General features: G+C 44.0%; 1 protein-coding gene across 1 annotated transcript; it reads left to right on the top strand.

The window, feature by feature from the left end:
• The first annotated feature begins 24,814 nt into the window (after positions 1-24,814).
• On the top strand, positions 24,815-192,585 carry ZSWIM6 (zinc finger SWIM-type containing 6). The gene is made up of 14 exons (XM_084802585.1): positions 24,815-25,494; positions 128,533-128,889; positions 142,907-143,055; positions 147,897-148,047; positions 169,322-169,501; positions 173,516-173,692; positions 173,967-174,113; positions 176,790-176,936; positions 178,633-178,893; positions 183,095-183,230; positions 186,016-186,173; positions 186,803-186,966; positions 188,520-188,601; positions 189,912-192,585. The coding sequence occupies exons 1-14, from the start codon at positions 24,852-24,854 to the stop codon at positions 190,772-190,774; spliced, it is 3,615 nt and encodes a 1,204-aa protein (XP_084658711.1). The 5' UTR covers positions 24,815-24,851; the 3' UTR covers positions 190,775-192,585.
• The last annotated feature ends 61,491 nt before the right edge of the window (positions 192,586-254,076 follow it).

The raw sequence follows: 254,076 nt of genomic DNA, 5'->3' as shown, positions 1-254,076 counted from the left end.
TTCTTTCCAATTCAATTCTTAGCTAGGCCTTCCAACACAGGCCTGAAGCCTCAAGTACTTGCCGGCTGATGGAAAACAATAGAAAACAATAGAAAGTTCAAATCCCGCCTGGGCTGTGGAGTGGGGCCAGCTTATACAACATGGTAAGACCTTGTCTCAAAATTAAGAGTCTTTTGAAGGAGCTAGGGACGTAGCTCAGCAGTAGAGTACTTACTTCCTGTATGTGGGCCCTCGGTCTCAATCCCCAGAGTGGGAAAAGTGAAAATAAAAAGTTGTCACTCTTGTCTACCAAAAACCTAGTCTTCCGAAGGATATGCCAGAGGACGCTAAATAAGGAAGCCGTGTTTAGGGTCCTTCAAAGAAAGATCACTGGCTTGTCTCTGGAGATCAGAAGGGTGCGAAGCAGGGGTTAAGAGAGCTAGTCACATGAGCTGTGAGCACTGGCCTAGGGGGAGGAGGGGCCAGCATCCTACAAAGGAGAAAAGAAAATCAAACACTGAGTGCGTGCCAGGACCGGCTTGAATTTCAGCAACACAAAGTGAGCATTTGACATTTTACCCTCGCTCTATCCTGGGGTGCTTTTCCAGTGTAGTACAACATTAGTTTTTTTTTTTTCTTTTTTTCTCTTGACTGACCACGTACCAGATTCCAACAGCCAGAGCAGGCAGGTGGCAGAAACCCAGAGAATGAGCTGGACAGAGTTCATGAACTGGAGGCTATTGTCTGAGGCTAGTCTACACCCCCTGCCTTCCTGCCCTGGTGCAGAATCAGAGGAAAGCAACCTAGGATCAGGCCAGGCATCGGGACAAAGGATGAGAGCACCTTTGGTATGACCCCCCAAAGGGCAGGAGTCACAGGGACTCCTCTCTTTCTCTCTACCTTGGGAAGATTTGGGGTGTGAATGAGTAGTCTAGACAGCTGTGATATTAGGGTAGACATTTTGTTAACATTTATGTCATCCAACGATTTGCTGTTTTGAGTGGTGGCTGATGAAGAGAATCTTGACACATTTCTTTTTTTTTTTTTTTTTTTTCCCCCTGAGACATGGTTTCTCTGCGTAGCCTTGACTGTCCTGGACTTGCTGTGTAGACCAGGCTGGCCTTGAATTCACAGCGATCTGCCTGTTTTTGCCTCCCGAGTGCTGGAATTAAAGGCATGCACCACCACACCTGGCTAGATTTCATTTTTATAATAGAGAAATAAATGTGGATAGGGTGAACCCCTAAAGAGAACAACAGCACATTATACACTAGGTTCCCTCTCTCTCTCTCTCTCTCTCTCTCTCTCTCTCTCTCTCTCTCACACACATACACACACACACACACACACACACACACACACACACACACACACACACCCCTACCTGTTTAAGCAAGCAATACTTAGCTATACTGAATAACAATGATGATGGAAATAAAAAAAGCTTCATCCCCTCATTGAACCACTCTCTCAATGGACCTTATAAAATGCAAACCACTTAGGGGTAGCCGGTGACTTCATGATGACGTTATTATGGCCCTCTGAATAAATGCTGCGTTTTCCAGCCCTACTGCTAGTAGTAGCACATGGGACAGTTTACATATGGTCAATAGGTTGGCCTTCTGAGGCAGGCAGCTCGAGGTGATGAGAAGCTCACTCAAAAGCTGCTTGGATGCTACAGCTTGACTACCCAACTCCTCCCCTCAGCCGCACTGTTCTCTGAAGGCTGAAACCCTAAGAACTAGTAAGAAGGACAGAAAAAGAATTGAATTCTTTTCAAGTCAGTCTTTTCCCTCTGCTGTCGTTGGCATCCAGAATCTCAAAGGCCCGTACATTATGGGCTTAATCTACAGCTTGGTGCCACTGGCAGGTGGTGGAAATGCCAAGACATAGGGCCTAGTGCCTAGTGGAAGGTCTTCTGATCTTTGGAGAGCATACCTTGGAAGGAAATCTTTGGGGCTGCAGCCCTTTCTCTTCTGCTTTCTCTTTTATTCTGGTCATAAAGTGAGTCTATTCTGCTGTGTGCCACCACCACCATGGGCTGCCTTGTCCCAAGCCCAGAGACAGGGTGTCAAATGACCGTGCTCTGAAACCTTGACAATCACGGGCCAAGACAAATCATTTTCCTCTATGATTTGATTATTTCAAGCATCTGTTGCAACAGCAGAAACCAAACACACCCATTGAAGGCAAGCCTTCAGTGTGGTTTGCAAACCAAAGTGGTGGACTCCTGGCTGAGTCGTTTTTTTTTCCTTTGCCAAACAATATTGATGGGACTCTCGATTGCTCAGAAGTCAGGGACTTCAATATGAACTTCAGCTCTACATTATGAGCTCCCCAAAAAGCCTACAAGATCAAAGAATTACTCTGCGCAGCAAGACGTTAAACATGATTGAAAATCACTGATTGTGGGCAGTAGTGGGGCAGGAGTGTGGTACAGAATAGACAGCGAAGCGGTTCTTTTTACAGAAGAAGCCCGTTGAAGGAAGGAACTGCCTTTTGGTGTTTGGCAGTTAGTAACCCATATTTTTAAGGCATTTAAAAGTCTGGATGGAGAAATAAGGAGTTCTTATTCCCATATAATTCTAAAATAGAGTTGACAGGGCTCGTCCGGAATATTAGAGGGCAGCGAAGTTCAAAGAAAGCATGGATGTGCTATTTTCAGATCAGACTGAGACCTCTGAACTGTCTGTGTCATTCTCTTATGCGGCTGGCTGTGTGGCACACCAGCAAATGAGGTGGCCGTGTTTGCCAGCAGCGTGAGCTGGGAAGCGCAACTCTTTGAAGGAAATAGCTCTTGATGATATCATGGCCTGTGGGGATGACCAGGTGCAGCTGGGTGGAAACCCTTGGCCCCACGTTCCCTGTAGCAGGTCCAAGTCCTCGGTGTCCTCACTCATCAACCCGAGTTTCCGTTGCTCATGCCATTAGGACTCTGATTCAGGCCTCTGACCAGCTGAAAGGAAATGATGTGGTGACCGTATCCGAAGTCTAGTTAAATGCTGGACACAGAAAAGGAAATCTCTTTAGAGCATACCATCATCATTACAACAGCTATGTGAGATTTTAAAAGCATGCTCAGTATTCCAAGTATTTTCCCTTCTGTGTCTTTAGAGATTGGATCTCTGAGTGACATTTTTGTTTATTCAACAATTAATCAAAGGAGATTTGGGCCCTGCAAGCTTGGGAGCAACAGACTAGGTAGCACTGACTCGTCATGTTTTGGTCTGAAGAGAAAAACTTCAACCGTACGGGGAAAGCTGACGTCTGTAATATGTTCTGATCAGCTGGCCTAACTTTACAGGGCTAATAAAAGGGGAGAATTTTCCCGTGCTCCGGTCTTTTATGAATTATAAATAACCATTCACTTTGGAAGATAGCACATCATAAAAATGTTTTCCACAAATATGCACAGATCCATTTTAAGACCCAAGGAAAAAAGATGTTCAGAAGTCTCAGATGTACTCAGTTTTGATTTCATGGGGGAAACATGCTCTTTTACCATATGGATGCTTTTAAGGGGGCCTTCAGCTGGGGCTCAGTAAGAACACCCCAGTGGCTAAATAAGGGATTTCTTTCCTTCTAACATTATTTCTCTGTTATTAAAGGTGGAAAAACCTTCCACAAATAGCATCCTATTAGAGTGCTTTAGGGGGTACCCTGGGAGCCAAGGTTATGTGTCTGCTCCAGAAATATTGTCTGTAATTATCATTCCTCGGTGGCTCTGAGGATGCAGTCTTGAGGTTTTTATTAATTTCTCGATTCTGCAAAGTCTGGAGTGAGCGTCTGCTCTTGGCATTCAATACTCTGCAGTCGGAGTTTCATGTTGTTGTTTTTAAGGTCACAGGTCCATTCTTCTATCCTCCCTCCTTTCATAGTAACCATTTCTGGCTTCTTTTGTCCATGAGGATAAAAAGACTAGGCTTGAAAGGAAAAGAAGTCAGATAGAAGAGTCTCCCAATCCCAGCCTTTGTCTTCTCTATAATCTGCTAATAATATAGCACTAGGAAATGGAGCATTCAGACCTAAGAAGTGACTGGAGAGGGTCTGCAGGTCACAAAAGCACATTGATTTCCCTGCCAAGCACTTTATTGTGAAGGTTTTCAAATATGCACCAACCTGAAAGAATTTTACAATGAATGACGATATGACTAGCACCTTCGTGTAGATGTTACTGCTAAAACTTTACTGTTCTTGGGACCAGAGAGACAGTTCCGTGGCTAAGAGCATCAGCTCTTCTTCCAGAAGATCCGGGTTCAATTCCCCGCTTCCGTATGTTGTTTCACAGTGGCCTGTAACTCCAGTTCTAGGGCGATCTGACGTCCTCTTCTGGCCTCTGGGGACACAAGGCACATAGATAGAATCAGCCTTAGGACACCCATACACATTTTTTTAAAAGTACTATTCTTACATGCACGCGCGCGCGCGCACACACACACACACACACACACACACACACACACACACACACAGAGAGAGAGAGAGAGAGACAGACAGACAGACAGACAGACACAGAGAGCGACAGAGAGAGAGAGAGAGATCACTTTTTTAAAAAAAACTTGATTATTATGTATACAGTGCTCTGCCTGCATGTACACCTGCAGGCCAGAAGAGGGCATCAGGCCACATTCTAGATGGTTGTGAGCCACCACGTGGTTTTGGGGAATTGAACTCAGGACCTCTGGAAGAGCAATCAGTGAGCTTAACCCCTGAGCCATCCCTGCAGCCCTGAGAGATCGCCTTTATTAGTTCACCTTATGTTCCTGTTTCCTTACAAGGACGCTGTGGACTGGAGACACAGCTCAGTGGTATGGTACTCGTCTAGTACACATGAATGAGGCCCTGAGTTTGGATCCCAACTATATTTTTAAAATGTAGAGCTCTAAGTATGTATAAGGCCTCGTGTTCAATCCCCAGCACTGGGAAGAAAAAAAAATACGTAAATATCGTCCCACCTCAATTTCTAGCACAAACATGAGCTCAACGTTTATGCTTTTCTTTTGATGTAAAATGTTGTATTGTTGCAATGTGAGAGTTACACATTTTGAATTTTGGAAAATATGTACCTGTGTGTCAAACCCTCATAAAGATACAGAACATTGCCAGGCAGTGGTGGCGCACGCCTATGATCCCAGCACAGTGGAGGCAGAGGCGGGTGGATCTCTGTGAGTTCCAGGCCAGCCTGGTCTATACAGTGAGTTCCAGGACTGACAAGGCTACACAGAGAAACCCTGCCTCATAAAAAAAAAAACCAAAAAAAGAAACAACAAAACAAACAAACAACAACAACAACAAAGAGACAGAACATTTTCATTCCCCGCCCTGCCCCCCATCCCCACCGTGCAAGAGCTCCCACATGACACTCACTGCTCCATGTTGTGTGATTTGTTCACACTACCGTGTGTAAGAGCAGGTCACTCATTTGCACTGATGTACTGCTCCACTGCTGGACGGTACTCCAACCAGTCCAGCTGTCTCCTCTTGACAGGTGCCTAAGATTTCTACAGCTTTGTCGACTAGGGCTAAGGCTGACGTATTCTATGCCAATCTTTTGGTACACAGAGGGGATACCTACTGTGTTGTTTCTAGATCACAGCTGACGTATGCTTCATTTTGAAAGAAACTAAATTTTTCCCCAAAGTGAATTTACCTTTTTATATTCCCTGTAATGATATACAAAAGTTCCAAGTGCTTTTAAAACTAAATATTTAGTTGTGTTTTTTTAAACTAGTACCATTGGGGTTTTTATTTTAAGCCAGCCTGGTAGCACATACACTGGTGTTTCATTGTGTTTTTGTGTTTTTCTGATGACCAAGGATATTGAGCATGTTGTCTTTATGTGCCATTCATATAGCTTCTTCTTAAAATCGTATTTAACTGCTATTTTCCTTTTTAACATGTTATGTATTTTATGAAAATCTGAGTGTGTGTGTGTGTGTGTGTGTGTGTGTGTGTGTGTGTGTGTGTGGTATGTTTGCACACTTTGGTTATAAAGGGTGGAAGTCAAAGAAGAATAAAAAGAACAACTCTTTTTCTCTTTTTCTTTCCTCCTCCTCCTTAACCTTCTCCTCTTCCTCTTCTTCCTCTTCCTCCTGTTTTTCTGATACAGCGTTTCTCTGTGTAGACCTGGCTCTACTGAAACTCACTCTCAAGACCAAGCTGGCCTCGAACTCACAGAGAGCTGTCTGCCTCTGCCTCCTGGGATTAAAGGCATGCGCCACCATGCCTGGCTGGTTCTCTCTTTTTCCCACGTGGGTTGAATTTGGTTTTCTGGGTTTGCTGACTTTTACCTGATGAGTCATCTGGCCATTTTCATAGATCTCCTTGGTGGGACATCTGTTTAAATCTTTTGTCTATTCACGATTTTCCCCCCTTTATTAGTAAGCCAGACGGATTTTTGTTTCTTTGTTTTGAAACTGCTTCTCACTCCAGTCTGGCCTTGAACCTGCAGTTTTCTTCCAGCCTCTGCCTCCTAAATGCTAGGATTACATATTCGTGCCATCATGCCTGACACTAAAAGCTCTTTACTGACCCTGGACATCAGTCTTCTATCCAGTTTGTCCTATAATTCTTCCATTTCCTCTTTGCTGAGAGGTTTCAGTATATATTTTAATAGGAAATCTGATATATCTAATTTTTATGTGGTGGCTGTTGTTGTCATTAACCCAATCAGAGCACTTGAATTTTATTAAATGGTATCTCTGCAATCTGTTTGTAGGCTCAAAGAAATCCAAAGGTGTACTAGGTCCACTGTAATAAGTGGTTTTGCCTAAAGAAACATCCATTTTTTTGGAAATGCGTGATCTGTAAACCTCGCAGGAGTATCTTGAAGAATGAAGCCGACTCTAGATCGCCCCTTTGCTCCGTTTTCTGACTTCTAAGCCTTCTGTCTGATGGCTAGGAAGGGTCACCACTGACAGGCCATGTTGTCATAAACTCAAAGCCAGTTTTATGCTTAGGGACTTACTAAAAGAGAATCAATAAGAGATGTGGGTGTCGGTATGATGGTATGGGTGATGCAGGTGACGGTCTGGGGCTGACCGTGGGGACAGGCTGCTGTGAGGGAAGCAGGGCTTAGAACGATGGAGGCTGGCTGCCGGGACGTAGCGATTCTTTTGGCTTGGTCTTAGATTGCGTACCAGCACCTTTCCCAAGATTTTACTGCTCTCCTTGTCCATGAAGTTGATTCCTTTCTGCTTTGTTTGTACTGGAGGGACACTCAATACAGACATGATATTTTGAAAGCTAAATCACATCTCTTTACCCAGTGTCCTTACTGCTTGACCTACTTTCTTTTCAGTGCTCTGTGGAGGGTGCAAGCTGACTGTGGACTTTTCACCACACACACACACACACACAGAAACACACACACACACACACACACACACTTGCTGGGGCTGCTTTCTCGATAATTCTATCTTCTTTTAGCCACTTCCCTATGCTTCTTCAGCTACGGGTTAACCTGGGCCACTGACCCCTGCCTTTCTGTACTTTTTTTTCTTTTCCAGACAGGGTTTCTCTGTATAGACTTAGCTGTCCTGGACTTGCTTTGTAGACCAAGCTGGCCTTGAATTCATAGAAATCCTCCTGTCTCTGCCTCCTGAGTGCTGGGATTACAGTTGTACCACCATGCCCGGCCTCTTTCTATACTTTTTAACTCTAAAAAGTCTCCTTGATTATTAGAAGCTGGTAGTTCAGGAAAGGAAAGGGTTGAAACTTATATGGATACACTTTACTCTTTGGTTGTGGGCTGAAATTTGCAATCAAGTTTTTGTTTTTCATTGGCTTAGTAGACTTTTATAGCTCAATGGATGATTTCTTTGTTTTTATTAATTAATTAATTTATTCACTTTACATCCTAATCATAGGCCCCCTCCGTCTTCTCCTCTCAGTCCCATCTTCCCTCCTTCCTCCTTCAGCTCCCCTCCCCTACTCCCCAGAAAAAGGGAGCCTTCCTTCCCATCCACTCCAGCTCATCAAATCCCATCAGGACTAAGTGTGCCCTTTTCCCCTGAGACTTGGCAAGGCAGCTCCGCCAGGGGAAAGTGATCAAAAAGCAGGCAACAGAGTCCATGTCGGAGACAGCCCTGCTCCTCTTACTAGAGGACCCACATGAAGCCTGAGCTGCCCATTGGCTGCATCTGTGTAGGGGGCCTAGGTCCAGTCCATGCATGGTTCTTGGTTGGTGCTTCAGTCTCCACAAGCCCCCGTGGGCCCTGGTTAGTTGGTTCTGTTGGTTTTCTTGTGGGGATCCTACACCTCCAGGTCCTTAACTCCCTGCCCCCTCATTTCCCCACAAGACCATTGTTTGGCTGTGAGTCTCAGCATCTGTTTTAAACCACTACTGGGTGGAGCGTCTCAGGAGACAGCTATGCTACACCGTCTGTAAGCATAGCAGAGTATCGTTTACAGTGTCAGGGGTGGGCTCTCTCCTATGGGGTCTCATTGGAAATTATCTTGAGCTAGGAAATGTGGAAAAAGGTTTACCTGTCTCCAATGGGGATGAGAGGTGAGAGGTACATTTTCCAGATTTGGCCCTGAAGGTAAATGGTAGGACCAGGATGATTCTTTGTTAGAAATCTCCCAGGGGAACCTACATTCTTAACGCCAGCACTTGGAAGGTGGAGGCAGGAGAATCGGAAGTTCAGAGTCATCCTTGGCTACACATGGGCCAACCTGGGCTCCGTGAGAGCCTGTCTCCGAAACAACCAAGCCAAAGTACAATAAAAGCCGGGTGTGGTGGCGCACACCTTTAATCCCAGCACTTGGGAGGCAGAGGCAGGAAGATGGCTGTGAGTTCGAGACCAGCCTGGTCTACAAAGCAAGTCCAGGGTAGTCAAGGCAACGCAGAGAAACCCTGTCTTGAAAAACAAACAAACAAAAATCAAAAACCAAAGTAGAATAAAACAAAAATAAATATCAAACGAGAAGCCATGACTTCTGAAATAAAGGTCTCGGTCCTAAGTAATTAACAGACAAACATGGCGGGAATAATGACAGAAGAAGGATGATCACATGGCCACAGATCACATGGTGCCTGCTGTTCAAGAAGGATGCTGCTCCCTGAGTCACAGCCTGTATTAGTTACCTTTCTATTTGCTGAGATCAAACACCAAGATGGAGGCAACCAAAGGCGAGTTTACTTGGGCTCCTAGTTCTAGACTGATGAGAGTCCATTGCTATCATAGAGGGGAAGTATGGGGACCAGGCAGACACGGTGACAGTGACGGTGATGGTTATGGGAATAGCTGAGAGCTCATATCTCACACCGCAAGGATCAAGCAGAGAGAGAAAGCTGGGAACGGGCAAGTGGCCTTTGAAACCTCAAAGCCCCCAAATGTCAAACATCCTCCAGCAAGGCCACACCCCCTAATCCTACCCAAACAGTGCCCCCAACTGGGGACCCAGTATTCCAATGTCTGAGACCACGGAAAGACATCTAGCATTCAAAACCACCACGTGACCAATGGCACAAAAGCGGCATTTAACATGACACCCAACCAAAGAACAACTAAATGGGGGCTGGAGAGATGGCTCAGAGGTTCTGAGTTCAATTCCCAGAAACTACATGGTGGTTACAACCATCTATAATGAGGGTGGTGCCCTCTTCTGGTGTGCAGGCACACATGTGGGCAGAATACTGTATACATGATAAAAAAAGAAAGAGAGAGAGAAAGAAGGAAGGAAGGAAGGAAGAAAGAAAAAGAAGAAGAAGAAGAAGAAGAAGAAGAAGAAGAAGAAGAAGAAGAAGAAGAAGAAGAAGAAGAAGAAGAAGAAGAAGAACTAAACATCCAGTCTCCATTACGGCACTGGAGGATCCAGGTAACATCCAATCAAGATATGTGCGGGCTGCAACACAGGCATCAAGTGGGCATCGCAGCTTTCCGGTCTGTTTACCTCTTCAGGCAGTTCGGGTGCTGACGCCCTGCCCGCCCCCCCAAACTCATGTTCTGCCTGTGGACACTCTTTCTATAGCAGAAGGGGAGGGCGGAACTGTCTAGCCCCGGAACCTTCTAATTCCTTCCCCGACTTCTTGAGCTCTTCCTAAATGTATCTTAAGCAGGGCTACAGAACTCTGAGAAATCCTTTCTGCCTGAGGCTGGGCCGAGGTTCTGTGAGCCTGACTGTGTGGGGTCTGCTGGGAGGAACGGAGCCTGGGCTGGCGAGGTCGCGGCTAATACTGTGGGAAACGACAGAAAACACACTGGTGCACGCCTGCTTGCTGCTTCCCTCACTTCCTCGTTCCAAGCTGCTGTGATGGCTCCGGCTCCCACATTCTAAGGCACAGGTGACAGCCAAGTGAGAGGCTTGGCACGGAAAACTTAAACTTTTCTGAATAAAAACGGGCAATTAAAAAAAAAATGCTCCTGCTTGGGGGACCCTATTGATAATTGAATGAGAAATCTGTGAGAAGCTTGGCGTACCTTAGCTCTGGTTCTGACGGGGCTCCTGAGCGCAGTGGGACAAGTTACCAGAGCTAAGCTGGGTGAAGGAAGGCTCAGCCTTGGCGGCGGTCAAGGGCTCTCTCTCTCCCTCCCTCCCTCCCTCCCTCCCTCCCTCCCTCCCTCTCTCCCTCTCTCTCTCTCTCTCTCTCTCATACATTTTATTAATGTATTCATATTACATCTAAATTGTTATCCCATCCCTTGTAATCTCCCATTCCTCCCTCCCTCTCGCTTTCCTCCTATTCCCCTCCCCTATGACTGTGACTGAGGGGGATTACCTCCCCCTGTATATGCTCATAGGGTATCAAGTCTCTTCTTGGTAGCCTGCTGTCCTTCCTCTGAGTGCCACCAGGCCTCCCTGAAGAGAAGAGGAAGGGCTTTCTTAAGGATCCTTCTTAGTTCTACCCTGTCTATCTGAATCGTCCACTACTGAAAATCAGGCCAGGTCCACATTTTCCTTCAAGCTGATTATTTGTCTTTCATTAATTTCATAATTACTATGAAGTTTTCAACACACTGTCAGAGGCACAATGGCTCCCTTGGTGGTGACCCTTGTCACTGTTCTCAAAGGGATTCCTAAAACTTGTGTGATTTTTTTTCCCCCAGCTTGGCTTTGTAGTACAAGGTCTGTGGAGGCTTAGTTGACAATACAAGTGTGCCTCTCTCGTTTCCTGTTTTTAAGCGCTGTGCGTAATTTATTTGAAAGGGTGGAATATTTTAAATGACAACTCAGCAGTTTTACAAAGGAAGGCTGTAAAACACAATGAGCAAGGAGTTTTACTTCCTCCTTAGGAGAGCTACTCCCCTCTTTTGAAATCTCTATAGCCTCCAATCAGTGGAATTGACTTTAACTCATACTGAAACATTGTGACCAGCTCCCAGGCCACGGCTGGAGCTATGGCGAGTAGTGTGGTATTACCGCACACTGAATTTCCAGCCACCTTATTAGTACACGGAAGGCGTCCGCCTGGGCTGATATTGTTCTATCTTGTAAAGCTCCCCGCCCCCCCCCCGCCCCCCACCCCCCACCCCGGCACTGCGTTCGGATTGGCTAAGGTATACAGTGGCTTGGCCAATCAACGGAAACCTTTCTCCTGCAACCCTAGCAACACCTGACAATGGTCATTGACAAATGTTAAGAGGAAACCCCTGACAAAGCTAAACAGCCCTTGAAAATGGGTCCTGCCAAGGGCAAACAAGGTTAGCACTACCTACAGGGCGCTTTGTGTGGCCGGACAAGTTAGTGGTTTGTGTCAGATCTACTCCCACGTTAACCAAACCTCCACAGCCACCAGGTTGTTTTCAGTGGTTGGAGAGAGAGTTCTTGTAAGATTCTGATGCACTGGCCATGTTCTGTCCACATGCTAATTTATTTTTAAGGGCAAAGCAAGAGGTTCATTTTCTGAGGTCGGTAGGACACCCGGATGTAATGCCCAATGGCACCTTTCTCAGCCTTCTAGCTACAGAACTATTGCTTCCCAGCTTTACCCTGAAGCCCGATGGTGTGCAGTTGACAGCAGGCAAATTGGGGCTATAGACCTCACTGGCTCACCAGCTCAGTGAGGCTTGCGGATTGAGAGATCTGAAGGCAGACCCAGCAGAAGCTGGGAGGAGTGCTGAAATGCCACCAAGAAAGGGAACCTGCCAGAAACAGGCACAGACAGACAGACAGACAGTTCACAGGCAAACTCATGTTCCTTCAACAGACACAACAGCTGTGCCTATATGACACCTCCCAAAAGCCCCCTTAAACGGTCACTCCAGTCCGTCTAGCCACCTTGAAAGGATATGCAAACCCTGCTTGACAAATTCATCGTTGACCCACCAGTTACTGATGAAGCTAAACCATCCAACACATAGTCTAACTTATTTTTTTTTTAATGATTACCAGTGGTACACATTAGCATCCCAACACAGACAGACCTGAGAATACAAATGCAAACATGTTGCCCACAGAGATCTAAAGTGCACACACAGCCACTTATAGAGACAAACCGAGACAAGAACAGAGCTGGAGAGAGAGAGAGAGAGAGAGAGAGAGAGAGAGAGAGAGAGAGAGAGAGAGAGAGAGAGAGAGAGTGTGTGTGTGTAGAGTTGGGGCAGGAAAACCTTCAAGGAACACCAGGGGATTGAAGAGTGTGAGATCCAAGGTGGTAGCAGTTTTTATTGTCATCTCCTCCCGTCAGCACCACCCTCCAGGGCCTGCCTGGATGTTAGTTTTCCATAGAGGGTTGGCACTATGTCAGCTTAAGGAATCCCTTGGGAGAATGAACTGATAATGACTTCCAGCCTAAGGCCTTCAAGGGATATTGGTATTTTTCAATGGGGATTTACAAAAGTGAAACGAATCAAATCTCTAGTGGGAGGGGGATTGAAAATTAGGAAATATCTTTAGGCTGAGAACTTGGCTCTGCTCAACTATACTTTCTACGTAGCGGTCTCTTGTGGGTATATTCTTTTAGAAAAATATTCATTTATTTATCTTATGCATACGTGTATCTGAGGGCATACTACAAGCATTCAAAAGCCCACGGAGGTCAGAAAAGGACATGGGATCCCCTGGAACTACAATATAGGTAAATTTTTTTCCTTATGTGTATGTCCTCTTCCTGCATGTACACCTGCAGGCCAGAAGAGGGCATCAGATCTCATTATAGGTGGTTGTGAGCCACCATGTGGTTGCTGGGAACTGAACTCAGGCCCTCTGGAAGAGCAGACAGTGCTCTTAACCACTGAGCCATCTTTCCAGCCCCACAATATAGGTAGATGTGTGGTGCCATGTGAGTGCTGGGAACTGAACCGGGTCTTCTGCAAGAGCAGTTAAGTGCTCTTAGCTCCTGAACCATCTCCTCTGGGGGGATTCTTAAGACTATAATTACAGGCAGCACAAAGTAGTTGGGGTAGAGGGTTTGCAACGAAGAACAATTCATTAGGTGGGGGGCCCAACAGGGGGGACCTTTTTACTCACAAAAGCAGAGGCCAGCAGGCTTACTTTTCATGCAAGAAACTAACTAGTGGTTAGTATTAGAATCTTCAATATCTGTTCTTCAGAGAACATTTGAACTTTCTGGTGACATAAAGTTGTTGTTGTTGTTGTTTCTATTGTATATTGTAACGTGGTAAAACAGAAATCCACGAAGTCTTATATTGTTACCTGCATGCAATAAGGTATAGGTTCAGGGCCAGAGGGAAACTACATAATTATAACAATATGTAGAGTTGTGGGTACCTGTCTATTAAGGAGGGGGAAGGAGATTTTCAGAAAAAATGCTCAGAAATTTCAATCATTTGTTCAAGTTCACAGCGGATTTGAGAAACTATCAAATTTTAAGGTTAGAGAACAATCACAACCAAACGGTTTAACACCAGGTGTTAATTTAAAAAAAAAATTTTTTTTTTTGTCCTGGAGGTTGAGATAGTTCATCTATCTGTAAAATAGAACCAGAAAGAATTAACTTGACAATGTGATGTGTGTAGTGTGGTCCTTAGTTCCCAGGATGATAAGAGGGGCTTGCTAAGGGCTACGGATGTGCCTAGAGGGAAACAGGGAAAGTGTTCACTTGGCACTCATAGTCCATGGGCAGCTATGTGAACATCACTGAAGGGTAAAACCCAGAGCCAGCATCTTTTTTGTTGTTGTTGTTTGTTTTTAAGACGAGGTTTAACGTATGAGCATGGGGAGAGAAGGAAAGGGGGAAGGGTACCCCAGAGAGAAACAGAGAGTCAAAGAGAGAGGGAGAGAGAGGTAAGAGAGGGGGGTATGGTCATCTTAAGAGAGCAGTTTCAGCTGGGCATGCCGGCGCCTGCCTCTAATCCCAGCACTCAGGAAGCTGATTCCAGTGGATCTCTGTGAGTTCGAGGCCAGCCTGGTCTACAGAGCGAGTTGCAGGGCAGCCAGGGCTACAAAGAGAGTTCCTGTCTAAAACTAAACCAAAACCAAAAACCAAAAACTAAAAAACCAAAAACCAAACCAAACCAAACCAAACAAACAAAACGCTCTGGAGACGGAGGTTTCCTGGCTAGAAAAAATGAACAGCGCACAGTAAGCACAGAAGTAACTGTTAGCAAACAGCACTGCCTACAAACTGCTCTCTCGAAATCAAAGGTGGCAAAATCTAGAACCCCGATAGAGCAGATAGCTTCCCTCTCCCAAAGTCAGAAATGGGTTTCTTATTTCTATGGTAACAAGAACACTTAAAATTGCCCAAACTTGAGAGACACTTCAGACGAAAAGCTGGGGGAAGAAGAATTAACAGAAGACAAACGCTCCAAGCAGCACGCGTGACAGACAGTGTGGTAAAGTTTCTGACATTTGTTTGGGGGAGATTGTCTTCTTATTTCTTTGCTCGGAGAATGAGCATGCTCGAGAATGTGAGAATGTAGCAGTAACAGCTTCACACCACGCTGCAGAACATTCACGCACTAGATTTTATTCTTTTCCTGAAAGGGGAAGAAAAGACGACCCATGAGCCTCGGCAGCCAATGAGTGTCTCTGTAAGCCCTTGGAAACAGCTCTGCTGGCACACGCCTTCGTGTTAACCGCAACGGAGAGGAGGTTAGCCTGGCTGAAGAGCCTTGCTTTCTCCCTTCTTCGCGGTTAGCAAATATTTATTGAGCACCTACTATTTTCCCACATAATCTGTCCCATATACAAACTAATTGAAAAATTGTAACTCTGATAAAGACTCCTGGTACACGTAACCACTGGAGTGTGTAATAGGCAGAACCGACCTAGCAGAGCGGCCAGGCTTTTCTACGGAAGTGGGATTAAGCTGAGTATAGCAAAAAACTGCCTTGGCTTCAGGGCCTGTGGAAGGAGACCATCCAGACAGTGGGAACTCAACTCGTGGGCAAAGGGCCCTCTGGAGGAAATGAGTGTTCAAGGAACTGAAAGCAGCCTGCTTTGGCAGAGGCCCAGAGTGGGAAGGGAGTGAACTTGGGGAGAGGCCAGCTGGAGAGATGGGCAGAGCTAGGTCATTCCTGAGGCACAGCCGGAAGTCTGCAGAGTGGGATCGCGAGGGATTTGGTCTCCAGCCCCTTGGCATGCTCTGGAGGGCTAAGGCTGTCGCAGGAACGCACAGTAAACTGTTCTTGTGTGCAATCTAGCCACGGCAGCTTCTGGAACACCTAAAACCTGTCAGGACGATGCTATAGATTCCAGAAGAGAACCGTCAAAAATTCTAGCGTTGTAGTCTCATGAAATACATTACAACTAAATCATGTTCAATGCATATTATTTTATGTATAACAACTCAGTAGGCACCTCTGAGTTCATCATATTCGGACTTTCATACATTAACTCCTCAGGAGTCACGGTTTGCCCATTTAATAACATTCCTTCTATCTGGGAACCAGCTGAGACCCAGGAAGTCTTCAAGAAGTCAAAATAAATGAGACCAAGGGAACTTGATTTTTACTCTCTACTGAATCCTACTTTGTGCTTTCTAAGGTACAAAAGAGTGGGGGCAATGATTCAGGAACAGAAGGGCTGTTATGAGTAGGTATAGGGTAAATAATTAAAAGTAACAGCAAACAGCACTGTGAAACAGACTCAAAAACAAGACTAGGAAAAAAAAAAGACAGATAAATTTGGGGGTTACAGAGATTGCCAGAAGTCAGCATTCAGAGTGTCTTCCTGAAGTCACTATCCCCCTTTTTTGTTAAGATTTATTTATTTTTTATTACATATATAATGTTCTGCCTGCACACCAGAAGAGAGCACCAGATCTCACTATGGGTAAAGAGCATTTGCTACTTTCGTAAAGTACCCAGGCATAGGTCCCAGCACCCCGGTAGCTGCTAAGAACTGTCTATACCTTAAGTTCTAGGGGATCCAACACAGTCTTCCAGCCTTGGACGCTGGGCACCTAAGCAATGCACAGACATACAGCCAGGCAAACCACTCTTGGGTAACATTTTTCCTCCCATAGTGAAACATTCCACTCTGCAGGGAAACTCTTAATACAGGAAGGCAAACAGGTCAAAGTACCCCCAGGAAATCCCTGAAACGGACTAGATTCACTAGACCCTGGCACCCAGCCAGAGTAAACTACAAAAGTTGAGAGTTCTAAGCTTCAAAGAAGACTCAAGCCAAGCCAAGCTACAAAGATTACGAGACCAGACCATCCGCCTGGAAGAAGCAGGAACCAGCTGAGTTGCCTGGAAGAGGGTTAGACCGATAGAGTCGCTGGGAAAGGGCACCCTTAAACATGTTGAGCTCCTTGTAGGCTGTGCTTCAGGTTCCTAGCTTTGGTGAGCTTGTCACCCGTGCTGGGGCAGGCTTTGGTGATGCAGCTGTCTCTGAGTCATTTCCCATATTCCTGTCAGTAACCCCAATATAACCCATTGGTTCACAGAGTTGGACGTTGGTGGTATCTGTACTTGGTTCTGTCATGGACTCCCTGTTTGGAGTGAGTAAAAATGTGTGCTGTATCTCCCCAGGAAAAGTGTTGTTATACAATACACCCATACACAAAATCTTTTTTAAAAAAGAAAATGAGAGATGGCAAATTGAAGCAAAAAATATCCTAATAGGCCTTAACTTGTTTTATTGTGCTCATGTCCTTATAATGGGCTGACGAAATAAGAAAGTGTGCCATTGTTTAGAAATGTCTAATCTGGCCGGGCGTGGTGGCGCGCACCTTTAATCCCAGCACTCGGGAGGCAGAGGCATGCGGATCGCTGTGAGTTCGAGGCCAGCCTGGTCTTCAAAGTGAGTCTAGGACAGCCAGGGCTACACAGAGAAACCCTGTCTCGAAAAAACCGAAAGAAAAAAAAGAAAGAAATGTCTAATCTGTGGAGTTGAACATGCTAAGAGTTTCAGTGCTAAAGCAGATCATGCGTTCAGGGAAGTTGTCTGCTCAGGACGGCTCTCTTGAAGCTTTCGTATCATCTGTGGTCTGGAGGTGCCATTAAGGACAGGATTCGTGTTGAAAAAAAAAATTCAAGTTTTGCTGAAACTTCATCTTTATACATTTCCCAGCTCTGAGTTTGAACAGTTATTGGAAGTGACATTTTTCATGTCTGAATCGTCATGATGCTACTCCTGATAGGAAGTGGCCTCCCAAATACTGAAAAACTACTGTAGGTAATAACATGCCCTTAGTGAATCCATTTTAAAGTTTGGGTTAGACACTTAAAAATGATTTTTATGTCTGTCTTAAATGAAAATACTCTTTTATCATAAACTACCCCCCCCAAAAGATACCTGGTTGTCTAATTTACATCCTTATATCCGACTGATAGAAATGAAAACTAACAATAGATTATTTCATCACTTTAGAAAATGCTTATGCTATGTCCCTGCAAGATGACTTTTGGTTGATTATATTACTACAAAACAACAACAACAAAAAAAACAACAACTACTACTACTATTTTGAGACAGGGTCTCTATGTAGCTTTGGCTGTATTAGAACTCACTGTGTAGTCGAGGCTGGCCTCAAACTCACAGAACTCGCTCTCTGCCTCCTGAGTTCTGGGATTAAAGGTGTGCACCAACATGTCCTATACTTTTAATTTTCCTTTCTGAGACATGGTCCCACACTGGCCTGGAACTTGCTATGTAGGCCAGACTGGTCTTGAGCTCACAAAAACTCTCCTGCTTCTGCCTCAGGGCCGGGACTAACAGTATATGCCACTACTCCTGGCACAAGTTGATTTTTGGAATGAAAATTTTTTTTTCCTTTCAGCTGGTTTTTTTTTTTTCATTAGCATTTTTTAATGTGTCTGGGTCTCTTGCCTGCATACATGTCCTACACCACCTACTTGCAAGTGGCCCTGGAGGTCAGAAGAGGGCATCTGCTCTGCTAGGCCTGGGCTTACAGATGGCTGTCAGCTACCACATGGGATCTGGGAATTGAACCCAGGTGGCCTGGAATAGCCATCAGTTAGTGCTCTTAACTGCTGAGCCATCCCCCCTACTAACATGGAATGACATTATTTTCTCCAAGCATGTCCTTCATACATGAGAGAGAGAGAGAGAGCTTTTGGCTCCACACTACAGTATACTTAAAATGTTCTAAATATGTCTTCCTTATATCTTACGTCAGAGATGAAAAGAGGAGTGTATGGACAGAAATTGAGGCCATTAATTCTTTAAACTATGCTTCTTTTATGGTGCCTTTACAGTCCTCAAAAGTGGGAGTTTTCCTGTTTCTGTTTTTCTTGGTTGACATGTTCAAAAACAGAAGTAAATACCTTTACCCATTTAAACAGTGTTATAACTGACAACGATCTTAAAAGACTCAATAGAAGTAAGTCTTAAAAGGCAAAAGACTGAGGGCTGTAACTGCACACAGCGTATCTTTTTTTGTTATCGTCAGGCTTGCAGGCCACTGTAACGTCTCACAAATACTCCTGTTCTGAGGTGGTTCTCTGCAGAAGAGCTTCACCCTTGGAGTGAAGAGCAGCACAGTAACAGTCTGGGCCCACTTTCACAAGGCTAAGATTGCACACACACTACATTCACACTCAGTTCCCAACGTAACAACCAATTAAGTCGATTACCCAGGAAAGCAAGCAGATGCAGCCGCTCTGGAGAGTTGAGAGCGTTACCTGCGAACATTTCAAAATAGGAGGCAAACTTGTAAGCAAGCTGGTGACCCAAGATGATCTATTTTTTCAGAGTTCCAGATTGCAACCAAAGTTTGCCGTTCCAACAGAACACATTTTCTTAATCCAGAAAATGGTTGATTGGTAGTTGAATGCTGTTCTCATGACAGATTTTAGGAAGATCCACTTTAAGGGATGGAACGGCATGAGTTACTGAGTGACAAGGAAGGGTGGCGTATCTTTCTGGATTTTTCCTATTCTGAAGAATTCATGGCATGGGCTAAAAAGATCAGTTCTAAGCCTCACCCCAGCTTTGCTGAAAATGAGATTCTGGAGACTGGAGAGAAGCCTGTATTTCTAACACGTACGCAGGCGGATTCTTACGAACTGGCAAGTTTGAGAAATGCTGAATAATGCAGGGATTGCTGGCACTGAACTCAAATTGGAATCTTTGCTTGATTGGACCAAATACTTTTTTCTTTTCTTTTTCTTATTTATTATATAATATAATAATAATTAATAATAATAATAATAAATAATTATTTTTTTTAAAGAGGGTTTCTTTTGTACTCCTGGCTGTCCTGGACTTGATTTATTATATTATTTATTATTTATTTATTTATTTATAGACAGGGTTTCTCTTGTACTCCTGGCTGTCCTGGACTTGATTTGTAGATCAGGCTGGTCTTGAACTCATGGAGACTTGCCTGCCTCTGCCTCCTGAGTGCTGGGATTAAAGGAATGCACCACCCTGCCCGGAAGACCAAATAACCTTTGGCAAAACTCTTTGTGCTTCATGTTTCCTTGTTTGATCCTTATGTAATGTTGCTGGGACATCAATTGAGTTATTTGTAAAGCACTTTGTTTGTGATGAAACTTCAAAACATATTAAGACATGAGTGGCTTCCTTCTTCAGGATTTAACAGAGAGCAAAGAACTTCCAAAGTTTTCCCTTCTTTGAAGATGGAGCAATTGCTCTAAGCTGGCTGGTTCCCCATCACTCTGTGACTACCATGTCTTTTGCCTAAGAGTTTATTTGGTAGAAGTGATTGACCTGGGAGACTCTTTTGGCATTTCTCCCTGTTATGGGCATGTTATGGACATGTTTATTGATGAAGTGTCATCTCTGAAACACCACTCTTCATCCCTTCTATCCACACAACCATGGAATTATCTGTCATTCCATTGGAAGGGAGATTAATGCTTGGTTCAGAGGTTAACTATCCTATTTGAGGCTTTTATTCCCTTCTAAACAATTGAATTATATTCCATGGAAATTACTGACTTTGGTTATAATATAAAATGTAATATAAAAAGTATGTCCCAGTATGAAAAGTAGCCTGGAAATGAGCATAGCTTTGTGTCTGTCTTCAAATGCCTCCAAGTTCCTTAGGTCTAATCCAATTTCCATGTCTTGGAATCTTCCTGCTAATGGCAAATTATTGTCTTAATTAGCTGAGATGACTAGAAATGATGAGGCGATGCGGCTTTCTTTCCCTGCAGTTGGAAGTACTGGGACTGTGTGAAGCTCTTACCGCCAAAGGGTAACTTTCGAAAACTCGCGTGGGGAGCGTGTCACATGGCAATTCCAGATTCCCCTGTCCAAGGGTGTGCGCATTATGGGCTGCAGCAAAATTTAGTGCTTCGGAAATTTGATAAACTGATTTCAGTTTTCGTTTGAGAGAAATTCGTGCTGAATAGCCCAAGCTGGCCGCTGATGCCTCATCCTCCTGTCTCTGCTTCCTGTGTGATTACTGGCTTTTTTTTTTTTTTTTTAAATTTTAAGAAGTGAGAGGAGCGTTGATCTCAAGCTAGGACTCCACTTCCTTAGAGTCCTGTGTCTTCCTGCCTGCCTGCTATCCATCCATCCATCCATCCATGCATCCAGTCACATGGGCCAGGTGCTGGTTATGGTGCCTGGGGAACGGGTGGGGGTTTCTTTTTTCCTTGAGTTCATCAATTTAGCCACTGAGAGAACTGTTTATGAAGCCAACTGGGGAACCTAGCTCCTGACCCCACTGCCTGGTGTGGGGTTCTGTGATGTACGCTGAGTCCCTGCAGTGTGGGAGGTTGGAGATTTTCATCACTCTGGTTCCCTACGACTGCCTAACGGCTGACACTGGACACGTCTCTATTCCTGATTTGGTCCCTGGGGTAGAGGCCTGGTAGGAAAGGGAAATTTTAAGTAATTTAGTCATGATTTACACACATACACACATAACTACCATAAATCCTCAAAACAGAGAAGCAACCCCAGGACCAGCTGAGGATGGCATACCATTACTGGGTTCGGGCATAGCTATGGGGAATAGGTCTTGGTGCAGTAGGGGAAGGGGCTGGAGGAGGCTCCAGAGGAGGAGACATAATGCTGCCCACTCAGAGAACTTCCAACCCGTCAAGAAAAAGAAGACAACAGTTCTGAACAGCGAGATGCTTGCCAGAGTGGTATAAATGTCACAAGACAGACTCTGGGTAGTAAGGTACTCAGAGAGATGTCACACAGCAAGGTGGGTTTTTCCAGAGGAAGTGGCATTTAAGCAAGTCCTTGAAGGAAGGGTAGGAATCTAACAAATTCCAAGCGAAGACAGAGATTTCAGGCCTCAGGAATGTCTTGAGCAAATGTGTGCGGCAGGCAGGCAAGTCCTGTTGGGACATAGCAGCATTCCTGTTGGGGGACTGGGAAAATTTTCTTTTGGGTTTTAGTAGAAGAAAAGGCTGGGAAGTTGGGTTTGGTCAAAATGGAGTTTGGACTTTTTCCAGTAGGCAGCACAGAGGCATTTAAAGGGACTTGGGCGGGAGGGTGATGCCAACAGAGATGTACTTTGGAAGGCTCAGCAGCTGGGTGGGGGAGGAACTTGGAGGAGGAAAGACTAGGCAGACATGCCAGCTAGCAACAGGGCTCTTGAAGTGTGAGCAGCAAGAAGGGCTTGGGGTAGCCAATACTGCAAGTGAAACTGGGGTGTTGCATCACTATAGCTTGGGGGCTCTTGATAGGCTGCCGCTGGGAGACAAACAGTTCCGAAGAAGGAGAACCTAGGCTGTACTTTGAGACATTTTGACCGTGAGCGTGAGCGCAGTGAGCAGGATGTGGAGAAGAGGTGAGGCAAGGTTTTTCCGGGTTGACCGGTGCTGACTCTCCAAGGGGTGCCATCAAAACACAATCCTAACAGGTTGTGTGTGGGGGGGGGATGTTAAAGTTTGGAGGAGGACGCCGGTAGGTAAACACAGCACTCAGGGAGGCAGAGGCAGGAAGATCTCTTGTGAGATCGAGGCCAGCCTGGTCTACAAAGCGAGTTCCAGGACAGCCAGGGAGGGCTACACAGAGAAACCCTGTCTGGAGAAAAACAAAACAAAACAAACAAACAAAAGTTTGGAGGAAGAGAAACAAAACAAAACAAAACAAAAAAGAGGTAGAAGATGACCAGAAAACTTAGAAGGGACAACAGGGTGCCGGAGAAATCCAAGAATGAGGGGGGCTGTTTAAAACAGTGGACCGAGATACTGAGACCCCAGGGAGCTCATGCCAGTGGCCCTGAGCTTTTCTTTGAATTAGAAAATGAAGCTGGATCGCCCCAGGACTAGGGATAAAATCCAGCCCTAGAGCACTCGGGCTGGAGGCCCCAGTATCCACTCTTAGCAAAAACTAAACATGAAATGACTGGATCCCTCAGATTCTGTAAATGTTAGCCCCCTCTAAAGGTGTGTATTTTCCTGTAGTGGAAGTTAATCCTTTCCATTAACACCGCATCTGACCCCGAGTGAGTCATTTATTCTGTCTGTGGACACCAGTTTTGTCATCTTTTAACTTTCCAATTCAGAGGTCTGTGCACACATGTGAAAATGCTTGGCGATCTATACTGCACAAGCCTTGTCATGAATTTTTGAGGACTAGAGCACCCGGGTACTTTCTGCTCCAATAACCTAAGTTTTAAAGTCTCTTAAAAATAATTTTCAAGAGATCTAGATATTAACCGAAGGAAAGAGACTTCCTCTTCTACTTGCCCACAAAGCTCTTCCAGTTTTCTGTTCAGCTTTTTCCTAGGCACCGAGGAGGTGCCTAGAAAAATACTGGACGGATATACAAAAACATGTCACCAAAATTTTCCTAACAAGCAGCTATGGAAAGTCTGCCAGCGTCCTGTCTCCAGGGACTTCTAGCCTGGGGCTCCTGATGCCCGACATGGATCACGTCCAATGTCTCGGGCGGCCTTCGCTTTGAGTGGGCAATTTTCTTTACAACGCCGACGCGCGTAGTCGCTTTAAATTCAGACCAGGCAGGCAGTGGGGGGGGGGGGGGGGAGGTAGCCAATATGCGAAAGAGTCAGAGCAGCTAGGGCTTATCTCCAACAATAGGACAGTATCTCTAACACTGTTTACAGTAAAAACAGAAGGTGGAGCAAGAAGGCAGGGTGTCTAACGTGGTCATTAAGCCTGCGGCTTGGCTGAGATCTAACCGAGCTCTGCGGAGTGCGAAGAACAATGTCCGCAGGGTTCTAGGTTCAGACGGGGACTCGCTTCTCCGCCTCCGCTGGCGCCCGGGCACCAGCTCCCAGCGCTGCTCGCTCGCCCTGCTGCCTTGCTGCGGGGAGGATCAGCCGGTCGGGCGCCGCCAGTGCTGCAGGCAGAGCGGCGCGCGTCCCGAGCGCCAAGGACTCCGGGTCTCAGCTCCGCCGCAGACTCCAGAGCGCCCGCGGCCGCTGTCCGCCACCGGGTGGCCGCGAGCTACAAAAAAACCCCAGAGTTTGCGCGATCCAAGCTCGTGCGTGCGCTCTAACCGGAGCGGCCCGGAGCCCCTGGGTCTGCACCAGGTCGCGGCAGAGGGCGACTGGGGCTCCGGGGCTGCACCCCGGCGCGCAGGCTTCTTAGCCCAAAGCGCGGAAAGAGTGCGAGGGCGGGGCGGGGCGGCTCGGGGCGCCGGTCCAGCGGCTGCGGGGCAGCTTCCGAGCGCTCTGCGTGTCTGGGCGCTCGGTCGGCTCGGCTGCCCGGCCGGTCACCGGGCTGGAGCGAACCCGGGGCTCCGGGCTGGGTGCTCTGCAGTTACGTGAGGCAGCCGCGCCCCTTCCCCACCTGGGCCGGCGAAAAGTGAAGTGGAAAACAGTGGTTGAGCTTAACCCTCCTCCCTTTCCCCGGCGCCGCAGCCACGGCCGAGGGTGGGGGAAGTTCGCTCCGCCGGGTTGGAAGGAAAGCAGGCGGCCTGGGCCGCGCCTCCCCCGCCTTCCTCTCGGCCGCGTCCCCCCGGGGCTTCACGCAGCATTTCTTTGTTTTGAAAGCGCCTCCTCCGCCCAGAGGCTTTTCCCCGCGGGGCCGGCTGACGGGGGGGTGGGGCATCCAGCAGTCGGTCCGCCCTCCATTTAGTCCGGAACCTTTCGCCACCCCCCCTCTTCCCCGCCCCGCGGCGACCCACGAGGCGCGTCCTCACTTGGCGGACATCAAAAGGCGGCGGGGCGCTGGAGGGCTAAGTTGAGTAGACAGGGGGCGCAGAGACGCACCCACCCTCCGCTTGGCCGGCGGCCCGCCCCCTCCCGCGGGAACCCCGCCTGAGCCCCGCCCCCCGCGTCACAGCAGCCTGACATTCTCACAGCCCACCCGGCAACCCAACCCCGAGCGCCCCCGCCACCCCCGTGTCCACGGAGCGCTCTATTTATGTTTCAGCCCAGTGATTTGCATAGGGCCCGCCCCCTCCCCTAGGTTCTCCCTATCGGCGCTCCTCCTCGGCGACGTCGTCACGGCCTAGGCCACACCTCCCGTGTCCCTACAAGGAGCGGCGGGCCCTAGATGGCAGCGTGGCGTCGCCACGGCGTGTGCGTGTCGCGCTTCCTTGTGCCGTTTATAGGGTCCCGGCACTTCCGCTGTCGGGTTAGAAGCGGCGCGGTCATGGCGGAGCGCGGACAGCAGCCTCCTCCCGCGAAACGGCTCTGCTGCCGGCCGGGTGGCGGCGGCGGCGGCGGGGGCAGCAGCGGCGGCGGCGGCGCGGGTGGCGGCTACAGCTCTGCTTGTCGGCCCGGCCCGCGGGCGGGCGGTGCGGCGGCGGCGGCGTGCGGGGGCGGCGCGGCGCTGGGGCTGCTGCCGCCGGGCAAGACCCAGAGCCCCGAGTCTCTGCTGGACATCGCAGCGCGCAGGGTGGCGGAGAAGTGGCCGTTCCAGCGCGTGGAGGAGCGCTTCGAGCGCATCCCGGAGCCGGTGCAGCGCCGCATCGTCTACTGGTCCTTTCCCCGCAGTGAGCGGGAGATCTGCATGTACTCGTCCTTCAACACCGGCGGCGGCTCCGCGGGCGGCACGGGCGACGACAGCGGCGGCCCCGGCGGCACGGGCGGCGGCGCGGGCGGCGGTGGCGGCGGCGGCGGCGGTTCCTCATCCTCGCCGGCTGCCACCTCAGCCGCCGCCGCCGCCGCGGGCACCGGGACCCCGTCGGTGGGGGCGGCCAGCGCTGCGGACGGCGGCGACGAGACGCGGCTGCCCTTCCGCCGGGGTATCGCGCTGCTGGAGAGTGGCTGCGTAGACAACGTCCTGCAAGTCGGTGAGTCACGGGGGCCGCCGCTGGCCGTCGGTCCTTCGGTCTGTCCCTTCTGTCCCTCGGGGGTGGGGGAGGGAAGGATCCCCCCCCCGCGCCCCCTGGGCTGTCCCGGGGCCCGGCGCGCGCTGCAGCGGGGCGACTCGGACGGTCCCCGGAGCGGAGCGCCCATTTCCTCCCGCTGGTCCCCGCCCCCGTCTCCCCGGACGGACTAGCGCGAGTGGGAAATGAATCAGCAGGACGCGCCCCTCGGCGGCGGGGCGGTGGGTGTCGGCGTCCCCGTCGTCTGTCCCGCAGGCAGAGCGCCGGTGTGCGGGGCGGGCGTGGACAAAGGCGCGGGCGGCCGCGGGGCTCGGGCTGGGGCGTGCGGCGCGGGGGAGGGGGCGCGGGCCGGAGACAATGCCGGCCCGGGCGCTCGCTCGCTCGCTCTCTCGCTCGCTTGGCGCTGCCCGGCTCGCGTCCTTTCTTCTGGCTCCGCTTCTCGTCCCGCCGTCCGAGCGTGGGGTGGCGGTGGTGACGGCGGTGGCGAGTCCCCTCCAACAGCGCGCGGCCAGCGCCTAGCTCGGGGCTCTGACGGCCGGCCAGCCCCGCGAGCTCCGCGGCGCCCGCGACCGGGTCCCCGATCATCCCCGTCGGGAGCGGCCGCAGGCCGGGCCGCTGAGGGGCGCCGCTCGCGCTTCTCATCCCGTGAGGCACCCCGCCGCCGCCCGACTTCGGCCTGCGCCCGGGGTCGGGGCGCGGTGCCCAGGGAGAGTCAGGCTGCACGGTCCGACCCGGGGCCCGCGTCCGCACCGAGGGGGCCCCCTGCGGCCCCTGCGCCGCAGCCCGCCGTGCACCACCCGATACTTTGTTCTCCTTTCGCGTTTATTTGTGCCCCTTTCAATTTTCTGTCACCCTCCGAAAAGGGGAAAGCAAACAAAAGAGCCTCTTTATTTCTTTTCAGGGCTTGTAAAGTAGAAGATATTTGACAAAGGCTAGAGAAGGACTCGTGATTTAAAGCTGCACAGCCCTCCTTTCTCTGACAGACCAGGAGAGTTTTCTCAAATCCCTCTGCCTCCACAGCGCTTTTCTTTTTCTTCTGTGTAGATATCTTTTCCAGTCATAGGTGTGGGGACGTTTGAAGGGGACCGAAGTGAACAATGCTGCGGAGCAACCTCCCTGTCCCCGTTTTTTTCCCCTCCCGCTTGCTGAAAGCGTATTTTATAACCCTCTCCCACCTCCGTCTGGTTGAAATTGTAGGGAATGAACCCAGAACCAAATGAATGAGAGGGTAGATTTGAAAGACTGTGTCTCTCTGTCTCTCTCATTTTTAACTTGCTCTCTTCTCTCTGTAGTCCGATCTTTTTATCCTCCTCCCTGGGAGTGGAGTGGGGGTCTGGATAGTGGTCCCGACACAGGAGATTTGTTTTAATCCTGTTTGGTTAGTTTGAATTCTAATGTAATCTGAAAACGTGATTTTCTGCATGGTCATTTATTTCCAAAGACAGCCCTCGGTGTTGCTCAGCGCCCTTTCCTTCTCTCTAAGAGGGAGTTGGTTTTTGAGGCTACCCATCCTTTCCCCCCTTTCTTTCCTTTAACATCTAATTAACATTCTTTCAAGTTACATTTTTTTTTTTAATACTCCTTTCCCACTGCCGGTTTGAAACCGATTGAAGCACATCTATGGTTTCTGAGTATAACTAGCTGGAGTCTGAATTTTTATGGCTTGGCTGGCAACATTGCATCGTGCCCCCTCCCCCAGCCCCTTCCCCTTTCTGTGTGTGACTCTGCTTGCAGGCAATGAGGAATGACAGGAGAGCACATAGGGAGGGTTTCTTGGCTGATTGCATTTAAGCCAGGAATTCACTGTGAAAATAAAGCCAAGGGGCGATAAATAAAAGATGCAATCTTCTCTAGGAGACAGACACACAGCGTGGGCTTTGCCTGCTTTCATCAGTGGAAGAGGCCAGGGTGAACAGTTAGTTGTAAAAGAAAATAGTAACTTTTTCAACAGTCCCCAAAGGGGAAGGCGGCCACTTGAATGCAATTGGCCCCATCGATGTAAAGTGGCAGCCTCTCCTATGGTTTGAAGGCTTGACCACCACTTTGGAAATATTTACGTAGGTACTAAACACATGCTATACAAATTGGGGAAACCGCTTTTTTCCCCTTCTTTTCTGAGTTCTGCCCAGTTTCTTTAACATTCAAGTTGCCTTTCTTGTTTTCCGAGATGGAAGGCTGTTAAATAAATGCCTGGCAACTAGCACTGTGAGGTAGAAAACTTAGAACCAAGTTTTGTCCACCCTTGGTGAGGGAGGCCAGTTAGATTAAGTATCTACTTTACCATCAAGTGGTGGGTTGGAGTCAGTATACTTTAAGAAGCTTATAATTGTGATTTGTTCTAGATTAACCCTTCCCCCCCAAAAAACAAATCAAAACCAAACCAAATCTGAGATGGAGAAGAACAAAATACTGTATTGATCTCAGTTTTAAACGATAAGCAGTTTTCTGTTATTGACCACGCAGCCTTGTACAGGAAATGTTTGTGAATGCTAGTCACAACAGGGAAACTCCACTTGTCAGACTTTTATCTTAAATTTGTTAGTGTGGAAGCTTGTCCAGAGATTGAGGAATAGGAATTGGGCTTGCTAGAAATGCAGCCTCCTGAGTGGATGGTCAGCAATACACTAAACCTTTTGGTACTGATAAGTGGTATTTAATTATTAGGTATAAAATTATATTTAATAATTGCTCATCTGGTTATAGGAAAGTTTTGTAGAGATGTATCTACTTATTTTTGTTATGTTCGGATGCTTTTCGTTAAGACGACCATGTCTTGATCTCAGTAAAACAATGATTTCACAGATACCTCACAAGCAATTTCCCCCAGGTTTTTGTATGAACCTCTTGTATATGACCTAAAATCAAAGGCAGATTAATTGGGGAAAAAAATCTTGAAATTTTTCTGTTGGCTTGAAAACATAAACCAAGCAAAATCACCAACTGGAGCAAATATTTATGGCATGTTTGACCAAAGGTAGGAAATTGCTAAAGAAAGACAATCCAGTAGGAAGTGTTGGCATTGTGGTTCAGAGACAGAGAGGCCAAGTGGCTCATCAGCACGCTATCTTTTCTCTTACGCAGATAGGGACACAAGTACAACTGAGGTGCAGTTTTCTTCTACCACACTGCTGAAGCCCAGAAGCAGAGCAGAGAGTGTTAATCACCCAGAGCTGGTTAGGGATGGGGCAAGTGGGAGGGAGTGTGCTGCCCAGCCCCCTGCTTGGTGCCGTCCTTTGTGCCATTCCTGGCATTGTATCCTGTGGAGGACAGTGATGCTGGTGCATGAAAGTGTTCTGCATGGGAGTGCCTGCTCTGTGTTGTTTGCAGCAGTGAAAAGCTCGAGTCACTCCTCGTTTCTGTCAGATAGGATTTGGTCAAGAAGTACTGAGTGGAGTACTATGCAGCTATGAAAAAAGTAGTTGACCAATTTCAACAAAGAAAGGTGACCTTTTAAAGTACATGACTTAGGCCAGTTGTGAACCACATGGCTTCATCCAGGCACTCAAGGCAGGGGGATCTCTGAGTTCCAGGTTACCCTGTTCCAAGCCAGATCCTGTTTCAAAAACAAACAAAACAACCAAACAAAATACCCTAGTACATAACTAACTTCACATAGGATGCTTCACTTCTTGTTTTCAACAAAAGACTTTGGTGTAAAGAAAGGTCCAGCAAGGCCGTGTAAGTAGCAGGGAACTATAGCTGGCTGGAGAAGTGAGTTAAGTGAACTGGCAAGGTTTTGGAGGATTTTTTTCTTTCTTAAAACAACCACATATATTTTCCTTATTAAAGAAGATTAATGTTTACCTTTGATTTATAATGTTATTTTTGGATGTGTTTTCATGTGTGGGTGTGAAAATGATTGTTCTTTTTGAGGGACTGGTATATATGTGCAGTTTTTTGTTTTTCTTTCTTTCTGTTTATTTTGTTTGAAATTATTTAGAAGCAAGGCATATTAAGCACAGCCAGAATCTTTTGTGTGAGAAGGAAGGAGTTAAGTTTTAAAAGGAGCTGGCTATTTCTTTCTTTGGTAGTTGCTTTTGAGAGAGAAAAATACTGCTCAAATTTTATTAACATGTTGGCTCATACATTCTTTTATTCTTTTTTTGCTGGGGGTGGGAGTCAAGGTAGTAAAGTACAAGGGAAATATGTATTGGAATGAAAATGAATAAAAAGTTTAGTCAGATAATCTATTGGCTTTTACTAGAATATCTTTATTTTCTTTATTGACCAAACATGACGATATAAAGATGAGACTCTAAATTCACTCTCAGAGTTGAGTGTATTTTAGATTGGCTACAGTATGTTTTATTGCACCTACTTTTAAGAGTAAAATAATAGGAACCAATTTTGTATAGGACTGTTTACTAATTTATCTTTGCTTTTCAGGGGGATTAAATGCAGGGACACGTGAGGCCAGATGCTCTACCACTGAACCACACCCCCAGCCCTGTGCCTGCCTTCTGATTAATGAGAACGTTAAGTGCAGAAAAAGAGAAGTTTTGGAAGTGTTCACATGTTTGTGTGTGTGACTTGAGACGCTTATTTACAGCTTTTCAGTGCCTGGTAGGCAAGGAATGTGTGTCATTCAGTGATGCTTCATCCCACGACACTCGGTATTGGTCCAAGGAAGAAATCCACTGTCCAGTGGGTACAGCGCTTTTTGGTACCCAGACACTGATCCAACAAAGGGAAGGAGGAGATGGCTCAGTCAAAGTGCATGTGAACAAGTATGGAGACATGGCTTTGGATGCTCAGTACCCCATAAGACTCTCAGTACCCCATAAGATGTGTGCACTTGTAACCCCAGAGGGCAGAGGCAGGAGCTCACTGCACAGCCAGCCTGGCTGAATTGATGGGCTGTAGGCTCAGTGCTAGACTTACTGCAGAAAATAATAGGCAGAGTAGATGAGGCTCATGCTCACTGTTAACCTCTGGCTCCCATACACAGGTGCACTCATGTACACACATCCACACGAACAGTGTTTACACCGCATGGACGTGCACACGTGCACACAAGTACTTCAGCAATCACGGAGGGTGGAGTTGCAGGCTTGTGTTAAGCAATCTTTTCTATTTTTGCTTCAGTCTCAAAGTTTTGTTTGTTTCTCCTGTTAGGGGTTCAACTGAGAGTCTCTTTGATGCCAGGCAAGTGTTCAGCTATGGAGCCATATCTGCAGCCAGGGTCTGGTAATTCATCACTGAATAGTTGTGTTATGAGTCCACTCTTGGACTGCAAAGGCCGTCGTCTCTTTTTGTTTTTTCCCTTTTGTGTTAAATTTCGTTTCTTTAGAAAATGCTAGACTTTGATGCTATTCTTTTGGAAACATCAGGATGCCTGTGAGCCATGACCTTTAATGGAAGAGAATTAACTGCAATTAATCAAACATTGGAGGTTCTTTTTCTCCTAAGTATGTCCTTGTTGGTTTTTAAGATGCTCATTTTGTCCTTGCTAGTCTCTAGCTGTCTTCCTCCCAGCTCTGCATGTGTCATAAGGAGGAACGCAGGGCAGCATCTCTCTTCTGTGCCCACTCAGGTTCAGCATTTAGTTAAGAACATACGATTTCTGCTAGTAATATGTTCAGGGAACTGGGGCCTCCTAAGAAAGCAGTCCCCTTTAAAAGTTACATGATTGGATCCTTACGATTTCTGTTTTTGTGTTGGACTGTGCATTTTCTTCAGCAAATCAAAATGATTTGGTATCTCGAAAATGCCTGCTTACACATACATGTGATAAGTAAGACAAGCTCACTTAGTGTTAGGGAATCTCATAGGGGAGTCACTAAGTTCCACCTGCTACCCACTTAAACTCTTAGGTTAAGAAGGACATATGGCCTAGAAAAGGAAATAAAATTATTAGGAAATGACTTAGAAATAAAGCAAATGACAGGCCAGCATTTTTTAAAGGGCACAAAATCATTTTTCATTACCTTTTAAATTACCACTTCATAATTAAAAAATGATTTTGTTAGGTAAAAAGCCTAATTTATATCCACCTTGCTTTATTCAGTTTTGACTGTACACGTGTGCAGATAATTATATATTTGAAAACGTGAGTTCTCCTCTCATTTGAAGCATGATTTTGTCACCTGAGAAATTAATATCAAATGATAACTTGGAGAAAAATGTTATCTTATATTGGTTCATGAAAAGGCACTTCTATTTCTCAGTCTAGCCAGATTGTTTAGATTTGTTGGAGACGCCTGAGTATGTCTTTTTACTCAGTGTCCTGTGTACTGGTGATAGTATGTTTGCTTGTACATGGTTTTCATTTCTTTAAAAATAGGATATTTTCTTTCTTTCTTTCTTTCTTTTTTCTTTCTTTCTTTCTTTCTTTCTTTCTTTTCTTTTCTTTTTTTTGGCCTACATAGGAAAGAGAGCTAAAGTAAGCTTTGGAGAGAAAGTAGTATAAACTCTGTTATCGTTTTAAACTTCCAGCTAAAAGAAACATGGGCTTTCTAACAGATAGTAGATGGCTGCTGTTAAAGCTCAGGTAGATGCCTTCTTCTGCCTCTGAGATGCTTGCCTTTCCCTCTGCCTTGGTCCCTTCGTCCCTTTGTTTGTTCTTCCTTCCCTTTGACAGTGTTGCACACAGTGGCCTTGATCTTAAGCATGTCCTCTCTGAGCCTTCTAGATGTGGAATGAGAGGTGTGTAGTTCCATGCCTGGCCTGTTTTCTTTGCAACTCTGAAGTGAGTGTTTCGAGATAAAAGTCAGAAGACGATCAGGCAGGTTCGAGCATTGCCATCCCAAGACTGTGGTGTACAGGCGCATTCTTCCACACCAAAGGCTCTATTTAGGAAGAAATGCAGTACAGTGTAGTCTGTTTATCAGTGTGGAACCTTTTAGAAAAATGTAGATAACGTTAATTTCAACTTCTTAGCATTCATTTTGTTCAGTTTGTATATTTTTTCCAGCCGGTTTTCTTCTCTAGCCAATGCTGGACAGGAGCTTTCTGTGTATGTAGCCTGGGAAGGCCTGGAGCTCACAGCCACCTACCTCAGCCTCTCAGGCGATGGGACTGTCCTTGTGAACCACCATGCCCGGCTTTCCTCAGTGTCTGCGAAGCGTGGAGGCCCAGGCCCCATGAGAGATTGTTCTGAGCGAGTCATCGGTTGCAGAGAAAGCTGGCTTTCTGGTCCACAGCTTGTGCTCTTTTGGTTTGCTGGAATGGTGACATCAGAAGTGACAGGAAGCATTTCTTAAGTTGATATGAACGCTGGTGAAGTTACTTTGCAGAACATTGCGCAAGTATTTCCAGATGGCATTCTATTCCAGGCTGGATTCTTCAGGTCAGTGGTGGATCTAGCGTGAAAAATAGGTGCTGTTTATTGCTAAACATTAGTAGATGTTGAATTTGTAACGCTATGGTATAAAAGTCCATGAGAAGTTGTCTGCTACAGCACAGCACTTAACTACAGCCATGTGCATAGAGAGAATGCATGCCGACACCAGTGTAATAGAGAGTTTACTAAAAGTGTACCCTGCTTATACACAGCACAGTTATTAGTGCCAAGAAGAAGTTTAGTGTGAATTTAATGTGTTTATAGTTGCATCTATGTTTGAGGAAACATGTGTACATATCACACTACTCTTGTCAGTTAGCTGCCTCCTCATCTGTAAAGGGTATATTTAAAATTCTTCAGGATATGCCCGTATGTACCTTTTTTTTTTTCCAGCCAAGTGTTGAACTTTAAAAGATTTTTTTTGGGGGGGAGCATGCTTTGGGGGCAGTTCTTTGTTGAATTAGTTTCTTTGGCTGTCCTGCAACTCAAAGAAATCCCCCTGCCTCTGTCTCCTTAGTGCTGAGATTAAAGGTGTAGGCCACCGCCACCTGACTTTGCCTTCTTCACTCTTTTTTTTTTTTTTAAACTTCTTTACAACACAGATAGGTATGCACTATCATTCTTACTTTAAGGTGAGCAACTGAGATGATGTGTAGGAGAAAAAGACCAGTGGATTTTCTGAAGCTGCACCGATTATAATGGACGGGACCAGACTTGCCTTTGTTGGCCAGTGCTCTTTGAGCCTAGGTGGCCCTGCCTGTGCTGTATTGTCACCTGCTGCTTTTTAGAGTGGCCTTCGTGGAGATCTCAAGGTCAAATGCTAACTGTAGCTTAGATTCTAATGTTAGTCACTCCTTCCCCCAAACCCAGTGCCTCCTGCCTCCCAGCAAGCTACACCTGCAGGGAAGCATGTCTGTTACCCGTCTCTTCCTTCTGAATTTCAGCTTTGGAGGATGGTTGAACTGGACAGCTGGTCAACTTCTGAAAGAGGAATAACTTGAAGATTGAGTTGATCGTGTATGTATGCTGCAGAGAATGTTCCCAAAGTACACTTAGGAATTATATTTCTCATTTTAAGGCCCTTTAAAAATAACTGATTAACAGTGGTACTTCTTACTGCAGGTGGAGCAGTCGACTTAGAACGAGAGGATTTTTGTCTGTGCAGTTGTTGTGCCCAGATGTTAATTGGTAGGACACAGCAGAACCTATCAGTACATTTAACCTCTTTAAACCCAGTAAGTTGATCAGATAAATTGGAAGTTCAATAAGTTAGTAATGTGCTTAAAACTCAGGTGACCAGGGGGCTGGAGAGATGGCTCAGAGGTTAAGAGCACTGTCTGCTCTTCTAGAGGTCTTGAGTTCAATTCCTAGCAACCACATGGTGGTGGCTCACAACCATCTATAATGTGACCTGATGACCTCTTCTGGCCTGCAGGTGTACATGTAGGCAGAACACTGTATACTTAATAAATAAGTCTTTAACAAAAACAAAAACCAAACTGAGGTGACTAGCTGCCTGGTCTTGCCTTATTTAACAATCTGCTTACTTGCAGTGTTCTCATTGTTAATTAATATTAGGCCTGTATAATATCATTAGATATTACACAGGTAATATCCCTATGAAGATAATACAAAAATGAGCCCTTAGAGATGTATGTATGCATGTATGTATGTATGTATGTATGTATATGCATGTTTGCCTGCATTTACGGCATCTCATGAATGCAGAAGTCTTCAGAGGCCAAAAGAAAACGTGGAATTCCCTGGAATTGTAGTACGGGTGGCTGTGAGCTGCCACATGAATGTTGGGAACTGAATCCAGGTCCTCTGCAAGAGCCGTTAGCACTCTTTAACATTTTTTTCAGTTTTATTTAATTTCATGCACATGAGTGTTTTGCTTGCATGTTACGTATGTGTACTACAGGTATGTAGTGCCTACAGAGGCCAGAAGAGGGCATGTGATCCCTGTACTGCAGTTACAGGCAGTTGCTAGCCACAGTATGGGTGCTAGGAATCAATACCTAGTCTTTTGCAAAAATAAACAAGTACTCGTAACCACTGGGCTCTCTCTCTGGCCCTGCAGTAACCCCTCTTAGCTGCTGATCCATTAGCTTCTGTGTTTTCGATTCTTTATATCAGCCAGGTCTGTACCAGCTTCCCAGCACCTTCGTATGTGAAGGATGGGTGTTTCATTCATAATTTAGGTACAAAGTACAGTGTCCTTTCAAGTATGGAGAGGTTCAAGGCTGCAGTATATTTAGGGACTTTTGCACTCATCAACTAGTCTGTCTGTCTGTCTTTCTTTTTTTTTTGTTTTTGTTTGTTTGTTTTTTTTTTTGAGACAAGGTTTCTCTGTTGCCTATTTTGCAACTCGATTTGTAGACCAGGCTGACCTTGAACTCATGGAGATTCACTTGCCTTCACCTCCCATGTACTTGGATGAAAGATGTGTGTCAGTGTACCTCACTCATTGACTGCTTTCTAAAAAGAAATGCTCCTGTCTTTCTAAATACCTGTTGTAAAGTAAATCCTAAAATTCAAGGTATTATAAATGTATAGTCTGACTATTATATATAAACAAACTTTGTAAGTTTGTTAGCCCTGTTCCTGAAGACTTTTTAAAAATAGCATTCTTCAAGCTTACGTGTATTTCTGATGTATCTTGTAGTTCTTTCTTCTTTCGGGCATCAAATAAATCAGTTGCATCACTTTTATCTTGACAAGTCTTCAAGCCAGCAAACCCAGCCAGTCTTGTAGAGACGTGACATGTGCCTTGTCTGGACAGTGGTGCAGCTGGGCACTGGCATGAGCAACAGATGGTTTGGGATAATGGAGCTGCAGCTGAGACCCAAGGGCGCGCATGCAGCCTCCGAGCCCGGCTTGCCTCCCTTCCTTTCCCGGTCCTCTTCACATCTCTTCCTTCTCCCCTGCTCCCCTCCTCCTTTCCTGTCTTGAGGTGTGCTGTATGAAGTGGGTTGGAGGACACAGCAAAGAAACGACCAGGAGAGAGGTATAGGAGCATCTGTGGAGAGTTTCTGCTCAGTCCCTGCATTTGTCCCCCGACTACCTCTCTTGATTTAGGGAACTAAGCTGAGGCCAGAAGGACCTGTGTGTTCCAGCTGCTGCTTAGCTGGTATTTTTAGCCTGGCCCTACGTCAGGCTGGCACTAGGCCGTGATGGCATAAGGCCAGTACTTTGTGGGACTGATGGCCAATGTTGGAAACTTAGTTTTTCATCCGTCTAAGTTTGAGATATACCCTGTTCTACAATACTCTTAGCTTGTACTTTTAAAATACGGGATACTTTTTAAAGAAATGGCTTTTAAAAATAGTCATCATAAATAATAAATCTTAAAACATGTGCTATAGAGATTATTTTAGAGAGAAGATTTGAAAATTGTCTTATCAGGTCAGACATATATTTAGCTCAGTAATTTGGGCCTTGTGGTGGCACCAAGAGGTGCAAAGTTTACATGGTTCATTAATATGCCTCAGCATTTTTAAAACTGCCACTGCTGTTGAAGTTGTGGTGTCTGAGTTGAATTATGTAATTATAAGTGTCATCAGACCAAAACAACAACAACAAAACAACAACCAAAAACCCAAAACAACCAAAACACCCAACCCCCACAAACTCTTTGCTGAAATGTGTATGTGGGTTTAGGTTTGTTAAATGGTCAAACACTTACTGTTTTTTATGAAGCAGCGAGGGTTTACCTGAAGGACCAAGAGATGCGTCTAGACCCTACATACTCTTAGCTGGTGTCATGGAGCTCACACTTGTGAACTGAGCCTTAAACTTGAGGATGTACCTGTGACTTAAGAACCTACTTGACTATCCGTGGTGCTGAAAATGGAAATTAGGGTTTTTTTGTTTTGTTTTGTTTGTGTTTTCATTCCTTTGAGTGATTGCTGGGAAAAGGAAAACGTGTCATAGTGTTAAACGGAAATGGAAGGGACTTGAGTAAGGAGGATAATCCTTAGGGTTTCTACAGTGTGCACAGAAAGCTGAGCGTGCTGGGGCTGGGTTGTAGTGTACTTTCCAGGGCACTATGGCTAGCAGTAGAAACAGTGGTGATTGGTCCCATAGTGTCTAGAACATGGTACAGTGTACAGAGTAGTGATAGAAAATCAAATTGGTTTCTTCTCCATCCATACAGTGGCTAAGGATGGAGACTGGCAAACTCACTTTTTATGAAAGGAAGGAAGTTGGAAGTCGAATGACTTCTGAAAAGTGGAGGTTTCAGAGATTATATTACGTTTTTGTAGTTTTAGTTTTCCTTCCTTCTTGAGGCAGCCCTACTATGTTGCTCAGGTTGGCCTTGAAGTCCTGGCCTCATGCCTTGGCCGCCTCAGTGCTGACGTTGTGGGCGTGCACTGCCACAGTCAGCCCTACGTTCTCATGGAGTAAGCAGGCATGCTTTTAAAACATGAGAATTATTTTTTAGCCAGGGTTTGTCAGAGCAGCCCAGAATGGCTTGGGATTTGCCATCATCCTGCCTCATTGCCCTAGCACTGAGTTTGCAAGCGAATGCCACCATGCCTGGCAGTTTGGGAAAGAGCAGGGTGGGCACTTTGGTGGCGCTGATCTAAGAGCATTTTGTGTCTTTTACTGTGATGTCTAGGGGATGGAGGATCAAGCACACTGACATATGTCACAGAATAGGAATACTCCATGTAGCATCTTTGTGCAGCTGGAGGCTATGATGGTTTCTACAGATAGGTTATCTTGGGTGTGTCTTGGAGAGTGACCAACTGACCTCCAGGTGTCTGCACAGGTGTGCTTATGACGTTCAATGTGATGTACAGAACATTAGAACCTGTTACATGGTAGCTGATAGATGACTACTTCGGATTCAGAGTTTAATTCAGATTTATTAGGTGAGTCATGGGGTGTCAGCCCAGCCTCCAGAAGCTTGATTAAAACGGAGGCCTGGTAGAGGTTAGCCCAGTGGGCCTTAGAGCCCGTAGAGGCAGAGGGTCCAAATGACTTCTTCCTTGGAACTTGACAGAGCAGTTTCTTTGCTATTTCACAGATAGCAGGGAACTCCAAAAACCTGGGTAATATTACAATTTAGTTTTTAGTAAGGTGCTACAGGGGGAGGAAAAAAAAACCTGTTCATTTAACAATGAAAGTCTTCAAGGGGATTTAAAAGCTATTTCACAGATTTTAGTTTCATTGAAGGTTTTCATGTTCTTTATAAAGTACTTTTATTTTTCTTTTTCAGTGATAAAGAGTCTTGGGTGTGCAAAGCTAGGTTAGGTCTCTACCACTGGCTTCTTCGTGCTCTTTATTATAAACAATTTACTTCCATAGTTGAGACCTTTGGGTGTCTTCTTACATTTTAGTGCTAACTAGGTCTGGGTTTGTGTTGTAATTTACTGCTTAGTGGTGACTTGTCTTTGATTTTCACAGCATGAAATTTGAGGAGCTTTATGTCTATCTAAGAAATCTACTTTAAAGTTTTTGTTTTGTCTCATTTTCTATTTTGTATGTATGGGTGTTTTGTATGCATATGTCTATACCACCATATGTGACCCTTGTCTGTACCACATGTGTACCGTGTACTTGCTGTCGCTGGAGGCCAGAAGAGAGCAGCATGTCACTCTGGGGTTGCACTTAGAGACGGCTGTGGTTTGGGTGCTAGGACTCGAGCCCAGGTCTTTTGGAGAAGCAGCCAGTGCTCTTAACTGCTGAGTCGTTCCTCCAGGCCCTCAAAATTTTATTTTTTGGCACAAGCATATGACTTGCGGTTTTCTGCCCAACTCCATGTGTATGAGCCCAACCTTTGTGTGTGTGTGTGTGTGTGTGTGTGTGTGTGTGTGTGTGTGTGTCTGTCTGTCTGTCTGTCTGTCTGTCTGTCTGTCTGTCTCTTCTGTGTCTGCTGGAGCTAAGTGATAGTGATGAGTAAGTTCAGATAAGCACAAAACATTCAAGTGACAAGTAACTCTGGCAGGTATAGCAGCCCCCCGCCCTTCTTCCTCACATTTGTACTTCATTGGGCTGGTTTTAATGTTGTTATATATAGTCTTGTTTTTAGAGCTAGCCATGGTGGCACATAACTGTAATCTCAGCATTCAGGAGACCGAGGCAGGCACATTTTGATGAGTTTTGTCTGGGCTTACAGAGTGAGATTCTGTCTAAAGCAATGATAGACAAACTCCAGGAACCTGAAAGTAGTTTCTGTTTTTACAGCCCCTTCAGCTTTCTTATCCATAGCAGGACATCATCTAATTCAGACTGTGTGTGTGTGTGTGTGAAAGTTCATCATGAAATGGCCTACCTTAGGATGTCTTTTGTATCTGTCTCTGTCTCTCTCCCTCTCTCTTTTCTTTTTTGTTTTGTCTTTTCTCTTCCTTCCTTCCTTCCTTCCTTCCTTCCTTTCTTTTTGGTTTTTTGAGACAGGGTTTCTCTGTGTTATCTTGGCTGTCCTGGACTCACTTTGTAGGCCAGGCTGTCCTCAAACTCACAGCGATTTTCCTGCCTCTGCCTCCCGAGTGCTGGGATTAAAGGCATGCGCCATTGCCCCTGGCTGTGACAGTCTATCTTATGGCTGCTTGAGCAATTGCTGCATTTCCACAGGCTAATGGGCTGAGCTGCTGTTTGCCCTCTAATCCATTATGGTTGTTGAACAATCTATTTCAGCTTGCCCTCTTAACGACTGAGATTGGAATTTTGAACCCAACTCCATTAAACAATATTGAACACATCTAAAACATTAAATGTTTTAAAAATTTCAAAAATTGTTTAAAATATGCTACTATGTAGTTCAGGCTGGCCTCAAACTCAGGACTCTTACCTCAGCCTCCTGAGTGCTAGGATTACAGGTGTGCACCCTCACTGCTGTGCCTGGCAATCAGGTTTTGCTCTAACGTCGACCTCTGAACTGCCCTTTTAGACAGCCTAGTAGGACACAACCCGGTAGGTTATGCAGGTACAGTGAGTGAATTTCTACTGAGACTGAAAAGTATCTCTGTCCAGTGAAGGTAAGTGGACCTGTAGTTGTGAAATTCTACAGTTATTGAAGAGATCAGCCAAACTTGAGAGCTTAGCCGTGGAATTCATTTTTAATGTAGAAGCTGCAGGAAATGAGTGGCAGTTTCTTATGAGAAATCAGTATGCCTAATCTTGTCTCAGATTGCAGATTTCTATGCATCTTTGATGAAGGGAGCATCAGTTAGCTAATCAAATGGACTGAAAGGCAGAGTGCTAACAGATGTAAAAATATTCTACCACATGTGGTTCTGAGGTCGTCTGAGTTTGCCATTGTACAAAATCTGGTAGTTTGGGGGAAAAAACAAAAACAAAAAACCAAATCCAGCGAATCAAACAAACAAAAAAACTGCTGGTAAATTTTAAATCCAGGCCAGCAACTATTAATAGTATCAGTCAGTATGTATACAGTTGACATAAAATGTTATTTAAATCCAGGCCAGCAACTATTAATAGTATCAGTCAGTGTGTATACAGTTGATGTCAAAATGTTATTTAAATGAATGATCAATGATATGTCATCGTGTTGTGTGTGTGAAACCTTCCTTGTTGTTTAAAAACAAAAACAAAAACCCAAAAACCTCCCAAGTTTTTATTTCTATTCAGTTTTCTGAGTATGTTGTTGTGGCTTCATCTTTCACTGTCTTTTCCGTAAGAATATGGATACTGGACAGCTGGTTTGCGTTCAGTACTGGACTGCTGTATAGTTTCTTTTTCCTGTGGTTGCCCTTTTCTTCTAGCGCCGACCTGAAGCTGTTCTGAAAGCAGTTCATTTACTGGATGGTCACAGTGTTGAGTAGGAAGCCTTGGCGCATTCCCAGGTAGAATAGTATTTTTGGGTTGTCCAGGAAAATTATTTGGCGTATACCTTTGTGGAATTAGGAGAGCCCCCCACCCCTTTACTTGAGATTTCACTTTAAAAAAGATTCTGTCTGTACCCAGGTAGGCTAAAACAGGAGAACTGAGTTTTAGAACAGCCACAATGTTGCCCTCAGCCCTCAAAGAAAACCCAGACAAAACTTGGAAAACTAAACTCAGTCTTTTGACAACCTCCTCCCGGTGATGATTTGCAAAAACATACAAGGCTTCAAAGCTTCCATAAGGTCTTGTACGTTTTGAAGATACATTGGCTAGTTTAACAGAATAGTTTGTTAAACTCATCTACAAAATACTGATGAATTTTACTTGAGAACTGTTTAAGACTTAGCTTTGCAGTAAAATAGGACTCACCAGAGGAGTTTTTTTGAAAAAGATTTTAACAGTATGGGTATATTTCCAATGCTTGGTTCACGACAAGGTTGGTAATCCAGATCCCCAACACCATTTGCCCAGTCTTCTTGGTTGTGCCCTTTCCTGGACTGCTTTTGCTCTGCTAAGTGCTTTTTCAATTCTGTTGATTTTTGTTTGTTTGTTTTTGCATTTGTTTTTTATGTCCTTGCCTTGGAAAGCTATGGTGATGGAACCTGGGGTCCCGCCTCCACATTCTTTTCTAGCTGTATAAGGTTAATGCATTTCCCCCCTTGTCTGATCAGTTAATGGCTTTTCTGAACTACTTTATACCACAAGGCTCTTTAAAACTTGAGTTGCTCTGTGTTTGTGTATATTCATGGTTATGTGAGAGCAGACCTCATATATGCATGAGTGTGCTAGTCAGTAATAACTTTGAACAGGTTGACCTCAGCTCTTAGAGTCTGTATGTATCATAGCCAGTAAGCAGGATGCTGTCTGTCCCCACCTGTTTTGGAACCTTCAGTAGCTTCCCTTTGCTCATTCACAGCTATGCAGGTTGCAGCAGCGTGGCCAGCCCCGGACCCTCATTTACCTCGTCCATAGATGTTTCCCTCTCCTTCAGCGTGTCCAAACTGCCCTGCCACCCAGGATGCTCTTCTTTGCACAGTTCGTGACTTGTTTGAAATCTGGCTAAAACCAAAACCAAATAAAACTTTGCTTTGCAACCTCAATCCCTCCCTCCCTTCCCCCTCCCTCCCTGCCGCCTCTCTCCTCCCTCCCTCCTCTTCCTCTCTTGTTCTTGTTGTCCTCCCCCCCCCTTCTCTCTCTCGTGTTCCTCTCCCATTTCCCCTGTTAGATTGTAAGGTCTGTGAGTGCAGAAAAGTGTGTGCATGTGTGTGCATGTGTGTGCATCTAGCTCTGTCTCCTAGGACAGCTGCACATAGTTGGGTCTTAGTAAAAGTTTGTTTTTTCAGTATTTTGCCCTAGAACTATTTTTCTGAGTCTCCAGAAGGAGGCACTGCCTCATCCATCCTTACCCCACACCTGTCACATGAAGAACATGACAGTTGAAAAGTATTTCCATATTTTGTGTTTGTAGTCACTTGGAGCTACTCCCAAATTCCCCAGAAGGTGTATTTGCATCCACCATTGTTAGACTTTCTTAGAATATGAGCGTCCGGACTCTTTGCATACAGTAAGTATCTTATGGCTAGGTGCATTGAATGTGGCTCGTATTACAAGGCTGAGAAATTGGTACTGTGTTTCCGGTTATAGGTTGCAAGTGAATGGGAGGTGCGTGGGAAGGGCATTGCTTTTTCTTTTGCTCAAGCTGAAGAAGTCATTTCCTCTCTTTCCCTAGTTCTCCTGATGAGCAGTTGTTCTTGGTCAGAGGGGACACTGGCTTGTGATAGTGCCGTGTGCGTGGGCAGTGTGGGCCAGTGCACGGCTGCGTGGAGCAGTGCTTTCACCTTACTCATAATTCTTGCCTGTACTTGAGCTTTTCCTTTTTCGTCTCTGCGCCCACTGCCCACCATTTTACTCTTTCCTCCCTCATTAATCAAACAAAAAAAGTAGCCGGCTAGAGTGATGGATATAAGAAATACTAGCCAAGCATCTGCTGTATAAAATTCTTTCTGGCCTATTAGAAGTAGTCTTGGAAAACAAACTATTTTTAGTGTTTTATCAGGGGTCAGCTTTTATTTGAAATTTATATCAATCTACCCACTTTTGGAGTGCCAGTTCTGTGTTACATGTGTGGTTTCTATGTTCCTACCCAGTTGGGAAGAAGGCATTTTATGCTGCATTTGAGATGCCCAGTTCTTAGGCAGTAGCAGCACACAGCCAGTCTGTGGACCTGCACTCCCATGACTCCCAAGGGTCAGGTGGAATGGTTTCCAGGCATTGTCCTCTAATGCTTAGCATCCTGTCCACAATGTAGACGTCTTCCCCCATGGAGCTGATACTATGCTTAGCTGAAAATCTTCTGTTCTTTATTAAACTCAACAAAAAAAATAGTAGTTTCAGTTACATTGGTGACATGAATTTGGCTTGAAGAAAGTCCCTTCCCTCTTTGATCAGCGCCTGGTTTTCAGGAGGAGACATGGCAGCAGTGGCTACAGGAGAGGCTTCAAGAAGCTCAGTACAGCGGAAGCCTTGCTGCTCACAGATGTGCTACAGGAAAGTGGCTCTGGATTCTGTAGGTTGTGGGCAGCTCTGCTGATGGAGATGCAGTGCTGTGGTGATTCGTGCTATTACAGCCTAAAGGTCTACCAAACTCAGCACAGCAAGCCTCAGGATTTCCCTTGTTTTTAGCAAACATCTTTGTTGTCAGCAGAGGAAAGGTTAGATGGGGCTTTCTAGGTAACATCCTAGGTCTCAGCTTTTGTGTTTTCACCATATCTTCTTCCCAAATCAGTGAATTCCCATGTGTTCAACTTTTTGCCCCATTGCCAGGCATATTTGTGTTTGTAGCTTTCGGTGTGGTCTAGTTACAAGTTAAAAGCTTAGGAAGTCTATATAACTTGCCATAATTTTAGCACTTTTTACTGTTCTGATGATCTGATTTACACAAGTACCATATAAAATCCCACCTCTGCGGTACAGTTGCTGGAACATTGAGTGAGCTCTGCTTTTTATGACCGGGTTATGGGATGAGTAATTACTCTCTAGAGTGAGTGGCTCAGAATGAAATAACTGTATGCTTAAGGTGTGATGTGACACCAGATGTATTTAGGCCTCAGAGGTATGTAATTATCTCACCGCACTGACATATACACACAGGCACATTTATGCTTATGGCAGGAGTTTTATTTTCAGAAGAAAACCCACTTTCTGTTAAGTAAAAGAACAGTCCATTATTTTTGAGAGATTCAGAAATTGTTTTGTTTTACAGGCACCATCTCAATACCCCCACATTTCTTTAGGGCATACTTTGAACTACACATCAGTGGATTGTGGCGTAAACAGGTATACTCTGGATTTTAGATATTAAAGGTAGTTGAGGGATTTGCCCAAAGCCCCATGCCTCTCGTTTTCTCAGCTGCTTCTTACACTAACTTGATTCATGCTCCATTCTTAGATGCTATTTTGATTATCAGTTATATTCATTAAAGATAATACTTGTATTTTGACTTTTTACTGCAAGTAAATCTTTTGTTAGACTAGTTAGATTTGAAGTTTTATATATTCTGTCTGGCTCATGGATCATGAAGCATTAAAGATGCTAGTAATTTAAATTGATTTGTCTGTGTTTTCTCCTTTTAATTCACTATTAAAGTAATACTTGAATCATATAAAAATGTGGTTTTCTTTTTTCTTTTTTTAATGAAGATTTCTGCTAGCTGGTCAGGTGAGTTGACTATGCTGTTACTGGATGGTGTAACTTGCTCAGGTGGCCACCTTCCCTGTCAGAGGACCAGATTCTTGTCCTAGAGATTTAGGTTGGTAGTTAGGACCTAGCTAGCTCCCTGTTGGCAAGCCCAGGGGATGAGAATTCCTTACCTAGGGAGCGCCATGACCTGTAGTAGCTGCTGACTCCTCCCATGGGCTAGAGAAGCGGAGGCCTTGGGACGTGGAGTGAAATAGCAGTGATGGCAGCTTACTTGTTTACAATGTGATCCTCCTGAGAGGAGTTACAGAAATACAGTGTAGGCTACAGAAACCAACACCAAGATGTCACTCGCTCTAGAGGCCAGGCTAGCCTTGAACTCATGGAGATTCGCCTGCCTCTGCCTCCCAAGTGCTGGGGAGTTTACTTTTTTAAGCAGTCTAGGACTATTAAGGCTTCAAAATTCTTAAAATTATAATATACAAATATTTGTGGAAAAAATAGTAAGTTGTTACCACTGTCCAGTTCTCAAAGCATTCAAGAGAAAGCCATGAATTTCTGTGGTATCTATAGCCACTAGGCATGTGCCACTCTTTGAGCATTGGCAGGTATAGTCACTGGCCATTGCCACTCTCGAACAGTGGCATGTGGCAAGGAAGAATTCAGATAGTACACATATGTACTAGATTTTGAAGGCAACAAAGAAAATTAAATATATTATAACTAATTAATTGAAACAATTTTATGCTAAGTGTATTATTAATTTCACATTTTAAGCTTTAAAATAATATGGCTAATAGAAAGTTAAAGTTACATATATGGATCATGGCTTTACTTACATAGACTTTTTGATCTGATAATAAGCACTTTATTTGTCATGATTTTCTTACATACTTGATACTGACTTTTAGCTACTTAACACCTTATAGTAATTCTTTAAACTTGGATCCAAGACATCGAGTCTTCATTTTAGTTTCCTTTCAAGTTGAGATATATTTTTCAATCTTAAATTTCTAAGATAGATGAACTTATATGAAGGATGCTCACTTTATTGGCCAAGTGTTTGTTAGCAGTTTGGGCTTAAATATTACTTTTAATTTTTATAGAAAGTTTAATGAGTTGGTATTTAAAGCTGAGATTTTTATTTCCAGGCATAATATACAGTAAGTGCTAAAATTGTATTTAAAACTCACTCCTTGAAAACACACTGGAATTTATGGTAATTCAAGGACTCTGCCTTTGAGCCATCTTGCTGGCCTCCCTCTCTCTCCTCCTCTCTTCACCTCCCCCCTCTTCTTTCTTTGTTTGAAGACAGATAAGTGGATTTTCCCTGAATTTAAAAGTACGTTTGGCATCTGATTAAACACAACAGGGGGACAGACCAGCAGGTAATTTAATTTCTTCTGAGGTAGTTTTCATTGTGGACCCCGGATCAACAGGTTCATCACCACCTGGGATTTGGTTAGAAATGCAAGTTTCCTGGCTTTGCCATGTAAGTACTGACAAGCTAGGATCTAGCACCTCTGGATTGTAATGTCTTCCAGGTAATTTGAATATTAACACCACCACTGGCCCAGTATACATTGCTCAGAGTGCACACAGGGAAAGAGAACCTGGATCTTTACTACAGGTGTTAAAAACAGGAATTCACCGAATTTGACTGCTCACACAGATGTTGGAGGAACTGAAAAGGCAAGATAAGTGATGAACCTAAAGATTCACAACAGGGTGATAACATGTTCAAGAGGCAGGGCTGTGGCAGTTCAGGAGCCGGGGGGATTGCAGCCTCCTGCTAGGGACTGGTAAAGCCCTGGAGACTTTTCTGGAAACCCTGCCTGAAGCAGAGAAAGAGAAAACCATCCTGGCTTCTCTCCTTTCCACTGATGGCTCTCATAGGCCCAACCCCAGGAAAAGCCAGCTCACCCAGGTGTCTGAGGAGTGGTGTGTACCTTGCCAGTGATCAGGGGTCCTGAGATACAGGGTTGCCGAGACCAGGCTCTGTGGGTAAAAGGTTTAGAAATGGCACATCTAGCTATTACACTTTAAAATGAAGTGGTATCTTAATTAAAATATTGAGGAGGTGCTTTTAATATAAAGCTCTGGGAATGTAAGTCTTAATGAAGCACACATGTTTATGAAAAACAAAATGCCTTTTTGAAAGAATTTTATTGCAGCCAGGGAGTTCTTCTCAGGGACTTGGCTATAGGAGATGTCTCGTTTTTGAAGGCCTTGCCCTCCCTTCCTTTGTTCCCGACCTATTTTGACTCCTCCCAGTTGAGGGGCTACCAAGTTGCCCCTGATTGTTAATGCTGTCCCATTAAAGAGTCGGGAAACACTGTCGTTTCCTGTTTAACAGCTTGCTTTCACCGCCTTGCCTAAGCCATTTGTATAGCGAGAACTTTTAATATTTACAGCCTACTTTGTAGGTTCCAGGAAGTGATCAAAGGTACTTGTAAAATTCATTTTATTATAATAATCTCCAAAGATGTGTTAGTGGCGTCCAGTCTGCTCATGAAAAAGCACCAGGCGTTTTGAGCAGAAAAGGATTTAATACAGAGAATTGGTTACAGTGCATTTGGAAGGACTGGGGGGAGGCAGGGATGAGAAGTTAATGCTGCATCAGCAAGTAGGTTTAAGGTATGCTCACGTGCACAAGTGCATCGCACAGGCGAGTCTCAAGGGAGGAGGAGATGCTGTCAGTGTCAACTGCTGCGTGACCTGCTGTGCACCACAGATCTGCTGGTTCTGCTGCTTAGAAACCATCACAGATGATACGGGGCCATCTTCAGTCCTTTGCTGCTGCCCTGCCAGTACCACTTGAGCAGGAGTCAAACGTCTTTTCCCTCCTTGTCTTATGGTTTCCTGTTTCTGTTTCCATGGATAGAGCCACAGTGGAGGACAATTGATGGAAGAGTTTGATAGACTTTGAGCCCAAGTGCCACTCCCCACCCCCCACCCCCAGACAGGGGGCCTTCAGGCTGGCCTTGAACTCACGTCAATTCACCTGCCTCTACCACCTGAGTGCTGGGATTAAAGGGTGAGCCACCCATGCCTGGCTCTTTTTTTTTTTTTTTTTTAAATAAAACACATGGAAACTGAGGCATCGGGAGAGGGCACATAGTTCTAAAGCCAGGCAGTTACTTTATACAGAGTTGGAATGTGAATTCAGGCAGTGAGATTTCAGTCCCCACCCTTAGCTCCTCTTTAGAATGTATTTCTGTTCCGATGATTGGGGTTTTCTCCTTGTTACTTAGCACTTCAAACGTGTGGCTGTTTAGTGATTTTTGCCTATAACACTTAATTTTCATTTGATTTCTCTGGAATACCTTCTTTAGGTCATCACTAACTTTGTTGCCAACACAGGGGGGTGTTTTGGCTCCTGCTTTCTCCTTGCTCTCCCCATGGCTTGTTGAAGGCATTCCAGCCTTGACCGCGGTAGTGCTGCCCTTGGCATGCTTCCCCCGTCTTATGGAGGCTCTTGCTTTTCTTCATTTTCTCTTTTTCTTTAAAGTATTGCTGCCTCGGATTGAGTTGGACTTTACATGTAAGGTGCCTTTTAATGTTCATTTTCGTGTTAAATAAAGACTAATCAGAAACAGCAAGCATACATCCTTGTGGCCATTTCCTACCATATACATGGTGTGGTCTCTGAGGGGTCACCAGGGTCTCCTGGGGCATGGGGTGGGGGTAGGAGAGCACAGGAACTCAAGCTGACCTAAACATCTGCCAGCTCTGCACTGTGCACTCTGGGTATGCCCTTACTTTAAAAACAAAAACCCTAACTCTGATGATGACTAGAGTTGGAACCCTCATCTGACTGGCAGCCCTGGCTTCCTCCAGATTTGGGGGAAAGTCTCCATTCTTTTAACTGTTAAAAAGGAGAGTTGCCAAGATCATTTTAAGGCCTCCTTCAGTGCCACTGGACCTACTGTTACTCCTCCATTGTCCGAGCAGTAGTTGTTTCTGTTCTCACTAACTTATGTACTGACAAAGGAAATTTGCCACCCAACTCTAAGGAATGCTCTGTTTTATTAAGGCCAAGAATATAAACTAATGTTTTTAAGAAACAATGAACTGGGTCAAAAGGCCTTTAAAATTGTCAACGATAATAGATCTTAGAAATTTCAGGAGTACCAAATTACCTTTAAGTAAGGCTATGGCTTTTATTGACAGGGTTCAGGGTAATAACTTTGAAACAACTCCAGTCTAAACAGAGGGTGACTGTTGTTCCATTATACAAACACTCTGTTGAGAGTGTTTACCTCCACGTCCTGAAGAATCTTTATTCCCTTTGCAGGAAAGTCAGTGCAAGATTTGCAAGAAGATGGTGAAAATCATATTAAAAATAGAATTCACTGTGAGAGATTTTGACACTGTAGAAAACAGACAGCCCTAAAATAAGTTGTATTATGTGATTGTCTCTTGTAGTATCCTCAGACATGCAAATAGGTGGTTTATTAACCGGTTTATCAATAAATAGGTGGACATGAAAACCCTTTTTTGATATCCATCACAAAATACTAAACTTTTAGGTGTATGTCAGTGGAATGAACACATTTCCAGGCCTTGTAGGAAGCTTTTGTTGTTTTTGTTTTTTGTTTTGAGACAGGGTTTCTCTTTGTAGACCTGGCTGCCCTCGACTGGCTAGCCTCAAACTCACAGCAATCCCCCTGCCTCTGCTTCTGTCTCCGCCTCCCGAGAGCTGGGATTATAGGCATGTGCACGGAGCCCCACCCAGCTGTAGGAAGCTTTTTAACCCTCATTTCCTGGTAAGTGTTTCCCAGTCTTTCACTCATTCATACCTAGCTGTGTGACGTGGGAGGTTCAGAGGACACACTGACTTCTTAACGTTGAGGTTTTTTATTTTTGTTTTGTTTTGCTTTTCTTACACTAGAGAAATGTCAGCTCCTTGGTTTCCTGCTCCCTCTCTGTGCCTCTCCTCAGAGACCTTGGTTTTTGTGGTTAATGTCAACCCTTCCAGAGTTTTCTATGTCACTGTGATAGTCAGCTTTGAGTTACTGTAAAAAGGGTTCCTGGAGATAATTATGAAGAAGACAGGTTAATTTTACTCTGTGGCGTTGGAGGTTGCAGTCTAAGTCTGGCCACAGCTGCTGGCTTTGGCCCTGTGGACCTACTAGATAGCAAATGCTGAGGCTCCTGTGGTGAAGCACGCTGCTCACGTCATGGCCCAGAAGGGTTGGTTGGGTTCAGAAGCGCCCGTTCATGCTCAGTTTGCCCCCGTGGCTTTGGGCTTGTGCAGGAATGCATGGTGGAGCAGACTCACCTAAAGTCAGATCAAAAAAAATAAGAACCAGGAAAGAGCTCAGGTCCCACAATCCCTGTGCATGCTGACAGTGACCCAAGGGCTTAGGGTGGGATCCACTTCCTACAGGATCTGCGACCACCAGGTGTGCCATCCCAGGAAGCAAGCTGTGACACGGGCATCTGTGGGCCACTTTCTGAAGGAGCAGCAGCCTCCGAGTGCTGATGGCCGCATACTTTACGAATGATGACTGCTTGTCTTTTAGTGAAGTCTGCTTAGGTCTGGCAGTCACTTCAGGCCATTTTTATACAGTCTTTATTTAAAACGAGAATCTATATCATAACACAGCGTGCGTACACACACACACACACACACACACACACACACACACACTACTATGAATAAAAAAGCTTCATAAGAAAAGATGCAATCCTTAAAACACGCCACGCTTGCTGATGTTCTTAATAACCCTTGCTCAGTTCCATTAGAAAATGCTTCCTGTGACTGACAGCATTGAGTTTTTGACCTGTGAGTGAGTCGTGACTGAATCACTATTTGCAAAACACTGTTCCTAAGCCAGTGTAGTAGTTTATAGGTACCTTAGGTTGTGCAGAGCTGCCTGCACACTTATTTAGAGACATAAATATTTGAGGCAAACAAATAATTACAATGTAAAAGAAGGAATGGAACGACCCTATGCCCTGCATTAGGAAGCCAGACTTTCTTGGGCTGTATTATTGCTGAGTCACTGTTAATCTAGGCACTGCCTGGATGGACCCTTCTGCAAATTATGTTCTTACCTTTTCTATGTAGGAGAATGAGCTGACTGTATTTTTTCTACTTCTGAAAATATAAAAGCATATATAAATGGAACTTACGAATGGAATTATTAATAATTTAAAAAGATGATGATACAGTGAGATAAGTATTCTCAGGTGCAAAATCCATTTATTTCCCATGTATTTTCCCTCTCGAGTGCTGAATGCTTTAGACCAGGAAGTTTATTCTAGTGACGCTTCAGGAAATACTGTTTATCAGGCTGCAGAAACTTACAACTGACCCAAATGCCTTAAAAGCTAATTGACTTGGAGCAGTTGGGGAGAAAACCAGGATATTAGAATGGCCCTAAAAAATGCTCAGTGTGGGCCAGGCCTGATGGGTGCACACCTGTAATCCCAGTAATTGCCAGGCCGAGGCACATAATCATGAGTTTGAGGCCAGCCTGGAATGCGTAGCTCCTGCCACATAAAACCAGACGGAGGAAAAGAACGGAACAACTGCACTAATAATATGAGCGGTGGCAGTATCTAAGCCATTCTTGAAGCTAAAATATGCTTAAATATTATTCAAAAAGACAAAGATTCACGGAAGATTTTTGTTATTAATTGCAGTGGCTAGGAGTTTGGAATAGCCTGCACAACATAGATCCTACTTCTGAAAATTAAAAAAAAAAAGCATATATAAAAGACTTTTGTGTTCTGAAAATGTGTCCCTATTCAAAGGTAATATATTGATTGAAATTACAGTTGGCATTTTATGCATTTTCATTTTTGAGTAATAATTTGTATCAATCAGGAATCATAAGATTTGTGGTATGTGGGTCAAATCTAGCCTGCCACCTATTTTTGTATAGCCTGAAAACTAAGAATGGTTTAACAAGCCGGGCTGTGGTGGCGCAGGCCTTTAATCCCAGCACTCGGGAGGCAGAGGCAGGTGGATCGCTGTGAGTTCGAGGCCAGCCTGGTCTACAAAGTGAGGACGGCCAAGGCTACACAGAGAAACCTTGTCTCGAAAAACCAAAAAAAAAAAAAAAAAAAAAAAGAATGGTCTTACATTTTTTTTTTTTTAGTGGTTAGAAAGTCAGGGGGTGCTTTCTTGGAAGTTTCAGGGTCCTTGTGCCTCCAGATTTGGAGCCTGGTGAGGGGCATTTTTAGCAGACGGTGCCTCCTTGTGAACTCACATGGGTGTGGGTATGGTGAGGGAGCCCTCAGTCTCCTGGCACCATCACATTGGCGATGAGGCTTTCACATGAATTTGGGGTCACAGAGCATTCAGGCCGTAGCAGTTTATAAATTCTCCGTGACTGTTTTCATGTCAGTATCGTCGAGTGGTTGTTAGAGACTTCACTGCCTGTAAAACCTTAAGTACTTCCTTCTGGGCCCTGCACAGAAAAGCTTGCTAACCCATGGCCTGTATGGTTTTTATTTCATCATCAGTCAACAAACTTGATCATGTATAAAAGTTGAAATATAAAATGTCTGGTCACATGGAAGTTAAAAACATGAAATGTGCTTCTTTCCTATATAATTTGTAGACCAGCTTCGTGGATGACAGACAAGTGGGGTGACTTGCTAAAGTTTGAAAAATGTTCAGGAATGGTACAGTTTCTGTAATGAAGAGACATTCTAAGGATTGTCCAGACGTGACCATTTTTCTTCTGTTTCTATGTGTATGCTCTTATTTTAATCCATGCAGTGAACGCTTTGCCTTCGCGGTAAGCGGTGCAATCATGGTCTCCTCCAGCACTTGGTGCTCTTCAGTCCTTAAGTTTGTCCAGTGGGTTCATCCCTCAAAGGCTGGGGCTGCTTCCCTTTGCTGTCTTGTCATAGATTATATGCAGATAGCACAGGGCGCACGGCCTACAGCAGTGTTGTCAGATCTCCACGTTTGTCCGTAGCACAGCTGTTGTGTCTCAGATGAGGACATCTGCCCAGCATCCTAGTCCCCTTTCTGTATGGTACCCCAACCTCAGACCCGCCTTGTGCTAGGTGCCACTTCTAGTGAATCAAAGGAAAAGCCTGCTCTTGTTCTGTGGATTATTTGAACAATCTAGTGTGTGTGTGTGTGTGTGTGTGTGTGTGTGTGTGTGTGTGTGTGGATTCCACAGTCACCTTCTTACCCTTTCTCTTGTGAATCTGGTTTGAAAAAAACAGTTGTGCCACACCAGTGAGTTCTGAAAGACCAAGGCTATCTGTAGGTCTAGGATTTTTTCTTTTCTCCATCTGTTTGTATCTTCACATCCTTCAAGTCCTGTAAAGAAGCCATAGAAGCAGAGAACTTTGGGAAGTATAGATTAGACATACGGTGCCCACATACCGAAGGTTTTCTTTAATTACTTCAGGGGACTCAGGATCCCTGTGAGAACCTGGTGTGTTGTTTGTAGAAGTCAGTCCGGCTGTGTGCACTTCACGTTTATGGCACATTTGAAAGCACAGTAAAGGCCAAGGAAAGGAGACCAGTGGCTGAACAGGGCTTGATTAGGTGACAGCTTGAGAATGGAAAACATTAAACAGTGGGGGTTGGGGGGGAGACTCAGGAGCTGAGAGCAGTTTGAGGCCACTTGGTCTGGGGCCAAAGCCCCAAATATGTCGCTGTCCCCTGAGGAGTCATTGCTGCTGCTGACTGCGGTCACTGGACTCGGTGTGGAAATCACTCAGTCGCTGCTTTCTAAGAATTGTGTTTGCTCTTCACAACCACTCCATGATGACATAAAATACTAATACATTCTAGAAAAATCTTTGTGTGGGTTCCAGGGATTGAACTCAGACCATTAGGTTTGCACAGCAAGCATCTTCCTATCAAGAGCGTTGTGGTGCACGCCTTTAATTCCAGCACTTGGGAGGCAGAGACAGGTGGATGGCAGTGAGTTGGGGAGCCTAGGACTACCAGGATAACACAGAGAAACCTTGTCTTGAAAAACTTAAAAAAAAAAAAAATCTAGCCAGCTTGGAATTTTCAACCTTAAGAACTAATGTTATCAACTAAGGAATCAGTTAATTTCAGTGTCTGCCCTACTCACCTGAGTTCTAAGGGCAGACAACATGGTGGTTTTCATTTACACGTGATTGAGGTATGCAGTGGGAGAAGCTAATATCTGGACAGTAACAAAATCACCACCTGCCACTCCAGTAAGCAGACATACAGGATGTTCACCTTCAAAGATGCCTTTGTAAGGTAGTCAAAATAGTTCTGAGAGTCTCTCAAAGTAATAAATCAAAAAGTCCAAACTTGCACTCGAGTCACCTAAACCCCAGTGAAATCTAGCCAGTGATGCAGTATACGATTGTAAAGGGTTTCTATCAATTTTTAGCTAAATAAAATGGTGGTTAACACAGCATGCTCACTTACCAGAACATAGAAAGGTTGTATTTGACGTTGACCCAATGTTCCAATTAGCTAATTCTGCAATAGTAACTTGGCTTTCACTTAGCAATGCTCAAAGGTAATTTTGATTGAACTAAATCACATGAAATGTAAGTTCCCCCAGAGACCAGTTGAAGCTTACCAGGATGCAGGATTTGTCTTGAAGCAGAGGCAGAAGCACACAGTCTCTTCCCAGTCAGTACCCAGGGCAGTGGGTGATGTTGCATCACTAAAACCTCCAGTGAGTATGTGCTGACTTCATAGTCTTGAAAGGCAGCACAGGTGAAATGATGTTCAATGAAGAAAATATATGTAGACACTTCATTGTAGCTTTCAATCCTGCTACATGTGAGCACATGCGTGCACACAGACACACACATACACACACGCCGCCTCACACTCAGCAGGCCTTTGTAAGTGTAATACTACAACCCTGAAGTAGTGGTGAGTAAGAGTAAGTGAACTAACAAAGTTCATACAGCTACTCAACGCCAGGGCAGAAAACTACACGTGAAGTGGAGCCTTCATACTCACTGGTGTCCCCCCCCTCCCCCGTGCCAGAATCCAACTAGAGCCAGACACCTTGCAGCTCAGTCAGGCAGCACGGTCAAACGGGATCACTTGATGACATTCCGGACTGGGGGCCTCTCTTCCATAGCTGCTTGGCTGGAAGAGCAGTTTCATCCATTGCAACACAAGGCAGACTGATTATCCGCAGGGTAATTAACGTACAAATGGAGGGGCTAACATCATAAAAGAGAACCACAGGGGAGAAAGGAGTCCTGAACAGTGTGTGTGTACACACACACACACACACACACACACACGTGTGTCTGGTGTCTGCACCCACAGTAACGGTAAATACATTAAAAATCAAATTTCTTGGGTATAGATTGCCCCTCAGAGGGGCTGGAAAATGGAGGCTATAAAGAACCAGATAAGGAAACTCCAGCTTAAAACTTGAATGGATTTCTAGATTTATTCAGAAGGAAGTGAATTCTGAGATTAAAGTCTTAAGGCCCAAGATTCCAATCATGCGCACATATTTTCCGAGTAATGGTCTTGGAGCCTGGTCTGTATGGAGCAGCTTACCTGAGATGCCACTGGTACTTTAGTTTTTGTGGAAGGTTTTGAAGAAGATGCGACTTTCTGTTCTTTATGGCACTAACACTTGATCTAGTTTGTTCATGTTTTTTAAGTTTGTGACTACTTTGTAAGCTCTTTTTGAAAACTGCATTAAATGCTGGATGATGGTACATGCCTTTAATCCCAGCACTCTGGAGGCAGAGACAGGCAGATCTGTGCGAGTTTGAGGCTAACCCGGTCTACAGAGTGAGTTCCAGGATAGCCAAGGCTACACAGAGAAACCCTGTCTTGAAAAACAAAAAACAAAACAAAACATAAAAACAAACCCTAATAAAAGAAATCATCTTAAAAGATATTTGTAAGTTAGTAGGAAAAAAGTCGCTCTATTTTTCTGTTATGAAAGGGTTTCATTATGTGTACATTGTTACGTCTAGCTGTTGGTTTAGATCCAGATTAACATTTTTCTTACATTACACATACAATAAGTATTTTAATGACAATAAACTTAGGGTTTATCATATTTTATTTGACTGTTTCTTGCTTTGTACCTTTAGCTGGCTTCAAGTTTTCTCTCTAGTGGCAGTGGCAGTGTTCCTCTCATTAGGTACCTCCCTTCACGGTGCCCATCTTGTGATGTTTGCTTGCAGGTTTCCAGAGGTGGAACCAGGGCTAAAAGGCGTGTTAGATGTTTTTATGGCACTCTGTCTGTATTGCCAAACACCGGAATAGTTTCTGCACTGACTATTAATAACAGTGTATCGTTTCATATTTTCTTCACAGTAAGAACAAAAGGAAGTTATTTTATTGTAAACATTTAGGAGTTTTCAGGAAGCTAGAATGTTTGTACATTTTTCACATTTTCTGTTTTATGGATTTGTTCTTACCCCTCTTTCCACTGGTTGGTAAAGGGTCCCAATAGTACAGAGTCACAATGGTACTGAGCAAGAGCTCTGCAGACAGCGGTGCTGGCTGGAGTCCCCACCTCTGCTCTGCCGCCAGGGGCGGGGTGTGAAGGATCTGTAGGCTGGAATTTAGGCCATTGGGAAGATTTTACTTTGAGTGATTTAGGTTTTTTTTTTTTTTTGGTTTGTTTGTTTGTTTGCCCTATATCTAGATTTATGTAAATTTTCCTGGCTTTCCTGGATTTTATTTTTGTTTTAGTTTTTTGAGACAGGCTCTTACATAGCCAAAGATTGGCCTGAACTCCGATCTTTCTGCCTCAGTCTCCAAAGTACTGAGGTAACCGGGTGTGAACCCCCACACTGGGCTCCGTGAGTTTCTAACTCAGTTTTTTTTTTTTTTAATTTCTTTCAGTTTATAAAATTCTCTTCTCCTTAGGCTACTTTGCTGTTTCTTTTCTATTTTAAACTCTTAAGATTGATCATGGTCCCAGCCTTCTGTGTTCATGGTGAAGGTATAAAAACATTCCTCAGAAGTAAAAGTCCCACATTTGAGTTTTAAGCTTGATGTTGTTTGTAGAAGTTTATTGCACAGTGGTGGTTAAGTAATTTGTTAACACTTTACCTGTGGCTTTTACTCCAGAGGAAAGCAAACAGTTCGGAATCAGGAATATTAGCCAGTACTTGGTGTGATGATCATTAGCTCTTGGGTAATTACAGGCATAGTGTCTGCCTAGGAAAGTTGTCCAGATATTTATCTTTTTCCTTTTAGGTGAGTTTTCTATAGGAATCTTGTCTCTCAGGGTCACGTGGTGTTGTAGAGTGTCGGAGGAGCAATTAGGAGGGCAGTCTGCTAAGTCTTTTGCCTCAAGACAAGACCATTAGGTTTGCTCTGCGTGATCCTCAAGGGTGTAAATAACCAAGCCGTTCACGGTGTTGTCATTTTTTTTTTTTTTTTTATTTCGAGGTATGTCTGAAACCTTTACTTCATAGACAGATTCAGGAAGCTTACCCACTGGAAGCACACGTCATTCTCATCTGATTATGTTGAGAAAGAGCGTGCTTCAGAATGAATTTTAAATTTCACATTCTATTTTGATGCGAGTGTCCTAAAAATTCCCTTGGGGTGGGGTAAGTATGGGCACATCTTCGAAATGAATCCCCCTATGTCTGCTGCAGAGTTGATTTTCTTGGTGTATGAAATTGCTGAAGGATGGTTGTGCGTTCTCACTAGCTCCACAAGCCTGTCCTTAGGACTCAGCAGTGCCTTGATTGTTTTTTGTATTAGGGCATTGTTGAAAGAATAATTATTTTTCTCTATTGTTGTGCATAAATCACACTTAAATGACAAAAATCCTTTAGATTAGGCAGTCTTCTTTTGGCCTGGGGTATAGCTCAAGGGTGGAGGATATGTTTAACACAGTTTAAAAAAACCCAAACCCTAACTTGATGTCAAGTCTTTCTATCCCATTATTTTTCTCAATATTTTGTTTTTAATTTTTTATTTAAGTTACCAAATTATTACATTCACTTCCCCACTGCTGTCATGTTCCTCTACTTCACAGAACCCATAGATGTGCCATTGTTGCTGAAGGCAGGGGGACCTGGCCCTTCATCCTGCTGAGAAGCTGACAGGTCCCCGCAACACCACTGTATTACAAGACCACTCTAAGTAACACAGTCTTTGCGTGAATTTCATAAATCCAAGCTTTTCTGGTTTTCATCTTACTTCCTGGCAAACCCGTCCTTCTCAGTAAGGCTTCCCACTTGGATATACTTTCCTGGGCCCTTTTCAATTCTCATCTGCTCTCAAGAAACCATGTGCCAGCTTCAAATGTTTACTTTCCTCAGCAACAGACTTCCAGAGTCCAAAACTGTTCACTGTGTATCTTTACTTACTTAGCGCATTTGTGATTCATGCTTAACTGTTTCTTCCAAATCTTTTCCCTCCCGCTTCTCCCCAGTTCTGTAAATGCCACCACTACCCACTGAGTTATTCAAACCAGAAACTTACCACTACCTTACCATTTCTAATTTTCCCACCCTTGGTATCTTTTTGGTGAATTCTTTCTTCGACATCAGTCTTGCTATCACCCAAGCCCAGTGGTGACAGCGGGTTCATAGTAGAGCCTTTTATTGCTCTGTCCCTGCTGCCTTTTCTGCCGGACCAGGTCATTTATGAGTGTGTCCTTTCTCTGTGTAAGACCATTTACTGATCTCTTACCGTGTCTGAGGCCAGTTCTTAACTGCTGCCTACAGGCCTTGCTCTTAATTTTATTTCATTGTTGCCCTTCTCCTGTAACAGGTGCTATGTTTCTGTCTTGGAATTACGTTTTTAGTATTAAAATTCTAGGATATAGAAGAAACCAGTGCTTTGATGTTGTTTTAGTTAGGATTTCTATTGCTGAAAAAAGCAAGTTAGGAGGAAAGGGTTTATCATCCAAGGTAGTCAGGACAGGAACTCAAACACGCCTGGTACCTGGAGGCAGGAGCTGATGCAGAGGCGTGGAAGGATGCTGCTTACTGGCTTGCTCCACCTGCTTTCTTTAGCCGTATCTGTTGGAACTGGGCTCCACAAGCTGGCAGTTTGATTGCTTGTGGTTCTCTGTAATGGCCTCCTATAGAAACGAGAAGTTTCCTTGATGAGGAGTGAAGATGACCCACACTTACCTGTGGGCAAAAGGACAAATACTAAGAATGTAGTTAGAGATGCTGCTGTTGTAGTCAAGTGGTGGCTGTAGATTCTTCTCCAAGATGAATGACTTCCGGGGCCCTGAGTAGTTGGCTAGGCATCATCATAGGAGGTAGGATTTCATCCCTGATGAGTAGGTCTTAAGTCTACTTAGAGAGTTGTTGGTTACTGCCAAAGCGTGTGAGCCACTGCTACAGCCTAGCCATTGTTGTGATTAATAGACTGTTGCTTGGTTGCTTCTCCCCTTTGGAAGCTTGCATGGCATCTTCTGGTAACATAAAAATCAGGAGGGAAGCTTTCAGCTTAGTTCTAGCTCAGAGGCCTCTGGGCCCCTTTTCTGAAGTGTACAGTGTCTTCACCAATAGGGCCTTAACTACCATCTCTAGGAGCCAGTCAAGGGCAGTAACAGCAGCCTGTGATGTTTTGGGCATCTCTCGGACAGTTCTGACCAGCAACGAGAAAGAGGGATTCTCACCATGCCTGGTGTTGGGGTTTGGTTCGATGCCCTTTGGCTCTTGGAGGGAGCATTGTCAGTCTGGATGAGAAAATGTTGACATATTCTTTATAAAAATGATTGTTCTTTAGGCAAGCTCAGTGGCAGAGGGCTTGCCTAACAATGCAAGGCCTTGTCTTAGCCACTGCCAAAATGGTTAAAAATTTATTACTTTTTGTATTTTCATATATATGTGGTCAGCTGAGTTCAAATGCATGCCAAATATGATTATGCTTATGAAAGTGTTAACTAGAATATAAATGAGAAATACTTTTTCTCTTTTTGTTTCTTTTCTTTTTCTTTAAAATAAAAAAAATTTTTTGCTTCCATTTTTCATGATGATTAAGGATGCTGTTGTACATGAGCTTCCTTTCCTGGATAAGGGTAGCACCCCCTCTACCTCACAAATCAGAGAGACCTCTCTTTCTAGCAAATTGAGACCACCCCAGAAAAACACAAGTGGACGCAATGCAGAGATCGACGGACTGTGGGAACCCCCAGCTGCAATGGGTGCAGCTACAGCACAGCTTCTGCATCTCCGGCACAGGAAACATGGAGTAAGAGGGGGTTAAAACATTGCAAGGTTCAGAATACCAGGAGGTCTACTCTGAAACAGTCTTCTCCTAGAAATAGCTGCATTAAACGAGGTGGGAACAGTGGCAGTGCTAGTGGGCATGGCAACACTGAGGGGGGCTCATTTTTGTGGGATCCCATACTTAGAAAAAGAACCTCAAAAACTAACTCCTGCTAGAAGGAGAATTGGCTTTTCTCAGAGATGAGCCCCTTACTGGTCAGTTCCAAAACCACACATACATGAGCAACAAAAATGGGCCCAGCAAGTGGTATTTATATGCTTGTATATACACATACACGTACATATATAATAATATAATATTATAATATATAATAATAACCAAAGGAAAAAAAGCTTGAGTGGAAGGAACATGGGAGGGGTAGGAAGGAGAGGGTACTTGGAAAGGGATATAATCCTATTTCAGGAAAAAAAAATCATGTTCCTAATTTAAAAAGATGGTAAACATTTAATAATTCTGTAGGAATATTGGAGCAAAGTGGACATGATTTTCCAACGCGCAGTGTCTTCTGAATGTAAAGTTAGGAAACAGCCTATAAAATAAACCACAACAGTGGGGCTGATACATGTGTAGAAGATGGAGTGCTCAGGACCTATTTGGATCATCTGGGGCCTTTATCCCATGTATCATTACCATGGCAAGAAGGCAGTTTAGAAGTTTCCTATTTCTGTTTTATCTATGGATAAGCTAAGATTTTACCAGTACTTTGACATTGGTACATTTTCATATGAGTCTTGGTTGTGCAGAATGTTAGCTAATGTCAAATGCCACTGTTGCCTTTGAGGAAGACCATCATCCTATAACAGGGGACATTAGTAGGAAATAGGAGTACTTAGTTAAGATGTGAATCATTACATTTGTCATCTGGCACAACAAAATTGTCAGGTAGTAAGGTTGTTTCTTAAAGGTAATATCACCCTAATGTTGCAAGTTGGAAGTAGCCCCAATAAAAAAAATGCTGGTAGGTCTTTTTGGTTTGACAAGCTGATATCAAAATTCATACAGAAATGCTCATATAATAGGAACTTCATGAAAAAGAGATACGGTCCAGCTTTATAAGATGTCAGCCAATATGCTCCAATAATGCAGTTGTGAGGAAGGCATGCATATGGAATAAAACTGTAAGACTGGAAGGAGCCCTGAAGCACACATGATAAATAGCATCTGGTTTCTCTGGTAAATAAGGCATTAGGATGACTAAGTACACATGTAGAAAAAAATCATAACTCCATGATGATGAATAAGTCAGACTTGAAGTGGCTCTAAACAGTGAATTATCTTGTAATATAGAAGGGACTTTTTCCTTTATGTAATATCTTGAAGCAATAGAAAAGATTTACAACTTAGTGAAAATAAGCATTTTTGCATGTAAAAACGGCCACAAAGTCTAAAGACAAGTTGAGAAAAATGTACCATTTATTGGAGATGGTGGACAGATGACTTAGCATGAGCAGCGAGGAGATCCCACAGTGCAGGAGTGTGGCCATAAACATTCACACCATCCTGTTGGACATGCAGATTGGAACCTGTATGGTGGAAGCCAGACCCAGCTCCTGCGTGTTGTCCTTTGACATGTGGAGACATGGATGGGGTGGCATGACCACTCATGCACACACAAATAAATACGTGTTACACATTTAAAAAATAGAAGGAAGAGATTACTGATACGGGTTGTTATATTAAAATGACGAAAGGAAGGTATCCAGTAATGTGTCGCTGCCGGTGAGTAGAAAGGAAAGAACGTTGAGTGGTGCTTATGTGCACATACGGTTTCTTTGGAAAGGCTCACAAGGAAGTGATCGTCTTAAGTTGCTTGAGAGAGGGTTAGGGAAAAGGATCTTCGTTTGTACTTTTTCAGTTGTGAGCCACACATACACACAAAAATATAACAGAAGCTAACAGTGTATCTTTATTTTATTCAACTGTAATTTCCAGGCTAGACCTTGCGAAGGGAATTCTATTCTGGGAGCTGTATGTTGGATCTGTGCAGTGTGTTTTATGCCTGTCTAAACAGCTGCCCAGAAGTATACTGTCCTCGTAAAATTGTAGCTGTTTACCCACAGCTAAGCAATCCATTGCCTTTCACGGTTTCTTTTCCAAAGGGTCTTTTGACTAGTTTGAGTTGATAACTGTACGAAGACAAAGAATTTAAGAACCCAAGAAAGCGAAGTTGTTTTTACAGCACACAGCAGCAAACAGCTCTTTTAGGAACTGTTTTATTCCCATTGTTTCTTGTGAGGGGCCCTTTTGGGAGGAACTTGCTCTTTATGCAGTCTCAAGTGAGAACCAGAACAAAGCAGAATGGACCTTCTGGTACAGCGCTTTCCCAAGAAAGCTAGCACCCCCCCTCCCTCCCGCCCCCATGGTGTTTTCTGCTCCGGCTGTACACTGAATGCGAAAATCCGCTCATCTGCACTGATACTGTTAGCATGCCCTTGTCCCCAGGGCAGGTTCGTTATTGCCACTCAGAAGAAACTTAAGAGAGTGAGAACATTTGGAAAAGCACTGTTAGCAATGCAAATGCCAGGTTGCCTCTGACAAGACAGTAAGCAAAATGTTAAGCGTGTTGGTGCGACAAATGCCAAGAGGAGAAAAAGCCTTTGGCTCTTCTGCACAACTCTCAGTAGCCCTGGAACTATTTTATTTTGTTCTGTGTTTATTACTCTATTACACTAAAATTTCTACAGTTTTGAGTTACAGTAGTGTACCCCTAATGGTTTTCTTACCAATTAGCATCTGCAAATTGGTTTTCTCACTGGATTTTAATCTATTTTCTGAAAATAGCTGTAGTGTAGCATTCACAGTTCTTATTACTACATCTTGACCAAGCGTGTCTTTTACTAGGATGAACAGCCCTGAACAGTCAGCGTCCATCTTTGTGTCAGGTCAGTGTAGATGGAGGAAATAGTGAGCCAGGTATGGTTGGCGTATAGTAGCCACTAAGGAAATGCTCGCTTGGGCTGGAGAGGTGATTCAGCAGTTAAGAACATCCGGGGCATTTGCAGAGGAGCAGGATTCAGTCCCCAGCACCTGTGTTTGGCTGCTCGCAGCTGCTCTGGGCTCCATGGGCAGCCATACTCATGTGAATGCATGTACTCAGACACACAGATTAAAAGAAATCTTTAAAAACATATCTGTGAGCTGAGCGTGGTGGCGCACGCCTGTAATCCCAGCACTCAGGGAGGCAGAGGCAGGTGGATGGCTGTGAGTTGGAGGCCAGTCTGGTCTACAAAGCTAGTCCAGCACAGCCAAGGCTACTAAGAGAAACTCACTCTTGAACCGTACCCCCCAAAAAAACCAAAACCAAAACAAAACAACAAGCCAAACCCCCATATCTGCGTATTGTAGAATGCTGATTAGAACAGGGAGATTATGCTATTGAATGGTGACCACTAAGGTTTCAGGGGTGACTTGCTCCGTTTGACTTTGTGTCAGTGATTTTCAGCCCCTAGTTTAGAATTGTTACTGCATTCACTCACTGTTCCTTAAGGCATGTGATGAGTTTATTTGTAGAACGATTATTTACATTTGTTTGTTTGTTGTATGTATTGTGTGGGTGTACACATGGTACAACACGTGTGAAGATCAAAGGACAACTTCCAGGATTCGATTCCTTCCTTTTGCCATTTGGGTCCTCGGGGTTAAACTCAGGCCATCAGGCTTGGCAGCAAGCACCTTGGGTTACACTCATCTTTGACCATCCTAGAACTTATTTGCAAATAACATTATTGCAACTTCTTTCATAAAGAGGGAACCATCTATACAACTCCTCCACCCCCCCGCCTCTTAATTGTAGGCCTGTAGTGAGCTTACTCCAGGCAAGGAACATTTGCCTTGACAATGAGCTAAACAAAGTACCTAACAGATGCAGGCCGTAGTTTTGTCTTGAAACTGGAGAATGGCTGTCTGTACTGAAGCAGCCAACAGTTGCCGGTACTACAGTCCTCTGTTACCAATTCCATCCAGCTTCTGTAGTCAGCAGGGCTGGGGAGTGGGGTGGGGTGGGCAGTGGTGGATAGCGGTGGGTGTTGAGTGGACAATTCAGAAACAGGCTGGGGGATGGCTTAGTGGGTAAAGGCACTTGCTGTGCAGACTGACAGCGTAACAGGCTGCATGTGGTGGCATGCGTCTGCAATTCACAACTCCTGTAGCAAGATGGGAGGCAGACAGGGAGATGAGCCAGCAACTCCTGCTCACAGAGACCTTCCCTCAAGCATGTTGGACTCCTAACAGTTGTCTTGTGGCTTTCATATGCATGCTGTGGCACACATGCACACATGTGCATACACAATAAATAAATGAATAAATAGTTTAAGAAAAAAATAAAAGAATCATACATTTTTAGATAACTGATATTTTATAATTGTTCTATTTTATTGCTGCTAATTGTTCATTGTGCCTAATCTATGTTAAACTGTATAGGGGTGTGTGTGTGGAGAGAGAGGAGAGAGGACACATTCTATGTAAGGATCATGGTATGGTCATCCACAGGCCGTAGGGTGTATCCCTTGCAGATAAGGAGGGTTGCTGTAGTTTTGCTTCATTGTTACGGTTTGTGAGGTATGGCTCCTTTGCTAGAGAAAACATGTAGACTTTTGCCTCCCTGCTACCCGTGTTGAGCTGGAGGAAATCCATCCAGTCAACCTCTTGGAGCCATGAGAAGGCTGTCTCCGTAGTAACTAACGCATGTATGCAGTGTGGTGAACAGGCCCCTCCATCACTGTGCATTCTCCACCGTGAGGTGTCCCGGGTTAGTTAACATCGTTGGACTAGTCAGGGTCCCCCTGCTGGATGTTGTGTCCTTTGTCGAGGGGTAGGTAGTGTGTGGTACAGACATGTGAGGAGGTGAGAGTGGAGTGCAGGACAGAGCTGGTTCTTCCCACGCACCTGCTACCAAGGACTAAGTGACATCGTGTTCATCTGATAGATAGGCGTGCCTGGTACAAGCGAGCTGGGCTTGAGTGTTGTCGCATGCTTGTGCTTTCTCTTCCCACATGTCATTTGGTGAAACCAGAACTTACACTTCAATATTTCAAAGTGCAAAGTGGCAATTCTTTTCATTTCACTATGTCTGTTCTCCAAGAAGTTAGTGCCTAGGTTGTTTCTTGATGCTCTTACTAACTTAGAGCCACATAGAAGTCAGTTACAAAATACACTGCACTTCAGTGATGCCAGCATTATGCCACCCTGCAGTAAAGATAGGGCAAGAAAGAAAAACGATTGGTGCCTAGGTGTGTGGGAATGTGCGTAGGAAATTACAGGAGATGATTTGCAATGGATTAGAATGCAGGGGGTTGACAGCAGGAAACAGGATAAACTTAGTTTTAAATAGTATGTTACTTTGACTTTCAAACAACACACTTGGTATGGTTTTTTTTAACCTTGAAACTTTTCTCCAGGTGAAGTTTCTCTGGCTCCCCAACTGTATATTTAGTTCTTAACATGAAGGTAGTATGGCAGGGTCCAGAATGTCTGAACACTGAGAAATTTTTGTTCGTTCAGTATCTTACATAAATTATATTCGATTTAAAATGAATTTGTCCTGTTTGCATTTTCAGACACCCTGTATTATGTTGCTTTTTATGATTTCTTTTCAAGTGTAAGGCACGGTGATAAAATAGCATGTAGCCAACAGAGACTGGGCAGCTGACAGGCAGCCCTGTCAATCTGTTTAAGGGTCTGGCCACTGGGAGGCCACAGGATAATGGCAGGCTGTGATGGAGAGGGAGGGTCGGGGGTGGGTGGCCGCTGTCTGCTGTTCACGCAGCAGCTGGAGGAGCTGCCTTTGAGGGCTTGTTTTGACTGAATGAAGACCTGGAGAGGTGGATGACTCCGGCATAAAAGTAGTATTTTAACCTTTCTCATTTTAATTGAAATTCTGGGACCTTTTCCTCGTATGCTAAAGCCTTTCCCCATCTGCTTATGTAATGGAGCAAGAAGGAAAGGATGCCTTTCTAGTGTTTCTGTTGGTGAAAACTGTTGTTTCTGCCAGGTTAAAGTGTTCTTTTGCCAAAACAAAGTCTCTGACATTTCTGATAAGAGGTCTTCCAGTGTGAGGAAAAGTGTTGAAAAGAGTACACACTGGACCAGGTCCATAATCCTGCAAATCTGGACAGAGGGGAAAGAAGACTCTGAGAGGGAAAGTGGCACCAAGACTTTAGCACAGCCAGTGGCCGGCTCTGGGGCGTGTAGCTGAGTCTGCGTTCACCAGGTTAGAGGGTTAGAAAATGCTATTTGATAGGTTATCAATTTGGTGTATGTGTGTGAGAGAGGAGTGGGGTGGGCGGAGAGGAGGAGGGCAGAAGGAAGAGGTAAGCAGGTGTCTGGGGGCCAGAAAGGGGTGCTGGGTCCCCTGGAGCTGGAGTTTAAGGTAGTTGTGAGCTCCATATCATAGTGCTAGGAACTGAACTCTGGTCCTCTGCGAGAGGAGTAAGCATTCTTAGCTGTGGAGCCAACTGCCCAATCCCTGGAGACACTGGGTTGTGCTTGTCTGTTTGTTTTACACTAGGATCAAATGAAGTGCTGGTGGAATGATTTCGAATTTAGATTGGGCGTTAGGGTTTTTGTGTGCCCAAGGTGTCTCACATAAAATTTAGATTCATGGCTTTCATTTTGTGTTCTTAACAACCAGTCACTTGGAGAAATCTTAGGAAACACTTTTGCAGGCCAGTGGTTGGATTGTGTGGCTTGTAGCTGTTTGCCGCAATTGAGTGCATTGCACAGTCTTATTCAAAATGAGACCATGGGTGGGGACAGCACATAGTTATATTTGTTCAAGAAAGCACTTTTTTTTTTTAATGGTTTGCATCTTAAGAGACTCAGTGACATTCTGTGTTTGTAAGGGTGCCCCCGAAATGGAGGAACTGCTTAGGTCACTGGCGTCTTAAGCCACCTGTATAGATGAGTGTAATTAAAGCTTATTAACACTTCTCAGCAGCACAGCGATGAGAGTAATGAAAGCAGAGTGCATTGAACGAACACGTGGTTTGTAGTTCCACTGCCTTGGGTTCGAATTCTCCTTCTAGCCTTTTAACTCCTCCGTGACCCTGGGGGAAGTTGTGTAGCTCCCTTAGGTCTCGGTTACTTTAATTGAGCTAATATATGCCTGGAATTTAAGTCAATGCATAGGTACTGTCAGTGTTAACGTTCTCTTCCCTCATTTTATGATGGAAATACTTTTTTCTTTTCTTTTCTTTTCTTTTTATGGCATATGCTTTCTCACAGGTGGCCCCTCCATTGAAAAAACCCACCTGAAGCTCAGTCTTTTGGGGAACCTCTGTCAACCCCAGAACCCTAGAGGTCACCTAACCCTCATAGACGTGTCTGGGTTTTAAGGACCAATGGCCTAGAGCTATGTCGTTTGATTATAGGCATATATCCTGGACTGTGGTGCCTGCTTGGATTGGCTTCATCGCTAGCTTTGGGCAAGAGGGGTTTAGTGATGAGAGCCTTTCTTGCAGCCATACTACTTAGAGGGCATTGGCAAGAGGTATGGAAACTGAGGCACTGTTGCCCGGCAATTGAGCATTGCCAAAGATGGAAAATACAAAGCCTGCTCTGCATTTGTTTATACATGGCATACTAATTAGGAAGATGCTTAGTGCCTTGACGTGAGAAGCTTGCCTGCCTGTGCTCCCCAGTCGGTGCCCATCTGCCTCTGGGATGCCATTTGTTAGGGAACTTGGGGGAGCCAACTTCAGTGAGCACCTTAATTTATCCCTGATGCCCCAGTGGACGGTTCTCTTCCGGCTTCTCAGTGATTTTCCTCTGCTGTTGTCCCTTGGCAGGTCTCCCTTCTCTGTTTAAACAAGGATTAAAAAATACTTCCTTTAGCTGAGCGATAGCTGTGCTGGGCTGGTGGCTGCAGAGCCTTTCTGAGCAGGTGTGGAGCAATGAATAGCCCTTTTAATTTCATTTTTTCCAATTTACATTTTTAACCTCTTCTGCAACAAATGGTGGAACTCCATGGCCACACTCTTCTCGGTCTGTAGTTAATGACTTTTCCATACTGCCCAGCTGCTTACCATGCACACAGCTGACAGAACCAGAAGAGCCTCTCCAGTAAGGTGAGCTAAGCTGGCCTTAGAGTAGGACAAAAGGCTTTAGTAGAATTAGGGCTTTGACAAAAGGAACAAATGTAAAGGCAGCTGGAAACTCGAGTGTTGCTAATCAGGAGTATGTTTCAGGATCTGGAACTTTCCAAAACATGGCTGTACTTAAGAAAAAGGATTCCACAAGTAGTGGGTTAGTAGACTCTCCTGTGCCAGATAGAAGCCCTTCTGTGTTGGTTTACTAAAAAGAGTTTTTATACCTTTGAACCATTGACTTTCTCAAGGAACATTTCTGACTTTTGTTTTTTTTGTGAGGCACTTTGCCCCTGCTCTCTTGCCAAATGCCCTCTGCCCGGCTCACTCGTTTACCACAGGTTCCTTTCTCTTTTCAAGGGAGCAGTTGGCGTGTGTTAAGTTCAAAGGGGCTTGCTCTGATTCCTGTGAGTTTATTTCTCTGCAGTTGGTTGCATATGTCTGAAAGCAGTTTTCTGGAGAGGATTGGCCATCTGCTTTCAGGGAAAATCTACTTTCCTCAAGTCAACAAATGGATAACACGAGTAACGAGATACAGTAAATATTACTGCCCCCTCAAGCAGCCAGTGAGTGACACGACATGAGTTCCCTAGTGACATGACAATCCAGTGTTAGTCCAGCCCGCGTTCTCATCTGCCTCTCAAGTTGGAGATATCTATAATCATTTGACAGAAAAATAATAGGATATTTTAAGTACAGGAAATAGAGTATAAGCATAAAATATCTTTCCTGTTAAGAGTTACTTGGGGTTAATTGAGTGGTTAGTAGCAGTCTGTAGTCTAGAATTGTAAGGCAAAAGCACTTAACACAGCAAATGCTCTTACAAATGTGCTTAAAAGTAGTTAGAATTAATGACATGTCAAAGCCAGTCTTTGAAAAGCAAAATAACCCACAAACCAGTCTCTTCCTTTCCCCATTCACACTCGGCATCTTGGTTGTTGCTGTTAAGTCCTCGAGAAGGACCAGGAGCTGGGCCACCCGTCACCTGCTGCCTCTTAAGCTACAGGGATTATTTGGACTTACAGTGTCTTCTGCAGCCGGGTCTCATGGGCATGAGTAAGAGGTGAAGTGCCCATGCCAGGCCCGGAGGACGAGGAGAGTGGTGACAGTTAACAATACAAAGAGCCACATAATACCTGAGGGCTTTATTTGGATTACTTTTTTAAATTTCCAACAACTGTGTAGGATCAGGAAACTGAGGCAATTAGCATTAATTGCGTTGTCTGTGCTCTTACACTGGGACCCACTGTGGCCTTAAAAGTTAGTGGCCTTTCCCTTGTTTTATACTGACTATGATGTTTTGGTGTATGGGTATTTTTAGTTGTAACTTAGGGTGTTTGCTACTAGGAACCCTTCAAATGAAAACACATATTCCCTGTTTATATAGAAGTTGGGCATAACTGGGAAATGTGACAATTTGGCAAAATGCAGATATTCAGAACTCGCTTTGCAGTCATCATTTGAAGCACTTTGTGGCTTACACCACCTCACGGTGCACTTCGGCATGGCGCACCCCGCACTTCCAGACACATTCCAGACGAAGCAGAAGGGGTTAAACAGTGATGACTAAAAAAGATGGAAGTCTGCACCTGTCACTGCAAGCTTGGGGTACAGGTCACTCGTGGCCTGGTTGGGGCTCACTCTTCAGGAAGGTGGGTCCTCACAGACACTTGTTTCCTGGTGTCACCTGGACATACTTCCTGTTGGAGCTTTGAGGCATTCCATCTTTGACAGAGTGCGTGTAGGGAAGTGGAAACATCTTCAGGGATTCCAGGAGCAAACATACTTGGAAACTGCTTCACATGGAGGAGCAAAGCACTATGTAGAAGTCTAGGGGCATGCACTTCAGACAGATTTAAATCTACGTGCGTCTGTCTCTTCTTTGTTGTTGGTCTTTCTCTGCAACTGTCAGTCCCGGCAGGAGAGGTTGTAGCAGGCCCCAGATGGATCCTGATGACGTAGAGATGGGCTGAGAATGACCTTCTCCTACGTCTACACCAGCTTCAGTGTACAAAAAAGGAGGGTGCAAGAGTGGTTTGTGACATAGGAACAAAGAAAGCAAGTCCGTCGGCTGGCTTGGGGACGTCCTATGAGAAAGTGCTGTCGATGACAGAGTGGAGTTCCTCTTTCTCCCTGACGTGGCACAACATTTGCTTTCCATCGCATCTTCCTGTGCCACCTTCCTTGGCTCCCAGCCTACCTTCCTGCATCCCGTCTTCACCTGACCTCTGAGACATCCCACCCTCCCAAAAGTGTCCTCCCAAGCTAGTCTGCTCATAGAAGAATGCTTTCCCCCAGCTTGGTGACCCCATTTTTTGAGCTCTCCTATTTTTTTTTACTAAGAATTTTATTACACATTATTATGTTTATATTTTATGTATTTTATAAATACTAGAATTTGGAAACAGTTTGACTGATACTGTGCTTTTTCACTTTTTTTCCTTTCCTTCAGCCACAAGCGTGCACGCTCACACACATACTCTAAAGCACCTGCCCTTCTCCAGTCTTCACTTATTTTCCAACTGAAACGTGTATTTTTTTTTCTTGTACTTCCTCCCACCACAAGTTTTTCTCTTCCTCTGGAGACAGCCCAGTTTAATTAGTTAGTGGAGAAGGTAACAATTTCAAACCCTGTCTTTGATAAGGCTTCCTTTGATTATATTAGCGGTACATTAGCTGTGCACATATTTCCCTTTATTTCCCTTTTATTCAGAATTATGGTTTCTTCTATCTTGGTCCTTATAGCAGAGCAGCACACACTGGGTAAATTATAAACAACACATATTTATTTGGCTCCTGATTCTGGTGGCTGAGATATCTGGTACTGAGCTGAAATTGGTGACAGCCTTCATGGAAATTCTAGCAGAAGACCCACATGAGTGTCCGTCCTGTGGCAGATAGAAAGATCACTTCCAGGACGTTAACACTCAGGAAGCGGAACCCTCACCACCTGGTGTCCTTTGCCCCACTGTCTAGCATTATCACCCTGGCCATCAAATAGCAACAGGAGTTTGAGGTGATCCTTCAAACCACAGCACTTTTGTTTGCTAGTCTCTCATTGTGTTTTGACATTAAACAGTGATGGAGCACTTCCTTCAGTCACTAGAAGGTGAGGGAAACTGAGTGTTTAGAACAATCTGTAACACATTTCTCCATATAGGAGTTCTAACCTGCACCATTTTCTTGGGTGCTTGGTGGGTTTACGGTGCTGAGACTTGGGTCTGTCTGCTGATCTCTGTTGTAGCAATAGATGTAGAACAATGCATGGGAGCCCACACTGTATACACTTGGCTACTTGTCCTTGAAATGGTGTCCTTGAGACAGATGTATTCTTTACATTGCTTTTTTCTCATCATAAGAGAGAAATTTTCCATAGCAAATTAAGATGCTATAGAAAATTGTGAAGAAATAGAAGTCATAGTTAATTTTGGTAGTATAGGAATTAGTGCTGTCCATAGCGTGTAATATGCACGTGCACATGCCAAAGCACTTAGACACGTCACTAAGGAGAACATGTAAGTGAAGTCCTACATCATGTCAGACTGTTTACCACCTTTTATGTCTTTATTCACACCATGGCCTTTTTCCTTTGTCAGTGAGTGTGATCTTTAAAACGGCTGTGAGCTGGTTCCCTTTTATATATCCATCACAGCCTGCTTCTCAGCACCCTTTAAAGATGCTTAGCTTGCATTTCTTCATGGTTCTGAACAACTCTACACTAAACATATTGACATGCATGTCTTGCCCACTTATATTTTGGGTGCAAATTTCCATGAGTGAAATTGCTTATGTAATTCTATTTAACATGTAGCTGTATTTTAAATATAGTAGTACACTGACATATGCACTTTTGTATAGTGAACATTCCCAGGAAACTCAGAACTGTGTCATTAGGTCAAGTGCACTGATCATCCAGATACACAGGACAAGGGATCAGCTCACTGCACTGAAAGGCGTGGGCTCTCACAGTCTCTTTTTTGTAGTATTATCTCCTTTCTCAAACGTGATGCCTTACATCTGCAGAGGGGTTAGAAAATAACTTTATTATATATAATGTACAAAATAAAAGCAGCCTTCAATATATAAAGACTGAAATACTCCCTTACAGGCGGGGTCGGGAAGTTGTTGGTTAAGTTTAGCCAAAGAAAGCCTTGTTTCAGTTTGAGCAATATTGTATGGACGCTCTGCTACATTGTTATTTCTGTAACATAGTCGCAGCTTGCTGGCAAACGTAGAGTCAAGGCCGTGAAGACTGAGATAAAAGGCGGACTTGTGTGACCTCCTTCAGGCTGCCGTCTCTCAGCTCAGGAAATAAGTGTTGGTGCAGTGCCAGCTCCTCCTCCTGTCAGTCACCTACCTACCTGCTTTGCACTTCAGTAGTTCCCCCTCTCTACTCTCTCTTCATCCCCTCCCCTCCCGTTGAACCCCCTCTCCTTCTCAGCTTCTTCCTGTTTTCATGTGCTTTTACCTTTCTGTGGCCCACTGCACTTACTTAGGGTTGCCTGCATGAGCCATAGGGTGCAAGGGTGCTCACTTTTCTTTGGCTATGATCTTGGGTTGCCAGAGCACCCAGTGTCTTTCCTGCAGGGCTGGGAGTGCATGCTGGTTGCTAGGACCCTCACAGTCACTGCAGGAGAGAGTTCCTGGGCCTGATGGGCATTACTGGCCCTTCACTGTTGACCATTCGGCTAGTGCCAACACTCACTGAGACCCCGGGAACACCAGTCTGACTCACAATCCTTTCTCCCAGGTTCTTAGAACTCAGTGGAGTGAAAGCAAACAGTAGCTTCAAAACCCAGTAGGATTATTGACAACACATTGTGATGGAGGGGGAACCGGTCAATTCTCCCCAGGGATCTGTAAGGGATTCCAAAATAAGGGAAAGCTGTTCTAATCATGGCAATAAGAGGAGTTGGTTGGGCATGTGTCTTTAGGAAGGAGAGATAATTGTCTAGACAAGGACAGAGGTTTTACACAGTCTTATGCATGTATGGGGATGTGCAAATTACCTGTCTTTTCCAAGAAAGCTCATTCTGCATTGTTTCTGTAGATGATGTGTCGGAAGAGGGCACTGCAGGAGGCAGCGTGTAAAGCCGGCTGTGGTGGGTCCTGGGTGCTGTGCTGAGGAGTTGAGCTTCATCATCTGAGGATAGTGGAGTGCTTTCATTGGTCTGCCTTGCCTTATGGGCCTGGTCACGATGATTAGTGCAACTCTGTGCTCACTTCAGGAAATGGTAAAATTCTGTTTTTGAGTTAGGGAATATGCTAAGCGTTAGTACCAGAGGGCATTTGTTTCTAGTGAGATTTATCCCCTCAGCAGAGTTGTGTCAAGGCCTGAATTTTGGGGCACCATTTCCACAGACTCGAACTGCTTGGTGCTGAGGAGTCTTTCCTGCATGCAGTCCACTTCTGGTGGAGGGATTGCAGGTGTAGGAGGCGGTATAGGCCCGAGATGGGGCGGGTGGCAGCATGGTATATAAGAGCAGTCTTCGCGTGGAGCAGGAGGCCACTTGTGTATTTATCCCCACCTGTTCATGCCTACACTCAGCTATGAGTCTGTCAGGGTCAGCTTGGAGTACTGAGTTAAACACTATAGAATTAGGATAAAAACCAATGGTTTGATGGAAGGATCACAGGCTGAGTCATAAGGTGATAGCTCATAGTACTAAATTGGTTTCTTAAAACCTGATTCAAAACAGAATCGACTTCAAAAGTTGAAGAACACTTGGTTCAAAATTCTGTTTCCTTTTGATGTGGCAGGGGTGATTGGGATTTCAAATCCCTAATTTATAAATTGAGGCATTTTATTCATTTGGCCTTTTAAGAAAAGTGTTGTAAATAAGACAACAGGCCATAGACTGTACTGGTAATCAGGTATTAAAGTGCTGTAGTAATTTATGGCTCTATTACATTGTTCTGATGAAGTAAAGAAAATTACTTTCCTTGGGGAGTGTGCGCTGTAGATTTGGAATGTCTACATTTTTTTTTTTTTGAGGGAAGTTGATTTAAGGCATCCTAACTTGGTATGTTTCTTGGAAATAAAGGTTGTATTTCTTGCACATTTAACAAGCTGGAATCTGAGCTACAGAGTGACATTTGGAGGCAGAGTAATCTCCGGCACAGTGGAGCAGAGGGTCAGGTTTGGCTTCCACTTGGTCTCTGGTAGTCCTTCTGCTTACAGTGGGGTTGTGTCCCCCAAGACCCCCTGGCTAAGTGCACTCAGTTTACAGCCTGCTTAACAACACAGGACCCTGTGGAATGCCTGTCTTTTACTCTGGTGACCTTGTGGCTGTGTGGGCTGTGGCTACTGCCAGAAGCAGTGTGGCACATACCTCTAGCCCAAGGCCAGATGAAAGTGGGAGGTATGGTTTTCACGAAAGCCAACACAAAATTGAGTAGTGTATGACTTAAGTTGGTCACTTTTATCTTCCTCCTTTGAGAAATTACCCCAGCAACACAACTCCTTTGACCTTAATAGTTTCTTTTGAGAACTGGGTGTTTTCATTCAAATGTCAGCAAAACCTTTTATTTAGCTTGTAAAATGCTATGCAAATGCCAGCAATGGTGTCAGAAGTTTCTTTTAGTGATATAGTATGGTGTTTAAATTGGCATGGCTTTAGCAAGTTTAAAAAAGGAAGAGGGAAATCTAGGCTACTAGTAAAGCAAATATTTTGAAACATATTGTTTAAGGGACGAAGGAGGACTTAAATGAGTTATCCTTTAATTTTAATTTCATCTACATAATCCTTACTAAATTACAGAATTGGAAAAATCTCTTAGGAGTATTGTAAACATAATACCAGTGAATTGGTCCTTATGGAGTTTAAAAAACAGCAACAACAACAAAACATTCCCAGTGTACCAACTACAGAACTGCATCTCAGCGGAGGCTGTTGGTTACCCAGGACTGTGTCACTAGTGAAGAGTAAAGGAAACCATGGGCTAAAACCTGAGTCTTCTGCCTTGCTGTCTTATTGTTGAGTCTGCCTGAGGTTTTATTAAAAGAAACAGACTATTCACTTTTGGGTATTGATTTGTATGCAGTCTAAAAACATATTTCAGAATCTGTCCCCTTCTGGAAGAAGCTTTCTCCGTGTTGTAACACAGCCTCAGTAACACACAGAAAATGGACCCGTAGACAAATAATCACAATATTTTAAAAATACCTTGGGTTTACTTTTAAAATTTTTGATCTTAGTTAAGTTTACCTTGAGTGTTCTATTAGGATGTTTAGGAAATGTCCTGGGCATTGGCAGTCATGACTGTAGGCCTCCATTTCTGGAGAAACGTGGACAGTTTAGTTTTCTTGGTCATGTGAGTTCCTTCAGTGTGACTTCTAAAGGGGACACAGACTATTCACCTGTGTAATTATGGTCCACATGTACTTCATCTGCACTGAGGGAAAGTGCAGGAGTCTGAGCACCAGAGAACTAACCATTATTGTCCGAAGTATGCCAGACACCTCCTGCTGCCATTGAAGCCTCTGATCCTAAAGTAGCAGCTCTGCGGAGTTGAGATAGTGACCTGCCCCGCTGTCAGGAAGCTGTGTGGCTCCTGTTGCTGACTGGGACCTTACTGCCTCAGGCTTGTGGAGCAAGCAGGGAGGCCCTGCTGTGCAGTGGTTGAGATTTGGGTGCTTGTGGCTTTAGATTTGGATTTGGATTCGGATTCTGACAGACAGTCCCTTTTGACTTTGCCTCATCTCACAGCCTTGTTTCTTCCTCTGGAAAATGGGGGTAGCATTTCTATCATCAGCGTTGCTCATGGAGTGCTCAACACAGTGCCTGGTCGGTTAAGATGGCTTTCTTTTGATGAAAGCAATCATTGTGTGATGTGTTTCCTTAGAATGTCCTCTGAGTTAGAGAACAAACTGAATGTGTGAGCTAGTCCCCTGGAGAGTGTGTCGTGAAACCGGAACAGGTAAGAGTTGAAGGCTGAGTTGTAGGGTGTTGTAGTAAAAGCACACATGAAGACTGATACTTGAAAGTATTTTGAAGATGGACATTGTGCATACCTGTAATCCCAACACCTAAGGACAGAGGCCGGGGGATGACTACGAGTTTGAGGCTAGCATGATCCCTGTCTCAACAACAACAAAATGTATTTTGATTGAACACAGAGTTTGTGTGGTTTATTGGAGTGAGAAATTTACCTTCTCATGCCAGGTTCTCTTACACATGAAAATCACCTTTGTCAGTGAATGCATGTCTTTTTGTTTCATTTTGTTTTTCATTTTATTTCTTGTAGATTTTGTTTGTTTGTTTGTTTTTGACTGGGCAAACAGTAAGATCACTGCATTTTCCAGATCTCTTCCCTTACTGAGTTGGATGAGCAAGTCTTTGAAGCATGTACTTTGTGGTTCCAAAGCCCTTAGAGCCGACTTCTAAGAGAAACATGCGTTGTATCAGCATGCATTAAGGGATGGTGTTGTGGGCAGTTTCACCTTTGCACATTACACAAAGAATTGAAAAGCCACACCTCTTGTCCTGCACAAGGTGATTGGTTCCCTGACTTCTCCCCAAATCTGAACAAACTCTTGGGAAGAACATGAGTCCTTTATATATGGGGATTAAAGTGGTATCATGTTCAGAGTGGAAAGAGCACACAGGTGGACATCTAGAAACTTGCCCTCTCATGCCAGCCTGCTGTTTCATGATGATGTGCCTAACCGTGGTAGTCCCCAGGGGTAGTTTCCGTTTCTCCCCTGCCCTCAGTGTCCAGACTTATGGAACCACAGTGTTGGCAATAGCTTTGCGTGACTTAAGCATGTCGGTATCTTTGCAGAAGTGTCGATGGCGAGGCTTCCTTTCACTATTTGTCTTTTCGCTTCTGCTGCACATGAGGTAGCCTTGGTTTTCTGAGTTTGTCGTAAGCAGTTTACTAGCTTTTCCTGTGGTGTGGGCTTCTTTCCACTCTACAGGCCTCAGTCAGTCTGCTACTGATCGTATGTAATATGTCATCAGGTTCTCAGCGCAGAGTGTGTCTACTTGTTTCCTGGCTCTGCTTCCAAAGCCTTGCTTCTGCTCCTGTGCCATGATCTCAGACTCCATGCAGTCATGCTTGCTTTCCCCTGCTACTCCAGTTTCTTGCTGTCACTTTTAAAATGTGACCCTCAGAAAACCATACAGAACTCCACACAGGACACAAAGAATGCACGGCACAGTAAAAATGCTCAGAGCTGGAATTTCCTCCTAGAGCCCAAGTCTTATTTTTAAACAGACAGCATGTCTGTGTGTAGCCTCTCCAGGGTTGCCTTGTACATGAGTTGCTCATGAGCAGGGCTTCCTGTCATAGTCGAACAGCATGCTTTGAGCACCTAAAGAGTTGTTTATCTTTCTCTTTGTGGGTTATATGTTATCTGTCATCTGTTCTGGTCTGTGGGATTTCTGTCTGTTCTGGCCTGGTAGTATTAAGTCCCTCTCTGGTGGGTACCTCCTCATTCCTTTTTTTTTTTTAAAGAATATTTTAAATTAATACATTGATAACTTCCCATATGTAAGCAGTGCACCTTGATCGTATGCACCCCAGACTCCCTCCAGGAACCCCAGCTTCTCCCTCCTACTCCTATGGGTATTCCCAACATGTCCCTCACCCTTTTGTGTCTCCTCCTTTTTGCTGTTAACTTGCTGAATCCAGTTTGTGCTGCCGGTTGCAACATTGGTTAAGTCATAGCTGGGGAAAGCTGATGGGCACAAGAGTCTTGTCCAGGAGAGCATCACGGCAGTCCCCCACCCTCTGCCTTCCACGGTGTTCCCAGAGCCTTAGGGCCAGGGTCAAAACCAGATGTCTGTATTTAGGTCTTTGCATTCGGCAGACTCATTGACCGGTTTTGAGTGTATTAATTGCTGACCACTACAGGGTGGAGCTCTGGCCAAGGCTTAGGGCAGCACTAATCTATGCCACTTCCTCATTCTTGCCAGTCACGCCTGTGAGTCCATCCCAAGCGGTAAATGGAAACACTTAGCAGGACACAGTCAAATAGAGGCTTTGGGGCAGACAGCTGGTGTCTCTGCTGTTCTGTATGTGACTGGTGGAGAATCCTAACAATGATACGAGGCTTCGCTACCCATGAGTTTACATGTCACTTGTCTTGGTTTTCTGATGAGCAAATTGTCTTGTATCTTGCAAATTCTGTTAGTTTTGGTTTCTGGCTATATCAGTCTGCCGGTGTGAGCTTCGTCCTTACTGCGGTGTTCTCTGTAGCTTTTTGTTAGTGATTTCTACCTGCTTCCTTTTCTTTTTCTTTGTATTCAGCCTCCACAATTTCTAGACCCAGCGTGCCTAATACCGAGTGTTTAAAAGGGGGCTTGCTGGGCCAACTAAAGAGGAAATCTTGAAAGGTAAAGTTTCCAGTCTTTCCCCACAGGGACTAGCACATAGCATGGTTTTTCAGGAGACTATCTTGAGCAGTATGCATAATTTTAGATTCAGCTTTATAAAGCGGCTGTAGGAAGGCCTTTCAACATAGAGTATGCTCTATGTTGAGAGAGTGAGGGACTGATGAGATGGTTGGGATTATATGAGTAGAATTTAGAGCAGCTGGTAAAAGCGTGTGTGTGAGAGGGTAATGCTGTGTCAGGAACATTGCTGGCAGAGTCTGACTTGCAGCAAGCTTGTCGCAGCCTCATAGTCTGCACTTCCTAACAGAAGTCCCTTGTGTGTGCCAGCAGAAGGACAATAAAACTATCACTGCTCACTTAAAAAAAAAAAGCCAGACATGGCGGCACACACCTTTGATCCCAGCACTTGGGAGGCAGAGGCAGAGGCAGGCGGATCGCTGTGAGTTCGAGGCCAGCCTGGTCTACAAAGTGAGTCCAGGACAGCCAAGGCTACACAGAGAGACCCTGTCTCAAAAAACCAAACCAAACCAAAATCCTATCATTTCTCACCTGTCGGACTAAGCGAAGTGTTTTGTTATTTGGTAGGTTGAGTCCCATTTTTCCCTGGTACTTCTCCTATTCTCCCTTTTTCTTCTCTGAGGGTGTCTGTGTGTTTACACATGCATCCACACGGAGCATCCCTCCCACTGTGTGCTTACACACGCATCCACACGGGGCACCCCTCCCGCTGTGTGCTTACACACACATCCACACGGGGCACCCCTCCCGCTGTGTGCTTACACACGCATCCACATGGGCACCCCTCCCGCTAAGCACACATCCACACGGGGCACCCCTCCCGCTCTTATATTCTCTGTCTTTTCCTGTATGTGGGTGTGGGTGTGGGTGCGCGCGCGCACGCATCCACACAGAGCACCCCTCTCCTCCTCACCCTTATTGCAGTGGAAGACTCATCAGCGTTATTTTCCAGATGAATCTACAAATGTTTGAATTTTAATATATTTGCAGTTGCAATCGATTAAAAAAATACAGAATTTGGCTATATCATATTATAACTGGAATTTTACTTGACTTAGATCTGTCTCATAACACACACAACTTTTATCATTTGAAAAATAAACTTGTTAGGGATTTTATAGCGTCAATTATAGTGATTTCATTTTTGTTTTTTTCTACTTAGAAGATACAAGAAATACCCATCCAGAGGCTCTCCAAATGAAGATGTTTTAAATGAGGACTCACCCCCACACCTCCACACAAGAACAAATATTCTGTAGTATCTGGCCTGTAGCATTCCTGGGTTAGAGTCAGAGATTAGGATTCTCGTGGTTTTGCTGTTTTTTAAGTGCATAATATTTTATAACGCCACGGGTAAGTATCCAGTTGGATCTGATGCGGGATCTCAGTTATTATTCCTATAGTAACCATTACTGAGTCTCATGTGAAGACTTAGTATATATATGCATTGTAGGACGTAATGTCTGTACAATTGAGCTTTATATCTAATTGAGAAAATAACTGTTTTTATATATGCTGTAATTGTGGGGCAGCAGTCAATCAGTAGTGATTTGCACATGTGGTACGAGGTAGGCCCTGCAGATAACAGAAGCCAAGAAATGAAACAAAAGTCTCTGCTTTTGTGATACACGAGTAGGTAGTGTATGGGGAAATGCATGTAGGTAACTGACTCTATGGTAAAATTACAGCAGTGAATGATGCATTGCACTAGCAGCCATAGAGTGCTGCTGCAAATCATGTAACTCGCCACGTTCACAATCTGCTCAGAGTATAGGAAGACTCAGACTTTAACTGAGGACATGTGCCTTTGATAGCTTTCTTAGGGCTAGTAACTTTCTAGAACTTGAATCATTTTGAGACTATCAATAGGAATTTTTTAAAAAAAAAATGATAGTCATTTAGGATTGAATAATTAGTTCTCTGAGCACTGCTTTTATACTATTCAAATCTAGATGGAGGGCTGGCTGGGGCATTCAGAGTCCTTTTGGGTTGCTAAAGCCACACTGATCTAAAAATACAACGAGAATGTAAAACATAGCGTGCAGTTTCTAAACTGTGTAACCTGCGATCAGTTCTTTCCTGTGATGCAGAGCAGAGAACCAGTGTAAACAGGAAAATGTGAATCTACATGAAGCTAGCAGACTTGGCCTTTCACAGAGCACAGTGTGAGAGTGCTCCCGGCCCTGTGCTCCTTTATCTCCTGCATGCCAGTTTCATCACTGAGATGAGGGAGATGAGGGAGAGCCAGCAGGAGGAGCACAGTGTGAGAGTGCTCCCTGCTCTGTGCTCCTTTATCTTCTGCATGCCAGCTTCATCACCGAGACCAGAGGGATGAGGGAGAGCCAGCAGGAGGAGCACCCCTTCAGGGTTAGGAGGTAGACTTGGACCCGAGAATCTCCTGAGGAAAGCCAGCCATGGAAGCAGTCATGCAAACTAGAATCTGGAGCCGGAAAAGCTTACACATGCTTAGGTTCTTCGAATGGGAGTTGAAACCTTTTTTTTTTTTTTTGGCCAGTGTAGATTTTTCTCATAATGCTCAATTCTTAGTTTCCAATCTTGTGAGCCTCTGGATAATTAATATTGTCAGCAAGCAAATTAAATTATGTAGAAATTCAGGCCCTGAAATAGTTTCGAGGATCTTTCCCTGGATAAGCCTTACTGTAGTCTTGTCTGCTGGGCAGTGAATTAGGTGACCTCTTCCTGTTCTCTTTAACAGCTACCCTGGCAAGTTTCTATTATTATTTTTTTAAAGTGCTTTGCTTTTTTTCTTTTAATGCCACAGGAGAATTTTGTGTCCCTGTTGAGGCAGATGGAAAACTTGAAAGCGCCTTCATAGTGTCTCTGGACCCTCTACCCTGTGGCTACTGCCTCACAAAAGGAATGCTTGCTGCTTTCTCTCAGTGGTTCTGATCCCTTGATGGTCAGCAAGCCTCACTGTAAAGGATGGCAGATGGGCTCTTGGCAGTGCTGTTTTCTTCAGTAACTCTCTCTCTCTCTCTCTGTGTGTGTGTGTGTGTGTGTGTGTGTGTGTGTGTGTGTGTGTGTTTGGGGGGGGAGAGGATGAGGAGAGAGAGAGAGGGTTGGGGCGGGGCAGGGAGGAGAGAACTCCTGAGGAAGGGAGGGAAGTATGGATGAATCTGGGACAGAGGAGGGAAGGGTTTTTACCACCTCCTTTAGCTGAACTTGCTCCCTTTACAGCTCCATTCTGTGTCTTTTCCAAGCCACAGCTAAACACCTCATTCGCGTAGGGAGGGTTGCCTCTTGCCCAAATAGATCCCAGGACCCTGTCTTTCATTGTAGTGTTTCCATTAGACTGAATCCTAAGATTATGATTGATGCCTGCCTTATGCAGGTGATTTGAGAGCTATGAGTTATGTGCCTCGTCCTATACTTTGGAGTCTGGGTCTTAAGTCAGTGGAATCAATACCAGTGGCTGACATGGTGCAATTTCTGTGACTGACAGGCCATAGGTATTGGGATCCTGAAAATGACAGCCATTGCTTTGTGAGAACAGGAGAACCTTGGTAGTGCTCTCCCTGTTGTGGTTGGTTTCTAGAATATTCTATTTATGGTGTATTAGCTTTTGTCCTCTTCATATTTGTTATAGTTTGTAATTGATGGAAACCTAGGCTTTAAGGTATATAAGCCGATATAAAGAGGGAGATAATAAAAAAGATACGTTGTAGATATCAAAGTGGATATTAAAAACTTGAAGCTCTGTACTGTTGTTTCTCTCTGTCATCTAGTATAGCATTTCCTCAGCTTCTTGGGTCTTTGCATTAGTAGAAACACATCCATAGCATTTCTCTTTAACATTTTGTACTACCTCTACCATCAGCCTAGCTATGGGAGGCAAGGATGGCCAGGGAGGTGGCATCTCAGTTGAGGCTTTCTCTATAAGGTGTGGGAGGCCTATTTAAGCTCAGAGATTGATGTTTCCTGTTGATAGGAGAACAGTATAAACAAGAACACGAGAGCAAAGTCTAAAGCATGTTCAGAAACAGCAGGCCTCCATGCCACGGGCCCAGAGTACAGGCCAGGAGGCACAAGAACAAAGCCAACTAAGCTTCAAACCAGTGTCTGGTGATCTTGATGTCATAGTTACAGGAAGATGTGTTTAGTGTTTAAAATAGTACTTTATAAATATAATGCTAATGCCACCTCTTGCTCAGAACCTCAAAATGCATATGTCAGTTTATTCATAATGCACAAGGAAACTACTTTCAGCGGTTTTCTCTGGAGATCTGGTCATTGAGGGGCGGGTCTGAGTGCCTTAGGACCTTCTGGAACCTCATGTGTTTGAGGCTTCTTGCTTTGGCAGGATTCCTTCTTCCCAGCCCTCCCCTTTCTTATCTCCACACTCAGGACCTTAGAATCTCATGCCTGAAGACATGTCATAGTGCCTTACTGTACTGTTGGAAACACCTTCCTAAGTTAATGAGTTCATATTCAAAACAGTAGTTTGCTGTTGTCTGTACTGTTTTTTAAACATTTCAAAAACACTTGTGTACTCAGTAGCAAGTATACTTAGGATAGCTACTTGTTTGTCAATATGATGTTTTACATACCTGTTAAACTAGGAGTTTCAGAGCATAGCAATTCCTAAGAGATAACAAAAGAAGGGTGAAACTTAGTTGAAAAGTAATGTTTTCAGAAGCAAAACTTGGGCATTTTCTTAGGTAGTGGAGAACATGTATGTTTAATTAACTTCCTTCAGCAGTATTAAAAATCAATCAGTCGTGATTTTGCGAGAATATATTACAGACTCATGGTAATATTGCATGCTCTGTTTTAATTCGGACCCAGAAAAGAAGGGGTTAAAGGGGTGATGCAGGTAAGAAAGGGTTAAGGGCATTATGCAAGCTGTTAAGTAAGAAGGAAGTACATTACAAAATGCTGAGCTCAGGAGTCTGGCTGCCAGCCAAGCCTTTGCTTCCCTCACTACAGCTGAGGGCTTTCTAAGCTTCCCACCACTGGGTTTGTCTGAACTGTTTAGGAATGCGACCGCGGTCGCCAGCTGACGTCAGCGCCACTGGTTCAGCCCCGGGCCAGAGCCATACTCAGACTCTGCTTGCTGGAGTGGGCGGGCCTGGGCGGGGCGGGACCTTCATGTAACAGACAGCGAGTGGGTGGGGTCGCATTGTGAGCCAGAGAGTAACAGAAGCCTTGGCCAAGCCGGTTTAGTATTCTCACTACTATCAATAATGCTACTTTGTAGTAAAGGCAACAGCTTTTTCTTAAGCCAAAATTCTAATAACAAAATCAAATATAATTTACATATCATTTCTAGTTTTTTTTTCTCTTTTTCTGAGAATGGGAGAGACTAAAATCTTTTGCTGATTCTTTTTTTCAGGTGAGGGAACAGGAAGGTGTTGTTTTGCTGGATAGTGGGCCCTTGACTTTTGTTACTAAAATCCACTTTCATATTTACTTGGCATGGGAAAGAAATCTAAGAAGCCCTGGTTTTGTAAAGCAGAGATCAGAAAGTAAGGAAATTGTGTGCAAAAGAGCCAAATTTGAATATATCAATAAGGAAACCACTCTGGACATGATAGCTCTGGGTTATTGAGACTGGCATTTTAGCCTTTGAAGAAAAATGTTGGCTTTAGCCTCCATGGCATCTTGTTATGCTTAGAGCTGTTCTTGTCCTACCCAGCCCCTTTTTTGTGATGGTTAACTTCACTGGTCAGCACATGTTTTTCTTGACTTAGATTGTTTTCCTTAGTAATACCTAAGCGTTTGTGAGTCAGGATCACGAGTGAATTTGCTACCTATTGTATGGAATGGCACTTGTTTAGGTAGTGAGAGGCGGGGGTAGTGACCATGGGACAGTACTGGTGTAAAAACTGTGAAAAGAGATCACCGACCTTCCTGGAAAACTTAAAATACTTGACTAGGTCAACAAAGAAAGGGTATTTGGCTGGCTACTTAAGTTACCTCATGTAGTTCATTTTAATTGACTGGCTTTGGGTAGCTTGTTTCAGGAACCCCTAATTTATAAAAGTGGTAGTATTAAGAAACTTCTGTGTGGTCTTGATGATTCCATTCAGCATTATGGCACTCACCCATCCTGTTAGTCAGTAGGATTTTAGCACGTGAAAGAAGCCATAGGCTAAGACACAAAAATCTGGGTCTTGTTTTTGGCAAAGGCAACATGCTCAGTCATCAATTCCTGAAGGTTTAAGTGCTGAGTACTAAACTGATAGGACTTAAGGGTGTCCTGACTTTTTTTTTATAATAGTATTGTAGTAATTGGTGTTTTCTCTTCAAAGCACGTGTGTGCACGTGCCTATGTGTGTACACGTGCCCGCTTACTTTACTGCAGTGATTAGAATAAAAACACCAACTTGCATGTAGCAGTATAAGATGAGAATTGTGATTGGCCATATGAGTTTCTGGATTCCTTTCTCCATTGCACAAAGATCACCATTAAAGAGAACATCACTAGTTGCTTAAAACTCATCTTTTGGTATCTGCGTTTGGATCAGCCGAAGTTAGAAAATGTGCATATGCTACATTCTGTCCCAGAGGGAAAAGTTAGATCTTTAAAATTTGTTTTCAAACAACTGAGAACATGAGGACAAAAGCCTTCATAAAATATTTACCAGTGAGAGGTAATAAGAGCTTAAGTTATTCTAGATAACTTTATCAGGGGTTGGAACACCAGCAATCCGAGTTTACTGTCAGCAAAATCACAGATCATTATCAGTCTGTCTTACAGGTAGGGTGGATGGATGAAGTGTGGTGGTCCTAGGAATCACTGAAGGCAAAACAGGCCAGATGGAGATACAGTGTCTGCACAAGACTGCAGAACAAAGGGCACCCACCCATGGGATGCTCACACAATCCAGATTCTGCAAAGGAATACAGAGGAAGGTTGGCACAGGTAGTAAGTTTGAATAGGGCTGTTTTCCTCCTACCTTACTGAGACCTGTTCAAAACGATGAGTCATGTGTAATAAGCCTTGGGATTTTCCTACTGTGTTATTGGTCAGGGCTTTCTAGAGGAACATACATAGGGCTTATTAGATTGGCCTACAGCATATGTGCTTAGTAATCCAACAGTGATTATCTGCACACTGAAAGCTGAGAACCTGATAGCTGTACAGACCTTGAGGCTAGGTAGATAAACAGTTCTGATCTAGCATTGAGGACCTGGAGGATTTCTGCGCTGACATTCAGTCTACGTTGGAAGTCTGAAAAACTGGATTGTGATGTCATTGAAGGGTGGCGACAGCAGTGACAGATGCGATAGAGTAGATGTATATATACCAGCAGGGCCAAGGGAAGAGAGGCACAGAAGCACTAGTTTCCCCCGTGTGGGAAAAGTGTCTCCCCTTGTTAGTTCTTTAGCCCAGTGCCTGCACAGACCCATGCAGAGATGGTATTTCTTACCTGGTCACACCTACCATTGAAGTTTCTCATCATAGAAGTTCATCACTTCTGAAAACCATGAGGTGTCTTGAATCTTTTAATAAGAATCTTAGGAATTCCAGTAGTAAAGAGCCCTGCATCACATGGCTTGCTGCTTTTGATCTTCCTCTTAGCTGAGTGTGTGCCTGTCAGAGCATAGACAACTCTGGTTCCTAGGGGTGTGATGGTGCTCTTTTCACGGATTCTCTCAGAAGTGGTGAGTGACTTGCAGATGAGGTTTTTTAGGCAAGTGATTAGGACCTCATTGCTCATGAGATATGAATCATGCATTTGACTCTAGTAGTTCCTATCCTTTGGGAGTGTTTTAGTGAAGCACCCTCCCCCCCCCCCCCACCACCACTCAAAGAGCCTACATACCTTAGCCAGCTGCCTTGCCAGCTACTGTGTGTGTGTGCGCGCTCTGACAGGCCTGGCTTTTATGTGGGTGCTGGGGTCTGAACTCAGGTCTTCTTGCTTATTCAGCAAGCACTCTTACCTGCACCATCTCCCCTGCCCCTATTTATTTACCTATTTGCTTTTTACATTTCTATTTTGAGGCAAAATCTCACTGTAATATGTAACCTGAGGCTGGTCTCAAATTTGAAGTCTTCATGCTGTGATTCCTAAGTGCTGGGAGGTTATAGGCATGTGTGATCACGTCAGCTAGGACTTTGATTTTGAAATACTATAAATGCACAGATGTCTTTTTTATGTATAAACTACTGGTATATATTTTGGGGAGTGGATTGACTGAAGCAGAACATACACAGTTAGTTGGTTTTGCTATATTAAGTCGCTGTGTACATGCATGTGTGTGTGTGTGTGTGTGCATGTGTGAAGAACGAGATCGAGTGATTGTAATTAGGAAGCTCCAGCAAAGACCTGAAAGGATGGAAATATCACAAAATGGTAGTTTTAGAATTAGAGGATAGTTGAGGAATGATTTAAGCGTCCTATCAATATACAAAGGGATAAGCTGAGGCAGCGCCAAGTCCACTTTCAGAGCTTTACATAGCTAGTAGGTGAAGAATCAGAACCAAGACTGGGTTTGCGATCCTGTCCAGTGCTGTTGCTAACACTGCTGAGGTGCTTTGAAGGTGGACTATATTAAAGCAATAGAAAGTGACACCTGCCTTTGTTCACGGAAGTCATAAAACCTCCCCAAGGGGTTCTGAGAGGCTTAATAACCTTAACCCAAAGAAGAATTTTCTGTGAAACCTTATCATTCTTGTTTAGATGAAATCTAGTGCCTTGCCAGGTGAGTGAGTGAAGGGAGGAGACGGGAGGGTCTTGCTGGGCTGTAGTGTGGGCACGCTGCTGTGGGGACAGAAGAGAGGGCATGGCATGGCTTTGAAGATGCTTCCTTGGGTTCTCTAAAGCACAGGTACAGTGTTGACTCATTCACTAAGAACAGTGTGCTTTTCACATTTCTCAGCCTGGGTTTATGATTTTTTGGTGGGCCTTCCCATGCAGACTGAATTTTCTACCAAGAAAGCCACCATAGCCTGTGGGATTGAATTGACTTTTCCCTTTGTAGGTGATACTGTCAGCAACAGATTTTGGCATCTGCAGTCACTCATTGGATTTAGCTGCCCAGAGGAGTTTACAAAGATCCTATGATAATTCTGCCGTTATCTTGCTGGTTGTGTTACTGGTGATGGTATCACATCCATTCCAGTTCCATGAACCTGCTGAGTAAACCAGTGCTGTACCTGGGCCACTATTACGTTACTGTTCGTTTTTATTTGTGTATCACAGATAAATTGCAACATTCAGATGTTAAGATTAAGTTCTGCTTCTAGGCTTCCAGGTACAGAATTGCATTACCCAGCAAAATAGGCACACCAGGTACCTTTCACTATATCAATTTAAACTAATTCAGTTAAATAACACTAGACATCCGGTTTCTTGATTTTGCAATTCAGGTGGCTAATGTGTTGAATAACTCAGGTATGGAACATGTCATCGCTGGAGAAATATCTGCTAGACAAGGCTCACCTAGAGTCACATTCCTTTTCCATCAGTGCAGGTCTCTGATAGACTTTTGTCCTAACAGATATGCTGCTTAAGACAGTGATAGTGTGTAGCCCTTACCTTCTGATTGCATTAATTATACAAAAGAGAACATGCAACAGATAACAAAGCGACCTAGGCTGGGGTTAGATGTATAGCTAGGTTAGGGGACCCATGTTTCATTGAGTGAAATAGCCTGGAGATTATACTTAGTAGGTCTGGGTTGAGGTCTGACTCTGCCACTTAAGCAAAGTATAGACTTGAACTTATTTTTTATCTTACCATTTAATGAAAGATTGATGTGCTGATTGAATTGGAAAAATCTACCTATATCTATCAATCATTGATCCATCTATTGATCATCTATTCATCCACCCACCCACCCATCCATCCACCCATCCATCCACCCATCCATCCATCCATCCATCCATCCATCCATCTTTGCATAGCCTTGGCTGTCCTGGAACTCACAGAGATGTGCCTGCCTCTGCCTTCTGAATGCTGGGGTTAAAGGTGTGTGCCACCACCATCCAGCTGTGAAATGCTTATGAACTGTAATTTTTTTTTGTGTGGCCATTATAGAAACTACTGGCATCAAGATTTTTAATCTGTACAGTAACTTTAAAATTATTTCATCTTTGCTTGGAAGGCATCATCCTGTACAAATAGTTAAACAAAATTGGGAAATAGTAGCATGCTTTGGAGATTAGTCAAATAACAGTATGAGATTGAGTTATAGATGGAGTTAAAGCCTTAACTGCTTAGGTTACTTCTGAAAAATTGAACGTGTAATAGGCTTATCTTTTATTCCCAGGCCAGTAATTGATACATTTAGCCACAGACGGAAAGCAAGCTCTTTCCCACCCACACAGTAGAACGTCAAACTCTTCTATACCAGGGCTTCTAGCAGTTTTACCCAAATCAGTAGCTTCTTTACTGGTCTAACTCGGAACTCATTATGTAGGGGTCACAGAGGTTGCCTTTGTGCTCAACCCTCTCTGAGATGAACAGAAGCAGCAAGTGACGGAGGCAGCTGGTAGTTGGCGAGAGTGTGAGCAGGTCTCCGGCAAGGTTCAGAGCGCACTATCCCAATGGTGAGCTTCGGTTCATGTAGCTCAGCCCTGCGTCCCACTGCCAGTGCACAGTGACCGCATTCAGAACTGCACAAATTCTACAGGACAATAACCCTAGTGCTCAGAATCACAAGACGAAAGCAAGTGTGTTGGAAACAAGGCATTTCACGTTTTCAAAAGTTAAACATTTTGTTTCCATTAGCAGTTTTAGGCATTGGCAGGGTGTGTGTCTCCGGTAGACTGTTTGCCCAGGTTGTCAGGCTACAGGTTCCATCTGTAGTGTTGTAGACAAGACAAGACAACAGCCAAAAACACATGGTTAAAAAAATTGTCCCAGTGCACTATTGACCGTGGACACAGTTAAGCCACCTCTGTAGAAACGTCCTCTTACCTCCTCTCCACAGCAGAGCTGCTCCCCACCTCATGTCCTGAGCAGTTTGTTTTTAGTAGACTTCTTACTCCCTCCCTTTCAAAGCTTTTATGACCAATGCTAACGGCCAGGCAGGTTTTGAAGGTGCCAGGGCACCTGAGAGTGCAGTTCTTGAAAGGTAAGGATTGCTAAGAGGAACGGTGCCTACAGCTTGCTGTGTAGTCAGTCGCCAGTGACACGTGGCGGGAGAGGATAGGATGTGAAGGAGTTCAGCTTTCTAAAAGTGAAAGGACCTGAGTAAATGTGTGAGCTTAGGTTACCTCACACTGAGTAAGTGTAAGGAAGGGTGCTTTATTAGTTTTCCTTCTTTTTTAAAATAACCAACTTCCTGAGAATTGTCATTGTGTTGTTGAGAACTTAAGGCAACACCAGAATAAATTCCACAGAATAGACTTTCTCCTTAGGTGAGGGACAGAGAAGAAGCCAGGGCTGAGACTCAGGCCATGCCTGGGGAGAGCAGATGCTGATAAAGACAGTCTAGGCCAGTGGTTCTCAACCTATGGGGTTGAATGGCCCTTTCACGGGGGTCACATATCTTATACCGTACCTATCAGATATTTACATTACGATTCATAACAGTAGCAAGATTACATATGAAGTAGCAATGAAAACAATTTCCCACAACACGAGAAACTATATTAAAGGAAGACTTAGGAAGGTTGAGAACCACTGTGCTAGCACCGCCCCCTCCCCCACCCCCCATTTCAAAGCTTCTTGTTTGCACTTTTTCCTAGTAGTTTTTCAGGGTGCTGCAGCCCTCACTGCTAGCCTGGTGCCAGTCAGGAGCCAGTCCATGCAGGAGCATCGCTCTTTTTTGGGAGACAGTATAATATTGTGGCATAATAATTTGGGCTCTCAGGGTTAGAGAGGTGGCTCTGGAGGTAGGAGCTCATACTGTTGTTGCAGAGGACCAGTGCATGGTTCCTAGCACCCGTGCTGGGTGGGTCACAGCAGTCTGTGGCTCCAGTTCCAAGAGATCCAATGCCTCTGGTTACTGCCTGCACCTGCACCCAGGTGCATGTTACCCTCTCCCAAGACAGATTGTAATAACAATAATGGTAGTATTAGGTGTGTGTGTGTGTGTGTGTGTGTGTGTGTGTGAGAGAGAGAGAGAGAGAGAGAGAGAGAGAGAGAGAGAGAGAGAGAGAGAGAGAGAGAGAAGGTTAGATTAATTTGTGGGTCTAGGTATACCACAGCATGCTGTGAGGGTCAAAGGACAACTAGGAAGAGTTGGTTCCAGGTGTTGAGCCCAGCTTGACAGGCTTGGTGGAGGCGCCTTTGCCTACTGAGCCATCTCAGCATCCCTAGATACTTTAAAGTTGTCATCATTTCAGGCTTACAGAAGTTGTTGAGGGTGAAGATACTGTGGAGATTTCAAACAACACTGATTTTGCTTCACCAATTAGTAGCGTGCTCTTGCTCCAGATGAGCACCCAACAAACACACTTAAACACATACAAAATTTTCAAATTCACTAGAAAGTGTATCCTCTATGAATTTTCTCTTACAAAAGCACTGGCAAGAACAGTTGTCATCTTCAGTAAATTTAACATGCATAGGTTTTAAATAACCCACTGCTGTAGCTATTCTGTCCGTTGATCCAGTAATACTCTTTATAAAGTCTTTTTTTTTTTTTTTTTTTTTTTTTTTAACCCTCAGCTCAGGATCTGGTTCAGGTCAGGCATTGCATTTTGTTTTCCTGTTTCCTTAGCTTCCTTTATTTTGGAATATTTCCAGACTTTTACCTTTGGTGACACTTACTATTCTAAAGAATAGAGTGCTTACCCTTTTTTTTAAAAATGGAACTTCCTTACTCAGCTTTTTGACGGTCTTTTCTTTTGGTTAGGTTGAGGTTGTCTTTTCCTCACCTGTTCTGTGTCAGTAATTCATCCTTTGCAAGGCGTCACAGCTGATGATGAATAAGAAGTCTGTCTGCCCCTTGATGGTGGTGCTAATTGTGATCATTAGTCAAAATGCTTTCCAATCACTTCACTAATTAGCTATTATTTTTTTCTCTTGGAACTAATAAGCGATCTGTGGGGGGATATTTGAGCCCACAGAAATCTTGCTCCTCATCAGAATTTCCCTCTAGACTTGGCCTCTACTGGGGATGCATGCCCAGTCTCATTTTTACTAAAATTGTTGCAAAACAATTAAACTGCCTGCTTCAGAGGCTTGTTTTATATGTGTTCCACTGTGTTTATTTTTGACACAGCAAACATTAAGTTTTAACAAAATTCTTATAAATTATCAAATGATTTTTGGTCCTATCTATAAAAGAGATTTTAAGGTACTTACTCCTTTGAGATGCCCTTAGCCAACTGGTGGCTTCCTTTGTTCCTGCATAACGTTATGCTGGCTCCTTGCCACATTACCTCCTGGATTTCAGCATTCATTGTGTGTGCTGGGGTGGAGACCATGGGGGACTTGATGTCTACAGCGAGCAGCACCTAAGGGAGCTATCATTTATTCAGAATTGTCTTTTTAGTTGTAAAGAAGACAGACACTTGTTGTGACTCAATTGTTAAGAAATGTCACATCCCCTCCCCCAGCGGTGTCTAAGACACAGGAATGAGCTGTTGAGATAAATCACTTGGCCTGTTTGTTTCTTCTAAATGAAGTTGGTCTTTGCTTTAAAAGCTCGTCTAGTGGCTTGTTTTCTTTCTCTTTGAGGTGGGTTCTAGCTCTAGCCCTGGCTGGTCGCTGCTGGGATAAGGAGCATGCCCACCCATGCGTGGTTCTGTTTTAGTCATTTGGTTGGTTTGTTTTGTTTTGTTTCTTAGGCTACTTTATTTATTTTTAATTACAAAAGTTGAAGAAAGGATAGAGAACATGGTCACATTTCATTGATTATGTTCATATTATATCTGTTCTCACTTTTAGTCTTTTCAGTTTTTTTTTCCCTATTGTTTCTGACACTCTGGGCAGCTCTGTGCTTTAAACTATGTCAAAACTTAGTCATGAAGAGTAAAAAAGAAAATATTGTCAATAGTTTAGGTCCATTTAAAAACTCTCAGTAATTCAGAGGAAAAAATGTACTTCAAATTCATGGGCCACTACATCTTTATTGTATTGTTTTGAAATTTTAGGAACATCTCAGTTTAAAAGTGCTTGTAAGTTAGCAGGACGATCAGATGTTGCTACTTGTTTGAAGTTGAATTTCTGACATACTTACTGAGTGCCTACACAGTGTGCAGACTTTTTCCAGAGGCTTTGCTGCTGAGAACATGATGCGTTGGAGAAGGCTTTTCCTGGGAGCGGGGTTCAATTGATGAAGAAATAGGGGTTCTCTAGTTTTGTTTTGCTTTTTTTTTTTTAAACAGACAGCAGCAAGTTTGGGTGGGTACACTGAGGAAATAGGAAGATGGGGGGGGCAAGGGCTCCAGGGCCCACAGTTTTCCTGCAGAATGTAGTTTGATCTCGGCAGAACAAGTGTTAGTACTTTTCTGTTTCACTGATAGTGCTAGGTTGAGCACAAGGTGCTAGGCCAGAGTGCCCATTTATTTAAGATGGGGAGTGAGGTTTAACATAGAGGACAGCATTGGAAATGGGGAAAAAGGCAAAAGATAAAAAGAATTTAGGAGAAGACTTGGCTAGGTCTGCTGTACCCATGAGAAGGGAAATGAAGGCTGACATGGTCTGGAAGTGGTGCATCCTTTGGCAGGAGACAAAGCCAGCCATGTGCCATTCAAGCATGAAGTGTTTACAGTAAGATGCTTGGAGAGTACAAATTGGATATCATCCTTATGGAAGTAGCTGGCAAAGACTTGATCAGGAAGAAGATTAGATTGAAAATAGAAGGACGGTACAGATTTGAGTTCAGCTGTGTGCGTGGAGGTAATCATGGTGGTGGTTGGTGTTGTGTGTCTTGGTGGGAAGTAGGAGGTGAGAGTTTGTGTCTAGGGAACGGAAGCCTCAAGTGTACCAAGGTCAGTCCAGGGATAGAACCCTTGGTTGCTCTGCTCCGTTGGGCACTAATCACCTCATCACTTGTGTGGCTGACATCCCAGGACTTGTGCAGTGGAGTAGATCTGTAGGAAGGGCAAGCAGATTTCAGGAATGTGTGTGTACATGCGTGCTCAGTGGAAGGTGTCCAGGCGTGGTGAGTGTGAGGGGAGCATCGTGTTGGTGCAGTGCTTCAGAAGCCAAGTCACAGGTGTATGGTGTAGTGTTAGATGCCATAGAGATGTTAAGGAGGGCAAGGTCCAAGAGGAGGATGTATACTCTGAAGTCAGTAGTGACTCTTGAGACCCCTGATCATGGGTAGAGACTTAGGACACAAAAAGTGGCTTACAAGGTGGTTGAGCAGTGAGGAGGGGAAGTGGGAAGTGGCTTGAGAAAACTGCAGAATTAGACATGATTTTAGGTACTGACTGTGACATCACAACACACACTTTTAGACGGGTAATTGCATGGACTGAGCATGTTTTTTTGGAGTCTATGCCTAATCATAATCAACAATTTATGGAGTGATGGGATAGTGTAATACATGCATAATCCATGATGTTCAAATTAAACATATCTGTCCTCAAACATTATATCCTATGGTGAAAATATTCACAATAAGTTCAGTGTTTTAAAACGCAGTCCATCAGACTAAGCTTTGCAGGAAGCATTTCTGTAGTTCTGAGTACAGCATGCAACAGCACACCAGTTTCTTAGTCCTCGCTACCTGTAACTTGGTGGCCATTGGTCAGCCCCTCCCGTCTCTTCCCTTTCCCCTACTCTTACTCTTTGGTACCGCTCACTTTTGTCAGGTCTGTGTTCCACACCCCACAGATGAATAAGACAATGCAATACTTTGCTTCCTGTGCCCAGCTTAACGTACCACTTGTCATAGTGGCGTCCAGTTGCTTTCATGCTGTTGCACATGACAGGATTTTGCTCTTTTTTAAATGGAAGAGCAGTACTCTGTTGTGTGTGCGTACCGATTTTTCCTTATCCCTTCGCTGTGGTTGTTTACATTTCTTGGCTCTTGGGAAGTGGTGCAGTAACGTGCAGAAGCACATGTCTCTTCAGCCTGCTGATTTCATCTGGAGCTTATTTTGAATTGATTGTAGCGTTTTATCTATATATTATTAGTGTGTCTGTGTGTGGTGCGCATGCATGTTCACATATGTTTGAGGTGCACATGCACGTGTGTACATGTGGTTCAGAGCTTGGAGGCCTATATACCGTGCCTTTCCTCCACTCTCCTCCTCATGTATTGAGACAGCATCACTAGTTAACCCAGCGCGCCCCATGCTAGAGTACAGGCGGGCTGCCACCCCGCTGGGCATTTACCTAGGTGCAGGGACCTGGACATCAGCCCTGCAAACATTTCTGCCCATGGCTGTCTCCTCAGCACCTACTCTTATTTTTAGCTGTATATTTAATCTTAAATCTTCCATTTCTCAAAATCTTACTTATTTGTTCTTTTGAGGGCCACGTGATGTAGTCCAGGCTATTCTGGAACTCACTAGATAGCCTAGGCTGTCTGTAGCAGTTCTTTTGAGCCAGACTCTCAGTGTTAGGATCACAGGTTAGACCCATCATGCCTGTCTATATTCCTTAATATAGGGGATATTTGTGTTGTTTCCAGTATTTATGTGTAAAGTGAAAATGACTTTCCTAAAGTGTCCAGTAATTTCTGTCATTGTGATAATTCCAGTGTAACTGGAGTGTTTGCTGATTTGATTTAATATTTACATAGTGGAAGGTTCCAGTTAGTAATGATGGCGTGCAGTTAAATGTAGAGGAACATAGAGCTGTCTTGAGAAAATAAATAAAAATTTGGGGAAATATGCCATGTTAGAAGCAGGATAATTGTAAGTAAACTGGGAATTTATCCTGGGTAGGTATTACTGATGTTAGGGCAGAGGCCTTGGATGAGAGGGAGGAGCCTCATTCGGTGTTGTTGGAGATGCATCAGACACCTTCTTAGGATAACTAACTAGGCTCCTCTCGGTCTCTCTGGTTCACACTTTGGCCCCTGCAGCTGCCCTCTTACATCTTCTGTTTGAAAATGAGGCTGCGTTGATACATGGCATATGTTGAAATGAAACCCAGGTTCAGTTTGTCCTAGGAAAGTTTGGAGCTTTGTGTGTTTTTTGTCACTGCCTTTTTTGGGGGGGGGGAGGGCAGCTTTTCGGAGCTTGGCTAAGAGAATAGTGAACTTTTTTCTCTTCTGTTGTTTATGAACTACACTAGCCATTCACAGAACAGAAACAAATAGCCATTTTAAAAATTCTTGTCTCCCAATGTTAATTTGATGCTTTGAGGCATAAACGACCTTTCTGGCCAGCCCCGACTTGTCAGACAAAGGCCTGATAGGAACAAGCTGCTGTTTGTTCTAATACAACAGGTTGTTTTTCACAGAGAATCTCAAAACAATTTTGCCTCTCTTTTCTCCCAAACATTAAACTTTGCCCTGTGCTTGGCTTGAATTTAGGAAGAACTGAAGTTGTTGAGTGGAAACCCTGACTGCTTATACAGAAAACATTAGGGTTTAATTCATACACGGGGCATCAAGGTGGAAAGAGTGTGAGAAAAACGAAATTGGAACAAAAGCAGAGTGAAGCCTTGCACATAGGGCTTAACTAGGACCACAGCAGCCAAAATAATGACAGACAGGCCTAGGAGCTTTGGCTCACTGTTCCCTGAGTACCCACTGAGACTGTTGAGGTGATTGTGATGGTGCTGTGTGGTCCTCACTGGGCTACCTTTGCATCACAGCCTTAACAACCTTGACCTCTAATGCTTGGTCTGACCTCTTCCAGCTGCGTCCTGTCAGATGTGAACAACACTGCTTCCATTTATTTCTCTAAGTTAGGCGTGGCCTTGCCTTTAGTTTGTGCTAGGTATAGTCCACCTAGAAACAGCAACTTTGCACTGCGTCTTCATCCCACATTCATAAATTGTGTTGTGACCCATATTCACCCCTGTCACCCTCTCACCCCATTTCTTCTTTCCAACTACTCCACTTTCATCGTGTGTGTGTGTGTGTGTGTGTGTGTGTGTGTGTGTGTGTCCCCACAACTATTGTGTGTTCTTGTTCGTAATGGCTGTGCAAAAGACAGTGTTTCACAGCCCTCCTTCCCACCTCTTACTGCTCTTGCATTCTTTCTGCCCCGAGACCTTGGAGCGTAGCTATAGGGCCGGCACTCAGCAGCCACTTACTGTTGGCACTGTGACCAGGTACACGTGACTCAGGGCAGAGAGAAGTTTCTCTGGCCATGGCAGAGAACATCATTAGTAGTGACCATTTTCCCCCTGAAGTTGAGTGCTTCATAGAATGCAACATATGCTTAGTTTGGATGGGTTGTTTACTTTGTTTTTTAATTCTTAGAAATTGTGCAAAAGGAAGAAAACTGAATTTATTTTGGTCAAAGCAAGGATGATGACTAACACAAATAAGGTTAGAATACTCATATTCTGACATGTTGTTTTCTTAAGCCTTATTAGAGTGATTTTAATAACAAAAGATTTCTATAAATTTCCTTTGGATTTACTGCCTTTTATTCCCCCTACCAGGCATGGAAAATACATACTTGCGTTTGGAGATTAGATTTGTTTCTTAGGAAAGATGCCATTTGAAAAGTTTGGTAGTTCTAATTAGGAAAAGGCTTTCTGTTTAGAAGAAAGCCTGCAATATGGTGTTGAATGCTTTCTCTCTGAGCTAAGCAGTGAATGCTGATTTGAAGTAGCAGCCTGGTAGCTGTGGACTTACAGGAAGGTCTACACGGGAGAACTTGCCAACTAGCCTCATGAGCTAAGCTGAATCCCGAGACCCGCAGATTAAAGAACTGACGTGAGCGTGCACATCTGACACCTATATCCATGCTGTGGAGAGTGCACACTTCCACACACAGACACACTCAACAAATAAATGTGAAAAACAATATCTTAAGCAGTGGCTTAGTCTCTTGACCACAGAAACAGGATTGGTGTGTATAGTTAGTTTTATGGAAATGTTTTTGGGAAAAAATGTGAAAAATGAAAAGGGACAATGTTTATAAAATCAACAATACAATTTGCAGAATGCTTTTAGCTCTTATCACAGTTATGCGATACAAGTTGAGTTTTTAATCTTTGAGAAGCTGTTAGTATTGGGTGGAAATGTTAGATGCTGTTAAAATACTTGGAACTTTTAATATTCCCATATGTGTTATCCCGAGTACATTTCCAATCCTGTGGACTCCATTGTGAACACTTAGTACTGCACACTAGGAGATACCGGTGTGCTGGACAGGGCCCAGCTAATCATTGTCAGATCAGGGACAAATCTCTTGACTTGTGTGGGCATCCTGTAATTTGATAAATGATTGAGCATGGGAAGATGTCTCAGATATAACTTGCATTCTTGTTAATTTTGTTTTTAAGAAAGCTATAAGGACCAGTAATGAAATTTATTTTAAACATATATTCAAAATGCTATATTTATTTTTCCCTCGAAGGGTTTTCACTTAGTGAAATGAATTGATTTAAAGTTTTTGACCACAGCTGCTATGGAAATGTGTGCCTAGCCACTGTTTTGGTAAACACAGACTAGTAACCAGATGGTAGTAATACTTTAAAAAGTTGGGCTTTATGGGCTGAGAACCATCAAATGGGATATTCAGTGTTTTGCCTAGGTACCTTGGATTTAGTACACACTAAATGGGTTTGAGTGTGTTTTATTACTGCAGTGGCTACAAGGAACAAATAGTATTATGTAGAATACAAATAATGCTTATTAAGCTTGCAGTTGATTTCTTCTGATAGATGTGCCAAACTGCTGTCAGTCTGTGCTCATAAACAGATGTTCCTTTGCTTTAAATCAGAATAACTATTCCAAACCTAGCTATGCATATTTAAACAACTGTTAGGGATTGTTTCAAAATCAGGGTTGATTAAATAGGGAATGAATTTATGGTATTTTCTGAGGCTGTTAGTTTGCGATGGTGGTGGTTCTAAATAGCAAGGGAGTTAATTTTTATTTTTTTGAAATTTGATTAAAGGTGGTGTGCCATCAGTTAAAATTTAGTGTACTGTTCTGTGGTTAAGAATAAATAATCTGCAGTTTGGATTGTAGTTTGATGATTGAACACTTGCCTGGTAACTGTGTTGTGTGACTTCTTTTCCTGGGGAGATACTACACGTGTCTACTAACCAGAAATAGGCAGCTCATGTACAGATACCACCGAAGTCCAACTTGGTGAACCAGTGGGGTTCATTGGGGTTACTCACAGGAGCAGAAATGACTAAAGGACAGCTGTATCCCCAAAGCCCACCCCAGCACTGGTAACAGCTCACAGAAGCCGGGAACCTAGATCACGCTACACAGCCTACAGGCAGCTCAACAAGATGAAGAGTGTTCTAAGTGACTCAGTTGGTCTAACCTCTTCCTGGCAGCTTATCTTGTCTAAGAGGCTTCTTCTAGCTTGGTTTGTCTGAGAGTGTCTCAACAGCCTTTAATGAGGAAGAGTCTTCATTCTTTCTCTGGGAGGAAGGTGCCTAGTGAATCTTGTCAGTTTCAGGGACTTCCTGAAGCTATTTTGAGTTAGTTGCTTACTTTCCTTTTTAGGGAGGCTTTGTGCAGGATCCCAGAGGAAATTGTTGGCATGATATTATGAGGGGTCTGGGTTCTAATCATGGCACTCAAAACTGAGCAGCTAAAACGACCCTGTCTTAGCTAGGCGATGTCAGCCCTGTGGATATCAGCTGGACCGTTTGGACTACTCTAGCAGTAGCATCCTTGTGATACATGTCCAGCGTGATAGTCTTGGGGCTGTTTGTTTTAGATGTATTACAGTTTACCCATTAAGACCTTTTCTAATCTGGGCCACACTATTCACTAGGTACATACACCTTCCATGTTGTACAGATCCTGCCCCTGGGCTAGATCCTTCAAGGAGTCTTACTCACTACTGACTTTTCTGGTCTGTTCTACTTCGGTGGGTTTGGGTGAATGTTCTCACTAGCTCTTAGAGTAAGTCTAGCATTCACACTTACATGTTTTCATAATAGATATTCATTGAATCATCAATAATAGTGTACGTTATGGTAGGATACATGGATGAGTCCAACCTTCTAGATGGAAGATAAAGATTAAAGGTTTAGCTGGGTGTGGTGGTGCACACTTTTAATCCCAGCACTTGAAGGCAGAGGCAGGGGGATCTCTTGAGTTCGAGTCCAGCCTGCTCTACAAGGTGAGTTCCAGGACGGCCAAGGCTAAACTTTGTCTAGAAAAAGCCAAAGGTTGGGGGGTGGGGGAAGAAAATTGACAGGTAAAACTTGCAGGTGTGCTCAAACTACCAGAAGGTAGAGATTCCTCTACGGTTCCTTTTCCCTGGAATCGAGCTAGTGTGCTCTATAAAATACTGTGTAGCTTGTCTGTCTTCTCAGTCTCTGTTGATTTTCAGTTTAAAATACTCCTGATGATTTTAATTACACCAGCCCAAATATGTTTGGCCTGCTTATCATCTGCTGTTTATTTGCTTGCTGACTCAGAACCACTCTTACATTTGACCTTATTGCCTCCATCTGAGAGACCAAGCCGGTCACATGAGTTAAGGCAAAGCCCTGCTAAGATGAAGAAAAAGACTCTACAGCACAGCGGAAGGATAGACTGTGTCCATGCCAAGGAGCTTTAAAAGGTGGAGTGTGGTGGGTGTGATGAACATGTATTTGTAGGTCTGTTTACTTGTAGCACTGGCACCTAAATTTCTGCACCTAAGAGGAAAGTAGAGGAGCTTTTTTTTATTATTATTAAGTTTATAGGACTCGTGAATATAGGACTCGTGAGTAAAAGACAAATGCCAGTTATTTACTGAAGTATCCAAGATGGCTACTGATATATAACACATCACATCAGACTGCACAGAAGACAAAAGCCTAGTAACCTTAGAACTAAAGGCAGTCTCGGCTAGTAAGTGTGGATGAGGACAAGGGAAATGACTCCTCTGGTATCGTATTTGTGATGCAAGCGTGAAAACCGAGGTTTGATCCCCAATGTTCAGGTTAAAGTTGCATGTGGTGGCATGTGTCTGTAATCTCTGTACTGGGAACTCAGAACGTGGCTGATCCCTGGGGCTTGCTGACCAGCTAGCTGAGTTGGTGAGCTCTAGGTTCATTGGGAGTCCCTACCTCATAAAATGAGGGGAAGCTACTGAGAAACATTACCTGTTTTTGTCCTGTGTTCTGTATGTGCATACACACACATTAATGTGCACATGCACACAAAGATAAACATACACAGAATAAAAAATTTAAATAAAAAATATGAAGTCAGAATAACCTAACTTACTGACATAAGTTAATTACAGCATCACCAGTTATGGTTAAGCAGTTCCAATTATTCTCCCAATATGGCAGTTTTAATTCTATTTACACAGGCATTAATTTATTGTTTTCCGTTAATTTACTAGCACTCAAATCTTACTGGTGTCATCCAGAATGGTTCTTGTTTTCTTTGTAGTGGAACCAGGCCTAGAACTCACAGGCCCTCTGCCCTAGCGTCCTACTTGTGTGTCAACACATGTGATCAATTTGAATTTTTTGGTTGAGGTGGGGTGTTTTAGGCTGGTCTCAACCTCTTTTACTTAAGCAATTCTCCTGCTTCATCGTCTCTAGTTTATAAACTTAGCCAAGGTAGATCTTAATTATTGAACAGTATATTCTCTGCTGAATATGAAGGTTGATGAACAAAAGCAAGTGTAATTTGTACAATTTAAATGCTGTCTTAGCATATTATTTCTTCGCTCATGTATCCTGTTTTGTACTTCTTCCCCATCCCATAGTTAATTCACTGGCATGTATTGTCACAACTTACAGGTGTAAATGACATTGTTTATGTGGAACAGACTGTTAATGTTAATTGTAGAAATACGGCTTTTAACACAAGTGTTCAGATTTTCTAGGAAAAGAACAGTTATAATGTTCTAGATTTACCAGCAGCTGTTGAAAAGTCACTGCCCCTTGTGCTTTTTTTCCTCCTATCGTAGCAGCAGGGTGTGAAAGTATATTCAGAAGTGAGGAATCTAGAAAGTAAAGGAAGCTGCATTAGTGGCTGCAGGCTGGGTAGGTTTCCTTATGTTACTTGGAGTCATGATTTTTTCTTTTTTGCATATAATACTCTGCATGCCATTTATTTGTGCCCCGTTTTACAGACACTGTCAACAAAGAGGCCTAATGAAAGTTGCGTGGTTTTCAAAGCAAACAATTGAGAATACTACTAGTTAGGAGTATACGGTATCGGAACAAACAGACACTGAACAGCATATAATTCTGTACATTATGCAGAGAAATTAAATGTACATATGAGTAGGATAGCAGATGCGTTGGTGCTGAAACTGACATAAACTAGCACTCTTTCTCTGCAGGGCTTCGCTCCAGCCAGCACCCCTTCACATGCAGTGGATAGCTCACTGCAGCCTGTGGTCCATAGGAGACTAACTGCAGCCTGTGGTCCATAGGAGACTAACTGCAGCCTGTGGTCCATAGGAGACTAACTGCAGCCTGTGGTCCATAGGAGACTAACTGCAGCGTGTGGTCCATAGGAGACTAACTGCAGCCTGTGGTCCATAGGAGAGTGGCAGGGAGCGGGGAGGAGGGAGGCATTCCAACTCCTAGAGCAGCAGGCTGTGCTTGTTAATAGAGAAACATTCTATAACTCATGGGAAAGTCACAGAGAAGGCTGCGTTTTTGGTTTTGTACTTAATAAGGAATCATTAATGGTTAGACAGCTAGGAGTCTGGCATCCATATTGCAATAGAGAAAGGCAAAATTTGACAACTGAACTGAGCTCAGGCAGAGCTATCCTGTGTTGAACAGAGCAGCTTGCTAGATGTGGTCCTGTGAGACCATAATTGGCTGACTGAAAGGAGGCTCACTTTTAAAAATTGTTCTCCAACTGTAGGGAAAGTCAAGACACCTGTGTTTTTATGCTTCATGGCATTTGCCATTTCTGATTTCCCTTTGTCCATAATTCATCCATCTGTCTGTCCAGTCAGTATTTGCTGAACAACTGTTACGTATTGTGATCTTCTGGAAGCCCCAGAATGAATAAAATCAACCTTCACCCTTAAGCAGTTTATAGTTAGGTGGAAAAACCTAAAAAATGGAAGACTTTGTGTGGAGAGCAGAGACTGTGAACTAAAAGGCTGCTTTGTATTGTGAGGACACAGCCCACACGGGTCATCTAGCGCACGTCTACAATAGAAGAGATAGGCCTGGAGTTGCCTTGTGCTAGCTACTTTCACTCCATGTGGGGCTCACCTCTGTTGCGTAGAGCGTTTTCTCTGCTGTTTAGTAATGGTTTAGTTCTCCACCATACTGTTCAGCCAGTGAACAGTTAGGAGGCATTTGTGTTGGTTCTAGTTTGGTGCTGTCATTGGGAACAGTGCTAAAGCATCATGGCTGTATCTTGGTGTGTGTGTGTGTGTGTGTGTGTGTGTGTGTGTGTGTGTGTGTGTGCGCGCACGCGTGCATGCATAGATACAAAAATGCATGCATACATACATACTCATAGATACAGTACAGCCATGCATGCATACATACATACTCATAGATACAGTACAGCCATGCATGCATACATACAAACTCATAGATGCATACATACATACAAACAATACAATACATTAACTTGGCTAGATAAGGATAAACTTAATTTCCTAATTCATTGTTCTAATTTATTTATTTATTTATTTTATTATTTTATTTTATTTTATTTTATTTTATTTTTTTGGTTTTTGTGAGACAGAGTTTCTCTGTGTAGCCTTGGCTGTCCTGGACTCTCTTTGTAGACCAGGCTAGCCTCGAACTCACAGCGATCCGCCTGCATTGTTCTAATTTAAAAGGCCTAATGGCAGGCTGTCTAATTGTTTAAGTCTTATACTTTTGTAAAAAATTTGGTTTTTTTCATGAGGATGTGGTGGGAATATTTCATGTCTCCAGTATCAAGTTGAAATGCCCATCTGCCATGGACTCCTGGTCATTACTCTGTTAAATGCAATAGTCATTCACAAATCAGGACGCATGGGAAGAAAGGAGAGATGTTTGAGGCCAGAAACTATGCTACTATTTTGCTTATTGTTGGGGGAAAATGAAAGGGAAAAAAGCTAGTATATATTAAGGAAACAAAAGCTTAGCGGCTTTTAAAATGTTGCGCTCACATTTGGAAATGTAATTCTATTTTAATCTCTTTCCTAATGGAAGAAGAAAGATGACTGACTTGGTAGGGCAATCTTGTTTGAAAATTGACAACTCTTTGGCATAAGGCCCAGAATTCTTTTCAGATTTTTGAGAAATTAAAAAAAAAAGTACAGTCTCTTATATGCTGTTCATTGGTATAAGAAAAATAAAAATAAATATAAAAAGAAAAAGCTTTGAGCTTAGGGTAAAGAACATGATGACCCCAGGAGAGAGAACAGGAGCAGTAAGTAGCCCTCCGCTGACCTCCCAGGCAGGAGAAAGTCAGGGATGCTACAGTCATCACATGGGGGGCACTCAGCTTCCTGTTTTGTGGCCTCTCAGTTCATAAGACATGAGAAGAACTTAAGCTGCTTTTTAAAGTACCCTTTCCCTGTGGATCCCAGCATGGAGAGGGCACCGAAGCTGCTTTTGCCATCTAAATCGTGTCTCAGCACGAATGCTCACAGTGTTCAAGCCTAAGCTATGAGGGGTGAGTGAATGGGAAGTTTCCTTATTGTATTCAGTTCAATTCAGTGAACAGCTAATGCGTGCCAGCCATGTGCCTGGTCCTGGTAGGTACTGGGGACACAAAGATGAATGAGCCAGCTCACTGCCCACTGAAACAGGCAGGCGTATGAACAATTCACCATAGTGTTTGTGCTAACAGTGATAAGAAGACTGTGCAAAAAGTACTTTGGTGCGCAGAAGAGAATAAATACTTTTGTGTGTGTGTAAGGGGCAGTGAAGCTCTAGGTAACAATCCGTCCACATGTTGAAGGGTGGGTTTGAGTGAGTCGTGGACAGGACTAGGACTCACAGAGAGGGGCTTATTTAGCAGGGGAATGAAGAGAAAGGTTAAGACCATAGGTAGAAATTGAAATTGAGCGAAGCTTGCTTTGACTAGAGATGTTAAAATAATTTGAGAAAAATCACAACACCAATAGAAATAGATAATAGCAGGTATAGACAGAATATTGTGACATTTCTCTGTTTGAAATGCCACCTGCAGAGAAGCACACTGAGAACTCACTAAATCCTAACCTCCAACACTGGTCTCTGGGGATGCCTGGAGCATTCTTATTTCATTTTCCTTCCTTAAAGCCGGGGCGGGGTGCAGTGGGAATTACCGCTGCATCTAGAAGTCAGCACAGGGGGTGGTTAACACAAGTCAGTAAGCTTATGGGCGCCTTTCTCCGAATGGTGAATGTTTGAGCTTTATAACGATTTGATTGTTGTTGCTAAATATTTACAGGACTCCCAAATGGCAAACAAACAGTACTCTGACCACCATGAAGGGGGCAGAATGCAGTGTAAAGCCTGGGGCAGGGCAGAACTTGCATTCCTGGGAGAAACGAGTGCAGCATCGAGGAGCCCCGCCCGCCCACCCGGGACCATTTGCCCTTGGCCATTTTGGGAAAACTTGAGTAGCTGAGTGTGTTTCTTAGGGCTATCTGTGCTTTTATTTATTGAATTGAAGTTTGTTTACGTAAGGATAATGTGGTTCCAAGCAGTCTCTTCCCAGGCTCTGGAGTTGGATGCTCCTGCTTCCTGAAGGCTGGCCATCTGGCTAATGCACTGATTCTCGTTGTGATCAATAAGGACAGCTCTGGTTTATGAGCGGTTTAGGCTGGTTACAACTGCACAGCAGAGGCGCTTTATGTTTTGATTCCCGTTTAGGGTGGACCTGAGCATCCTTAGTCCTTTCAGAAAGGAAGTTGGCAATGTGGCAGGAATGTCTTAGATTCAGGAAGTCAGGGTACAGACATTGGAGTAGTTTTCACTGACAGTCTGCATTGTTACGTAGAATTCAAATTGGGTTTTGCTTAAACATTGGTTCCTTTTATTTCAGGAGATCTATACAAGGTGCTGAAGCTCTTTAAAATTCATTACTACTTGGCTTTTCCTTTTCTAGTGGCCTCAGTTCTTCATTTTTATATCACTGTTATCAAAACTCAAGGAATTATCTTGGCACAATGATCCTAGTCCCACTCAGACAGACTTTTTCAAAGTTCCCCACTGCTTTTAATAATTCCTCTTCACATCTGATAATCCAAATAAGGGTCCCATGCTGTATATAGTTGTCATGTTTCCTTAACATCCCATTGTGACAGTTAGCCAGGCTTTATTGGTCTTTGATGCCAGGGTTTTCCACCTTGAAATTACTACATTTTGCCTTTCATGTTTTATAATATGACCTTGCTGCTTTCCTAGCAATGTTTAACAATGTTTATGCTTCAATCGAAGGGTCCAGCCACACCCAGGTGAAGGGGAAGAGGATGACCAAAGCCTTTGTTGATATGTGCTGATAGTGCTAGTTGTCCACACATATTTGGAGAGGAAATACTTTGAAGTTTTACACAATTTAGACATCTTCACTCAGTAATTTTATTTTAGTTTCTGGCCTATACTAGTTACTACTTCAGTGCCCTTGTGAACTATCCCCCTGCCCAAGTCCCTCGATCCTATTATCCAGGGTTTGGTTTTTTTTTTTAAAGGAAGATATGTCTACTTTCCCTTCTTCATTCACTATGACTCAGGCCATTATGGACCATACATTACTTAATCTTTTGATTTAGACTCTAACATTGTTGCTATCAATTTTGCTTCTCAAATAGGTGTAGCATGGTCATTGGAGGCTTTCTCACATTGTAACAGTTTCCTGAAGTTTTAAAAAATAACTCCATTTCTGGTGTTAGGTTCTCCATTTTATTTGCTCCAGCCCTTTGTCTGTGAAACTTTGGTCTCGTATTTTGAAAGATTTATTTATTTATTATGTATACAGTGTTCTAGCTGCATGTACACCTGCAGGCCAGAAGAGGGCATCAGACCAGGTTGTAGATGCTTGTGAGCCACCATGTGGTGCTGGGGATTGAACTCAGGACCTCTGGAAGAGCAGTTAGTGCTCTTAACCTCTGAGCCATCTCTCTAGCCCTGGTCTTGTATTTTGAAAAACCATATTTAGAAGTTGAGAGTATTTGGGTGTTTGTTTTAGATGATAGTATTTGTCATGAAGGAGAAACAAAGGTAATTTCCCATATATCTTCAAAGTCATCTTTTTTTTCCCTGTCTGGAAACAAAAGTGAGATTTATGTAGTGACAGGTAAATACATTATTTTCTTCACAACACAGACAATAGCAGCTAATTAGACGTGTTACTGTAGCATCACACACTACAGTAATGGGAAGTTAGTTTAGAATTTGTCCTTTTGAAGTCGTTGCATTTTTTGTGAAAAACTTGAAAAGCAGTTGTTTTCCCTGTTGGGAACACAGCTGATAACAGTGAAGCAAGGACAAAGGGGAGAGAGGGTCCCCCAAACCTCTAAACTAAATTCACCAATAACCCCTAGCTAGGTCTTACGCCTCAACTCACAGAATAAAACCTTAGGCTTTTGAATCACTGTTACTCATAATATCTACACAAATCTAAAAATGTTAGCTAACTAGTTTCTAAGCGTCTACAAGATATAAGCCAGTGCCTTAAAAGAACCAGAAGGGTCTCAGCAGTACGGGAGTACAGCACAGGTGACTTCTGTGAGGAAGGAGAAAGCTGAGTGAGGCTGTGGCTGCCTAGGTGAAAAGACACAGTGCATCATGCTTTCTTACAGTGCCAACCCTGGGTAACCACGCACGGTTACATTAGACTCCGTGTTTTCTTTGCACTCATCCTGCTTATTTTTCCCTTGCCTTTTTTCCCTCCAAATCCTCCTTTGTGCCCCTTCTTGCTCTCTTTCAAGTTCATGGCTTCTGGCCTCTTTTCTCATTAAGTTTTATTACATGAATATGTGATCATGCACACACTCACACACGCACACTCACTCTCCCCCACCAAATATAACCTACTCTGTGTCTATGTTACTTGTATGTCTGTTGTCAAGGCCTACCATTTGGTTGCAATAATCAGTTGGCGTGTTCTTTGATGGAGAAGACTAGGTCTTTGACTCTCAGTGGTCCTGGGTTGCCCATAATTGCTTGTGTAGAGTGGAGGCCTCGTGGGTTCCCCCATCCACCTCGGCATGCCAATCCTTGTCCGTGTTTAGCTCGTCTTTAGGCAGTCATGTTGGCTAGTCTGTGGGTGTAGCTTCTGACTTTACTAGGAGACGCTATAGTCTTAGAGCAAACTCCCTGATCGTCTGGCCCTTACAGTCTTCCTGTCTGCTCTTCCACCTGAGCCTTAGGTGAAGGACTGTTCTATGGAAGTGTCCATTGGGAATGAGCTCTAAAATTACATTTTGATTGGTTGTGGTTTTTCTCAAATGGTCTTTTGTAGCAAAGAGAAGTTTTGCGGGGGTGAGGACTACACTTACCTGTAGGTGTAAGGGCAAATGTTTAAAATGTAGTTAGAATTGTGCTTAGTAAAGTGACTGTGCGTGTGGTCCTTCAAAATCCATGGTTCCACTGTACTGAGTAGTTGCTTAGGCAGCCTACCGGGCACAGTCTCCCTCTTGTTAAACAGGGATTGCAGTGGGAGAGTTGGTGGGTGTAAGGAAAGGGGTGATCTTTTAGGGAGGGGGCAGGGAGGTAAATACAAAAGGATCAAGGGAGTAGTAGGGTAGAAGTGATCTGAAGGGGAGGAGGAAAAGAGGATCTCTTCAGGGATGGTAGAGGGAAGCAAGTATAGGAGAGGGGAGAGTAAATTAAACCCTGACAACGTCATAAGAATCACCCTGATAGTTATTTATAAGACTCTACAATACATGTAGTTCTGTAACTATACATACATACATAATACATACTTTGAATGAACCTTTGACCAACTGGGCTGACAATGCACCCTTCAAGAGATAGAGACTTAAAAAACCCTGACCCCAGACACTTTGGAGTTGCTAGTCAGGACTGTCCAAGAGACCCCCAGACATACAGTGGATTGCTGTTGCCTTTGGCTTCCACCCAAGGTGGAACGTAAGTCCCCATTGCTAAAGACATCATGCACCTCAGACACAGGGCACAGAGGCCCCTGAGCTGGAGCTGGCCCAAACACTCCCTTGAGGACTTGCTTTCATGAAGTAGGTGCCATGCAAACTTCCAGTTCTGCCTGCTGTTGCCCTTGCAGTACCAGTGAACATTAAAGTACTGCTGAAGTCTTGCGAGCCAGGGCCGTGTGTGTTCTGTGGAAGAAGAGTTTCGTCTGTGTGATAAAATGAAAAGACTATTTGCGGAGTAAACTTTTTTATTTTCAGTTATACAGGCTAAAACTTTGATTTCAGAAATACTGAGAGACAGAGTTTCTGAGCACAGAATACTGCTGTTTGGTTAAAGTCATGTTCATGAAAACTAGATCCTCATTTAATCTGATTGTACTAGCATGGTTTTCTCTTTAGGGATGAACCTTTTGCTTCTAGTTTCACTTGTAAAATGTATATTATTAGTATACTGTCATTGTTAGACCAGGGTTCATATTCATAGAAACATTGTATGTATCAGAGGTGTTCTCAAAATAAATATGAATATAATGTTAACACTTTTATTTAGAAAAATAACAAGCAGTTTATTACAGGAGAATCACTGATGAAAATGAAGCATAATTTTTAATAGAAATATTTTAAGGCTAATATTTCTCTTATCTGCATAGATTTTTTACATTGTTATATAAAATGCTGATTTGATACATAAGCATTTTTTGATAGACCTAGACTTGTCTCTTCAGCCTACACAGAAAGGAGCAGCCTAGGGAATTGCAGTTGCCCCTGAGTCACTAATAGTCCAGGTTTGCAGCTGCAGTGAGAGAAGTTACCAGAGTGTTTTCTAGTGGATTCCCCCCTCCCCCACTGGATACATGTAAAGGTAGCTTTGATGGTGGAGATGGGGGTAAGGCAAAGAGGAAGCCCAGACATGCTTTGTGTGTGTTGAGCATTTGAAGAGAAGTGTTAGGAGAGGGGGGAAGAGAAACAGTTACACTGGCAGCAGATTGGGCCCTGCGTGTCACTTGTCCCTACTCTTTCAGGATACTTCATTCTCCTATGTGCTCAGAGGTGTCTGAAGCAGGGAAATTAACCTCCTGTTGGAGATGAGAGCTTTTCTAATTCTGTCTCCCTCCCCACCTTAGAAGAGGCAGACAGTTTCTCCCTCAAGTAGAAGGGTTCAAACTCTGCTCTGATGAGACATCCTGGGAGCAAATGTACTTGAATATAAATATACGAGCCTTGGCCTTTTTTTCCTCCAAAATTGCAGAACCTGCAAGCCACCCTTATAGTTCAGTTCTCAGGAAAGTTTTGTTTTTAGCTCAGATTTTGACTGTAGAGCCTGTGCGTTTTAATGTTAGGTCATTAGAGACACTTTAAAATAGTAATTTCACTTTTTGACTATTCTCATGTTTTTTTTTTTTTTTGCAGTTATTTTTCCTGCATTTAGTTAGCAGTTTGTTTCAGTCTTATAATGAAATAGTACAATGGTTAATCATACAGCAGTTTTCTGATGTTTTGTCTCTTCACATCCCATTAGAAATGTCTCCTAGAATTCTTCTTTTCATCGCCTGATGCCCTCTTTTAGGTCCTCAACAGTAGATAGTGAGTCTCTGTGAGCTGGTGTGTTTGTCTTGCCAACATGATCCCTAAGAACATCCACTGGAAGGAGAACAGATTTATTTGGCTTCCTGTTGTTGCATCCAGGCACTTGGCTGTGCTGGCTGTGGCCCTGTGGGGCCAGGAACGTGGTAATGGAGAGCAAGTGGTAGAGCAAAGAGGGCGGGAGACCAGAGAGGAGAGAGGCAGGTGAGGGGCTGTGGCTAAGTACACCCTTCAAGGGCGGCGTGCCCTCTTCACTGCCTCTTCCTCCTGGGCCCACACCTCCTTAACTTTCTGGTACCCCCATAGTTCAATAAGCTCTGGGGCCACACATTGATTCCTTCATTCACGAAGCGGCCTTCCTGGTTCGCTCACCTCCCACCCCACTGCTGAAGTCCGCTGTTTTTGGAACCCAGTCTTCAGCACGAGGTCTTAGGGGATATTCAAATCCGAAGCCTAAGAACTGGGATAAGTACATTTACTTCTTCAGTGCAGGAATCTGTGTAAGTATTCAGGTGCCTTGGAAATAAGCCAGATGTCCTTTTCAAATTAAAAATCTGTTAAGAACCAAGAAAAAAAAGGCCTGGGTTTTGACCATGACTTCTGAATGCACGTATGATTTTGATGGTTTTTACTTTTTAGAATCTGAAATTTTTTAGAGTTGAAGAGTCTGCAAGAAGGCCCACAAGGTAGCCTTTACTTTTAGTACTGGATCTGCAGAATCCTATACATGTTTGGTGAGAGGGACATCTATTGCTCTTTATCAGTTACCCTATTATCTGTGACCTCACTGCTACCTTCCGTCCCCAATGAAGATGATAAGCCCTCTAGTTTTATTTTGCAGGTATGAAAATAAAGCCGCATACGTGAAGTTGAGTAGCTAATTATAGCAGGGCCAACATTAAGCTTGCTCTTCTTAGGTCAGCGCTCCTCTCCATTGTGTTACCATTTCCTAGGCCCAGAGTGTGATTCTGAAATGTAATCCACCATGTACATAGCTGATGCGCAATTAGCACTCCTTCAGATTTGAACCTATTTGCGTTTACATTTCTTGTTAAAAATGGACAATTGTAAAAATTCTGTCACGACTTTTTCTTAAAGTGTAGCAACATAAGTCAGCATTCATAAATAGTATTCTTTACACAACAATGAATTGATATTGAAAAGAACGGTGTAGTTAGATCTTAGACCAATGGCTGAATTTTTCTGAATTATTAGCAGTATCCACCAGTATACTCCTGTGCTAAAGTAGAATATATCTGTGTATTTACAGAACAAACACTTGTTTTTCAGAAGAAATAAACATTAATTGTTATTTACAGTAGTGTGCATAGTGGTGACATTTAAGATTGTGAAAGAGTCACACTAAGGGATCTTTTCTATAAACAGTGCTTTAATTCCTGATAACTACTCCATCACATGATGTTTCCTGCATAAGGCTTCTAAATAATTTACTTTCAGATTTTCTCTTCAGTTCTCCACAGTGGAGCCATCTAACTTATTGGTTTTCACTTAACCTGTTATTAAATTGAAATTTTGGAGTTGGTCAGAAGGCTCAGCAGCTAAGGGTTCTTGTTCTTCTTTAGAGGACCTGACTTTGCTTCCATAAAGGGGGCTCACAGCCACCTGCAGTGCCCTCTTCTGGTCCCTGGGTATGATGTACACATACCCAGACAGACAGACAGACACATGGGCGCAAGAGCGCTCATGCGCAACACACACACACACACACACACACACACACACACACACACACACACACACACACACGGCAGGTGATATGGCAGGTGCTACTTTAACTACTTTGATTTTGAGACAGGATCTCACACAGCCAGGCCTGGCTTCGCACTCAGTTTGTAGTGGAGGATGACCTTAACCTTTGCTCTTCCTGTCTGCCCTCTCAAGTCTGGGACTATAGGCGTTTGCCACCATGCTGGTTGTTTGATCTGCTTTAAGTGCTACCTGGACCTTAGCTTTAGCCGACCACAGTCAAGACCGTGAATCTCATTATGGGAAATAAACCCTAATGTAATATCTTAGACTTTTAAAACCCTCCCACAAAGCCATATTTGAACCACAAAGAGAGCTTTGCCATTTGGCTTTTAAGGGTTTGGATAAAAAATACTGTAAACACTTTTCTTGACTGTTGTGGATAGAGTATAGAATATTCTGGGTAAATAAAAGTTCATTGATATTTCTAATTGGGAGTATGCTACATGAACCCTTGGCTAATTGTGGTGCAAATAACAACAACATTGTGTTTTGTTATTGCAAAGATGGTCAGTTTTCAACAACAGACTTACCTTTCCCAGTAATAATTGGTTCATGGTATGAGTTGTTTGTTGATGGGACACATCCAGCATTTAAAGACCCATGTCTTGGGCATTGGGCTTGAACTTTTGGGGAAAGTCCTAAAACTTGCAGTTGGTTCATGTGGGTTTATGGTTTCCGATGAGCCCACAGTTTTCTTTATCGCGCATTCTGAACTGTTTTCACGTTTACATGTGCAGCTGTTCTACATCTCTTCCTGCATCCTTTAGAGAGATATACTGGATGGTACTGAGTAGGAATCTCTTTGCTGTTTAAGTCCTTGGATCCATTAACACTTTAGTGTGCTTTTGGAATCTCTAAGGGAGTGAGGACTTGTGACAATTCAATCCAAACCCTTGGATTGCCTTGGAATGCCTTTCTCCTCTTACCACACAGAACATTGTATGGGAAATAGAGGTCTGTATTAAAAAGCTACATCTGCGTTCAGCTCCAGTTTAGCTTCTCAGGTGTCACGTTGTCCAATAATTCCATGACTTCTTAGAATTGGAACTTTTATGCTAAGCACAGCGCATCTCCTTCAGACTGGAACATTACCCCTTACCAAGTGGTGGATTATGGAGGTGGCTGTGAAGTAGTGTGGCCACATGTGTTCATAATGCACCTTATTAGGTATGCAGGAAGTCAAGACGATCTGTGGGGTCATTCCACCTCCAGTGGGATCTTAAAAGAATGGTACTATATTACTTACTCAGTATTTTAGGCATTTTGTACAGACAGTACTCATGCCATGTGATTTTTGTCAGCTACTGTGGAGACACACACACACACACACACACACACACACACACACACACACACCTTAATCTCAACTGTGTTAACAGTTTTATAAAACTATGTTTCTCTCTTAACTGAGCTATGACAAATAATTGAGACTTATTATTTCAATAAGCTTCACAGCACAATAACTGAGCAGTTATTACTCTGTTATTAACCCTCTAAGGTAATCTGTCTTCCTCCTACCGTATATCCCAGAGACACTCGCCTTTGTAGCTTTCCTGCTCCAGCTCCTGCTGATGTCTCCTGGACCTCTCCCATGGCTGAATCCCCTGCTTCCTCCTCTCACTCCTCCTCCCCTGGCTGGCAGGAAGTCCAGCCCTCTTCTCTTCCCTGCTCAGCAGCTGGCAGCAAGCTGCTTTACTGGCATATCAGGGGACAACTGGAGAACAGTATTTACACAGCATGGAGGCAGGATTCTCAGAACATGGATTGCAACCAGATACGGGGGTACAAACTCAGCATTTGAATTATACAGTAACCTTAGCCTACATGACTGCTTTAAAAAATGGGTAAAAATCATTTAGGTAAAAACCCAATATTTATTTGGTTTTATATTTTCTTTCACAGTGTAAAAATTGTCAGTGACATATATTCAGCTATTGTACAATTAATCTTATGTCCCTTTTTTGAGGAAAAATTGTCAAGTTATTTAAGATGACCATTAACAACCAGGGCCAATCAGAAGTCTTATACCATTTGTGTGTGATGTCTGCCTATTGTGGGTATGGCCATTTCTGCTGTGTACCCCTGTAATGTACAGAAATCATCTTAATACGTGCTTCTCACTGTGTGAGGATATCAGACAAGGAATAGGTAAAATCAGTTGTTCCTGGGGCTAAAATTCAATGGCAGCAGAAATTACAGTCAAGAGCCCCATCCTTCTTTGCTCCTTTGCCTTTGATCATGTAGTCCACTTCTGGACCATCAGTAAGTCACAGAGTGACCTCATTAGTGTTAAAGGAGAGCTTTTGGGAAAGCTGGCAAAACTTCGTGATGACCACCAGTGTGTGCTGTCCTTATCAGGCTCCCAGAACAAATCTGGAGATCATTTATATGTCAAATTCTTCACTCAGAAATATGTTGAACATTTTCATGATTAAAGTTAAAGCAAATTTTTCCTTATAAACGATAAATGTGCAGACGTTCCTCTACACCAGCTAAAACAGGGAAACTAAAGAGCAGTCACACTGTAGGTTGGAATGCCTTCATAGTTTTATCCACACACTGAACAGATCTGTTTCTGCTTCTCTTTTATTGCTATGCTTAGCCTAAAAATATTCCACACCCAAGGAATAACTGTATCTACCTCACTGGTCTTGCTGACACACACAGAGCAGAACTGGTTTGCTTCTCTGCTGGACCTCTGCAATCAGGGGCAGATATTAACTTGCAGTCTTGCAGAAGCTGGTGTTTTTCGTATCTTCAGGGTGAGGAGGAGCTCTGGCTGGTCAGAACACAAACTGTTGAGACTACAAAGCAGTGCTCCCTGTCTGATGGCAGCCGTGAGTCTCTTAATTGTAGCATCTAATTTTTTTTTAATTAGTCTGTGACTCAGTTATGGGACAAATTTGAACTGTAAAAGTAATTCCATTCCTTATTTAAAAAGTCCCAAGATTAGGAATAAAAGGGCACTTTATATTTTAGTAGAAATATCTTCAAAGAAAAGAGTAACAACGCTTTCTGTAGTTGAAAGTTTTTTAGAGTCAAAAGCAAGCCCTAAGCCCCCCTTTCTCTTTGTTTTGGATAGATCACATTGTAAGAACACACTATAAAATCTGGACAAGGAAAAAGGATGGCTCTGTTAATTAGAATTCTGAGTATGTAGGCTGTGAGTTTCTGCAGTAGACGGTCTCTGTCCACTTGCAGAGTAAAATTATGTATGTTCTTGGGAGCTTGGCATTTCAAGCAGCATGTGTGCTTCCTGGTGTAGGCTGGGATTTCTGTGCACAAGTTGGAAATGCCAAGCTTCCCGGAGCATGTGGAATTGTTTTACAGTAATGATGGTAGCAGGCGTTCCACGAGAGAACTCGTGCCTTACATGCATGTCAGCTCTCATCTCATGCTTACAGCAAGCACATGCTGCCATTAGCTTTCCTGCAGATGAAAGCTGCGACAGCCAAGTGACTTTGCTAAGGTCCCTGAGGTGAGTCGCCAGAGCTCAAAGGATTGCTGGTCATGTTTAGAGGCTCTGTTTCTTCTAAAATGCAGCACTGTCCTTGCTGTCATACAGCCCCATCTTTGCCTTTCTCAGGTGGTGAAGACTTCGCCTTAGGCAAAAAAAATGTGTTACCAGGGGTTGCTGGTATTTTTTCATTAATTGAATTGTTTCTAATATATAAAGCCCCTCCAATCATGGGGCATCCCATGGGCATTGTAAAACAATCTCTTCGTAAAAGTACAGACTCCGGTTAATAATGGTTTACTTTTTTTATATTTTGATTTATATTTAATGAAAGTCTTATTTAAGGTGGTATGACAATAAGTATTTGATTATACTGATAAGATGTTTTACTAGAAAATACTATTTCTTCCCTCCTTATTATCCCACACTTGACAAAGGGGAAACATTTGGTCACATAAGGTACAAGTTGTGTATATTTTTTAAAATACTTTTTGGTGCTGAACGTTACCCCAGTGGCTTTTTGTGTGCTAGCTGTGTGCTTTACCACTGAGCTACATGCCCAGCCCCCCTACAAAGTCTTTGTAAAAAGACTTATGTATTCTTTTGTCCCATTTGCTCTGTTTACTCCAGTGTTTTGAAGAGAAGAGCCTTGTTTGGGCTGTAATTAGAATCATCCAGGTCAGTGGTTCTGGTTCCGAGCCCAGGAGCAGTGAGCATCACTGGGTGTGGATCAGAGACTCAGTGTGTGGGCCTGGTCACCTTTGCTATCATCACGTCTCCACAGGATCCACATGCGTTCCAGCTGAGGACCACCAGTCTGCGTTTCACATGCCAAGAATGCTTTGGGCTCTCTGATCTTGCAGACTCTGCTAAGCAGTACCTTCTCTGTCAGGAAGGACCCTATGATGTAGGTGCCACAGGCATCTGCTATGTCCATGCATCAGGTTTAATTTGGATGCAAGAAAGGGCTGGCATCTTAAAATAGTCTTCAGTTAACTTAAACTGTCCCTGGCTGAAAGACAACAGACAGATCCAGGTTTATGGTAACTTACGTGATGTGAGGCAGGCAGTGCGTGGAAGACCCCCATAAGTTCTTCTATTTGATGTCAGGCCCATCCTGTTCCAAGAGCTATGCTGGGTCCTTGGACTATAGAAATGACACCATGGCACGGTTTCCAAGAATCCTACACCTTAGTAATGTGTAAGGATCTGCAGCTGTGAGTCTCCTCTCAGCTCTTAAGATCATCTGTTGGTGTAAAAAGGTCGTATTTGTGGAAGCTCGTCATTTGGATTACAGAAACTCCTGTTTTCTTTTCATCTTTAAGGGTCCTGCTTCATCTAAAGCAGTGATTCTCAACCTTCCTAATGCTTTGATCCTGTAAAACAGTTCCTCAGGTAGTGGTGACTCCCAACCATAAAATTATTTCCATTGCTACCTCACAACTGTAATTTTGCTACTGTTATGAGTCATAAAGTAAATCTCTGCTACGTAAGATAGCTGATATGTGACCCCTGCAAAAAGGGTCATTTGACCACCAAGGTTGTCTGGACCCACAGGTTGAGAACCACCTATGTAAAGTATGCTAATCTACTGTGCCTCAGAGTTTTCAAGTAGCCCATCTAAAAAGGAATCATATGCTTGCATTTTATTCTGATTATGAAACTGATAGATAGGGTCAGAGCTTGGGTTAGGGCCAAACCATGGGCCTGGTGCTGAGGTTGAAGTTAGGCCAGAAGTTTGGCAAGAGAGTTTGGCTTGCAGCCTCTCCTCCTAGCTCTGAGCCCGCAGTCTCCCGTGTGCTTGGCAGACAGCACCGCCTCACGTGTTTCCCCTCTACCACTGCTGCCTAAGGAAACAGCCAAGCATTTCTGAGAGCCGCAGGCAAAAGAAGAAACTCACAGGTTAGGGACTTCTGTGACCTCTTTGGTTAGCCTCTGGGTCCTGGGGGGCAGGACAAAGGTGTGCAGATGTGCTGTTTGGGGAACAAAAGGCACTAATAAACTTCATCTGCGCTTCAAAAGTTGGAGACCCAGGAGAGAGGCCTGAGGGGGGCAGGAAGGTCTGGGAAAGAGAGGTCTGAGGGCTGGGGGGCCTCTGCAGGTGTGCCGGGACTTAGGCAGGGCGGCCTGGCTGCCCCTGTGTAGAAGGGCAAAAGGCCAGCCGGCTTTGCTTGTGTTAGACCAGCTGGCATAAGGAAAGATTACATTTCCATTGCTAAGCACCTCGCAGAGGAGAAGTCCTGGCTCCCACTTGTGCATCAGAGCCCCCTCCTGCCATCCGTTTCCCTGGCTGAGCAGTGGTTGTTGCCCCTCAGATGCACCCCTGAAAAAGCACTTGGTAAGAGGTAGCCTCCGAGCTTCAGGGCAGGCCAACCCAGCTTCTCAGTTTGGCTTTTGCATTACTGTGTTCGACTCCTGCCTCCTCTCAGTGCCCGTTACAAAGAGCCAAGTTGATAGGTTTTTTTTTTCCTTTTCTTTTCTTTTTTTTCCTCTTAAAGAAAAAAAGTCACTCCTGGCTAAGCTGGCATTCTGATTAATTGGATCTTTGTATGAAATGGGGGAAGAATTCACATTAATGAGGAAACAAAACCAGTAATGCGCAGAATGCTGCTGGGAACTCTTGGTTAGGGCAGTCCAGGGCATGCTCCGTAAATTTTTATGTTGTTTATATGGTGTGCTGTGCTTCACAGTCTGGACTTTGCATTAATTTGCCATTGTCTTTCTCAAATATTAATGAGGTGTACAAGTGAGTCTGTTTCAAATAGTCATTTTTGACTTGGACCTAAAATAAAGCTTTTCCTTTAAAAAATTATTTTTCAAAAAGATGGAAACTACTTCATTAGCTATTACCAGCAAGGTCTCCTAATGTCTTTCTATAAGCTGTTTAAGCTTAGTATTAGAAATTAGGGCTAGAGGATTTAATTAGGCAGCTCACAGGATGCGGTCTCTTTAATTTAGGATTTCCCTTTGAGAAAATTATGTGGTTAAAGAAGGAATATGATATTTTAGATAAGTTGGCTTTAAACTTGCATTTATTGTCTCCATCTTGGGCCCCATAGTGTCTTTGCTGCTGATCTGGGGAGTGCACATGATTTGAGCGGAAACATTTTGTGTTTGCGCTGATGGTTGCAGCATACGTTATTGGATCGTGTGCAATAGTTTTGAGTAGGAAAGCTCTACTGTTCGATGTGGGGATGAGGATTACCTCATCTTGTTTACCAGTCATAAATCAGTACTGGTTATGACACATTTACCAGGCTAGTGTGCTCAGTAGCAAATAGATATGCTGTTGTGAGAGCATTACACACCAATACTCTTGGACCTAGCTTTTAAGAAGACAGAAAAACCCCTCTCCCAATGCTGGCCACTCTTTCAGCCATAACATCGCAGTTTCTTGCTTCCTGCCTTTAATTTCCCTGGGGTTCTCCTTATTTAGGAAGAGGGTGAAAGATGTATTTGTGTAAGTACTACACCAGGGCTTCTGTTCACTTCTCCGACAAAGACCGTGTTACTTGAGCACTTCATGCGCAGGCCTCACATTTTCCTTAGAAGAATGTGCTGTGACAGGAATGGCTCAGGCCTGTGTGTTTATTTCATGTCTGCCAGCTCATTCTAGCTTAGAAATGTTCTAATGCTTCAAGTTTGTAACCGTTGTTCAGTTAGCTGAGCACATACCCTGAGATGCTCAAAAGGGCCACCTTTTAGAACTTAACTGGTGTGTTCTCAAACTGCTGTCCCTTCATGATGCCTCTGTCCCACTTAAAACCTAACTTAATACTTACCCTTACACGTGAAAACAATCACTTCTCAAGAAAAGTTTGTTTTTTGTCAGTGAAGAATTAAAGTTTTCTTTTACAGAAACTTCATCTTTGTTAAGACTTACTATAGATGACTTTAATGAGTGCATGTGTGAAAAATCTGTCTTTTCCCCATTTCTCTGCTGAGTATACTGTTGGCCTGTCACTTTAAAATCTTAAGTAAGTAAGAGCACTTGCTGCTTTCCCATAGGATCTGAGTTCAGTTCCCGGAGCTGCAACTCCAACTCCAGGTGATCTCATGGTCTCTCTGGCCCCGTGAGCACCGCTGACACACAAGGTACATACTCACACAGACACATACTCATCAATGAAAATAATCTTGGAAAAAAAAGAATCCAAATCCAAATAATGTTATGCAAAGAACAGTTGAACTGTTTCCACAGAGCATTATGTCAGTTCTAGAACCTTTGGGTCTCTTATGGGAAATTCCTAGGTGCTTTTGCTTATGGGCATTATAACTATTGGCAGTTATTTTGTGTCCAGTGTTTGTTTTGTCAACTTAATAGAAGCTAGGGTCATGTGAGACGAGGGTACTTCAGTGGAGAAAAGCCTCAATAAGATGGCCCATGGGTAGCCCTGTGGGGCATTTTCTTGGCTAACGATTGATTTGGAAAGGTCCTGCCCACCAAGGGTAGTACCACCCCTTGGGCAGGTGGTCACATACTGTGTGTAAGAAAACAAGCTGGACAGATCACAAGAAGCAAGCCGGGAGGCCAGTGTTCTTCTGTGGCCATGCTTCCGTTCCTGCCTCCAGCTCCAGCCTTGAGTTCCTGCCCTGCCTTCCCTCAGTGATGGAGCTTGATCTAAGAGTTGGTAAGATGAAGATGAAATAGACCATTTCCTTCTCAAGTTGTTTTTGGTCATGATGTTTTATCCCAATGATAGACACTGTTTCAAGTTTAACCCTATAAGCAATTACAATACATGTTTATTCAATAATAGTAAGTATATGTTAACAGAAATAAAACCTGTTTAAAAATACTCTCATAATTCGCAATAAAAGTATTTAACTGAAATGAGTGACATTATCTATGTTGCTGCAAATCTCTTTGCTGTTTACTCTTAGGAATATCCATCTCTTATTTGTCTGTCTCTGTTACAGTAGCCCACATCGTGTCAGCCTCTTGAAACTGAATATGCATTCAGGAGAGAGTGTGTAAAAGGTCACTGGTGTCGAGGTATAGTTATGAAAGAGTTCATTATCGTGGTTGCTCTGAAAGGCACTTGAGGATTCAGGAGTGGGAGGAGGAGTTAGTATCCCATTTTAAAAGTCACTGTATTATAACATTTTAAAACTTACCGTTACTTTAAAAATTGCTCTCCATGGTTTTTGTTTGTTTGTTTCTCTGCATATGAAATTAACATGCCGCTAATAGGAAAATAGGGAAGAGCTGGGACGAGATACAAGTGACTTACGTTGTTCAGTTTTGTTGTCAAATAACAATGATTCTTCTAGTGTCCCCCTAGCCACTTGCATCAAACAGCCTTTGCGGTTTCTCGTTATTTTCCAAGCCACCCGTGAGAGTAACCTCCTCCCCCAAGATTCCAGTAGCTTAGAAAAAGAAAGTGTTCTGGATGAAGGGAAAGCACCACTCCCCTCTGCTTCTCCAGCTGGGAATGGAAGGAAAGGGAAATAAAATTTAATGAGCACTTTTACTATGTGCCAGGTGCTTTACACATGTTATTTCATTTTAATCCCCCAAACAACCTTGCAACATGTTTCTAGCCACGTACTTGGACAAATAGAGACTCAAAAAGGCTGAATAACACACACAGCATTTAAGAAGCCAAAGTCTTTATTCAGAAGCTTACACAGCACTACACTGCTTTTACACACTGTTTTCCTTCTGTTCGCAGAGGTTAAAACTATGGAGACTAATGTGATGCTGTGATAAGCAAAGAGTTTGCTCTCTGACTCTCCCTCTTCCTGATTAACTTCCTACTATATTACATCTTACAGAGTCAAACATTTTAAAGTATTTTTTTTCAATGCACATATATATATAATTATATTTAGTTCTTAACCACTTAGCCCACAGCCATCCCCCCACCTCTTCCTGCTGGCCTCCATCTGTCCCCAGAAGAAGTGTCCCTTGTATGCTTGCGTCATATCTCTTCTGTTACAGTCACTTTCCCTGTTTTCCTCCCTTAATATTGCTTACACACGCACATACGCACACACATGAATCTGTATTTTTGAGCTAAAACACAGCATATTTCTTTTTGAAGCTTTTACTTCATTTAACAATGATCTCCAGTTCTATCCATCCATTTTCCTCCAAATGTCTTTATTTGTTTGTTGTTTTTTCAAGATAAGGTTTCTCTGTTTAACCCTCGCTGTCCTGGAGTTTACTAGGTAGACCAGGCTGGCCTCAAACTCAGAGATCCACTTCCCTCTACCTCCCAAGTGATGGGATTAAAGGTGTGCCCCATCACTGCCCAGGTGATTTCATTGTACTTTTTAATGGCCAAATAAAATTTCTTTCTGTACGTACACACTTTTTCTTTTGTCATTCACCTATTGATGGGCTTGAGGCTGGTTCTTTTTGTTGTTTTCATTGTGAATATCATAGAAATGAACACGAGTGTGTGTCTGTTGTGCTGTGTTGACTTTGGGTGTGATCTCAGGAGTAGTCTAGCTGAGTCATTTGGTAGCTCACTTTTCTTTTGAGGAACCTCCATATTGGCTTCTGTGGTGGCTGTGCCAATCTACCTTTCTACCAGCAGTGTACAAAGATGCTTCTATCCCTCTCTTTGCCAACATTTGTTGTCATGTGTTCCCTTGATGACAGCAATCTGAGTGGGACAAGACAGATATGTAAAGCTTTTTCTCTAATTATGTTTCTCTGATGGTTAATGGTGTTGAACACTTGTTCAGTTATTATCATTAATATTCCTGTTTTTTTTTGAGAGCTGTCATTTCAGTTCATTAGCCCATTATTAGTTGTGTTTTTGTTGTTTAGTTTCTGTGGGTCTGTAAGTATCCTAGCTGTTAATCCGCTGTCTCAGGACAGAGAAGCTTCCCTATCCCACAAGCTGTTTCTTCTCCCTGATGGTCACATCCTCTGCTGTGTAGAACCCCGTTAGTTTCCTATAATCCCATTTGTTAGTTTCTGCAGTTATTTCTTGTTGTTCATTAAAGTCTGTGCCTGTCTGGAAGCGTTTTCCTCTAGCACTTTCAAAGTTTTAGATCTAGCAGTTAAGGTCGCCTTGATTCATATGACTTTGGACTTGACCCCAGGAGGTATGTAAAGTGAAGAGAGAATGAAGGGCAGACACACAGACAGGTGTAGAGAAAAGCTGACACTGGATGGGGGGTGCCCTCTGACAGAAATGCACCAGCAGTCCAGAAGTAAGACCATGTACTGCTGCACAGGGAGGTGGGCTTACTGTGTACAGCTGCAGAAGGTGGCTTAGGTAAAGTAATGTCAGGAGGAGGTCTCTGGAGGGAAGCAGTTTCAGGTGTACTCAGCAGAAGGAGGAAACTGGGCATGATATTTTCTCCATCACTGGCTTAGGCAAAGGTCAATCTTTTTAATATTGTACTTGGACCAGAAGAGGGCTTTGCCCTTCCTCTGAGCCTGACCCAGGAAAGGAAGGCTTTGTGTTCTCATGCTTGCGAGGCATTGGGGTCCTTGATGTGATGGTGTTTGTGTGAGGAATGCCTTTGATCCATGTTACATTGTCAGAGAAATGGAAGTAGTTTCATTCTTGCCGTTTGTTAGAGGGGCTGTCTTTTTTTTTTCTGATGTTTATTTTTGACACTTACCCAAGTGGCTGTGTAAGCTTATTTCTGGATCTTCTATTCCATTTGTCTACGCATCTTTTTCTAGTACCATACAGCAGTATGACCTCAACTCTTCATCTGAAGTAAAGATACTACTATTAGAGCCGGTGGTGGTGGCGCACGCCTTTAATCTTAGCACTCAAGAGGCAGAGGCAGGCGGATCTCTGAATGTGAGGCCAGCCTGACCTACAGAGTGAGTTCCAGATCAGCCAAGGCTACACAGAGACACCTGTCTCAAAACAAAAACAAAGCTAACAACAACTGCCCAACCAACAAAAAATTATTAGAGAGAACACTGAAAGGAAACAGAGTGGGCAAAAGAGAAGGAAAATGATTGCAATACTGAAAAGAACACATAGTTAGATGAACTGGTGAAGGGAAATAAAAATATGAATAAAATCTTCTTTAAAAGTTGCACGTTTAAAATACAGTGAAGTGAAAATAATACAAAAAGTGGAATAAAAAGAAAAAAGAAGTGTTGGCATAGCTTCTTTACTTGAAAATTAGAGCTGCACATACATGTGCGGTGTGAGGGCTCACTGTGCTGCGTGTGCGGTGTGAGGGCTCAGTGTGCTGCGTGTGTGGTGTGAGGGCTCACTGTGCTGCGTGTGCGGTGTGAGGGCTCACTGTGCTGCGTGTGCGGTGTGAGGGCTCACTGTGCTGCGTGTGCGGTGTGAGGGCTCACTGTGCTGCGTGTGCGGTGTGAGGGCTCACTGTGCTGCGTGTGCGGTGTGAGGGCTCACTGTGCTGCGTGTGCGGTGTGAGGGCTCACTGTGCTGCGTGTGCGGTGTGAGGGCTCACTGTGCTGCGTGTGCGGTGTGAGGGCTCACTGTGCTGCGTGTGCAATGTGAGGGCTCACTGTGCTGTGTGTGCGGTGTGAGGGCTCAGTGTGCTGTGTGTGCGGTGTGAGGGCTCAGTGTGCTGTGTGTGCGGTGTGAGGGCTCAGTGTGCTGCGTGTGCGGTGTGAGGGCTCAGTGTACTGTGCTGTGTGTGCAGTGTGAGGGCTCAGTGTGCTGTGTGTGTGGTGTGAGGGCTCAGTGTGCTGTGTGTGCGGTGTGAGGGCTCACTGTGCTGTGTGTGCGGTGTGAGGGCTCAGTGTGCTGCGTGTGCGGTGTGAGGGCTCACTGCTGCGTGTGCGGTGTGAGGGCTCACTGTGCTGCGTGTGCGGTGTGAGGGCTCACTGTGCTGCGTGTGCGGTGTGAGGGCTCACTGTGCTGCGTGTGCGGTGTGAGGGCTCACTGTGCTGCGTGTGCGGTGTGAGGGCTCACTGTGCTGCGTGTGCGGGGTGAGGGCTCAGTGTGCTGCGTGTGCGGTGTGACGGCTCACTGTGCTGCGTGTGCGGTGTGAGGGCTCACTGTGCTGCGTGTGCGGTGTGAGGGCTCAGTGTGCTGCGTGTGTGGTGTGAGGGCTCACTTTGCTGCGTGTGCGGTGTGAGGGCTCAGTGTGCTGCGTGTGTGGTGTGAGGGCTCACTTTGCTGCGTGTGCGGTGTGAGGGCTCACTTTGCTGCGTGTGCGGTGTGAGGGCTCACTGTGCTGCGTGTGTGGTGTGAGGGCTCAGTGTGCTGCGTGTGTGGTGTGAGGGCTCACTTTGCTGCGTGTGCGGTGTGACGGCTCACTGTGCTGCGTGTGCGGTGTGAGGGCTCAGTGTGCTGCGTGTGTGGTGAGAGAGAGAGAGAGAGAGAGAGAGAGAGAGAGAGAGAGAGAGAGAGAGAGAGTGTGTGTGTGTGTGTGTGTGTGTGTGTGTGTGTAAGATTAGGCTGGTCTTGAACTCACAGAGATCTGCCTGTCTCTGCTTCCTTGGGTGCCTGGCTGGAGTTCTGGGATTCTAACTCACTGAAAAGATAACAAACTCCAGAGGTTGGTCTGCCCACTTACCACTTACCGCAGACTGTAGGCTCCTGCGAAGTTTCTCAGTTGATAAGCTTGGCTTCCTGTCATTTGAGGGTGTGTGTGTCCACCTGGTGTAGTTCTCTGAGCCATACCTCTGGTGCCTGCATTTTTTGGGCTGTCAAGAGTGCAGCTCTCTTGCTCTCCACCACTGCCTCACAGAGCTACGCCTTACTTTGGACTATGAAAGGCTGAAGTCAAGCTCCATGACGTGATTCTTCCCTGCCATTAGGTCTTAAGGGTAGCTTAATTTTAATCAGTCTGTTGTTTCTCAGAATAGTGCCCACTGCCCTTAGTCATATACAATGACAAATTGGCCGGGTGGTGGTGATCCCAGCACTCTGGAGGTGTAGAGGCAGGCAGATCTTTGTAAGTTCGAGGCCAGCCTGGTCTACAAAGTGAGTACAGGGTAGCTAAGGCTACACAGAGAAACCCTGTCTTAAAAAACAAAAAACAAAAACAACAACAAATTGGGATTCTACTACTGCTGGAGGAATCGCTGTGTCCCTGAATTTGAGTCTCACGTGATCCAAGGGTTTGTCCTTAAGCTAGGCCCACCAGACTCTTTTCTCTACTGCTGCCTGGTTTGCCTTTCAAATAAGGTTTCCATGCCCCCCACCCCCCCTTGCTGCAGATCCCTGCACCACGTGAAGAATCTTCACCTTTGTGACTTTCTGAAGCCTTCCTGGTCCCTTTGCATAGAGCCAGTGCTTATACTGACTCCTCCTTAGCCCGTGTAGTCTGCAATCTGACCTGGAGGCTGTCAAACAAACTTTGTTTCTTTGTTTTTGAGACAGGCTCTCACTTTGACCTGGACCTCTCTGGCCTCCAGGCTGGCCTTGAACTTACAAACATTGGTCTGCCTCTGCTTCCTAAGAGCAGAGTTGGGATTAAAGGGATGTGTCACCACACTCAGGCCTGAATGCATTTTAGAAGAAGGCTTAGAGTGATTTCTTCATATTTAAATATTTTACCAGATAGTCCAGGCTTAGCCCTTTCTGTGCTCAGTGCATCATCACAGTTGGTCAGAGCTCCAGAAAGGACATGTGATCTTAAGAAGTGGTCCTGTTTCAGCTCACTCAGGATCTTCACTGATCACCACAGCAGGAGGATGGAGTGTGAGGCAGGTAAAGCAGGAGGTCTTCCCAGCCCTTATGATGTGGTGGAGGGACTTGTGGTTTCCTGTCTCTTCTTTTGTGTGCATCGGTGTGATTTTAGGATTTTAGGATAGAATTTCAAAAGTTCCTCAAAGAGGCCAAAACACCATTATAAAGTTGAAGTCAGCGTGTGGAATTTCTTCATATTGACCTGGTACCCCATGGCCTTAGGAAGTTATACACAGCTGCCTTTTATAGATGAATGTGTGATTTCCTTGTATTTGAAGTAAAGCCTTGCACTTTGTAACCCTCACCTGAAGGTGAAGGGAAAATTGCCCCACACCCATCAGATCGGCCTCCGTGAGCTAGCTAACTGCTTCAACAGCACATTGGAGCAGTAAGGCTGACCTGACAGACAAGCTGTGTGAAGAGTCGTTTCGGTAGATGTGCTGGAGAGAGCAGCAGGAGGAGCTCACTCAGGGAGCGCCTGGCTGTTCTGTAGTCAGCAGGGCACAGGCCAGCCAACAGGAGACGTTACCTTTTATTTAGCAAGATTTCCATTAGAGAAGGCTGGAATTTTTAAAGGAATTTGGGCACTTGAAAGATAATAGAATTAGGGGGGAAAATGAAATACCTTAATATTTGATGAGCTCAGATTAATGAAGTTTTGTGACTTATCTTGTGTTTTGTGACCTCATATCTTTTAGATTAAGTTTTGTTTTTGAAGTCAAAAATTTTAAAATTTAATTTAAAAATCTGAATTGAAGAATAATCAGTGTTTTCTGTAGCAGTTGAATAATACATGGAAATTCCCTGCTAGCATTAACAATACTATATGAGGATTCACCCCTTTATGACTTGTAGTATGTAGCTTACATGAAAAAGATCATTTCTGTCCTAGCTGTTGGAGTGCCTCATCAGTTTTCTTAAGGATCTCTTTCTTTTAATAATAATTAGTGTTGTTTAGAGCGCCTGTTCCATTATCACCTTCTTGATTCTTGATTATGCTGATGATTACACATGGAGAGAGAGAGAGAGAGAGAGAGAGAGAGAGAGGAGAGTGAGTGAGTGTGTGTGTGTGTGTGTGTGTGTGTGTGTGTGTGTGTGTGTGTGTGTGTGTGTACACCTCATGTGATGAAGACTGATCTCAGGGCCTGGCACATGGTAGGAATGTGCTACCCTCCCAGGCCATATTGTAAACTGTTTACTACCCAGCCTCGCTCTTTTGAGTCCTCAGTTACGGGCTTTGTCTATGTTTAGAATTCTCCAGTACATTTTTATGGAGGGGCAAGGGGACTGTGGTGGACAAGGGGAAAGGTGGCTGTGTTAAGTGGGAAGATGTTCATTTTATAAATCAACTCTACATGCTGTGGTATATGGCATCCATACATGTGAATATGTGACATGTGGAAACAATCTTCCTTGAACTAAATGTATATAATATGGTTGGGGCCTTTGTTCTGATTCAGACGTTTTTGTCTCATTTTGCCTATTCCATGCATTTTATTACTATATATAGTACATCTGATATGTACTGACTAAGGCAAGATTGCCCTTATTTTTTCAGTTTTACATTTTTCTCAGGTGCTTGTGTATTTTTTTAATGAGTAAAACCTAAAAATGAAGAAACTATTTTCTCTGTACACTTTCTCTTCTTTTCCTAGAGAACTCTTGATCAGAGGGACAAAGGAAACTAAAATGTCTGTTTTTAAGTGGATTATATTTATGGGAGAAAAACCCAAATATCTGTTACATGGCAATTTCAAATTTTTCTATTGTGAAACAATCGTTTGTGTTTATGGAATACCCTTTTTAGAGTGATGACTTTGTTAGAAATCATTACAAGATAAAATTACCTCGCTCCGGCAGGTCTGTGTTCTTTGGCAGAGTGGCCTAGGCAACTCACGTGCGGCCCCAGCACCACACGTAGGGGTTCTTGCTGTTGTCCGCCGTCACTCTCAAGCCACATGCTTGGGAGTTTTCTCCAGTTCTCATGAGGTTTGTGAAGGGGAACTCAGCCCCAGCCTGATAATTTTTTTTTGAAGTAGCATAAATAGCAGAAGGCTAAGAGAATGCTGAGGGCTTCATTATTTAGCACTCAAGTTTCTGTCAGGCGTTTGAAATCATGTGATGCCCTTGATGCTCCTGAAGGGTCTCCCCGCCGTAGGGACTATCCTTCAGCATGAGCGTGGCTGGCGGAATGGATGTGTACCCCTTGCCTCTCCTCAGCCCGCCAAACTTCAGGGTAGCTTTCCTGTGCATTTAGGGGAAAAGTCCAGGGATGCTTGTCGGCCACGGAGGCCACAACTGATTGGGACACAGTGGTCATTGGAGGCATCTGCAGTTGGCTTAGCTAGAACTCTTCAAGAGCAAATGGCCTCCTTGTGGGGCAAGCATTGTGCTTCTGGCTCTTTGTAAGCAGTGTCCAGCTGGCCATTGATGATGGAACCTGTGGAAGGTTCCTGTCTGTTTCTAAGTTGAAGGTCCGTTGCCTCCAATGCTCTATTCTTATTGGTGATATCACATTGTGGGGGTGGGGGTTATGTGTGTATTTAGCCGTGTATTTAAGCTTTCCTCTATTCAAGGTTAAGAGTGTAACCATGTGATTTACTCAGAGTGTGAAATGCATGAATCAGCTGTAGGGTTTACAGCTCTCCCTGTAGCTGCTGTTGATAGATACTGCATTTGGGGGCATTGTGATATATATGTTAATATATCATACAAATATATTTATAGACATATATGTATTGCAGAAACATATTGCATTAAGAAGTTTCTCTGGTCAAAGTCCTCCCTTACCTTTATAGTGTTGATTGCTAGCTTCATGGCAGCCGAGAACAAATGTGAAGGGGAGTGAGCAGTTTGGCTAAGAAAAAAAAGCTAAATAAGCCAGCTTACTTATACTTAACACTTAAACATACAAGAGGGGGACCACAGTGCTCCTCTGCTCTAGATCTCAGTCATGCATCCCACAAGTACATGAGTACAGAAGTGATGCTGTGAAGTAACCGCTCGCTGTAAGTGTTCAAGACGTACTGCAGTCAGTGCTTTAAATTTGCGGTGCCAAGTATCATTTGTCCAGAGCCACGTGCTTCCAAGAGTTAGGACTTTTCATAGCGTCTGAGGACAGAAGCTGAACTCTCCCTTTCTTGTCACCTAGGTTTCCACTTGAGTGGCACAGTGACAGAACCTGCAATACAATCGGAGCCAGAAACCGTTTGCAACGTGGCCATCAGCTTTGATCGTTGCAAGATTACCTCAGTGACCTGCAGCTGTGGAAACAAGGACATATTTTATTGTGCCCATGTTGTGGCGCTGTCTTTATACCGCATCCGCAAGCCAGATCAGGTCAAGCTGCACCTGCCCATTTCAGAGACTCTCTTCCAGATGAACAGAGACCAGCTGCAGAAGTTTGTTCAGTATTTGATCACAGTGCACCACACGGAAGTCTTGCCGACTGCTCAAAAGCTCGCAGACGAAATTCTGTCCCAGAATTCAGAAATCAACCAAGTTCATGGTGAGTACTGCAGATGACGGAACTTTCTCAGAGTATTTTTCATTTATAAGTTCAATTATGCATAAAATGAATTAAGTGTGAGAAGTAGGTCATCAGCAATACTCTTTGATAGAGATTAACTTAGTTTTGTATGCTACAGCATTTCTTTTGAAGTATTTTATGCTAGAAGGCAAGCCCTTTGGAGAAAAGGGGTCTTTTAGGAAAGGGGTCTCGTTAGGTATGGCTCAGACTGGCCTTGAGCACAAAATGGTCCCTCCTTAGCCTCCCGCCTCTGCCTCCCACCTCCCTGCCTCCCACCTCCCTGAGACAGCACATCTGACAGCAGCAAGCTTCTGTGCTCAGAAAAATCTCACTTGTTAAAGCCAAATTGTTCTTACACTTCATTTCGCTTAGTAACATTTCATTTAGTATTAGCTATTAGTTATATAAAACACTTGTCATTTTATTTATACTTTTAAGCAAATGAATATGTACATATTTAGTTTTTCACTTTAAAATTTACTTTCTAGGCTGGGTATGGTGGTGCACGCCTTTAATCCCAGCACTTGGAAGGCAGAGGCAGGTGGATCGCTCGCTGAGTTAGAGGCCAGCCTGGTCCACAAAGTGAGTCTAGGACAGCCAAGGCTACACAGAGAAACGCTGTCTCAAAAACACAAAACAAAATTTTAAATTAAATTTAAAATAAAATTTACTTTCTAGTGCAGGGAAAGAAAATAAACTTAAGAAAACTTAAGAAAAATATTACAGCTGATTTAGAGTTTATGATATATATATATATATATATATATATATATATATATATATATACACATACATACATACACATATATATATTTATATCTAAAAAATAATTTTCTTTTAAATTAACTCAAAAGAATATATGGGACAGTTCAGAAATATATCCACTAACATTTTTTTCCATACAATATACTAGTAAAATGTAAAAAATGCTAGCCTGGGGAGATGGCTTATCCACTGCTGTGCTGGCTTTCATTTTATGCTTTTTAAATTTTAGAAATGATTTTGTAAAAATATATTGAGGAAAGTATCATGGTCTTGGCTAAGCAGCTCAGGGCCCTAATATTATTAAATTTATTTTACTATTTTATAATATAATATATAATACAATATAGTTTTGTAAGTGTTTTTAAAGTCATTACTTCATGGTGCAAGTAGAAATGTTTATGGCAAGCAGTGTTAAGTCATTTAAAAACTAAGAGATGCCACTCTGTATATGAAGTCTGACTACTGACAACAAGTACAGCAAACTAGCACCTAGGCAGACAGCTAGCGCAGACAGCTCTGAGCATGTGTGAGGTCTCCATGTCCCGCCCCTACAGGCTGCCCCTGATTTGTGTTGTAATTTCTTCTTGGGTAGTAGAGGCATTTTTACATCATTAAATGCTGGTTTGTCTTGATCTGCTTTTAAGCTCTATATATCATACAGTATGAGTTCTATACATCTTTCTTAAAGTCTTTAATAGTAGAATTTACCCATGTTTCATGTGCCTGTAATTCATTTGTTGTCATTTATTGGATGTTTCCCTGTCTCATACAGGGAATTACAGTGTGACCCACATATACATATTAGTGTAAAATGTATAAAATAAAAAGCAAAATTAATTTTAATGAAATTTTATGATTCATATATAAATATTGCTTCAACAAAAATATTTATATTTTTGGTTGTAAGCCTAGTCTGTTAAAGAGTTGTTGAGCCATTTCTCAAACCCAAAAAATATTTATATAGTTTATAATTTTAGATTACTATCAGCCTTATTTTCAGTTAAATATTATATAAGTAAAATTCAGTATATTCTTTTCAATGAATCCATAAGATTTTATACTGTTACGATGTATAAAATAACAAGCACTATAAGTTGTTCAAAATGATTATGCTTATGTGCCAGTGATGCTGTGAAAATGCATGTGTGCATGTGTACTTCATGTTTATGTGTGTGTGTGAGTGCATGTGAAGGTTGGCAGGATATTCTCAAAATCATTTAGGGACATTTATAACTCTGAAATTTGGTGCCTGTTTTCATGCTTATAACACCCCAAATCACACGAAACCCACGTGCAAGTCTGTAGCCCTGCATGGCTGGTGGTAGCATTGCTTTGGAGTATTCTGGCTGTGAGAATGCCCGTATTTATTTGTCCGTCCTACTGATGATGGGCCTTGTTTACAATAGCGCTGCTGTGAATGTGTTTTCAGAAGTCTCCTGGCACTGTGTGATACATGGTTTTTATGTCCAAGGCAATCATATGTGCAGTCAGATTTCTCGTGGTGCTCCCCATGTTGGCTCTGCTATGTCTCAGTAGCAGTAGTGAGGCGTGTGGAGCATTTTACTGGCAAGAGGCTGCCCCTGTTAAATCTCGAGAATGACCATCAGAGGAGCCGTCGGCCTCCAGAAAGCACGTGCGTTCAAGAGTTCTCAAGTAGGCTTCTGCCCTAGAGGATCGGTCATCTTACTCACCCCTTGCTGCCTTTGGGAAATCCACACTAGCCCACAGTCATCCCAGAGACTTCTCAGGAGCATTTCGGGTAGTGCCCCTCAGCACGTGGGTCACAGCCCCCTGGAGACTCATATCAGATATTTACAGTTCCTAACCATACAAAAGTACAGTGACAATGTAGCACTGAAACGATTTTATGCTTGGGGGTCACCACAACATGAGGAACCGTATTAAAGGATTGCTGCGTTAGGAAGGTTGAGAATCACTCAGTTAGGGCTTATTAAATTTTTCAGTGGACATTGACAAGTAAGATAGTTCTCTTTTCTCTTTCATTTTTCCTTAGTTCAAATAACACATTGTCCTTTGAATTTTAGCTTAACTGATGGGCCTATCAATAATTATATATTCAATGCAGTTATCTTGCTATGAAGGTTAATAGCTCCTGGAGTTTCTTATTTTAAACCTTTTTTTTTTTAAGTTTATTACCAAGTTGAGATAGTGTTCCTAATGCAGTCATGTAAACTATGACTATTTGCAGAAATGTGGTCACATGACATTCCTTTCAGAATTTCTGAGATTGAAACAGCCCCGTTTAAGGAGCTATAATGGACAGTGCAGGTTAGCTTGGACTCTGATTTTCAGAGCCTGTGTCTGAGAAGAGCTGCTAGAGAGCAGAGGGCCTGAGTGGAGCGCACTTCCAGCTTTCTCGCTACCCAATCTCCCAGTGGATTTGAGCCTAGAAACGTGCTACGTAAACAAGCTGTGTACCGCCTTCCGCTCTAGTGTGACAGTGGTCAAGACGGGTGGGAAACAGGCCGTGGCCTCACAGGATGCAGTGGGAAGTGTGTTCCCTGGAGGGCTTGCCTCTGACTGTTAGACTAATGGCATGACATAATTGTGAGATTAACAGTGCTCCACAGGTATCTGACCATGTGGTTTCACCTGCGCTCACATTAAATCTGTTTACAAGACAGCGCTTTCCTGTATAATTTTGAGCATTTTTTTCTCATTTGAGAAAAATGCCTTGAGCATGATTTTGGGGTGACCTTCTCTAAAGAGAACTAACAACTTCTAATGAGATAAATAGGGCCAGTATATGATTTTGACTTAATTATTTTAGCCAGTCTCGTGATGACATGGTTTAGCTTATCTGCATCCCTTTTGAAAGAAAAGCGTGATTCACCTTACAAGTAGCTACAAAAATTTTTATTTATTTATTTTTTAAATTGGTTTTTTGAGACAGGCTTTCTCTGTGTAACAGCTCTGGCTGTCCTGGAACTCACTCTGTTGTCCAGGCTGGCCTCGAACTCACAGAGATCTGCCTGCCTCTGCTTCCCAAGTGCTGGGATTAAAGGCATGCGCCACCACCGCCCAGCTTACAGAAATTTCTTTTGATTATAGTTATTCTTTTTTGTGTGTGAATTTACTTCCTGCTTCTTAAAAGGTTTTTTTCTTTTTCTTATTATTTTGAAATATTTTTGAAAAGAGTTATATCTTGAGGAATGCAACATTTCATTTGTGTTATTCCTTATATGTTAGCTCAGCATTGCGAGTGTACAGTGCAGTAATGTGTACGTGGTGATTCACCCAGCCACACTCAGCAGTGAGGCCTGTGTGACTACCGACTGCAGTGTGGGCACTGTTGTTAGAATAGTCCTACTTGTCAGGTCTTTTCCATTTCATCGTGTTTCATACATTTTTCTATATGACTTGATGATAAAATTAATCATATATGCAAAGTGGCTATAAGGTATTTAACGTTAATATCCTACCAGGGACATTGTAGTTGTGAAATTTTTTGAGCCAACTGTTTGCTTTTATCTTTCTATTCTAATATACCGTTCTACCTTTAACGTCTTTGCTAAGTACTCAGCAATAGAGACATTGATTTCGAAGCACCAGCCCTGCTTCCCTAGCTTAGCTGTGCGAACTGCTGCTTCTCTGGCTCTTTTTCCTACTAAAGGAGGAAACACACTAGCCCGGTGTGACGGTCTCTAGGAAGGAGGAAGCTGAACTGCAGCTTTGAGGCCAGCCTGTCTCAAAGCATGTCCGCAAAGGAGATGACATTCTAAATCGGCAAGTTGTGGCATAGGGACAGAATATTGAACTTGAGCACGTAGACTGTGGGAGTGTCATGGGTATGTGTCGCCTGGTTGAATGTGGCGGAGCACATTTTCCCTCATGCTTAAAATGCTCATCCTCGTGTAATGTAGCTCTAGAAAAAAATGACGACATGGATATATAGGACAATAGTAAAAAGATATTCAACTACATCTCTCTGGAACACTCTTAAAGATAGTTTGAGAAGAGAGCAAAGGGCTGGCAAGATGATTCAGCAGCCGAAGGTGCTTGCCACCAAGCTGACTACCTGGGCTTAATCCCTGGAGCCTCCAGGCATGGAAAGAGAGAACTGGTTGCCCAGGCAGTCCTCTGATGTCCAATGTTCATGCCATGGTCCTTGAATACCCTTAAGTCCCCTCCCACACAGGAAGCAGAGAGCTGGTGATGAAAAGGAGAGTTAGAGGTAGTCTTTACTTTCCCCAGACTCCGTGACACCCATTTCTTTTTGTTTTACTGACCACCCACAGGCTAGCTTCTACTGCGCAAACTACAGCAAAGGAACAGGTCTCAGGGAAAGTCGTACTGATCTTGACCTTGAGTGAAAAGAAAGTCATTTAGTGACCCTTTTAAACCCAGGCCCTGGGCCAGTTCCCAGAGTAGGCCAATGCTCTTGTATGTACCCCAGATACCAGCCCAGTAGCTGCAGTACCCAAGGCATTCACTGACGTGTCACAGAGGGTCCACATGACCTCTCAACTCTGGCATATCTGCAGAAACACAGACCACAACCAGGATCTGCACTTGAAAGGCTCATCTCCTTTTGGTACTCCCAGCTGTGCATTTGATATTACTGTATTTCTTTTTTTAAAATAATTTTATATTTATTGAAAAGGAATTTTTTCATACAGTATTTTTATCATGGTTTCTTTTTATAAAACTGAGACTAAATCCATCTTGCTTGTCTATCCTTCTTAATTTAGCCTTCAAATACTACTTTGAATCATTTTATGTATCAATCTATGTCAGCCTCCTGGTTAAACTACCGTACAAGTCTACATACAAGTTCCTTTTTCATTTGACAGTAAACGTGGAGACTCATATTATGACCTGTGTATGTTGGTAGCATGTCTGAACACAACACACAATAAGTACCCTCTCATATTTTTAAAACAATCTTTTAAAAAAATTCTGTCTTGTTCTTAGTAAGAAATTGGTGATTTATTCTATAGGAGTACGTAAACATGCTCCAAATCCTGTGGTGAGTAACAGTTGGGGCGTCGTCTGATGCAGACCTCAGGTCACATCTCTCTGCCCTGTATTGCTCCGTAGGTGGTCGTGTTCAAGTGTAATTGGACTTGCTTTAGCAAACAGCCTGTGGGAGCATCCTAGGGAAGCGTTTGATTATTAGCAGCCCATCTTTGTGGAGCACTGTAATGTCAACAGTTGGTACAAAGTATGGTCTACTGGTGGTCAACATAACAAGTACCTTGTGCACCAGAGAAAGTTGCTCTAACTACGCTATCGTGAAAAGATCGTGATATGAAGCCTAAAGGAAACTCTGAAGAGTGAATTTTGGAGAAAATCATAGTAGTTAGAGAAGTGTAGACAAAAAGATAAATCCTCAGTGGCTCCCTGCTCCCAGAACCAGTGCCCACATAGCACCCCCAGCAGACAGCATTGTCTGTGCCCTATAAGATAGTTCTTCCTTGGTGAACACACATACACACGTGTGCACATACAACTTGAAATGTAGTTTTAAGGGAAAAATAGAAACCAGTTGAAAACCGTATTTGTGGTTTCCTTTTGGGAGGAGGGGGAGGGGCTGCACAGATGTAACTGTCTTGCGTTAGTTGTTGTAAGCCGGGCACTAGTTCCTGGTATGTGTGTGTCCATTCCTTCACCTCATGGTGACCTAAGAGAGGTGTCCTCCGGCTTTCCCTATCCATAAGTGTTGCTGTTAGGACCGTCACGTGGTTTGTGAGTGTTTTGGTTTTAGTTTCTGATTTTTGTTTCGTTTTGCTTTTTGTTTTTCGAGACAGGGTTTCTCTGTGTAGCCTTGGCTGTCCTGGACTCACTCTGTAGACCAGGCTGGCCTCGAACTCAAAGCAATCCACATGCCTCTGCCTCCCAAGTGCTGGGATTAAAGGCATATGCCATAGTTTTTTATTTTTTAAGTAATAGTTTCAGTAGTATAAATACTAGAATAAGTGGTATATGCATTTTGAATTTTATAATTATTACCAAAGCTGCTCCTAAAATTATATTTTATCCCAAATTATAACCAAAATATGATGGCTGCATCATGAGTTAAATGTACCTTCTGAAATATGATGGACTCTGATCAAATGTAGGTTATAGTTCGTCTTTCCTTCACAGGAGTCCCAGCATTTCGCTTAAGCAAAAGAAGTAGTTTAGAAATGTAATGTTCCTTAATTTGGAGGAATTAAAAATCTCTTGCCTGTGAGGAATGTTCTCAGGTGTAATGAAGAGACAGGCAAGGTACTTGAGCTCAGTAGCCGATAGGCAAGGTACTAGAGCTCAGTAGCCGTCTCCGTGTCCCTTTTCATCCATGTGTCCCTTCCCTCTCATCCTCCAGGCATCGCTAACACCCTTAGCCTTCATATATGGAGAAACCGTCAGCTCCGACCATCTCCCCCTCTGCTCTTTCTCATTTTGCTGACCCTCCAATCTCCATGTTAATCTACATGAGCTGGTCGTTCTCGCTGCCCACCTCCCCCTGAGCCCATTCTGTGTTTAATAAGACTTCCATCTTTGAAGTCTGACTAACCTGAATTGGAATCCAGCCTCTGGTCCCATGCTTTCAAGCCTAGTTATGGGGGCAAGAGATCTCATACAAGGTGAACAAAACCAAAAGTTAGGAGAGTAAACAGTAGTGGATCCTGCTGTCCCTGTCACTGTGCTGTGTTAGTTGAGCTGCATCTGTAGGCTGTAGGGTCAGTAGTAAATAATGGAGGAAAATATTTATAGACTCTTTTTGTTTGTTCATTGTTTTGTTTGTTTGCTGTTTTTGTTTTTGTTGTGGTTTCTTTGGGAGAGGTGGAAACAGTGCCACGACATCCAGCACACAAACCAGCATTTTAAAGCATCATTTAAAGTAAGCAGAGCTGACTATTGCTAGAGCTCACAAGTGTGGTAAAGGCCTTTCTAATAAGGCTGAGGAGTTTGATTAAAAAAAAAAATTCTGAGAACTTGGCATAAATATTTATATTTGTGTACCAAGTAATTGTTAGCACATTTTATCAAATAAATAACTGAAAATGATGTACCTGTTACCATGCAGCTTTTTACGCTGTTTATATGCTGCACTTTTAATGAGATTTGGAAAATATACACATGCTTTATTGCTTTTTACCAAGAAAAGATACATGCTATCCTCCCGAAGGCTGAAGTAAATTAAACGATAAGAGATGAGCAATTGTTGGAAGAGAGGGAAACGGTGGAGGAGGGCTGGAGACAGTGCTACTTGAGGACCCCAGACACTTCGCTGGCGTGTGTAGCTCATCTACTTCCTTGGTGCTTAGCTAAAGGAAGGTAATCAGAGCAGAAATGACAACCATCAGGCCTTCCTCTGCCATCAGCCCCTTTGGCTGAGAAGACAAGCTGTCCTTTCTGTAGCTTCTGGAGAAGCCACCGTGTCCTCTCCTGGCAGTGGACTGCAAGGGATGATGTAGAGGTGGTGAGCAAGGGTCTTGTTGTTTGAACTACAACAAAAATTATAAACTTAAATAAAAGCATTAGTTAGACGCCATCCTAAAAATGAGGATTGAGAATTAAATTTAATTTTTTTCCAAAGAACATGTCTCTTCAGTGTTCATGGTCATGTTTTTAAAGTATTCTTGTTTTCTTTCTGCTCTAAAGAGAGACTTGTTTTTGAGTCTTGAGTCGCTAAGCTTAGCTTTTCTCTCTCTCTCTCTCTCTCTCTCTCTCTCTCTCTCTCTCTCTCTGTTTTTTTCTCCTCAGAACTAATGGTGATGTCATGGTTTTGCCATCAGTGTGTAAGACAGGCATACCTATTGACTTAATGTTTCCTAGTGTAAACAGTAGGCACTAAACCTGCATGTTAGTGTACTTCCGTAGGTCGCCCAACAGAGACTAGCTAATTACCTCTGTAGTATAGATGCCTGCTGCCTACATTATGCCCAAATAGAGGGAATTTGATGATTTTGATAAAACAGAACATGATTTCTAAGTGTAAATAGCTAAAAGCATTATTGGGGGGACAGCGAGATGGCTCAGTGGGTAAGGCCTATGCCACCGAGTCTGAGGACCTGAATTTGAGCATCAGAACTCATGTGATGCAGAGAGAACTGACTGGCACGTGACATACGCACTAAATAAATGTAGAAAGATGGATGCCTGAAACGCTAGTTTCCTCGGAGCAGTTGGTAACAGTAGAGCCGGAAAAGAAAGAATTACCTTCTCATTCTCATCCTACATTCGAACGCTAAACCTGTGGGCTGGACACAACGGAAGCCCATGCTGACTATTTCTTCATGGCTCAGTTTCCAGCGCACAGGGTGAGGTGGTGTCATCTAACCCCGAGAAGACGGCATCCGCAGCATGAGACGCTCCTTTCGATGAGCGTCTTAAAATGTGCTTCCTTCACAACGGGGAGAGGTGCTTATGTGGTACCCCTGAGTGCTCTTCTGTGTTGTTAAGGTCCACAGTATGCCAAGACATTTCATAGTCTCCCTCTCAACTACAGAATCCTTGTTCTTCTCCACTAGTTCAAAGAGAAAAGTGCAATTCAGTAGGTGTGACTTGGTGCAAAGGCATCCAGTGTGTCCTAGCAATTTTGATAGGTTTTAATTTAGGGAACTATTGTGCTGAGGAGTTTTGCTGTTCTGATGAATCAGTAGGCTTAGACTAGACAGTGATTCTTCGTGCCCATGAATTCTCCTTTGCTTCCTCCTCTGGTGTCACGTTACCAAGGTGGAAGGTGAATCAGACTCAAACACTTATCTGTCTTGGAACGATTGACAATTAAGTCTCTCACTGCCCATCCCACAATAGATAGTTTTCCTTTCTCCAAGGGCTTGAAGCTAAAGAGTTGAACTTCAGTAATAAAATACTCACAATGATTGACTATACATTGCAAATATTATAGCACCTGTAAGTAAGAACAAAAACCATGATCGCTTTTAAAGCATTTAATGTATGGATATAGTGATTCTGGTTCCTGCTTAACTCAGGTTATTTAATAGTAAATATGTAAATATATGAACTTTTATTTTCTTTTCAAACTTAAATGCTTTGTCTGTGATTACAGATGACCATTAATAAGTAGTAGATTCCACAGCTCTTAGATTTTTATATGATGCCAAATCAAGTACTCTAAAGTGTTTGATTAAGACATTGGGGTTTAATAGTTAAACCCCAGACTAAAAGTTTATTTTAAATACTGTTATTGAACTAGCTAGCTAGTAAACAGTGCTGAAGATCGAACTTGTGGTTTTATATGAGGTGGGCAGACAGTTTACCACACAGTTGTAACCCATCCCAGCATTCAAACTTGGAATGCATAAAGTGTATGCATTTGTACTTTGGGGATAAATACCATTGTCGTAGTAATTAATAAGATACTTAATCTTTTAGCCTATAATGTATGTGTTGCATACCTTAATATGTTAAATATATCAAGTAAAACCTTACACCCACTAGTTATCTTTACTTTCATTCTTATAACTAAATAATCAGTTTTTTCTACAGTGCGTCAGCAGACTTCTTTTTATTGCCTAGTTAATGTTTTTATTCCTGTAACATAGAATTTTGGAGTTAAGTGCAATTTGCCAGAGGATACACATATTCTTTCTCAGCTCTTCCTTGAGCTGAAGTCACTGGGATTCTAGTGTGTGTGTGTGTGTGTGTGTGTGTGTGTGTGTGTGTGTGTGTGTCTGTGTGTCTGTCTGTCTGTCTGTCTGTCTGTGTGTCTCCCCTCCCCTCCCCTCACTCCGTCCCTCTCCTCCCTCCCTCTGTGTGTGTGTGATTCCTTAAAGCAGGAATGTAATATATTTTAAAGTTGTTAGCTTTTATAAGTAGGGGAGGGAATCATCATTTAATTCAAGAGTGACTGCTAGATTCTAATATCATTTGTTGCTCTTTGTTTGAAATAACTAAGAATTGTTTATGGTCTGCAATTTTTAGAGGGTTTCTCAATGTAGGTCACTTTGCCTACAGGCTATAGAAAATAACTTTGTTTCTCCAACTCATGTTTATACCTATTTAAAATACTTGGATGTCTATGGCAAACTCAACACTATGCATCTCCCATAGAGTTCTGGTCCCTGCGACTGAGAGCCCTTAGTCAGATAGAGCACAGTCGGCCTCTCAGCATGCCTGCCCAGGTCTAACTGGGACCTCTGTGCTGAGGGGGAGTCTAAACAGAGCATACCTCACAGGAAAATACAGAAAAGAGGCACAGCTGTGCTGAGAGTGGGTGTTGGGTTTCCATCCAGATCATCAGGAGCAGTAGAAATGAGTGATAAGTAGCCAGTCTGAGCTGCACGTGAGATTTCAAGGGGGGTTTTAGCAGTATGTTGGAGAGAACTTAGATGTTGAGGCCTTGTAGTTTAACTGTTTGCAGAGTTCTTTTTTATTCATTTCCATAAAGAATCTGTAGCTGTTTTTCTACAGAGGGGTTGTGTGAGAAGGTCCCAATAACCAAAGTGAATGGCTGGACGAGTTAGGGACTCTGAATCCCTCTGAGGTGCCATGGTAGACCTGGTAATTACAATAGCATTATGTGTACTGTAAGATGAGAGCCATGAGAACAAATATGCCAATTAATAGTCCTTATGAGTAATATATACATATACATATGTATACACATATACATATATATGAGTGAAATAGGAAAAAATATATACATCTTTCAGTAAGAGTCCTTCGAGAGAAAATATTTACCTTATTTGATATTTTGGAGGGTGGTGTTGACTTTTCCCTCCTCTTTTTGATATTGTCCTCAAAGTGTTTGATTCTGGATTGTTTAGGCAATAGCGACAGATAACATCCTCACTCTTTTGAGTTTGGACACCAGCCTAATTGCCCCGTCCCTAATTGGAGCAGCTTTTCCCTCTCTCTGGGAACGTCTTTCCAACTCTTGTAAGAGGCCACTTGTTCCCACTGCCCTCGCGGCTCTGCCTCCAGCATTTACACATGGGCCTTCGCTGGGGCTCTGTCCTGGGGTCTTCTTACACCCGCACTGCCTCCCACCACAGCATGACCCCCCATTTATATCCTTGGCCTGCTTCCTTTCTTGTCTTCAAGGTATTCCAGATTCACTATATTTAAAATTGAACTCCCAAATCTGAGGATTTCCCACTGCAGTGAATTGTCCCATATTCTGTACAGTGGTTTAATCTAGAAACCAGTGCCCCTCCCTCGCCTAGATCATGTGTGTCCCTCACGTGCTCACGTCTTTACCGAGTCTTCCTGCCTTGGTGGTGCTAGGAGACATGATGTACAATGTCTTTTTAAAGGCCGCACTGTCAGTGTGAACTTGTGTTTATTTTTTTTCTCATTTTCATTCAACATTTTTAGACATGTTTCCATTGTAGGATGTGGAGACTATTCCCATTCATTTTTGTGGCTGCATAATTAATATTTCATGGTAAGGATGTTACAGTTGATGGATATTGGCACAGAGGGTGTTCCGTTATTCTACTTGAGGTAACGTCCTCATGAGTTCCCGCTCATCACCCCACGGGAAGAGAGACAGAGCCCCTCAGCCTCCGAGGTCTTCTGCCTCTCCAGGCTGGTTTCATGTCCCTCTGCCCCGAGCCCCTCCTCTGGTGAGGAGTGGACTCTCACTTCTCCTCTGTGTCTTGCTTCTTTCTGCCTAGGGCCTCTGCCCAAGTTCTTGTGTTAGTCCTCATGTGACCGTCCCTCTTTGCCCTGTCTTTAGGTGACTTCTAATTAGCTTCTAATCTGCTTAAAGCAGATCTCAGCTCGTTGCCATTTCCTGAAGGTGTTTTATTTTGTTCTAGCAATCATGGCTATCTCAGAGTTCCGGTAAGTCTCCCAAACCCTGACTTCCTTAAGGAACTGGCACCATGCAGCACAATGCGTACACATGCATTTGTATTTATTATTATTGCACCGATTCTTCTCTTACTCAAAATCATGCTTTCCAAATAGTATGGTAACGATTCAACTGTGGTATAGAATTAGTGTAAAGGATTATAACAAGTTACTAAAAAAACAGAATAGCAAATATCAGGCCATTGCATTTATGTTCAGGCTGTGTCTTTCCAGTCAGACTTTTCAGTTCAATAAAAAGCTGTGATCATATTAGTACATAAAAGCATAAGCATATTAGGCATAGTATAAACTGCATTTATTATTGTAGGTACCAGCTAAAAATAATGGGCCTTAAATTAGTTAAGAACAGGAATGCTTTGTGTCTTGAATACCATTATATTGCCATGTCTTGCCAAGAGGCAGGTTGACAGAGTTGACACTGTGGCTATGCTGACAAACTGAAAGAATAAATGCCACTTTTTAGGGTGGCTCTTGTCCCACTGTGGCTCTCTCCTAGCGTCAAGCAGACTCAGTTTCTAAGGAGACATTATTGATTATCTCCTTGGCCAGTTAATTTGTATTCGATCATTAAATGACAAGAGACATAGAATCCTATCTACAAACTGTCTAAAGGCTCATGAGGATCTGAGACATCAGGAGTGAAATGTTCTTATATTTAAATTCTTATTTCGTAAAGCTCTTCGACCTTAAAATGTCATTGTTTTATTTTCTTAACAAATAGTGAAGCTTAAAATTTTTCCCCAAATTGTCTGGGTACCGTTTAAATTTGTGATGTAGCCTTCACTCACTGGGTTTATTATCTGGCTGTTCTCTTTTGTGTGTGCTTCAGCAATAAAATATTTATGCAGTTTGGCAAGGTAATACTACAACCTGGGTTAATACAACAGCTGCACTGCCTGCTCCCATGTGTCTTGATTTCCCTTTTTAATCTTTGTTTTCTGCAAGTTAAGACTTGCATCAGCATGTTGTTTGTACAGTGGCAGATGATGGTGAAGCTTCTTGATTTGCCATAGGAAAGAGTGAAGGACTCAGCTGAAGTGACTTGTTCCTATTTTCTGGGTGTCTTTGAGACATGTTTTTCTAGTATGTCCTATGTAGATCTTCCTAAATCATGCATTTACAGTAAGACATTTTTGTGACTCTTTAATTCTTTAGAAAACTTATAAGCTTTTCATTAAAAACAAAAAACAAAAAACAAAAAAAAAAAAACCTCTGCTCCTACAAAATGGAAATACTTGAGTTCTATAGTAATCTTTATTTGATTAAGCATAGAATCAGGACAATCTCAGAAATCAAAAGTGATTTGTGTTCATTTCAGTCATAAATTGGTATGTATAATTGGAACTGAGATTAACTTTTAAAATGTCTAGGCAAAACCAGCCTGTGAATTATTTCCAGTTACCGCTTTAATGCAGCACATGTCCCTTTTTCTTTCTAGGTGCTCCTGACCCTACAGCAGGTGCTAGTATTGACGATGAAAACTGCTGGCACTTGGATGAAGAACAGGTGCAAGAACAGGTTAAACTGTTCCTTTCCCAGGGAGGGTACCATGGATCAGGGAAGCAGCTTAACTTGCTCTTTGCAAAGGTATGGTTGGCAGTTTTGAAGACCTACTCCAAGTATAGGAGTGTATGTGGTAACTCACATCCTGTGTGGAATAGGATGGAGACTGGAAGCAAGGGAACCAGTGAGAGCGTTAACGTTCTTATACAAGCTTTAACTTGTTCAAGTGGCCTTCTGCAGCATGGGAGGGCATCTTCGCCTCTCATCCTTACTATAAAATGATAATTTGTTACAGTTAAAAAAAAAATCTTCCAGTAGCAAAAACAAAGTAAATGGCTCTAATGTTTCTTGACATCCTTTCAAGTGTTTCTCTTTCTAGTTAGTTTTCCCCAGGGGAGCATAACTTTAAGCATAGCATTTCTTTGACACATAACTTAATAATTTCAGTGATACTAAATGTTAGTTTCGAAAGTGTGAATTAGTTTCATAGACTTCAAAGTTCTAATCTCATTGAGTATATGAATTAAAAACTTTGGAAATTATTTGCCAGTTTTCTCATCTATTAAACTAACGATAACATCTCTTCCCATTGCTTTGATAGTAGTATTAAATAATGGTGCTGTGTTTATTTCAGCTGGTAAAAACCCACGGCCGGAGAAGAAACACCTGGTACCTTTAGCGCATGTTCTCTGTGATCAGAAGCATGGCAGAGCATTTGGCACCGTCAAACCATTTCTAAATACTGGATAAAATGCCTTTTTAAAAATACTAGGGCTAGCGAGATGGCTTGATGAGGGAAATGCTCCTTGCACAAGCCGGAGAACGGGTTCAGATCTCCAGAGCCTGCTGAAAAGCTGGCTGTGGTGGCATGCCTGTAATCTGAGCCATAGGGAGTGGAGGCTAACCAGCTCAGCTCTAGGTTCTGTTACACACTTGGTCTTAAAAACAAACAAACAAACAAAAACAAAAAGATGGAAAGTGATAAAGGAGGAGCCCTGTATCAGCATCTGGCCTCCCACTCTATGAGCACACGTATGCTTGATAACCCACACATGGACACATACATACCCTGTGTCCCCCACAAACCCAGTGCTAAAATATTATATTTTCTTCAGGGTATAGTCATTCTTGCACATAATGTACTAAAATTATTTTTAGGAGGAACAGTTAACTTTATTAATTGATCCTTTTGTTAAACACCTTCTAGTGTTCATAAAAATTGAAAGTTGTGGGTCTGTGTTTTATATTCATTTATTTTTAATTCAGAAAGTTAAGCATGGATCTTGTTTTTTAATATGGCCAGAAACTAGTTTGTTCTGTCAAAAAGCTTTATCTTATAGGCTGTATGTAGATTGTAAAGTTTAGAAAAGTCTGTTTATAATGTAATGCATTTAAGTCTACAAAGACTTCGCCTGTGATTTGATTATTTCTTGGTGTACAAGTGCTTCAAATTCTTCATTCTTTAGAGTTAATACTTTGAAAATGTGTTAGCTGTAGACAGTGGATGCACTTGAGCTCATTGCTGTACAGTTTGGGTTTATATGCTTAATAGTTCAGCATTTATTTCATTACTGTTGCTCAATACTAACTTAGAAATACGTCAGTAAAAGAAATCAAGTCCATTAGAGTTTTCAGACACAGAGGAAGCATTTCACATGTTTTCTTGTTGGCAGAGCACCTTGTAGCCAAATGGAAACTGTAACTACATAGAACATAGGTTCGGTTCCCAGTTGAAGTTATGTGTTATAAATGTGTTACATATGCACATGAAGTAATGCAGGCACCTAATTGTGGGAATATGTAGTACAGTGTTTCTAGTCTTAAGGCAAATGTGGCCTCTGAATCCAGCTGTTCCTTTTGTTCATTGGGCAGTTGCCTAACTTCTTGGAGGCTTAGCTTTAGAACTCAGGAAGTGAGGTTCTGCTCTGCTCCAGTCTACACGTTGTTTGGAAATTCAGTGGTGAGCTCAAACTCTGGAGCCCACTGTCCAGTCAACCACTCCTTTTCCTCCAAGACACCGCCTGTTTGACTTTCTGGTGCTACCGTATTGAGAATAGCTTTTAGGCCAGCCTTTGGGTTCAGGGCAGAAACGCTTGTGGGTTCTTAGATACTCTAGGGGCTGTGGGAGTTCAGTGCTTTTGTTAGCCGAAGCCTGAGGTAGAGGACCCGTAGTATGTGGGCTGCTCATTGCAAACAAGCCATTTTGGTTTTTGCCTTGCCTTTCATGTCAAATCCTGAACAAAGAACCCCGCCCTCCCCCCCCCCCACCTATAGGACCCTGTCCCAGTAATTTACCACAGGGACAACTGGTGTTCAGTTGGGGTCCTTGTTTGTGAGATATGTGCTGAGCATTGTACGCTTTGGGGTTGTATGTGTTCATTTATGGTTTCCTGTAGAGACAAGGGTTTTTTTTTTCTTTCTTTCTTTCATTTTGGGAAATACCACACAGAGAAATGGACAGTTCAAAATGTTAGTTTGAAAGTCCAAGTTCAGTTACTAAGTCAGACACTGGGTTTTATTGTTGTTTGGGCACTTTGTGAAACATTCATATAGAGTGAGCTAGTTTATTTCTTTCCTTCCTTCCTTCCTTCCTTCCTTTTGTGATTACAGTCTTTCTCCCTCCTCTCCTCACAGTACTACCCTCATACCCCCATCCCCTTTATGAGTACTAACCCACCATGGTACATCAAGTCTCAGCAAGACTAAGTGCATCCTCTCCCACAAGGCAGCCCAGCTAAGGGAGAGGGATCCAAAGGCAGGCCAGCAGAGTCAGAGATACACCCCTCCCCCATGAGCTCCAACTGTTGGGGGAACCCACATGAAGAACAAGCTACATACCTGCTCAAATGTAGGGGGCCTAGGTCCAGCCCATGCATGCTCTTTGGTTGGTGGTTCAGTTTCTGTGAGCCCCCATGGACCCAGGATAGGTTGTTTTGTGGTGACTTTGATACCTCTGGCTCCCTCAATCCGTCTCCCTACTCTTCCACAAGACTCCCCAGCTCTTCCCATTGTTTGGCTGTGGGTCTCTGCATCTGTTTCCATCAGCTGCTGGATGAAGCTTCTCAGAAGACACTTATGCTAGGCTCCTGTCTGTAAGCATAACAGAGTGTCATTAATAGTGACAGGGTTTGGCCTTTCCCATGAGGTGGGTCGTAATTTGGTTCAGGCATTGGTTGGCCATTCCCTCCACCTCTGCTCCATCTGTATCCCTGCACTACTTGTAGACAAGACAGATTTGGAATCAAAGGTTTTGTGGGCAGATTAGTGCCCCCCTTCCTCCACTGGAAGTCCTGCTTGGCTACATACAGGAGGTGACTACTTCAGGCTCTGTATCCCTCATGCTTGAAGTCTCAGCTAGGGTCATTCCCATACACTTCCTGGAAGCCTTCCCCGCCCCCTCCCACCACCACCACCACCACCTCTGTCCTAGAGATGCCCTCCCACCAATATTGCCGTTCTCACCCCCAGCCTTCCCCCCCTCCCTACTCCTGAACCCCATCCCTGGACCCCTCCCTACCCCCTCCTTCCAGTGCCTCCCTCCATCTACTTCGGATGTCTATTTTTTTTTGCCCCTCTGAGTGAGATTCAAGGATCCTCCCTTTGCTACTTGGCACCTTTGGGTCTGTGAATTGTATCATCCCAAGTGAGGGAACCCAGACCCAGAAAAACACACATGCATGGTGTGTACTCATGCATGAGTGAGCATTCTAAAAACCCCAAGTTAATATAGAGATGATTTTAAGTGTTCACATAGAGTGTTCATATAGGAATATTGGAAATTGAAGAAAAAAGTAAAAATAAAAATTTTAAAAATAAAAAAAGAAAGTGGGCAACTACAGGTTTTAGTGTTTCAAGAGGTTCCAGAACCCGTGGATCTTTGTGAATGACTCTATGCTACTGCTCTCTTGTAAATTATTTCAGTGAGAAAGAACATGCCTAAATTGTAAATATATTTTAAAAAGTAAACTCCTTGTACAATTTTGTGAATATAATAAGAAACATTGAATTCTGGAGTTAATACTGATGACTTGTATGATACCTGAGTTATGTCTCAAGAAACTTTTACACTGTGAGATCAATTTACAAGAATCCTAAACCATTTCCATTGGAGTGCCTTGGGTCTGCTACTCTGGTGGTAAACATAGTCAATAGAAGAGTCAGGAGCATGCCAAACTCTTCGTGATTGTGTGTGTGTGTGTGTGTGTGTGTGTCTGTCTGTCTGTCTTTATGCTGTTCCTGTATTCCAGCAGAGATGTGCCATTAAGACCCCATGAAGGAGCAACACGTTGCTAAAGAAATAGTTTTCATCTGTTTGTCAGATTCAGATACTTCTTTGTGTGCACTTGTGTGCTCTGTTGAAACATGAGTTAGCTAGTCATCTATTTTGAGTCTAATCTGACCACAAACTAGATTTAATTTAGATAAAAGGCGTCCTCTGAGGATGGCCTGCCTGTAACCTCAGCAGTCAAGGGGCTGAGGCAGGAGGATCAGGAGTAAGATTGAGCTGCATAGCGAGACCCTCTTATCATGAGACTACACACACACACACACACACACACACACACACACACACACACACACTGTACATTTTTACCCTACATGTGAAACATAATTGTTTGTCTTAATTAAATGTTTAAAGCTCACCAAAACATTTGAAATTGAAAAATTGGGGAAACTTTGTTATTGAATAAATATGGCTTCTAAAGCACAGATTATAATAATTGATGGTGCTTTTTTAATTACATTGCAGTTTAGAATGCAGTCGTTTTTCATACTTTTGTATGCCTAAGAGGAGCTGTATGAAGGCTTCTCTCTCATACACACACACAAACACACACAAGAAATAAAAATAAGTTATCTCTAGTGTTGCTGTTATTTATTTGCTTATACATTTTAAACATGTTTTGTTTTGTTTGCCCCACTAGGTGCGGGAGATGTTGAAGATGAGAGACTCCAATGGGGCCCGAATGTTGACCTTGATCACCGAGCAGTTCATGGCCGACCCTCGCCTGTCACTTTGGAGGCAGCAAGGCACTGCGATGACTGACAAATATAGGCAGCTCTGGGATGAGCTCGGTAAATGAGTTTCCTGTCACACTACGTTGAGCTGTGTGTAGCTAAGACCACAGTTGGGTATTGAAGACCATGGTCCTAGTGATGCTGGAGAGAGCTGCTCCACGCAAGCCTGTGCCAGTGTGCTTTGGGCAGCTGAGTAGGAAAGGCAGGGATTCAGACTAGTGTTGGAAGAAAGCAGCTGTGGTGGCATGGGGAGTTGTCTGACTTTTGAAGAAGCCCGTATAGGATTCTCTCTTTAAGTACCTGGTAAAAGGGTCTATATTTTTAGAATAAGTGGCTTCCATTGTGGGACTGATTACTATTTCATCTCAATTTTTGAGTCTGCCTTTTTTTCCCTTCATTGGAATTCTCAAAAGTGATTTGGATACTCGCTTTATTTTCAGGTGACACAGACCCAGGTCAAGCATTGTTCTTGAGAATGCAAAAGATATGGCAACTCTAAGATTTATTGTCTAAACTCTGGTGATTAAAGATACAGATATAGCAGGGAGTTGACGTTTTGTTGTATGAAGTATGAAAATACTGGGGATGAGCCTCCTTGTGCAGTGCTCACTGCTACAGGGAAAAAGATGTCATATTAGTTTCATGAAAGGAAACTGCTTGCTGCATGTGTAGTCTTGGGGAGATTCCTGTTGACCAGTTGATCCCAGGCCTAGAGTAGCTCACGAAGAGCAGCTGTCTGGGAAGGGCCTACATGACCATAATGGAAGGCACTTTTAAGACTATTTGGAGATGAGGAAACTGACCTCAGGGAGATTTCTGTACGCTCATGAAATGGAGCCATTAGGGTTATACGACAAGCTACTAAAAAACTGACATCAGTGTTTCTTTCTTGCTATTAAGAAGGATGCTTCTTGAGGAACTTGACTGTTGGTTGAACCTCTGCTTGGTTTATATACGTATGTCTGCTACTTGCCAAATGTCGAGATGTGTCTGTGAATGCTTTTCTCTAGTGTTTTTTAAAAAGTGTATTGTATCTGCTATTTTACTTGGTCCTCTGAAGTATTGATAGTAGCTTTCCCCCAGTCAAATTTAAATTGATCCATAGACACAGTAAATATCTTCCGTGTGTTGCAATGAGGTCTTAGAGCAAGCACACTGTGGTGCTGAGGAGCACAGGGGTAAAGCATGGTGTAAGTAAAGATTTTCTACAGAAAACTGAATGATTAGGTTTCACAAACTAAGCCTTTTTAGCTGTGTTCTGTAGTATACAATGAGTTCACTAGTTGGTTCATAAAGGTTAAAAAGGACTAGCATTAAGAAACAGTAGTAGGAGGTAGGGAAAATACTGGATTCCTATTAAATATATAAAATTTTAAACTGCGGTGCTTAGAAATGTGAAAGTATAAGTAGTTGACTAGAAAAAAAAAGGTGCCATTTGAATATTTTGGTTACAAAAAAAGAAAAAGATACAAATGATAATGTCAGATGAAGTTTACAGTGTTCACATTTAATCTGTAGTCACATTTCACCTTTCCAAGTTTGCTTTAAAAAAATGTGTGTCAAGACCTTCAGTCAGAAATCAGAATTCTCACTGGGTGGCAGCCGTGGCAGCTGATTCTAGTCAGTCTCTGGCAGCACTGCTTTATTAAGGCCCAGGCGTTACTCAAGATGTTTGCTTTCAGACAAGGATTGAGAACACAGCTACAAACACACGCACACGTACACATACACACTCATGCATCTGTGCACACTCACTCGTCGTCCTCCTCCCCACTGCCCCACCCTGAAGACATTGCTATATTCGTGAAATAGGTCTGCGTGCTCTGATGCCAAGTAGCGGTCATGTGCCATTTTAATGGGATCTAAGTTTTGTGAGGAATCCCCTACAGAAGTCGTAGTAGCTATCACATCTTAATATCTGTTCACCAAAACATTAACTTGAAGTTCCTTCTAGACTACAAAGGAAAGGCTTTGCTTCTTAATAAAATGGGGGAATTTGACTTTGTGCCCCTACCCAGGGCTCACGTTGCTTCAAGGCTCTGCTTTGGAATTAAATGCTGAGCACTGCCAGATGCCAGACATTGAGAAGAGGCTGAGTTTTGTCGGCAAATGGGATCTGCAAGTTAATTGGTGTTTTCTGCAGGCTTCTGGCTGTGAAATGAAATTGGAAGCCCTTTAGCCACATGGATAATACAGGACCTGAATACAAATGTCACATGTCACCATCAGGACCCACTGTGAGACAATAGTGTTCCCACTCCAACATTGCACCATTACAGATCATTTAAATATGGGGATTACATTTAAACTAAAAGCCCCATTTGCCTTTTACTGCAATTTAAATGTCCTCTTAGCAAAAGCTAAGTGACAAATTAAATGAAAAAAGTGCCCACATTTTTAAAGCTGTAATGCAAAACAACCTTTTATTGCTTCTCATGTGCCACGAATGAATCATTATACTTGTCAACCCTAAACCAAGCCATAATTGGAGCAGCTACTGTTATCAAAGTGGGGCCGCTCCGTGACAGCTTAATAAAGCCGAAACTGTTAAATTAAATTTCAGATGCTTAACTCCTTAGCACCAGTGGATTCGATGGGCCCATGTCTGGCAGTGGCCAGTGCACCAGGAGAGAGAGAGAGAGAGAAAAAAAAAAGGTTGCTGGCACGAAAGCTTCTGTGGGATAAGAGTGTGCAAGTACCCTAGCCAAGTAACTCTGCTTCTTGGCAGAGGACTAGGAGGCATCAGGTTGTCAGCCAGAAGATGACAGAATCTTCCTCAGAGGACCAGATCGCCCCCTTCCCAAGATTTGTAACTTTCTGGTTATATGTGATTTACAAAATTTCACACTGTTGATGCTTCAAAAATAGTTGAAAATAACACATTCATTTTTTAAAACTTTTCCCTTTCATACAGATATGCAGAGTGGTTTTTGGTAGGCCATTTCTTTCTCCCATGCCCCAGCTCACAGAGAGGCTGCTTATTCCCAGGACTTCCTTTCTACTCCAAGTGCCTGCAATCCCCATTTGGTCTGAGTTTAATTTTTGTGATTTACTCCCTGATTTTCATAATGTAAGACAAAATAGATACAGATGTATACTATTAAGACCTTGCTTACTGAACCTCATTTGCAGATGCATTTATCTTATGCATGAATCAGTTTTCCAAATATTAATTTTACTCTGTGTGTGTGTGTGCTGTTCATTTCCCCCAAAGACTTGGCAGTGTTCTGAAGATGAGTAATTTTGTATTGTAGACAGCTAGGGAGGGACAGCTGCATTACAATCTTAAGACAGAAAAGAAAGCCCCATGGCAATGATGGAGCAGCGGCCATGTTTTTTCAAGGCCATGCATTCGGTAATGAGTCAAACACCTATTGCTAAAGTTGCAGCCTTTATTAGTGACACACATTTTCTGGAAAACAAATCCTAGAAATAAAGTGTGGATTAAAGGAACAGCCCAGTGCCAACTTGTGGTATGCACACCTACTGTTAGCCCTAAGAGATCCCTGTTCACCGCGCTTAATTACCATGCAGGTCTTTAGGGATGAAGGGATGTAGTGTAACCTCTCATAGGCTTTGGTGGGTCTCTTTCCTTAAATGTTTTATAAGACTGTAATTTTACTTTGCATCATAAAGCTATAGGTTGTGGCTGCCAGTCTATTAACACCTAATTAAAATGGATGTCATTAGAGGAAACAGTTAAATGGAGTTTAGTTACAGTTTTGTCACAGGGAAACTTCTTTAAATTTTTCATTTTCAAGGATAGAATACTGTGCCCCACATTTGAGACCCTTTTCTCTCGGAGGAAAATCACGAGCTTTGCTGTCTGGTACATGAGCCCTGCTCACAGGAAGGAGACGGGTTGAGAGAGCGGAACAAGCCCACACTGAGTTTGTTCACGTATTTCCTGAGAACAAGGTGGTGGCTCTTGTAATTCTCTTCGCATCTTGCCTTCTGGAGACCCACTTCTTTGTGAGCACAAATAGGCAAAGTTAAATGTTTCTTTGTAATTCTAGTTTCATTCAAAGAATCAAGACTGTCAATGTTCCAGCCTCAGGTGTGAGACTGAGTGGATGCTGTGGAATCAGGGTAAATCCATAGTCACCAGCAGAGACCTCAACCCTCTAACCGGAGCCACAAGTATGGAAATAGACTAAAAATGACTGGCTTCCTGGACCAAGGATATTTTCTCATTTCTCATTGCATCCCAGATGCAAATAACAGTTCTACACCTTCCTTGTTATCTTGAAGTCACACATTCAGAATATATCCTCTTAATGTAGGATGCTCTTTGTTCACAGCCAGAGATAAAAAATCTAAACGGCCCGTTCTGGGGAATACCACCTTACATCTCTCAACTCAGCAGCCTTAATAACTGTCACCCTCAGTTTCTATGGCAAATTCAATTTTGCCTTGACACCTATTGAAGTCAGTTATGGTTAAAAACCGATTGAGAAGCCCACTGCTTTGCATCGAAAGCTAGAGAGCGTTAGGCCATGGAGCACACAGCAATCCCAGAATGCCCTTGCAGCAGAAGGATGTCAGCCCAGACTGGGAAACCTCCATACAGCTGTCAGGGCAGAGCTCTGGTCTAATGAACTGCTCGCCAGGGCTTACTTGTCATCTGTCAGTCTGTCTTCCCCTGGGCACAGGAACAATAGAGCTTCACCACTGCATGTGCTGCTGACACCTCCATCCCCTTCTTCCCAGAAGTCGTAGTTCAGTTTGCCACAAAGCACTATATCCAGAAGAGCGGATGCACCAGGTCTAGACTCCAACGCTAGCAATGGTTCTAATAGTAAGGAGGGAGTTGACTTGCAAGCACCAGGAGACATGTAAATTAAAACAGTTATAATGAACCAGGAAGCCGTTGATGGTAGAAACTGACCTGAGTGTGGTTTGTAAGGTGCTGATGGAAAGGATTTGCAGGGAAGAAGCAGTGTGGACCAAAGCAGGGGTAGACTCAGTGGGAAAGGTAGTCACTGTGAAAACAATAGCTGTAGGGTTTCCAGTCCAGCCCTGTTCGTTGGTGCTTAACCTAAGTGAGGAGGGAGACAGACAGACAGACAGCTGGGCACCTCGGCTTCAGCGGCTATTGATAGCACAATTGACGACACTTACTTTTCAGTTACTTAACTCAGCAGTTTCTTGTATGTTTTATATTACTTAACCCTTAAAGCAGTTCTTTGATGTAGGTGTAATTTTTAGTGCTAATTTTGCAAACAAGACAAAGAGTAAGAAGGCTGTAGCATTTACCTAGACAACATCAGTTTTTCCTAAAATATTGTTAGGAACAACATTGGAAAAGAACAGCTTTATGCTGTCTTGGAGAGCAGCAGTGATAGCTTACTAATAAGCTGATCACAAATGCAGATGGACAAGCTTGCATTGGGGTCCAGGGACGTTTTGATCGTATTCTCGTCTCCTTTGGTAACAGGTTGCTGAAGACCTTTTGCTCAACGTCTTTGTCCTCGCATGTCCTGTCCCTGATGGCAGTCATGGAGTTGGTGACACTACTTGATCTCATGCAGTCTGTAGGGTTCATGGACTGTCCCGCCTGGGGCAGAGTGTGCCTACCTAAGTCTCATTTCTTCCTGTGGCATAATTCACAGCTCTCTCTGGATGCCAGGCCCTGTGTGCTTGTGGCTCTGAATGGGGTGTTTCTGTCCAGCACTGTTCTCAGAATATCCCGTTGCTGCTGGGTCCTCTTACAGGGCCTGGCTTCTGTAGTTATATGACTCTGTTCTCCCACCATAGGCCTGTGTGTTCTCTTGCTGTGGGGTTCAGAGGAGGGGGGATTTTTCTCTGCCTCACAGAGTAATTTGTAGTTTAAACCAGAAGTTAGAAAGGAAAGAACATTCTTTACAGTGAGCAAACCTATGCTAAATACTTCCCTTGTAATTATCTGAACTGTCTTTCTTTTGACTGTAGTTTCTAGGGTTTAATTATCTATTTACTACCCCATGTAGGAAAGAGAAAAACTGTAAATATGTATTAATAGGAAGTAATAGGCTCAAGGGATTAGATGAGGTCATTAAAGGTCACTTAGTTTCATTACAGAACAAATTGGAGTTTCGTAAAGATACTGTAATCTAAATGATCTGCATGTACAATTAAATCATTTATAACAAATTTAGATGGTTTAGAATAATTTCACTTTTGTGGTTTTATAAACCTCTATTCTAAATATAGACTGTAGCAATCTGGCTAGAAACGAAGATAGGGTTTGTTGAAGTGAAACCATGTATGTATAACGTATAGCATTATTTATACCAAAAACGGACTCTCCTCACTTGGTTGAATGTTGTTGATCCATAGCAGTTCATTTCCAGTGCACATCCTCCCTGTCAGTGGCTCAGAGGAATCTCAGAGTTGGCATTAGGTGTCCTCCTTTCCCTCTTAAAACAGCTTCCTAGGGAAGTCCTATGCTCACTCTCTTCTCCCTGAGAACTAGCACTGTTCTTTTCCCCATAGAACAGCCACGGAGGAGAAATGCAGTCAGGATGCCTCTGCTGGGTTGTGGATCCAGACAATATTATTGTGGTGTAGCATACAGACCAGTGGTTCTCAGCCTTCCCCATGCTGCAGCCCATTAGTGCAGTTCCTAATGTTGTGGTGACCCCCCCAACCATAGCATTATTTTCCCCGCTGTAATTTTACTCCTTTTGTGAATCATAACATGAGTATTTTTGGAGATAGAGGTTTGTTAAAGGGGTTGTGACCCACAGATTGGGATCCACTGACATAGAAGGAGGGTGAGTGAAGAAAGAAAGGCTATGGAGCATTTTTCCCCTCTTGATGTAGCAGCATCCAGAGATCATTGAGGCCTGAGAAGCCCCATCTTAAGCCATTTGGGCTTAAGCCATTTGGGATTTGCAGGGGTTTTGCAGAGAATTAGGGATGCCAGGGATTAGATAGTAGGAGCAGTGGGAGGCGGGCCAGAAGGAGCAGGTCTATAAGGATGGAGAATCCAAGGGTAGGGGCTGTGCTTGCCCTCCTTGTGAGGTTGCAGCACTGTCCAGCAAAGCCCTATGGTAGAAGGGGGAGGGGAGGGATGCAAGAGGAAGGATGCAAGGGAGGAGGCAGGTGCCACTCAGGCACAGCACTGAGATTTGCCTTGTTGGATGCCAGGCTTCCTAGGAACAGTTCTGTGAAATAAAGAATCCTAAGATTAGAATTTATATTTGATAATCACTATCTTCGATGGTGATTTCCTAAAATAGTCACATCTTGAGATAAAGTGAAGAATGACTTGAATTTTACACAGACAGCTTTCTCATACAGTTTGGTAGCAGAAAGAATGCTAAATAATTTGCAGCAAGTGAACATTTTGTGAGGCTACTACAGACTTGTCTGATGATTTCATAACGTTTTAATGACTTTCTTTAGAATTCCAGAATTTAAATTTAAAAAGTGCTGCCTGAGTAGGAGACTGCTCCTTGTCTCCTTAGCTTACTGGAGTGAGTTGACAGGCCCACTGGGGCCTGTGTCTTTCTTTTCCTTTGACCTGGTGATAAAGCAACCTGGAGCAGAGGTAGGATCTGAAATGTGAGTGAGTCACCGGGCTTCCTCTCGCAGAGGTAACCTTTGAAGTTCAGAGGCAAATCTGATTTTGATCCATGACAGTTACCTTTTGTTGACTCCTTTAGTTCTGGAGTATATTAGTAAATTCCAAAGTTCTCATCAGCAAACGTAGAGGAGAATGTAAAAAGCATTCATAAGGTAGGAATTTGAACAGATGCCTTGAAATGGCTTAAAGGGCTGGACATCCCAGTCAGGTCCCAGTTTTGAAGCAGAGAGAAAAATCATGCTAGGAGAAATGCTTTGACCATAGTGCTGAGAGCACAGACATCCCTCCATGACACTGTCACCAGCGTGCTTATATAGTTCCTCTGGCTATCTTTTTTTTTTTTTCGATCCCTGTCGTTTTTAGTTATACCATCTTTTTCTCTTTTGTTCAAGTAACTAGAACATTGAAAGTAATACATGCTGTTAGCTATTCTTTCTATGAATAGAGTTGGTGCTCAATACATATTTGTGAAAATGTAAGTGAACGAATAATTGATGCACAATGTCATCTACCCACTTGGAAGCCGTGAAGAACATAGTTTTGATAGTAAACACTTAGAAAGCATTAACTGTGTTACCAGTTTTCTGCTCCCTCATGTTTTGTCTTATTTAGGCTTTTCTGCCCAGGAAATTCATGGGTGCTCATGTGTGCATGCACACACATGCATGTCCTGACAAGCAGTTTAGAGTACAGAAGGGTACTGGTTCCCCGTTGCCATCCATGCTGCAGGTAATCTGTTGCATTAATCATGCAGCCTGTGGGAAATGCATGGGGAGTGATTATACTATCACACACAATACAATCAGCGTGAAGCACTTGTCAAGACCAATACATCAAAGTTTAATTCAGTAATAGAATGAATTAGAGCAAAATGACACAGTCTGCTCTCTAGGAAGCACAGCACCCACCATAAGATCTTTTTTGCACTCCACAGAAAAGTCGGTGCGCTCCGACATCGTTTTTATGAACAAATTGGTATTCCAGGCAGACAGACTGTTATTGCAAGAACCCCCTCCCCATCCCCTTTTTTGTTATCTCACACAAACTTAAGTGCTAACGTGTCTACTTGACCACTGACACTCCACAATGACCAGCACTGGTCCGTCTGGTAGAGTTCTGTCGTAATTGGTTCTCGATCTCTAGCAATAGGAAGAGGATTTTTCCAGCGGCTCAGAGGCTCACACACTTCAGTGTAAATATGAGTAAGTGCTTTGCCAGAGGAAGACACAGGCAGATTAACAAGGACCTACTTACTTACTCGTGTGTTCTGTGGTACTCTGTACTACCGTCGTGTATATGTGCCGCAGTTGGAGAGCTCACAGCCTTGCTGTCTAGTCAGCACACACAATAAATAAATGAGAAATAAAAGGCAGCCTAAGACAGCTGCAGAAGCATTATATCATATAAAGTGTGCCACAGAAACAATTTGAGGATTGATCATGTACATTTCATACGTTAAAATGAAGTAAGTCACTGTTAGGAGAAGTTACTTGCCAACCGAGTCTTTTCAGAAATAGGTTTATATGGAGTTGGATTCATGACCCTTGAGTGAACCATAGAACTGTTTATGAAGATGCTCAGTCATATAGCCACATTCCTCTACCTCATCTATTGACTTTATTCCAGCTCAGAGTGAGAAACCACTGCCTGTCATGGTGCCTCTCTCTGATTCTTCTCTGGTCTCCTTTTCCTCACTTCCCTTGAAAAGGAGAGAGATGCTGAGGGTGTGGAAGCTGTTTCTGTGATCTCCTACAGAGTGAGGCTCCTAATGAGGGCAAGTCCACAGCACTGACAGATCAAACACAGTGGGACAGCTTGTTTATTAGATAATGAACATGGTCCAGGATGTCAGTAAACTCCTTTTAACTATTTTCCTTCTTGACAATAAAAAGAAACTTTTTAAAATTCTTTTCTGGAGGCCGGGCTGTGTGATACCTTAACATGTGCCATTTAGCGGGAGTTTGGCTGGGCATAACCCCGGCAGTCTTAAAACTTGGTTCACTATGTCCCTCGGGTCTGATCTTGAAAATTTTCCAGAAATGTTTTCATAAATTAAAAGCTAGCATATCAAATTTAAAGAAGACTGTTTTGCCAGTTAAACTTAACTTTTCAAACATGGAGTGACCGATGTATTAAAACTTCATTATGCTGATAATAACACTGTCATAATTAGAGTCACGGTTTTCATGTGGTCTGACCCAAGAAGTTTTGTGGCTGTAGTTTTGCTAGCACAACTAATTATGCCAGTGATCTCCTATTTGTGACTGCAATTAGGTATTTCATGGCCTCTAAATAAATATGATTAGATAATTGGATCATGCATGAAATTTATACTATTATAATAGCCTCTGAGAACAAAAATAAATATTGTGAATTATTTTATAATCATTGAACCCTTGGATATGCTAGAGGTGATTGCTTCCCTTTGCCTGCTGTTACTGTGGAAGGCGTTACATGGCGCTAGTATGTAGACACTGCACTTCACATCCAACAGCAGCTTTTCTAAATGAATGTAGAACAAGGGAAAATGATCCTTAGACTTTGACTGTCTCTGTTAGAGATTGTGATGTTTGGCTGGCTCCTCTGCCTTGCACTGGTCTGGCCTTTTCCCCTATTGTCACCATCTCTGCTTTCCCAGTACCATCCGCACCATTAGCTTCCTAGAGATTAGGGAGAAGAGCAGTATTTATAAATGACTCCCAAAGTTTTCACTCCAAAGATGAGCAGCTTTATTTTAATTAATCTACCTTCTCCCTTTAAGAAAAAAAAACCACACACACACAAAAATCTATGGCTTTTAATCACTAAATTGATAACAGTAACAACAAAACACAAGGAACAGGAACTGCGTGTGAAGTTAGGAACAGCAAGAATCCGCAGCTCACTTATTTGCTCACTGTTCATAATGCCATATCCTGCAATACACCCCACCAGGTAGAAAGCGTGCTCAGCCACACGCATTACCCCAGAAACACTGATGTAGACTTAACTCTAACAGAGCAGACCATAGTGTTTCCAGACAAAACAGATGTCATCTGACTGGATAATGAGTCTTGAGTCCTTTGTTTAGCTTGTGTTGGTTCATCTACTGTTTTAGTCAACACTGAAATTATTTTCTGTGCCTGTCACTTCTGAAAAACTGCAGTCCTATGTTGTTTAATTGGGCTTTATTTAGATGGACCTGTGGTACTTGTTGGATGTACTTTCCTTTCTGTGATCTGAGTATATAAGAATACAGTTGGGAGGGGGGCCGTAGGGCGATGGCTTATCAGCTTAGAGCACTGGCTGCTCTGCAGAGGATCCAGGCTTGATTCCCAGTACCCGTGCAGACATCCATAGCCACCCATACCTCCTGTTCCAAAGGGTCTGATGCCCTCTTCTGACCTCCACAGGGAATGAACACACACACACACACACACACACACACACACAAAACATACAATAAAAATTTTTTTGAAAGGACACACTTCAATGAAGTTCAGGGTTATTAACTGTATTTCAGGATACTCATAATTTTAGTTAATAAAATATTTATACTTCTAAAATACAAAGAATGAAATGATTCTGTCAAAAGAATAAAATCATTAGTCTTGGAATTTGCATAAGTCTAAACTGAAACTCTTGGCTAGATAGCTAAGTTGCTATAGTATTTAAGGACATTGAACATGAACCTTGGACAGGATTCTTACTCCTTTGTTTAGTAGATTCATCTCTCTAAATTTTAGTTTCTTTGTCTACGCAGTAGTGCTGTTTATTTGTTTGTTTGTTTGTTTGTAAGGTAATGTGATAATTGTGTAAATATTTAAAGCAGGGTTAATGTTTTATTTAAAACAGGGTTAATGTGAGGTAAAGATTCAGTGAAATGACAGCAATTATTGTCAGGTGAGTAACTGCAGATGCCGCTCACTTTTAGAAATGTTAGTTGAATTAGATGGAACAATCTTCGTACCCTGAAGAGAGACATTTAAAAACGTTAAATGTAGAATCTAATTAGAAACCCAACATGTGTAACTTGATATTGTTAGGATTTTCCTTGAAGGGATAAAATTTGCATACAAAGCAGCGTGTAATAATAATGCAGTGTGTTTGGATACCTTCTATTTTGTTAAGTTTTTATAATGACTTCTTGTTTGGCTTACAGCTCTTTCATCTGTTGAGTGATTTATTTGAATTTGATTATTTGAGCTAATAATATTTACACATGCACGAGTTGTTCTCGCTTCTGGAGGTTCATTCATCTTATGTGTTGTAGGATGCTTAACTAGTGTCTTGGGCCTTACTTTATATGACCATATATCTGACCATATCTGACCTCATATGGCAGATTCCTCCTAGAAGGGCATAGAGTCATCCCTTGTTGAGAGCCACTGTCCTAAATGTTGGGTCACAGTTTAGAAAGAAAAAAGAAAAATACCAGTAAGAAGGGCTAATGTCTGCGGCAGATAGATTCAGGAATAAGTGTCACTCTTAAAATTTCACTATAATTAATATGCTACTTTAAACTTTTAATAAATATATTTGTTAAATTTAAAATTATTATCTATAAATGCTGTTGATAATGAGTAATAGTCACGAGTGCACTGCATCAGAAACAGACAAGTTGCTAGGCAGTGGTGGCGCACACCTTTAATCCCAGCACTCGGGAGACAGAGGCAGGCAGATCACTGTGAGTTTGAGGCCAGCCTGATCTACAAAGTGAGTCCAGGACAGCCAAGGCTACACAGAGAAACCTTGTCTCAAAAAAGAAGAAAAAAAGAAGAAAGAAAGAAACAGACAAGTTTGTCTTTGCACCATGCTCCTCTCTCTGTGGTATGGCATCAGTGTTTCCTCTCTTAAGTCCGGGCACATTTTATCAGTTGAGACTGGTTGTGGGTGAAGACCTTAATAAGAGACCAGCAGTGTCCACTCCTTGTGTCTTGGAAGTCTGTTCATGGAGTTTCTGTGTAAAGTATGGCTGTCTGAGGCAATGTGAAGTCTACAGTTAGAAACGGAAGTGTAAAACAGCCCGATGAGTTAGGAAGATGTTATGTCCCTATTGTCTCAGTTAGGAAGATGACACCACAAAGGCTGAGTGGACTCGTTCAGAGTCAGTTAGTTGGCTGCTCATTCCTTTGAGACCAGAGCTTTTTGATGAGAAAATTACTTGTTGATGAAAATATAAACAGTGAGGATGTGAGGTGGGGCGAAATGGTCTTGTCTGAATGTTTGCTAGAAGGAGCTAGCTGGTGGGCGCAGTTAATTCGTGTCACCCACTTCACTGATGGTAGATCATGCCTCACAATAGCAGTATTTTGCTATTGGCAGAATACTGACATCATCAGAAAGACTGTGAGAACAATTTATGTTGTGTTCTGCACGTTTCTGCCCATGTTCTCAGACTGGTTGGGAGGAGACCTAAGAATCTGTACTTTTCCTTGGCTTGTCTTCCTTGGTGGTGTTTGGCTAAGATCGCTGAGAGAAGACTAGGCAGGGTAGGTGAGGGGAAGGGGAATGCATGCAGGGTGGTTGTATTGGTTACTCTTCTGGAGCTGCGATAAAACACCAGGACAATGGTAACTTGGAGAAGGAAGTTTGTTTTGGCTTTCGTACAGTTTCAGAGTACTAAGAGGCAGGCCAGGTGGCAGGTGCCGGGAGTTTGAGAGCATCCATCTTCAAACCCAAGCCCCAAGCAGGAAATGCAAACTAAGTAAGACTTGGCTATATGATCTAAAGCCTGCCCCCTTGTCATGCACTTCCTGAGTGGCACCATCTAAACCTTCCAAACAGCACCAGCAATGGGAACCAGATACTCAAATGCCTGAGCCTGCTGGCCAGAGTGGTTCAAGCCTTTAATCAGCACTTGGGAAGCAGAGGCAGGTGGATTTCTGAGTTTGAAGCCTGCCTGGTGTACAGAGCAAATTCCAGGACAGCCAGGACTATTTAAAAAAAAAATCTTGAAAAACAAAAACAAAAGACTTGGGATTCAAATGCTTGAGCCTATGCAGAGCGCATCTCACTTGAATCACCATATTCCACTCCCTGCCCCCCCCCATAGATAGGCTCATGCCATATCTTAATGAAAAATGTATATAGTCCAACTTCAAACAATTCCATAGTCTGTCACAGTCTCAACACAGTTTAAATGTCCAAAGTCTCTTCTGAGACTTGAGGTATTTGAAACTATAACCCCCTACATTTTTTGAAAGAAAGCAAATTCCATACTTCCAACATATATAAGAGCACAGAAAATACATTATCACTCCAAAAGGGAGGAATTGGGGCACCATGAGGAAATACTGGACCAGAACAAGACCAAAACTCAGCAGGACAAAAACCAAATCCTGTAACTCCGTGTCCAGTGTCTGGGACTGTCATTTCAAAGACCTCAGATGGCAGTGCGCCGCAAGCTTTGCTGTCTGCAACACACGTTTCTTGAGCTAGTTTCACTCCATGTCTGAAGCTCTCCTTGGCAGATGTCTCACTACTCACAACCCTAGCATCTCGGCAACTCCACTACGATCTAGCCTTCACTGGGACGGCTTCCGTCAGTGCCCTTTCCTAGCCTCTTGCCGTCTTAGGACCTTCATTCAGGCACTCCACGTACTGCCCAGCTCCAGTGGCTCTTTCTTCCACAGACTTTCATACCACTAAACCCAGTACCACGTGGAAAATTCTGCCAAGTCTGGCTGCCAACTTGGAATGGTCTCTCTGCCCCCCTTCATCACATCAACTGTCGATTTTTTTTACTCAGTTGCTTTCTGGGAGCAGAAGATGCCTTAGGCTCACTTGTAGAAGTTGGAAGCTTAACTGAGGGGGGCTTATCCAGGGAACTCCCCTGCCTTTGTTCCAGTGCAGAGCAAAGACTTCTTTTATGGGTTTAATTTTTTTTTTTTTTTTTTTAGCAATTGCATCTTCTCTCTCAGCACATGCCTTGGTTTTAACGCTAAGCTTCCTAGTGGTCTTTCTCTCTCCAGACTGCATTTTGTATCTCTTTCTGCACTTTTGTTCCATTTCATTGTAGGCCCACAGAAGGGAAATAACACAGCCATGACACAGACTCAACATTACGCAGTCTTGAAATCTCCACCAAAGAAATTAGTCCATTGCTTTTTAATGTAGCCTCAAGCAAGTTCTCAGGACACCGGCAGAAGGCAGCCGGATTCTTTGTCAACAATACCACACGAATGGCCTCTAACCCCCTCGCTAATGCTGTCTCTCATCTGAAGCCCCTTGAACTGGGCCTGCATACTTTACATTGCTCTCAGCACTACTGTTTCTAGACTCTTAACTGAATTTACTCTTTAAGCTCTGGTCTCAACCAACTTTCTCTTTCAAAGTTCTAGTCTTGTACATCTTTTTAAAAACAAGCAAGCAAACAAACATGGTCAGGTTCTTTACAACAGCCACTCAGTCTCTGGCACCAACTTCTGTCCTAGTCACTTTTCTGCTGCTGTGATAAAACAGCATGACTGAAAGAAACTTACAAAAGAAAAAAATGACTTGTGGTTCCAAAGGGACAAGAGTCCATGTAACAGCAAGTGGCAGGCATGGTGGCAGAAGCAGGAAGCTGAGATCTTACACCTTCAGACACAAGCACAAAGCAGAGACTGTGAACTGGACTTCGGGTGAGGCTATCTGATCTCCAGGCCTGCCCCTAGTGAGCACTTCCTGCGGCGAGGCTGCACCAAGACTAAACCTCCCAAACAGGTATGCCAGCTGGGGATCGTTGGTTCAAATGCCTGAACCTGTAGGGAATCCTTCTGATTCAAATCACAGTGGTAGAAAAAGCTAGAGCTGAGATGTGCCAAAGAGAATTCTGAATCTGGCTGCTACACCCTGGGTTTGATACTGGCATTATTTACTTTGAGGTACTGAACCTAAGAAATCAATGTAAATATATAGAGTTTGTTTTCACTGTGATTTGTAACAACCAAGCATTCTCTGTAACAAAAAACAAAACAAACAAAAAAAACCAAAAAACAAACAAACAGAAATTCCTCTCTGTGTGTCCTGCAGGTCCACTGCAGGACCGTGGAAATGCTGACTTGTACCCAACTCTCACCACTTTGCCATGGAATCTTTGAAAGGGTTAGCATTTCAGAGAGACCCTGGAGTGGGGTTGAATCATCAGAGAACTCTACTGTTATAGCGACAGATACTTCAGGCACACTGAAGGGAACGGAGATAAATGCCCAAAGTGGGACCCTGAATTAATAAAATTTGGAGAATGACTTATTCAATTTGGTTAATTTGGTTATTAAGGCTAATTACAGCCTTTGTAGTCATGACTGTTAAGATAAAAGACCATATCTATTATGGCACTAAACTTGAATCTAGCGTTAAGAACACCCATTCAGGATGAAACCTCTCTTTAGGGAGGTGAGCAATAAAAGGATGTTACAAGCCAATTAATAAAGACTTAGCTTTTGAAAAAAGAATTTCTCCTGAAAAATGGAAATTTTCTAATTAGGGAAATTCGAGCATAAAAAGCTGAGGCAAATTTTATAAATTTCTCTTTTTCTCAGGCCATATAGAAATCCTCGTTGAAATGAGCCAAGAATAGTTAGGATCTAGTGTTCAGCTCCTCGCCTTGCTGGGTTTGGTTTTTCTCCTATTTGTAACCAGCTCAGCTTCACATGTGGGCATCTGGGCTGTCAGGCACTCAGAGGCTGCACCCTGCAGGGTGATAGACCATGAGAGCTAGTGGATGGAAGTAATGCCTTTTGAAAGAGGCCAGGCAAGGATGCCTCAGGAAGGGGCGGTCCTCCAGGAAGGTCCTGTCACTGGATGCTAAAGTTGCTGAAACTGTGATCTTGCTCTTTGGCCTCTTTTTCTCTTGACTATGAACTGTACTTACAGCAACCAGATCGACTTACGGCATTCAACATGGAAATAGTAATGATTTTGGAGAAAATTACTATAATGAGTTAAGGGGATATGGCTGCAGAGTTTTACATGTCCTTTGTAGCATACAGTGAGGACCCAGTAAATGGCAACTTGGTTTTTCCTTCAGTGCAAGGGATCGGGCTCGGGGCCCTGTGTCACACACAGATGTTACCCATTCTATACTATGAAATGTATACTGTGCGCACTAACTACAGAAACATTAAAATATACCCCTCACTAACCAGAGCGCCTCTGCATCTGTGTAGCATATCCACGGCTTAGTTTGCTTTATATGGTTATACCATAATTTGTTGGTCCGTTCACTAGTGGAAGGACGTTCAGATTGTTTTCACTCGTTTTTTCCCCCCTCAGTCAAATTTTTATAAGCATATTTTTCCAGGTTTTTGTGGGACTGTGTTTATAATTCTCCTGGGAAAATGTGTAGGAATGAGTTCTGGGTCGTTTGGTAAGCGTGTCTTGCAGGTGGATGCCCACTACTCCCCACTCCACAGTAGTTCATGAGGGTTCTGCCTCTGCCTGCAGGTGCCAAGCTTTTTGGTTTTTTTCTTGACTGTAACCACTGTAATGGAGTGTTTATCTCACTGTGATTATAACTTATATTTTCCTAGTTATTGATATTGAGCATGTTTGTTTTTTATAGGCTGGTCAGTCTTTATTGCTTCTTTCGTGAATTATCTTTCTACAGTGTTTTACACTTTACAGATTATGTGAGTGGAAAGTTTCTGTCCCCACTATGCCGAGCCCCGCCTCCTCCCTAGTATTCTCCACATCAGTGGTGTATTTGTTCAGCTGATTAACTTAGGCTGACACGTTTTCACTCAAAGCTGGTAGTTTCCAGGAGAGTTGACACTAAGTGCTGTGCATCTCATGTGTTTGGATGAGTGCGTCGCGGCATATGCCTGCCTTTTGAGTCTTGTACTCTTGAGTTTTTCACCCTCTTAAATGTTTTCTGTCCTCTTCCCGTTTCTGTGTCTTTTTCCTGGGGCAGCCACTGATACCCCTCCCCTGCCTCCATTAGTTTGCCTTTTCTACATGTCCCCTGGCTGGATTAGATACTTTGGAGCCTTTTCAGAGAGCCTTCTTTTACTCAGAATTTACTTAATTTCCTACAAGTCTCTTTACAGCCCCCTTGTTTGTTGTGCTCAGTCTGTTGGTTTATAAACATCTTTCTTACGAGAGGGCTTTAGGGCTTGCATTATTGCTCGATGTCACACTGGTGACTTGGCAATTCCCTGCCCTGTCCATGATTTCCTGTCAGTCTCTTGTCTCTGTGGAGAAGAGTTTTTAATTTGGCTGGAGCCCATTTCCTTAGTCTTTCTTTTGCGTTCCCTGCTTTTGATACTCTAGATAATCCTTCACCTAGCTGAAGGCATGGATCTAGAAGCTCTGTGGTCCTTAGTTTGGTCTTCAGCTGTGTGGTCCACCTTGATTTATTTTACTTGCTTGATAGTGTTAAGCTATTTGCCAATTTTCTGTCCACGCGTTTTGCCAATTATTGAGAAAGGAATACTGAAGTCTACAAACAAACTAAACTGTTTCTGTGTTTTCCTTACAGTTGTTTGTTTTTGCTTATGTGTTAAGCCTTGTTAAGTACAGCTTAGGAGTGTATCTTCAGGGAGAACATTCATCACCATGTAATGTCTGGCTCAAGTCTGCAGTGAAGTTCCTCCAGCTTTACTGTGGCTCGGTCTTCCTAATCCTTTTATGTTGATTGTTATATTTTATGTACAACATGGTATTGTTCTTAGCTTTTAATCTGACTTGATTACCCCTTTTAATTGGTACATTTAGAACATAGATACTTTCTGTATATTCATATACACATGTGCATCTGTGTTTGGGGGTGTATGTGTTAATTAAAATTTGATTTAAAAAGTAATTATATTTTTAAAAATTTGACTTTGGTTATCTTGTTGACTCGTATTTTTTTCAAGTGACATTATAGCAAACATGCCTACACCTACTATTCAGTTAACCTTTTGCCACATAAATTAAATATAAAATCTAATAATCAGAGATACCTTAATCTATTAAAGTTGTTAATATGTATTATATATTTTATGCATTTAAAAATTCATGGGACAGTGATTGAAATTTTGATTATTCACACATATTTCCAAAGAACAAAAATGGCAAAAATTCTTATTTCCTTAGACATCGTTTCTGCTATTCTTTATTCTCAGACTGTCAACTTTCTTTTTGGTGTTATTTCTCTTTATTCGGGAATACTTGACCTTAGTATTTTTTTCCCCTAGAAAAGACCTTTTAGCAATGAATGCTGCATGCTTTCTTTGTTCTGAGGATGTCTGTATTTTCCCACGTGTCCTGGGTAATATTATCACTGTCCAGTGTCAATTCTAGATTGGTTTCTAGTTCCTTTTAACATTCCACCGACGTCGTTAATTATGGTCTGTCCCGTGTGATTACTCATGAGAAATCAGTAGTTATTTGAACCATTATTCTATAGGTGATTGTCATTTTTGGTTGTTGGTTTTCTTTGGTTTTGGGTTTTTGTTAGGTTGTTTGTTTGTTTGTTTTTTGCCCTTTTTTTATCTTGCTTTTCACCAGTTTAGTTATGCTATGGTTGGTCATGGTTCTGTCTGGGCAGACCCTTTTTTGAGGTTGACTATGCTGCTTAGATCTGTAAATTAATACCATTTTGCAAATCTGAAAGGTTTTAGTAATTCTTTCTTTCAAAGTTCTCATTTCCTTAGAATCCAGTGGCACAAATGCTAACAAGCCTTTGCTGTTTGCCTGCCTGTTTAAGAGTGTGTGTAACTCCATCCCGGTGTCTTCCTGGTTGTTGCTCCTTAAGCTCGCTCTTTCTGTGGCATCATCATTCAGCTTTTGGTCCCATTCAGTAAATTTATTTCATATACTGTTTTCTCGTTTATAACATTTCTGTTTAAGTCTCTGTGTGTTTTTCTTAGTCGCCTTTACCATCTTCTCACAGAACAGTTACTGTCTCTATCAAGGCTTTAATTCGAAAGTCCTGCTAGTCCTGCTTGACATCTGTTGAGTTTTCACTTGAGAGTTGACACATTTTCCTGCTTTGTTATAAACCACGATTTTAGAGTCTAGACATTTTGAATATTGTTAGAATCAGGATTTGATGAAAATTCCCAAAATAATGGGAAAAAATGAAAACCACCTACCAAGGTGATGGGACCATAACTTTAAACAACACTTTCAGGGTGGGAGCTCCAGTGTCAGGGTTTTCTCTTTCCCAGTACTCTCTGGGGGAAATCAGGTTTCAGGTTTATCACTGATGTGCCCTGCAGAGGTCCTTGAGTGCAGCTATTAATCTTGTGTCAGATCCGGGAGAAGCAGAGAAGAGGCGGTGGGAAATAGCAGCTACATGGGTCTCCCGGTCCTGCTTCCTCTCTCCAGCTCACTGCTGTGTCTCAGGGAAGAGTGGCTGTGCTGAGCTCACTTCATCTTGGCTCACCGTGTTTCGTGTTTAACTGGCACTTGAGCTTTTTAAACTGTAGATTTAGATATCTGTGGATTAGAAGAATTGAGGCTGACTTTTCTTTTTTTTTAATTTTGTGTATTTTATTTTGACAGTTTTAAGTTTTTAAGCCACTTTATATGTACAGTCTCAGATGCACTAAACGTGAGAGACTGTTAGACATCACTTTTGGGCAAAGAAAACACTGTCCATCCTGTTCCCTTCTACCTTTCTTACCCAGCTAACGGGTTAATGGAAACAGATGTCCACACATACCTTCCTAGAGAACACATATTGGGAATGTTTGGAAGCATTGGTATCATCTTTTTGAGAAATTAATATTTTAAAGTTTATGAAATATTTGTGTTAGCTATCCTTTTAAACTATGCAGAAAGCACAATATATTCACCATTATCTTATTATTCAGGCCAGGAGTTATTCCTTTCCCTTAAATTCATTTTTATCTTTTGAAAAACTAGTGAAAATTTTGTTAGTATGTTTTTTAACATTCAGTGATCATATGAAGATTGGTGCCTATTAGATTGCTTAGGAAAGTGTGCTCAATGTAACTTACTTTTAATTTTGTTTTGTTTGGTTGTCTCTGAGCTAGTATTTCACTGTCTGGAACTCACTAGGTACCACAAGCTCCTCCTGTCTTAGCCTCCCAAGTGACAGCTTTGTGTCGCTATGTCTGGCTTTAAGTTTTACTTGTTAAAAATTTTTTTTCTAACTGACTTCTTTGTTTTTTGAAACAGGGTTTCTCTGTGTTGCCCTAGCTGTACTAGAACTTGCTCTGTAGACCTGGCTGGCCTCAAACTCATAGAGATTAGCCTGCCTCTACCTCCCAAGTACTAGGATTAAAGGCGTGTGCCACCACCACCACCCCAGCTATTACTGACTTCTGAGCCTAAACAATTCCTCCATTTACATATATGTTTGTGTGTGTGTGTGTGTGTGTGTGTGTGTGTGTGTATGTGTGTATGAGAATGTACATACACGTGCACATAATTGTGACTTCTAACTAATAAACAGTGTTTGAAAGTATTTTAAGGAGGCTGAGAGCCTGTGTCCATAGTATAGTTTTATTCTTCGAAAGTAAATTTAATTGGGGAAGAATGATGTGGAATAGTACCAATGTCTACACTCTGTTTAAATTGAACCCTACGATTGTTTGTGTTACTGACTTTTATATGTGCAATATAATGCAAATAAGAAGGTGGTGACAGTTAGAGCTTGTGAACTACACATCCTTCTGTGTAACAGCTCCGCGGTCTTCAGTTTAAATGAGGCTGTATGTTGTCTTCTGAGGAGAGCTGTCAGATTCATGTCCACCATGAAGTGCTTCAAAGTTTTTTTCTTTAGCTATTAGTTGTGAACATTTTTATAATTTTTAAAAATTTATTTCCTCCTCCTCTTTATATTAGGTGCTCTGTGGATGTGTATAGTTTTAAACCCCCACTGTAAGTTGGAACAGAAGGCCAGTTGGCTAAAACAACTGAAAAAATGGAACAGTGTTGATGTCTGCCCATGGGAAGATGGAAATCATGGCAGTGAATTACCCAACCTAACCAATGCTCTGCCTCAGGGTGCGAATGCCAGCCAAGGTGAGTCCCCTATAGCTCCCGTTCTCAGCTGCTGCTTTGTGCGTTTGCTTGTAAGGTTAACAGGCAGTGAATTTGGGGACTTCCATAATTTAAGGACATTACATGTTTCTTCTGAATGTGTGCTTGTGTTTTAATCTCTATAGAGAATATTGTATGCATTTAAAAATACTACACAATGCAGATAGATATGCTATTCCTATATATTCGTGTGGAATAAAATGATCCACTAATGGTTGAGTTTGAATTTTACCTTTTAACTAAAAAGATAGAGTACAGCAGTAGTATGTTACTGTGTAAAATTGTAGAGAGACTAGAGGAAGTTTCTGGCTTTGCTGGTCAGTTCATATTTGAGCTATTGTGTACTTAATTTCTTAGATTTAGAATATAGCAAGGAGATCTGAAACTGGGGGGGTGGGGGGGTGGCACTTGCCTTACAGAAATTCTTTATTGTGAAAGGCTGCATAGTGTGTTCAGTCCCAACCATAGGAGGTGAATAGTGTCCTTCAGTCTCTGAGACAATCAAGAAATGCCCCCACATGTTTGCAGAATTATTTTATCTTGTTGTTTCAGTTTTTCTTAAGCCCTTTCAAAACTACTCCTTGGCTTCACTTTCTTCTATGAGACACTGCTGAATTTTCTGGTCTTTTTCAGAATCACATTCTTAACTTGTTAAGTCTTAGACAAATCTTCTATCATTCACTAAATCTGTACCAGTATTTTCACGTGATGTTATGCTTGGTGTAGATTTAAACCCCATGGTTGAAGCAGGGTTGTAATTAACATTGGAAGGATCCAGACTAAATATGTCTTTTGCTGGCTATGGAGGAGTTGATATTCTTAAAGAAAATGCTATGTGATGTGTCGAGTTCATTTGTGATGTTAACACTGTTTCGGTCTTTAAAAACGAAACCCACAGGGACTTGTCCAATCAAAAAGAGGTTCCAGGACCTAGCCAGATGATTGTCAGGCTCTGTTTACCTGGAGATGCTTGCCCTGGGGATTCAGTATTTGAAGTCCATCCTGTCTATGTCATACTCATGGTGATGTTACTTAATAATTAAATATACCCCTCAGATCTCCAATTTTTTTCCAAGTTGTCAAGTGTAATTGGTCAACATTTATTCTTTTCATTGCTACGGAAAGGTTTCCTGATGTCTATGTAGGTGACATCTCTAATCTTGTGTTTTTCTAATTGGAGGTTTTTCTTTTGAGTTTTGGATGCTGCTATTTTGGGGGGATTGCTCCTTTGATGTGTCCTACACTTTGAACTTTGCTTTCTATTTATAATGTTACTACTTTGATTTAATATGAAAATTTTGTAAGCTTTAGAAACTAGGTGTAGGCTGGAGAGATGGCTGTGTTTTAAGAGTACTTGCTGCTCTTTCAGAGGACTTGTGTTTAGTTCCCAGCACCCATATGGTAATTCCCAGCCATCTATAAGTCCAGTTCTGTGGGATCTCATGCCCTCTTCTGGCCCCGGTAGGTACCAGGCACAATACACAGACACAGGAGGAGGCAAAACCTCAATACAAACTAAAAAAGAGGAACAGACCTAGCCTCCAGGGCTCCAGGGCAGTTGTGTCCCTTACAGCTTGACTTCGGCAGTGTAGAGAGGCAGGTCGGAACTCCAAAGGCAGTGCTTGTGGCTGTGATGCCTAAAGGGTGTCTGCTTTTAGCCAGAAACTCATAGGCTTTCCTGAGGGGTTATGAGAAGAGCCATTCTTTTTTGGAGGGTGATGGTTATCATACCCACAGAGGCTGTGGTTACTTACACCTAGACCGCTCCACAGTGTTCCCTCTAGAGGAGAGCCTGGGAACTGAGGGGTGGAGCCCAGTAGCCAGAGCGTCACACTGAGCTCACTGTGCTTCTGGGACAGATGTCTTTCACACACGTGTGTTAGAGTGAGCACACAGGGCTCCTGAAGCCCACCATGGCTAGGGTGGTTGATTAGGCTTAGGTAACAGCATCCAGAGCCTACTCTTTCAGGAGGACTTTCAAAGATCATAGAGTGAAAGCCAGCTTCTTTTCTGTTGGTAGTTGTTTTTTGTTTTGTTTTTTTTTTAAAGTAAGAATTCTTCACTTTTTGTTTTCCCAAATGTATTGCTATAGACACTATCTGTTTGTTTATTGATTTTGCTTCTCATGTGCTATAGCCCTCATGGTCATTTAAGTACAATTTTTTGAGAGTTTAGCCCTTTGTGACTATCAGTTCTGTTGGTATCTTGGACCAATGGTAAAAGCTGTGTGTGTTCTCCACTTCTCTCTGTGCTGCCATGAAACACAGGAACCGTTCAGTTTATTCTTCTAATGAAACCAAGCTACGTGCTTGTATTAGTGTCACAGATAGAAGGCCCCGTCAGTACTTGGAACCCTTAACTCACTGTTTTACAGCATACATAATAGCAAATGGCTTTTGAAGTCACTTTAGTTTTTAAGTTTTACCTCGGAACTTGAAGTAAATTCTAAGACCACTTAAAATACCTACAGAAAACTTGAATTTTAGAGCATTTGATTATGTGAGGTTGTAAAACCAATTTGTTCCTGGGAATAGCACATTTATTTTGCGTGACAAAAGGCAGTTAAAAGTCGGTCCCATCCTTCCAGTTTTGCAGGATGGTCGTCCGTATGCTGCTAGCAAGGATCCTCCTCAGGAGTCTCAGCAGACGATCACCTGCTCCTCTTTATTTTTTCCCTAGATACAGATAACTAAGTTGATATGTGACCACCCTGAATGTCTTTGTACACTCGCCAACAGCCGTTGCAAATGGCCGCATTAGCTATGTTTGTAGTCAGGGGAATGTTTGACACTTGGCTGTGGGCTCGTGACAAGTCACAGTGTTTGTGTTGCTGCTGGGTTCCCCAGGCAGGACAGAGTGCCCGGTGGATGAATTCTCCAGATTACTCTTCTCAGCTCGGTTGCCGTTGTGGTTTCGCTTTTGTCCGCTCAGACAGAGGTCTGGGGACAGGAAGATAAAGCCTTGCCATAGTGGAAGCTCTTTTTTCTAGTTAAGTCTCAGAGAGCAGTGCAGGGGGCTATACTTGAGCACAGTTAAGGATGTGTACGTGAAAGTGTTCCCAGCCCCACGACTCAGTGGAGGCTTGAGCTGCAGTTGAAGGTAAGCTTAGAGCTGGGCCGGGGCACGGGAGCGCCTGTGCTCTCTCTAGGAGTGGAGAAACCCAAGGAGCTGACGTGAGAAGATCCTTTATTCCCCAAACATTTCTTCTCTTCGTCAGGTCCTGAACCTTGAACCCCCTTCGGACTGTATGCTTCTGCTTTCTTGTGATGCCCCGGCATACACTATGCTGGGGACATCACACCAGTCATGGACCCTGCCCAGGAGTCAGGAGACAGCCTGTAGGGGCAAGGTAAGTGCGCTGGTTTGTTTTGTAGCTATGTTGTGTGGCTTTGTGAAATGTTAAAGATATGCATTTATGCCCTTTGGGATATAAAGTGGCATTTTATCATTATATCCCAAGAAGCATAATAGTTTTAATTGTGCAAAACCGCACAATATAGTTAAAAAATACAACCAAAAGCACAACCCTTACGCATAATTTTAAGGCTGACTGCATCTTCCTGAAAGGTTCCATGGCTGGTGTCGCATCTCTTGCATAGTGTTTGTGAGAGCTGTTGATCCCATCAGGGGCAGCCCAACACAGCACCTCACAAGTGGGGAGCAGTGAGTTCTCATGTAATTTATTTTTAAACTGAGTGCCTCTTTTCAGTGTATTTGGCATGGAGACTACACTTGACAGTTGTTTTTGCAGGATGCCTTTTAACCATAGCTTTAATGGCTGCAGAATGTTTGTGTTTAATAAAACAAGTGAGTGACTGGAAACTCTTCTAGCACTTAGGATGTGAGGCTATTCATTCACTCTTCGCCCTTCTGCTTAGGGGGTGCAGGACAGTGTGTGTGGGTGTGTTCATGAGCATCTGGCCACAGAATGGTATGACTGATTTATCCGCATATGAATAATAGCTGACACGGCTTTCTGAATTGTGGAAAAAACAGATTCATCGAACAGGCCACATCGGACAGTGTTCACAAGAGCCATCGAGGCATGTGATCTCCACTGGCAGGACAGCCACTTGCAGCACATTATCAGCAGTGACCTGTACACCAACTACTGTTACCATGACGATGCTGAAAACTCCCTCTTTGACTCCCGAGGGTGGCCTCTCTGGCATGGTAAGTGGCCAAACCGGAAAGACATTTCCATGACTTAGTTCTTTGTTTAGTTTCTATAGCATTATTGGAGTGGGAGGTAGAGAATTGAGGCATTCAGTGGGAGACGCATGAATGCTTGGCAAAGGGGGCTGAAATGTTCATTGAGATCCAAGGTCAGAAATGCTTTCCTGTGTCACCTTACATGGCATTCGGGGAGAGACATCCTACTGTAGTAGCCTGCCTTTGTGGCTGTGTCTGACAGTGACAACTTTGCCCCTTTGGGTTTCTGTTGTAGAGCATGTTCCTACAGCCTGTGCAAGAGTGGATGCACTGCGTTCGCATGGGTACCCCAGAGAAGCACTGAGACTAGCAATAGCCATTGTGAACACGTTACGCCGACAACAACAGAAGCAGTTGGAAATGTTCCGGACTCAAAAAAAAGGTGATTGTGGAAGAGGTTGTTTCTTTTGGAATGGCATTCTTGGTGAGGGTGAAGCTTGTTTTATATTTTGCTGGGAAAGATGGATTTTTGAAAGTACAGCCATAGAAATAGCTTTACTCAGCACTCTTAAATGTTTGATAATGCACTCATGTTGTATGCAGACAAACATGCAACCAAACACCCATGCACATAAGGTAAAGACAGAAAAAAATTTAGTTTGATAACATACCTGTAGAAATGCCATCTAAGTTTTGTTTTTTTGTTTTTTTGTTTTTTTTGGGTTTTTTTGGTTGGATGTTGAAAGAAAAGGTTTTCTACATAATTCTTTAAAGATTTTTATTTTTGGAATCGCTGGTGATATGTCTGAATCCTCTAACATGGAAGCCAGATACTTTCTTTTGGTTTTAGTTCTAGAGTGGCTGCCCATCCTGGATCCCAGCAGTAGGTCTCAGGTGGGCATCTCTTAGCCCATGACTGCATTCTCAATCACTGAGATTCCTCCTCTGCAGAGCCGGTCTCAGCAGGGCTCTGTCTCTGGGAGAGATCAAACCAGCTCATTCCTAGACAGACTTAAACAAGGCTGGCACTCTATAACTTTTTAGCCATAATAATTTGTTTGACGGTATGTTATTTACTGAAAGTGATCAGAACATCTCCCACTTTGTTTGTTAGTTTGGTTGGTTGGTTGGTTGGTTTTTTAAGGTCCACAAATGACATTTGATGAGCTATCAAATGACAGGACACATTTAACTTGTCTTTATCTTGCTTTATTAATCTTCTGATTTTGAATAAGCACCATAATAGTAACAAAAAAGGCTGTTACTAGGTCCTTAACTTGCTGATCAGATAGTGAGGTGCATCTGCCTTTCCTGGTTGTGCGTTCTTTGTGCCTTCTGTAGGCAAACATTTCTTGGGATGACTTGGTTTTTTCTAATATTTTTAAAATTATGAACTGTTGGCTTTTGTTCTTAGTTGTGTTTTTAATTTTTTGATAGATACCCACTTTGAGTACAAATAAATCCTGAAAAGTTGTTGGAATAAGCTGGAGGTTGGAGCATGTGCTGGCTGTAACTTTTTAATTTCCTCTATGTTGGAACTATCAGGGGTGTGGGTTGGCACTGTCAGTCACAGTGGAAATAGTTCCAGAGTCACAGTGTGAACCACAGAGGAGGAAATGCAGATGGAACTGGGATGCAAATGGCCTCAATAGGCAGTGGCTGTGCTCCTTCTCCGGAAGTGCACTGCTAGGCCCTGTAGGAAGGTTCCTGAAGTCTTCCTCCTCTAACCACAGGTCATCTCTGGCCAGGGCATTTGCTTCTGAATTGTGTTAAGGGATACCTTTCATGCTAGGAGGATGCACAGTGCTTTGTATAGAAAGAACTGGCCCCTAATGATCATGTCTGAGTTGTTTTTAGAAGCCATGTAAATTTTTCTGAGAAATAATTGGTTTTTGAACTCTTGTTTTGTAAAAATGTTCCATTTAAGAAAGTTTAAAAATGTTAAAGTAAGTTAGAATGCAATTAGGTTAGACTGCTGCAATTGCCTTGGACTCAGTTGTGCTAGAGCCCAGGCCTGGGCCATGACAGACACTGTCTCTGCCATTCTACATGCGATGAAACTTGTTTGAGGCGTTCTTGGGTGTTGCTAGGACTTAGCTGCACTTGGGTCTGTCCCTGATTTGTTGTCCTTTGTCCTAATTTTAAAGACTGAGGTTTTAGTAGCTGCTGTCAAGGTCAAGGTGTGCCTTGCAATTACTTGTAATGAACCAGGGTTAGTGAACACAGCGCAGAGTACCTCAGTGCCCTCTGGCGTGGCTTGTCAGCTTTGTGATGCTGGAAGAAAATGACCTCTCCCTGTCTTTAAAGGTGCATTTCTTTAAAAATCTCTCTCCTGCCTATTGATTTGCTTGTCTGCACATAGTTCTTTTAACCATATATAATTTTTGAAATCAAACGGAGCCATGTTAGCTGTAGCAAAGAGTGATGCTTGTGCTTCTCACGCTTGCTATGCGTATGAAATCCAGTGGCAGAAACCAAGTGAACGATGACCTTCCCGAGGACTCTAGAACCCAACTTAAATAAGCATCCATGTACAGTTCTTGTGTGCTTGGAGTTAATAATGCAAAGTCAGAAGGCTTCCAAAGAAGTAATAAATTCATAGAATGACTCTGGCTAGCTATACTATAGTCAGTTTGTTAATGTGTTTTTCAGATAAATAGACTTTATTATATTTTCTCTTAAAAAAGAGATACTACTATTGTGTTACTTTGGTAAACATCTTTAAATAGCATTTTATAGTAGATTATACCCTAAGACACTTGTAAGGTTTTTCCTCATCACTGTAACGTGAAAAAGCTAACATTCTGTGAAGTAAATGAAAAAATTCATTTTTATCAAAATCCACATCTAGCTTGTCTTTCCACAACACAGCAGTCCTGGGGATCCTGGCACATGATGTTAAACAGATGTGCGGACCATTTATATTGACTGATAGATGGATCTTCACAACTCAGAGCAGCTCACAGGTGGAGATCAGAGTACCTTACAGCTGAGTTTTTCGAACTAAAGAGGTTTTCCACCTGAATTAATTACTGTTTTCAGGGTACTGCCTTTAAAACACATCTGTATTACCCTTCTCTTCCTTCATCCCCCATGTCTCGATTCCCTTTTTAAACAGAGCTACCCCATAAAAGCATAACCTCCATAACCAATCTGGAAGGCTGGGTTGGACACCCCCTGGACCCGGTGGGCACTCTCTTCAGTAGCCTCATGGAAGCTTGCCACACCGAGGATGGAATCTTCTCTGGGTTCTCAGATTTTACAGGTAAAGCCATTGGTACTTGTTCATTTCTAAATGCAGACTGATGTGAGTCTTTGTTTTTCATATATATATATATATATATATATATATATATAATTTTTAAATGATTTATTTTTATTTTATGTGCATTGGTGTTTTACCTACATGTGTGTCTGCATGATGGTGTCAGAGCCCCTGGACCTGTAGTTACAGACAGTTGTGAGCAACTTTGTGGGTGCTGGGAATTGAACTCAGGTCCTCTGGAAGAGCAGCCAGTGCTCTTAACAGCTCTCCATCCCCTACAGTAGTTGTATGAAGTCATGTAGTTAACAGGATCTGTGGGTTAGCAAGAGCTAGAAGTGGGCACTGAAGCCTCAGATGGGCTTCTCCTGGGAGGAAGATCTTCAGAATCAACATCTGGCAGCATTTGTCAGTGACCTGAACAATACTCTCTTCTGCACATGTTCCTTTACTAAGAATTTAATAACATTTATGACTTATTCAGCCTTGATTGTGATTTAAAAAGAAGTAAATACAGCTGTGTACCATAGTATTCAGAACCAGAATATTTAGTTGCTTTTCTAATTTGTTGTTGCATGAAAAGTGACTTAAAGCCAGGCGCAGTGGTACACATGTGTAATCCCAGCACTCAGGAGGCAGAGGCAAGTGGATCTCTGTGAGTTCAAGGCCAGCCTGGTTTACAAAGCAAGTCTTAGGACAGCCAAGGCTGCACAGAAAAACTCAGTCTTGAGAAACAAAACAAAAAATCAAAACCAAAAAAACCAAAGTGACTTAAATATTTTAAGTCTAATTTAAGAACACTATTAAATATCTTTCAAGTATTTGACACCATACATCTCATAAAAGTGATATATTTTGAGATTTCTCTTTGGTCTCTTGGGAATTCAGAATCCTCCCTCAGAAGATTCCCTAAAGAAAAGGTGAGGAAGAGCAGGACCATCCTGCGTTAGTCCTGTAAAGAGATGAAGCAGGGTTGATTATTTCATCCATCTCAACATTGCCCTGGTGCTTGCCTTCCTGAGTTGAGGGCAATCCAGGTTCTGTCAGGAAGGTGACAGGTGTGAGGCCACATTCATGTTTCCCTGGGAGTTAGATGGCTGAAGTTACAATTTCAAATTAACACTCCTGAACAGAGACTGCTTCCCTTGTGTTGACTGACTTAGTTAACAAAAGGACCCTGAAGTTGAGTTACATATTCTGTATTCTTTACTGATTTTGCTGGAAATGTTACTATTACAATAACAGTATGAAAACATTTTTATGCTAATCTTAAAAATGTACCATTATAGTCATGTAATTTTTAAAATTAACTTTTTATTATTAGCACATATTGGTTATACAATGTAACAAGTCTTATAACTCTGGTAGTATATAATTTTACTTTTATTTAATTAAAATCTTTTCCCACACCTTACTGCACTTCCATATCCTTAGTACCATATTTACTACAGCTATAGTTTTATTTGGTATCTCATTTTCAATGACAAAATAAAGCAATATTACTACCCACAAAGCATACACAACTTACTATCCATAGCCACTGCTTAAAATACACTAACGAGGTATCCGTCTTCACATAGTGGATGTCCTGACTTTCTCAGAGTTAAGTAAGTTCATTCACTGGTACTAATTAGAACATACAGATTGTGCCTGTCGGCAGCAGATGTAACTTCCATACATTCTTTATGACATTTTATAGAAAATGTGGGACAGTGCAAGTCCCTGGAGTACCACCACCTACCTGCGCACAAGTTCTTAGAGGAAGGGGAGTCCTATGTGACGCTGGCTGTGGAGGCAGCCCTGATAGGCCTGGGCCAGCAGCGGATCATGCCCGACGGGCTGTACACACAAGAAAAAGTTTGCCGGAACGAGGAGCAACTCATTTCTAAGCTTCAGGAAATCGAATTGGATGACACACTGGTGAAAATTTTTCGCAAGCAAGCAGTCTTCCTGTTAGAAGGTAACAAGATCAGGGGGCCTGCTTTATGTACTAATCTCTGTTCTGTGGATGCATGGAGTGTGGTAAGATAATCACAGAACATTGAGGCATGCTCACTAAGAGACCTGTCAGCCGACTTTAAGTAAAGATGTTTAGTTTTTTATTGCTTGATTTAGGTTGTCGTGTAGGATAGCTTGTTTAAAATGAGCCCCATTTAATGTCACTTGCTTTGTAATGGGCTATTTTTACTCAGGCTGTGTTGTTCCTGAGGTAATGCAATGTTGATACTTAGGGAACTGTTTTTGGTACCCATGTTCCTGTGTGCTTGGTCAAGTAAATAATAAGGTGGGAACTGTGCAGCACTCCTGGAGCTTTATTGGCTCTACAGGACACGTGGCCTCTTAGCATCATGTGCAGTTGCCAACAGAGAAAGCTACAGGAGTGGTTTCTCCTTTTCTGTAGTAATGTCACAGGATTCGTTAGGCAGAGCTTCACCAAGGAAAGGCTTCATAGACTATAAAAAGCACAGGCCAATTTTCTTGATTTTTGTAAGATCTAGGGTTAAAGATCCTAAACTTACCTTTGGGCTGGCACTGTTGTTGAGATATGTTTCCTGAGAAAGGTAAGTGTAGTAAGTATAACTTAGTGTGTGCAAATTTAGTTCTTATTGATAGAAATTGCTTCTCTTGGAGATGTGTCCTGTGATCATGGATTTTCCTATGATAGGCTAGTATTGACATTTTATATCATGGACTGCTACACATTTTAGAGAATTTACTATTTTTAAATCTCTTTAATTTGTGCAAAACTAAAGATCTATTTAAGAGATTTTTTTCAACTATATTATGCATTTATACATTTAAAAAGGAAATATTCTTAAAGTAAGCCTTAATATGAGTCCTCACTTTGGGAGAGAAATCCCATTTTAAATTTTGAAGTATTCTCTAGTTTGTCATTGTTGACTGTTATTTATTTATTAATATACAAAGATAAACGGCCTGTCCTGGCTATTTTCAAGACTATTCCTGATTATTTAACTGCTTTTTTATTTTTTAGTTCCTTCTACATAATCCCTTTTGGTGTATAAGCGACATCATTGGCCACAAGTGTCTTTTCAGTGTGGTCATGGTGTGTCTTGACTTTGATTGCTTTTATATATGAGAGAGGACTTGCAGTTTTTCCAGCTGATAGTGTGTGCTGTCCTTGTCATATGTCTCTCTGTGTTTGTTAGTCAACATTTGGGGGACTTTGGGGGGGTTGGTTTTGCTTGTTTGATTTTTTAAAACTTAGTTTTTAATTAGTTCACTCTTACCAAACTTTTGTTTTTTTATAAGTGCCCTGTCTAAGGAGAGGCTCTGACTTACCTCTGCCCCCACCCCCACCCCCCTTGTCCCTCTAGTGCCCAAGAGTAGCCGGTACAGGACTGGAGCAGTCACAAGGCAGCAGGGGGCCATTTCTGCACATGCCAAACATAACAAGATTATTGAGTTGATTACATGAGCTCATGGAGTGCTCCATGCGGTTCTGCTCTTATGGAGTCAGGGATTTGCTCACAGAGCTATGCGCCTGGGAAGAGTAACTACTATCTTGTTGCCGAGTGTGACTCCCCTGGCCACGGCACTGGTTGCTTTGTGCCAAGGGTCAGGGCTTTGTTATTTAGTGCACATGAATTCAGGGATTACAGTCACCGTCAGTACTTGTTGAGTGTGCATTTGTCTTTCTCTGAGTAGTAAAAAGGTAACTAGTGCTTTACAGGGAACCCTGAAAGGGATGCAGGAGTGAGGCACAAGGGTACTCTGCAGAAGTAGAATGGAGCTGGGTGGTTGAGGCACCTGGGTGCTATGCCAACATGAGATAGGCGGGTGATATAGGCAGTAGGCATTTATTTCTCACAGTGTTTTGTGAATTCACAGAGACTGGAATCCAAGGCCAAGGTGTTGGCCAGTTCTGTTTCTCAAGAGGGCTGTGTTCCTGGTGTGACTTACTCGACAAAGATAGAGCAGTCTATTCGGCATCCCCTTTTTCTCTCTCTCCTTCAACTTCTCCCAGATCCCTGCCCCACTTTTCTACCCACCCAACTTTGTGCCGTCTTTAACAAGAACAACAACAAAAATTTTGTGCTACTCATTTATGCTCTTGGATGTATAGCCCTCCACTGGAGCATGGTGAACCTACCAGGAGCCAAACCCTGCAAGAAACAGATTCTCCCTCTCCCGGCAGCTGCGAGCTGCTAATAGCCTTTCAGTCAGGGCTGGGACTCGTACCACTCTTCTCTTCCCTCCTCCATGCTGGAATTGCATCTGGCTTGAGCTTCCCAAGTTGCTGTCATAGCTGCTGTGAGTTCTCCTGTGCAGCTAGCTGCTGTGTCCAGAAAGCTGTGTCTTTGTATCGTCACTGCCTCTGGCGCTGTCTTTCTGCCCCGTCTTCCACAGTGGCCCCTAATTCTTAGCAGGAAGGGGGTGTGATATATATGTCCATTTAGGGCTGATCATTCCAGTCCTTTCTTTTCCTCAGTTTGACCAGCTGTGGGTCTCTGTTAATTGCCATCCAGTTCAAAAAGAAGCTTCTGTGGTGAGGGCTGAATGATGCACTAATCTGTGGTTGTAATGATGTCATTGGGAGTTGATTAATATCAGGCCCACTTAGTAGAGTAATAACAGTAGGTTCTCGCCCGGGGCCATGACTCTGTCTAGGCACAGGCTCTCAGACACAGATCTGGGTTTCAACTTGTGGAGCATGCCTTAAATGTAACCAGAAAGCGGTTGTTTACTCCCATGGCATCTGTGCCACAGTTGGACCAGTGGCTGAGCACATTTGGCCCAGCTGGTTATTATTGTAGCTGTATAGCCGAGGCCCTGCTCTAGGACCTCATTTGAGCGTGTGTTTTCATAGAATCAATCTGTGTCTCAAAACATGTTCACACTGGGATAGGAATTTTAGTATATGAGTTTGGAGATTAATACACATTTAGTTCATCACAGTAACTTCAGTAATGTAACTTGCTGTGTGAACAAAGGGTACATGTCTAACAGTATATCTGCCTTTGACAAATACTGTATTACTAACCAGTTTGAGATGTCTTAGGAAGATTAGTAGAATTGACAAAATTAGAAATTTGGCATTGGTTATAGTTTAAGATATGAAATTTTTATGATTTTCAAAATATTTAAGTAGTGAATAACGTAAAAATACTAATCTGAACATTTTATTACAAAATGAATTTTAGATCTTTCTAGAATGTATCATGTTCCTACCCAAAAATGAGTTCAGTAAACATGTCTCACCATTTCTTCTGAACTGCATTTCTTGCGTTCTAAATTCTTTTCCAGACTGGTTTTTCTCATGGAAAACAAATGTATTGTGTCCTCTGAGTAGTAGTGTCATGGCTCATAATTCTAGAAATCATGAAACAAATGTTACCCAAAGGTGACATGGAAACCAATTTATTAAACACTTCACAGTAACTAAACCTAAGTGCTGAGTGGTGGAACTAACCACTGTGGTTCCTTTCAAATCTGAAGTCTGTACTTCCTCAGAGGGAAGCATTTGGGGAGCACACAGGGGACCAGTGCTGCCACCGCACCTGTCAGAATTTACTAAGAAATGAGTTTTGACAGCTTAAATGTGATTTTGCTTTCAAAATTGGCCTGCTGGAGCCCCGAAGAATACATTTCCATTATTCTAATGTTTTCCTTTTGCTTACACTGAATACCAAATGGGTAACTTATTAATCACTTTATGGAATTACCATTTCTGCTTATTAGAAATAGTAGTGCACTGAGTCTGTGCTTGAGGGCTCAGCGTCCTCCCACATGTGACACTGAGCTCTTTTCTAGATGTGGCGTATCTGTCCTGGTCGTGACGTAGGCTCCATAGCTAAGCAGTTTTCTGTGTTTCCATATCTGGATGCTTTCTAATTCTAGTAAGGAGTGTGCTTCAGAGGGCCTCTTTGTGGGAGGGGCTTGTGGCGGGTGAGCTCTGCCCCTCAGGTCCCTGGTTCCTGCCTTGGCAGTGGAAAACTATGGGACTGCACCACGTGAAGCCTTTACTGGGTTCTGTGCCCTCAGGGGCCTTTGACTAAGAATCATTTTCCTTTCTGCTGTTACTTAGTTCGGGTCTTAACTCAATAAGCTATGAATTTACGTAAATAATTTTAAAAACTGTGTAAGCAGTGTTAAGACTGTTCTTTTGGAATGTAACCTATGGGTGTTCTCTTCCACAGCTGGACCATATAGTGGTTTAGGTGAAATAATCCATCGGGAGAGTGTTCCAATGCACACATTTGCCAAGTATCTCTTCACCTCTCTCCTACCTCATGATGCTGAATTGGCATACAAAATTGCACTGCGAGCAATGCGGTACGTATCCACAGCCCAGCCCAGCAGAGGCAGCCCACATTCCCCGCTGGAGAAGTGGCCATTAGCTGACCTCATGTGCAGTCCTGCTTCTTACAGGCACCAGAGAAACTAAAGATACTAGTTTTGCTTCCTGGGTTGTTGTGAGGCAGTCTGTCTATTGTGAGGCAGTCTGCTGTGTTTTGATTTTGCTTTAAAGAAAGAGGAAAGTCCTTTTCTTAACTGCTGGTAGACTATGGCCACCATAGTCTTTTCTCTTCATGGTAGAATTTGGAAGTAAAATAACAACTTTAGAACAATTTAATCACAGGATGACAGTTTAACTCTTCCTGAATGATCAGTTGTTTTAAAAAAAAAGAATTTAATTTTTAAAAACATGGATAAATAACAAATACCCTAGAGTAAGTTATCATATTAAGGAAAACCTTTGTACTGCACAGCGCTAGTACAGGAAGGCCTGCGTTACCAGGGCACGTTAATGCACAGCTGGAGGCCATGTGTGTCTGATGTTAAAGAAGTCCGTGTTAGGCATCTCTCAAGATCTGCTCACTTCAGCTCCACTGCTCCCATCGCCTCAGCAGTTTTAGTTATGGCGGGGAAAATGGCCTCTACCAACTCACTTGCTTATTCTCACTTCCCTTTGCAAAGTTAGTTCACCAAAGAATTGCTTTCATCATGAATGTGCTCATGGTTGGCACTTCTTGTTGTGCTCCTAAGAGCCTATTTTTAAATCTTGTATGTAACCTATTCAACTTGAAGAGGCGGAGGGGAACACCTGCCATTCTTAAACCATTAGCCTTTTCCCTTTTTGCTTTTTTTAGTGAATAAATCACTTGTGTTTTTAATGGAACGTTCAGATGATATATTATGATAGTAGACTAAAGGCAAGCCCTGTATATGTCTAAAGTTTGAGTATGTTTGATCCCATAAGAAACTTTTCATCCTTGTCTGTAATTGATAGAAGATTGGCACATGAATCCTTGCCTAAGAATTACCGGTGTCTCCAAAGTCACTCTCCCATCTTTCTTATATTTGTATAAGTGCCATGTGCTAATCAGCATTGCCATTGTACTTGCAGGGTTTGGGGGTGAGAGGAGACAGAGAGGGGGGGGGGAGGCGAGGGAGAGAGAGAGAGGGGAGAGAGAGAAAGTGTGTGTGTGTGTGTGTGTGTGTGTGTGTGTGTGTGTGTGTGTGCGCGCGCGCGCACCTATCTGTGTGACAGAGTGTTCAGGGCTGTTATGTAATTTCACATGCACTTTTGACCACAGCAGACATCAGTGATTTATTAGAGGAACCTTCTAGTACTCTGTTGATCTTTAAGTTGCCAAAAAGTAAATCAGTAACTAACATGAGCAACAGTTTCCCCCATAAAACTGCTTCATACCATTTGAACTGTATTTTAGAGCACACTTTCATGAGTGCGTGTAAATTCCCATGTTGAGAAGCTGAAATAGAAAGTCTTGGAGGGGGCAGATGTTCATCTGTACGCTTACTCTAATCCTAAGATTTCTACCTGGAAGAAAATGTTATGGTGCCACCAGGTCCTGCTGCTGCTCCTACTGTAAAGCTGAAGGGTGAAGTGGCAGCATGCTCCTGTGTGGGTCCCACGACGGGAAAGAGTCCGGGGTCCTGGTGAATGCCTGCAATGCCTGCAATAATAGCAAGGGGCGAGAGCAGGGCCAGGCACTGCCCTCCGCTCCACGCTCTCTTACCAGCTCTTGGCATGCGCTACCCAGAAGGCCTCCCATGCCTGGGGCGTAGATAAAGCACCGGTACATTCCAGGATAGCCAAGAAACGTGGAAGGAAAAGGGAGCTGTAGCTGCATGCTTGCCTCCTAGACCTGAAGGAGGCGATGGGGGAAGAGCAGTTTCCGTACCTACTTTCTCATCTTCCTCAGACTCTTGACTACTTTCCGCTCTAGCAGCTGCAGAGAGCATCTAGCTAGGGAGTCAGGCACTCTTGAGCCCTTTCAAGAGCTGAGTAACAACGCTGCCAGGTCCTTACCTCTTCAGCCTCTGCCTCGCCACACTTTCTAACGCTAACATCTCATAAAAGCAGTGAGTGAGCCATAGACTTTTCTGAGCAGGCCTGGGGCCAGCATCACTCTCTGACTCTACTGACTCTCAGGGCTCTTAATCCACAGCCCCTAATCCTAGTGGACTGGGGAGCGGGGGAGCCCGTGTGTTGATGATTCTCAAGGCATCGTTCCAGTTAGCGCTACTCTGCTGATCGCTTTGGTACTTACTATTAGAAGAAGTCACCAATGTGATTTGTTTTCAATAAACAATTGTCAACATAGATTGAAGTCAGAAATCATTCTAAATTCACATTCGGTTCTGTTCAGCCTCTGCTTGATAGAGCATAGGCTAACTTCAGGTTCCTGGGGTCATCGGAATGAATTCTCTTAGAACTTACAAGTGTATAAAAAGGAGGCCATTGTTTTCCTTCCCTTTATGTTTTAGCAAGATTTTTATCTGCCCCTGCCTGTTGCAGTCTCAGCCTTAAATATCCATTTTATTCTTTTTTTGTAATGAGTAATAAGATTTTAAAAAAATACATGGAGATCTTGTTTCATAATTCTTGTGTCTGGATTTCCCTGAATGCCATGCAGTTTTCTCAGCGCTGCTGAGGAACAAAAGGAAGTGAGCTGGGAACTCAAGCCCCAAACAGCATCCATCTCCATAAGCGTCCTCCCCCGATGCTGGCCACCTCTGGCCAGTCACTGTAGCCAGGGCAGGGGACAAACTGCGCCTCAGTGGCTGGCTCTTACTCACCTTCTCATTGCAGGTTACTAGTATTGGAATCGACTGCTCCGACAGGAGACCTCTCCCGCCCCCACCACATTGCGTCAGTCGTGCCCAACCGATACCCTCGTTGGTTCACTTTGAGCCATATTGAGTCCCAGCAGTGTGAGCTGGCGTCCACCATGCTAACTGCAGCCAAAGGTAGTGTGATGTCCGAAGCCCTCATCCCTTTATTGGTTTACACTGTCTTTCCTTTGCCTTCAGAAAACCCTCTTTATTGTTGTTTCTAAATCAAAGTTTCCACATAGTATTACTATCAAAAAAAATTTTAAAGATATTAACGTCATATTTTACTCCTAAGGCAAATGGGTGCTATTCATTTTAGCTTGGCATTGCCTTATTTGCCTATGTCACATTACCTATTGTATAACACACACCCCCCATGGTGTTAAATTGTTGAGATTTAGGAACAGAACACAGTATTTGTTGTCCTTGGAATATTCACCATAATGCAGAAGCAGAAGCTCAGAGTGCCGCTTGTTCTCCTGTGTTGGTTGGTCCCCGCTCATATGTACCTGTAGTCATTGAGGGTATGTCTAGGCCTCTAGGCTGATCTCCAAGTGAAGCTGAGATATAGTGATTATGGGGTTGTGTAGTTACAGCGTCTGTTCCAGCTATGAGCATCCCAAGGGAAACGAACATGTGGTTTTTGTTTTGTACCCTCTGTCCTCTGTGCGTGCCTCTATGTGTGGCTGCATGGCTTTTCTCTACTTACGTTGCTTTGCCTACATTTGACTCAGTCTGATTTGTTTTTCCCTTGTTCATTGCAGGCGATGTTCGGAGGCTAGAAACAGTATTAGAATCCATCCAGAAAAACATCCACTCCTCATCACACATCTTCAAGCTTGCCCAAGATGCATTTAAAATAGCAACTCTTATGGACAGTTTGCCAGACATCACTCTTTTGAAGGTGTCTCTGGAGCTGGGCCTGCAGGTACGACTAGCCCTTCTTAGGGCACGACTGCTACTCCTCAGCCCTCATAGAAGGTTTTCATTTTAGCTGTTTAGTGACTCCTTGGAGCTCGCGTGTATTGGACTTTGAGGCAGCACTATCTTTTAGAGCTCAGCCAGGTTTTAGTCTGGGCTATGTCAACCACACAGTTAGAATCCTTATATGTGTTCTCAAGTTTAAAGACACTTTTTTTCTGACATATAGCTTTAACAATCCTATTCCTCTTGCAAATAAATGGAGAAATACAGAGATTTGAGTGAAGCTGGTGTGTGCAGTAGGGAGGGTTGACTTTTCAGAGGTGATATGATTTGTTACTGATGTTTGCATCGGGCAGTTCTATCTCCATTTTATAACACCAAGAAAACTGGGCAAAGGCAGGGCCAGTCAGCCTGGTTCCAATTTCAGATTGCTGCAGAACGCAGCAGCAGGGACATTTGGAGCCCATCACACAGGTGATGTCCTCTTCCTTACAGTTCATGCACGGAATACTGTTAAAACAGGAACCAAAGCCTGTTTGACTTCCTTCATGAAATCTGTGCTAACATTTGTGTTCTTGTTCATTAAAAAGGAGTTAGATCCTACCCAAAGCATAGGAATTAGACTGCCCTGATTAGATTATCGACTTGTTTTCTAAGTTATCGATCCTTCCTCTCAGTGATGTATTAATGATGTTTAATGCAGTGGAAAATTCATGTGCCACTATAACATGAGGTGTGCTGTGTAAGCAAAGACTCAGGAATTGCTTTTAAATATGGCTTAGAATTTATTTTTTTAAACATAAAGTATTGTCATTTGGCTGATTTTGTTATAAGTTGCCTTATCTTTGGGGACGTGATGCAGAAAGAAACATTAATGTGATTTCTCTGCACTTTCGGAATTCTGGGTAAAGGCAGATTGCTGAAAGCTCACCCTTGCCTCATACTTTCTAGAACCCAAGCACCCCATGTGCCCTCTCTAGGGCTTTAGGGTACTAAGCGTACTGGATATTTTTATGAACATGAGGAGGTGGATAAAGTTCATCTTAGAAATTCAGAATAGGATGTAGGAAGGGGAGAAGTCAGCAGTGATGCCAAAGATAGGTTTTTTTTCTCTAAATCTGAGGCGACTGTCATAGTCAGTTATTGAAGGAGTGGACTACATCTTTACCCACACTTTTTTTAAAAAATGAATTTATAAGAAACCTCAGTCCTAGAATACTAATGCTAGGAAGAATATGGCTCAAACTCTGCTCAGTTTTTCAACCTCACCATTTGAGTCACACAAGAAAAAGACATTGAAGCCCTTCATGGGATGCCACATGTGGCTAACGGACCCCTGAAGTACTGACTGGGCTTCTTACCTCCCAGGCCAGGCAAGACCAGCTGGAGGAAGCCAAGGACAGTTCCAAACAGACATGTAAATCTAAACTCCAATTCAAGTGCTTTCTGGTCCCTTGCAGTAAAATCTACCTGGTAGTTTACCTTGTGGGATGAGTTGGATTTTCCCCCATTGACATAAAACTATCTTTAAAACATTTGGCCGCCCTGCTCTCACAGGTTATGCGAATGACACTGTCAACCCTCAACTGGCGACGGCGAGAGATGGTGCGGTGGCTGGTGACATGTGCTACTGAAGTTGGTAGGTAACTTTTGGAGGAAAAGCCTCATGGTGGGGTTTCATTTCACAGTGTGAGAAACCCCTTCCCTTCTAGCACACACCAGGCTTCCCTTCTCTGCTCCAAGCTCCATCCTTCGGTTACACCCAGATCCGAGACTGTCACGGTGGGCAGCTCCAGGCTCTTGTTTTAAATGGAGAGAATCAGTAAATAAGCAGAACGTCTCAGTTCCTTTAGCCACCTCATTCCTCTGAGGTTTTTCTTCATCTGAGTAGCAGGGAGAGGATGCTCCCTCTGTGATTGGGATGGACTTTGAAGAGTGTGAGAAATGCAGCTGAGAATCCTCTTGACTGTCCGTCAGCTGGGCTCTATAGGGCCCTCGAAGCCCATGGTTTCCCCTGTGCAGGATTAAAAACAAACAAACAAACAAACAACAACAAAATGGTTCTGCCACAGAAAGAACACAGCACAGACGATAGTGGGCTGGTTAAACTTTCTTCCTGTTGGCATCACAAAAGGAAGCACCCCTCTCTCTGAGAGGACACTGCCTTGAGTGCCATGAGCCTGACTGGACACTGGAAAATACCCTGACTAACTTTTCACTCGTATGGAACATTTTATTTTGGCAAGCATGAATTTGATCTCAGCATAAAAGTCATCTCTAGATTATTAAAGTACTCTGTTGCTGAAACAGTATAAAGGTAATGTGGCTTTCAGAACTGCCCATGCCTCTGCCCCTGCAGCAGGGTAGACACTACTTTGTGTAGGTGAGATCTGTGTACAGGTGGCTTAAGACTTTGTGTACAGGCCATTTGCAGCACCTGTGTCATCTACAGGTCCATGTCTGCTCACTTTTTCTCTTGATTGTGGGTGATATTTTCTTAATTGTAGGTCTTAAAGTTTTGTTATGTTTTTTAAGCTTAAACATAGCACACTGTGTATATTAAGTCTCTATTTGTGTGAAGGTTGCCCTTCTTTTTTTCCCTTTTTTTTGGCCTCCAATTGTATAGTGCATAACTGACAAGAGGCCCCAGTGAGCGAGTATTCATTAGTAAAAAACCATTGTCTGAAATGGCAAGCAGTGTAGTGCAAATACCAGCCACCGAGAGGATTGCCTCTTTATTATAAACTCGTGTCCCTTCTGGGCTTCCACAGAATAACAGTGTATGTAACCCTGTCCTAAAAGGCTGCTCCCAGGCACGTTACCTTTGGATTTCTGATTTAGCTTGGTTCTATGACAGTTAGCAATGCGAGCATCGTTCTAAAAGTGCAAACAGAACCTGTATCCAGACTTGCTGTGGGTAGTGACAGGGTTTGTTTCCGTGCCTTGCAGGTGTTTATGCTCTGGACAGCATCATGCAGAGCTGGTTTACGCTCTTTACTCCCACTGAGGCCACAAGTATTGTTGCGACTACTGTGATGTCCAACAGCACCATAGTCCGCCTCCACCTGGACTGCCACCAGCAGGAAAAGCTGGCCAGCAGTGCCCGGACCCTGGCATTGCAGTGCGCCATGAAGGACCCGCAGAACTGTGCCCTCTCTGCACTGACCCTCTGTGAAAAGGATCACATAGCTTTTGAGACGGCGTACCAGATTGTCCTCGATGCTGCTACCACCGGCATGAGCTACACACAGCTCTTCACAATAGCGCGGTACATGGAGCACCGAGGGTACCCCATGCGGGCCTACAAGCTGGCCACGCTGGCCATGACCCATCTCAACCTGAGTTACAATCAGGACACACACCCTGCCATTAATGACGTCCTGTGGGCCTGTGCGCTTAGTCACTCCCTTGGTAAGAATGAGCTTGCAGCTATAATACCTCTGGTGGTCAAGAGTGTCAAGTGTGCAACGGTACTGTCAGACATTTTGCGCAGATGCACTCTGACCACTCCTGGCATGGTGGGACTTCATGGAAGGAGGAACTCTGGCAAGCTCATGTCACTGGACAAAGCCCCCTTGAGGCAACTCTTGGATGCCACGATTGGGGCCTATATCAACACAACGCACTCACGGCTCACACACATCAGTCCTCGGCACTATAGTGAGTTTATAGAGTTCCTCAGCAAGGCCCGAGAGACCTTCCTTATGGCACATGATGGACACATTCAGTTTACACAGTTCATTGACAACCTGAAACAAATCTACAAAGGCAAAAAGAAACTGATGATGTTGGTTCGGGAGAGGTTTGGTTGATAGAACTTGTATGAGTGGGGGTGGGGTGGGGCGGGAGGGATGGTTTGTTTTTACTTGAGCCTGCCTTTGTACCCTTTTTAACTTAAAGAACAGAGCCACACCGGTATTATATGTGTATAGTTATATTGCGTTTGCAGACTAAATTGTCATGTTGTGAAAGTTTGTGTGTTTTTAAGTTTTTCCCTTTTTCTTTTGTTTTTAATTCTTTTTTATTGGTTTGTGTGAGAGAGGTTGAAAAGGTTTGGTTTACACTGAGTATATGTTGTCAAGTGGCAGAAGTCCACATAGCTCTCCTGTTTTCTGTATACGTTCACAGCCTCAAAAAAAAAAAATAATTGAAATGGCTTTAAAAACCAAACAAAACACCTCCATCCTGTGATAAGTACCTCGAATGGATTCAGCTTTACTCCTTTGTAACTCATCTTCACATTTTCAGCATATTTAATAAACCAACAAAAAGAAATACTAATAGTGAAAAGGCTGACCCACGTGGCTTTGCAGTGCTGTTCGTCCAGAAGCATGGCACACGATGCTTGTGCATGTGGAAACTTAGCGACTGTCAACATACATTCTCAGGGATTTATCCAAAAAATTAAAAAAAAAAAAGAATGAGAGCATTTATTGTACTGTATATATATTATAGTATATGTCTGAATATTGAAAATATAACATTAACTAATTTATAAAAAATATTCTATGTAATGCAAAATACTTGAAGCTGCAGTAGCTTGGTTTTAAACAAAAACAAAAAAAAAATGGAGAGAAAACCTATCAGAAGGACTAAAAATGCGCCTTGCTTCGGGGTTGGCTCAGGCAGGGAACTCCATGCTGGGCATCTGTGCAGAGCCACCTTCCGACTGCGTAGTTGGACTGAGGTCTAGCGGGAAGATGCTATACGTATGTCTATCTATACAGCCTCTGTATACATATATATATGTATACACACAGACACCAACAACCACTACACCACACATGCTTGTAACAGGCACTCGACTAAAGAGGGACAATACACAGCCAGAGCAGCAAGCCTTAGCATTAAGAATATACGGTATGCCAGAACTGGGGTTCGTGCCTCCTAGCCTAGGAAACTTAAAATACCCTTTTGACACAAAACGCAAAATGTTTTCCAAAACAATTGACATACTACATTACGCCTTTGCAGTGAGCTAATAAGCTAACGTTTGTGCACAGATAACATTATATATATTATATATCTATTCTGCATAGGTATTTTGACTTTGTGCAGGACAGAAAGTTGTGTAGGTATGACTGTTCTACTTTTTCAGTTCTCTCTTTTTTTTTTTTTAATATATTTTATTTTCTCTAGAATTACTCAAACAAAAGCAGCCTTCTATCTTGCCTTGTCTTAATGCTTTAAAATAACCAAACTGGAGATCTAACTACCAAACTGTTCATTATATTATTAAAATACCAACCTTGGTTACAGTGTAGTGTCTTTACTTTAGCTGATGGTTCTGTAACCTTGTGCTTTTTAAAGCAACTTTATGTTTTGGTGCAAAAGTTGTCCCGTGTCTCTTGTTCCCTTCATTAGAGAACATGGTAGAGGTATGTTTGTAGGTATTTTTGTTTAGAAGAACTATTTCATGCGCTCCATTTTATTTATTATAATAGGTAAAAAGAAAAAAAAAAGGTTGTACTTCATCACTCATGTAAACATGCTCATGAAGTTGAAAGTAATTAAGATTTGATACACTGATATCAATTTATTTATGTAACTAAATCACTGTTTTATAAACTTGTTAATGATCAACAATTTTTGTTTTGATTAAAATTAGTTTTTTGAAAGTTGATTCTGCCTCCTTTATGGTATATCGCTTGCAACACGTGCATGGGGTGATTTATCACTGGGCGTTACCGCATCCAAGTATTTAGTAACAGTTATATTCATCCACCAAATGTTTATACGCTGTGTTCCAGGTACCTTCTTAGGCCCTAGAGATGCATAATGTGAACAAAATAGAGCCTGGAGCTTGCTGTCTGCTTGGTAGAGATGGCGGGTATAAGTCAGATGACCTCACGAACAAAAGCAAGGCAGTAGCTGAATTGTTTTCAGCCACATAGTTCATCCCTGGCTAATGACTGTAATCTAGGATGCTAAGTAGTTTGTATGTTTAATAAATGCTAAGGTAGGGTTTTCGTGTGTGTGTGGTTTTAAAGGAAATTACATTGTAAGGGATAAATGCCATACATTCGGTATGGATATCTGTACTGTACTACCTCTATCAAATATCTGGACATAAAGGTGAATATATAGTGTGTATATGCGTACATTGTAAAAACCTCACAAAACATACCACTCAGTCTACAGATCAGCGCAAATTTTAAAGTTACTGTTTAGCAGCATAATGGAACAAATAACTCCTTCCCCCAGTGCCTGGTGATTAACAGTCCACTGTTATAAATTAGCTGTTTTGGATGCCTCCTCCAAGTAAATAGACGCAGTAATTTTCTTGCAACTGGCCTATTTCTCTTCGCACGGTGTCCTCCAGGTTCATCCATGTTGAAGCATGTGCCAGAAAGTCCCCACTTTCTTTTCTTTTTCTTTTTGGTTTTTTGAGATAGCATTTCTCTGTGTAACCTTGGCTGTTGTGGACTTGCTTTGTAGACCAGGCTGGCATCAAACTCAGCCTGCCTCTGCCTCCCGAGTGTGAGTGCTGGGATTATGCTTCATCCCATCACATAAGATGAACCACATTGTTTACTCATCCACCAGTGGACATTTGGGCTACTTCTTGGCTGCTGTACACAATGCTACTTTTAATTGGGGAGATATTTCTTGGAAAGTGTTTTTTTTTTTCCTTACTGTGGATATGGCTACATACCCAGAAATAGAATTAACAAAATAGGATTTTTGTTGTTGTGAGGATCTACAGTTCTTGGAATACGTTCCCTTTTAAAGTATTTTTAGCTCCTTAACATCTGTTCTTAAAGGTAGATTACAAATGTCAAGAAATAAAGTCAGGTAGAAGTGAAAAGAGATGAATCTGTGGTGATATCAGATGTCCAATTATTGCCTAGAAGAAATAAAACCTGTGCAATGGTACAGAATTGATTCTCCTTTTCTGGTAAGCTTATTCATAGTTTTGTATAGCTAATATTGATAAGGGCAAATGCAAGTTTAGGTAAGTACCAGCCACATCCCATAATGAAATAGACTGACAAAAGGAAGCTGTGCCCTCAAAGGAAGAAGATAGGTGTGAAAGACAGTTTGTTCGTTCAGCACTCCAGCAGACAACCTGGTTTGTGCGCATGCTTTCTCATCTCTAGTGGTCTGATGGTAGAAGACCACCTGAGACCAAATTGGAATAGCAGGAAGGAGAAACTACAAGAGAGTTGACTCCTAGTTGGAACCTTCTATCTGGTTGGTATCTTTGAGGATAAGAGCTGTAGTTTGGAGTTGATGAATGTTTCATGGCCTTCAAATATTACCTATCAACTGAATAAAAGCTGAGACAACTGTAGTCCTAGTACAAGATAATGAAGGAGAAATGAATTTTTTTAATATTGCTGAAATTTTAATGGGAAATAAATGGTCAGAAGATGGAAAAATAGAAGGAAAAGTCGTTGAACCTGATGTGCTTTAGTAAGAGGTATGTAACCAGGTACAAATATTCACCAATATGGACAGTTTCAGTGTAGTTCAGGCAAAAAAGGAAATGTATTGGGAAAGTTGCGAATGGTCCATTCATTAAACGGTCTATTGTATGAGAAGGGAGCTTCGGATATAGGATCAGAGCAAGGCAGCGAGCAGGGCTTGAACCCTACGGGAGATGTGCCAACAGTTCATTGGTGGCAAATGTCACAGGGGAAGGGAAAATTATAATTTTAGGAAGACCCGATAGGAGACATGAACAGATGTCTGGGGAAATGAGGGAGTTGGCCATGCAGATGTATGAGGCCCCGTGTTCGATGTGAAGGGAGTGTGGACAATGGTAGAATGTCAGCAAGGGTACTTACAGGATGGCACATTAGGGTGGGTGATGAGGTGAGCAGAGCGGGAAGAAGATGGAGCTGAAGTGGTAGAGACATCCTTTACCTAAAGGGGCTTCTGAGTCATGGCAAAGTCCTTCATGATTCCAAAAGTAATGAGACCATGATCTGGGAGGAAGCTGAGAAGCCCTTTGCTGGCTACATTGTGCTCAGGAGCAGAAATCAGGGGGGAGATGAATTAGGAGGCCGGGTACAGACAGCCCATGTGAGGTTGGACGTGCTGGGCTCAGTGGAGATGGTGACCAGCAGTTAAAGTCTGTGTGTTGCAGAAAGTTGAGCCGTGTCCTGTTTTTAGATGCAGTGTGTTAGGAAAAACAAAAAGAAAAACAAAATAGACTAACGATTACTCCCTAGCTTCAGTCTTGAGCTGCTGAGAGATGCTTCATCAACTGAAATGGCGAATATGGCAGGGAACAAGTTTCTCAGGAGAACAGGTGTTCACTTTAAAATCTAAGGCCTGTCTGACCCAAGTGCAGCTGTCAGCGGGTAGTTCAAGAAAAAGCTCGGTGCTAGAAAGCATCTCCAAGGTTTCTTTTTAAGTGTTTTATAAATGAAGATAATCTGATCCAAAATAAAATCCTAAAAATTGTTATTTGCCTAATTCAATTGTTGCTGTGACATTACCCCACCCCCAACTGGATCTCATGGTCTTGACCTCTAAATGGTAGTTCCCATCATGCACTGGGCCCTCTGAGCTTAGCTTTATCGTCTGCGGTTGACTTTAGTCTTAACATGGCTTCTCCATATGTGGAAAACATGTTTCTGGTCATTATTGTATCCTTGGGTTAAGTTCCCATTTGGAAAAGGCCACTGAGGCACCTGGGTCATGGCAGGTGAATGGGTGCTATTTACTGGCAGATGTGCTTCCTAAAAGGCCTGTTGGCAGCTGTGAAGCCCTTTGTGTCTTGTGTGCCTGCAGCAGCCGGAGTCTTAGGAGCCTTAGGAATCGTTTGATTTTTTTTTTCTGTGCTGTTATTTGGCATGGATTTCATAATTTCTACGTTATGAAGAATAATAGTTGCTTAAAATTAAACTAAAGAAACCATAGGCCCTGTTCCTCGGTACTTTCCCCCCATCCTTCTTTCACCCCCAACTTTCTACTGTGAGTTTTCAAACCTACAGGAAGGTTGAAAGAGTAACAAGGAAAGCTACAGTTCCTTAACAGTCGGTGTGAGCTGCCGTGAGCTTTGGTGACCCACATTTACAGCTCAGGCCTCGGTTCCAGGCCCTGGGTGTGTGAATAGCTGGCGTCTGCTGAAAAGCCACGACTGCACGTGTGGCATCAAGGTCCAAAGGGAGAAAGAAGAAAACAACTTCTCAGAGCCAAACTGGAGGCACCTTCCTATTGGAAGTCAGAAGAACTATGAAGATGGGAGGAAATAACACTTCTTTTACAAAAATAAAATTGCCCTACATAGATAATATATTAACATTCAGCGAAAAAGGTTTTTTTTTTAAAGGCTCCATGGATAAGTCCTACCATGAAGTATGGAACAACGAGCCTGTTTGGAGGAATATGCTTTTCCTCTGTGCAATACTTTTCAATGGGCCGCTGCCTTGTAAATATGTTCCTTTGAGAAATACATAATGTCAAGCAGATCAAATATCCTCTAGAACCGTTGGATCATTGCTTCTGTTTCAGAATAAACAATGCACTGCCCAGGTCCACTAACACCAAAAGGATGCTCAGGGTTAGTACAGTCCATTTGGATCCTACCATAGAGTATCCATTGTCATCACTGTCATGACAAGTGCAGTAGTGATGACAGGGCTTCCATGCTTACCATATACAGACACTGTGCATACCATTGGTCAATGCATCTGTCCAGTCTTGTATGTGTTATTACTATCCCATGTTTACCCATGAAGAAACAAAAAAAAAAAAAATAAAACCCCACAGGTTATCCAAAGTCACACAGTACCAGACAGCAAACAAGAAGCAAGCGTCTCCAAAGCCACTCTTAAGTGGGTCATGCTCTGTCACTTCTCACGGAATTACATTTATTGATGATGCACTACGCCTTAGCACTGTGGAGCCCAAAGGAATATATTACATAGTCCCAACCCTCAGGAGAACTTGCTAAGATGAACTTAAAAATGGGTGAGCAAGTTAACCAGGAGAAGCTATTTTTGCTGAGTGGAGCTTTATGACACATACCGGCTCACCTAACATTCCAGAGACGCCCCTAAGTAAAACCATGTTTTCCACTGCTGAATTCTAACTGGTTAGTCTGGATTTGGCCATCACATCTACATCTCAGCCAGTGGTTAGCAAAAAATGGGGGGAGGGAAAGAACAAGTACATTCATTTTCACATTACCAAGATACATCTAATCTTAGCATTTGCATTGCCTCGTCCACTAGGGTTTGTTCATTAGAGTGTGGTCCATGAACCACCTGCATTCGAGACATCAGGACAGTTAGACAGCCCGCTGCACAACCCAAACTGAGTTTTTAGTAAGGGACCCATGACTATATATAATGAAGCTTAGTTAAAAAAAAAAAAAAGCAAAAAGCTATTTTGCTTTTTACATCCAACATCCACTCATGTACCATAAGGGGTGGGCTGAACTACAAAATGGTCTGGAAAAGTGGGTGTGTGGGGTGGCCTCTGCAAGTATATAGGCAAGACCAGATCCCAGCCCTACCCACGGAGCCCAGCCACCTGCTCTGTACCTGCCTCTGCTAGGAAATCCTCCTGGCACCCAGAGAAGCAATATCTGCCAAAGAGCAGGGAGCAGGCACCTGCAGAGGCAGCAAGTAGGCTGGCAGCAGGCTGGACCCAGGCAGGCTTTCTCCTGGAGGAAAATATGAGTACAACCTAGAGCAGTCAGCAAAAGTTCTCCTAAAAACATTATGGGCAGTGTGGCTGCCTGGGAAAATCCATATACTGGCCTGAAAACACAGCACCTAACATGCACGCACGTAGAAAGTCTGCAAATTTGCAAGGCACAAGCCTGCTTAGAAACAGCACTGCCAAGCCCCAGAGCAGCCCCGCCCAGTCTGGCTCACAGCTGAACCGCATCTGCAGCCCCTGCTTCAGCTTTGCTATCACGCCTGATGGTCAAACGCCTCTTCGATTTGTCTTTTCCGTGTCATGCCTCAAACCCATCTCCTCACTGGCAGCCAGACAAGTCACTGAGCTTTCATATTGGGGGAGGGGGGCCAGTAAATTTAATTTGTGGGTGAAATTCCCCAAATCAGTTTTGATCGCTGTCACTCTAGGAGATCTGGGGAACTCAGAACCAGTGATGATGTGCGAGGACCATTTCTTGAAACCACCAAGCGGAGAATTCACATTCAAGCTCTATTTGCCCTTCAGGTTCGAATGGGTCTTCTCATGTCTGGTGACTCGGGGGAGACGGAGGTGGAGGAGGTGGGTTTCTGTCTTCACAGCCTTCTCCGGGGCCTCTGTTTGCAGTTTCTTTGACAGCCACGTAGTGTATAAAGAAGTGACTTTGAGGCAGAGGTTTTCTTCCTCGGGAGCCCTCCTGGAACACACCCGCGACTTTTGTAGGGCAAGTGGATTCCTGCATTTTGCAAGGCAGGTCCTCACCTTGGGCACAAATGGTTCTGTACATGCTGTGGGTGACTTGGGTCATTGACTGGTGTGCTTGGGTAAGGAGAGAAGAGCCAGGCAGGCTCAAATGCCATTGTCTCATATTTCAGTATGTGCATATGAATGTGAGGCTAGACATGGTGGCAGGGGTGGGGCAGAGGGTGGCTAGATGCCAACTGTCTGTGTCATTCCTTTAATGTTGTTCATGCCAACTTTTTTTTTTTTTGAGTGGTCCAGTGAGTCAGCCCCAGGATCCATCTCTGTCCTCCTCCCCAATACTACAATTATAAGCAAACACCATCATGCTTGGTGTTCCTGCCTGGGCCCCCAGGGATCAACCCCAGATCCTCATGGATACACAGTGAGCCCTTTCTTGATTGAACCATTTCCCTAATTACCTGTCTTTTCTGTTTTCATTAAGGAGACATTTATACATTTCTAATCTGATTGCTACCCAGCCTAGTGGAACTTCTGGTTCTGACAATGCCAAGGGTAGCCAGCTCAGGATCTACCAGTCAGTAGGGGAAACATACGTTTTGAACTACTAGTCACTCATGGTGTCTGACTTGTCTCCACTCTTCCATTAATGCTGGGATGCTTTTCTTTGCATGTGTGAAGTCTATAAGCCCATTAAGGAGGCAGTAAAATGTGTTACTTCAGCTTGCACAGGATGAGACCCTGCGAATGAGTAGGTGAAACCAGCACACCATCAGCTTCACACTATAGGAGAGGTGGCTTTACCAGTGGCGGGTGACTCTCAGTTGCCTTCTAAGTCCCCTGAGACCTCACTTATCAGTGGGGTTATGGCATGGGGTCTGAGATCTCATGAACACTACTGGGAATGGGTACCACCAGGGCTCTGCCCTCTCACAAACCAAGAAAGCCAGACAGTCACCACGAGCAAATAATGTAACCCAGAAACAGCAGCTGGGGACAGCGCTCGGTGCTGGGATGCTTGCTCAGGAGGCACAAGGCCCTGGGTTTGCTCTCCAGTTATACTGCAAAAAATAAACAGACTTTAGGTGGGTGTGGTGGTATATGCTTGTAATCCTAGGACTTGGGAGGCTAAGGCAGAAGAATCGAGAGAAAGAGGGAGAAAAAGGAAGAGAGGAACGTATGGCAGGGGCTGGTCTGCCATTTGATATCAGCAACTGACAGATATCAAAGAATGGGTGAGTATCACAGTCTTTGAATGGGGTAACATGTTGAAGAGGATCAGGAGAAGAGACTCCACACAGTACCTAATCCGACACTGCTGATTTCTGAAATAACGCAGTGCTAAGATCACACAGAGAAGGTTCCCTTGTCTGAAACTCAGGCTGGCCCTGCCCAGGGTTATCTCTTGCAAAAGGCTGGTCCAGGGACTGTTAGTCTCATTGAAAGGGAACAATCAAGCAAGGAGTGGTAATCAAAAAAGGGAATCAGCCCAGGGTCTATTCAAATGTGTTACAAGAAACATATGAAAGAAATGCTAAGAAAAGGAAATGGTTAAAAAAAAAAAAAAAGAAAGAAAGAAAAGAAAAACCGCAGGCATCAGAAAAATGTGGTCAAGTAGATAAAAGCCTTGATCCTATTTTAAAAAAAATAATAAATGAATTCAAACAATGTGGCACCTCAATCTAAGAGCTCAAAGCAGAGAATTAAAAGCCGGAGGAAAAGGAGCTATTATCAGCATTATTCGCTCCTTTGTCAATTCACAAACAGACCTTAACGTGTGCCCAACGTGACTCGACTTGGAGCAGTTGTCTGTCTTAACTCCCCCTTCCTCACGTGAGCCTGTGAGGTGAGTGTGCGCTCTCCCTTTACTCGCGTAAACAGTGAAGGCCGCAAAGTCAAATAACTTAGCCAGAAGTACATTCTAGCAACCACGACCCAGGAGTCCCTGCCTCTGACCACTCAGTGACATTGGCAAGGTGCTGGGAGAAACCACAGGAAAAACAGAAGCTCACCCGGGAACAAACCCACAGGAAAATAACCTCTGCAGAAAACAGAGGCAAGGCAAGAAGGAAGGGTGGCAAGGCGATGGAACGAAGTGGAAATGAAGAAGAGTTTGGCAGTAAAGAGGTAGAAATACTACCCAGAGATGCCAGGCCTGTGACATCTCCAAACACTATCCCTATAGAAAAGAATCTGAGAGAGAGAGAGAGAGAGAGAGAGAGAGAGAGAGAGAGAGAGAGAGAGAGAGAGAGAGAAAGGCTCAGGTTACCCAGGAGTGTTTACAGAATGGATTCATAGGATGAAAGGATGTACCATGTCCAAGGAGAACACGTCCTCAGCTCACAGCACAGCACCTAGTCCGCAGAGACGAAGAAGAATCCCAAAGGCATCTATATAAGGAGAAAGTCAAGTCCATATTCAACTTCACAGTAATAACACATTGGAATCGTACACAAAAACAGACAAGGTAGGGGATCTAAGAATGTCACAGCCAGCAAACACGATAGGAGACCTATAGGAGCATCCGAGGGCCTGAGTTGGCTCAGCAGTTAAGAGCATGCGCTACTGCAGAGGACCCAAGTGAGAGGACCCAAGTTCAGTTCCCAGTACCCACATTAGGAAACTCACAACTACATGTAACTCCAGCTCCACTAGATCCAGCGGCCTCTTTTCCGACTTTCACAGACACGGCCCTCATGCACACATACACAGGGACAAGTGCACATACACATAATTACAAATAAAACGACAAAAAAAGTAGGTGGCAAGCCTTTAAATACTCCAGGAGAAGCATTGCTGGTCTCTTTGCAAAGATGCTTAGAAGGTCAGTTTTTGGTTAACTAAGAAAAATTTCAGCTAGAGAAATGGTGGTGAGCATTGACTCCTTCAGTTGGGACCTAACGGTGAAGACAGTGGAAACTGTGGTTGGTAAGTATGATGTGCCTTCTCAGTTTAGAAATAATATTTTGTAAATACAAGATTCTGGAAAAGAGGGGGGAGGGGGAAGGCAAGCACATGTGGTGGTTTAAACAACAATGACCCCCATAGGCTGATGGATTTGAATGCTTTGTCGCTATGGACTGGCCCTACTTAAAGGGATTAGGAGCTGTGTTGGAGTAGGTGTGTCCTTGTTGGAGTAGGTGTGGTCTTGTTAGAGTAGGTGTGGTCTTGTTAGAGTAGGTGTGGTCTTGTTAGAGTAGGTGTGGTCTTGTTGAAGTGGGTGTGGTCTTGTTGAAGTAGGTGTGGTCTTGTTGAAGTAAGTATGGTTTTGTTGGAGGAACTGTGTCCAGGGGGCAAGCTTCGATGTTTTAAAAGCCCAAGCTGTGCCGGGCACGTGTCTTTAATCACAACACTCGGGAGGTAGAGACAGGCAGATTACTGTGGGTTCGATCGAGGCCAGCCTGGTCTACAAAGTGAGTCCAGGACAGCCAAGGCTACACAGAGAAACCCTGTCTCAAAACAACAACAACAACAAAACAAAAACAAAAACAAAACAAAACAAAACAAAACGCCCACGCCAACCCAGGGGCTCTCTCTTCTCCTGCCGCCCTTGGATGCAGATGTCGCACTATCACTTCTCCAGCACCATGTCTGCCTGCCTGTAAGCCTCCGTGCTTCCTGCTGTGACCAGAATGGACTAACCCTCTGAAACTAGCCCATCCCTAATGGAATGCTTTCTTTTATAGGAGTGGCAGTGGTCACGGTGTCTCTTCCCAGCAATAGGACAGTGACTAAGGCCTGGCAATTTTCAGATATTTTAGATCTGGGAGTCAAAGAATGGAATGAAGCCGATGAATAACAACAATACAAGTCCATTTAATTGCAAGTAATTGGGTAGTAGTCAAAAAGCGTAAGCTATGCTGTTAAGTGGAGAAATGGCAAATCATGTGTGTGTGTGTGTGTGTATTAGCATTTAATGGGTGAAAGGATTATATGTTTAATATGCTTATAGATCATAGATTATCTATTGAAAGCTACCTGAGAATTTTCAGACCATCCTTCCCCATGGAGGAGAGACCTGCTTGGTTATGGTCCAAGGCTAGGAGGAAGACTGAATCATTCACTTTTATCTGTGGAATCTTCTCCCATTTATACTCTTCTTACACAACCTAATCAATGGTTGTTTTTAACCCAAGCTTTGATACATGGTCACACATCTCAAGCCTACACTGTTTTTTTTTTTTTTGTCCCTTTAGCCCCCTTTCTGAGTCACTGTGTTTCCTGGCTGCCCTGGCATTATTTGGTTCAGCTCTGAGTTCACTTTGCTTAACTCCAGGCGATCCACTTGAGCCCACCTAAAGAGGCATGTGCCACCCCCTGGCTCCAAGTCTCTTGCCAGAGACCCTATACTCACATGGAGACCTCTGCTGGCCTCTCAGATGAATGTGCACAACTGGAGAGAAAGACACTTGTGCCAAGAAGGCTAGGGAAATTGATGTGGACCACAAAGGGCTTTAATAAAAGTGGCTGTCTTTTTTATTCTTTACAGAAAACCTGTAACCCCTTGAGACAGGGCCACTATATACAAAAGAGCTGAGCTATAGGCAATGACTTCTTTCTTTACCATTGAATCCAAGGAGTCAATGGAATCCTCAGACTGCAACGGGGGTGGGGGGCGGGGGAGGATTGGTGATGCTCTGTTTCAAACCACTGTATTTCTAAGCGTCTCACAGAGTCCTGGGTTTCCTGAATGGGCCACTGGAGCACCTGCCCAGTGAGACAAAAAATGGCCATTCAATGATGGGTGATTTAGTTGCCTCTTAAATCTATAAGTACACACATCAAGATGCACCCCTGTTTCTGGCCTCAACTCCCTTTTCGTGCTAGGCAAACCAGCTCCCTCTGATGGAACACAGCTCCTGGCATCTTCCTGAAGGTTCTCTGGGATTTGTGTTCCATCTGGGTTGCAGCCAGGCCAGAAACGGTCAGACAGCTGCGCCAGCGAGGATGGGATGAAAGTCTTCTGACCTTTTCCACCAGAGCTCTTCAAGTCTGCAATGCCATCCTTACTATCTGAACCTCATGGTCTCTGGGACCCACAACTGTGCTAAGGCATGTTAGGGCAGACACTGCACTTGGAATTTTATGGTAAGTCTCCGACCATCTTTTGAGCCTTGTGTTTGAGGTTTAAAGGAGTCTGTCTCTACCAAATCTACAGTCTTTTCAGCTGGGTCATCGTCTCATTCTTCCGGTGCTGCAAGCCTTTCAGGAGCTTTGTATTTATTTATTTATTTACTTATTTATTTATTTATTTCTATTTGTTATAATAAACTAAATTTATTTATTTATTTATAATACCTTAGGCACTTTTTATTAACCTCACCTCTGGGTCCTGTGTCTCTAAGCTTACTGCCATTCTTGAATCTTAAATGGGCTGACTGAAGAGGAAAAGCGGGAGCTGAGGTTTGAGCCATACAACTGTATATTTTGCCCTTCTTCCTTTGTCTCTCTCTCACAATCAGAACAAGTGTAAAAAGGCACCACAGGAAGAAATGGTTCCTCTGGCACCGTGGTAGAACGCAAACGTGGACCGTATCCCCTTTGCCCTCTGAGGCCTGGGAGGCAGTGCTCAGAGGGCACTGAGAAAGGGAATCATTGGAAACAGTTGGCATAGATGAAATGTTTGAAGTTGTGGGTGACGCGTGAGCAAGACCATCTCTTTTCTCCCAACTCTGTGGCTTTGCGTCTTCTTCCCCTGGGGCTGGGGAGATGGTTCAGTGGACAAAGCATTTGCTTTGTAAACGTGAAGACGGAAGTTGGGTCCTTCAGTATTCACATAGATAACAGTGTGACTAGGATAAGTACAGCACTTAGGAAGCAGATATGCTGGCTGGGGGCGGGGGGGGGGGGAGGGGGTGAAAGGGGGAGGGGATGGAGGAGGGGAGGGGGGAGGGGAGGGGGGAGGGGAGGGGGGAGGGGATCTCCTGAACATGATGGCTAGCTAGCTGTATCTGTGAGCACTTGATTCAACTGAGCGGTTCTGCTTCAAAGGATACAGTAGAAAATAGTCAAGGACGACTTCTGAAGTCACGCTCAGGCTTGTACACGCATGTGCACACACATGATGCACACCTGTACACATGTGACCCCTGCACACATGCAAACATTCATACATGCATAGACAAAAAAAAAAGCAAAACTTATTTTAATAATAATGTATTACATCTATGGATTCAGGTGGCTTACTGGATATGCAAGAAGTCTTTAAAGGGGCTGCCTTTACTCAGATCTCTGAGGGGCTGGCTTTGAAAGTGCCCCACCTTCAGCCTTGTTTCTGATGGTTCTCTGTCCTCTGCAGTTGGAGCCTATATATAACTTCCTTGTTTACCATGGATTGCTGAGCAAGGTCTAATCAGGGCACAGTATAACTGGGTGTCACCCAGGTTGCTAGCAGAGGTTTGCTGTGACTATCCATGGTAGCTCTTAAGTTGTTTTTTCTCTAAGATGGTGTCTGGGATAGTGATGACCTTTGCACTGGCTTAGTTGGGATGGGATGTGTAGGTTAGTGGGTTGAAGGGAGCTTCCTGTCAGTTGTGTTTCTCTGGAGTGGCTTATAGGCTTGCCATGGTGCTCCTGAGCCTCTGAAGGGTTGTCTGTCACACACTCCAACCACTGTTGGGCCCCGGAGAACCACACTTGCTTTCCACTTTGGTCAGAAACCCTAGCACTGAATACCTTATAGAATCCAGAAGTTTATCTCACTTGGAGGTGAGGAAGCCCAAGATCACACACACTTGTTGTCTGGTGATAGCGAAGGTCTCGGCTTTAGAGGGAAGAGTGTCACATCCTCAGGTGACAGATGCCGGAGTGGCTAAGAGGCTGCCTGGGTCAAATTTGTTTTACAAGGCATCTAATCTATTTCTGAGGGAGGAGGCCTCGTGTCCTAGTGACTTTCTGAAGGCTCCACACCTTCCTATTATCACAGTGGGGACTGCTGGATTTGGGGAAGGACATTGACCATCCAGAGCGTGCAGCCATGCAGGGCAGCTACACACTGCGGCACCCAGGGATGTGCTGCTCCGGCTCAGCTCCCAAGCCTGCTTCTCTACCAGGGGAAACACAGTGGGAAGGAGGTCTGCTAGTTGGGGAACCCAAGGTTTTATACCTCCCACATGAACAGACCTGTGATAAGGAATTGGCCTGTCGCTGAAATGTGGTAAGAAGCGCAGTTCTATTACCTCCAGCTGAGCTTGGGAGGACAAGCCAGCACCAAGGTGAACTTCTTTCTCCTCTGACCTAAATTCTCATCTTTATGGCCTTGCAATTCCTCTTTGGCAGCACCTCCCTGGTTTACAGGTATAGAAAACCCGGAGGACATTTATTTAAACACAGCCATGGTGTCAAAACCCATATCTGACTCAGAGGCCGTGATTGTGGGAGTAGCAGGTGGAACCAGACCTTCGCATGAAATCTTTCTAAGAGGCAACCATTACAGGCCTCAGGAGACCGGGACATGAAATGAATTGCTAGGTCGTCAGATAGTTCTTAGAAGCAATGAAGGCTAAACTAATTAAATCAATAAATAACAAGAGGATACTGGGGTCTTCTCGGGGGCCCTAGAAACATCTACTTCACAATGGCACAGTCAATGCGTTGGATGAAGGAAGGGGCGTGCCTTCCACTTTCCAGTGGAACTCAAGAGAGGCCACCCAGAGAAAGAAATGACAGTGTGCCCTCTCTGAGCAGTGGGAGTGAATGTCTTGGCATTGGGGACATCAGAATCTGTGACCTTGAAAAAAGACAGTCTCTTTGACTTTCCTCCCTTAAGTCACCATTGTGGAGAATGATCACTGAATTGAAAAAAAAAAAAAGACTGTCAGTGAATGTGGGAGGTCTAATTTTAACTATGGACCTTTGGGAGACTGGGCTGTCAGCAGTGTGCCCTGACACCTTACACCTGGCCAGGGGCTCTTTCCTGACTCCCACACACGGCCTTTGGAGGGGAGCCATAAGCATAACAAGCCAGTAGGCAAGCAGGCACAAAGTTGGTTGTTGAGGAAATATGCCTCTTGGGTTTATGTTTAAGCTAACAACACTCAGCGAAAACCTTTTACGCGCCTGCCCTGGTCTTAGCCGTTGCCGTCCTGTTTCTTACTTATACCCTGCTTGTGAGTTTCGCATGCTTCTCTCACTTAAAGAGATGTAAGGAGGAAGGATCTAGGTTCGGATATGTGAGATCTGCTCTCCACAGTACACTGCAGGTCTTAATAAGAGCCTGGCTTTGGCTCTCAGAGCACGACATCGGATGCAGGTCTGGGCCTGCCAGAGCTGTAGTTTTGGGCCCTTGTTCTGTGTCCTTCACTTCCTAGACCAAGTCCTCTGCATCATGTGACTATGGCCTATAGACTTTCTACCCTGGCTGACTGTCCCCTGAGCATTCAGCTGGGTCCATTCCGACTGTGGGGACAAAATAGCCCCAGGCACTTGTTCTTGAAGCACCCAGAAGGGACAGGCTCAGGAAAGACAGGTGGCAACAATTTCTCTGCCCCAAGGCAATGAACTCATTTGTGAAGGTTCAGCTTCTTAGTTAGAGTTTCTATTGCTATGAAGAGACACCATCACCATGACCATAGAAACCCTTATAAGGGAAGACATTGCAGTAGGGCTGGCTTACAGTTTCAGGGGCTTAGTCCATTGTCAGCATGGCGGGAAGCATGGCAGCGTGCAGGCAGACACGGTGGTGCAGGGGAAGGAGCTGAGAGTCCTACATCTGGACCCTCAGGCAGCAGGAAAGGCCTGTGAGCCACTGAGCCTGGGCTTGGGCATTTGAGACCTCAAAGCCCATCCCTTAGTGATGCACTCCCTCCAACAAGGCCACACCCCTCCACAGTAGCACTCTCGAGGGGCCAAGCACTCAAAAACATGAGTGTCTGGGAGCTATGCCTATTCAAACCACCACACTCAGCTTCCTTGGGGGAAAACGTCGGTGGCCTAGAAGGCTCGTGCCCACTAATGTCACTAGCAAGAGAAAGCAGGGCAACATCACCACAGGGATGAGGGAAGCGTGAGCAGAGCCTGTGGTGAAGGCCTCCTTGCCGGGCGGAGGGGTGGTGCAGGCGCTGAGTCTTGGTTATGAAACTGGGAATTTTCTATGTGAAGAGTGCAGCCCTGGTTGTGCCCGGCACCCAGAGAGCCTACTACTGTGTGTCCCAGGATTCAGGCCTGGTTGACATTGATGGTTCCTTTCTTGTTGCTGCCACTGTACCCAAGCAAGGTATAGCTTCAGAATCAAGCTGTGGCCCAGCACCTCTCTCTCGGTACAGGAGGCTGAAGCAGACTTGAGAAGGCATAGGTGCTGGCCTTTGAAGTCTATAGCGTTGCCTGCTCTTTCCTTCCACACACCTGAATGGTGGTGTGACATGCACGTGGCTTTGCTGTCCCAGCTCAGCTTCACCATTCAAAGAGATTTAGGTTTAAATCATCATTCCTGCTTGAGTCTCACAAGCCCACACCCACACCACGCACACCGCTGTAGGTACACAACCACTCACAAGCATGCATGCACATACGTCCAGATCCATACAAATGCACACTCACATTTGTGCCTATTCACAGAACTGGAGCCAGCTGGGCCTTAGAATCCTGCAGCGACAAGGTCTCGCCTCCTTGTTCTATCTTCTCTGTTACTCGCCTTCTTGTGACTCTTCTGGCCCTTGCAGGATCTAAGAGGAGGGAGAACTGTGTGGAAAAGTACATAAACTGCAGCCTGTGAGAGTATGGGGCAAGGTCAGGGCCTACAGCGGCGCATGTACGTGGTATGCTTCTGTGGGTTCTTTGCTGGTTTCCTTCCTGGGCTTTCCACTTCCAGCAACTCTCTGTGGGCAGTGTTTCTCCCCTAGGTTTCTTCAGAGGGTTCCAGAAGCCAATCTTTCTGGGAGCTTCCCCCTCCCCAACCGTTTACAATCTGTCCTCATTCTCAGTGCTTTGAGACTTCAGTATTTCCCGCCTCCAGCAAAAGCGTTTCTCCCAGCTCGGTCACCTTGTGTTTCTGAGTCAGAAACCTATCTCTGCCGCCTCTCTACGTCCAGGGGACACAAACCACACTCACTGCAATAGCGCTCTTTTGGAGGACCCATTCATTTCCACGCTCAGCACTGGACAGCCTATAGAGGATGTAAACATGTTTTTGTTTTGCTCCCAAGTGTTGGATGTGAAACAGACTTGTGAGAGAATACATGGTATTTGTCCACTAGAAGAGGAACTGCCTCTTTTGGGGGCATGGACTTTGCCAACTGATAAACATCGTAGTTCGAACTCTGAGAGGATATACATGAACATATACATATACATATGGATATATATATATATATACATATACATATGGATATATATATATATATATATATATATATATATATATATATATATAGAGAGAGAGAGAGAGAGAGAGAGAGACATGCATCTATAAGCCCAAAACAAGAGGCCACATATCCAGGAAGATTGTACCCCTTGGGGCATCACTGACCCACACGGCTGTCTTGTGATTTCAGTCTCTTGGGAGGGACCAGCAGGCTCTCTGTGTCCTGTCACCCATGAAATTCCATGCCTCTGTTTTGTCTTCTCCTGGTGGCTTCGTTTTTCCTGTTATGATCTCAAGAGCCTAGGTTGAGGCAAAGGGGGAACTGGATTGCTTCCAGATCCACTTAGTCCAGGGTATACTGTCCAGAGAACCCCGTGGGCTGCCTCAGTTTAGGCACTGAAGTGGAGAACTGGAAAATGGGACTCTGTCTTTCTTCTCTCACATGCTCAGGGCTGGGGGTGGGTGGGGGGCTGGTCGCTTGAAACCAGTTTTGTCTATACCACTAGCCAGCTAAGCATCCTGGGGAAGGCCACTCAACCGCCCTGTGACCATAGCAGCTGCTCTTATAAAACAGAGTCAGCCTTCTCCCCTACGGGCTTGTCTAGCTAGAAATAACAGGTTGGAAGTAGTTGAGCCTCAGTGGATAAATGCTTGTCCATCACACAGCTGTCACTGTATGACTGTGGGGTCTCGGGACCACATCGGGCACACAGTTATCTTTCACAGGTCTGATGCTACAATCCTGGGGCTTCAGTTTCTCCTTCCTCAATCCTTCTGTATATTGCTTTGGCCACTGTTACAGGTGCAATACCTAGACCCGGGAGGTAATCTCTAATGAATATATGAAGTCCTGTATATTCTGCCTTCCCCCTAATTTATCTTTAAATGGCTCATCTTTTTGCTCAGTGAAGACTCAACAGACCTTTTGCCTGGACCGTTCACCTTAAACCTCTCTTCTTGAAACCTTCCTTGGTTAGTTCTTCTTCTTCTTATCATCACCAGTGATTGGCAGATCCTTCTGTGACCCCTTAGTACCTGCCAGAGTGAGCATGTGTGCCTGTGGGATTCTTTGGATGCTTGTTTTCCTTTTTCTGCACTCAGTCTGTAAAGCCCCAAAGGTGGGGACTGGGTCTATTTTATTCATCTTTATACCCCAGTGACCTGCACAGGTAGCAGAGGTATGGGATCATAAGAGATGCTAACCAATCGAAGAACAAACCCTGACTCCCACATGAACAGACCGACCCTGTGGGTTTCCTAACGAATCTCCCTGACCTCAGGCTCAGCTCACTGTAGATTATTCTGCTGTTTTCTTATTGAGTCTAGATTCTGACATTCACAGAGAGATATCAAAGCTCTGAGCCTGGCCTTTCAGAATCTGGCCTCAATTTACTTGTTTACCATTTCTGTCCCTTCAACCCTTACCAGGATTCCTTGGTGTTGGCAAGACTAGAAAAGTTTGACTAAAGTTTTATTGCATGGACTGCCCGGTGAATTGCAGGATTCTGGCCTGTATTGCTGACTGTGTCAAATGCCATCAGCACTGCCCCCATATTTGGCAAAAAAAAATGTCTCTAGATGTTGACAAATGTCCCCTGGGAGCCCCTGTCCCCAGTAAAGAAGCATCACTCTAGCCCTATCCAAAGCTCTCACCAGTCATTTCGGCTTCATCCCCAGGATGCTCCAAGTCTCCCTGGGTCTGACCGCCCAGCCCAGGCTTCTGTCCACTCTGTGATGGAAGATTCTCGGTTCATTCTTCTAGCCTCAATCCGTGTCCTTCTTTCTTCTGAAACCTTTCCTGATTTCCAAAGTGAAAACTCTTTGCAAAACCGAGTGATTCCATGTACATGAAAAAAAAATTGGGCAGCGAACCACAAAGATGACATTTGCCTAATGAGTGGACAAATGTTCCTATTTGGTGCCCAGAGAAAGAAACAGAATGTCTTCAAATAGTATAAAGTCATTTCCTCTAGAAAATTCACGGTAACTTACCATTTGGAAGGTCTGATTCAGCTCTGAATCCTATTAACAAAACCCGCAACACCCTAAGCAAGACCTACCAACCTGTGCAATAGTGGCCTAATTGTTTTGAGGATAACCATCTACTCTCTGATTGGATTTGAGGTCTGTTTCATTGGAGAATACCCATGCCTGGTTGTTATAGTTAACGACCCATGCTTCAGGAGGGTTAAGGCTTGAGCATGCTAACTAAATTGACATAGCATCAACTGCCTTATAAATACATGTTTATACCCATAAATGAAAACTATTCTCAGAGAAGTGTTTCTTTACAGTGAGTGCAGAGACTCATGGATGTCCAAGATGCTGAGAATAAGTGACTATCAAAGGGCTCAGCCCTAAATGAGACATTTATGCCACCTCCTTGAATGCTTAGCAAACACTATGGAAAAGATGACAAGAACTGTGCAAAAGCCAGAAGATAGGACGAAGGGTTGAGACATGCCGCCTGTGTTAGTTTTGTTTTGCTGCTGTGGTAAAACATCATGACCAAAATCAACTTACAGAAGATTATGGTTTGAAGGAGAAGGCATGGCAGCAGACAGTCAGAGCAGGGAGCAGAGAGATCACATCTTCAGGCAAACTGAAAATGGAGCAAGGCCAAAATTCTCAAAGCCCGTATCCAGTAATAGACTTTCTCCTCCAAGACTACATCTCCTAAAGGGTCCATAGCTACTCAAATCGTATCACCAGTCAGGGGCCTAATGTTCAAACTGGTGAGCCCGTGGAGGCATCTCTCATTCAAATAATCATACCATATTCTAGACTCCATACAACCATTGTGATGATGAACCCACAACAACTTTGATTACTTGTTCTGGGCAGGAACAAGGCAGGTTCTGTCAGCAGTCAGCCATGGGGGAACAAGGGTTCATGAGGCCAGACCCCATTCCTGCTAACCTGTTGACTATATGTAGTTGCTGGGTGCAGGGTCTGGGGGAGACGTTGTCTCTAATGACGTATCTACCACTGAACCCGCTAGGCTCCAAACCCAGGGTCACTCACACAGCTGTTGATGTTATTTTTATGTAACTGTGTTTGTTTCTTAGCGTCTCTCTTAACCTGGCTATCACACAAATAATTGAGACTCTCTTATATTTGTTTATAAGGCTTTACAACAGAACCTTGAGCAGTTTAAGTCTGTTCCTAACCCTCTCTGTTATCTCGATTCCATCTTTGCCAAAATCCCCAAGTTACCTGCTCTTTAGTTCTTTCTTTCTTTCTTTCTTTCTTTCTTTCTTTTTTCTTTTTCTTTTTCTTTTTCTTTTTTTTTTTTACCCCAGCTGCATCTTCCTCATCTCTCCTTCACCCATGCCTGTCGCTGAATGCCCGGCTTCCTCTTCTAACTCCTCCTCCCCTGGCTGGCAGGAAGTCCAGCCCTATTTTCTCCTCTGCTTGGCCATTGGCTGTAAGCTGCTTTGTTGGCATATAACGGGACAGCTGGGGAACAGAGTTTATACAACGTTGAGACAGGAGATTCTCAGAACAAGGCTTGCAGCCAGATATGGGAGATACAGAAATCAGCATTTGAATTACACAATAACCTTGTGGTTAAACTCCATGGCTCACACAACAAAACAAATGGACATGGAAAATATGTGTGGGGAAGCAGGGTAGATGGGGGTAGGAAGGAAGATGAGGGAGGGTTGGGGAGTGAGAATCGTCAGAATGTATTATATACATGTGTAAAACCATCAGAGAACTAGTAAAAACAAATTTTTAAGGAAAGAGAAACAATAACCACCTTTTAGTAGGTCAGTAAGGGGAAGCCATGCTAACTGCAGAGTTAGAACTTGCACGGGGAGACTGAGGGTCTTGGCTCGGTTGCCCTTGAGGCTCCTGTCATTCGGTTCTGAGTAGTATACTCTGCCATTTGACGCCTCTCCACCCTTTGCCAATGACTTGGGTGAGAGGTGCTTATTACTAGATCAGTGCTAGACATAGACAAGGTCAGCCCCAGTAGTACTCTGACCAAAACAGAACACCTGGGGGCTTTCTGTTGTTGTTTTGTTGTTGTATTTTGGGGTTTCTTTTGGCTTTGTTTGCTTTTGTGTTTTTAATTTCTCTTATTGTACTACATGCTAAAGATATGTGGCTCCTGGTATTGATCATGTAACTATGTCCCAGTGAGCACACAACTCTCTCACTTTTGTCCTTTGGGAATGCAACTCCAAAAAGCGCCCCCACGTTATCTGCCTCCCCACAGTGCTCCGTGCAGATCAGAGCCCTGAGGATAATGATCCTTCAAACGCCATGCAAGTTCTGAGCAGCTTGTAGTGAGCTATGGAAACGAAAGGTTTTTAATATGAATCTCAGGTGTCACTGGCGCTCATGGTTCCCCTGCTGGTGCCTTGTGACCCTGCTTAGGGAATTCGAAGGCTGCTGGGAACTTTCACGTAGACTCCCTTATCCAGCAAATTCCAAGCTCTGGGCAGTAGAGTAACATGGCAATGCTTGATCTGGATGTTTCCAGAAATGTAGAAATGTAGAGGCAGAGGCAGGTGCATTGGTGTGTGTGTTGCTGGGGGGGTGGGTGGTGGTGAAGTGGGGCATGGCAAACCATAGCCGACTTCCCAGACAACATAAGCAGGACCTGGGAAAGCCAGGACTTACAGCTAGTTCAGCTGATTCTGTAGCCACTGAATAAGACTTGGGCTTGGAGACAGAGAGGCTCATCTCTGGTTTAGAAAGGAGTTTAGGTACAGGCAACCCCATTCCTTAAAAAGCACCTGTACAAAGGGTAGAGAGGGAAGGAAACGAGGGAGGGAGCAGGCCTTGGGCCACAGCCACACTATGAGTTTTCTAAGCCTTGATGTGGAGAAACTCTGGTGAAACACTGACCTTCCCCAGCCTCCCACTGGCTCTCCGTCACTCCTTTCCAGAAGCTCCCTGCCCCCTGCCAGCACTGCCTTCACTAAATTGCATTCATTCAGATGATGGGTCTCAGAAAGATGCCAGGCCTAGGAGAAATCCCTCAGGGATTTGAACCTGCAGTTTCCCCGGAGCGGAAGTATTTCAACCCGGAGGCTCTGGTCACTGAGCCAAGCCCCCCCAGGGGACAGAATGCAAATTTTATATTTTAAAAGTCTGGGATAAGAGAAAAGGTGTCACAGACTCACTTCTCCCCACTGACAGTGCTAGCATCCTCACTGCTCTTCTTTTAGCCTCTAGCTGCAGTAGGCTTAGTATGCAGAAGGCAAAAACAGCTTCCAGCTCATGAGACGCTTGCGCAGTCCTCTGCATCTCAGCTTCAGCCTGACACCCACTTTGCATTTTATGAGTGCCTACTACGGGCAGGGAAGATACCCATATTCACAGCCAGTAATGAAGGAAAGATGTGGGTTCTTCTAGGCGCCACTAGAAAAACCATAGCTCAGGCTTTATGGACATCACACACCTGGGCTCATACCACTGGCTTTCAATAGTGCTATTTTAGTTCTGGGGCAGGTGACCATGTGTTTTAAGAATGACAGCCACATATTTATTAGTGTACTTTTGCGGAGGACACATGCACCTACCTGGGTTAAGGATTAAAACCCAAGTGAAGATGCAGAACGGTCCAGCCCCACCAGCTTGCTCCTGGAACTGGGATCCTGGTGACAGACACTGGGTGTTGATGCTCGAGGTCAGTTCTGTAATAAATCCCACTGAGGCTTCCTGAGACCCGAGTGCATTTTGGAGAGGCTGTATGTGATGCTTCTAGGGGTGAATCTTGTTATTTCTACTTTCCAAAGTGTTGGCACCAGGGGCCCTAGTCACCAGTAGCATTACCGTCTCAGGCTCATGGGAGACTCCTGTCTGTTCCCAAAATGGTGGTGGCATGTGCTGTTTGAGTGGAGCTTTGTAAGTCCCCAATGACTATATAGGTTCTTTTCAGTTTATCCCCAAGTCTGAGATTTTGGGGTCACTGGGGGATTCCAGAGATGCATAACTGTCCCAACCAGCGAGGGACCAAAGCTAGATGTAGAAGTGCCCTTAGTTGTCTTTCCTGGTAAATCCAGCTTGGAGATGGTTGAGAGGGTTGAACAAATCCCGAGACCCAGAATGGTCAGGTATGAGTCATCTTAAGAGAGGGCCTGGAGAAGGTGGACATAGGCCTTTAGGCTTGTCCAGCCCCCACTCACCTGCCCAGTGTCTATGTTCCTTCCCTTGAGATACAGTGCAACACGGTGGGACATTGCCCAAAGGTAATCGGTAATCTTTCAGTGGTTAAGTGGTTATACCAGGAAGGGAGTGGTGGAATGAGTTGTGTATATGCTCACACCTTCTTCTTCTTCTTCTTCTTCTTCTTCTTCTTCTTCTTCTTCTTCTTCTTCTTCTTCTTCATCTTCATCTTCTTTTTCTTCTTGTTCCTTCTCCTTCTCCTCCTCTTCTTCCTCTTCCTCTTCTCCTTCCCCTTCCTCTTCCTCTTCCTCTTCTTGAAGCAGGGTCTCTCTGTGTAGCCTTGGCTGTCCTGGAACTTTCTCTATAGACCAAGTTGTCTTCAAACTCAGAGATCTGCCTGCCTCTGCCTCCCGAGTGCGGGGATTAAAGGCGTGTGCCACTGCACTGGGCTCAGACTAATATTCTTATGAAGAGGGAGAAGTTTGGAGACACGCATAAGTGTGGGGAAGACACCATGTGAATTTGGAAGCAAGGGTGGGTGACGCTCTTATAAGCAAGGCAACCCCAAAGATTGCCAGCAAGCCACAGGGCATGGAGCGAACTCTCACTGTCCTCAGAAGCCCTGCCAATTGCTGTAACCCAAGACCTCTAGTCTCCAGAACTACGAGAAGCCAGGTGGTCCTAACAAACCAACACAGAGTCCCGTGCAGCTCAGCCTTCCGTCCAGAGCCAGCTCAAAGATGGATTGGTACCCTTGCTGATGATCCTGCTATGAAAGTGATAACAGTGGCAATAGTTCTATTTAGATTATTTTTATTTGTTTTAAAGCATCTGTTTATTAACCTGGCTTGTTTAAGTGCTGAAAAATACCATAGAAAAAGATTGTTTGCGGAGAACTAACTACATTCCAGAGACAAGCGTCAGCAAAGAAAATGTGTGAGTAAGTGATAATAATCAGGCTGTGACAGGTGTCACAGGGAAAATGAAGCTTGACAGGGAATAAGGACTAGTATGTGGGTACCAGGGGTAATTTCAGGAAAGAGCTCTGGAAGAGAGTGACATTGCAGTCACCCCTGAGTGAGGGGAGCATCGGCACAAGGACATTCCAGATACACAGCACAAGTGCCTAGAGCACACCTGGCACTGAGGTGGACCCACTGGAGTCTGGGACACTGGAGCAGAAGTCACAAGGCCGGTCTCCTGCTGTCCTGGTCATAATAGGCAGACCTGAGGTGAGGAAGGGGGTGACAGGAACACTTCCTGGCTATACACTGACATGCCTTTGAATAAAGGTCCTACCTGTCAAAGGCCTCTGGATATGCACCCGAAGTGTGTTCTCTGCCTGACAGGCAAGAAGTCAGTGTTACTTTAATGTCACCAGACAAGAGGCCCCCAGTCCTCCTGCTCATCCAGGAAGCCATTTTGTATATGTGTCTGTCTTCCCCCTTGGAGGAAGTCCTTCCCAGAAGTCCCACAGGGTCCTCATTTCTACCTCATGCCAACGTCAACACATCCAGGGATGATCACAGCGGACTTCTGATGCCATAATCTAGCAACAGCAGAAGAGGGATTGGCAGTCCACTCCTCGGCAATTGTTAATAGTCTCACTCGGTGAACTTTAAAGGCTTTCCCCAGAAACAGGAGGGCCTGGAAAGAGGGAGGCGGAGGTGGTATATGACCCCGGCATGGCTCTGCTTTCTCTTTCTCTGTGTGCTCACAGTTGAAGGCACACGTGTAGGTACAGCAAAAGCCTCCAGAACTGGTTGTGTGTGTGTGTGTGTGTGTGTGTGTGTGTGTGTGTGTGTGTGTGTGTGAGAGAGAGAGAGAGAGAGAGAGACAGACAGACAGACAGACAGAGACAGAGACAGAGAGAGACAGAGACAGAGACAGACAGACAGACAGAGACAGAGACAGACAGAGACAGACAGACAGACAGAGAGATAGAGACAGAGAGACAAAGAGATAGAGAGACAGACAGAAACAGAGAGACAGAGACAGAGAGAGAGACAGAGAGAGAGAGAGAGAGAGAGAGAGAGAGAGAGACAGAGACAGAGACAGAGACAGAGACAGAGACAGAGACAGAGACAGAGACAGAGACAGAGACTGGACTTGGTCAACACCTCATTTTTGTGAAGTGCAGAAAGAAAGAAAAGGAATCCTTCTAAAATAAACCAAACCCACTGGGCAAATTCTTTTAAGCTGCCTGTGTGAGGTATCGTGCAAGATGCCACGGCCAGTAAAGGAAGAGGTGTTTGAGTTCTTCTCAGATGCTTCCAATCCCATTGTGGGAGCTAAGGCCCTGTATGCATACACATTTGATTCCAAAGAACAATTGGCAAGAGGACAGTCGGAAGAGGAAAACCAGTTCATGGGTTTAGGCCAACGTCTTATTTTTTTTCAGGGTAGAAAGGTCTGGCCCCAGAGCTTTGTGGTTCAGGACTGAGGAGGAGGAAGAAGTGGATGAGGGTACGTATGCAGCCCGAATCTGATCTTGCAGCTCAGCCTCCTCACGGATTCTGTCCCCCAGTTTTAAATGCTATGGTGAGACTCTGAGAGGGAGGAGCTGGGGTGTGTGGTTTGAGTTGCTGAGTCAGAACACCCCCCTGGACCTCCCACTTGGCCGTTTTTCCAGAACTGGTTTTGTCTGCTGCATGAGCCCATTTTGTCTTTCTGCTTCCTGACGGGCTGTAGAACTCCCAGACTGATGCACAGTCATGCATAAAACATGTGCTACGGTACACACACACACACACACACCACTTTGACTTTTCAATGCTTTGTGCTAAGTGGAAAAAAAAAAAAAGAAAGAAACAAAGTTAGCCTTCCAGCCTTCCACCCCCAAACTGTCCCTAGAATGGGTGGACACAGCCTCCCTTTGTGCCGCTTGCCAAGGGCTCAGCGTGCCATGTGTGACTGCTGCTGTGATCCCTCTGGTTAAGGGGGAGCCTGCCCTCCCTCAAACCTAGGAATCTGCCTCATTTCCTGTATCTTCTGTTTCACTGGACATGTGGCGCCCAGTTCCCGTAAACAGCATGACGCAAGCCCAGTGGTTGGGGACGTGGCAGTTCAGGCAAGCCTCGGTACCTTCTGTGGGGAGCTACAGGGCCCTCACGTCTGGAGCAGCCTGAGGTGGGGTGGGAGCATCTCACCTGCAAGCATCTTGCAGAGCGGACTCCCAGGATGGGGCTAGGGAGCGTGGCGAGAATCCCAAACAGAGCTCTACAGCAGTGACATGTACACATTCCTCAGGAACCCACGACTTTAGAAAGTCAGGAGACTAAACACAGAAGAAAGCTAAAGGACATTTGAGGCCGCATTGCCTGGGCCTTGATTTTCAATGTGGTGAGGCTTCCCAGGCAAAGAGAGCCCTACTCCACAGAGCCTGCTAGTCAAGGCACACCCGAGGCCCATTTGACCTTGGGTAAGTACTTTTAATCGATAGAGTTCAGGGTCAATTCCGTTTCCCAGGGGTCTTGTGTTTGACAAGGGCATGGTGCAGTGATCCTACAAGAGGAGGCTGCCTAAAACTTAAGTCGAAACTTGTGAAGGAAAAGCCTCTCAACACTCCTATTTCCTGTGTAAAACCGGAATCTATTATCCATGAATCTGGTTCAGCAAGCATATACAAAGCACCTTGTATTAGCGGAAACATAAACGCAGCTGTTGTAAGTCAGATGTGAAATAACCGCAGCAGTGTTTGTGTGTGTGTGTGTGTGTATGTGTGTGTGTGTGTGTGTGTGTGTGTGTTGGCGGCTGTGCTGGTGAGGGAACTGGCCCCATGCAGTCTGAGGTGAGCCCCCTTTTCTCCTCGCACTTAGATGCTCTGCTTATAGACTAGCCTGGCTGGCTGGCACATCTGTGGTCCAGGTGGAGAAAGAGGAGGAGATAAGGAGGACTGTTCTACATGTACCATGTGGTCCACATCCCATTGGGCAGAACTCAGGCTTAAAACCAGAGCTAGTGTTGGGAAGCCTGGGATATGTAGCCTTTGCCAGGTAGCCCTGTGCCTGGCCTGCCAGAGGGATTCAAAGTAGATATGAGGGGACAATTTTTGTCTTGCACACTCAGTGTGTAAGACGTTAAGTAGCTGAGCCAGGAGAAGAAGCCAGGTGGGGCCCATTCACAACAGAGTCATTCAGCTCAAGAGAGCCCCAGTCTTGCATACATCATATCAAACTCACAGGGCAGACTTTGAAAAGGGCACTTGAAGAATAGGAAAGCAAGTCCCAGCTGACATGAAAGTGGTGGAATTTGATCTGGAGCTGGAAGTGGTGGAGGAGGGGTGGTGATCCCAGGATTAAACTGAGGCCCTGGTGTGCAGGACAGAGGCAGAGAGAGTGACAGGAGAGCGAGCAGAGGCTGCAGCTGAGTAGAGGGGGAGTTTAGAAACAGTTACCTAGATCACTGCATCCACCAAAAGCAGAGGGCTTAGTCAGAACTTCTAGGGGGTGGAGATAGGTCCCTGGGGGAGGGGTGTAGTGATTGGATGGGATGTGAGTGTGTGCGGGTGTGTGTATGTGTGTATGTCATCTGTACCTACACACGTGGTGAGGGTGTGGTGAAGATGGAAGGCCAATGTCACAGTAAAGAAATCACTGAAATACCATCATTAGCCACAAGCCTGGGATACAGGAGACAGGAGACCTTGATTTAAGCACACACACACACACACACACACACACACACACACACACACACACAAGTAAATAAACAAAACAACAACAAATCCCACACACAAACACATGAAATAATCCATAGCACAGCAGAGACAATGGAGATTTAAAGGAGGCAGAGTTGGTTGAAATGAAGAGACAGCTATTTCTCAGGGAAGGAAGACAAAGAGAAAAAAGCCCTCTTGGGCTTTACTTCACTTCCTCTGGGGAAATCAAGCAGCGTTGCTCACAGACGCAAGCCCACAGGAACCCGTGCCCATGCAGCCCCGAGCCCTGACCTGACACTGTACAGTCACTGATGCCCACTCTCAATTGGTCTCCAGGATTCCTGGCCTGACCTCAGAAAGAGGAAACCACAAACCTAAAAGTGTTTCACAGACACATCTTGGATTCTTTGGAACCATATGTTCACCCTCTCTGCACCTTCATTCAAAGGAACTTTAACCGTCTCACCACGGAATATATTCAAGTTGTCCAAAGTTTCAAAGACATGAAAGACAGCACGGTAGGTATACTCACTCACAGTAGACACGTACCATGTCTGCCCAGTCCCTTCATGTCCCCACAGCTGTAATCACTTTATTACCAATGTGCGTCTAGTTTCATATCCCTTTCTTTGTAATTAAAAAAAAAATGTGTATGAGTGTTTTGCCTATGTGTGTATCACAGGCGTATCTTGTACCCATGGAGGCCAGCAGAGGGCGACAGAATCCTTGGAATTTGGGATTACAGACAGCTGTGGGCTGCCATGTGGGTGCTGGAAACTGGACCCAGGTCCTCTGCCAATCAGGACCTTAACCACTGAGTGTCTCCTCAGCCCCCTTTTCTGTAATTTTGATTTACAAGATTACAGCTGCTTCATTTGCCCGAACTCTCTGAAAGGAGAGGTACACCCCAAGACCAAGTTCTCAACACAAAGATTTCTTTGTTCCAGGGGGACAAAGGTCAGGGAATGAGGGACAACGATAGGAGAGAGAGGATGAGGGAGAAGCGAAAGGGGACAGGGAGAGGGGAAGGGGCATCTGTCCTGGAGGACAAAGGAATGCCTCGCGATAGAGAGAAGGCAGGCGTGGTCCATAGACAAATGGGGTTTCTAAAGGGAAAGGGGGGGGGGGAATTCCATGTTAGGATGAGGTGTTTAATTTTGAGCAGGCCTGTGAATTAGGTGAGCCAAAGGGGATTTTGATTGTTGGACTTTAATACTTTGATAGCTGGACCTTGGTAGTCAACCTCAGGATGAGGAAGTGGCCAGCTAAGGGAATGGACTTTGCGGAGGCAGCTTCAGGAATGTAACCTAACGGTTTATGGCAAAGCAGAGGGAATTAGGGATGGGGATGGGGGGGGGGAGGGTAAGAGCCACGCTCACTGCCATGCTCCAGCTGGCCCGGGTCCCTTCAGCCTCAGGTTCGCTGTGCTCCTTCCCTTTGCTCTGCTGCCTTGCTCAAGTCTGTGGTTCTCACGAGCCTTCTCTCTACGCGCTCAGCATGTATCATGTCTACTTGACCACTCCTCCAGCATGCCTGTGAGGACATGCTCACACACTCACAGGTACATGCTCACACACTCACAGGCACATGCTCACACACACTCACAGGAACATGCTCACACACACTTACAGGCACATGCTCACACACACTCACAGGTACATGCTCACACACACTCACAGGCACATGCCCCCACACACTCACAGGTACATGCTCACACACACTCACAGGTACATGCTCACACACACTCACAGGCACATGCCCCCACACACTCACAGGTACATGCTCACACACACTCACAGGTACATGCTCGCACACACTCACAGGCACATGCCCCCACACACTCACAGGTACATGCTCACACACACTCACAGGTACATGCTCACACACACTCACAGGTACATGCTCACACACACTCACAGGTACAAGCTCACACATACTCACAGGTACATGCTCACACACACTCAAGGTACATGCTCACACACACTCACAGGTACATGCTCACACATACTCAAGGTACATGCTCACACACACTCACAGGTACATGCTCACACACACTCACAGGCACATGTCCACACACACACTCACAGGTACATGCCCACACACACTCACAGGTACATGCTCACACATACTCACAGGTACATGCTCACACACACTCACAGGTACATGCTCACACACACTCAAGGTACATGCTCACACACACTCACAGGTACATGCTCACACACACTCACAGGCACATGTCCATACAGGTACATGCCCACACACACTCACAGGCACATGCTCACACACACTCACAAGTACATGCTTACACACTCACAGGTACATGCTCACACACACTCACAGGTACATGCTCACACACACTCAAGGTACATGCTCACACACACTCACAGGTACATGCTCACACACACTCACAGGCACATGCTCACACACACTCACAGGTACATGATCACATACTCACAGGTACATGATCAGACACACTCACCGGTACATGCTCACACACACTCACAGGTACATGCTCACACACACTCACAGGTACATGCTCACACACACTCACAGGCACATGCTCACACACTCAAGGTACATGCTCACACACACTCACAGGTACATGCTCACACACACTCACAGGTACATGCCCACACATAGTTGCCTACCCCTGTCCAAAGACCACACTGTTTCCTGAGTGAGCTTGGTCAAATGCAGCCTTGGAAAAAAATCACCTTGTGACCAGACAATGTTGCCAGAGCCAGGCTGACCCAGAGCGTGGCCTTTGAACTCAGCCCAGAATCGCTTCCTGTGACTTTTAACCCCACACAGGTTTCCGCCTGACACCCTCAGGGTTTCGATCATCCCTCTGCCTTGGGTTGCTTGCCGGCCCCATGTCTTCCATTCATGGATCCAGATCAAATTCCACCTCTTTCTTGTCAACGGGGATTTCCTCTTCTGTTTTCCACGGCCCTTTTCAAAGTCTGCTCTGCACATTTGCTATACTATGTTCTCCATCACGGATGGAAGGGGTGTTTGATCTCGAGTGGGGTGCCTTTATCTTAAAATGAAAGAAAATGGCTAAAGTGAGGGGCTTCTCCTTTGGGTGAACTGAGACTCCATCCAGTATAGGACACATTCACAGCCATGAGGCTTGGAGCAGCCCAGTGGAATGCTGGACCCAGGTTTCATTTTTTCAAGACCTTCAAGCCAAGCGCCTCTTCCTGACTCTTCACTTGAAGAGTTGGTTGTTTGTGGCTGGCCAGGAATTGGTATAAATTTATCTATTTCCTACCCACACAAGGTCAGTTGTTAAACATCTGTTAGCGCACTGCTGTGGGCATTGATGTAGATTGATTATTTCTGTGTGTTGAGACCTGCCTGGGTCTTGGAGGGTTCTTTCATTCAGCTATAAGTTCTGGTCTGTGGTGGTTTGAATTGGTATGCCCCCCCCCCCATAAATTCATATATTTGAATGCTTGGTCATTAGGAGTGGCACATTTAGGAGGTGTGGCTTTATTGGAGGAGGTGTGGTCTTGTTAGAGGAAGTGTGTCACAGTGGAGGCGGAGCTTTGAGGTCTTAAATGCTCGCACCACACCCAGCGTGAAACCATGCAGTCTCCTCCTTGCTACCTGCAAAGCAACATGTACAACTCTCAGCTCGTTCAGAACCATATCTGCCTGCACACTGCCAATCTTCCTGCCATGATGATACTGGACCGAACCTCTGAAACTGTAAGCCAGCCATCATTAAATGTTTTCCTTTATAAGAGTTCCCTTAGTCACAGTATCTCCTCACAGCAATAAAACCCTATCTAAGACCTAGTCTTTTATTTATTGATTTATTTTTTCCAACATCACTTCAGTTCACACATTTTCCTTTTCCTCCCTCCTGGCTATCTTATCAGTTTACATTTAACTAATAGGGAAACTCCAGTGCCATTTCTTGACTTTGAAAGGTTAGTCACTGTTTTTGTCTTGCATCTGCTAATAGTCTTTTTTTTTTAAATGCAAAAACAAGTGGCAATTTACCAGTGCTAAGTAGTAATTAATTCTGTATTTGTCTTGATCCATCCCAAGACAATTAATCAATCAAGGGTTTTATTGCTCTGATGAGACACCATGACCACGGCAACTCTTACAGGGGAAAGCACTGAATTGGGGCTGGCTTACAGTTTAGAGGTTTAGTCCATTATCGTCATGGTGGGAATCATGGTGATCCACAGGCCAACATGGTGCTGGAGAAGGAGCTGAGAGTTCTACATCCGGATCCAGAGGCTGCAGGCAGAGAGGATGAGCTTCTGGGCCTGGCTTGTGCATATTGAAACCTCAAAGCCTGTCTCTAGTGACACACGTCCTCCGACAAGGCCACACCCCCTAATGGAGCCACTCCCTATGAGCCTAAAAGGGCCATTTTCATTCAAACCACCTCACTTACCAATTTCACTCTTGGGCTGTGTGAGGAGAGCACAACCTATTGTGGCCCCTTGGTTTAAGGATGATGGTGATCACTGTGGCATGGCAACCCTTGGATGCGCTTCTGAGATGGAGAAAATGACTGATCTCTTTTCGAATACCATATTAAGTGGAGTGTTAAAGAAAGGAAAATATAAGGATGCTTACTTTGAAATATTAACTGGAGGGGGTTGGCTGATGTTGTAAACTGAAATAAAGACTTAAAAGAGACATCCTTAAGTATGCCTTGATTTGGGATATTCTGAGTAAGTCAGTGTGGGATTGAAGAAAAACAGAATGCCTGAGGTGGAAAGTCAGCCATACAAAGACACATTTGTGTGTGTGTGTGTGTGTGTGTGTGTGTGTGTGCGCTCAATCTGTGGTTCCTTCTTTGAAATTGCCTATTCTGAAGTCATGCTTGGTACTCCATTTAATGGACTGCCCCCCAACCCCTGTCCCTGATTATAGCTAATGGGGTTAGGAGTGATCCACCTGATATAAGCTGGGCTGGTGAGAATCTCTTCTATAAGCGTTCAGAATTAATAGACCCAAGTGTGATAGTACTTGTGGGTATTCGATGGGAAGGGTGCTGCGCTCTGTGGGAACAGGAATGAGGAAACTATTCTGGAGCTACTGCGATCTTTCCATGGACCATGGCAAGAAGGAGGAGAAAGCCAGTCTGCAGATGGAAAGAGGGAGAGAAGCTGTGATGACAGATGGTTGTATGAAGGAAGGAGGAGGTAGCTGCCGTGCATGCGTGCGTACGTGCGTGTGTGCGTGCGTGAGTGTGTGCACATGTATTTTATGGGGAATTGAATTTAGGGCTCTATGCATGCTAGGCAAATGCTCTATCACCAAGGCATCCCCAGCTCTCTGTATTCTTTATATTTTGAGATAAATCTTTACTAGGTTGTCCAGCCTGTCCTTGAACTCTGTAGTCCACGAAGGTCTTGGACTTGTGATTCTTGGGTCTCTCCCTCCTCAGTAGCTGGGATTACAGGCCTATAGTACCAGAGCTGCCTGTAGCTTTTGACGAGCCTTATCTGTCGTTCATACCCTTGTATTCCTAGGTCACAGCCAAGCTGCCTTGTCATGAGTCCACCTTTACTTGTTGCAAGTCACTGTCCTCCCCAGGCCTGTCATCTGTAGTGAAGAGTCTGAGATCATTTCACAGATGGAATCTTTTCATCTGTAAACTGAGGGAATCACGTTTATCCTTGGGGTTTTCAGAAGATTAGGAAGCATCCGGGAAAATATTTCGGTCTTGATAATCAAGTGGATGCGAGGCGATAGTTGGTGAAAGTACCAAGTGTGGGGCCTATAATTGTGGGAACGATGCGATTCTAGATGACCTGAGCTTTGCTCTTGAGTCCTCATACCCCTGATTTTTTTCTCTACCTGGGATCCCTTTTGCTATCACATGCGCAGGGCAGTTCTCCACTTAGGCTCCCCTAGAGTCTCCCAAAGAGCTGGCCTCTACGGTGTCAGTGGTCATGCTGTAGTCCTGTACTTTTGTAGCATGTGTCAACGCGCTTTTGATTTCTCCTCCGAAGTTTTCAATCCCTAAAAGAAGCCATATTTTCCCGGGTCTATTCCATTTTTAGAAACAGACTCCGTCCATGACAAAATACAACTATTGGGTTAGTAAATGGGCAAATGGAGATTTCTAATTGAGACTTTGGAGTCAAAGAAAAATGGCACCTGGAGGTAGTTTTCCAGAGGTGGATGAATACCTGAAGTCATGTCTTTGAATGTTATAACAGGAGAAGGGGAGGGGAAGGGGACCGCTTGGAGGAGACTGCAGATCTGAGGAAAGAGACAGAGTAAGGACAGGGTGTGAATAAGCAAGCACTCATAGAGAAATCCCATGGAATGGGAAGGAATTTAATACTCACATGGTCTAGGAATAAGATGACTTAGACAAAGAGTAGACTTGAACTGTGGAATCCTGGTCAAGGGCGGGGGCGGGGGTGGGGGGGTGGGGGGAGATAATCACAGGTTCTCCATTGGTATGCACTGTTCGTTTGAGAACTTACCAAAGAAAGATACGGAAGAAAGGAGGATTAAAAACAAAAACAAAAACTGTTTATGAGGAGAGGGGACCTCTCTTACCCTCAAGCAAATGGGCCTTCTCGGCTTGCTTTGTGCCATGCAATGTTAATTTTGTCTCTTCTGCATTTGCCACTTTCACGAAGTTTCTTTGGCTTATTATAATTTGTAAACAAACTTTTATTAACTACTGCTTCTCTTCTGTGATTATCTCTAACATAGCAACTCTATGTCTGTACTTTTTCCTATGAGAGTTCATCCATCCGTCTCCCTTGTATCTGCCCACACATCCATCTATCCACCTTCCTACACAATAAATATTTATCTGGCCACAATTAATGTCTAGACACTCTACTTTAGGAGTTATTTGTAGAGAACCAACATGGCTCTAGGAGTCTTTAGTCTCATTACAAAGATTAGAACACACTGGCGCCTTCCCTGGGGTTTTCTAGCTTCATGTTTGGCAGTTGCAACTACCTGATAGTATTTGAGGTTTCCTGGGCTTGGTCTCGACTTCAAGGATAAATAGGAAGGGATCAGCCTCAAGCATATTCAACTCATCGGAACCCAGGCTGTACTGAGCAATTGCCCAAAACCAAGCCAGGCTCCGAAGGAAACAGGCTGTGTGGCTTAGAAGCTCCCGAAAGAGGCCTGCATGCATTATCCATAGCTTGTCATTTGCAGTCAAAGACATAGGCTGCCCTCCAAGACCTCTGAGAAAGTTCGTGATGTATTGGAGGCACCAGAAGAAATATAAAGCTAAATAGTAACCTAACCCTTCTGCAGGAAGTCTTGCTTCTGTCTTTTATATAATATTAGAACCTCAGCAAATAGTTTCCCCGAGATAAAAAACTTCAACAAACATTTAACTGGAGCATTTAAGAATTGAAACCATTCTTGTTTTTTTGTTGTTGTTGTAATTTTTTGGGTGTTTTTTTTTATGTCAGGTGACTTAAGTCTCATCCAAACTTCTTTTTAGAGACCACATTTAGAAAAATTTCCCCAGTGCAAAGAAATGGCAAGACTGTGGGGCAAGCAACACAATACAAGCCCCTCTAACCTCAATCTTAGAGACCGTGGGCAGGCTCGAACTCTTTCTCTTTGATACTTTCTGTAGCCCGTCAAGGCAAGGCGTAACACTTTCTTTTATGGCTCCTCAGGAACAGAAGGTAAGCTATATATCAAATGCCCAGTGTCTCTGAGGGATCCTACTTGCATAATTTAAGAATAAGCTTTGAGCAGAGAACAGAAAATTCAACTGTAAGAGACTTAAGCTACTGAATTGGACTTCATTTTTCTCAATGAGAAGTCTGGAGGTCAACAGCTGAGGGCTGGCACAGCTACTCTGTGGTGCTATCAGTTCCTCTGTGTCTTTCTGTCCCCTGTTTTGCAAGTCAGCTACCAGGCAAGAATAATGTGAATACAAAAGCCTTCCCCTGGAGAGGTTTTATCCTTCGGTTGAGAAAGGGACATGCTTCCCATAGCTCCTACTAACACCATCTCGACCGCAACATGGCTGTTCATACCCTGTATTAAAGGTAAACAAAAGTGAGGCTGGGATTGGATGTCTAGGAAAGCCCCTCCACAAGATCTGCTGCACCACTCTGAAAACGACCTTGGAGTTTTTCAAAGACCAGAAGGCATATATCAGAGTGTTGTGGGGCTTGCTTGTTTGTTTGAAGTCAATGAATAAAAGCTGCAGATTAATAACCCAACCACTACAGATATGTTCTTCATATAATGGTATCTCAATAGGACTTTCCAAAAATGTTCAGGTAAGAAGCATGATGCTGGCATAGGGGTATAGCTCAGTGGCAGAGCGCACACCAATCCAACGGAAACGCCAAGGGGCAGAGAAGAAGACAGTGGGGGAGGGGAAAGAGCGGAAACCCCTGTTTTCCTGAGACCATGAAACAGTTCCTGCCTTCAGTGCCTCCAAGTGGTAGACTCTGGGCTAAGGGAGGAACTGAAGTACCAGAAGGTGAACAGAGTTGTCCTCAAAGTTCACACCAGTTGAGCCCCTCTGGAAGTGGTTTGTATGGTCTTGATGATGTATGTCATGAAAGTAGAATGCCCAGGCTGGTTGCCAAGACAACATGTTACCCTCCTCCAAATACTTGTGTACCCCTCGCATGCCGGGCTGCTCAGCTGCCTTGGGTGACGGTTGCCAATGAGCCTGTGAAAACTTGCAATTTCACACTCTCCACTTTCTTCCTATGGGCATGCGTGATGGTGGTGGTAGGCACGCTGTGTGTATACATGCATGTAGAAGCTACAGCAGGCCACCAGCTGACTTCTTCTATTTCCTTCTGCCTTGCTGCCTTGAGATGGAGTCTCTCCGTGATCCAGAAGCTTGCCATTTCTGCTAGGCTGCCTGGTCAGCAAGCTCAGGACCCACTCGTCTCAGGATGCAATCTCGAGTCCTCATACTTTCAGAGGAAGCATTCTGACTCACTGAACCACCCCTCCCCCGGCCCCTCGTGCCTTCCACTTTTCGTCAGAGAGTTAATTTAACACGTTTCAGGGAGATGATGATTAAAATACAAGTTTCCGCTGCCACACATGGCCAGGTCTGCCCCCTCCTGCCTCTCTTCTCCTCCAGCTGTGAAGCTGGAGGCAGGCAGAGCTCTGAACATGCCTAGAAAAAATTTCAGAGATAAGCAATCAATTATATTATGTTTGCCTTATTAAAAAAGAACTTCCAGAGATACTGAGTAGGTCATGTGTGTGCACATGTGCAGACAGACAGATACACACACACACACACACACACACACACATACACACACACACACACACAGGGCAGGGGAGGGGCGGGGGGGGGGGACTCATAAGACCCAGGAGAACAAAATGTCAGGATTGGTGGCACTCAGAGTGAGCTACAGATAAAACAAGTAAAAAGAAAAATTTCTCTAACACAAGTAGCATTCTTGTCTGTCCGTCTTACAAAGGCTTGAAGTTAATGGATCCAAGAAAATAAATAAATAGACCCCCAAAAAAGGTTCTAGGTGGAGGAGTGACTTAAAGTTTACTGCAGCTGTGTCCATGGCTAGCTTTTCTCTGAGGAAGCAAAGGAAACCAACATCTTTCAGAAGCCATGTGACTTAATATCCCTGAGAACAATCTGCTGAAGAAGGTGAAGTTCTGAGAGGTTGCCCCCTGCCTGGTGTTGCGCAGCTGTGGAGGCGTAGGTCAAGTGTGAACCCTCGCTTGTGAGGACCATAACACCTTAAGCTTTCCTTCAAGATAAACTTTTTAGAGTCCCACCCTCTGGTCCTATCTGAAGCTCTTGGCTTGTATTGGAAAGTGGTCTCTGAATCAACCATTGGAGAGAGGGAGGGAGGGAGGAGGGAGAGAGGAGGGAGGGAGGAGGGAGGGAGGGATGGAGGGAGGGAGGGAAGGGGGAGAGAGAGAGAGAGAGAGAGAGAGAGAGAGAGAGAGAGAGAGAGAGAGAGACAGAGAGAGACAGAGAGAGAGTCAGAGACTGTTTGTCCCCCAGAGAAAAGGCACATGTTGGCAGCTTCTTCAGGAGAAAACATCAAATGCTGACCAAAATGGCTGCAGAGTTCAGTAAAATCGCTTCCCTAGTTCCATCTGGAAGCCCTTCAGAGGCCTAATTTCATTCCAGCCAAATGTAATTAGGAATTTGATTTGATTAAAAAACAAATCGAAGGAGAGAAATGAGGTTTTTTCCTCATTCCCTCCCTTTCTTCCCAAATAGGGCTCTCATTAACAGGGCCCGGGCCCATGACCTTTAGGGGTCAGCGTCCCTCTGCCCCTGGCCAGGCATCCTAAAGAACCAAGGCCCCAGGAGGTGAAAGAGAGAGAGGCGCACAACTCCTGCAAGAGAATGCTGAGGGTTTTTTAAATTCTGATTTTGCTTTGAGATGCTAGAAAGGTGAAGCAGCAGCAGCAGCAGCAGCAGTGGTATGCCATCTGTGGGAATGCAGCGTCCATTTAATTAAAGCACCAGGAAGGCAGTGGGCAAACGCCTCCATCCCACTCCCACCCCCCCACCCCCCACCCCCGCCCCGGGGGGGGGGGCGGGGAAAGCTGGGTGAGGCAGGGGTACTCCTCTCAAAGGGGCTTTTGTCAAGAGAAACAGCAGCAGCGGCAAGCGAGGAAGCAGCTCAGGCCTCCTGGGAGCATGGGTGCCTCAGCCAACTTTGGTGAAAAAGAAAAGGAAAAAGGTAGGAGGAGAGGAGAGAGAGCATCCGTGACACACTGTATTATTGGCTGTGACCCAAATAATCTGTCTCTGACCTACGGCATCTTATCTCCAAGGCTCTAATGAGAATTGTGTGGCGGTGTGCTTTTTTTTTTTTTTTTTTTTTTTTTTTATAAAGGGAAATTCAGAATGAGAACAGAGAGGTCAAACAATGCCGGCTGCGGCTGTGGTGAGGTTCTGCCCAGAAGTGCATCCTGTGACTCCCTTGTTTGTGAGAGTGTTCCTTTATCCGTTTTCTGAATCTCTTTCCTCCCTTCTCAAGAGAGGTCTTGAGCGTGCATGGAAATGGCTAATGGGAGGTGGAGAAGAGTGCCCAAGGTTCCTGTGTGGACAAATTAAGCCAGAAGATATTAGAAAGAATGGGAGACAAGGAAAGTTCTCATGTTTGTTGACTCCTGGATACACAGAGGCTGCTGCAGGACCAAGCATCACACATGTACTCCAAATAAGGAAGAGTGCAAATGGTAGCTCTGTCCATATCTGTTTCATCTTACTAGAAAAGCAAATTTTTTTTTCCCTTGAAACCCCAGAGAACGCTTTTATTTTCTTGGGCAAAACTGTCACGAAGTCACCCGGGAAGTACAAAGAGACTAGGAATTTATGGGTTAGGAAACATTGCTAATCTAATTTGAATTGGAGTTCATGAGAGAGACGGAGGAGATGGCTGCCACGTAGGCAGAGGACAGGGCCTCCCATAGGTGCTTTGGACAGCAGACTGCTTGCTAGCCGGCTAGAAAAGAAAACAGAAAGGACTGTGGGTAAACCAAACAGACGAATCTGATGCAGCAATTTCTTCTAAGCTCGGGAACTGCCATGAAGGCCGGAAGAGAGAGGAAGGCGAGGAGGGGCAGCGGGGGAGGGAAGGAAAGAGGGAAGAGGGACGGGTGATGAATTTATTCCGACATTAGGGACTGTGAGAGATCTACCCCTGGGCTACAATTATATAGGGAAAAACGGTATAACTCCCAACCCAGGGGACAGTTGCTATATGTGCTGCCTCCAAATTCCAGGAGCCAGAAACCTGGTGCTGTCACCGACAAGGACTCATAATCAGACAAGGCTGCTGTAAAAATGTAACATAAGCATCAAGGTGCCCAGGCTGTCCACAAGTCCAGAACTGCTCCCCGACCCCTGACCCTCAACCCCCGCAGCTTCCATGATGTCAGAAGGAACATAAGACTGCACCTCTTTTCTTCCAGTCCCCAATGACTGTTGGAATCTAGCTGGCAGCCAGCTGGTGTGGGAACTGACCCAGGAGCCGTTCCCCTGCCCTGCATGAGCCACCCTCCAGTCAGCATGGCAGGCTGGGATGGTGCAAGAGAAATGATGGCCCAGGCATGGTTCCCTGAAAAAGGTAGGGAGAGGTAGGGGTTGGTTCCACTGGGCTCGTGAGATGACCCAGGTGATGCTTCATCCTCTGTCTCCATGAACTAATCAGGGCAACAGAGAGACAGGTGACAAGAAAAACCCAGGTTCAAACACGAGTCCAGCGGGGAGATCTAGAAATGCTTTTTAATTGTATGTCCAGATAGCTAGATTCTAGATCAAAGTTTCTTTCATTTATTACTGTTTTTGAAGAAGTTGGAACAACTGGATAGATATTTTTTAAAAAGCATGTGATGTCAAGTTTCAGGTTTGATAATAACATGCAAAGTACTGAAAAAGGTAAAGACCTCTACCGAAGATGATTCAGGCCAGAGGAGCCCTGCCTGGGATATGACTCTGTTGTGCCTCCCAGTTCTTTATTAATATTATTATTAATATTAATATTATTGTTGTTGTTGTTGTTGCTGTTATTATTTTGGTATATATATGTCCGTGTCTGCAGGTACACATGTAGGGAGGTGTGTGTGCACAAATATCTGGAGGACACAGGGTACCCTCAGGCATCATTGATAAGGCTCTGTCTACCATCCATTTAGGGCGGGCTCTCTCAATATCCTGGACCTTCCCAGCTAGTGAGTGCTAGGACCTACCCTTCTCTGACCTCCTAGGGCTGGTATTACAAACACTTGCCACCACCGTGCCTGGCCTTTTAAATATGGGTCTGGAGATTGACTTAGGTCTTCATGTTGGTAAAGGCAAGCACTTTACGAACCAAGCCAGCCCCTTAGCCTGAGCCTCACGATTTTCTTTTTTAGCAGTGGGTTTATTTAGGTCATTAAAAAGAAGCCACAGCAAGCTTGCTCTGGTCACATTTTCTCTCTCTGTGGTCACTGTGACCTGCCATTTTAATACAAGACCCTGTGCACGGTGGCAGTAGTCGCTTGTCCACAAGAGGCATTTGCAAACATTTTGGCTAGGGAATGTTAGCTCCTGGGGCCATTAAGAACATGTGGTACCGAGGGCAGATGTGGACACCTCTTTCCTTTATAGGAGCATAGAGAGAAAACCTGGGATTTGAAATTTTCACCTATAAGTTTATTTAAAAAGGAGAATCAGTGTGTTGATAAAGAGCGTTGGGTAGGCAAACTCAGAGGCTCCAGGGAGATATCACTGCCTCTTGGCCTCACTTAAAGCCTCACCAGGAAGATATAAAAAACTCATGCACAGAGCCAAAGCAGAAAGCTGCCTGAGTCAAGAGCCCAAATTTGGCTGAAACCAGGGCCAGGAGCTGTGTTTTGGGACAGAACAGGAAGGGCAGGGCAGTAACTTGTGACATTAACAATGAGCCTTTATATCTGTGGAGCAGTTTGGGGCTCATGAGATACATTTGTGTAACAGTTTCAGTCTCCTGTGCTCTGCATTCCACTTACTGCAGAAGTTAGGTGTTCCGGCGATCCGCTACTGTGTAGCGAGCTTGTCCAAGGTCAAGGCTTGGCCATGTAGAATGGCAGGGGATGCAGGCAGTTGGTGGGGAGCTCTGGCCAAGATGCTTGTACTAGTGTTTGCAGGTGGGCCTCCCCAAGTGGCTTGAGATTCTCAGAACCTGGTACTAGGTTGAGGGTGTGGGGAGACAGAGAGACAGACAGATACAGAGACAGGATGAATATTTCAAAAGTGGGACGTTTAAGGCTGAATATAATTTGTGCATGGCAGATAATGCGGCTCTTTTTTTTTTCTCTCTCTCTCCCTAGTCTATTGACCATAGAGGTTGGAAGGGGACCGAGGGGGAGGGGAGGGGAGTCCCTCCTCAAATCTTAGAATGCATTTTTAACACGGAGTGCTCTAGGGTGCTCCTGAGTCCTGCTAGGCACGAGGAGTCTGTCACCTTAACTGCCAGACCCAAAGGAACCTCAGAGGACACTGTGTCACAGTGAGCAGGGTGTGGGGATATGCAGTTGCCTCAAGATGCATGGCTAAGTCAGAGAAGGAATAAGTCTGGGTCTAACTTCCCTGAGCCACACACAACCAACTGCCCCTCTGAGGAGAGTCCTGTCTGCTCCTTGCTTTTTGCTCTCCCTCGCCAACCACTGCCTACCTGCTTGAAGCACTAGAGCCTGGCCGAAGGTGGTTTAAGACAAAACAAATCAACGAATGAACTCACCCAAACCTGGAAGCTCTTCTGTTTTATCTTTGGGGAGGACGGGGGCGGGAGGGGGTTAGTGGGTGCAGGGGTGAACCTCTACAAGTGCTGTTAATGAGCCCAGCCTGGGTACTATCCTCAAATGCCCCAAATCAACAGCTAAGCCACTCTCGATCAGTGGCCTGATTGCAGTTCATTAAACGAGTGCCGATGGGTACCATCACTTAGACTCTGGAAGGCAAGCCTTTGTTCAGCTTGGCTCTTGTCCCTGGGGCCCACAGGCACCCCAAGACTCACTGTACTTGAGCCCGTGAGTGGCCTGGAGATGAGGGGGAGAGGCAAGCTTCTGGAGGTTTCTCTGCCCTCAGCATTTTCCACCTCATTCCTCCTTTTTCCCTTGGAGTACCTTAAGTCACTTTTCCCTCTCCTTCCCCTCTCAGCCCAGTGTCAAGATCTGGTTGTACCAGTCAGGGTCTTGGGAGAGACAGAGCCTGTGGTTTCTTCATAAATACAGAGAGAGGTTTATAAAGAGGGATTGGCTTATACAATTATGGAGGCTTGCAAGCCTGGAGATCTGTAGGGTGAGTCAGCCCACTAGAGACCCAGGACAGTCCTTGTTATAATTGAATGGCAGGAAAACGTCCCCTGACTCACAAGGGGGCTGGCCCTTTGTTTTCTCCAGACCCTCCGTGAGCTTGCTTAGGTCCACCACACTGGGGAGTAATCAGCGTCATTCCGTTTAGTCTCATATGGAAACATCTACAGAGACACACGCAGAAAAGATATGAGCGAGTATCAGGAGAGCCGGAGACTAGTCACTATTTACAACCAGTGATCACAGGCAGACGCTGTGCATTGCTAGGGGTGGCGTCGGGATGTTGAAATGTTGCCACGAAACACAGCAAGATAACTGAGTCCCCGAGCTGGCTGATACGACATGAAATCCAAGGCATACACAGGCTTCCTCTCCATTTTCTTTTACCACAGAATGAAATCCTATCTTCGCCTCCCAACCTCTCATTGCCTTTTCTGCGTTTTCCTCTCCAGCTTGTACCTAAACACATCTCCTGGGCCTTCTCTCTAAGCACGCCTTGCCTGCTGTGAACTGCTGGTTCAGTCCTGTGGTTTCGCAGCTCTGGGCCTTTGCATGTGCTGTTTTCTCTGCCTGGGACACCCTTAACCTCCATCCTGTGCCTGGGAACTTCTATTTGCCATTCAAGACCCAACTGAAATGTTATTAAGTAAGTTAATAATTCAGACCCTGGAGAAGTACGCCTGGTGCTTCTTGCACTGCCTGAATGTTTGGTATAACCAGTGATAGCATTCAGATTGTTATCTGCCCATTTATTTGGCCAGCCAATGAATATTTTAAGGACACCAAGTACATGTCAGACTCTGGAGTAAGTGCCGAGATACAGGAAACCAAACTAGGTCTGTGGGGTATGTATTTCAAGAGGAAACACACACAGAGATGCAAAAACTGTGACTTTAAAAAGGAGCAATTAGCAACCAACACAGTAGAGTGGCCCTCCTTTGGTTTGAGAGTCGGGGATGGCCTGATGTATACATTTACCTGAGGTGGGACTGACCCGCATCCATAAAGATCAAGGGGAGGTCATCTGTGTAGAATGAATGGCAGAGCAGAGGCTGTGAGTCTAGAGAGAGCTTGGGGCATTTGAGGACTAAAAGGAAGGCAAGAAGGGTTAGGAGAATTTGGAGGTGTGGGGGCGGGGGAGGTAGGGGTAAGGGAGCAAGACCAGGTCCAGGCAGAGAGGAGAGCCTGGCTTGGAGCTGTTGTTGCCCCTGATGCCCGAGATGCACACAATTCTTGCCTTCATGTGGTGCCAGCCTAGCTTTGCAGCTGCCTTGAGGCTTCTCAAAGAAGCCTGGGCTGTCTGACCCCCAGAAGCACAGTGGGCTTGGTGCCTGGATGGCATTCCGGGAAGTTTGCTGACTTATCACAACCTTATAACTCACAAGACTACACATGGCCCCTTGAGGACTGGAACCCCATCCATTTCTTCATCCTGGCATCGACATCTCGCATCCCGGACTGAGACGCAGCGGCTACTGCTCGCCGTGAGTACACTTTGCTTTATCTCACTCCTTCATGGCCTTGGGAACTGAGCTGGGGACAGGACTGTGGACCAGGAAACACGTAACACCCACTGGATTGCAATCAGCCCACGGTGAGTTAGGTTTAAGCTTTACCTCTTGAGGCGAACATGGCAGCAGTGAAAGCTGAGGGCACAGGGGACTGTGAAGTTCCCAATCGTTACAAAACGTTATGTAGAGAATATTTGTGTGCCTGTGACTGGTTTCACTCAAAGCCAATGCAGCCTAAAGGTTCCTTTCATGAACTTTTCTTGTCAAAGCATGTACTTATATGAACATGTTGTCTTTGCTTCTGCACTAAACTACTTTACTAAACTGATTCTGGAAAACAAAACCACAACATTGGTCTGTTTCACAGATCATTTAAACAACAACAAAAAGAGGGGGATTTAGTCTCCCTTTTAGCCTGACCGCCCAGCAAATTACAGGAGAGTGGTTTGCTGTGGTTTTGGGTTTGTTCTTTAGGTCCCTGGTGGAGGCACAGATGTTGGAAAAGTGGTAGGGAGTAGGGAGGTCCCCAGAAAGTGGGGAGGGAGGAGAGTTCTGACCGAGAGAGGCATGTGCTTTGGCTTGAAGGAGGGCATAGAAGAAGCGGTACAGGGGAGCAGCGGGGAAGAAATATGCATCTACAGCTCTTCCTACTGAGACCTCAGGGCCAAAGAGCAGAGAAAACATAAGCAACAAACTAACAGGAAGATGATCACTAGTGGCCAAGGATGTAAGGGAGCTGTGAGAAGCCTGGTGTGGTCTAGGGCTGTGTTTTACTTATTGCCCCACGTATTTCTCAGGCGGGCTTCTGGGACACCCTTCTGGAACTCATCAGCTGCGGAGAACTAAGACAATGCTTGGTTCCATTGGAGGACCTGATGCCGCTGGTCAGGTGAGTGTCCTGGACATCTGGAAATATACGTGTGTGTGTGTGTGTATGTATATATAATGTTTTATATATATTTATATATAATTATTATGTATAACTAACAATATATCACTATATACTAATAATATATTATGGTATATATTAATAATATGTAATGCAATATAATGATATAACATAATAATATAAAATAATTATATATGTATTGCATATACAGTGCTCTGCCTCCATATACACCTGTACACCAGAAGAGGACACCAGATCTCATTATAGATAATTGTGAGCCACCACATTTGGTTGCTAGGACCTGAATTCATGACCTTTGGAAGAGCAGCCAGTGCTCTTAACCTCTGAGCCATCTCTCCCAGCCCCTAGACACCTGGAATTTTCCCAAGATCCCCAGGTGGTTCTAAAATGCAGCCAGCTTTCCAGGCATCTCCTGAGTTTAGTGGTGTATAAAAACTGAGCACAAAGAGATAACATAGAATTAGTAATGTACTAGTGAGGGCACTAAGATGGTAAGAAGATACAGGGGAGCAGGAGACGCATCAGATGGGAAGGAGATGCTCCCATCATGCTTCATACCCATTATGTGTCCCTTAGGACCAGGTCCCAAGGTGACAAGAGATTCATCTGGTGATTGCCACTGACAGTCTATTCTGTGCAAAGAGCTTTTAGGCTACAAGGTAACCACTTTCAGCTCTTAAAGTATGACAGCTATTAATTGACAATTAGGTTGTTTTTTTTTTTTTTTAGATTTATCTATTTATTTTATGTATCTGAGTGTTCTGCTTTCGTGCACACCAGAAGAAGGAATCAGATTCCATTACAGATGATTGTGAGCCACCATGTGGTTGATGGGAATTGAACTCAGGACCTGTGGAAGAGCAGCCGGTGCTCTTAACCGCTGAGCCATCTCTCCAGCCCCGACACTCAGTGATTAAATCAGTTGTACGTACCAGAGTCACACAGTAGGCATTCTGACACATGTACGGACTGAGAAAAGTAAAGTTCTAGGTCTCACACTCCAGCGGAGAGCTATGAGCATCTTTGCTAGTCCTTGCCTTGCAGAATCCAAAACTGGAAAAATCCCGGCAACGGAGACTTTGCCTACCTGGTGTGGGATCCCAAAACTCTCATGTGTAATGTACTGCTATACACAACACCTTCCATTACCAAGTATCGGCTCTCTCACCTCTGTCAATGATGATGGTGCCACTGCCATATTGAAGGAGCTAGCATAGTCAGTGTGAAGAACACCAGCCAAACACCAGGCAAACCTTCTTAGCTATTCCTAATAGACTTCTCTCCGGATGAGGCCGAACTCAGTTGTTCTCATATAGAATTTCCTAAGAGGCACAAGCTAGTTAAAAGGAAATTTAAATTTTATACAGTCCTGGTTGATTGACCACTCCTAGCTTATTCGGTTGGCATCAGGTGGAAAGGTGGCCTACATATTAACTAAAACAACAGCAAGGACAGGCCCCTTGCCAGACTCTAGTGGGCCTGACGTTTGGTTTGATTTTAGCCATCCTCACAGTGACTTCCCAAGAATCTCTTAAGGAATCTAGAATCCAAGGCCTTCAAGGCTTCTTTCAGGTCTACTTTACACTTGCTCTAATCATAAATGATTGCCGCTTCGTGTGTGTGTGTGTGTGTGTGTGTGTGTGTGTGTGTGTGTGTGGTATGTGTGTGTTTTCAAGGTAAAAGTTATACTGATACTTTTGTTTAATTGTCCCCTTATATTCCATTTTCCCTTCCACCTCCACCCCCATCCCATGAGCACCCAAGAGCTCCTGCTTAGGAGAGTCTGGAGTGTCTCAGCAGTGCAGAGCACTTCCTGTTTCTCAGAGGATCAGAGTTCAGGTCAGCATCCATATCAGGGAATTCATAATTGTCTGTGATTTGGGCTCCAGGGATCCTACACCTTTTTCTGGCCCCAATAGGCACTCTCTGTCTCTCACACACGACCCCTCTCCCAAACTGGTTCATTTTAGTATTCACCCAGAGATAGATAACATGGCATAGATTATTCTATCCAGCCTTCTTGTCTATAAGTTAAACATTTTTAAATCTCATATTAGTTCTCGAATCTGCTTCCTTTTACTTACCTTTGTGTCAAGAGTACTGTGTCAGCACTGTGATAGCCCTTGAGAGCATACAGCCTTTTCCTTAGTGTCATTCTATTTCTTACCATCCTTGGCTGTGTTAGTGTGCTCAAGAGATGACAACATGATAACACTGATTGGGTGGGTTAAAGCAACACACATGTTTTCTCCTGAAGCCACAAGTGTAGGGTGTAGACTTATGGCTCCTGGTAGAATCTTTGAGGGAGACTTACCTCTGTGCTATTTCATTTGCCTGGTAGTCACTGGCAATCTTTGATAGCCCTTTGTTTGTAGATACCTCACAACCTTCATGTGGTTTTTTTCTTAGTGGTGCCATGTCTCTATGGCCGGATCCTTTCTTCTTACAAAGATGTTGGTTATTAGTGAGAACTATCCTAATTCACCATGACTCTTCTCTTGATTATATTTGCAATAGCCCTGTTTTTAAATGAGGCCGCTCACAGGTACAAGGAGTTAGGAAGTGAACCCACTGCTTTGTGTAACACAATTCAACCCAACTATTATGTCTGTCCATCTTTTAAAGGGAGCCGTACAGATTTTAAGTGTCTTGTTTCTTCTTTGTTTCAACTCACTGTAGCTAGTCTTCTGCCCAGCCGCAAGCTCGGACAGGTGCCGAAAGATCCAGGTCAAAGGAATAAATCCGGAGGAGGGGAGGTCAGCTTATATCTTTTCCGATCCCCACACTCATCAAGTGAACAGGCTGGCTATATGATGCTGGCACCAGGGAAGTCCAGGAGGGGCCAGATGAGGAAAGGACAGAAGCCACAGGTGGCACCAGACATAGAGCTGTGGGCTTTCCTGCAGCTGCTCAGCCACCTGGCTGGACAGCTGTTTTCCCTCTCAGGGAGCTATGTAAAGCAAGGACTTCCTGACTTACCACAGCTTCTAGAGAGTGACAGGATGCCAAAACGCCTGCTCAAATCTGTCAGTTCCAGTGAGCAACTGTTTGGGGTTGGGGTCGGGCGGGGGGGGGGGGCATGGTGCTGGAGGGGTGGAGTTATGAAAAAAAAATCCTTAGTGTAGACAAGAACTGACTCAAATGTACCCAGTGTCCATTCTGGTGGGATGGTCAAGGGTTTGCTTACTGCAGGCGGCTTAACTCTGGCCTATGTGCTTTGAACGAGGTGTTTTAAAAGGTAGGATTTTTAAAAAATAAATTAAATATGCATCTGCAGTTGATTTGATGTTAGGTAATACTAACTCTGACCTCCAGATAAGCCAAATGGTTCCTCCCCGGTGAGTTTAAACCTTTTCATCATTAAATTTGTACAGCTAACCATCCTCGTGATTGTTGCCATATCTTGAATGTCATCAGGAAGAATTGTGGAAATCTCTTTTCTATCTTGGGTGCAAATGCCTACATTATAGCCCAGTTTTTTCTCTAGACCAGCCAAGACCGCGATTTTTGCTTTCTATCCCTTAGTTTGTGTTGTTTTTCTTTTACTGTACACATGACACTGGGGGCACCTAGAGAAAGGAGTTCTTAGGCTGGAGAGATGGCTCAGTGGCTAAGAGCACTGGCTTTTGCAGAGGACCCAGCATCCATGTGGCAACTTGTAACGATCCTTAACTCTGGCTCTGGGGGACCCAGTGACCTCTTCTGACCTCAATGGGCAAAGGGCACATATATGCTGCACATATGCACATATATGCTGCACATAGATGCACATACAGGCAAAACAGTCATACATATACAAAAAAATCTATCTTTTTATTAAAAAAAAAAACCAAAGAACAGGGGTGAATTGGCTCAATAGTTCTAGATTTTGAAAGGCGAAGATTGATTGGGCCTATCTGTTTGACCTCCAGGATGGGTGTACTGCAGGTGCCGCTTGATGATTGACACCTGTGAGCACAACGGGGGTGGGGTGGGGTTGGGGGGTGGGGATGTGGGGGTGGGGGGGTGGGAGGATGAGAGAATAAGAATGCACACAGGAGGATGGCACCCGTGGAGGAGAAGATAGGTAAACAGCCATCTGCAGAAGGGGCCAAACACATTGGGTGGATCCACTTCATAAGAGCTTGTCCTCTTGAGGACTGATTCCATGACACCAGCATTGGTTCCTCCCAAGGCTGGACACCTAATTGCCTTGCCCTGGGCTCTGACTTTTGAAGGCCCTGCCCCCTTCCCCCACAGATGAGGACCAAGCTCTCTGCACAGCCAGCCAATGGGAAGACTTCTAAACTTTATCTAAACTGTAGCAAACTGCTAAAGGAAAGTATTTGCCAATTCCTGGTCTTGCTGCGGGAGTCTAGGGCATCGACAAACATTAAAAAAAAAAAATCTGTACGGTCTTTAGGAACACAAATTACGGGTTGGGAGGATGGCTTGGTGAATGCAGTGCTAGCCTCACAGGCATGAGGCCCTTAGTTCAGATCCCTGGTACACATGCACATGGGGGGGGCAGGGGGAGGGGGGAGAGAGAGAGAGAGAGAGAGAGAGAGAGAGGAGAATGGGAAGGGGAGAGGGGAGGGAGAGGAAGAGGGAGAGAGAGGGAGGGAGGGAGAGAGAGAGAGAGAGAGAGAGAGAGAGAGAGAGAGAGAGAAGAAGGGGAAGGGGAGAGGGGAGGGAGAGGAAGAGGGAGAGAGAGGGAGGGAGGGAGAGAGAGAGAGAGAGAGAGAGAGAGAGAGAGAGAGAGAGAGAGAGAGAGAGAGAGAGAGAGAGAGAGCTCTCACCCACACGACAGACCGCAGAAGGGGGAGGGAAGGGGAGGGGAGGGGAAGGGAGAGGAAGATGGAGAGAGAGGAAGAGGGAGAGGGAAGAGAGAAAGCACTCCAGAAATTGCTGGGTCCCTGGGGTTTCTGTTTCAGGAACTCTGGGATGGGGCCCAGGAAGTGGCATTTTTAAGGACTTGTATGCCCACCAACTTATTAGCAGATGCTGATCTAGCAGCAGTTGAGTGTTTGTAAGAATCAAAGCTGGGCCACTACCCAAGTCTGCTACTAGCCCCTTTATCTCCTAATGAAGGCACCTACCTTACGTGGGTTATGAAGGTTTAAATAAAACTAAGCCTCTCTGCAGGTCTCACATACTGGCTATGCTTTAATTCCCTACCAACACCAATGTAGGGCTGTAGGCTTGAGACTGGCTGTAATGAACAGTAGGGGAGGGCTAAGGGCTGTGAGCAGGAAGCTCAAAGCAACAATTCCAGGGGATTTCCAGCAGGAAGCCGGGTGAGCTGGGCATGAGAGGGATAGAAGGCAAATGGGACAGATAACACAGGGACTTAGAGATGGAGCGACACCAGCATGCTGATTGGTTAGAGAAGAATGCAGACTTCCTGTTTCAGTAGGAAGCTCTGCCAAGTGGCAAAGGAATTTTGCCTGGGCTCCTGGAGACCCTGTGTGGGGGTTATGAAGACCTCAAATCCGCTCTTGAGATTCCTTTAACTCTTGAGAGATTGGGGGGAGATTGCACCACCAGGTTTCTCAAGGCTAAGCCCTGCTGTTGGGGCTGCTCTGTTTTGTTTATCCCCACACATTCCTACGGCTTGGTTAAGAGCTGCCGCCGGGCCTTGGGAAGCTTGCTCTGACTTCTAAGAAACAGGAAGTGATTATTTGCCCAAAGCAAACAAACTCACAAACTTCAGGGTTCACCATCAGTCCAAAACTGAAGTCCCAAGAGGCGCTAGTGTGGGCTGAGGATGTGGAGGACCCAGCGGAGACTTTTCCCCTCCCATTTCCCTGCCAAGTCAGCAGAAGCCAGCAGTTCACAGCAGTGACTAGCAGGAAGCCGGAGCTAAGTCAGCCCTCGCGCGGTCGGTTGGTCGGGTCACCTGGCTGAATTTCTTCTCCAGGCAGCATCCTTTCCCAGTGAGGACATCCTTCCCATGACATCAGCAAAACTGCTTGTGCTGCTCCTGGAAGTGGGAGATGGGTCACCTTCCGCGTGCCAGGACTCTCCTCTAGGAAGACAAAGGGAGGGCTTTTATTGGAAGCCCTTCGGAGGCGGTGACTTGAACCTGGTTTCCACCTTCTGTTGGCTGTTTCACTTTGCCCTTGCAGCAAACCCAGTGTAATAGACCCATTTACAGGTGAGAAAAGCCAAGGCTGGGAGAGAAAGGGTCCTTTTCCCAACAGAGACCCTGTAAGTAAATGCCTCTTTCAGCCCTGTAAACGGTTTTGCCTTTATCTCTTAAGACACTGGGCTTTTTGTGTGTGCGTGCAGTATATGCAGTTCCTGGGGCTCACGAGGCAGACTGCCCATAACTCAGACCCAGATAGGGCTTACAGAAGAGAATTGAAGGGGAAGAAGGGATTCTTGTAGAATGCTCCATCCGTGATGGCTGACAGAACACAGTAAACGAATAGGATCCACTGTGTTCTTTTTTTTCAGGCAGAATTTGGTGGGCAGCAGGCAGGGTTGGACAGGCTAGAGGAGAAACGCGCATCGCTGGATGGAGAGGACCTGGGAATGGCAAGGATGCCATGGTGGAAAATGTGCTTTTATGCACTATACACTCTGGGACCTCTGTTTCTTCATAGGCTAAATGGGTCCGGCTTAGGAAAGTATTCACAACGGCATTGTAGGAGCATACTCTGGGACGCAGGCATGGCACCATGCAGGCAGAAGGCAACCTGTCTTGTTAGATTGGCAGAAACAGCCAAGGCCAAACCCATATGCCTCCCCTGTCCCTACTCCAGACCCATGGCAAGACCCGAGCACATGAATTACACGTCACCTCCAGGCTTCCCCGCCCCCCTCCTTTTTTCAGGTCTCCTTCTTGACAGGGTTTGCACTACCAGAATGAAGCTCTGAGGCCAAAGTCCTGAAGCAATTTAAACATTACTTATTCTAATCAGTTGATTATTAATAAGTCAGTCTTTAATATTCTATCACTTTCTCTACCCAGGCTTTTAGAAACTAAGATTGGAAAATAAAAAGGAAAGGGAAAAAAAAAAGACAAAAAATAAAATAAAATAAAATAAGGCCTACTTCTGCCTTATTACTCAATGTCTTGACCTAGCTTCTCCATGCTCTTCTCAGTACTTGCTGAGGGGGTCTGGTGATGGGTGACAATTGAAGGGACCCTTAGCTCTGGTTGCCTTGGGACCTCTGCTGCAGAGAGGGCTTGAGGGCTTGGGGTAAGTGTCCAAGAAGTGGGGCTGTCTAGACAGCCCTTTGCCTGTTTGAAAAGAGGCCATTGGTTAAAAGAAATAGCACAGGCAAACGGAGCACACTCTGCCTCCATGTGGGCTGCTACTGGTTGGCAGTAGTGGTGGGTGTGTGGTCGATGGAGACGGTGTTTTGGAACGTGTGATCTCCAAGCTGTGGGCTCTGTGTTTAGGACGAAGCCAGTGAGGCCTTGTGGGGCACAGACGGTAACCCAGCCAAGTACAGATAACATCCTACACAACTAGGCTCCACCCTGTTTGCTCCAGCGCAGCCTTCATCCAGTGACAGGTGGGGGCTCGGAGCTAAACCCCATTCCATTTTGTCCCAGGTAGGACAGTGTGAGGTCTTTTGCACAGTTTCCAGAATCCTTTCACAGGTCTGTGACACTCATTAGACAATGTCACTTTTGCTGCCCTGGCTCATTCTCTCACTTTCCAGGCTTCATCTCTCAAATCACCTCCGTGCGTTTGTCCTCAAGAAGCTGTCGTAAAAAGGCCGAGGTTGTGTCTTGTAGTAGAAAAGTCTGGTTTTAGGGATGGCTCAATCCAGGATTCAAATGGTGTCCTTCATTCCCTGCCACAAGATTCACTCTTGGGATCATTCCCCCTGGCTTTTCTAACTGTCCTCCAGATTGTCAACTGCAGGGTGACACTCACAAACAATGTTCGAGGGGAAGAGAGAAGTAATTCCCTGAAAGCTGGTGGTCCTAGGGGATCAAGGTTTAGGGCCCCCAGTGCCCATATTTGGCCCTGGTAATGTCCTTGAGCCAGTGCTGGGACACAGGCGGTGGTATGAAAGGCTGTCCATGCCAAGTCCCCTGTTCTGAGCTGGGAAAGCCCCAGGCTGATGTTGTGAAGAAACAGAGAAATTACCAGAAGAGGCCAGTGAGTGCTGCATGCAAACAGCAGGTGACCCCCCATTTTCCACTGTGAGTTTGGCACCTGCAGCTTTCTCTGCCAGGTGAGGAGCCTGAGGCTCAGGCAGGTTGTTTGTCCAGGTTGCTCAGCTGGAAAGGGACAAAGTGACCTGGGTACCCCGGCTTAGCCTTGACACACACGCTCCCTCTGCTGTATTCATTGATGGAGGTACGTTTCTAGTTATCACCCCCACCCTATGATTGGGGACCGAACCTTGGTTTTTGAGATGCAGCTCTGGCTGGTTCTGAGTTCCACACCGTTCTGGTGCAGACCGTACCCCCACCCCCCACCCCCGTGTCTTTTCTCCCATTTCTACCCGCAGCATTTCTCAGGGGTGAAATGTTCCATGGTGGACAGCCCTGTGAATAAGTAGTTACAAGATAGTTAATTAAATGATCCAGTTCCCATGCACAGTGGGCGTCGGGAGGTTCTGGAGCCTTCATAGCTGATTCTTGGTCCTCACCTGCTTCAGGATGCCTGTTTGCCCCCCCCTCCCCCCCCCCCCCGTAGCAAGTCTTCATCTGGCAGAAGGCAGAGTGGGCATCATAGAGGGGCCATTAGCCAGCCCTGAGGGTCAGCCTGCTGTCGGCAGCAGACGGAAGGCTTAGGTGAGGAAGGGAGTGTGTGCTGGCCAGGCTGGTGGCTAAGGGGGAGGTGGCCTGAGAGCACTTTTCCCCCCTTCGGAGTGCTAGTGTGCAAAGCAAAGTAGCTATGAATCATTTGTTCTTACGGCCTCGTCCCCTTGGGACCATGTGGCTTTTCTAGGGCTCTCGGAATAGGTACACCTTTGACGGAATAGGTACAGCCTTAGTGATGATGAGCTGGAGCTCCTTCCTTGGAGCCCATTACTTTCTAAGGGAGCCCTCTCCAGTTCCACGGGCTTTGCCTTTCTGGGAGAGCACACAGCTTGGCTTGTTCAGTGTGAACTTTATTATCACCCCTCCTCATTCTGTCAGTCAGGCACCTTTGGGCAGTGTACAAAATGCAATGCAAACAAGGCAGGCCTTTTCTTTCTTTTTTTTTCTTTTTCCTTTCCTCTTTTCTTCTTCTTCTTCTTCTTCTTCTTCTTCTTCTTCTTCTTCTTCTTCTTCTTCTTCTTCTCTTCCTCCTCCTCCTCCTCTTCCTCCTCCTCCTCCTCCTCCTTCTTTTTTGGACACAGGGTCTCACTATGTAGCTCTGGTTGTCTTGGAACTCATTGTATATTCCAGGCTGGCCTCGAACTCACAGAAAACCTGCCAAAGCAGACCTTTGTGATGTTTTAGTTCCCTACTAGTTCCTGGTGTTCCACGCTGAAGGACTGAGTGGAGCAGTGAATAGAGTAGTGAATGTTGCAACAATGTTCCCTGGTGGCAGCAGCAGCAGCAGCAGCAGCAGCAGCAGCAGCAGCAGCAGCCGCAGCAGCAGCAGCAGCAGCAGCCGCAGCAGCAGCAGCAGCAGCAGCCGCAGCAGCAGTAGCCCTGGGAACTCACAAGGGCAAATCTAGGCTTTTTGGCCCCAGACCCAATGGATCAGAACCTCTAGGGATGGGCCCAGGCAACAGGATTTAACCAGCCCTCCCAGTCTATCATTCGCTTGCTAAGTTGGAGAAATATTGTGGTAGCCAAGTGCTTCAGCCCTCCTGTACTTGCTGCCCAAGCACTCGGCATGGTGGGAGCTTGCCATTTCCTCCCCAGGGGAGGGAGTTAGGCTGCTGGCCTCCAGGAGCTTCTATCTGCTAGGCCTGGGCTTGCCTTGACCAACACACTGAGCAATTCCCAGTATTTCCAGGAGAGGAAATATATCCTCCCTGAAGCACAGGAGTCCCTGGCAGTCCATGGACAGGGCTTGGGCTCAAGAGCTGGCCGGCTAAGTGTCCCTTTAGAGGGGAGTTGAGAGACTAAGTGAGCCGGAGGGACTTGATCCACCATGTCCACCATGGAACTTGATCCCACTGCAGTTAACCTTCAGCCAAGGTGAGGTCCGGGGAGTTCTCAGCTTCTCTACCACCCCAAAGAGAAGCAGCCTGTCAGCGCATTCTCTGCCTTCCTGAGCTGCTGCCTCAGTGGGAGGTGTTGTGACCCTTCATCAGCCTGGGGTTCTGACAAGGGTGACTTAGGCCTTCTGCAGGGAGAGGAGATTCCCTAAGGCAGAGGGACCACTGCTTGAGTTTAGAATGCTAGAAGTCTGTGATAAAATTCAGTTAGGTCTGGGGTAAATTTTGGTGTTTAAAGTGAAAAAAATTAGTGAAGACTTTCATGGGACATGCCCCTTGGCCTAGTATGCAGATATAAGTGAGTATATACCATTTAACTCTTTCTGCTTCTGGGTTAACTCACTCATTATGATCATTTCTAGTTCAATCCATTTGTCCACAAATTTTGGGAATTCCTTGTTTTTAATAGCTGAGTAGTATTCCATAGTGTAAATGTACCACAGTTTCTTTATCCATTCTTCTACTGAGGGACACTTAGGCTGTTTCCATGTTCTGGCTATTATGAATAAGGCTGCTATGAACATGGTTGAGCAAATTTTCTTGTTGTGTGCTGGAGCATCTTCTGGGTATATTCCAAGGAGTGGAATAGCTGGATCTTGCGGAAGCCCTATGCCCAGTTTTCTGAGATAGCACCAGATAGATTTCCAAAGTGGCTGTACTAGTTTGCATTCCCACCAGCAACGAAGGAGTGTTCCTCTCTCTCCACATCCTCACCAGCATGTGGTGAATTTTTGATCTTAGCCATCACTGACCAGGAAACTGGGACAGAGGGGAGGATATCCTATTGGGACTCTAGATGAGAGAAGCATGGGAGAATGGCAAAGTTGAAGGATCCAGAGGATCCTAGAAACCTGCAAGAAGAAAATTATGATAGGCAGATTTGGGCCCAGAGGTCCCACTCAAACTATGGCACCAGCCAAGGACAATACAGGCCGTAAACTTCAAACCCCTACCCAGATCTAGCCAATGGACAGGACATTCTCCACAGTTGAGTGGAGAGTGGGGTATGACTTTCACACGTACTCTGGTGCCTCATATTTGATCACGTCCCCTGGATGGGGAGACCTGATGGCACTCAGAGGAAGGATAGCAGGCTACCAAGAAGAGACTTGATACCCTATGAGCATATACAGGGGGAGAAAGTCCCCCTCAGTCACAGTCATAGGGGAGGGGAGTAAGGGGAAAATGGGAGGGAGGGAGAAATGGGAGGATACAAGGGAGGGGATAACCATTGAGATGTAATATGAATAAATTAATAAAATAAAATTTTAAAAAAAGTGAAAAAATTAGAAGCATGAAGATTCAAAACCAAATGACAGACAAAAAACAAAAAGCAAAGAAAGAAAGAAAGAAAGAAAGAAAGAAAAAGGAAGAATTGGGCCTGCTTTCTTTTCCATTCATCTCCTATGAGAGGAGCGTTGAAAGGAGTTGATCCTATAGCCAAAAGTGAGAGAGTATTCTACCTTCCTAAAGGGCTGGGCAAATTTACAGCCAAGTGCCCAGGAGCACTGACTTCTATGCTGGAAAGAGGATTTTGTTTTTAGAGAGCTCCAGATTTGATCAGGACCAGCATGTACTTGCTGTGTGACCTTGGGTAAACTTCTTAGTTTCTCTGATCCTATCATGCAAATTAGTCAACTTACCATAGTCATATTAGCCAGTAATATGGTACAGATTGTGTAAAAATTAAATACGAAGATGCATGGACAGGGGTGGTCTGAAGGGAGCAGTCAGAGTCAGTCTGTGCCTTCACTCATCACGTCCCTATAAAACACTCATTTGTTTGAGGTCATGACAGAGAGAAGTCTTAGTGAGGGTATCGCTTGTGGGCACTGAGGTTGCATCCAGGCTTTCATTTTTGCCAGCAGTGAGCCGTGGAGTGAGTTGGTTAGTTTCTCAAAAAGCTGTTTCATCCTCTGTGAGCTTGGAGATGTCTGAGCACTTACCTTAAGTGATTATTGAGGTAGAGATAGATAGATAGAAATAGATAGATAGATAGATAGATAGATAGATAGATAGATAGATAGATAAAGTGCCATGCTACCATGTTCAAAACTATATTTAGAACAATACACAGTATGAAGTTGTTAAAAGCACAACCAATTCAACTGTCCTTTAAAAATCTGTGACACTGTGATAAGCATGCACCCAGCAGCTGCTGTTCAGGTAGGGTTAGTGTTGGATAGCATCACGGGAAGACTAAGGAGTGGCAGTTTGGGGATGCAAGGACCCTACCATGGAGTGGCAACACCCGGAATGCGATGGTTCATTGTCACCTCGATGCAATGTCAAGTTACTTAGGAGGCAAACTTCTGGGCTTGTCTGTGAGGCATTTTCTAGGTTAGTATAACTGAGGCAGGAATACCCACCCTAAAAGTGGGTAGTAATAGCCAGTGGGTTGAGGTTTGGATTGAATAAAAAAGGAAAAAGTGGACTGTGCACTACGGTTCATCTCTCTCTGCTTCCTGATTGCTGATGCAGTGTGGCCAGCTGTCTCACATCGACACGCCTTCCCAACCATGACAGGTACTCTTTATTATGAGCCACAATAAACCCTTTCTTCCTTTTTTTCCTTCTTTCCTTCCTTCTTTCCTTCCTTTCTTCCTTCTTTCTTTCCTTCCTTCCTTCCTTCCTTCCTTCCTTCCTTCCTTCCTTCCTTCCTTCACAGAGTCACACTGGGATGGAGGCCCCTGAGGGACGCGTGGGAGGAAAGGATGAGGTCTGAGGAGAGCAGAGCAATGCCTGGGAGCCTGTAGTGAGTCTGCAGGCTGGGGACTTTGGAGGCTGCAAGGTGGGGAGCCTGGAGATTGTTCCGTGTTGAAGAGTTGGGGTAGAGGCACAAGAAGAAACTAAGCCACCATCCCCAGCCAGGTAAGCATTCCTGAGCTTTGTTCATTTTTGTCTGCATCCCAAGCCTCTCACGTGTGAGGTCATGACTAGCAATATCATTGATAATGAATAACTGACTCACTAAAGTGAACTGAAGCAAGAGGCTGAGAATGCAGGTGAGGTGAGAGTTTCATAATCACATCTGAGGGAGCCAGGAGAGGCATAGCATCACCCAGCCTTCCCTCAGGCTCACCTGGTAAAGCGGTTTGTGGGTGCATAGGCTAGAGGAAGAAAAGCCATGGGGGGGGGTTCCTGCTTTGACTTCTGCCTGGGTGAGCTGGGAGATACTTTCCAGGCCTCTGCTGTGGAAAAGAGGAGGAAGTCCAAAGAGCTTTTAGGGGACAGGTCTGGGACAGGCACAGGACAGACATCCAAGCAGGGACATCTTCAGCATCTGAGAAGTGTGGGCACAGAGGAGGAGCAGGAAGCTCATTACACAAAGATGGTACACACAGAGGGTTTCTGGGTGGGTGTCATGGAGCCAAGCACTGGGTAGGCCTCTGACCCTTTGGCTGGGGCGGGGGAGGCGAGGGAAGGGGATGAGGAGGAAAGGGTTCTAAGGAAATGAAGGCAGATTTCAGAGGCCAGGACTCAGATGAGGTGGGCGCCATTGCCCTTCAAGGGTGGAGCTTTCTGCCCCGAGCCTTGATTTCTCACCCCTCCCCCCCCCCACCATATCCCCTCTATGACTCAGTTTTCTTGTCTTCCAAGGCATCTCTCTGTGAGCATCTCAGAGCTGACACACCCCTCTGTTGAGTTCTCACCTGCTTCGGAGCTGTAATCATTTGGCCCAATTTGTCTTTCTCATGAGAATGTAAGACTTTCAGAGCAAGGTAGGTCTCAGCTGTATGGTCTCCCCGGATCCCAGAAAGGTCTTCCTTGTGAGGAACAAGTGAGTGGGTATTTCTGATATGAATGATCTGTTATCTTAGAGGAATAGACAGACAGGCAACCCTGCCGGAATTGATTCCATTTCTGATGGTCTGTGTTGAGTCTCTTTGCGGAAAGGCACTGTGGCCCGAAAGAAGGGGGAGCAGGTGTCAAGCCAGAGAAACTTGAGTCTCTTATTGGTGAGAAATGAATGCCCTGGGGGATCAGAAATAAGTGTTAATAATCAACATATCCACTAGCTCATCCAAGAAGTCATTACACAAAGATGTCCTTTCCTCTGGGTCAGCATAGTCTCAAGGACAAAGGGCTTGGCAAGCGGAATTGAGTCGTCTGCATCCCCCCCTCCCCACCCCCCTGCCCCCCTGCACGCTTAACGAGATACTTTTGTACAGCTGCAAATTGTGGCCTTGGTCAAATGCCTGGCACACAGTAGGCACTGGATGGGAGCAGCAATTACAGTTATGGTTATTATTAACGCATCATCGTTATTATTATGCACGGTGCCCACCTGGCACTGCACGCAGACAGATCTTTGATTAACATTCCTCTGCAGTTGAAAAAATTTCTATTTTAAAAATTCAAGTCATAGACACAGTAGCAAGTCTGTCTTGAAGAAGAAAAATGAGAGGGTTCGCTGAACAACGCTCTGAGAATTAGACTTTCCTCATTACAGAGGTAATGTGACCCTGCTTTGGCTCCCAGCTCCCATTGCAGCTGAACTGTAAAAGACAGGGCCGAGATGAGGGCCCGGGAGCCACAGGAATGATTGCAGGAAGCCATATAAATGGATTTGATCTCTTGTTAGTGGTCCTTATTGTCTTAGTGGGGCTGGAGGAACCAACTTATTATCAATAAAAAAGAATAAACACTTTATAGGAAGCCATTTTCCCTGTCACCAAACATTTTATGTACCTGTCAATAATTGTAACTGTTAAATATGACATATTGATGGATATAGTGGAACAAAAGGATGGGATTATTTTTTTTTCCTGATTAGGGCGGAAGGATTTTTATAGTCTGTATTTTACGGATGGAAGTAATCTAACTCACAAACTTCAGCTGTCTATAATCCTTTGTAGGAAAGCAATAAAAGAAGAAGAAAATCCTAAAAGGAGCTCTTTTGGCCAGGAGCCCAGTGCTGTGGACCCTGCCCTTCTTATACTAAACTCAGAAGGCTGCCTGATGCAAGAAGGCTGTAAGGTGCTTGCGGAATTGCTGGGTAGAGAAGGCCCCTCTTTCCAAGGCTGTCTCTTGTCGGCGTGAACTTTGCTCTTCAAATGTCTGTGGATGAAGACAAAAAAAAAAAAAAAAAAAAAGCAAAGGACGCCTGGATTTGATTCTTTGGGGGACAGAGGAAAGCACATCTGGAAATGGGTTCCTGCGAACATCTGTTTAGAGGTAGCAGCTTTCCCCTGACCCCTCCATTTCTCTGTCTTCCACTTGCCTTGTGTGGCTCTGTCCATGTTCCTTTGTGGACACAGGAATCTCTTGCCGTCTCAGTAGCGGGGTCACATGGTTCCTGGGCAACAGGTGATCTGCTTTCTCCCTATGGCTTTGGTTGCCTAGATCCCAGCTACCTCTTTTCTCATGCATTAGGGCTGAAATACTAGAGCATCCTTGAAACAGAAGGACCCAGCATCTCACCAGCCATCCCTGAGTGGTCTGCTGGTGACATCAGGCCTCTGAGGAGTCTGCTATGCTTGTCCTTCCTGGGTCTTTGTAATCTGCTCCTGTCTCTTCTGCATCTATGCTGGCCTCTCTTGTCCTCCTCAGTCAGGATCCTGAGAGAGAGCATCAGTAGACTGTTACACACCAAGCTGGGAATAAGGCCTTAAAGAGCCATTGCCTTACCAGTGGTACTGTCGGGTCATGTTCAGATTGATGCTTATTTAATAACATGTTTAAGGAACAAAAGAACACCGGTGAACTGATGTGGGGAAAACCCGCAGCCCAACCATAACCAAAGTGACAGCAGTGAACACGTGCCTGCACAGTCCTAACCGTTGGACCTCTAATCTACAGAAGCACATGAGTCAATTCCTTAAAACCAACCGCTAAGTGGATAGATAGATAGATAGATGATAGATAGATAGATAGATAGATAGATAGATAGATATACGGATTAGACTGACTTTCTTCCATGGAGAAGTTTAGCAATACAGATAGAGTGCCACAGTCTTAGCTTTATGGAATACACACACACACACACACACACACACACACACACACACACACACACACACACACACACAGAGGTATATGTATATATTAGTTTATTGGGGACAAAAATCCTACTTTAAGAAATGTATCAGATGCTTTCTCAAACAAGAGATAGGAGATTTCTCTAAGATTTCTTATCTTTCCATTCAAGAAAAATGAAATAAAAAGGAAATCAGGCTGTGTTTGGTGGCACGTGCTTTTAATTGCTGCACCCTGGAGGCAGAGGCAGGTGGATCTCTTCTAGAAAACTTCCCCCCTCCCAATCCCCAAAAATCAGTGTTTTTTGTTTGGGGTGTGTGTGTGTGTGTGTGTATGTGTGTGTATACATACTTATATGTGCATGCATGTGCATGGGGCAGTCAAATGTTAACATTTGGTATCTCCTAAACTTCAGGGCAGTTCTTGGCAGTCTCTGCTTCCCCTGTGCTGGGATTACAGGACCATGTCTCTGCATCAGGCTTTTTATTTTATTTTATTTTATTTTTATTTTTTTAATGCTAGGAATATGAAACTGAGGCAAACATGTTTGTGTGGTAAGCATTTTACCGACTAATAATCCATTTCCCTAGCCCCTGAATGATCATGTTTATTTTAACAATGACTATTCCTAAAGTATCATAATATACATGATTTGCCGAGCTGTTGATTCACTGGGTGATATTCTGAATGTATTTGATGTATTCTCTCAGTTCATCCTGTGCCATTCCTAAGATATGTGGGTTAGTGTCACCCTATTCTTATAAATGAGGGAGCTGGGAAGTCAACAGCACATGTCCTGAGGTCACCCACCAGTGAGAGGCAGGTCTGGGATTTGAACCCAGGTCCACCGACCCTGATGTCTAGATTTGCCTTGATGTCTGATAACTTTAACACTGCCTAAGAAAACTGTGACTGAGAGGAGGGGTGGGAGGAAGGGACAAAGAAGCTGTGGGGATGAGGCAAGCAAAACATGGCTTCTGAACCATATGCATAAAAACCGAGTGCTTCCTGTTTAGAAGGACTGCTATGACAGTAACAGGAGCTGATATTTATTTAGCGTCCAAATGCAATGATGAATATATATGCATATATATATATATACATGATGAATATATAATATTCATGAATATTATGATCAGCTTATTGCTGATCCCTGAGAGCTGAGTACCCTTGGAGCCCCTTTGTGACTAAGAAGGGAGGAGTGACCATGAGAACAGGTTCTGAAGGATACCACCAGGGAGCTGGCCAGCTCCACAGGGACTCAGGCTTGGATTCAGCCTAAGAGAGTGTGTGTGAAAGGCCAGAGGCTTACTTAGTGTTGTTGGAAAGATGGCAACTCTGCCCTTCCTTCTGTTCCAGTTCTGAGGCACAACCAGGACCCTAAAGAGAAACCTGATCCTTTAAGGACCTGCACTGGCCCTCATCCATCTCCT

This window comes from Acomys minous (genome assembly GCF_964271855.1).
Source record: "Acomys minous genome assembly, chromosome: 11".
NCBI classification, from domain to species: Eukaryota; Metazoa; Chordata; class Mammalia; order Rodentia; family Muridae; genus Acomys; species Acomys minous.
Note: the sequence above shows the minus strand (reverse complement) of the source record. Positions and strands in the feature narration are given on the sequence as shown.

What these genes read in the sequence shown, in the direction of transcription:
- ZSWIM6 (XM_084802585.1), top strand. Translation starts at nt 24,852, where the DNA reads ATGGCGGAGCGCGGACAGCAGCCTCCTCCCGCGAAACGGCTCTGCTGC. An exon ending in AGGGTGGCCTCTCTGGCATG is followed by an intron (nt 173,693 to 173,966) that starts GTAAGTGGCCAA and finishes TTTCTGTTGTAG; the next exon opens with AGCATGTTCCTACAGCCTGT. An exon ending in CATGCTAACTGCAGCCAAAG is followed by an intron (nt 186,174 to 186,802) that starts GTAGTGTGATGT and finishes TGTTCATTGCAG; the next exon opens with GCGATGTTCGGAGGCTAGAA.